The sequence below is a fragment of the Nipponia nippon genome, unplaced genomic scaffold (assembly GCF_047370975.1).
Source record: "Nipponia nippon isolate SJK-2023a ecotype South Korea unplaced genomic scaffold, ASM4737097v1 scaffold_8, whole genome shotgun sequence".
Classification (NCBI taxonomy): domain Eukaryota; kingdom Metazoa; phylum Chordata; class Aves; order Pelecaniformes; family Threskiornithidae; genus Nipponia; species Nipponia nippon.
The window spans coordinates 19,711,742-19,940,597 of NW_028262402.1; the positions used below are offsets into that span (position 1 = coordinate 19,711,742).

At 41.8% G+C, this 228,856-nt stretch overlaps 3 protein-coding genes and 1 long non-coding RNA gene across 16 annotated transcripts; 3 read left to right on the forward strand and 1 right to left on the reverse strand.

The window, feature by feature from the left end:
• The first annotated feature begins 10,640 nt into the window (after positions 1-10,640).
• Positions 10,641-16,274, forward strand: LOC148050476 (uncharacterized). The gene is made up of 3 exons (XR_015701114.1): positions 10,641-11,926; positions 12,704-12,810; positions 15,886-16,274. It is a non-coding gene; the product is annotated as an uncharacterized LOC148050476 (long non-coding RNA).
• A 31,995-nt stretch (positions 16,275-48,269) lies between these two features.
• On the forward strand, positions 48,270-173,001 carry RNF38 (ring finger protein 38). Of its 12 annotated transcripts, none has more exons than XM_087742602.1 (13): positions 48,270-48,822; positions 115,969-116,039; positions 132,031-132,102; positions 140,579-140,772; positions 145,733-145,946; positions 148,315-148,482; positions 154,726-154,896; positions 156,697-156,858; positions 159,868-159,974; positions 161,564-161,648; positions 163,135-163,256; positions 164,150-164,249; positions 169,527-173,001. In XM_087742602.1, exons 1-13 carry the CDS (start codon positions 48,297-48,299, stop codon positions 169,587-169,589), a joined length of 2,055 nt encoding a protein of 684 aa, XP_087598728.1. In that variant the 5' UTR covers positions 48,270-48,296; the 3' UTR covers positions 169,590-173,001. The 12 variants fall into 12 exon arrangements, 10 of the variants coding, with proteins under 10 accessions (XP_087598728.1, XP_087598729.1, XP_087598730.1 ...); XM_087742605.1 differs by lacking the exon at positions 132,031-132,102 and adding an exon at positions 63,614-63,698 and having other exon boundaries at positions 48,686-48,822; XM_087742603.1 differs by lacking the exon at positions 132,031-132,102.
• Positions 173,002-191,538: 18,537 nt separating this feature from the next.
• On the forward strand, positions 191,539-204,998 carry TRIM14 (tripartite motif containing 14). The gene is made up of 6 exons (XM_009466656.2): positions 191,539-191,942; positions 196,011-196,106; positions 197,000-197,233; positions 198,322-198,484; positions 199,724-199,816; positions 204,123-204,998. The coding sequence occupies exons 1-6, from the start codon at positions 191,766-191,768 to the stop codon at positions 204,656-204,658; spliced, it is 1,299 nt and encodes a 432-aa protein (XP_009464931.2). The 5' UTR covers positions 191,539-191,765; the 3' UTR covers positions 204,659-204,998.
• A 1,316-nt stretch (positions 204,999-206,314) lies between these two features.
• NANS (N-acetylneuraminate synthase) lies at positions 206,315-215,255 on the reverse strand. 2 transcript variants are annotated; one of them, XM_087742134.1, is made up of 6 exons: positions 215,045-215,255; positions 213,615-213,842; positions 210,246-210,345; positions 209,835-209,989; positions 208,538-208,804; positions 206,315-207,497 (listed from the first exon to the last, which is right to left on the reverse strand). In XM_087742134.1, the coding sequence occupies exons 1-6, from the start codon at positions 215,174-215,176 to the stop codon at positions 207,288-207,290; spliced, it is 1,092 nt and encodes a 363-aa protein (XP_087598260.1). In that variant the 5' UTR covers positions 215,177-215,255; the 3' UTR covers positions 206,315-207,287. The 2 variants fall into 2 exon arrangements, with proteins under 2 accessions (XP_087598260.1, XP_087598261.1); XM_087742135.1 differs by having other exon boundaries at positions 213,615-213,830; positions 215,045-215,250.
• Positions 215,256-228,856: the final 13,601 nt, after the last annotated feature.

A 228,856-nucleotide genomic window follows, 5' to 3' on the forward strand; every position in this document is an offset into this window, starting at 1 on the left:
ATCAGTGCTGTGTTTTGCTGCAATTGGATAACCAGATCGCACTAGAAAGTGGAATATTTTCTGTGTCAATTCATGCAAAAATGAGATGTTTTGGCCAAAGTCTAAATTTTGGGGAACATCTCTGTGTTGCTTCTTGGAGTCTTAGCTCTAGTGCACGAGCTTCCTGGTGCCTCAACAGGTAAAGCTTCTCATTTGTACTATGTGTTTCATTATGCATTGCAGTTTCTTTGTTAGCTACCATGGTACAGCAGGAAGGTCTCTGCCTGACTTGTACTCAAGGAGAAGCCCAGGTGCAAAACCAGCCTGTAGATGAAAACAGAGCGACACAACAAGAAGAAAATGTTAGGTCAATTTTTTTGATTGACATACTGGAATGACGCCCCAATTGAAATGCAGTTTTACCTCAACTTTTTCAGTGAGACTTAGTGATGAAAAAGAGATATCAACTGCTCTGCTGAAGTGATTTCAAAAACATTTTGTACAGGCAGCAAGCTACTGATCCATTCTTGTCATGCGGAAAGGCAAATGAAGGATAATATAGCTTTATCATAGAATCATAGAATCATAGAATGGTTTGGGATGGAAGAGACCTTTAAAGGTCATCTAGTCCAATCCCCCTACAATAAGCAGGGACATCCTCAACTAGATCAGGTTGCTCAAAGACCCGTCCAACTTGACCTTGAATGTTTCCAGTGATGGGGCATCTACAGCCTCTCTGGGCAACCTCTTCCAGTGTTTCACCACCCTCATCATAAAAAAAATTTCTTCCTTATATCTAGTCTGAATCTACCCTCCTTTAGTTTAAAACCATTACCCCTTGCCCTATCACTACTGGCCCTATTAAAAAGTCTGTCCCCATCTTTCTTATAAGCCCCCTTACTTACAGTATTGAAAGGCTGCAATAAGGTCACCCCAAGCCTTCTCTTCTCCAGGCTGAAGAGCCCCAGGTCTCTTAGCCTGTACTCATAGGTGAGGTGTTCCGTCCTTCTGATCATTTTTGTGGCCCTCCTCTGGACCTGCTCTGACAGGTCCTTGTCTTTCTTGTACTGAGGACTCCAGGGCTGCATGCAGCACTCCAGGTAGGGCCTCAGCAGAGCAGCAGAATCACCTCCCTCGACCTTCTGGCCATGCTTCTTTTTATGCAGCCCGGGATATGGTTGGCTTTCTGGGCTGCAAGCACACATTGCTGGCTCACGTCCAGCTTTTCATCCACCAGTACCCCCAAGTCCCTCTCTGCAGGGCTGCTGTCGATCCCTTCACCCCCCAGCCTGTATTGATACTGGGGGTTGCCCTGATGCAGGTGCAGGACCTTGAACTTGTCTTTGTTGAACCTCATGAGGTTCACATATCCCTGCAAGGAGTCCCAAGGAATCAAGAGGAGTACAAAGCTCAGCTTAAAATTATAGCCTCGTGTTATCTTATAGTTATAGAGTTATTGCTTCTCTCTCTTTGTCTCAGCAGCCTTCCAGATTGAGACAATCTGTACTTAACCACTCCATTTGGTAAACACTACCAGTCCATTAAGTCTGCAAGTTGAACTGCTTATATAGTTAATCCATAACTTCTTGCCATACAGATAAGTACCCTAGCAAAAGGTCAGGTTGTTAAAACCTCTAGCAGGGGTAATGGTGAACAATGATGAATAGTCTGCAGCTGGCTAGATGATGCTATGTATCCATTGCCAAATAACAGGTTTTATGCAAGACTGTGATGTCCCTAAATATCTGAGGTCTGAAACATCAAGTAGGAGATCCTCAAACCAATAAAGAGCCACAGACTGTTTAAACAGTGACTAGACTATGGATATTGAGATATCCGTATTGATTAGTAACTTCTACTTCAAATAATTCTAGTTACTCCAGAGGAGCTATTTGTTGAATTACATCCAACTTATTATGAGAAGTGGCAGAATGAAGCCTCAGGTAACTGAAGGTCTGTGGTTGTTATGTTTTTCTGTGAACAATTTTGCCATGTCTCTATGTGATAAATTCACATCCAGAAATGCAGAAAGTTTTGACAGGATTTAACTGAGAAACCAGTTGTGTGGAATGGGGCCCAATGCAACCACATGTGACAGAGTTAAAGAACGTCACTTAAGCAGGAGGACAGAATAGGTCCTTCTGCCGATGGCTTACTGAGGGCAGTTCTCTGGCCTGGGCTGTATAGGAGACCAGAATAAATGATCAAAGTGGTTCCTTCAGTTTTTAAAAGCCTATGAAACATTTCCACAGAAAAAATATGCAAATCTTAGCAAAAAAATAATTGTAAAGTAGGTTTACATATGGATATGTCATTAACATAAAAAATTAACACTTATTTTTTAATAGTTTGGAACTGGATTGCAAATACCTCTGAATCCTTTTGCAGCAGTGAGCTCTTTATGTCTGTCTTTCTTATTTCCCATCCAGTATATATAATTTTTCTTTCATGCAAAGAAACTTTGCTTTTAACAAAAGCTTTGTTTTTAAAAGACATATTCTGGAATGAGACAGCCTGAAGAACCTATCAAAAGGACTCTATCTTGTTGATAAAAGTTCAGATAGTGGTGTACAATAACCCAGGAAAGACAAAATTAAACAGAGAATACCAAGATGCCTATCAATTGTCTTGATTCTCTGAAGACAGTCTGCTCCTGCACACCAAAAAACCCACAAGAACGTCAACATCTAAAAGTCTCCATTTGTCTTAAAACTGAGTCCAACATGTCAGATCTCTTGAACATCTAAACCATGTTCTTCCAAAAACAATAATACACAAGAAAAAGTTCATGCCAGCACTACAGTTCTAGCAGGAGTGTCTCTTTTTTCAGGTTTTCTTCCTGTGAGAGACAAATATTTAAATAGATGCTGACAATCATTTTTTTTAAAAGGCAGATGATGAAAGCACTTGCAAAGAGTACATCTCTTTTCTACTAGCAAGCTCAAGCTTTATACCAGTAGTGGGTGAAAACGCTTGCAAACAACTCAATTTTCTAAGAATTAAATCCAGGATCTGAAACTGCATGGTCTCTAACAACTTCTTATTTCCAAAGTGTAAAATATACTACTTCTAGTGAAGTAGTTGCATGAGGTTATTTGATTGAAGTTCATGGGCCACATGGCATAGGAAGACAATAAGGTCAAGTCACTGAGAACAGATTTTTGGATGTAATCATGTCCTTTGCCTCATCTCCACTTTAGGTTTCTTTGAGAGCAGGTGTGCCCCATGACACCAATCCCTTTTTAAAATGAGCAACACTGAATACTGTTTTCTTGCGGATGAAATGAGCAACTATGAACCTCGCCCTACTCTCCTTCTCTCCCTACCAAAAAGAACCTCAGTCTTTGTCAATAAAAGTTTACACATCATAGTACATAACAGGCTATTCCTCCCCTAGGAGTGATCTGAAGGATATGCTGGGGTGAAAGTGGTTTAATTGCAGTCACAGCAATAGACTTCAAAGACAATCACTGGCAAAGTTGAATTTCTTCAAAGACAAACCCTGTCAAAAATGCCTGCACCGCCAAAATGTGCAACTATCAAGTTGTATATCAAACCCAGGAGGATAGGCCTCAGACACAAAGAAAGCATGGTATCTTCTCTTGTGGAGAGGAGCTTCAGAAGGGGAAGTCTGTCCTAGAGATGTTGTCTAAAAACAGGGAGTCCTTTATGTAGCCTTTGCAAGTAACATTAGAGCTGGAGATTACTAATGGAAGTAGACTTGACTACTGTGACGAACAGATAACCCCTCAACATTGCAAAACAAGCTCAGCAGGTGCAGGAGGGAAGCTGTGTGGCTACCATCAGATATGACACCTCAGTCACATGTTGGCTTCTGTGCATAAGCTTGTGAAGTTTAACAGCCAAAGGGAGGATACAGCAGTCCAAGAGTTCACGGACAAAGCTGATGGCACATCCTGGCTGCATTGTGCGATTCTGACTATTTCCACTTTACAGTGTAAGGTCGTCTATAAAGCAAAATATTAGCAGACACTTTCAATCTTGTGCTGGAGCCAGAGCATCCAGGAGAGGTCATTTTATTTGTGAAACAACCACAGCCCATAAATGCTTTCTAAGGAAAGAAATGGCTTAATCAAGATCCCGCCAGTGTGTGTCCTACCAGCACATACAGTGTACAGGAGAGAGCTCCATCTCTGCAGGGCCTTGGGGAAAACAGCACTGATTGCAGATTGCAAAATTCTCATCATGGGACAAAAGGAGGATGAGAATGAGTTTTGTGATGGCATATGCTACTCTGTGCCACTTGAAATTTTTGTTTTAGTGCTAGGTGTGGTAGCCATTCATGAGGGAGTACTTGAAAGAAGGGGAAGAAAAAGTGGAGTACCCAAGGAGCCCCCCATGTTAGTAGTGGCCATCAGGAATGACCTATGATTTTACAGGCTCAGCAGGTCTCGGGAGGAGGAAGGCATTTTCATACCAGTGTGGATGCACTTTGAAATGATTATACAACTTAAGCCACCCTCAGAGCCCTGCACAACCTCCAGGACCTGCATCTCAGGGAAGTCCTTCCCCTAGCCCTATCCAGTCATTTTTCTGTCACAGTCGTGGCCATGGGATACAGACTAATCTGAATGAGTGCAGCTGTGTTGCCACTATGTCTGTGCCTGGCTTCGTACCTCCGTGATTCTGACCTGGACCCTGAACTGCTGATCTGGTTTCCTGAGTTGACCTTGGACCTGCCTCGTCATGCTGGCTTGGTAATCATCATTGGAGTGTGTCTGACCCTGGTTAGTGTCTCCAGACCTGATCCTCACTTGCTGACTTGACGTCCTGACTTCTTGTCAGTGAGGACACTGCCCCTCATCTGCCGTGCTGTCACTCTGAGCTCCAGGCTTCCTTCCCTTTTGGGTAAGTCTCATTCTTGTTGCTGCCTGACAGCAGGGAATGGCCAGAATTCAGTAATCTGAGTGAGCAGCTGCCCAGAGCCAGCCATCAAGACATGTTAAGAATGACTGTCCCTTAGATCTTTCTCTTCTTAAGACAACTTGTTGAACTTCTTGAAGGTGAGAGGCAGAAATGTAGAGAGGTTCCATTGTGCACTTGGAATCAGGACCAGGTCTCCTCTGGAGGTAGATCTACATGACAAGTCTTTCACAAGCAGATTTTATTTCAAATATGGAGGACAAAGGAAACTCTTCCTATCCTTCCTTTGACCCAGTAACAAGTAGTTAGGGCAGTTAATCAAGACATGCTGGACCATGAGCCCACACTACCAGCCGCAAAGCAGCACAACCATGGTGTTCGAGCTGCCTCCAGGGGTAAGCCTCCCTCCAATACCGTGGTGAAGGAGACATCACTCTAACAGAAAGCCTCACCAATTACACAAAGACTCCTTTTAGTCAGGGATGCAGTAGTGTTATCACAGCATACTAGCTATGCTACGGGATAGACAGTTTCTCTGCTGTGGACAGTACGTGTCCCTCTGTCTACTGTCAGTTGTGAAACAGCTACCTGAAGAAGTAGCAAGTCCTAGCACGTGTTCTGTGTAACCTATTGCTCTGGTTATGCTGCACACTCCTCTTCCAGCAGAACAGGTACAAATCAATCTTCATGTTTGGGAGTAAGAAATCTTGTAAGATGCACTGTGGGAAGAACTTGCTCTTGACATAAAGAAGTGAAAATGAAAAATCAGGACTAGTGGTTTTCTTTTTGTTTAAAAAAGGCTTTTCATATGAACTATATAAGCTGTTCAGACAGTAGGAAGTCTGTCACCCTATAAGTCTACATCTGCTTCTCAAAGGTACTTGTCTACCTTTGCTTCTCCTGTCTCAGATTAGAAAAGTTCATCCCTTTCTTCCACATGGCATTTTGACAATCAGCACCTTATAAAGCCTGTGCTGTTCATTTATGCCTGAACATCTGACACTGATATTTTTGGTTGCACTGACCTTTTTCCATCCTGTCACCGAGAATACTGTGATGCATCTAATTCATAGCTGAGATTCACTTTAAAGTCAAGCCTTAAGTAAACCCACCCTAGAGAGTTTAAGGGATCCACACTTCCTGCGGCCAGTTCAATCTGCAGAAAGCTGATGCTAGCAGCAGTGACAGCAGCAGCAGTAGTAGGTGTTGCCATGTGCCAAGAATATGGCAAGGCTTGTGAGGTCTCCAAGGATCTGAGGGGGTTTCTGGGCTTCTGACACTCCTGGGCTGTGTGTGGAGGGACTGGCAGGAGGCAACCAGGGCAGGTGAGAGTGGGGTAGTGCTAGTGGTCCCTGTGGCCAGTTCAAACTGCAGGAAGCTGCATATAAGCAGCCCTGAGAGAGTGCCTGTGACCAGGAATGCCGTGAACAGGGCAGGCAAACAGGGAGCTTCCTGTCAGGGAGCATGCTGTACAGGTGGAGGGCTGCAAAGTCTGTGCCCCACAATCCTAGGTGGAGGAGGGTGGAAGCTCCACCTGTGCAAGGTATGCTCTGGTGGAGTCACTCAGGCAGCAGATGGGGGAGCTGCAGGAGAAGCCAGAAGGTTACGCTCTATTAGGGAGGGGAAACAAGGAATAGAGTATTATTCAAGGCGTTTTAAAAAGAAATGTTAGGGCCCTATGGCACTGACCTCCAAGGACTATCAGACAAAGAGCACCAACAGTGAACAGACAGCACCTTGGAGAATGGAGTGCCATGCTCCCTGGTAACTCACGGGAATAGGCGACCACTTTCCCCCATTTCCTCACGTGTACCGACCAGCAACAGATACAAAGTCTTGGCACTGGATGAATCCAATGAGCAAGACTCACAGGGAAAAACTGCACCAGCTGCACCCATCTGCTGGCCTGATATACAGTCAAGGGAAGTTTACTGCTTGCCAGGAGCCAAGACCTGGGATGTCACAGAGACTGTCACAACTGGTAAAAAGCAGACTACTTCTCTTCCATGTGGGCACCAATGACACAGTAAAGCATAACCTGGGCAAGGTCAAGCAGGACTTCAGAGCCCTGGGAGTGCAAGTGAAAGAGACAGATGCCCAAGTAATCTCCTCTGTCAGAGACAGGGATGCAGGAATCAGTGCTTCATGATGATCAACACCTGGCTTCATGGCTGGTATCACTGCCAGGGCTTCATCTTCTATAATCACAGGACATTCTTCGATGCATACAGATTATTGGGGAGAGATGGAATCCACCTACACAGAAGAGTAAGGAGAATCTTTGCTGGCCGATTGGCTGACCTAGTGAATAGTGCTTTAAACTAGAGAACTTGGGGGGTGGGAGCCACAGCTGTGACACTTGTGTACTCACAAGCAAAAGCGTGGATGTGTGCACCTACCAGACTACCAATGCATGCAGCATGAATCCTGTGTGCATTGTTACATCCTGATACCTCCTCTTGGTCAATCCATGCTGACTACTTGCAGTCACCTTGTCCTTCATGTGCTTTTTAAATGGATTCCACGATTAACTGTGTCACCACTTCCCTGGGTGTGCTTTGAGTTTGTAGCTTCCATGCAGCAGAAACACTGGATATTGAAATCGCATCCACTTGCTTCAGTATTTCATGCCTCAGTCGTTCCTGTAACCCTGAGTCCTGAACTTAATTCTCATTCCTTAATGCACATTAGCTTTATCATTCCAGGTTTTTTCTGCCAGTATGAATAAACTTTTCTGTTAATAAACTACTGATGATTTCCTGATGGCACTAAGAAACCACAGGGCTGCTGTCAACTTTGAAGTGCTGGATATTCAAATGTGTTTCTTGGCAGAGATAAATACTCTGTGGAACATCTGTGGTCTCTTCCAGATAGCAGAGAAAATGTGTATTCTATGATGCAAATGAGCTGATCTTCACTGGGTTAGAGAAGGCTGCAAATTCTGTCCCTGCACAAAGATGTTTCCCATATGGAAAGTCAAATCAGTGGAACAAGACCTGGAGAAGACTTCCCTCAACTTCCAACACAAGCAGCATAAGCTAGATTTTATGACAGACTCTAAGATCCTGGTATCAGTCAAAAAGGAAAATAAAGGTGTGATGGTACTCTCCCAAGTACCATGTGCTCTCCCATGTGCTCATAGAATCACAGAATCATAGAATGGTTTGGATTGGAAGAGACCTTTAAAGATCATCTAGTTCTAACCCTCCTGCTGTGGGCAGGGACATCATCCACTAGATTAGGTTGCTGAAAAGCCTGTCCGACCTGACCTTGAAGAGTTCCAATGACGGGGCATCCACATTTTCTTTGGGCAACTTGTTCCAGTGCATCTTCACCCTCATCGCAAACAATTTCTCCCTAATATCCAATCTAAATATACCCTCTTTTAGTTTAAAACAATTGCCCCTTGTCTTATCACTACAGGCCCTGGCAAAAAGTCCCTCTCCATCTTTCTTACAAGCCCACTGTAAGGCATGAGAAGACTTTGTTATGGTAATCCAGGATAGTTCACCTCCCCCCACATCTGCACCCACCTTTGCATGGGTGCCAACCTGATGGCCAGCTGTGGACCTCTGAATTTGGACAACAGCATCTGCACTACATCAGTGAGTTTGCTAATGAGCAAAATAGAACACTGCATATGTATGATATGTTAATCAGCACAAGTTTTATTTTCCACCCCTGTGATGCTTTCCTTTGAGCTTCACTCTTGAGCAGGGCCCCACTGTGTCAGGTCCCCATTTGATTAGCACTGGCATCCCTGGGCTCCCACTGTGGTAATGCTACTCTTTCATTAAAGCCAAAGCTTTTACTTGCTAAGTGTTGTGCCTCATCCCTGAGGGATCTGCACCTGCTTTTTGCTCATAACACTGCCTTTATGTGTTGAAAGCACACAATAAGGTCTTCTCAGAGCCTTTGCTTCTCCAGGCTGAACAACTCCAGCACTCTAAGCCTTTCTTCATAGGAGAGGTCTTCTATCCCCCTGATCATTTTCATGGCCCTCCTCTGGACCCACTCTAACAGATCCATGTCTTTCTTGTGCTGGGAACTGCAGAACTGGATGCTGTACTCCAGCTGGGGTCTAAACAGAGCAAAGTAGAAGAGGAGAATCACTTCCCTCAACCTGCCTGCTGTGTTTCTTTTTATGCAGCCCAGGATATGATTGACTTTCTGGCTCACATCTAATTTTTCATCCACTGGTATCCCCAAGTCCTTCTCTGCAGGGCTGCTCTTAATCCATTCATCCCCAGGCTGTACTGATACTGGTGATTGCTCTGACACAGGTGCAGGACTTGCACTTGGCCTTGTTGAAATTCAGAAGGTTCACATGGGCCCACTTGTCAAGCCTGTCAAGGTCCCTCTAGATGGCATCCCTTCCATCAAGCCTACCAACTGCACCACTCAGCTTGCTGTCATCTCCAAACTTGCTGAGGTTGCACTTAATCCCACTGTCTGTGTCATTAATAAAAATATCGAACAGCACCAGTCCCAATACAAACCCCTGAGGGACACCACTCCATTTGGACACTGAGCCATGGACTGCAACTCTTTGGATGTGGTCATTCAGCCAATTCCTTATCCATTGAATAGTCCATCCATCAAACACATGTGTCTCCAATTTAGAGGCAAGGATGTTGTGTGGAATCATATCAAAGGCCTTACAGAATTCTAGGTAGATAACATTTGTAGCTCTTCCCTTACCTACCAATGGAGTCACTCCATCCTAGAAGGCCACTAGATTAGTCAGGCACAATTTGCCCTTGGTGAAGCCATGCTGGCTGTCTCTAAACCACCTCCCTGTGTTCTTCTAGGAAGATCTTTTCCATGATATTACTGGGCACAGAGATGAGGCTGACTGGTTGGTAGTTCTCACAGTCCTCCTTATTACCCTTTTCAAAAACAGGTGTGATATTCGTTTTTCTCCAGTCACTGGGAACTTCACCTGACTGCCATGATGTTTCAAACATGATGGACAGTGGCTTAGCAACTACTTCTGCTGTTCCCTCAGGACTCTGGGATGCATCTCGTCATGTCCCATGGTACCAGATACCTCATTGATACATCAGAGGATGTACCAGACCAACCTGGTAACCTTCTACAATGAAATAACTGGCTTGGTAGATGCAGGGGGTATTGTCTACCTTGACTTCAGCAAGGTTTTTGACACTGTCTCCTGATAGGTCCTCAACAGAAGCTCATGAAGTATTGGCTAGATGAGCAGACAGTGAGATGAACTGAAAACGTTTGGCCAGACACAGAGGGTGGTGATCACCGGCACAAACTACAGTTGGAGAACAGTAACCATAGGTGTAGTCCTGGTGTCAGTACTGGGTCTGGAATCATTGCTATTGTGGTCAATATCTTCATTAATGATCTGGATGATGGGGCAGAGTGTACCCCCAACAAACTTGCAGATGATACAAATCCAGAAGGAGTGGCTTATATGCCAAAGGGTTGTGCTGCCATCCAGAGTGACCTCAACAGGCTGGAGAAATGGACTAACAGGAACCTTGCAAATTTCAGTAAATGGAAACGCAAAGACCTGGGGAGAAACAACCCTATGCACCAGTACATGCTGGGGCTGACGAGCACAAAATCAGCTGTGTAGAAAAGGACCTGGAGTCCTGGTGGATGTCAAGTTGAGCCAGCAATGAGCCACTGTTTTGTCCTTGAAGCAAAGAATGTATCTTGGGCTGCATTAGGAGGGGTGTTGCCAGCAGGTCGAGGGAGGGGATCCTTCCTCTCTATTCAGCACTGCTGAGGCCACATCTGGAGTGCTGGCTCCAGCTCTGGGGTCCCCAATACAAGAAAGAGATAGTGGACAGAGTCCAGCAAAATATATCTAAGATAATTAAGGGACTGGAGCATCTCTCTTACGAGGCAACGCTGAGAGAGCTAGAACTCTTCAGCCTGGAGAAGAGAAGGCTCAGTGGAATCTTACCAATGTGTACAAATATCTGAAGGGAGGGTGTGAAGAAGGTGGAGCCAGCTGTTTTTCAGTGGTTCCCAGTGACAGGACAAGAGGCAATGGGCACAGACTAGAAACACAGGAGCCAAACATCAGGAAATGCTTATGACGGTGATGGAGCACTGGCACAGGTTGCCCAGAGAGGTGGTGGAGTCTCCCTCCTTGGAGATATTCAAAAGCCATCTGGACATGGCCCTGGGCATCTAGCTCTAGGTGGCCCTGCTTGAGCTGGGTGACCGCCAGAGGTCCCTTCCAACCTCAGCCAGTCTGCGTTTCCATGAGAGCCTTCACCCAAGGCTCGTGCTGTTATTTTGACTCCTCTGTTACTGGTATTCATCCCTGCCTGGCAAGTATCATCTCCTTCCCTGCATGTGTTGCACTGTTGAAAACAATTTCAGCAGCTTCTTCCCTCTAAATTTTTCTTTCACCACTAACTCTGGCATTCAGCCTCAGATCGTTATTCCTGCCCCACATTAGGAACAGGCTCCATGCTTTTTCTTGTTGTTTGATTGTGTGAAGAAATTCAATAGAGTTGTCAGAAAAAATAACTTTGTTATTGTCACAAACCCAATAAATGATTGACAGTTAATCTGAAAGATGGCCTTTTAAATTCCATATTTAAAGCCAAATCACTTTATTACTGGGCACTTCCAATTGCCTGTCTGCACTGTCTATCGTCCTGGCTGGCTACATTCTTTGAGGCCTTACAACTTCATTTTCATTAGAAGGAGAAATTAACAGCTGAACCAGGTGTTCCACTGCAGTCCTAATTATTATGGATAATGAGACTAAAAGCTGTTTGTCATAAGATTAACATGCTGCCGCAGGGAGTTTTTTTTCTCATAACTTCCAAGTCTGGTCAGCCACCATCAACCAGTTCTTTGCCTGAAACTGCACAGCATTTCTGCGCAGTGCTGTTTCTGTTCCTGTTTCCTCTCTTCTCCCATCTATGCAGCTTACCAGGCAAGCACCACCCCAGTCACTCCATTTGAAATCAAGGAAACACCCTGCTGCACTACTGTGTGTTCGATGAAGCCTCACCAGGGACGCATCATCTTTGATGTTGGTGTCTTCCAGCTTTTACTACTTCCTCAGGTAATGGGCTTTATGTCTTCTGTTTAGAACTTTATGTCTCCTGTTTAGAAGGGCTGAGCTTTAAACAAGTTTGCATTTGTTGGGAGATCTGCTGATGAATATTATACTACACTGTTACAGTTGCAAGCTCTTTGAAGGACTCTGTCTACATTTGTACAGAACCTAACATAGCACACCTATCATTGGAGTTTATAGATATTACTGTAATTAAAAAAGTAAATCATTAAAGTAAATAATAAACACAGGGGTTTAAGAAAAACAGTTTTTCTCCCAGGGAGCCTGTCAGTGAATATGACGAACAATGTATGAGACAATGGTTTGGGGTGGAAGTGGAACAGTGGGAAGATGGGCCTGGAGATGAAACCAGTGTGGGAAAATAAAGTGTGAAGTAGGGATAGACAAGGTTGAGTAATGACAATACTGTCCAAGATAAACAAGTTGTCTCCTTGATGAGAGAGAAAGGATGAAGAGAAGAGATGGATCTTTTTGCCAATTCCAGATCTTCAAAATCATGAGTCCTGGGCTTCTTTCATGAAGTTGCAAGGTTTTTTAAACCAATGGACATGATGGATCACTCACCATCCAGATGTTTTATGCTGAACAACCAGCACATTTGCACCTTTTCCTTCTTTCCCTCCATTAAAATTGTGATTCTCATCCAGCATCTGAACATTAAAAATCGAGCTCTTAGGACTGTAAAAACCTGTGAGTTTTAGAAGACCTGTCAGAACTCGACATCATTATCTCATGAACTTTGTCTTTTTTCTGTATATGCAGATAGATAAAACCACCATGTGCACCTCTTGATATGCGGTATGTCTCCTTGGAGATTCAGGAAGAAGATGGGGCATGGGTATGGGACAGAGATCTGCAGTTTTGGGCAGGTACATGTAATGTGAAGTCAGTGTTTAGCTAATCTCCTGTAGACAGGTGTTAGGTTTTGGTTTGTTGGTTACAGGTTTGTCTCCAAGAGTGAAAGCTGGGTTCTCTCCATTGCATTTTCACCTAGTCTGCTGTGCTGGGCAGTAGGACAATGTCACTATAAAATCTTGTACAGGCCTTGTGAGGATGAGTACAGCATTGTGATTGGGACATGCATAGGTGATGAAACTCCTGCTTCCAAAGCACCTCATAGTTCCCATACAAAGCCAGTGGGTGTTTTAGGTGCTCCATTCTCAGATGCTTCTGATAATGTGACCTCAGGAATTTAATGATGCACATAAATCCAGCTGCTCTGGGCAGGCTTGATTCCACAATTTGCTTTGTTTCTGCATAATGCCTAAAAGCCCTGCACTGTGGCAAAAAATAAGACGACATGTCTGAGGAGAGAGGTGATTCAGCTGAAAATATATACATGTATTTTCAGCACAAGGAGTTGCTGCTGCAATCAGGGATAGCAGTGAAAGACTTCATTACCAAGGCTCTGGCTTTCAGCACGCTTCCTTCTTAGAGCGCAGTATGCAATCCTTGCGATCTCTCATCTGTCAGGGAATTAAAAAGATTCTTCACAGTCTTCCAGCTCATGTTGTTACTCAGCTTTAGGTAAAAGTGAAGAACAGCTGTATGTGACATTGTACCCTATCATGTGGGGACTAGAGTAGTGGCAAAGGAGGCTCTGTCTGTTGTCTGTGGTGAAGGCCAAAAATGTGCTGAGTCAACAATGTACTGCTGCTGGTGTGACACACTGGCAATCCCATGAGAGCAGGAGTCACAATTTTGCTAATATGCCATGGTAGCCGCTCCAGTTCAACCTTATATTGGAGATGTTTCAGGAAGGTATAAATCACCATCCTTTCACATGCATGGGTTATGTTCTGAGGAGAAGCTGTGTTACCATGAAGCATGAATAGCACAAAGCATGAATAGCACTCTATTCTGCTAGTAAATTTTATCTTGCTGTAAACAGAAGGCCCGTAAAAAGAGTTTCAACAATCTGCATGGGACCAGCCCAGCATGTTAGAGGATTTCCTATTCAAAACTGTGGCTGGGCCAGCTTTAAGGATAGGCCTTATTTTGGTGCTTTCTGTTGTTCAAGTCCAAGGTTCTTCAAATACTAGACTCTGGATTTTGGAGGGCAGGGTGTAATTAGGCAGGAAATTCTTTTTTGTTTTCTAGACTGTACAAACCAGAAGATTGGACGTGTAACTGGCCCCTTTAACAATCAGCACTGAATTGCTACTCCCTTTCCCCCATACAGACATGTTAGTCTATTCTTTCTGACCTCAATCACAGGGGCAAACAGGAGTACAATCATAGTACAGCTCACTTGGGCATACAAGGGCAAAGTTATTGTGTAATCCAGGGCAAAAAGAGCCCAACAAAGAGCTACACCTTTTTGAGCTCTTCATGCTGACAACACACAGATATTCTGAGCCCTATAGACTAGACTTTATCATCTGCACATTGTTGAAACACCATTGCAGATCCAAGCTGAGCCAAGACAACTTAAAATCATCAAGATAACTATTGGAAATAGGGATGTACACCCACTACTGTGAATGATGAACCTTAACACTAAGGGTGTACTGTGCCTTGGGAGATGAGCTAATGACAGTATGACACCATCACCTTTAGCAGACAGTTACAAACCAAGCATCCAGAACATGCAAACAAACCTTTACCATTTGTTCAGTGATCATAGAATCATAGAATCATCAAGGTTGGAAAAGACCCTTAAGATCATCGAGTCCAACCGTTAACCTAACACTGCCAAGTCCATCTATACCATGTCCTCAAGCACCACATCTATCCGTTCTTTAAATACCTCCAGGGATGGAGACTCAACCACTTCCCTGGGCAGCCAGTTCCAATGCTTGACCACCCTTTCAGTGAAGAAGTTTTTCCTAATGTCTAACCTAAACCTCCCCTGGCGTAGCTTGAGGCCGTTTCCTCTCATCCTATCACTCGTTACTAGGGAGAAGAGGGTCACAACAACCCCACGCAACACTACAGGCTTGGGTAAAAGTGGCTGGAGAGCTGCCTGGCGGAAAAGGACCTGGGGATGTTGGTCAACAGCCAGCTGAATATGAGCCAGCAGTGTGCCCAGGTGGCCAAGAAGGCCAATGGCATCCTGGCTTGTATCAGGAATAGTGTGGCCAGCAGGACTAGGGAAGTGATTGTCCCCTTGTACACGGCACTGGTGAGGCCGTACCTTGAATACTGTGTTCAGTTTTGGGTCCCTCACTACAAGAAGGACATTGAGGTGGTGGAGCGTGTCCAAAGAAGGGCAACGAAACTGGTGAAGGGTCTAGAGAACAAGTCTTACGAGGAGCATCTGAGGGAACTGGGGTTATTTAGTCTGGAGAAGAGGAGGCTGAGGGGAGACCTTATCACTCTCTACAACTACCTGCAAGGAGGTTGTAGTGAGGTGGGGATCGGTCTCTTCTCCCAAGTAGCAAGTGATAGGACTAGAGGAAATGGCCTCAAGTTGCAGCAGGGGAGGTTTAGATTGGATATTAGGAAAAACTTCTTCACTGAAAGGGTAGTCAGGCACTGGAACAGGCTGCCCAGGGAAGTAGTTGAGTCCTCATCCCTGGAGGTAAATAAAAGATGTGTAGGTGTGGTGCTTGGGGACATGGTTTAGTGGTGGACTTGGCAGTGCTAGGTTAACATTTGGACTTGATGATCTTAAATGTCTTTTCCAACCTAAATGATTCTATGATTCTATGATAAGCTTCCCCTATGTCTGACAGAGCCAGTGATAGCTGGCTCCAAGATAGACCCACTGCTGGCCAAAGCTGAGCCAGTCAGCAACAGTGGTAGCACCTCTGTGATAACATATCTAAGAAGCGGTAAAAAGTGCTGCACAACAGCAGCCATGAGAAAGCAATGAGAAAAACAACTCTGCAGACACCAAGGTCAGTGAAGAAGGAGGGGGAGGGCATGCTCCAGGCGCCGGAGCAGAGATTCTCCTGCAGGCAATGGTGAAAACCATGGTGAAGAAGTTTGTCCTCCTGCAGCCCATGGAGGTTAACAGTAGACCAGATATCCACCTGCAGCCCATGGAGGACCCCACACTGGAGTAGGTGGGTGCCCAAAGGAGCCTGTGACACCAGGGGAAGCCAGTGCTGGACCAGGTTTGCTGGCAGGACTTGTGACCCCATGGGGGACCCACGCTGTAGCAGGCTGTTCCTGAAGGACTGCACCCCGTAGAAGGGACTCACACTGGAACAATTCATGAAGAACTGTAGCCCATGGGAGGAACCCAACGCTGGAGCAGGGGAAGAACGTGAGGAGTTCTTCTCCTGCAGATGAAGGAGCGGCAGAGACAACGTGTGATTAACTGACTGCAACCCCCATTCCCTGTCCCCCTGTGCTGCTGTGGGAGACGTGGGAGTAAAGTTAAGCCCCAGAAGAAGGGAGGGGTGGGGGGAAGGTGTTTTTTAAGATTTAGGTTTTATTTCTCATTACCCTGCTCTGATTTGATTGGTAATAAATTAAGCTAATTTCCCCAAGTCAAGTTTGTTTTGCCCATGATGGTAATTGGTGAGTGATCTCTCCCTGTCCTTATCTCGACCCATGAGTTTTCATAATATTTTCTCTCCCCTGTCCAGTTGAGAAGGGAAAGTGATTGAGCAGCTTTGATGGGCACCTAGTGTCAGCCAGGGTCAACCCACCACAGCTGTTAACAGAATAAATGTAACTATTAGTGAAGTCAAGAAGCATTCCCGGATGCTATCTTGTGGTTGATATTAGGCTCAGATAGGCTCCAACCAGTAAGCTCCTCTCTTCTCTTTGCAGCCTGCTTTTGCAGTCTGTGGTACTACATCCAATACACAGACCAGTTTTGGCAAACCATCTTCTAAGAATGGATCTCTTGTATAACACTGGCAATTCACAACTATTTGTTGCTTGAGGCAAACCTTCAGCTTACCAAGCACACTGTAAAGATGAGTTTGTGGTTTATCCCAGCCTTTGATTTGCTAATTGGTTGCATTTATCATAAACCACAAGAAGTTGTGAACTGCCATGCACTGAGGATCTTCATTTCTATTACAGCACACAGAAAAATAAGTGTGGCTTCAAAAGCCTCCTGTAAGCTATATCCACAGGCTAAGGTATTTCTGTTCTATTGATAAAGAAAATGTAGCCATAAAGGGTTCATGGATTTGAGTAAAGTCTGACCACAGAAGACGAAAGTATACGATGGCTTTACATACTCCTATCTGTAGGTGTGTTCATGCTTGATAATATTTCTGATTCAGCCTCCCATTTAGTAACATTTCATTAACTGAACTTTAGACTCCCATGTAAGGAGATGCACAGCTCCACCAAAAGCATCAACAAGAGTTTTTAATATGTTGAGGGGAAGGGGAAGAAGAAGCCCACACAATGTCCTTCCATAATCACCTTCTGGTATTTAAAACACAGTAGAAGCCAGAAACAGAAATAAATACGGAATGGGATGTACCTAGTGCCAAGGGAAATTCTATCAGTGTAATCAAAGCTGATCCTTAGTAAGGAGTATAGGTGTACGAGCGTCTTGAGTAGGTGCTCGAGAGAGAATACAGAATATTTTGCACAGCTTCCTGAGCCAGATGAGTAGCTATGTAAGAATGTCACTATGTTTCTCTGCAACAAAGTTATCCTGTGTTCACTGAAACTGTAAAAGTATCTCTGCTGATTTAAAAGATTCAAATATTTTGCATCATGTAGTTAGTATTTTCAACAAGGAAAGTTTTATGTAACTGTGATCAAAACCAACAAACATGATCTCATAAGCTTTTTAAAAAAGGACAGGGAGGCGGGGAAACCATTATTCACGCCCAGACCAGGTCCATCGTGTAAGATGAATAAGGTAAATGGTCTACAGGAAAAAACTCATCTGCAATCTCACGATAACAGATAGATAGTGCTGCAATGTACTTTTCTACAGGGCCAAAAGAAAGGTCAGAGATGGGCAGACTGCACTTCTAATGACAACGCTGAGCCTGGCGAAGACCAGTTAGAATCATAGAATGTCCTGCGTTGGAAGGGACCCACAAGGATCATCGAGTCCAGCTCCTGTCCCTACATAGGACAGCCCCAAAATTCACACCATATGTCTGAGGGCATTGTCCAAATGCTTCTTAAATATTGTCAGGCTTGGTGCCGTGACTACCCCCCAGGGGAGCCTGTTCCAGTGCTCTGCTACCCTCTGGGTGAAGAACCGAACCTTTTCCTAATGTACAACCTAAAATGCCCCTGGCATATCTTCTGCTGTTCCCTCGGGTTCTGTCATTGGTCGCCAGGGAGAAGAGATCAGCATCTGCCCCTCCTCTTCCCCTTGTGAGGAAGCTGTAGACCGCGATGAGGTCTCCCCTCAGTCTCCTCTTCTCCAGCCTGAACAAACCAAGTGACTTCAGCCGCCCCTCGTATGGCTTCCCCTGTAAACCCTTCACCACCTTCTCTGGTAGCTTTGTGTCCTTCTTGTACTGTGGTGCCCAAAACTGCACACAGTACTCACAATGAGGCCACACCAGTGCAGAGTAGAGCAGGACAATCGCCTCCCTCGACTTGCTAGCAATACAGTGCTTGATGCACCCCAGGACACGGTTGGCCCTCTTGGCTGCCAGGCCACACTGTTGGCTCATGTTCAACTTGCCGTCGACCAGAACCCCCAGATCCCTCTCCACGGGGCTGCTCTCCAGCCTCTCGTTCCCCAGTCTGTATGTACTTCCAGGGTTGCCATGTCCCAGGTGCAAAATCCGGCACTTGCCCTTGTTAAACATCATACGGTTAGTGATTGCCCAGCTCTCTAATTTGGCCAGATCTCTCTGCAGGGCCTCTCTGCCCTCGAGAATGTCAACGTCTCCTCCCAGGTTTGTGTCATCAGCAAACTTTGATAACAAACCTTCAAGTCCTGCATCCAAGTCATTTATGAAGATATTGAAGAGCACTGGCCCTAAGATGGATCCCTGCGGAACCCTGCTAGTGACTGGTCACCAGCCCCATGTAACCCCATTTACTATAACCCTTTGAGCCCGACCCATTAGCCAATTCTCACCCATCGCATTATGTGTTTATCCAGCTGTATGCTGGATATTTTGTCCAGGAGGATACTGTGAGAGACAGTATCGAAAGCTTTACTGAAGTCCAAAAAGATTACATCGACTGGCTTCCCTTGGCCAACTACGTGGGTAACCTTGTCACAGAAGGAAATCAATTTTGTCAAGCAGGACTTTCCCCTTGTGAACCCGTGCTGGCTGGGACCAATGACTGTGTTGTCTTTCAGGTGTTTTTCAATAACTCCCAGAATAATCTTCTGCATGATTTTGCCAGGCACAGAGGTGAGACTGACAGGCCTGTAGTTACCGGGGTCATCCCTGTTGCCCTTCTTGAAGTCTGGGACAATGTTTGCCAGCTTCCAGTCAACTGGGACCTATCCAGATTCCCAAGAGCATTGAAAAATCATTGAGAGAGGTCTCGCTATGACATCAGTCAGCTTCTTAAGTATCCTCGGATGAACCCCATGGGGTCCCATTGACTTATAGGGATCCAGCTGGAACAGCAAATCCTGCACAAGTTCAGGGTTGATTGAGAGTTTGTTGTTCTCACAGTCATCGTTTTCTAGCTCTGGGGGTCCCAGAGCCCATCATCGGTGTTTAAGACCGAGGCAAAGAAATCATTAAACGCCTCTGCTTTGTCTATGTCCTTGTTCGTGAGGTGACCATGCTCGTTAAGTAATGGGCCAATGTTATTTCTGGCATGCCTTTTGCTACTTCTATATTTTTAAAAGCCCTTTCTATTGTCCCTCACAATACCAGCCAGCTTCAGCTCTAGTTGAGCTTCGGCTGCTGGAATTTCCTCCCTCCTGTGGCGAACAGCCTCTCTGACCTTGCTTCCACTGGCCATACATTTTCTTTTTTCGCCTTAGTTCTAGAAGAAGATCCCTACTCAGCCAAGCCAGCCTTCTACCTCACCTGCTTGACTTCCAACATTTTGGAATTGCCTGCTCCTGTGCTCTTAGGAGGTGGTACTTAAAAAGTGACCAGCACTGGTGGACCCCAGCACCTTCAAACGCTTTTTCCCAGTGGACCTTACTTAGTAGTTCCCTGAGCAGCCTGAATTCATCTCTCCTCATATGCAGAGTTGAGGTATTGCTGGCAGTTTTCCTCCTGTTACTATAGATTTTAAACTTGACTGCTTTGTGGTCGCTGTGGCCAAGGCAGCCACCAATCGCCACTTCACCCATGAGACCCTCTCTGTTAGTAAGCAGCAAATCAAGGAAGGCACCTTTCCTGGTTGGTTCTCTTAGTACTTGTACCAAGAAGTTATCATCCAGAATTTTAAGAATCTTATGGACCTGCTTGTAACAGCTGTGTGGTATTCCCAGTTGACACCTGGCAAGTTGAAGTCGCCCATAAGGACAAGGACAAGGACTTGGAAGCATCCCTTAGTTCCTTAAAGAATAACTCATCCGTGTCATCATCCTGGCTGGGTGGCCTATAGTAGACTCCCATAATGACATTCACTTTGTTTGTCTGTCCCTTAATCCTTACCCAGAGGCTCTCAACTGTGCCGTCACCAACTGCTAGCTCCATGCATCCCAGCCCCTCCACTACATAACTGTATTTTTGCTGAAATGGGTGTTCTATACAGATTTTTAAAATACTGAAAACTAATAGATAATGGTGGAAAAGAGGAGTAGAAAGTTACTTTTTTTTTTAGTTTAAAAAATGCCATTTTCACAAAGCCCTGTGGGCTCCATGAAGGCTAGAATTTTAATGCTGTGCATTCATCTTTTGATATCCTAGCCAGTGTGCCTAACTTCTTCTCAAATCTATGACAGCTTGGCACATGTCTGCCTATGAAGGTCTGCATCTTAACATCTTTGGAACAGGACTTTGATGCCTGAGCCATGCAGGCATATAAGCATTTCTAGCTAAAGCTTTTACTTTTGAAAAAGGTAATGACAGGTAGGCAGGCAGGCCTATAAAGCATCCTCTTAGTCAGTCTTGAGCAGGCAATCCCATTAGGTGTATGACACTACTTGTGGAATTCTTTCTTTAACACCCACACTGAGCCTCAAGGCTTGGCAGATCATTGTACCACACATGCTAGATTTCATGGTACCCTGCACAGGCAAAGGAATTGAACTAATAAGACTGGATGAACAAGATGTGAGCAGTGTGTGCCACTCTCCAGCAGGTGAAGCAAGAGAAGATGTTGCTTTGGAGTCTGGCCCTGTGTTTTTATTCAGGAAAATACCTCTGAAGTTGCTTGAAGAACCAGGGACCAGTGGTTTGCCAGACTGTCACTGTAGTTCCACAACTGGCTGCAGACAACAGTCACAGTATCTGCTTGGAAATCACAGGGCTGCCTTAAAAGTAAATATTAGCAACATCAGAAAAAAAAGCATATGTCCATTTCTTATGGCTTTTAACTTCTGTTTTGTTTGGAAGCTCCTCACCTCAGATACAATAGCCAGAGCTTACTGTTGGCAGATTTTCATGGGTTAACCCTGGTAGGCAGCTAAACCTCACACAGCCGCTCATTCACTCCCACCCAGTGGGATGGAGGAGAGAATCACAAGGGTTAAAGTGAGAAAACTTGTGGGTTGACATAAAGACAGTTTAATAGGTAAAGCAAAAGCCGTACACACAAGCAAGGCAAAACAAGGAATTCATTCACTACTTCCCATCACCAGGCAGGTGTTCAGCCAGGAACAGGAAAGCAGGGCTCCATCACGTGTAACAGTTACTTGGAAAGATAAATACCATAACTCCGAATGTCCCCCCCTTCCTTCTTCTTCCCCCAGCTTTTTATTGCTGAGCATGATGTCATATGGTATGGAATATCCCTTTGGTCAGTTGGGGTCAGCTGTCCTGGCTGTGTCCCCTCCCAACTTCTTGTGCATTCCCAGCCTGCTTGCTGGCAGGGAAGTGTGAGAAGCAGAGAAGGCCTTGACTCTGTGTAAGCACTGCTCAGCAATAACGAAAACATCCCTGTGTTATCAACACTTTTGGTCCCAAATCCAAAACATAGCATCATAGGAGCTGCTATGAGGAAAAAGAACTCCCTCCAAGCCAAAGCCAGTACACAAGAAAAAAGAATTGTCAAGAATGAGTGAGGTCTAAGGAGCGGGTAAATAGGAATATCCGCTTGTGCAGCTCTTTTTATTCATTGTCAGAGACTCTGAAATGAAAGAGAAGATGGCCAGGGAAGAGTCACACAGAGATCTGTGTCTGTCACTGGCTGCCAGGGAGAATTTCACCTGTTGGACTCCCCTTCCCTACGCAGGGCGTAGGCTGACTTAACCTTGGTGACACCTCCAAGCTAGATGTACCATTGTCCTCATCATCGTTTGGTTACACTTGTGGAGCCTCATATGTGTTATGCAAAGGCACCTGGGAAGGTGGGGCAATCACAGAGGAGACATGCCTGCTGCACCTGGCAGGAAATTGTCACCATTGCCCCTTATCCCTTAAGTGACTCTGTTAAGCCAGGCAGAGAGAGGATAGGGAATCTTCTGTGTCATGGGTCCTGTCTGCCTGCTGGGCCTGTCTCAGGGAAGGTATGGTGTGACCAGTAATCTCTCTCTCTCGCACTCACTGATACTTCTCAGCCTACTCACGTCCTCCCGGGGCTTTGTCACTAAGTGGAGGAGTTCCTCTACCTGGGCGCACCTCCCACAGGTGTGCTTACTGCTGCTGTCTGATACTGGCATAAGAGCAGGCCACACCCTGCAGCCTGACACCTGGTTGGCAGTGTGTTCCCACCAGAGCTCTGTCTGGGCAGCTGCATCAGTCATGGTGGGTTCAGAGCTTAGAGAAGCCATGGCTTTCTGCCAGGTGGACATCTGTCTTCTTGCTCCTTCTGACTCTGGAGATAACCCTGCATATTATCACATTCTCCACAGCTCTGCTCAGCATCCTAGCTTTGTTTTTTCATAGCCTGGCTCTATTTCTGGTCATTCTACCATGACAGCCCTCACTGGTGTTACTAATGACTTGCACATAGCTAAATCCAAACATCTCACTTCTGTCCTCTCTTCAACTCACTTCTGTCCTCTTTTCAACTCACTTCTGTCCTCTCTTCAACTCTACCTGTCCAGTGTTTTATCCCCACTTGGCTGATTAATTCAAATTAAATGTCATCAAGAGAGGAAAATTCACTATCAGAGATCTTCTCCATTTAAATGAGCAGCAAAGCTCCCTTGACTGTTCCATGGAGCCAGAGATTCACTTATAGACCCTTCCATGTCTCTCTTCCTTCCCTGTGTGCAGTATTCTCATCATCCCAGTCACACCAGGAGTTTTGATATTATTTTTAAGGAGAAAATGTTGTTAATTCTTCTGTTCTGATACAATGTTGTCCCATGTCATCTGAACAGCTCTGAATCCCTGACCAGTGTGTCTTGTATCTCCTACCTAGACTGTGCTTCTCTTCAAAAATTCCTTTTATGCACTTCGAGCATACAGCAATGCAGAGCCTTGCTTCTCCACAACTATCAGACCCTTACTTTCTCTTTTCTTCAGATCATTATGATAGTTATTACATTGCATTCATAATACACAGCAGTAGCCTGAAGCCCCTGTCAGGATGAACATTTTGCTGTGCTGGTGATGTACAACTGACAGGTTCCTATAGCCCCATAAGTTTCCTGGGCTGACAGTATAAAATTTAATTATGTTGGGTTTTGTGTCTTTTTTTTTCCCTGTCTTGGGACCTCCTCTACTTCACCTGTCTCAGTTTTCTGTTAAGGTGAGATATTTGCATTTTCTGAATACTACATATCTAACCCTCAAAGTCTCTGGATTTCTGCTGTCACACCAGCAAGTATTTCTACCTTGTTCAGTCCTTGGAAGTGCCCTCTCAGAAGATGTGTTTTTTCCTTTCTACTCTATTACAGTATTTGTGCCAGTGATCTGGGGTTGCTTCATACTTTGGAGTCAACAGTTACTTAGATTGTTTCAATTCACTTGTTTTTATCTCCCCCTTCACAGCTCCACAGTTTTAGGTGGGGTTACATCTGCTCTTTTCCAAAGGATGACTATCATCTTTCTACATGGGATGAAGGATTTACCTGCAAAGGGGCAGGAAAATCTGGTCTCAGGTGAACTTATGTTCTACAATGTTATACAGCATTGCATACAGTATTTTCCTCCTAGCAGAGAAATCCCTGTGCCAAGACCAAATGTGAGGACTAGCACAATCCTTCCCAGAAAATGTCAGGTAGATGCTGCTCTGTTTCATTTCTGTTTGGAAATGGATGATGCTGAAGCAAACCCTGGCTCTGAAGAGCACTGTGCTCATGAAAACCTCTGAACCTCTGTGTTGGCTTCTACTAGCTGAGAGTGCCACCTCCAAACTGCTAACTACCCAGAGGTGACAGAGTACCTCAGTCAGCAGTTGAAGTTATCCCACAATGGCTCTGTCCCTGTCTCATAGGCAAAGTTGTAAGCGATTTTTCTAAAACAGTTTTCATATCTTGAGACAAACACCGAAGTGCAAAATGTTACTATATTTCGACTAAATGTTTCATTATTTAGCAACACCTTTCTGTTATTCACAGATGGTAAGTTAACCATAGCAGCAAAGTTTTTCTGTTGCTCTTACACACTGATATTTCACAATCTTCTATGTCATCTTCAGACATCACTTTCCCTTTCAGTTTTCATCAGACATTAACAATGCAACTTACAAGTGTAATGTTGTGTGGGGATGCAAGAGCTTTCATGAATGGGATCTTTTCGGTACGTTTGGTCCTAAAAGTTCCTCTGTCCATCATTTTGAACACTTTGAACATTTTATATAGCACTTGAGGATTATATCTGTGAAGCTACCATACATGAAGAAGTGGCATTGCATTTTCATTACTCTTTCATGCCCAAGAAAATCACTTAGCTGTCTTTTTTTAGTGCTCAACTTTCCAATGTCCCTCTATATTGAAATAATACCTTGTTAGTGCCCTTCACTCGCAGATCTCAAACAGTACAAAGTATTTTAAATCCCCTTGTGGAAGTGATGCCTAATGTAACTCTCTTTTAAGGCCAACAGGACTCTAATGGCAGTGCATCCAACCCACAGTGCTTTATAGACACACTGAAGGAGCCCTCAATACCTTTTAGGATGCACTGAATTTGCAGAGGCAGATATACACTCTGCTTTCAGAAATTACACTGGTTTGAACCACTCATAACTGTAGATTTCAAAAGAACAACTTGCCACTGAACTCCTGTCCACAGAACTGACAGATCAAAAGCTGTGTCCATTACAGAGAGTTTCCCACATGTCACTTTGTGTGGGCCCACAGCACTTGATAGAGAGATCTGTACAATAATGATGTGGAGAAGGAATCTTTACAAAATTCCTCATGATAAAAGAAACAGCTGCTGAGCCCTGTCTTATGGAAGCAGCCCACCAAAAGGGAATGAATCTGTATCAGTCCTTCCCCATTAGACACCTCTATGTCTACAAGCGCTTCTGTAGCTTAAACACAGTGCTTGAATCACCAGAATGTGGATGACCTGCCTCATACTTCAGTAAGGAGCTTACCTGACAATAGTTATCAAGCATCCCAAATCCTGTCCTGGTCAGAAGCCAGATGGGAAAGGGATTGGGAATGTATTCAGTGAAGCCCTAAGGAGATGATTTGCAATGTCTTACTGAGAACTGGATGCAGCTAAAAACCACAGTGGTATGGCTGTTCTTTCCTACCCTTTTTTCCCCTTTTCCATTTGCGTGCTCCTATTTTCTAAGTTTCCTTCATGTTAGTATTCTGAGTGTAATGGAAGCAGCATTACAGACTATTCCTATCATGCTTTCAGTGTATGTATTGTGAGAAAAATATCTGTTAACCTTGGTGTGTAAAACAGTTATTCACTGTCTGTCAAGGCAAACTCTTTCCCTGAATGACTGTGTCTTTTGTGCTTCAGTTAAAGGGAAATGCACTCAAGGACTATTTCTGTATCGTTATTGCATTATAAGGCAAACTACTCTTTAAAACATTTGTCTAAAGTCCATTTACAGTAGAAGGTAGTGTGGCAATACACAGCAACAAATTCAATCCAGGACAGCATGAGTATTCTGTTACCAGCCAAGTTAGGATATTTGTGGCTTGTTATTAGGAGGCATAAGACATTATGAAAAAAAGAATTGAAAAAAATTTTCTGTCAGGTTGCATTGCTGTGAACACCTTCAACCGTCCCCCATCTTGCAGGGCTGGCTCCCGTGTTCAATCAAAAAAAAAAAAAAAAAGCTTTTCCCCATGTTTCCAAGCTCCAAACAAGGCACTTGGGAAAAAACACAAATAAATTTACACACTTAAGTCAGTGTTTCAGACAAAACAAGGAGGCTTTTCAGAAAAATAATTTTGTTTCAGCAAAGCCTTATTCTAATATCTTTGCTTTCACAGTGAGGATTAGAGACACACTGGAATTCAGTGCTAGGGACCATGTTTGCAGTTGCACAAGCTCCCTGGAAGGGGCTGAGCTCCCAAGGTGTGTGGTGCTGTCTTGGGAAGGTTTGTCCTCTCCATGCTGCCCAAGTAGGCTGCCTTTCTTTTCTGCCATTGTCATCACTCCTCATGTATTTGCTTGCCATGATGGACTTCTGTCCCCAGATTTTAAATGTAGCCACTGCAATGTTGATGCACAGGGTGGTGAGTTAACATCAAAATGTTCCAGTCCTGGTTCATTCCTGCTTCTTTACCTCCTTGTCCCTTTCAGTTGAATCTTTGCTGCTTACTAAATTCAGGTTCATACTCATGGCTGGATCTCTGTTCCAGTCCTTTGAGGACAAGGATGATCCTAAATGAGATGAGCAGATGAACCTGGGGCTTAGGTCTTCAGCTGGAATGAGACTTCACTGCAAGCTGGTGACCCTCACATTTTGCAGTGAGGACACAAACTTCAGCTAAGCTACTTCAGTGTTGAGGTCCATCAATATTTTTCCAGATCTCTTTGCAAATGATCAGCAGGATAACTCCACAATTCTCTAGGAAAAAATCTTCGGGAGTATATGGTAGTGTGTAATGTACCCACAGAAGTCCTAGAAGAACACAAGAGCAGTACCTTCAAGGACAAAATAAGCTAAGTCTACATTTTCTCCATGATTTTTCATTCAAAAACAAAGCCATGCAGGATAATCCTTTCTGTGCACCACCACCCAAAATAATTTAACAGACATTATAAAGCCTGCAGCTGCTAATGTGTTCTTGTCTGTCCTGGGGAAACTTGCAAGAGCATGGTTGCTCGATGTTTAAACCTGCAGAATGGCCATGAAGGACTTTTGCCACAACCTGGTCTGGTGCAGTGCAGAAACCCAGCTGTTGGCAATGCTGTGCACAAGCATGTGGATGGTACAGCCCTGACAGAGGATGCTAATAGAGCACTTGGGATTTGCTGAGGAATGCATGAACAGGGCTCAGAACTGCAAGAGTGTTATTACAGCATCACTGACTGGACTGTTGATTAATAGTCCATGCTTTCATGGCCTTTGTACCATTTTTAGAGATTTAGAAATTGGCCTTGACGTGGAAGAATACATTTGACATTGGTCTACTGAGATCATCTGCCTTAACTGTGGGAGATTTGAGGGGAAGAAAAAGATATGGGAGCTACCCAGCTGAGTCAGACTCAGGCCCATTCTGTCCAATTACCAGTCTCTAACTGCAAAAAATGAGGTAAAGAGTATGGGTCCTCTGTAACTTTAATCTAATTTACTAACTTAACAGACATACAGGAAATCAGTCACACTTCCTACTCAACTGCTTGGATTCACACTGTTAAAGCAAGAATCTTGAAGTTTGATATTCTTCTGAAGTTCAGGTTCTAAAGTGGAGAAGTTTCAGTGCATCATGTGGTACAAGCTTTTCTTTCCTGGCAAGGCTGCAGAGACAGTGCATAGAGCCACACAGGGCTCAAACTGGGCTACAATTGATATTTCTGTGCTAGCACTTTTGCTAGCACTGCATTCCAGCACCCAGGTAGGCAGCAGAGTGGCTAGAGCATAGCTTGCTCTGTCAATGTCAGTGGAGGAGTGTTCCCAATAACTCTGCCTCACCAATGCTACAAAAAAAAAGTATATGCATGAGTTGACTGTTTTCCAGCTAGAGGTCTGTCATGGTTTTACCCCAGCCAGCAACTAGGCACCACACACCACTCACTCACTCCCCCACAGCGGGATGGGGGAGAGAATTTGAAGAGTAAAAGTGAGAAAACTCATTGGTTGAGATAAAGACAGTTTAATAGGTAAAGCAAAAGCCGCACACACAAGCAAGGCAAAACAAGGAATTCATTCACTACTTCCCATGGGCAGGCAGGTGTTCAGCCATCCCCAGGGAAGCAGGGGTCCATCACACATAATGGTTACTTGGAAAGACAAACTCTGAACACTCTCCCCTTCCTCCTTCTTCCCCTAGCTTTATATTGTAGAGCATGATGTCATATGGTATGTAATATCCCTTTGGTCTATTGGGGTCAGCTGTCCCGGCTGTGTCCCATCCCAGCTTCTTATGCACTCCCAGCCTGCTCGCTGGTGGGGTGGGGGGAGAAGTGGAAAAGGCCTTGACTCTGTGTAAGCACTGCTCAGCAATAACAAAAACATCCCCATACTATCAACACTGTTTTCAGCACAAATCCAAAACATAGCCCCATACTAGCTATTATGAAGAAAATTAACTCTATCCCAGCCAACACCAGCACAAGGTCCCTGGGTCTGACAGTTACCATCTAGCAATAACGCTTGTAAGGAAAGCCAGCTGTTTCACAGTACAGGCATTGGCATCCCCTGAGGTCAGAGATACGAATTCCATGATCGTTTTGGCTTGGAGCCTCTCCTCTTGTTCACAGCATAGCTGGGATGGAGAGGACACTGTATGCGGGGCAAATACATGGGCCTTACATGCATAAAATATAGCATTCAGCTCAAACTGGAGTCTGGACAGATCATGGGGCTGATATGAGGTAGAGAGCCTCTCAGCTCCAGCTCAGTCTACCATTTGCCAGCCATTCAGTGACCTCAATGAAATTAACATGTGGTCTTGGGCTCTGATTCCACATCACTAGAGGCAATGTAGCTCCACTGTGAGAAGGCACTGAGGTCCAGCTCTGGGTAGACAAGTGTCCACAGCAGGCACAAACATGCATAATATGTGCACTGGTGAAAATCATGTAGGAAAGCTCCCCATCACCAGTGCAGGCTGATATCAGTCCTCATGAGACATCTTTCAGGACCTAGAATCCTCACATACAAAAACTCCTTATACTTCATAACTCCTTAGGAAACATACCAATAAAGTAAAGGTAATCCTGTTTAAGAGATACTTCTCCCCCTCATTAAATTACTTAACAGATTAAAGGCCAAATGTTTCAAATCAAACATACGCTATAGTAACATTAACTCAGTACTCCTACAGAGTGGTACTGTACTACTAAATGTCATTGCCTTTCAATGGAATGGATCTTCACAAATTGGAATTGTTTTCATCTTACTTATTATGATACCTCCATAAAATTAGATTAATTTTTCAACTAATACTGATAACTGTGGCAAACTGGAGATGAGGCCTCATGTTCTGAAGATATTCTTCCTAGTTGAAGAGGACACCTTTATATTCACATAAGTGTTATTGTAATGAGGTATGAATGTTATTAAAAAATAACAAACTGCCACAATTTTTTAAACAGTGTAGAATGTCTTTCTACTCCTCATTCCCTTTTTCTATAAAAACAGGTTCTTTCTATCTGGCTGCTATGTTAATTAATGAATTATGCTATTAAAAGTTAGGGAAGATATATTGAACTTTGTGTTCTGGGACACGGTTTCTGTCTTTTAGACATGAGCATCAGACCTGGTGGGATGATTTTCACCTTTGCCACAGCTGGTGCTGAGTAGTAGATAATACTCAAGGACTCTGGGTGTCCAGCTGACCTACTTCTGCAGTCTTCACAAAGAACATGGGTTATTCCTGACCAGGTAAAGCATTAGTAATTGCTACTCCACATCCTCCTGTAGATCGGAGTCCCCCAGCTGGGAAAAAACTTGGTGGATATGACTTCATCTTCATGACTGGTGGCCTGAAATCATGGGGCCAAGGTCATCACAAACCTAGTTCCTGTCTCTCTCACATGCAAATTTCCCATTTTTCGGACATTGCCTTCTCTAACATAGATGCTAAGCACCATTTTTATTATTAGATTCATTGACCATGGACAGGAATCTCATACTTCTGTATATCTATGCAGTACTTAGCAGTGTTGGACACAGCTGCAGTGTGTTCAGTAGTCTCAGTGATGTATACATGCTCACTGAGGGCAAGAAACTGCACAGGAGTGTACTTAGCAGGCAGTGTGACTATATGATGCCTCTCTGTCTTATAGTTTTCTGCTGAATGCGGGGAGAGAGAAACCTACAGTTAGCTCATGATAGCAGGGAGTTACTCTACTCTGCTATCTGCATCTCTGCTGCTCTTGCTGAAAGGGTAAAGCAGTCCTGTCCACTTTTTCCACTTACTTAGACAGATCTACCTGGAGCTTGCTAGAAGTCTCTTTTGTTGGAGGCTTTGTGGGAAGTCCTGTGCTTGCAGGAACCCTTAGTCCCAGTCACAGAGCCATCTTACACAGGTGCCTATTGCTGTGTCCATTTGAGCTTGGCACGTGCTGCCCAGAGTGCTTTCCAAACAAGACATATAGTCTTTCCAGGGTAAGCATGGTGGCAACAGACACATATTCCCCTGGCATTTCAGACATGGGGGACTTCTGGCAGCTGTGGAATGCCTGATGTAAACATGATGCAAATCATATTTACCCCTATCTTGTTTATTCCAGATGGCTACTTACAATGAAGTATACGGAACATTTTCCTGGTGGTAAATTCTTCCACAAAGGGAGAAGAACTGCACCTCTGAACAGATCAGTGCTAGCATGAGCAAGAGAAAGACAGGTAGGATGGCTAGAGTAGTGCAGCCTGTAGAACAAGATAGAGAACTACAGATTAGGTAGTGGCTATATCTGAATACATTTGATGCCCGTACATGCCCAAAACAGCAAAGTTGAAGGATGTTGGTGGGCACTGGATAGCAGACTTCCACCTTCTCAAGAATGACCCTAACATGGTATTATTTGTGGTCAGTACCAGGTTAGTTGCTGTTTTAAGCAAACATCTGATTAATGCCTGAAGGCCAAGGTGTCCAGTGTCATGGTCCATTTGGATCTCTCAAATTTACAGGACAATGTCTGTAAATTAAACTTTATGAGCTCATTAGGAAAGAAAACAAAGAAACACAACAAACAAGGGCTTGATTCCCTTTCTACAGACTAGTCTAACACATGACTGCAAGAGACAGCAAGCTGCAAGTGATAGTGGCTGCATAATGACCTTTAGCCCTTTCTGGCCATTGTGTCCTGCCTATGTATTGCCCTCACTTTGACCTGATGGTGCTGCTCCCAGTATACATCAGGCCTTAGCATGAGTTGTGTGCCAAAATCTGAGCAGAGTTGAGTGAACAGTCACACTCCACCCCATTACATTGGTGACTGGAGGTCCTGTTACTCCTCTTGCCTCTCTGGTGTGAAGGTAGGGGAAACTTTTGAGCGCTTTCACTGAAGTCTGTCTTCACAGTTTGTAATCAGGTAGCAATTGATGGTACATGTTCTCAACATGGTGAGATAAGTGATAAACACAGATATACAAGCATAATAATAATAAATCTAATAAAACAGAACACAATAATACAATGATCATAGCATGTAACAAAAGATGTGATATGCCAGTTGCAGATGGTGCGTATCCTATAAAAATGTCACACCAATGACGTCCAACAGTGTGTTCAATTTCTGTTGTGATTCTGACAATCCAGCCAGTATCATGTTTGATAGTAATAGTCACTTGGTTTTGGTATGTAATAGCTTTTTCATATCTGGTTATTAAGGTTTCCAGTTCTTCAGTTTGAGACTATACTGTGTCCTGTATTGCTCCTAAGGGTATGGACAAAGTTGTAGGCCAGAATTCCACCAGCACTGATGTGATATTTTGGATATGTTGGACTCCATTGTCCATGTTACAGCAGAGGTTACCAGCCTCTGTGGGTTTTCTTGATTGTTTATGTGATAGAATGCCAGATTTCCCAATGCAAGGGTTAGCTTTATCTGATACATAAAGCCTCCTGTCTTTTTAGATGTTGTCAGCATCATCTCCATAGCAACGCCTCACCATAGAGAGTATTAACCAAGTTCCAGGGAATACTTAGTGTACTTTCTAGGTGGATACTTTCTGTAGTATGCAGGTTGAATGACAGCTTTCACTTACTCATTTAACAGTTCCTAGGGAGGGAGAAAGAAGACTTAGGTCTTGGATCACATCCAAACCTCAGTAATGATTAATTTCAATCCCACAGTATCCACAGTTTCCCTTATTCCTTTCCCTTGAAGTGCTGCAAAGTGACCCAGCGTCTTCTGAGTGATAGGTTGTCCTAGGTACTTGCCCATACTATCCCACACACCCTGCCACTCATAACTATCCAGCCTTGGAGCAGATCTCTGGATGATATTCTTAAACTGCTTATTAACCTTAGACAAAACAAAAACAATATTCCCAAGAACTACTAATAGATATATCTTAACTACCCAAGGATGCTCAAGATGCTGAAAAGTTGTTGTAATGAAGGAGAAAACATCATAGAAGAAAGCAACGAAGGTGCCATTCTGTATTCCCTCTATAAAAAAACCTCTCAGAGGAAGAGAGATAGTTGCTAATTGTCTCTATGAGTTTGTACCCGAAGTACAGTAATGGCTTCACTACAGAACCCGAATACCAGATAGCACTCAAGGTCAGTGTTTTAATAACAAATCTCCCAGACAAAATGTCACTAATCACTGCAGAGCACAGCAAACTGCAAAACCCAACACCAATCTTTAACACATACTGCAAAAACAAGAGCATGATGCAGATCAGGTAGACTAATACTGAGAACAGATGAATCAATATTATGACCAGCAACTGTTAACAGATACAAATCCCTTAATACACTCTGGTTAATCTCTTATTATCTCAAACCCTTTGTGCCCCATGTTAGGTGCCAAAAAGGACTGTCATGGTTTAACCCCAGCCAGCAACTAAGCACCACACAGCTCCTCGCTCACTCCCCCCCACCAGTGGGATGGGGGAGAGAATTGGAAGGGTGAAAGGGAGAAAACTCGTGGGTTGAGATAAGAACATTTTAATAATTGAATTGAAGTAAAATAAAATAGAATAGTAGTAATATTAGTAGTAGTAATAATAATAATAATATAATAATACAATAATAGTATACAAAGCAAGTGATACACTGTACAATGGCTTATCACCCACCGACCGATGCCCAGCACGTCCCCAAGCAGCAATCGCTGCCCCCCAGCCAACTCCCCCAGTTTATATACTGAGCATGATGTCATGAGGTATGGAATAGCCCTTTGGCCAGCCCGGGTCAGCTGTCCTGGCTGTGCCCCCTCCCAGCTTCTTGTGCACCTGGCAGAGCATGAGAAGCTGAAAAGTCCTTGACTAGTATAAGCACTACTTAGCAACAACTAAAACATCAGTGTGTTATCAACATTATTCTCATCCTAAATCCAAAACACAGCACTATACCAGCTACTAGGAAGAAAATTAACTCTATCCCAGCTGAAACCAGGACATAGGTGTTGAGTTATCACCTGATCTCCTGGATGCCACACCAAGGTGTTCAAAGCATCCTGCTGGTTTTGGTTCTGCGCAGAGGATTGTTCATTAAGTATATTTCAACTGTATCACTTATACTGGGAACAGCTGCAATGAGAGGTTCAGTGGCACTGTTCCAGGCTCTGTAATCTACTGTTAGTTGCCACTTGCCATTAGGTTTCTTTACTGGGCACACAGGAGAATTGTAGGAGGAATGAGACTTGATAATGATTCTCCATTCCTCCAGCTCTTTTATCAATTCAGTAACAGGACAAATAGCATCAGAAGGTAACTTGTATTGTGGAATACACACACTTTTTGTGGAATACACACTTTACTTTACACTTTACCCCACTGCTGTGGGGTAAAGGATCAGCTGTTTGCAACAGATTGACAGTCAGGGATGCAGTCATATGAGATAAACTGTGGGCCAAAGGGTGTGGTGTCCCTAGTTCCCATTTTCCCCAAGCGTCCACCCATGACTGTCCCTTCAATACGTGTTAGCCAAAATCTGAGCATGAGTCAAGTGAACAGTCACAGTCCAGGAGTCTAACTGCCTAAAGCTTAGCTTTTAAATCTGCATTTCATCGCTGCAATAACAGGGCTACTTTTCTTCACTGTGGTGTTCCAGTCAGTCTGATTGCACTCTGCTACCATTGCTCAGTAGCTATAACTATCATGCAGGTTCATATGAGGTTTAACTATTGACCATCGTGTCTAATTGTCATTTGAAAAAGCTGGCCCATATTTCTGCTACTACTTGCTCAGAAGCAGTGGGACACATGCACTGTATTTTACAATGTGGGATAAAGCTGTATTATCATCTACTCCAAACAGTGTCACATTCTCCATCGTAACTTGGAAGAGCTTCACAACACCCTCTTCAGTGTGAGTTTTAATACATCTGAATACTAGAGTATAACAAATTTACAATGACTGAAGTTGTTATATCTGGATTTCTTGTGGGAAGCCTGTACCACCACAGGGACCACACAGATCTTGTAATCTACACAGAGACTGACTCTGTCAGGCTTATTCCAGAGCAGCAACTATAAGGAGGAGAAACACAGTGATAAAGCAAAATGCATAATGAAACCACCTGTCCTTCTGCCTGGACTGTCCCTCCCCCTTTGTATTTCACATACTCATTTGAACTACATACTTTTCCTCTACAAATCAAAACTTATTGCAGAAGAGTTAGTTTACAGGTTAAAGTACATGTTTCTGTTTTATTTTGGAGATTGCTCAGATACTGTTGAACACTATCACAGAAACACAGATGTGAAACATGGGCACTATTAAACACTATCAAGGAATGTCTTATAAGCTGCAATTTCTTTTCTCATTACTCTTAATAACTGCTGGGCAGAACCTCATAATTGAAATCTCCTTCCATTTAGAAATGTGTCTCCCTTTGTAAATTTTAGTTATTGGATGTGGTGTGTCTTTAAAATGTTTGGAAAAAGAACAACCATATACTTGTGCTAAATTTCTGGCTAGTGTAAAATTATATATCTCTAGTGGCTGTCATGAATGCTGCAAACTTACAGGAGGATATATAGTGAAGGACTCCAGTGAAATAAACAAGCTGATATTTGGTGAGCCTATGACTAATTTGGAATGGATGGGTGACCTGTACTGCCTTCTGCTAACACCATCAAGATGACACACTGGGTTTCCTCAGAAGTAGTGCAGAACACTCCCATGCACCATTAGAAGTCTCTGTATAATGTTCATAACTGATGATGGCATCATTTGTGCAAAAGTGAAGTCATGTATACACAACTCAGAGCTCGGTAGTTCAGGTATTAAAAGAAATGCTTAGCAATTGTGACAGAAGACCCTGTTAGAGCAATTATATACCAGGCATATATATATTTGTCACAGCCTTGCATATCAGTTACAACATGTGGATGTGACAGTATAACACAAGGCTCTTCAACTTTGTTAGTTGCATTAAGGTAACTGGAGCTGAAGAAAGAGAGAATAGGAATAACCCCCTGCCACGCCAAATCGTGGTGATGGAAGGGGTTCCCCGTTTCAGGGGTGGGAGGGAGCAAGCAGGCAGCAGAGCATGGCCCTACCTGCCTGCTGCTGCTCATGTGGAACACAAGGGAAAACGGACAAGGCCAAGATCTTGTGTCTCCCCATGTAGTAAGGTGGTGCAGACCTTGAGCACACTATACATTTGCCTTCAACCTCCCCCTTCCTTCCTTCCCTTTTTACCAGAAACTGCATAGCTGTGTGTGCAGCTAATGTAGCAAAGATAAAGCTAGGCTTTCAGTGTTTAGCTAGATCTAACCACTGTTTTCACTGTCCCATGTGCTATCTATAGATAGTGGGTACCAAAAAAGCTACCAGGGGAACAGGAGAACACTTAGCAGATGTGTATTTATCTGTCCCCAGGACAAGTTTAACCATAGAAGACTGGCCTCAAGCCCCAGAGCAGGAAACAAAATAGCTACAAAAATGCAGCTGAAGTATCCTCTCGCGCTGTCCCTCTGGATTTGCAGCTGGTGCTAACAACATAGTGATCGTGCATGTGCTGTGAACTAGAGAAACCTGGTGGTGTCAGTTCAGACATTGATAGGTGTAGTCCATACCCCCCTTAACAATAAATTGCATTTTTGCTTTCTCAGGTAAAGATGAAAATGTAGCAAATACAGGTACATTCTTCAGTGTGGTAATGAAGAAGAGGAAGGGGAATGACATGCCCTGCAGCTTAATTCCAACATTAATTCTGTAATTCTTGTGAATTCTGTTAATTCATAAGGTACTGTCTTCCCTGGGGTGTCAAGCAGTCGCAGCTCTGCCCCTTGAGAGAAGTGGAAGGTAAATTGCTTGCATCGTCCAAAAATACCATTCAGAGGGCAGAAAACATGAGAAAAGAGGTGGCTCTTACACAGTCACCATTTCCTTGGAGAGCTCTCTGAGAAACCAGGTACTACAGAGCTTGCAGGACAGAAAAGGATCAATGGGAAAAAATGCAAGTGCTCAAGGGTCCTGCCATTGATGTCTTCAGACAAGTATGTGGTCCCAAGTATGTAGCTGCTCTTCCACACAAAGGTTCTGTGTTGAGACTGCAATATGTAAGGGACAGAAAGAAGGGAGGAGTGATTCAGGACTGAGCCTCACACCTCATTGTCCAGAATCAACAGATTTGAGAACAACAGTATTGTTGCTGCCACATTTAGTTCATACCTTTGCTGTGTAGGTCGGAGGGTAAAAAGGGGAACTTATAGGTGTAGACAGCAGGGTCATTAAGGGGCACCTCCACCTCTCATTAAAAGAAGCAAAGAGAAGCACTGAGGCTAGTGAGCTTGAAGGATGGCATCCCTGGATAAAATTTGGTGCCTACCCATGTCACTTGCTTAGAGACATGCCACAGATCACTAAGAGCATTAAAAAGAGTGACATAAAAAGGATGCCATGGGTCTAGGAAATTATTGTTAGAAATCAAATGGATGAGCTACGAATACCAGGCATGCGCTGCAATTTATCCATGAGCTGAATTTCCTATTCAGGACTCATTTTATAATAACTGCTTTTAACTCATGAGCATTGAGAAGATAAAATTGCCTCCATCTCATGTCTTTCCTTTCTGCTTTCACAGTCCCATGCAAAAGCTGGCTTGAATCACCCTTGAATTTGGAAGCATGAGGAAGTGTAGCTGTGAGTTTGGGAATGTGACTTTTTCTCTACTGCTCTCCAGAAACAGACCTGCTGTCCTTGAAAGAAAAACAGGCGAACAAGCCACCTTGTAATTATCAGGTTTTATTTTAAATACAACAAATCAATAACTTGGGAGTTCAGCCTCTCTTCTGGGCTACTGTGGAAGTGCACACAATGCACAGGGCAGAATGCAGGGTAACACAGGTGAGCTTGACATCCTCTGCCCTGTAGGCAACATTGGGTCCCTGCAACAACCAAGGGGATGCTCTCAGTCTTGCTAGCTTGGAGACTTTGGACCTTTCAATCAGCCTCACAGAGGCAGGTACTGAGACGTTATTTGCAAGATTTATCTCTCTGTAATGGGGCAGTCTTGCAGCGCTCAGGCAGTGGACAACAGAAAAATGTGGTGTACGTTTAGGGTAGCTTAAGATGAGCTAAAAGAAAAGCACTCTCTATTCATTTGAAGACGAGTTATTTGCTCATGACAGGAGTCGTGTTCAGGTGTCTCAATAACAGCAGAAGAGTAAAACTGAGTAGAAGCCCATTTCTTTCTACAGGGAGCAGCAGGTCACTTCAGCCAAATAGACTATGAAAAGTCTGTCCTTCACTCCTGTGGTAGCATTCTCAAAGGACAATATTATTTATTTTCAAGGCATAGCATGTCCTGTGAGAACAGGATCTCCAAAAATTCATCTGAAGTTTCAAATAAGTCCAGAGTTGATAGCTCCATTACCTTGAAAACAGAGAACTCTCTGGTAGAGACAAAATTAATTTGTGCCAACATCAGAGGTTGTCTAGAGATGAGTGAAAGCACTGGAAGACTTTCCCCTGAAATTTTAATAGAATAGAACAGAACAGAAAAGAACAGAACAGTTCAATTGGAAGGGACCTACAATGATCATCTAGTCCAACTGCCTGACCACTTCAAGGCCAACCAAAAGCTAAAGCATATTATTAAGGGCATTGTCCAAATGCCTCCTAAACACTGACAGGCATGGGGCATCGACCACCATTCTAGGAAGCCTGCTGCAGTGTTTCACCACCCTGTCAGTAAAGAAATGTTTTGTAATGTCAAGTCTGAACCTCCTCTGATGCAGCTTTGAACCGTTCCCATGCATCCTGTCACTGGATACCAGGGAGAAGAGACTAGCACTTCCCTCTTGTCCTGGTTTCAGCTGGGGTAGAGTTAATTTTCTTCCTAGTAGCTGGTATAGTGCTGTGTTTTGGATTTAGGATGAGAATAATGTTGATAACACACTGATGTTTTAGTTGTTGCTGAGTAGTGCTTATACTAGTCAAGGACTTTTCAGCTTCCCATGCTCTGCCAGGTGCACAAGAAGCTGGGAGGGAGCATAACCAGGACAGCTGACCCAGACTGGCCAAAGGGCTATTCCATACCATATGACATCATGTTCAGTATATAAGCTGGGGGAAGAAGGAAGCGGGGGACGTTTGGTGTGATGGCGTTTGTCTTCCCAAGTAACCGTTACGCATGATGGAGCCCTGCTTTCCTGGGGATGGCTGAACACCTGCCTGCCCATGGGAAGTAGTGAATGAATTCCTTGCTTTGCTTTGCTTGTGTGTGTGGCTTTTGCTTTACCTATTAAACTGTCTTTATCTCAACCCATGAGTTTTCTCACTTTTACTCTTCTGATTCTCTCCCTCATCCCACCAGAGGGGAGTGAACGAGCAGCTGTGTGGTGCTTAGTTGCTAGCTGGGGTTAAACCACGACACCTCTCTACTTCCCCCTTTATATATTGAAAGGCCACAATAAGGTCTCCCCAGAGCCTTTTCTTTTTTAGGCTTAACAACCCCAACACTCTCAGCCCTTTTTCACAGGAGAGGTCTTCCAGCCCCGATCATTTTCATGGCCCTGATCTGGACCCACTCTAACAGGTCAATGTCTGTCTTGTGCTGAGGACCCCAGAGCTGGATGCAGTAGTACAGGTGTGGTGTCATGAGAGTGGAGTATAGGGGAAGAATCACATCCCTTGACCTGCTGGCCACGCTTCTTTTTATGCAGCCAGGATATGGATGGCTTTCTGGGCCACAAGTGCACACTGACAGCTCATACACAATTTCTCATCCACCAGTATCCCCAAGTCCTTCTCCACAGGGCTGCTCTCAATTCATTCATCTACCAGTCTGTATTGATATTTGGGATTGCTCCAACCCAGCTTCAGGACCTTCTACTTGTTCCTGTTGAACTTCATGATGTTCACATGGGCCCTCTCAAAACTGTCAAGGATGGCATCCCTTCCACCAAGTGTAGCAACTGCACCACTCAACTTGGTGTCATCCACAAACTTGCTGAGAGTTCACTCAATCCATCTATATCAGTGTTGAAGATATCAAATAGTACTGGTCCCAATACGGACCCTTGAGGGACACCACTTGTTATTGATTTTCACTTGGATATTGAGCCATTGACTGTAAGTCTTCGGACATGGCCACCCAGCCAGTTCCTTATCTATCTAACAGGCCATCCATCAAATCTATATGTCTCCAATTTAGCAACAAGAATGTCGTGTGAGACCATATCAAAAGGTTTACAGCAGTCCCAGTAGATGACATCTGTAGCTCTTCCCTTGTCCACTGATACAGTCACTCCATTTTAGAAGGCCAACAGATGAGTCAGGCATGATTTGCCCTTGGTGAAGCCATGTTGGCTGTCACCTCCCTGTCTTCCATACATTTTGACATAGCTTCCAGGAGGATCTGTTCCATGATCTTACGAGGCACAGAGGTGAGGCAGACTGGTTGGTAATTCCCAGGGTCCTCCTTTTTACCCTTTTAAAAATGGGCAGGATGTTTTCCTTTTTCCAGTCACTGGAGACTTCACTTGACTGCCATGACTGACAGACACTGGCTTGGCAACTACATCAGCCAGTTCCCTCAGGACGCTGGGATGCATCTGGTCAGGTCCCATGGACTTGTGTGTGTTCAGGTTCCTCAGGTGGTCTCAAACCTGATCCTCTCATACAATGCAAGGGACTTCATGCCCCCAGTCCCTGCCTTGAGATTCAGGGGCTTGAGAGATGTGGGAAGAGAGTTTACCATTGAAAACTGAGGCAAAAAAATTGTTGCACACCTCAGCCTTTTCTGTGTCAGTTGTCACCAGTTCTCCTGTCTTATTTATCAGGGGCTTATATTTTCTTTTGTCTTCCTTTTCTGGTCAACATACCTACAGAAACCCTTCTTATTATTCTTACTGTTCTGGTAATGCTTCTCCTCTGGTTGGGCTACCACTGCTGGACTGCTTACAGCTTGCTGTGCTGCTTTTCCAGCAGATGTCACGGTGGTTGCAGTCCCCCAGCAAGATCAGAGCCTGTGAGTGTGATGCTTCCTGTAGTTGAAGCAAGAATGCTTCATTAACATCTTCCCCTTCATCTGGTGGCTTGTAGTAAACACCAACCATAAGGTTTCCTTTGTTGGCTTGGCCCCCAATTTTTACCCATAAGCTCTCAACCTGTTCATCTGTCTTTTACAATGACAGCTCTGTGCAATCGATCCATTTTTTTGCATAGATGGCAATCCCCTGCTACTCCTACCTTGCCTGTCCCTTCTGAACGATTTATAGCCATTGAGTGCAGTACTCCATGGAGTGCGATTCATCCCTCCACATTTCAGTGACAGCAACTAGACCATAGCATTCTAGCTGCACAGTGGCTTCCAGCTCTTCCTGTTTGTTACCCATGCTGCATGCATTGGTACAGAGGCACTTCACATGGGCTATCAACCGTTTCACCTTTTTAGATGAAGATGCCCAAATTCCTTTGAAGCATTTCACAGGTGTTTCCCTGTTGGTTCCTAATACCTCAACAGCCTCTGGCTCTTCTCTGTTGGTCAAAATTCCACCCCCTTCCCCGCTAAACCTAGTTTAAAAGATTATAAGTCTGGCCAGCTTGTTTGCAAAGACCCTCTTGCCCTACTTGGTCAGGTGAATCTCATCAGCTCACAAAAGACCTGGCTTCCCAAAGGTAGATCTATGATCATAGAAGCCAAAACCTTGAGTCGGGCACCAGCCACGCAGCCAGCCACTCACCTGTTCAATTTGTTTCCTCCTTCCTGAACCCCTTCCTCTGGGAGGATAGAGGAGAACACCACCTGTGCTCCAGGTCCTTTAACATTGCTGTGAGGGACATACAGTCCCCCAACTCTTTTGATCATTTTAAGTTGTCTTGTCGCAGTATCATTAGACTCTACGTGGAATAGTAGGAGGAGATGATAAACTGTAGGGTTCACCAGGCTCAGCAGCCTCTCAGTGACATTCTCTTACCTGTCCCATGGGTCCCCAACTCACCAGCTGGTCCAGCCTGGTGCTCACTGCAGACACACAGCACTCACACACTTGGCCCACAGGCCCCCCACACTTGCAGGTCCCCCCAGATACCAGCAGGGATGCTCCACCCACCTGATACTCCAGCCCAGACCCGAGGTCCCCCTGTTCACCACCTGGTACAGCTTGAAGATTGCCAGCAAACACACATCTCCCCCTGCCATGCACAGCAGGTTTGGGGAAGATACAGACATCCGCCCCCTCCAGCAGCCGGCACCAGGCACATGGGCTGTGACCCACAGTCCCGCTCCAGCCACCCATGCTGAGCTCTTCACTCACACCAATCCCCCCAGCAGCTGGTTTTCAGGTTACAAACTGTTCCCACCCCAGTCACTGAAGGTTAAAGACCCACTGGCACCGAGATGCCCCACTCACTCCAGCAGCCAACACCACAGCCCAGGGGTGCCCACACCCCCATTCTGACTCCAGCAGCTGGCACTCACTCCTCTCACGCCAGTCCCCCAGCAGCTGGCACTGAGTGCCCTGCAGCACTCACACACACACATGGGATAGAGAGTGAAATTACATAGAGAGGTCGTTAAGAAGAGACAGGACAGACTGCTGTGATCAGGCACAGGGCTTAGCCAGACAAGCGTGCTGACCGGCCCCAGTTTACAGGCAACAGGCCCCTTTTGTACCTTCTGTCTCTCTACCCCACCTCTTTGTTCCTCCCTGCCCCCTCTTTCCCTGTACATTGCCTCCTCGGCTGGCATAGTCCCACTACCCCCCTCCAATATCCTGGACCCTTGGGTTTGTATGCTTATCCATTGCAAAGTTCCAAGTTTGCCTGCAGTTTCTTGACAGCCCATCAGCTGGTGTGACCGACCAGGTTTGGTTCTGGTTATTGTCTTCAGTAATGCTAATTGCTCAGATTTTATGACCCTCTGTGTTTTTCTCCCTCCCTTTGCTTATCATGCCAATTTTGCAAGGTCCTTAATCAGCTAATCTTACTGAAAAACATAAACATTCTCACAGTCCACATGTCCTTCCCAATTAGTGTGACTGACCATGTTTGTTCTCATCACTGCCTCTCTAATCATTTGTCAGTCAGGTTTCTGCCTGTGTATGTTCTTAGGGCTTCTTTGACAAGATACCCTTAAAGGAATGGCACTCTTCTTCCACATACCCTTCCACAGCCCTCAGTGTTCTTCCTATATATTTCACTTTCCATATTTACCTCATCTATCTTTCAATCCAAGCAGCAAAGCAGTGTGATTCAAAGGTAATTTTTCTGAAGAGCAGCAGACAGAATTACTCCATACAAAATGGGATTAGATGAATAAAGAATGAGAGCAGGCCTCATAACAATGTACTGTCCTGTTATCTGCAGCAAAATCATGCCTGCAAGTGAGATAATTTTGTCTTATAACCACTTTGTCATTCAGAAAGGCCTACAAACTTTCTTCTTGTGATTTCTTGAAGAAATGTTCAAGACAGCTTTCCCTTGTTTTTCCTATTAGCAATTCAGGTTGTATGTAGTTTTAAAGACACTATGGTCTTGTCTGGACTTGACAAATTTGTCATAGTATCTAGCAGATATGTGGCCTGGATGTCATAGTGGCAGTCTGGCTGATTTTATGTACCTACACCTTTCTTATTAAAAAAAAAAAACCAAACAATCAACCAGTTTAAGGTCCATATGAAGAGGAAAAAAACACACAAACCTATTAATTGTCTGCATATTGCATTCATGTCAACTTTAAAATACTTGTCTGCAAGTACAAGTAAGTGGTAATATTTCCCAAGAACTCTTCAGCCCACTTGAACACACATTCATAAGCTTGTTACAAAGGATGATATCCTTTATCATGAGCTGAACTATATTTTAATCCTCAAAATCAAGCTAAGGTTGTTCCAGGCCTGCTCAGTATTTAGGTTATAAGAAGTGGAAGAGAATGTGTCAAATATATAGCAATTGTATCTCACTGTGCTTCATCCTTTGAGAGGAAGTAGGTCCAACTTCCACTTCCAAGACAAGTCTGGTGGCTACAAAGGCAGGGCGTGGTCCATGCAGAACAGGCACCTTTGAGACAGTGGGGAGAAAAGCAAGAAGCAGGTGCCACTGTGATAGCATGTGGGATTAAGATTGTGTGTTGCTGTGATGTATTTATTTGAGGGACAAGCCATGCTTTTGGAAGGGTTCTTAAGAAAGCATAGACAGCTCTAGTTTGGCTCCTAGCCTCCCAACTCTCTTGGCACTGTCGCCAAACCCTGTGCTCCCACTGTACTGCGCCTGAGCCTGCTGGTCAAGACGGTTTGTCTGAGGCAGCCTCTCCACTTGCCTGTTGAGGTAGAAACCACTCTTATTGTGCTTTGAGGCTACTAATCCAAAAAGCTTTGAATCTTGACTTCAGCATTGTCTTTCCACTGGTTTATGCTGCCCTGTAGGCAACTGACCCCTGTTTTGGTCCCTGTAGGTGAACACAGAGTGGCAGCAGGGTGTGCACTCTGCTGCACTAGGGTGTGGGTGCTAGTATTATGCCAAGGCAGTAAAACCACTCCAGCCTTTAACTTAGGTCACACTGGTCACTGCATTTCCTCTTCTTACCAGTATAGTTCCTTCAGGAAGGTGAAGTCTGACAGGAAGTATGGTTCACCCCTCTAAGACCCTTTTATCTCAAGCAGAGACAGTGATGAAAGGGAAGAGCTGTAAAATTTTCTCAAAAGGATTTTGACTTTGAATGCACATCAGAGAATAGTCACAGCCACCTTAGCCATTTTGCCTTTATGAGTGCCAGTTTGCTTTATCACTTCGTGGTTATTGATGAACGGTTATTAGTTCAGTGCTTCTGCTGTTCCGAGGCGCTGTCAGGGAGGGCAGTGTTCCAAGCTCATTCTCCATCCTGAGGTGAAGTTTAACCAGAGGGAGACGGTGTGTGTTCAGGCACCATCAAACTTGAGACATGGGATATTATTTCTGCCACGAAGATGCCACATCTCTACAGGCAAATCACTGCACTTTTTCAATGCCTTTGCTTCCCTGCTTCCTCTTTCTTCTGCATAGACTACAAGCTTTTCAGGGCTATGGACATGTTTGTACAGCACCTAACACAATGGGGTCTTGCAGTTGACCGAGTTTTCTCTAGGCTGTCACACTGCAAATGCAAAAGCAAGAGGACCCATAGCATCTGACATTCCTTTATGTCTGAGGTCTAGCATTTAGGGTATTTCCCTACTGCACCATTTCATTTGTTGCACTTAACAATGACAGTTTTAACTCCTGTTGATTTCACATGTCTTCCTCAACTACTTGAAAGACAAATTAATGTCTACCGGAAGCTGGATACGCATTTTCTCTACAAGAAATTTGGAGGTGAAAATGTTTATTTGCCTGTGAAGTAAACAAAACGCTTTTAACATATGCGTATCAGCTTTCTGTTGAGAGAGGCATACTTTTAAAAAATTTGACATGACTCCCTGCTGAGTTAGTTTTTTCAACTAACTACCGTCTTGTCAGTCTTACTTGCAGTAGATCTCTTCTATATGTCCCTCTCATCATCAGGCACTTCAGCAGCACTGAGGGAGACAACACAGAGATAAAGAAGGATTCAAGGTAAAAATCATGCTGTTGCAAGGTCTGGCTTACACAAAGCCTTAAACACCAGTTCAGCTGTTATCAGCCTTTAAGAGATGCCTTGGGCACAGTGGAACTTTTATTTCTTCAATCTTTAATGAAATAATATACCTAATGTCACTGTTTTCAACACTGGACCATGGTAAGAACTGAGAATCATACCATATGACTGATTCTGGCAGACCATTTGGGGATATGGAAATCTAGACTCAAATTATGTGTTGGTTTTTATGCAGAATTAGTTATGACGTTGGAAGAAACAAGCACTCCTGGTCTACAAAAGAGCTTGCATCAGTGTCAGATGTTCTTGTAGTGATTGTTCTGACTGAAACCAGGGAGGTCTGAATTCTCCTGAAGTGAAAAGAAGTCTGCAATACTGAGTGTAGTAGCTTTCTGATCATTGCAGTATTTCAAGTTTGTAAACTTTAAAACAATAAAAGTCACAACAGAGAAAAAGAAAAAAAAATCACTTGTTATGACTTTTCCCTGGATCTGTTTGATGTAAACTATCAACAAGTTTAACTCTGGACATCCATCAGTATGTTTCTGTTTAGAAAAATGAGTTAAGATACCAGTTGTTTTAAAGCTTAAAGAGAGAAAACCTTGTCTTTAAGTACCTGAAGACCTTAAGCAGACCCGAAGAAGACTTCCTGTACACTGCCAAAAGCTTGTCTGTTTTCCAAATGTGGTAATTACCCTAATAAGCTATTAGGCTAAAGATATTACCTCTTTTCATCCCACTTGAGTGAAAAGACCCTTGGAAAAAAATCTGGATCTAGCTCTTGTAATGATATTATCCTGAAAAGGCCTGATTTAAATTTAGAACCAACACGAAAATGCAACTCCTCAGCTCTAGAAGTACATGAAGTGCAATGAACCAGAACTGTCAGGTTATGTGTCTGCAAGACTGCTGACCCATACTGCACAGAAACAGCCTTCCTGAACTTCCAGATAGCCTGTAGTCTGGAGTGCATGTTAGACTAATGGTTGAAGTAGCATCATACTGCAAAAATATCTTTTCCTTGCTTATTTCTGGAAGACAATGTAAGTGCAAAAAAAGTTAGAAAGATTCTCTTAGTTGAAGGACTTATGCTATTTTCACACCTTTTCCTGTAGTATAAAAACCTCCAGTATTCAAATCTGCAAAGTTTTGGAGGGCTTACAAAAAAGGAATTCGGTGCCACAATGCAGTCTTACATAACATCTTCAGTATGGGAGTAGTTTTAAAGCAACTACCCCCCAGGAAGTGAGTGAAAAATGAATTATCATAAAGCAACAGTGGCTTTGTTCATCTTTTTCAGCCATATGTGTATTGCCAGGAGCTTCAGCAGGCTGCATGTGCTTGCCCTATAGCAACAATTTGGAAGAGGGGCAGACACCTTGGAAAGGTGAAGCAGAGGATGTGGTCAGAAGGTACTTCAGACCCTTGTGTTCCACAGGATCACAAGATAGGAGCTGTTAAAGTTGCTTCCTGATTTGGGGCTGGAAACATGAGGGGTTAGCTGTGTGGACTTTAAGCAAATAAATCTGGAAAGGCTTTGAATGGCCTTATATAATTGCTGGGACACATGAATCATGTCAGCAGTAGGCTGCAAGTCCCAGAGGTGCTAGCCCTCTGGGGAGTCATGGTCACTTTTTCCCACACTAGGTGAAAACCTCAATTAAATGACATGAATGAGTGAGGGAAAAGGGTGTCACAGTGGGGTAATGCTGGCAGTGTCATGATTTGCGGAAGCCTTTCCCACTTACAGCATTGCACAGGAGAAGGTGGCACTGCTGTGATGTGCAAAATGAAATTAATTCTCCATCTGCACATTTAGATCTCACAGAATTGTTGTTGTTCCACTGACGACAGCAAGTGCATCCCTCTAGGCAGTAAATTTCACTAAGTAGTGATTTTTCTTTGGTTATGTATGTACCAGTTTTCCCATTATTTTATTGCTCCTGAAAACCAAACCCAGCTGGATTGGTTCAGCAAACACAGCTGTTTACCTCAACAGAGATGGACGCACGCACACAGGGACATCTTCATTACTTTAAGAGAAACCCTTAGTTGCATTCCTGGTATCTTCTCATGCAAAGGGATTAGTTTGAATAATGCTTATCTGACAACAAAGCAATAAACCGTCATTCCCGTGACAAATTAAGGAGTTCACCGACATCTCCGGTTTTTTGCATAAACTGGCAGGCGCATTTTGCCCCTGCACCATAAGCGGCCTGTATCAACCGTGCCCCACTGACGCCTTCCAAGCTGACGGCAGGATGGGGCGGCGCCTGGTCCCCACACGTGCTTGTAAGGGCCGGCTCCGCCTCGATACCCCTCGCCGCCCGGTGACGGCAGAGAACGCGTCGCTCTCCGTGCCGCAGCACTGCCGCCCCGCCCCGCGCCTTCCGAGCCGCCGCTGCGGAGCGTCCACGCGCCACCGGGTCCAAGCGCAGCCCCTGCAATCGCCCGGCCGTCCAATCGATCGCCCCCTGGGCGCGGGGAGGGGGGCACGCCCGCCGCGGGGGTGGCGAGACTCCTGCACACCCCAAAGGCAAAGAGCCCGCGGCGGCGCCCGTGCCCCGCCGCCCGCAAAGATGGAACGCGAGACAGGGCGAGGATGATTCCGGGCTCTGCGCGCAGGGTCTGCTCGGGGCGGGCTAAGGCCCGGTGGGCCCCGGGAGGGGGCCGGCCGATCGCAGCGCGGGCCCCACTCCCCCTCCCCTGTCCAGCCGAAGGGGCGGCGGGGACACCGCCACAATAACGGGCGACCGGCTGCCGCAACTGTGTGCTCTCTGCGGGTCGTCGTGCCTTGCGGCAGCGCTGTTGCGGGCGGGCTCGGCCCCGCGGGAGGCGAGCGGCCTTGGGGAGGCGCCGGGTCTCTGGCGGCGCGCTGAGCACTCCCGCCAGCCGGGCCGCGCCGGGGCGGAGGGAGGAAGCAGGCGGAGAGACTTCCTCCTTCTCGGCAGCGAGCCGGGCGGCGGCTGTAGCTTCTCCCCCACAGCAGCCGGCACGACTCAGCGTCGGCTTCCGCTGCCTGGCGAAGGGCTGCGCCCCAGTTGGAGGCTCCCTACGTCGCCCATGCCGCCCACGTGGCGCCGCTGGCGCTGAGCGCTCCTCCATCCCCGCCGCGGGGCTGCTCTCGGGAAGGCGGGCGCCGCCGGCTGGCCGGAGCCCGCAGCGATGCCGGTCGCCGCCCGCTCAGCGCCCCGCGGGGCGCAGTCCGACGCCTGTTCCCTCGCCCCCGCCCGCCGGCGGGACCGCGGTGCCGCTACGCGCGGCGAGCAGAGCGGCGGCGAGCGGCCCCAGCCCCTCCGCCAGGCCGGCGAGGCGGGCCGGCGCGGCAGATGGGTGGCTTCTTCCGCCGCCCCCTTCCTGCCTGCCTTCTCCTCCTCCTCTCCGTCTCCCCCCGCCTCCGCCGCTGCCTCCTCCCCCGCTGCCGAGGCCGCCGCCGCCTCCACCTCCCCCTCGGGTGCTTGCCTCCTCCCGGCACCCCCCCGGACCCGCGCTCGCTCCCGCTCCGGCTTCCCCGGACTCGCCATGAGCGGCGGCGCCGCTCGCTTACCGCCGCCCCCCGCCCTCTGCCCGCCGCCGCCGCCCCTCCACGGGCCGAGCCTGTCGGAGTCGGGAGCGCGCAGCCAGGGCCGGGGTAGCCCCGCCGGCCACGGCGCAACCCGCGCCGCCCCGGGCGCCAGAGGCCCGCCGCCAGGTGAGCAGGAAAGGGACTCGGGGGGAGGGGGAGTAGCTGCGGGCGTCCTACCGCCGTCCGGCAGCGCAGCCGTCCTGGAGGGCCTCGAAGTTGTCCGCCGCAAGCGCCCGGAGTGGCGGCCGCCCCGGCGGGTCCGTCCCGGGTGGGGGGCGGGCAGCGAGGCGGACGGAGGAAAAACTCGGGCCGGTCACAGCAGAGCGAGGCGAGTCGCGGTGGCTGCCGACGGTCCGTGCGTCGCTCGGCCACCCGGGGGGTGCCCGCGGCCCCCCGCGCGTCGGTGGCCGGCGCGGCCATGGCTTTTTCCCCGCCGGTCGGGCTGCGGCGTTGTGAAGCGCGGGCCGCCCGCCGCGCTGGGGCTGGGGTGTCGCCTCCGGTCGTCGTGCAGCTGCCAGCGCTTCCCCGCCCTGCATTCCAGTCTGTTGGCCGCCGGTGCAGCCGGAGGGGCTACGCTGCGCTGGGCGTCGGTGATTGCTCGCCCTCGCGGCGGCGGTGGCCGCGTCTCATGCGAGGCTTTGGCGTGCCCTCAGCAGCGCCGGGGCCTGGCCGCTGCTGCCCGCCTACCCTCCTCCCTACAGCGGCCGCCTGCCTGCAGCTTGCCCTCGGGCTCCGCGGGACGCCCGCTGTGCCAGCGCTCCTGAGAGGTTTTAGGGCGGGCGGGGGCATGTGTCTGTGTCCCTGAATCAGGCGCTGCCTCTCGCAGCCCGCTGCCCGTATCTGTGGAGATTTACGGCTTACAGTGGCAGGCCACTTCAAGTTGCTGCGTGTAGCTCCAAAATGCTGCGTCTGTGGGAGCCGCGGTTGAGTGCCTTCAGGGCCCCCAACAGCTGCCCTTGAAACGTGTTCTTGAGTTTTCTGTTAGAAACAGCCAGGAGCAGAGTCTGTCTTCGGAACTGGTTTTGGGCATTTCAGGACTGAGGTCCCAACATCTGGGTTGATGTGCTTATTGTCAAACAGCAGAGCAGCTTCCGGAGACTGCAGTGGAGTTTCCCACGTGCTTAAATTTAAACGAGTGTCTGTGGTTTCAGGACTGGGGCCTTAGATGTTCTTCTAAGCTGTTGTTTGTGAATGGCAGCAAGAATGAAACTGTTTATGTGTATATGAAGTTAGTAATTAGGAATTAGCATGGGAGAAGGGCAGAAAACAAGACATCATTTTTTGGGCCTGGAGGGTGAAGAAATAAGATATCTAATTAGTCTTTTCTTAGAACATATTTTTAGTGGTGCTCAACTTGGATGATTTACAGGAGTCTGTAGTATGGGTGTTTATACTGATGGAAATCTTGCTCTGAAATGAAGTAGGTTTTATAGATAAGTTCTTCCTGAAATTTGTGGTTGACAGTATATTAAAGGATTCCTGTGCAGAAAGTTGAGGAAGAACTTGAGTTTTTGCCTTTGAATTGTATTACATAGCTGAAAAATAGCTTTTCCTATGTGCTGAGACCACGCAGCACATGGGGAAGATCAGTCTCTCCTGTCTAGCTATTTGGGCCTTCCAAATAAAATCTATATGAGAAAAATGTTCTTCCAATACAGGTCATCTGGAAATTGAGGTTTTACCTGATGAAACTGTATTTCAACTTTTTGTTTTAAAATTGCTTGGACATTCTTGATGTAGATGGTAACCTTATCTTCAAGCTTGATCTCAAAACCTCTCCTAACTTTCCCATGCTCTTAACAGTCCGATAGACAAGTTGACCTAGTATGCTACTATTGGGAGATAAAATATTTTGTGTTTCCCATGATTTGGAAAATCTTGGTAGCCAAAAGAACTATAACTCTTATCATATAATGAATTCATCACAGGCCTAGCGTACAAAGACCTTACTGTTGCATTGGGGAATGCTGAGCTTTTTTTTTTTTTCTCCAAAGGAAGAGACTTTCTGGGTCTGTCCTGAAGTTTTAGTATTCACTAGCAGAGATCCTGTTCTTAAAAGTCCTGTGCTTAATGGTAACTGGAGTAGTCAGAAACAGTTTGCTTAAAAGACCTCTTGCAGATGCCCAAGTTAAAATCATTTAAGTTTTACAATATGCTTAAGTCACAGTAGCAGATGAATGTTTGTTGTTAGTCATGATCTCAAAAATACATAAAATATTTTCATGTAGTATGATCTGATTCATCTTCTAATTTTGAGATAACATGTCATAATTTGCAGACAAATCCAGGAGATTTCTAGATTGGGGATGAGAAATGTGTTTCTTTTTCTCCAAAGGGAAGGACTGGTGTTCTGACTTCGTTCTGTTTCATTCGAGTATTTGCCAACCAGAGGGAAAAATGATGCACCAAACTCTGGCGTCAGGGCCAAACTTGGATTGTTTTGCTGAGCTCTCTTAGTCGTGCTCTTGAAAGCAGTAGTGTCCTGTTGGTGGTCCTAATATATTAACTTTTGGTAAAAAACTGTATTGTGATCCAGTCTTCAAAAATTAGGGGTTAGTGAAATTACTGTAGTTTACAGGCAAGGTTGAGAGAATGTTTACTATTTCTTTACCCCCAGCAGAAAAACGTTTAGTGATGGCTGGTTCTTCGTTTTTTTGTTGTATTTTTCTCTCAAACAGTGTGTGTCAACAGAAGGGGAAGTCTCTATTCATGGCTGTCAAATTAGTGAAAGAATATTGGACTAGAAAATGCTGCTCTGAAGAGCTGATTCTTTGTTTAATTCGGGAAATTGATCCTGATCATAAGAGGCACTGTACCTTCCCTGAAGTACTTTGCCTCTGCTGGGGTACATGGCATCTTCTCAGTGAAAAAGAGAAACCCGCGTACAGGCAACATTGTCAGCTAGGAAGAGAAAAGGGTGTCCGTAGTGGTAATTCTTAGACCTGTTCAGCTTCACTTAGTTTGTAAGGTCTATATTAACATTCTCAGGTTTGCAGCATTTGGAAAGGAAAGATGGCTATTGAAAGTTGGGGTGTAGTTAAGATACTGGTGTGATGTCTGTAGCTGGTGAAAGCAGCTTTTCTCTTAAACATCTTTTTATGCATATCAGCCTTTTGGATGTCATCTGGTAAACTTCGCTAAATTTAATTGATGTTGCTTTCCCTCCTTATGTTGCAAAGTCTTTAGTTAGAATAACTTTAAAACTAAAATTATTGTTTAAGATGCACATGAGGCTAAGTTATCTAGGCAGATAACTAGGCATCTGCTAAATCTTTCAGTTCGGAGAAGCTGAAACTGCTGATGAAAGGATGAGTGCCAGTTTTCAAACATGCGTAACTGCGAAATGTGAGGGGATGGACTTGCTTGTAGAGATGGTACTAGTGTGTCGATTAAGGGCAGTAGAAAGCTGTTTGAATTCATAGTGATTCTCCCTAATGCTGTATATGCTAAGCAGTTGTAATATAAGTACTAAAACTCCTTGTATGTTCATATCAGCATGTGTAAGCTTTTGTGCCTTTAGCAGTTGTGCATAGTTACACCATCTATGCATCATATATGTGGTTTTGCTCTCAAACTGGAAAGCAGTTACTGTTGCTTTACAGCGAGTGTCACACTTAATTCTGGCATGCCTGGAGATAGATGTGAGTTTTCTGATTTATGTCACGGTGATGCCTTAGCAGCTTTATAACCGTGTAAAATAAAGCAAGGTGGAAAGGTAACTTCTTAGTAAGAACAAGTCAAGCACGTTCAATGTGTGGATGGTTTTCAAGAGCTGCGATTGATTTTGATAGATTAAAAACAAACAAACAAAAACCCCAAACTGGAAGCTAGCATTGCAGCACCTGTATTTGAATTTGGTTGAAGTGTGATGTTCATAAGTAAAGAAGTGGCTTGGTGGTACTTCCTGGGTAGAATTGCCACAATATTATAAACCTGTTACTGTGCATGTTTGTTGGGTAGAACTAACCTGTCTCGGACAGTAGATTGTAATTGCCTTTAGTATCTCGGAATTATTATAATGTTGGAGTGTTGTTTTTGCTAACTTTGGATTATAAGGCTTTGTTTTTTACATAAAGTAGTTGTACTCTGAATAGATTCTAGTAATCATGGAATTAATGTTAGCAGACATACATTGAATGTTTATTTCAAGAAGTCAGTTATAACAGAAATGAGTTGCGTATTTATGGGATTAATTTGGGAAATAAATGCAAATGTACTTCCTTAACAATTATTTTCACATAATGTACATTCATTTTAAGTCATTCTCTGTGACTCCTCTATCACTTTACTTTCTTTTTCACTTTGACTTTCTTTGGTAAATTAATATGTAGTGCTTATATGAACTAGAAATGATAATTTTATGGCCTGAAAATGTTCTATGCCATAATGGTACTGTCTGAAGTTATTTTGGAATATGCTTTTTAGGTGCCAGCACCAACCAGCTCAAGTGAATACTAGCAAATGTTGATGTTTCCCCCCCGACATAAGTATTTAAAGATAGTGTGAAACTAAGATAAATGTATTTTAAAGAAAATTAATAAAATAAAATTAATATGCAGATCTTTTAATTGTAGTTCTTGCAGTGCAAACAACTTTATCCTCACTTATACTGGCATATTTCAAATGTCAAATATGCAGGAGCACAGGAATGAAAAATTCCGAGTTGTCTCTATGGTACAAATTTCAGTTTAAAACAGGAAAAAGACCAGAGGTAAGCATTTAATTCTGAATTATCCCCTGCTTTGCAACATCTGCTTCTGAAATAATCTAAATTATCCTTTTGGTCTAATCCATCAAGATACTGATAATTGTCAGTATCTGTTGATTTGAACTGGATGACCTACTGGAACTGATCCGTCAGCTGTCAGAAGGACTGTGATTTTGTGGGGCTTCACAGAAAAATGTAATACAGAGCTGCAATGTAGCTGGCAATTGATTTGGTTTGTAAACTCACCTGTCTTTTGTTAGCTACTCCCTTGGCTAAAAATTGTTAATTGCCTAGAAAATGGGGCAGAGATTAATTTTCATTAAGAGGGGAGGTGTTAGGTGTGGGTTTGTGTTGATTTTTCTACTGGTGTCACTCCACGAGCATTAGTGAAGATGGCATGGATTTGCAGCTGAAAAGCAATTTAGGTCTGACCCTTGTACAGCTTTTGGTTAGGGTTTGTCTGATTTTGAAACTGATTATCTCAGTTAAAGTAACTAATAACAGATAATTGATGATTCAATGTGCAGTACAGTCTCGGTTCAAAGAAAAGGAATGTCACAAAAAATTACAGGTATACGTATATATGTGTGTGTGTGTGCGTATTAGCTTGGTTCATGTCCTAACAGTTCCCCCTTACGTCTGCATGATTTTTCTGTATTTAATTACAATGCTATAACATCTGCATTTTCATTTTACTGCAGAAAAAAAGTTAGACAGCAGGGTGGATTTTTTACTCTCATTGCTTCACCCATGCTTTCAGATGGGTGTAGAGATTGAAAAGTCAACACTCTTCTCAACATAGTTTGAGAAGTATGTTTGCCTTGTCACAACAAGGTTAAAATGAGAAATAGCTTTAAAGAATATTAATAAACATGATTGTGAATCCTCAGAAAAGCTGTGCTCAATTAAAAATTTATTTTTTCCCCTTGCCTTTTTATATTTAGTTTTGTTGCTTATACAGCCCTTTTTTCACCCACAAATTATCTTGGCAAAATGAAATCCTCATGTGCACAGAATGTTTTTGAGCCATGTTTTTTTCCTGAGAAATCTAGGCTTTAAATCTTTTTCAACCAATAGCATTGCAGCTTTTTTTGTTAGTCCTTGCACCTTAGGTATTTTAAGTGGTCTCTCATATGGCATCTGCTTCATATCAGAAGTTCAGATGGAGATGTGTCATCTGAACATAAGAGTTGTCAGGGTTAATGTGATGCAAGATGTGGATGGGTGTTGTGGTTTAACCCCAGCCAGCAACTAAGGACCACACAGCCGCTCACTCACTCCCTCCCCCAACCCCGGTGGGATGGGGGAGAGAATTGGAAGGGTAAAAGGGAGAAAACTCAGGGGTTGAGATAGGAACAGTTTAATAATTGAAGCAAAATAAAATAGAATAGTAGTAATAGTAGTAGTGATAATAATAATAATATACAAAGCAAGTGATACGCTATGCAATTGCTCACCACCCACCGACTGATGCCCAGCATGTTCCCAAGCAGTGATTGCTGCCCCCTGGCCAACTTCCTCCAGCTTATATACTGAGCATGATGTCATATGGTATGGAATAGCCCTTTGGCCAGTCTGGGTCAGCTGTCCTGGCTGTGCCCCCTCCCAGCTTCTTGTGCACCTGGCAGAGCATGGGAAGCTGAAAAGTCCTTGACTAGTATAAGCACTACTTAGCAACAACCAAAACATCAGTGTGTTATCAACATTATTCTCATCCTAAATCCAAAACACAGCACTATACCAGCTACTAGGAAGAAAATTAACTATCCCAGCTGAAACCAGGACAGGGGGATAACAAGATGTCAGAGCATCTTAGGAAGTTTGCAGTGGGAGCTCCCTTTGCATGAATATTTTAATATGGTGGTGCTGCTTTCTCCCACCTTTGTTTTTCTGGGTTTTGTTGTGTTTTTTGTTTGGTTTTTTTTTCTGTGGTGCTGGGTGTTTTGGGTTTTTTTTTACATCTTGTTGCATTCTTCTATGCTTGCTCTCTAAACGATTTTTTTCTTCTTTGTGTATGTGAAATACAATAAATGCTTGGTTGTTAGAATTCCTTGAATGGGAAAAGATTCTCCATCCTTGAGGGGAAAAATACTGTTGTTCTTGTGCTCTGATGGTTTAAAATAAAGCTTCCTTCTGGAAGTTACTTGATGTGTAATGTAGAGGAAAGAATGCATACTTTGCTTTATTTACGGAAAGATTCAGGAAGTGGTTTTTGAAATAGTAAGTCATAGGTATTTTCAGAATTATTTTAAGCAAGCACAATGTACAGTGCTTTTGTTTTTTGAGCTTCTCAAATGCACACATGTGCTCCAGATGTTCATTCTTAAAACACTCTTCCCTAGATCTTTCTCAGTGGAGAGCCTGGCATCCCCACTCAAGCTCCTGGGTTGTTGTTCCCGTTATCACTGGCATCATGTTTACGTTGAGCCTCTGCATCCTCCTTCTCATGTAGCCCTTTGCAGCCATGACGTATGAAAAAGTAACATCTGTGATCAGTTTGTTGGTGGTAAAGTGTGTCAAGACGTTTCTCTTAGTTTCTTGTGTAATGATGGGGGTTCTGCATCCACACAGATAATCTATGTTGCTTGCTGCGTCGTTCAACAGCTGGTGTGGTTTTCCTGGACGTGGGCTGTCATAACCACCAGCCTTCAATGAAACATTGTAGTATTTCAGAGCTCACAACTCTAAGCGTTTGGGCTTGGTCACCATCATCTGGGACAATCCCAAACGGGAAATTATAATCTTAAAAGGAGACATTCTCCATCACTTTAATTGAAAAAAAAAATCAGAAAAGCTTACTTAAGTCTTTCATTGAATTTTTGTTCTTTTGTATAATGTGCACAACTGTAGCACAAGGGTATGCAGCCAGTATCGCAAAGAACATTACTCACACTGTTAAAGAGTGTTTATAATTGGTTTTGATATCCCTTATGAATAAGGGAATTGCACTTTTTCCTGTAATACTACTGATCTGTGCTCCAGGGCACATTTTTTTGAAGGAGGGCAGGAGGAAGGTTGTTAGTTGTTATATATTTTCTGCCAGTCTATATATTGAGGAGTAAAGTATGAATTCTGTGAATCTTATTAAAATGCTGCATACTTGGAAAATTGCCTGTTAGGAAGACTACCCTTAAATAGTTTAAAAATTGCTAAAAGCCATACACAGTATTTGTTCTCATGACTTCTATTTGTATGAGAGCCTGGGGAGTGGCTATTAAACCACAAACCGTGGCTAGTAATGTTAACTGTGTGTATAAAGCACTTGAGTCTGTTGGAGAATACATGGAACAGCACGAGTACTGTATGATTGAACCTGCACCAAGAAACTGCAGCATACAGTTTGAAAACGTTTCTGCATGTTTTTTCAGCACAGCTGAAAGTTATCCCCTCTTTATCTTTTGCTGCTTTGCACCTGGCTTATGTTCAAATTCCAGAGTGAAAACATGAGAGATTTACATTTACTATCTGCTTGGGTTCCTGCTCTGTGAAGATTTGTTTTTTAGACACATGGGTACTTCTGCTTTCATTAAGAGCATGTGCAAATGTTTGCAGAACCTGAATTGCAGTGGTTTTGTTTTTTCCCGCCTACAGGTCGACGTTTTTAAGTGAATTTTTTTTTTCTCCTTGAAAGCATGTTTATCTACCTGTTTTTAGTGTGTGCAGGCCTTCTGTATAGATCTTCTGCATGGCATTACTTTTTTCCTGTTTGTAAGTTGATATGGCAGCAAGCCAAGCAGGAGTAAGCAGTAGCTTTAGGAAAGAATTTTCATGCAGATTTAGTAGTAGGTTATTGAGCCTTTTGGCTCAGAAACCCCAGAGTTTATGATCCTTGTGGTTTGTGTGTGTTTTTGAGCAATATTACATAAAGTGTTTATGATATGATCTGAAAATTGCTTTTGCAGATGATTTTGGAGGTTGGATACAGTTTAGACTTCTGGGCAGTTTCAGAAATTCCTTATGATTTTTGGAGGCTTGTGAGTGAAGGGTTTTAGCCTCTGGTATGAGAAGTGTATTGAAACTTAAGAAATCTGTGGCTGTGCTTGTAAAGAAGTAAAGCAGCAAACTGTGGTACGTGCTACAGTGGTGTATTTCAAGAAACCGGGAGTCAAGATATATTTGATGTTGTTCTTCATAGGTGTCTGTTGAGTTGGACTGAAAAAGTGAGGAGACACATGCAGAAAAATATCACTTTCTTCATTAAAACTTAATTTTATTTTTAAAACATTGGCAGTCTCTTATGCCCATAGGGTCTTTAACTTGCTGACTGTGTAATATTTTAGTTGGTCATCCATGATGCTAAGCCATAGAAGTGTGTATATAAATCCTTTTTTAAACCAATAATCTGCAACAGTTTTGGATTAATGAAATGTTGAATAGATTTATTTTTCTCTTCCTAATTTTAAATTAGTCTAAGGGTGGGAAAATTTGGTCATCCTGAATGACCCCGAGTTCAGTGGTTGAGTCAGTTACGTTCTGAAACCTGCACTGGAGTTCTGAGGAGAAAATGTTTAGACAGTCCGTAAATTCATAACATGCTGGTGAGCGCCTAGTCTGGAAAAATGGATATTCTTTTCTTTTTATGAGAGGAGGGGAGAAGGAGATGGGACATAAATCTTACTGATCCTGCTTTTATGCAGTGAGATACAAAAAGTGCTAATAATGAAGAATTTGAACACTGAGGAAAAATAACTTGAAGGATTTGTTGCATTTTGGCTGCTTTTTTTAAAAAGGACATAGTAAACATGAGGGATTACGGAAGAGCTATGAAAGTGGTAAATATGGTAAAAATGTTATGACAACAGTAACTAAGATGGTGTCACTTTACAAACTTAAAAAAACCCCCACCTATTACTGAACAACATATCTGTCTGGTGGAATAGTGGTTGTCCAGCTAGTTCACAGATTACACCATACTGTGGGGACCAGTCAGTATGCTGGGGGGGGCAGGTGTGCTATTCAGAGGGATCTTGACAGGCTGGAGAATTGGAGACCTCATGGCATTCAACAGAGGGAAGTGCAAAGTCTTGCACTGGGGCAGAATAACTGCGTGCAAAAGGTCAGGTAAGGGGCTGAACGGGTGGGTAGCAGCTCTGCTGCAAAGGCATATATTGAGTTAGTGGAGTGAGCTTGCTTGAGAACACCAAGACGATGTAGGGGCTGGAGCGTGTGACCTATGAGGAGAGGTAGAGGGAACTGGGGTTGCACAGCATGGTGAAGAGATGGCTCAGGGAAGATCTCAATGCTGTCTACCTTTCTCTCACAGGAGGATGCAGAAAAGACAGAGCCAGACTCTTGCATGCTGGTAGGGCAAGCAGCTGGGAATAGGACTTGGGCTGGAACATGTGAATTTCTGGTCAGATATTAGGAATAATTTTTTTCACCCTGTAGGTGGTCAAGCACTGGAGCAGAGAACTGGAGATGTTATGGAATTTACAACTTTGGAGATGTTCAAAACTTAGCCAGACAAGGCGCTGGATAGTCTGCTCTAAATTGGCCTGCTGTGAGCAGGGGGATCGGATTAAGTGACCTCCAGCAGTGTCTCTCAACCTGAATAGCTCTGTATGATGCTGTAGTGAGCATGTTACCCTTGGCTTGGGGATGCGCGCTTCAGGCATCATAAATAGAGAAGTAACAGTAATTTGGGACTGTTTTAGTTGCAGATGGTCAGATGTGATGGTGAGAACTCAGTTTTCTTAGGCATACAATTGTCACCTCTGTGTGTAAGATTTTTTTTTTCCAACCTTGATTTTTTCACCATGAGCATCTTAACATGCTTCCTCCCCACACACCTAAAAATACCTTTTGCTATGGGTATTTTGTGTATAAATGCTTTTGGGTAAACCATCAATAGCTGTTTGTATTTAAAGGAGTGCTGAAGGCAGAGCTACGTTTCTGCCTCTCTTCAACCCTTTTTCCTAACTTGTTTGCTTGCTGGTTTATGTACAAGCGGTCTGTTTTCTTCTGACAGACAAAAGTGTGCACTTGAATTTTTATTTTTTTCACTCTTAGAGGTGTAGGGGATGTTGAGTCTTGTCTTTGCTGTCGTACTTGGTACACTTTCTTAGAAGATGCCAGATAAATGAATTGAGAGATGTGTTGTTCAGTAACGGGTGGGTTTTTTCCAAGCTTGTAGGCTATGTGAGTAAAATACATACAAATAAAGAAAAAAAAAAGATATTCACTGATGTATTTTCATCTTTTTCTATTAGTCTTTACAAACAATATTTATGATGTGATGAGTCTACTAGATCATAAATCTTCTACTGTATTTTTAAAGAAAAATGGTACAAACAAGGGTTCAGTCAGTAACACAAAATATGAGCATGGCAGAAAATAAGCAAAGAGCAAAAAACTGTGGTATGTGACCTCCTCAGGTTGCTTTCCCATGTAAATGTGAAGTTGGCATTCTATGTAAAGCTTTCATGCTTGTTCGTTTAGTCCTGTTTCTGTGTAAATAGCTTCTGAGTTGAGGGAGGCTTTTTCATTTCTTCAAAAGAATTGTAAGAAATCACTGGTTAAGCAGCAGAGAAATCAGTCTGCCCCCTGAAGAAAACACTATGAAGGGAGCTGATGCTGTTCTGTTTGGCTTACCCATGGACGTAGGTAGTTGCTGGACAGTTAGCCAGTGATTTGCTTCCAAACAGCTGCAGTGTGTAGTCTCTCTTACAGGGACACAGGAAAGAATGGAGGGTATCAAAGACTAGGAAAACCAAAGGAATTGCAGGGAACAGGAATTGTAAGGATTTGGAGGGGAGCTGAGTTACTGCAGGGAAGGAACATAAAAATACATAACAAAAATCCATGAAAACCAGTTTTTGTGAATTCTGCTGCTCATGTAACTACAGATTTCTTTTGAGGATCACTCTTAAAACATGTCATAAAAGAGAATTTTCAAAGTAAACGAGTTGCCCATATTGTTATGGACTTGTTTAATGTGAATTAACTGAAGCGTCATCTGTATCTCCTGTTAACCAGCTGCACTGAGCCTGTGTGGCAAAGCGGGTAGTGAGGCCAAAAGAGGATGCCAGAATTTTCTGGAGTTCCTGAGTCTCCGGTTAGATTGGGGCAAAAGTGGCCTTAAAGCAAAACCTTGTGCCATTTGTTTCATTTATTATTCTTTAATGTTATGTTTCCGTGTTAGGTCAAGTGTTTTGTTTCCTATCAATTACTTTTTGGATGCTGCATTTTCTGTTTGGGACTGATATCCCAAAGAGACAAGCATTTCTAGTGGCTTAGTTCTTCCTTACCTTTGTGTTTCTCCCTTTTCTGCTGTTTTACCCTTTTGTTTTTTTTCCTCAAGTTTAATAGTGGCAAAAAGAGGAGTAGCAAAGAAGTCTAATAGTTTGCATCAGAAGGCAAAACATAGGAAATGATTCTATCATTGTACAAGGCTGTAGAAGAGCTTTGTTTTCAAGGCACCATGTATAGTTTAGGAGGCCTTCTATGTCTCTAGGGATTTTCAAATTAAGGCAGATTGTCCAGCAAAGAGATAGCAAAATGATTGCCTACTGAACTATTTTTGATTTTGATCTTCTGAAGATCTTGAACTTACACAATTTGGAGAAGAAATGCTGGCTAAGGTTTATTGCATCTCTGTACAGTGAGGGCCTAGAATAACCACTAAAGATTTTATGATCTCTGTAGACAGCAATAGGTGAAAATATTTAAATACTTCTTAGTACAGTTGGGATGGCTGTTGTTGAATGTCTGTGTACTGACATGGTCTGATATTTATTATCCAGCATCTTTGGAGTTACTGCTTAGGGTTTGTCTGTGCTAGAAAGTTATGCTATGCTAACTTGGTAACTGTTGCTAAAGCAGTAAAGGTGGTCCTCTCGGAAATGAAAGTGACCAAATTGCTCATTCTGGGAGAGTTTGTCCTATTCTGAGAAGGGTAAGTTATCAATAAGAACATTTTGGCCTGATAACCCCATTGTTCCTGGGTTATAGACACAGGTTTATGCCTTTATCTTGCTTTGCCTAACTTTTCCTGTCTTGGTTTTGTTGCTCCTTGTGTTCACAAATTTTGTGCTCCTGTCAGCTCATTTGACAAATCATGCTGGAGCTTCCCGGATTAATCTCATGGCTTTCCAGGCTTTTTCCTTGCTTTTGCTACCTCCCAACACAATTAAGCTTGTCTTTTTCAAGGCTCTTGCTGAAAGAACAAATTTTGAAGTGTAATAAAAATACTTTGGTGGGCTGAATTGCACTCCTTGAAGATTATTATGTTCAGCATTCTTGTGGCCACTGGAACTGTCTATGTTATCATAGGAGCAGTGGCATCAAAATGGGAGAGCTATCACATAGCCTCAGGAGAGGGGAAACCGGGACATGTGGGTATCTGCATCCAGTGCTGTCCAGAGGTCTCAATGGAAAATACAGTTAGCAGGCTAAGGTTGAAGAAACACCTCTGGGAGACATGTTTCTGGGATATGAAAGTGATTCTGAGCTCTGTCAGAACAAAATACTGTCTTGCTCCAACTGCTTGGATTCCCTGTGAGGATTTTGTATGAGAACTGGCAAAACTGGGCTTAGAACTTTGTTTTTATGATATTAACAAGGAAGGCTTTTGCACATGAAGCAAACTGCTATTGTTATGAATTTATGACTCACAAAAAGAAGGGGAAGTGGATCTTCGTTGATGTATACATATAAAAAAAAATGTGGCAGCCTGATCTCTGGTTATGTCTGAACTCCTGGAGTTTTGCTCTGGATATGGCATATTTTGCGTTGTAAAAACTTGGGTAGTGAGAGCTTGAATTCTAAGTTTACTCATCGTGCAATGGAGATGTTACTTTACAGAAAACATTGTGAAACAGAGCAGATGCAGGCAGGGTTTTCAGGAGCAGATTTGCTCTACTGCCTCCAGAAGTGTAGGCATAATTCTCATCATCAACCGTGAACACTCATGCTTCAACTTTGCAAACTGAATATCATGAAAACAGAATTAATCTGTGATCTATTGGTCTGTGTTTGTTGATTTCACTGTTTATGCCTATGTTAAAGGAGGCATATGTGCTCTTGTAGTGTGAGGTCTGTATTTGGAAAGGGGGAGGTAAGAGACATCATTCCTGTAAACGTCCAAAAGTCCAGTGGCTGATCTTCATTACCAGAGAGGCAGGCTACTAGAAGGCTTCCTTTGGCTTTTGGAGATGACCCAGAGGCTGTTGAAGTAGGTGCAGCCCTGAGAAAAGGGTAGTGGGCTGAAAGATGGATATCTCACAAGTCACAAGTTCATTATTCATTCTAAGTCTTCCTTAAATATAATTACGTTTCTGTTGAATGTTCTTCATTTTCCCACTTGCTGTTATTACTGTTATTAGCATACTGATGCTCTCAAAGAAGGGTTGAGAGTTCAAAACATGCACAACTGGTGATAAATCCAGTGTCTTAGGTTCTAACACTCTTTTGCCTTGCATATTTTGAGTTGTTTGTTTGCTGCTAGAGACAAACACTCCATGCATGTGGGAATGCTCACAGGCAGGCACACAAACTTACATACCTCAATATCTAAAACAGTCACCTCTGTATCTCTTAAAAAGATCTACAGTTAAGCGGTGGTCACGTTCCTTGACTTCTAATTGCCTCAGTGTATTATTTAATGTATAAAAAGATGTACTGCTGAGGAGGAAATTGGCTCTATGGCATCCTAGATTTATGTGTGTTGAATGCATTGTAAACTTCATGGGGTTCTTTTGTGAAACTGTCTACAATATGTAACTCTACTAGCTAATGACTTGTTCTTGGGGCTGGCTGAGTTGGATACTTAGATACTTCTCTTCCAGTTCTACATGCTACTTCATGAGATCTTGGCTTCAACTGAAATATGCTTAAAAGTAAACTAGACTATATATATGTTTTTAAATCTGTGTATATATGGTATGCGTAAATCTGAGAGCCCTCTTTTCTGCATTGGATAGAGGTATGCCTTCATTAAAAGCAGAAGTGGTAATATGTTCAGTCGTATAAAGATACTGGTAATAGCAATCCCTATCAGAAGGAATTAGTCACTTGAAATGACCACATAGACTGGGTATAATTGCAGTAACTTGCCTACTTTCTCAAAGTTTTCATGTATCTAGTAGAGTTTGAACTCAAATGGTATTTTTGCTGTTAAGCTGCTAGATGAACAACTGAAAACTGCTGAGCTACGTGGATGTGTCACAAGTACTAGCTGACGTGCATCTGTGTTGCTGCTTTTGCTTTCAGATATTACCATGAGTATCAGTTGGAGCACAAGGAGCTATGGTAATAGGAGTGTTTGGGAGAGCTGGGTCTTGTTTACTTGAGAAAGGTAAGAGTGTGATGGGATTGTGGGAACTCCTGATGGAACAGAGTGAGAGTGGGTGATAACTAGGCAGGCAAGACCACCAGGAAATGAGATACTTTACTAAGTTCAAAGAAAAAATTATCAGAAGTTGAGAGTTGGCAACTACAGAGAAGGAGACACTAAGAAGTCCATTAGAAAGAAAAGTGACCTGGTTACTTCTGTAGCCTGTTACTGAATTAGGAGACAAGAAGAAAATTTCAGAGTGTAGTTCTTTTGCACAGAACATAAAAAATAAGAAACTATGGAAACTAAAATGAAATCCTGTGGAGAAAGAAGTTTACCATGTTGTAGTGAGTTAACTTTGGGTGGATGACAGGTGCTCACCGAGCTGCCCTATCACTCTCCCTCCTCAATGGGAACAGGGGAGAGAAAATACAACAAAAGGCCGAGATAAGGACAGGGAGATGACTCAGTAATTATGATCACAGGCAAACAGGCTCAGCTTGGGGAAATTAATTTAATTAATTGCCAATCAAAAGTCAGAATAGGATAATGAGAAATAAGAACAAATCTTAAAACACCTTCCCCCCACCCCTCCCTTCTTCCTGGGCTCAATTTCGCTCGGGACTCCTCTACCTCTTCCTTGTCCAGCTGCGCAGGTGGATGCGGAATCGGCATTACATGTTATTCATGTAGTTCATTACATGTTATCTCTGCCAGTCCTTCTTCCTCACGCTCTTGCCCTGCTCCAGCGTGGGGTCCCACCCATGGGAGACGGTCCTCCATGAACTTCTCCAACATGAGTCCTTCCCACAGGCTGCAGCTCTTCACAAACTGCTCTAGCATGGGACCTTTCCACAGGGTGCAGTCCTTCAGGAATGGACTGCTCCAGTGTGGGTCCCCCGTCGGGCCACAGGTCCTGCCAGAAGACCTGCACCAGTGTGGCCCCCTCTCCATGGGGCCACAAGTGCTGCCAGAAACCTGCTCCAGTGTGGGCTCTCCACGGGGTCACAACCTCCTTTGGGAATCCACCTGCTCTGGTGTGGGGTCCTGCATGGGCTGCAGGTGGATGTCTGCTCCACTGTTAACCTCCATGAGCTGCAGGGGGACAACCTGTTTCATCATGGTCTTCACCATGGTCTGCAGCAGAATCCCTACTCCGGTGCCTGGAACACGCCCTCCCCCTCCTTCTTCACTGACCTTGGTGTCTGCAGAGTTGTTTCATTCCTTTCTCATGGCTGCTATTGCACGGCAGTTTTTACAACTTCTTAGATATGTTATCACAGAGGCACTACCACTGTTGCTGATTGGCTCAGCTTTGGCCAGCGGTGGGTCTGTCTTGGAGCCAGCTGGCATTGGCTGCGTCAGACATAGGGGAAGCTTCTGGCATCTTCTCACAGAAGCCACCCCTGTAGCCCCCCGAATACCAAAACCTTGCCACATAAACCCAATAGAAGATGGCCTGAAATAAAGAAATCTGGAATTATTCACATAGGTAACCAATGCTGACAAACATTGCGTATCTGTATGTGCTTATCTCTGCTTTGACTACACAAGGAATTTGAGCTTGTAATTTTGTCACAATGCCAAGACAGGTGCTTGAAGAAGGAAACACAGCTACTTTCCGTAGTGTGTCCTACGGCAAGATAAGGTATATGAAGAGCTGGGTGAAAAAGCTAATGTAGGGGAGCAGAGTGGACTCAGCACCTTGTATTGTTTTGTGTGTGATTACTTATGACTTAAGCAGTTTGCTGTCTATAAAAGTTCTAGAGCTGAAAAGGGTAATATAGTTGACCACAAATGCAGGTTTTTTTGGGTTCCTCATCCTATAGCTTGCATCTAAAATTGAAAACGAGCTGCACAGCAGCCATTATTTTGAATAAAGAAATGTGTACATACAGAAGGACCTAGATAAAGGCTAAGAATCTGCTGATGTTCTCTAGATTACTCACTAGTCAGAAGTCTTAGGATACTGTATATACTTGTAAGTTTGCCATGGGGGAGTAGTCTGGAATTGTAAAGAAAACAAAACTATCGAATTCAAAATGAAATGCTAAACCAAAATGTTTTTGTGGTAGAGAGAGATTCATATATCATGTCTTTTGCTGAGCTGTTGGGGGATTTCAGATTTTTAACTTTACCCAGAAGGCTTCCAGAAAGTTGTGGGGTTTTTGTGGTGGTGGTGGTGGTTTGTTTGTTTGTTTTTTCCATACAGCAGAAAGAAAGCTACTGCAGGACTAACAAAGATGCAGAAATAATCCAGCCATATAAATGGAATGTAAACAGTAGAGTTCAGGCAGACCTGTGATTTGCCTTTAAAGCTACTTATGTGTGATCTGCTGCTCTGTCATTTGATAAAATTGCTGCACTTTGTCTATTTTTTTGTAAATGCAGTACCTAGATATTTGTGTGTATTTTTGCAAGAATCTTCTAAGTGGATTACATCTGTCTAAGACTTGTCTTGTGGTCAAATGTCAACAGCTGTGATGTTCAGAGCAAACTTCAGAAAGCAGTCACATCCATCACAATGACAGAGGGAGCTATGTTGTGTATTTTCATGTAAGGACAGAGGTCAGCAAGGTTGTTGATAGGAATAGAGAGTAATAAACTTTGCTCATCAATGAAACCATGTCTCTGGAAGAGTATATGGGGCTTGTGAGTAAGGAGGAAAGGGAAATGGCTTCTGTCCTTGTGCTTATAAGGAAGTGCTCCTTTCTGAGTAGCATTTGGTTTGCATACCAAGAAGAAATAATTAAGAACTCTTGTATTGTGAGGATCAGTTGGTGTTGCTCTAGGTGACCCATCTTGTATTTTGTACTATGCTGAAAATTGCCCCATTCTGAGCCTTTCCAAAGTCACGCAGATGCTATGGCTTATCTGAGACATCAGTATTGTTTGAAGAAAATTTTATCAAGTATGTTTGAAGGAATCAGTTTTTCACTGGAATGAGTGGGTGTGGGACCTTTTAATGAACTCTTAGGTAGGTGATCCTCCAGGAAGCTTTTACTGTGACTATGCACAGTCTCTTGAGAGTAAAGACAACTATCTGTAGTGTTTCAATACTGGGCAATCTCTTCCTTTGTACTGAGTGTGAGGCTGTGGGACCTTTGTGGAAAAATGGGGGAGGAAGGTGAAATCAGGACATGCTGGTTTGGGTTTGGTTCTTCTTCGAGTGTTTGACTGGCATTGGTTGCATAAAGGCAGATAAGGGACAGTTTTGTCTTTACAGAGTTCATAAAGAATTTGCTTTGTGTGTGTGTGCTTTCTCTAGTTCATGTCATAAAGCTCTGAATTAGGCATGCACCCCGTTACTAGCTGTCTAGAAACAGCATAAGGAATGTCCTAAAAACTAAGTTTCTAAGATCATAACTTCATGCACTGTTAAGCTGCAGCTGGAATAGCAGAAAAAGCTGCCCCTTATGACCTGGCTTCTGACCAGCTCCCTCCTAAGCTGGATGAATGAACTGCTGCAATTCAACACTAGCATTACGTCTTAACTGAGGTAAATCCCTTGTCTAGGTTCACTGGGTAGTCTTACAGATGCATACCTAGAGTATGTGGGAAGGCTGGCCATGTTTCCCTCAGTGGCAGTGCTGCCCTAACATGGGATCAAGAAATGAAAGCAAAGAGGTTGCAGCCCCTTCTTTTCAATCTGTGTAGTAACTTCTAGGTGATATTTGTTTCTGCCTCTCTTCATCCATTGTACCTCTTGGGTAGCTTGGTGGGAGCACTGAGTAACAGGGAGGGCCACTAGCTACTACAATGTTGAATATAGAGATTTTTTATTTTTTCAGTAGTCTGAAAGATTATTTGCTGTATATCCTAATAGCCTCCTAAAGACTACTGAAATTTCAGTAGTCTTTAGGAGGCTATTAGGATATATAGATTAAATTTTGGACAGACCCACACAGTAAACAAGTGCTTTGTAAAAGTAAATAAATTGTGATGGTATTGATTTATGGTTTTGGCTGTTAAAAAAATTCCCCGTGTGGAGATAATGATAGAGATAGCATGAATGATGAAGGAACATATACTTGGGAGGGGAAGAAAAAGATAATAACTTGGTATTTCAGGAAGAAAAGGTTTTATTTTCTGTTGCATGCAGCTCTGCAGTAATGCAAAGTGAATGAAAAATTTCACAGATGCAGTGGCCTCAATGTGCAGGTATTTCTTTTAACTTTGCCTTCATTTATGTGATTCAGTTTGTTCATGAATCAAAAAGAATAGCTTGGTTTCCACTGTACCTGAGGTTTTGAGTAATCCTCACTATTAAGGAGACCGAAGCTAGAGGCCTCTATTTTTGAGGGTCGTGATCCTTCCCACCTAATGTCCAATACTATTGCAAAGCACAAGCTTGCAGGCTGGTAAACACCAACCTCAGCTGCTGAATGTCATTTTTACAAGGCTCTTCTGTATGGTTTGCTCATGTAGCCCCAGTGCTTTCCTCCTGTGCTTACAGTACTAGTATATGTTTGGTGCTTTTTGTCTCATGTTTGGTATGCATAGGTGAATATGACGTAAACTGTGTTCAAGGTATATGATGAATATTAGATAGCTTTTCTTTCTTATGAAGTAAAAAGCAGAAAACCTGTATCGCCCTTATCACCCAAAAGCATGTTATCATTTCACAGAAGTGTATCAACCTTGTCCTACAGAACTGCACATCTGACTACACTTTTTTTTTTCCCAGCTGAACTGTTCATTAAAAACATTTTGGCATCGCAGTCATTTTCAGCTTAGAGTTCATTCTCTTAAGCTTTGTAGTATGGTTGCCAGTATTGGAGAGAAACAATTTCCTGTAAAAACTGGGAGAGTTTCCCATCATAAGATGCTGCTTCTATTATGAAAGTAATGTGGAAAACATTGGCAGTTAGACAAATGAGGATCTGTGTCTAGAAATCCAGAGCATATCTTAGTCATTTGACTCTAGGAGAACTAACATTAAATGGCTTATTGAAGCAGGCTGCTGATAGTACTTGAGTTATAAAATCTGGATTGTGCTTTTCTCGCTCAAAGTAGCTCTTGGAAGGCGATCTAGATATACGACTATTAAGAGCATTAAGAAGGATCTTCCTGTCTTTCTGTTGGCTTCTGAGAGACTGCCTGTATTGAGAGCACTTTAGTTGCTGCACTGTGTTGGGTTCTTGTTAAAGGATAATTTGAACTTGTTGTAATGTCCCAATATTGGCAGAAGTGGGAATCTTTTAATGTTAGAGAGCCCCTGGATTGAGCTTGTTTCTGGGAAGTGTTCTCTCCAGTTCCTTTTTTCCTAATGTTTAGTCTTGGCCTCACATACCCTTGTTTATTTTCTTGGTACTCAGATCCTAGCTCCTAATAATGTTCCCCTACATTCCAACTCGTCTTACCATCCATCATTTCTGAGTGTCTTGAGGAGGAAGAGAAACAAAGATGACATTTCCAGAGGATGTACATAATACTTTGTTTACTCCTTTCTTCTATCTTAACTTCTCCAACCTTAACCTTATCTACTGTTCTTTCCTCTAGTTTCAGTTTCCATGCATCTGAGCACAGAAGGGTCTGTCATGTGCTAAGTGTTAGGCAATCTAAAGAAACTTCAGACTTCCCTCAGTTCTTGTGTCATGCTAGAAGTCAACATCTGACCCTTGATCATGTTCCAGGAAAATCATAGGCTTTGTACCTGGCTTCTGAACCAGGAAATAGTGTGCCATGCTTTATTGCTTCGTGGGGCAGAATCTTTTTATTTACATTGCTGTTGTGGTCAGAGAGGCTGTATTTTGCAAAGTGCTGCAAATGGATAGTGCAAAAAGAAAAACTGGTAAGCAAGCAAGACTACTTTCAGTGTGTCACGTAGATTCTGTCTGACCTGGTGCCACGTTTCTTTTGCCCTGTTCAGGCACTTATAAGCCTGTGATAGGACTGCTAGGGTTGTGGACAACTGCTTCTGCCCAGTAAGCCCCACAATGTCTGTTAGTGGGTTTCCTACACTGAGACGGACTGCTGTCGATCCCGCTGGTGATGTCCTGTTCTGTCTTGCAGCTTTACTGAGGCCACACAAAAGTATTGAAGTGCTTTCCAAAACCTGGGACCTATCTACAGATGGACTTAAAAGTCTGGAGGGATGTTTGTGTAAGGTAAACAGTGGTTTTGGAACAAATTGTTCTTGTATTGTCAGATACGGATTAGTCCTAGGTCAGTCTAGATTGTAGCCAGTTGCTACTTGTGGCCCTCAGTAGATGCTTAAGTATGGAATTTGAGTGAGGCATACTCAAAGTAGTAATTCTTTCCATCGTATTACCCAAGCTTCAGGAAGTCCTGGTCAGGCACATTTATAGTAACCCCTCACTGCTTCTTCAAGATGACTTATGAATCTAATGATCCCTTCTTCCCCTGCTTTCTGGGAATGTGTCCACTCTGCGTTCCACGGCTGGGATTGCTTCTTCTCCGTATTATTCTTAGAGAGATCCTAGTAGATAATCTTGCTGTCAAGCTGGAGTGTACAAAGCTGTAATTTCACTAGAGTTGGATGGAGATTGGAAGATCTTAAAATGCCTGCACAAATCTAGTGGTTTGCTGTGAGGAGTGCTTCCAGCTGTTTGCTGTATTCCAATTTTAGCTTGTGTTTTTGTACCTGCTTGGGAAGTTTGGGTTCTGTCCCCTAGCTAAAACAACTTGCTGCTTCCTTGAAATTAGCAATACCGAAAAGTATGTCTCAAGTCTGCTTTGTTTGACTTTTCAACAGAGAACAAAAGAATCCTTTCCATGTGGTAATTACCCTGAGCACTGTGTAAATTTCATGAATAAGGTTTAAACAAAGCTATGGAATGTATCTGAATGTGGTAGTGGCACACTGTGGGCAATTTCCCCACTCTAAGAACTTTGTTTTTCAGAGGCAAAGTAAACTATGTCCTGACAGTGTTCTTGTGAATGTATTGACTTCTCATTGAGGCAGCGTCACAAAAGAAGGATGGGCTGAGCCCTTGTGGCCTTTTCCAGTAGTGGAAATGCTGGAGACAGAATTCATACCTTGCATCTGCAGTCAAGCTGGTGAGAAGAGAAAAGGCAAAAGGATTCACCCTGGGGAGTTCCTGTACTTCATCAATGTTGCAACCACATCTGTCATGTTTCCCAAATAAGCTTTCATTGGTGTTCTGAGCTTTCTGATCCATGACACCTGCTTGCTGTCCAACTTAAGAAATGAGTGAATATTTGAGTCTTCTGGTAGATGGGGAAGCTGAAGTGTTTGGATAGCATTAATACTATTAATAATATTAAAAAGAAGTCCTCAGTGAGTTGTAAATTATCACTAGCATGCTTGTTGGCCTAGGCTACTAGCTGGATGTTTAACTTCATGTTATCAATCTTGTATTATTTGGCAATATGCCTCAGGTAGTCAATAATACCCAGGCTGAAAGGAGGATGAATGAAAGAAATTAAAAAAAAAAAAAAGCGCTGCAGTGACAGAAATGGACATTTTGCTACTTGTGTTGGATGGGATAGCCGATCTAGTCATAGTAGCAAAGAATTCTGGCACATTTGGGGCTAAGAGAAAAAGAAAATTGAACAGCTAAAGCAATATGTGTGGTACTGAACCACTGCATGCTTAAAGGGTGTGCTTCTAAGAATGCTCAAGAAACTTCTGTGTTGTGGTTTATTTTTTGCAATAGCCATGCAAACATAGGATAGCTTTTCTGTTTCTCAGTTCTGGATAAGAAAATACTGTTTAATGAACACAGTTCAGCTCCTCAGTGTTTGGGCAGTTACCTGACCTTTTTTTTTTTTTTTTTTTTCCACTGCTGCTTTTCTCCTGGGGGCAATATCAGCAGCTTCTTGTCCCTGTAAAGTCTTAACTTTTAAAACATCTTGCGTAACTTAGGAAACTACAGGTTAAATATTGTGATGTGTGATTATCCTAGAAATTGTTACAATTTGTTATGATCTTTCTTATATAATATTACTTAACAATATAATTGTTATAATCTTTATCTCATGCCAGATGCACTTTCTGCTTTTTCCAATTCCTCCTGTATCAAAGCTCCTTCTGGGTAATTTCTTTCAGAACTTTTGCAAAGTTGCCCTCCTTAACTTATGTTATAGCCCTTGACCTTTTGCTTTTTCTACTGATCTGTCTTTCCTGTAGTTTTCGGAGACATTCTTTCCTGTCTAATCACTGACTTTCATACTGTTATCTAAACTTATTACTCTCTGACATTTCAATCATGAACTTCTGCAGCACACTAATTTGATTTATGTCTATGTCTTTCATGTAACTAAACTCTGTCCTGACTTCTGAGTTTTCAGCTTTTTTCTCTTTGAAACTTGTCTGTTCCTCCTGTCCAGGGACATACAGGACACCACATATGGTACAAGTCACGTCAGTATTGTTAGTATTTGTATGGACTACAAAGCCTCCTATGCAATTAGATTATTTGTGCTGTCTGTTGTGTTAATGCTATTCAAAACCATGTTAAAAAACAGAAAAGTTTTAAGTGCTGTCTTAGTTCCAGTTTTGATGCAATACTTTAGTAATGGCAGCTCTTGTATGTGTGTATTCTTGTTTCAGTATTGGAGTATAACACTGTTACAAGGTGCTCAGTATTAAAAACTTGCCTGCAAGTTTATCTTGTAAGAAGTGACAGCAGAAATGACAGCACTGGGAAACCTGGGGCAAGTAAGTGGAGAGGTAGTCTGGTTAGATTGGCAGCACTTCCCCTTGCCTTCCCAGAGACTTTGGGCAAGTCTGGATGATTAACCTGTCCTTGCACAGGAGAGGGATGAGGCAGAAAAATTGTGCTTTGTTGCTTGTCTGTCAGAAGGTAGGCTGTGGCTGGCTAAGTATCACTGTCATGATTTCAGTGATGTCAGTGCCTGACAGTGATGATGAGGATAACAGTTGAGTGGTGGTAAGTGATGTGGTACCACCGGTACAGCTGGCACTCTGTCTTGCAAGAGTGGAACTAGTCCTCAGTATATTAAGTGCCTTGAGCCTTTTCTTCTGACTTAGTTGATTGGTGTACAGTTTTATAGATTTTGCTGCCTTTAAAGTGTCCAACTTTAATGACAGTTCCTTGACTACTTCACTGAAAACATAACTCCAGGAAGGCAGTGCTATAGCAGTTGGACTGTGCGATGGCTTTGGTGGATTCTGTCCATTGCTTTCTCTGAACTAGGTATGATTGTCTTGGATCATAAGCTCGAGAGCCTAAGTATGAAACACATTGTGAGCCTTCATGAAACAGCAGGATGTTTTGCATTCACTTTCCCTTCTATGAGAACTCAAACTGTGATTTTAGTGAGATGCAAAGTTCTCCAGGGAATGAAGTTTCAAACAAAGTGTTGTATATTGAAATGTGTTACAACAGGGCCGGAAGTTGCCGTATAATGAGATACAGCTTTGCAGAAGGTGTTGTCATGATAAAAGCGTTTGTTCTTTGTGGTGACTACCACTGCTGAAGAAACTCTAAGGAATTTAGGAACAGCTTGTTGTTGGAGAATTCAGAAAGAGACGGTATGAACAGAAACAAGGAAGTTCAAAGACAAGTTGAAAGAAGAATGGTAAAATGGAGGGGTAAAAGGGTCCATTTGAAATTTTTCATTTCAAAACATGTTTCTTCCTTCTCAGTTAAGCATCATTAGTTGATTTCAGGGGTGTAGTTAAACTCCTGTTATACATTCATAGAAAATGAACTGGAAGTACCTAGTGTAGTTTTATGTTAGATTTCATAATTATCACTTAAAGAAGTAGCCAAATGCTTTGTTAATTATGCTTTTCCTTAAACTATTATGGGGTTTTTTTTCCTAAGTTGTGCATACTAGTAGGTCTTTCTTATATTCCTGGTTTTCTGTCCTCTGTGAATGTTGCTTAAGAATTTATTTACCTTTTAATTATTTAATTTATTTTTTAATTTATTCCCCATTGAAGGGAAACTACATCAACTGCAACTGTCTGGGTAGTCAGTGTTTCTTGAACAGAATGCTTTGGGGAGCTGTTCTTGTGACTTTTCCCTTGAAGTCATAAAACAGTTGTCAGTTAAAGCAGAGAGTATAACATGTGATGGTGCCTAACCTTTGCTTTAAGATACCAAGATACAGAATATCTGGGTTCTTGACATAAAAAGCTTATGACTACAATGTTATATACTGGATCCTCTGCACTCTGTAGTCTGTGGACTCTGCAGTGTGTAGTTGCTGTACTAAGAGAAATCTTTTTTTATCATTCACAAAAGTTATTCATTATTTCTTTTACGATTTAGGTCAAATTTGACTATAATATTGTAGATTTTTTTCCGTTGTCACACCAGTTTTATTCCATAGAGTTCCAGAGAGGTTTTTTGTTTCATTTATCAGAGCAATTTTTTAACTATTATTTTTGTGGTGTCAGGAACATGTGAAAATGTTTTGGAGCTAAAAGCTTCATTTCTGGTCTTCCATACAAAGCAGTAGACTGCTTGTATTTCATTCTTCTATGGTACATAATCTTTTTCCTTCAATCTCTATGCTGGTATTTTGACAGATCTCAAGAGTGTTACTTACAGAGTTTGAAAGTAGAGGGTCACCTCGTGATTATTTTGAAAACTTTCGGACTCCACAGACACATTGTGTGCACACCTTAAAAAAAACATCCTGTACTGTCTTTCCTTCCTTGTTATATATGTTCTTACAACCATTTCATTCAGAATCTGTAGCGTATCACCTGTTAAAACTGGTAGTGGGTGGGAGGATTAGTATGAGAATTTCTACCTTCTGAGTGAAAGTTTGATGAGGTTGTTAATATGCTCACATGTGCCCATACAGACTCTTTGCTACTGACTTGCCTGCTGGCCACAGGGCACACAGTCCGTATAGCTTGTATGTTTGACTGCATAAGAACTAGTGAAGCAGCATTAATTTTTTTAATTTCCTGGGTTGAAGGAGCTCTTTTATTCATACAACCTGGTCCTGCAGAGGGTTACGGTTAGAAAGATGCACAGGTTTGGGAAGAAGGACAAGACCTTCCTGTAGCCGTTAGGTAAGATTCTCTTTCCAAAGTTGAGTTTAGGAACACAACTGGCTGCATAGCAAGTACTTACGAAGGTTTTACTCTTTTATTCTTCTATTCTGTTAGCTGGTCATTGCAGATCCTAGCTGCTCCTGGATGTTGAATTGCTAAGTTTTCAGTAGAAAACTTAGGGGAGGTTGAAATCCACGTCACTTTGCTGAGGTCTCCTGTATGCAGCAGAAATTTATGTGTTTTCCTGATTCTGCAGAAGAAAACTTTTGGTCAGTTTTTGTCTAAAAAGCAAGAAACTAAACGTATATTTCAAGTGCAATATTTAGAGTTAACCTGGGATAAATCAAGAATTTTGAACCTGCTCTGTAACCTTTGAGTTTCATGGGCAGCCTTAAGGTGGCTTTCTGACCAGTATTTACTATGATGCTGCCTTTCAGTACGTATTTTTTTTAACTGCAATTCAAGTTTGTGTCCAGAGTGGACAGCAGATGCTGCTTGTGGAAGGAATTGGTGTTGTATCTTCAGAGCATGTTGGCTGTAGGAACACTTCTTCGTTTAATGTGGGAAAGCAAGCAGTGCATGGGATGGAGTACTCCAAGAGGAAATGGATTTCTTGCTTGTAAGGCAGGAACTGCCATGGCAAACTTAGTTTTGTTCCTACCTCTGCTATATAATGCCAGGTAAATATACCATACAAGCTATGCTTTTTGTAGGAGCTTTTTGTTTTTCCCTTCCTAGATACCTTATATGAGCTTGGGTCTAGTTTTGCAGAGCTCTGGGCATATGTGACTGCAACTGAGATCAATGAAAACAGTACTGTCAAAGTTGGGAAGCAAGCAGCTTGCACTGAGTGCAACATCAACTTTTGCTTTGAAAGATGAAGCAAAAGAGAAATGGTGAATAGTCCTTCTCTGTTCTGAGTGTCCTGTATAACTGAGTTAGGAGTGCCGGAGAAAATGTGACTGTTTTCACACTGTAATAATACACAGAGAACTTGAAATTAATGTTGTGCAAGCTATAGTAATTCAACCATTTCCTGAAGTTCACTTCTCATTTGTAATGGGATTCTGCTTTAGAGCCATGTAAAAGATTCAGCTGGAATTTCAAAACATACACAGTATTTTCAAAAACTTGTACTTACTCTCAGCTGAGATACTTATCACCTTTTACAGAGAGAAAAACAAACAGCTAATACTTGAGACAGTTGTTTAAACGGTATTGCTGACTTCAGTTGAACATAAAATTGTTCATATTTGATTTTTCTTGTTGTGTCCAGATGACCACCATGCCCTCTCTTCCTTTTGTTTTTGTCAAATAAGGAGGTCCCATTCTGAAAGATATGTTGTGTTTAGTGAGAATGTTAGTATCAGGTCAAACAGGATCCTTTCTTTTCCTTTCCCTTCTGTTTTATCAATTTTCTGTCCCTCTGCTGACAGACGTCTCGAGCTGTCTGTGTGCGTGAAGATGACCTCTGGATGAAGTTAAGCACTAGAAGCTTTCAGTTGTTTCTCAAAAAGTCATGCATCTAACACTGCATCCCCTTGGGAACATACAAACCAGAAAATCCATAAGAACCTTGCTAGAAAATATAGAGGTTGATGTGTTAGTCTCCTGTACACACAGTTATGGTTGGACATACATGCACTTGCTTCCTTACCCTCACCCCCTCCATGGAGGAATAAATGGGGCACAGGTTTGTCATTTGGCCTCAACTTGCTTGGCAGCTGCTCAGCTTTTAAATTAGCAGGTGTGAAAAATGTTTAGAAAACACAGAATTTCCCATGTGCTTTAAGACTGCCTATTAAAAGTGCAGAGTGTAGAGAAACATAGGCTGTCCAGTTGCAAATAGTTCCTCACAGCTACAAAGCAGAACTACTATGGAAGTAGCATACCTCACAGTCTGCTTTGTTTGCTGGAATCCAGACAGAGCACCCGGCTTTGCCATGCACAGAAACATATTTAGAATGGTCTTTTAAAAAAAAAAAAAAGAAAGAAAATCCATAATTCTGTGTTTCTTTGTGCTTCCAAAACAAGGCAGTCGAAATACTTCAACCTTCTGCTTAAAGCTGATTTAATGGCTCAGCATCTGAGTACTTCTGTTGTAACAAACTAATAAGAACAGAGAAAACCTGATGCAACTGATCTAATTTCTCAGTCTTCGTGCTGGCAAACAGAGATAAATAAAAATGGAACATTAACTTGTGAATGACTCAGGATTTCCAGTGGTAACAGAACTGTTCTGGGGTTGGCACTCTGTAGAGTTAGTATTTTGAGTAAACCAGGTGAGCCAATGGTTGGAGAAAAGTGCAGGATGCAGTCCCCACTCTGTGGAAGTTGAGGGTTTGTACACAAGGAGACTTAATTTGCTATTCCATTGGAAGGTTGTCTCCAGGCCAGGAATACATCTTTATAACCTCAGGTCTAGTTCCCCCCATGCCTTTTTAAAGGTATTTTATGGTCTCCTCTGGTATCCATAAAAGATAATGAAAAAAGAAATCCCCTTACAGCATCTGGTGAGTAAGTTTGGCAGGGGACTTCCTGCAGGCCTAACTTACTAAAATGCAGTGGGTATATTCTCACTTCTTAGTTTGACCTATGTCATTGTTTCACCTGTTAGGAAGCAAAACAGCAGGTTCTGCATTTTGATAAATAGGCTGAAGGCCTTCTCATTTCTCTGTAGCACCTGTAAGTAACTCCATCTCCTCTGCTATAGCAGTAATTTGTAATAGTAACACTATATTCAGTTGATTGCAGAGGATGGTCCAGCTGGCCTAGGACATATGTTGAAGTTCTTGTTCCTTCTTCCTTGGTAACAATCCTGGCTTTCATGGATATCCAGGTAACAAGTGGACTGTTGGTGCTGGTGGGTATTGTAAGCAGAAGCAGATCAGCCTGGCTGCAGAAGTGTCATGCCTTTTCTCAAGAGTGCTGAAGTTGCCAGCCTATTGTGGGAAGATAAGTAGTTTGACTTTGGGATTGACTTAGACTGGGTAGAGTTTAAAGGAGAATTTATGAAGTTGTTGCTTTTCTTTTGGCATGTACTGGCTGTGGCTGTAAATGAGTGAGATTACATCTGTTATCTCTGTATTTGTGGGAGCAAAAGATCATGAGTCCTTGGGCCAGATCCCTCTTCCTTAGTCTTTCATTTCAATGAGTAGCAACTAGCAGATGCTTCAGGAGAAGCTTAGGAGCAAAAGAAGAAGCAGTGAAGGATCCTTTCTTGGTCTGTGCTTCCAGCTTTTGCCAACTAGTAATGGATAGTGATCTCATGGTCTGTAATCACTTTTCATCCACAGCTGTCTGTGACATCCTATGGCAAAAAGTTGCACAGCTGAGAGAGGGATTGTGTAGGAAAATTGACTTAACTGTACAACTTCACAGTGCTGAGAGTTGTCCTGAGAGAATTAGTGAGTTATTGTTCTCTACTTATTTTCATCACACAGATGTTTCTAGGCTTAAGTATAGTGTCCCTTAGTTACCTCTTCTCTAAGCTGAAACATACTAGTCTTCATATGATCTCTTCATGTCTTGATCATTCTTGCAAGTCTCTGTGCTGTCTGCCAGGTTTGAGCAATAACCTGGTTTAAGACTTTGACTCTTGCTGCTCTGCATCTGCCTCCCTGACAAATTCAGGTCTCTAGTAATCTTCACACCTCATTCCCTGAAGGCTGGTGAAGGAGAGAGGTATATTCATGTGTAACTGGAGTGTCATGAGTGTGTTGCTGCTACCAACTTACGCTTTCCTAACCTTTCAAGATTTGCTCTGGCATCCTCTTTGTAGATGAAGTGTTAAAGCCTCCTAGTAATGTGGTAAGCTATGTAACCCTCAGCTAGTAGACTTTGTGTAGCTTGATGTCTGCCATGGGTATGCCGCACTGAAAACCAGACTGTTAGGTATACAGGTGCTTATCCCTATACCTTGATAATTAACTTCATTAATTGTACAGTTTTTTTCATGTAGGGAGTGATTCAGAAAGCATACTAATTCTGGAAAGGTTGCACAATTGGGTTCTCTGTTTCTCCATTTCCTTATCAAATGTAGTAATTTGGAGGATACAAAGCATTTCTTGACTGCAAGCAAAATTCACCCTGAACTCAAAATGTCTTTGAATTCTTTCTTCGTTTTGCCTAGTAATAAATAAAGAAGGCCAGATTAAGTTCTCTGTTGCTCATGCGTGACCTCACAACAAAGTTTTGTCAGTCTGAACTAGCAAACAGTATGTGCAAGAAATAGCACTTGACTCCCTTCTCTGAGCAGTGTTGACACTTAGTCTTTTTACTCCTCTTAAAGCATGGTATCTTCAGGTTTTCTGGTTGAAATTAATAGGACTTTTAAGCTCAAGAGAAACAGAATCTTTGATGCAGGAGCCCACCAATATATGCAATTATTTTTTGGAAGAGAGCCATTTTTAATCCAGAAAACTTTTGCTTCTTTTCAGTAGTTGTTAGTCCTTATATTGGATCCCTATATTGAATTATACCTTTTTCAGACAAGAACATAGATAGTGAGCAGTGTTGTAATGAATTTCCTTAGTACAAATAAATTGTACCACAGGTTTTATGACTCTGCAGGAAGAGCATTTGGATATGTAAATTCCTTGTTTACATTGATTGCGTGTTCGGCATTACATCTCAGTTTATTTTCCAGACAGTTATACAGGGTCCTACACTTGGTAACTGTGCTGCTCTTACTTAAAACTTTAACAGAAATCAGCCAGCTGAGGAAAAGGGAACATCTTGTGGAAGGCCTTTATAAGATTTCCAAGTTCTAATGAACAATGGTTTTTCAAACTTGTAGCCCCTCCTATTTCTGTCACATACATGCCAAAATTAATAGATTCTGCATGCTTATAATTGTGGATTCAGAACTTTTACTACAACCCAGTAAGGTCAGCAGGTTTCTCCCAAATTATGCTTTTTTTAGAAGGAAAAGATAATTAAGGCATAGTTATTACTAGTTCTTGCATTGAACTTTGCTAAGGTTAAATTGAGCAGAAATTAGAAACATGTTTTGTAAATTCACAGCTTTTGATTGTCTGAGTTCGTGTAGTTGGGGAACTGTTCCTTGACTGTACATTTCTTCTCCTCTGGTACACTTACCTCCTACTGAAGATAAAAATCCTCTCAATTTGATGTGACTGTATACTGGGAATGTTGCAAATACATATTGAAAGAAAGAACTGTTGGATTTTCTTCCTTATTCTCTAAACAGGCAGGCAGCATTGTGGTTTTAAAATAGTTTTGTTTTCTACTGCCTCAATATATTCTCACCCTGAAGCAGGTGGACAGTATATTATGTTATTGCATCCTCCTTTGTGGGTTACGTGCTATCTTGAGAAGTGGCCAAGACAGCTGAAATTTGGAGGGAAATGTAATTGTATTGCGATCAGTTAAGACAACTGAGACATGAGAGCCAATGACCACAAACTGAAACACAGGAGGTTCCTTCTGAACATCAGGAGACTGTGAGAGCGACTGAGCTTTGGCACAGGTTGCCCAGGGCAACCTGCTCTAGGTGGTCCTGCTTGAGCAGGAGGGTTGGATAAGACGACCTCCAGAGACCCTTTCCCCTTCCAACCTCAACTGTTCTGTGATTCTTCCATCTTTTTCACAGCAAAGACTTGTTTCCATAGTAATCAGCAATCATAATGGATCATTTCTTCCACATTAAAAGGACTGCCAACATTTTGCTCTGAAGCATAAAATGGGAAATTGCTACCTCCAGAAATGTTCTCTTTCTTCCAGAAGTGCTTTCTCTTCTGATACTTGGGGGTGATTTTTAAGGCATTTCAAAGAAAAACACTTGACCAGGAATTGATTTAAACTAACTTCAGAAGGTGAAAATCAAATATTGTGAAGTTTCCATTGAAGGCTGTAGGTGAAGATCAGTTTAGGTAGAGCATCCCAACTTATGCTTTGTAGTTGGAAGCCCTCTTGCAGAAGGACACCTTCTGCTGCCTCTAACTACATGCCTGATTGTCATGGCAGATGTGGAAGACATCTTCCCATAATCAACTCTTTGAAGGAGAGAAGAAAACTGAAGCAGATACACATCTCTGTTAAAGCATTTGTACCTTAGTAATGTATTTGGTTACAAGGTTAAACTTCTAATTTTTATTTTTTTTTCAGAATGTCAGCTGCTGGAATTTAAATAAAAATTGACAGTTTTTCACAGACCAGAAATACTGTTTTCTGACTGTCTCTTGTAACATATCAGATGAATTTTATAAAGGAAGGTGAGAGGTATGCTTTCATTTGAATGGCTGGGTTTGTCATCCTGTTTTTTTTTTTTTTTTTGTTGCCGAAAAGCATAATCCCTCTAAAGCTTTGTCAGTCGGCAACTTTTAACCCTCTGGAAAAACTTCTGCTCCGTGGAGAGAAACAGAGTGCTGCAAGATTTCCTACAATGAGAGTGAGAACTACTCATTTGGGAACAACAGAAACCTTTGAAGCTTTTAGCTGGCTCAAAAACCATCTGACTTTATTGCAGAAGCATCTTGTTTTGTTATGACAGTCTTTTTGAAGGCAAGGTGATATGCTTGCTTTCCCATTCTGGGTTGTCAGGAACTAGGTGGCTCTGGGTCTGAAGTTTTGCAAGGTTGATATTATGAGGTTTTAAAGCTCTAGTTTTATGGACAGAAAAAGGTAGCTTTTAAGAAAGAAGAAAAGAAACAAGTTCTTTAAAAAATGAGGTATTTCTGATTAATCTATAAAGTGAAAATGCATATTCTGCCTCTGGAGTGGCAAATAGATGAGGTGGTCTAACCAAGGCACACATTCAGATCTGTCAGCAGTGTAAATTGCTGATCACTGAGGAAAATCTGTTCATTTGTTCTTTAATTCAGTGCTGAGGTAGCACTTTACTGTGCAAGAACTTTCTCCCTTCAGTAAGAAAGAAGAGCTGCTAGAAAAAGAAACCTATGCCATTCCAGAGAAATGTGCAAGACAAAGATCTGTTGGGCTAGTTTTTAATTACTATCACTTCTCCACATAGCTTTTCTGAAATACCATGCATAAAATTTTTAGGTTTTAGTAACAAAAATGATTGGGGGGTTAAGGAGATGGGGTGGGGTGCGTGAAGCAGTTTGCTCTCTGGAGATGGCATGGGCAGCCTGTTCACCAGAGCTTTCATAAGGAAATGACCTCTGGACGTTCTTGCAGAGCTAGCCTGGGACACTGGCAAAAGAGTGCCTACACAAAAGCAGAGTTCTTCAGAAAAATTAACCCCATCAGGGCTTGCAACAGCTACAAAGTCATAGAGATCTTAACAAATTCACCTTGGTTAGTGAAGATGGTGTTACTGAATAAGGTGAACACCTTTCATGTGCCGTGGAAATCCACTGGTCACTTCAGGCATGGCTGTTTTGTGCATTCCTGCCAACAAAAGTATTTGCTGGAGGCCCTGTGTTTGGTAACTGGCCATTGCAGCTGTTCTGACTCTGAAAGTGGTTCAGAAGACATAAGGAAAACACGGGGTTTTTTTGGGTGTCTGCGGTTGTTGGACTTTAGCTTCTTTGTGATATACCTCTTAACTTCTTGATACTGTTTGGTTTATGGAATCGAATGTGGGGAAAGTTGGTGAGCATGGAGTTTGTGTTAGAAGTAATCTAAAGCATTTTATTCTTTTTAGAAACCAAATGTTCATGTTTTGCAATAGTTTTGATGGTTTATATCAAACTGTTCGTGTCCTACAGCAGAATCTCAACAGGTACTCAACAACTTCTTTGCCTCAGTCTTCACTGGCAACCTCTCTTCCTGCACCTCCTGAGTCAATGGGCCATTTGGCGGGGATCAGGGGGGCAGAGGTCCTCCCACTGTAAGAGATCAGGTTCGCGATCACCTGTGAAACCTGAATGTACATAAGTCTATGGGTCCCAATGAGATGCATCCCGGAGTCCTGAGGAAATTGGCTGATGTAGTTGCTAAGCCACTCTCCATGATATTTGAAAAGTCATAGCAGTCAGGTGAAGTCCCTGGGGACTGGAAAAGGAAATATTGCAGCCATTTTTAAAAAGGGTAAAAAAGGAGGACCCTGGGAACTACCGACCTCTCAGCCTCACCTCTGTGCCTGGGAAGATCATGGAACAGATCCTCTTACAAGCTATGCTAAGGCACATGGAGGACAGGGAGGTGATTTGAGACAGCCAGCATGGCTTCACCAAGGGCAAGTCCTGCCTGAACAACCTAATGGCCTTCTGTGATGGAGTGACTACATCAGTGGACAAGGGAAGAGCTACAGATGTCATCTGTCTGGACTTCTGTAAGGCCTTTGACACAGTCCCCCACAATATCCTTCTCTCTAAATTGGAAGGATATGCATTTGATGGGCCGACTGTTCAGTGGATAGCTAATTGACTGGATGGTCACATCCAGAGGGTAGTGGTCAATGGCTCAATGTCCAGATGGAGATCAGTGACAAGTGGTGTCCTTCAGGGGTCTGTACTGGGGCTAGTGCGGTTTAATATCTTCATCAATGACATAGACAGTGGGATCGAGTGCACCCTCAGCAAGTTTGCAGATGACACCAAGCTGAGCAGTGCAGTTGACATGCCTGAGGAACAGGATGCCATCCAGAGGGACCTGGACAAGCTTGAGAAATGGGCCTGTGTGAACCTCATGAGTTTCAACAAGTAAAAGTGCAAGGTCCTGCATCTGGGTCGGGGCGATCCCTGGTATCAATACAGGCTGGGGGATGAAGGGATTGAGAGCAGCCCTGAGGAGAAGGACTTGGGGGTACTGATAGATGAAAAGCTGGACATGAGCCAGCAATGTGCTCTCGCAGCCCAGAAAGCCAACTGTATCCTGGGCTGCACCCAAAGAAGCATGGCTGGCAGGTTGAGGGAGGTGATTCTCCCCCTCTACTCCGCTCTCATGAGACCGCACCTGGAGTACTGTGCCCAGCTTTGGGGTTCCCAGTACAAGAAAGGCATTGACCTGTTAGAGCAGGTCCAGAGGAGGGCCACGAAAATAATCAGAGGGCTGGAAGACCTCTGCTATGAAGAAAGGCTGAGAGTGTTGGGGTTGTTCAGCCTGGAGAAGAGAAGACTCTGGGGAGATCTTACTGCACCCTTTCAATACTTAAAGGGGGCTTATAAGAAAGATAGGGACAGACTTTTTAGCAGGGCCAGTAGCGACAGGACAAGGGGTAATGGTTTTAAAGAGGGTAGATTCAGACTGGATATAAGGAAGAAACTTTTTACAATGAGAGTAGTGTGAAACACTGGAACAGGTTGCCCAGAGAGGTGGTAGATGCCCCATCCTTGGAAACATTCAAAGACAGGCTGGATGGGGCTCTGAGCAACCTGATCTAGTTGTAGATGTCCCTGCCAATTGCAGAGGGGATCTACTAGATGACCTTCAAAGGTCCCTTCCATCCCAAAGCATTCTATGATTTTAAGATTTATCTGTGATGTGACTTTGAAGTCGAACAAACTGAAATGGTTCATAATTCTGTTGCACCACTGTTTCCTTTGAGCTCTCACTCTAACAACATGCTACCAAAATTCTGCACCAACAGTTCGGCAATATTGGCTTTTGGCTAAATTGGAGCTCCAGCTGACCAGGAGTGCAGTGCCAGAGGCTTGACTGAGCTCACTCAAAGGCTGCTCCTGAGGTTTTCCTGCCCACCAGCAGGTCACATTGTCACGGAGGTGCACACAGTCAAATTAGGCAGGTGACCTGAAATAAGATGTATTCTAATCAAAAGTGTTTTGGTACTCCAATGAATGTTAGTAAACCATAGGTTCAGGATGCCAACAGTAATTAATACTACACAGCTGACTTAAGAATTCTTAAGTTTCAGAATGATGACTCGAGATGCATAATCACTCACCTAATAAGGCGGGGGCTCTCAACCTCCAGGAGTTACCTTGGGCAGCATCCCAACCCACAGGGAGAGTCACCGACTGCAGACCCGCTGCTCCGAGGAGGACTGACTCAATCTGCCCTCCGGTGGGACTCCATTTATACCCTACTCGAATCTGACCTGTGGTCATATATGACGATGTCAGCTCCTCTTGGCCGAGGGCTCTGTCTACCCGTGACTGTGTAGGTGACAACAGCCACAGTAGGGCAGTACGGGTGCAAAAAGTAAGGGCGTGAAAAAAATCAGCAGCCGCCATGTTTCAACAGTTGGAAAACCCCGGTCTTTATCAGGGCAGGTGCACCTGCCACACACATACATGGTTATTTGATTAGCATGTAGCAGTTAATGTTTCTAATGGCCCGTGCCCTTCTTTGCATGGTAGGTCCACTAAGGAGTTTCCAGCAGGTTACTGCAGGCTTGTACACTGCAGCTGCTGTGCAGTGACTCACTAATGCTGTAGTATAGCAGCTTTAAAAAGACAGTGCTGCAGTGCTGTGTGCATCCTATTATACTTAAGAGGATTTAGAGTCTGATCAAATTTTTGTACAGCGTTATAGCTCCTTACTAATAAAGCCTCCACTTATTCTAATGGCAGAGTCTGTGTCTTGTATTGGAAAATGTTAATCTAGTATCTGAAGCACTCAGGCAATGTTAGTGAATGTGAAAAACACTAGTCTGGGTCGTGTTACTTAAGAGGTATTTCTGATACTGTTCTGTGTCAGTGAAAAGCCTTTTCTAATGCTCTAAATCTTTGCTGGAATGAAGTGGACTCTGTCCAAACAACCTAGGGCGCTGCCAGTCTAGCTTTAGGATGCAAGCACAGAAACTCTTAGTGTTTCCCCAAAGGTAAAATGTACTTTTGCTGTTGAAATGTTTTTGTGAAATTTCTTCGTTGCATGGGATGTTTTTTTCTTAAGGGAGGAAAGTAGCTAAGGGTAGGAGTTAAAAGTGCATTACCCTCCATACAAAAATTCCCCCTCCTGTTACAAAAACAACTTGTTCTCCAAAATCAGAAACTTTTCTTTTCCTTTGATCTACACTCCTGTCCCCAGATGTCCTCACCTTCTAACTGGTCAGATAGTGTTCCTAACAGATATCTCATCAGAGTTTCCTTTTTACTTTAGATATGTTTTTATTACCACACTTGGGAATTTTATGTATGTGGGTTTTTTCCCCATTCCCTTACTTTTGTTCTTAGTTCTGAGGCATGCAGAGGCAGGGATGACAGTAGGGGCATACTTAGATGGTAGTTACTGTCTCCATTTGCTCCCTAATCAGGGCTCTGGATGAGTTGGGGAGGACGAGGTTGGGGTTTTGTGGAGAATTTGATTACTGCAGAGTTTGTGAATAGGTGGGAGCCTCAGGGTAGTCCTGCAGGTGGCCCCAGAGACACAGCCTCGGAGTGTTGTGGTCCAGACTCCTGGAGAACCTGGCTGGCAGTCCACCAAGGAGCAGGGGATTCCTGTGGTGGGAGACCAAGGGAACTCACTGAAGCATTGTCAAAATGAAACGATTTTAACTAATTGGCAGATTCCAATTTAAATAATGCTGAATGAGAACTTTCCTAATCTGGTCTACTTCTGACCCTCAAGTCATGCTTTGTGTTTCCTTGTCTTTAATGCTCTTCTGCTTTCTATCTGCCCAAATGGCTGACCTCAGTAACTGACTTCCAGTGTCAGATGCAGTATTTTGCAATTCTTAAAGCCTTTGCATTTTTTGTTGAACTCCTCTTTTTATTACCTCTTTTTAAGCTTAGTGTTTTCTATCTAGCAGAAAACGGGAAAAATACTTTTAGTTGTTGCTCAAGTCTTAGCTGAGTGAACTCTCCTGAGGCTGGTAACCATCCCATGGGTTTATATGTTATTTTGAGCACTGGGGTGGCACAGGATTATATATGGTTCTCATTAATTAGAAGTCTTGATTTTTATTAACAGGTTGCTCTATGGGGAAAAACACACGTAAAAGAAAAATCCATCAAGATTTGAATAAGCTGAGCTATATCAGAAGTCTCTTTGAAAATTGTCTAAAAGTTAAATATGCTTGACAGTAGTAGTTGTGTAGTTCAAAATACTGTTGCTTTTTCTTTGGAGACCATGCAAACTAAAAATGCGCATTTATTGTCACACTCTTTGCTTGTACAGGGAGTTCTGACTCATTACAGAGCAGTTAAGCGAGCAGCCTCCCCAAGAGGCTACTGGGTGGGTTGTAGACCTGGTGGTAAGCTCTGATACTTTTTTATTAGAAGGTTTTAAATACTCCCAGAGTGCCAGTAAAGCAGCTTCTTTTACTTTAGGTGTATACTCTAGGTGTGTACAGTGCAGGAGAAGATTGAATGACTGTCCCCTGTTGTCCAGAGTTAGTTAAAGCTGTGAGTGAATTCCTCTCTCACAATATCTGCTGGCCAAAAGCAGGCATTCACTCCTCTAAATGAAGGTTGAAAACTAAAGCACAACAAGGTCATATTAAAGCTCTGCGTGATACACCGTGAAAAGATACAAACCTTGCAATACCAACAAATACAGATTCTGTGAAATTGTGGGAGGCACTGACTTAGAAGTTATAATGCAGTGTTGGGGAGTCTCCTTCACAAAGTAATTTTTTTAGATTATTTATGCATGGCAAGTTTACTTGTGTGATCATGTAAGTCTCACAAAAAATTTGCCTTGGCTGGAGAATGAGTATCTTCTCTCCCTGTGAGCTGGATCTTTAATGAGCTGTGAAAAGAAACAACAGCACACTATTCCTCATTTTTGAAAGAAGTAGACTACATTGGTCTGAGTGGAATAAATCCTTTTGGAAGCCATTTCTGGGTACATGAAGGAGGAAAGGGATAAATCAAGCTTCACCAACCTGATTGTCTTCTGTGATGAAATTACTAATCTGTGGACGATGGGAGAGTAGAGGCTGTCATCTGCCTTGATTCTTAGCAAGGCTATTGCTGTGGTCTCCCATGGCATCCTTGCATCCCATTTGGGATGGTAAGGTCTGGATGGGTGAAAAACTACTAGATGAGGGAGCTCAGAAAGTAGTGGTTAGTGTATAATACTCACTACTGGCCTCCAGATAGTAATATCACAGGGGTCTATCCTGGGATCTATTTTATGTCTTTACATCTCCTTGTCCAGGCTGTTAATAATGCACCTCATCAAGTCTATGAACAACTCCAATCTGGGTTTGCAGTTTATACACTTGAGGTAAGGGCTGCCATCCAGAGCAGTCTAGACAGGCTAGAAGAGTGGACCTACGGGCATGTTGTAAAATTTAACAAAGACAAATGTAGCAGGACATGCTATTTCCCTGAAACAATACAGGCTGAGGCTGACTGGCTGGGGAGTAGCTCTGCCAATAAGCTCTTGGAGGTCCTGGGTGACAATAGGCTACACATGAACAAGGAGTGCACTCTGGAAGTGATGAAGGCTAACAGCATCCTGGACTGTATTAACAGGAACATAGCAAGTGGATCAAGTGAAGTGATTCTTCTTTACTTGGCACTCATTAGATTGCATCTGGGGTGCTGCATCTGCTTTTGACCCCCACAGTATGAAGAAAAACACTGAACAACTGGACAGAGCTCAGCAGAGGACCATGAAGCACCACAGAAGCTGGAGTGCTTGCTTGCCTTTCTGAGGAGAGGCTGATGGACTGGGGCTTATTTGGCCTGGAGAAAAGACAACTATGGAGCAGGGGTATGTAGTAGCAGTCTGCCTGTATCTGTAAAGGAGTTACCTGAAGGACACAGCCAGGCTCTTTACTTGGATGTACAGCAGGAGAATGAGAGACAGCAATCATGAATTGAATCAGGTCATAAATTCAATGCTTTAAACTATTTTTAATAATAGCTTTTCATGCTATTTTTCAAATTATTTTTTTTAATAATGGCTTTTCATGGGGGGTTGCCCATAAAGGGATATGGCAAGCTTTAAAATACCCCATGATATTTGCTTGGGATCATGTAGCTTGTTCTGGAGTAGGTGGCTTCTTTAATTAGCCAGAGTAATCTCTGTCGGTGTGTACAGATCACAAAATGGCTGAGGCTGGAAGGCACCTTTCGAGATCATCTAGTCCAACCTCCTTGCTCAAGCAGGGTCATCTAGAGCAGGTTGCCTAGGACAGTGTCCAGTTGGATTTTTAGTATCTCCAGATCCTGAAACTGATTTCAGGATAGCTACTGCTATGAATTTTATTATGGAGACAAGGCCTCTCTGTGATAGCACAACTCGTGGAAAAATGCTGAATTTATGTATTAGAGAGCCAAATAGAACATAACTTTCACAAACCAGGTCAGACCCATTTTGATTATTCATTTGTGTAGGACTTTCCGTGATTAACCCTGTTTTTCCTCACCCTGTAATGCTAACACGTTGTGTGCATTTGACTACCACTGAGTTCTGTGAAGGCAGAAAGGGGAATTAGTTGCTCTTTCTCCCTTATTATGTGAACAAAATGCATTTTCTTCAGAATGTTCCTTGTTGATCCTTATGGAGTGATGTGGATGAAGGAATTTGCAAAATCAGGCAGTCTTTCTGTTACCAAACTGTTCTCTATTGATCAGGGAAATTTTTCTTAGCTTCTTTTTTCTTCCCAATGGGAGAAGCATGTGATCCTCAACAGTTAAATGCTGTCAATTTTGCACGTAAAAAAATTTGTGGAGTAAACTGTACATTCTAAATTAAAATATTTTTAAATATCTATATTCACAGTTATAAACTATGGTCAGCAATTTTGAGGTGACTATAGCCGTTGCCTGTAAGGTAGAATTAATAAATAAGGTGCCAATTTTGGTATGTTCTAGCACTAGAACTACGTAAGAGTCTAAAAGTCCAAAAGTTGTCACTTGTGTCACTGTTGGGGAGGAGGGGAGGCAAAACAAAACACAAACAAAAAAACCAAAACCAAATAACCAAAAACCTCCTACATACCTGTGTGACTTTATGAAAAGAGCCTGAGAAAGGATAGCTTTTTCCCCCAAATCCTTATGCATTGCACTACTGTTAAGTTTGATTTTTGACTCTTTCTATTTGTTTTTAAGCATGTGTATCCTTTGTTGTGGTATATAGGCAGAATGCAGATGTTACTTCTGCGGCCTTTACAAGTTGTATTTCTTTGCACTGTATATGAACTGTTATGTGTAACATTTGAAATGCACAAGTTTAGAGAACACCCAGGAGAGTTGGGAGCATTTTTCCTAATTTGTTTACTTTAAGTATGTGATGACAATTGATGTATGGGTCTTTTCACTACTTCCATCTACTTCGGCAGATCTTTTCTGATGACTTCTGTGTGTTTCTTTCATGTATCAATAGAGTAAGGACAATGATGTTTTCCTGCTTAAATGTACAGTTATAAATCCTGCTCAGCAGCTGGTGTAGGTGCCCGCATAAAACCTAGTATTGTTTTTCACTCATTCTTCTCTAATTTGGTGAAAATTGCATGTCATTTCTTACAATGACATGAATGTTTTGTCTTATGGTATGATCAGTGAGTCTTAATAGCTGAAATGCATTTAACTGTTGAAAAGACAGGGAGTCAAACTTCCTTGCTGTTCCTTATCTACAGAGGTAGCGAAATGGATAGCTTTGTGCTTAACTCAAATAAAAGGGAGTGTGACCTTAGTGTATAGATCTGATTTACTGGCATTTTCTGGGTTTGAAATGGGAATTAGAAGGAACTACAGTGCGCTTGCCACCTGGGTTGTGTGTGAAGTATGGGTGTGTTACTGCAGGACTGTTTTACTGATGTTATCAGTGGGATAGTTTAAGGTGCCTGCCAGCACAGAGGCTGCTCCTGTGCTCGTAAAGCACAGCATGGAGCACTGTAAGGGTTGTGAACCCTTAGGCCTTTCAGCAGCAATTGCAAGAGGATATTTTTTCCCCCAAGAAGATTAAATAAAGACACGGTGTAAAATTCTAAATGGAGGCTATGGATATGCTTATTTAAGGCTATTGGGATGAGAAAAGAGAGGGACCAGTTTGATTTAGGATAGCTCCAAGGTAACACAAGAGAAGGAAACGTGACTGTTTTGTTCTGATTGCACAAGGAATTCAGGTGTGATCCAGTAGACATGCTGCATTCACCTACTTTGTGTTATCTGTTTCATGTGTCAATATGGGAAGGAATTTCCAGATCTGCATCCTCTAGAGAAGATCTTAGGAATAAGACCTGGTGACGAACTTATTGTTACATAAAAACAGATGTTCCTTCAGGCTCCTGTCACATACTAGATGCTTTTTTAGACTAATCGTGGGAGACAGAAACCGGCTTCAAGGTGCAGGTGTAGCTTTTTCAGTGGGTTTCTACATATTGATATGAGCTCTTTGACTGCTCCTTCTTTGTGTGTAGACTGCATTCAATTCTGTTTCTGTCTTTGTTTTGTAGCTACATCCTCATGCTTCCTTGTTCACTTGGAAGCTGGGCTGCATCTTGTGTGTGTGGGTAGCTTTCAGTCTTGCTGTCCCATGCTGGGTAAAATACTGGTAAGCTATACACTGAAGATGTCTTTGGATTGTCTTTGGCTAAACAAAACTTTGGAAAATTGAAAACCCTGAAAAACAAGTCTGCTGGTGGCATTCAGATTGTGAAATTTCTGGCTAAACCCATTACTTTATCTAAAAACTGAACAGCCAAGGACTGTCCAAAGTGGTGTTCTTGAATGTTGGAGATACTGGTTTCAGTCACCATGTTAGCTATGTTTTGTAAGTGATTCTCTGCCTTCCCAAATAATGAATTTCCTTTGGAAATGCAGCTTAGCTTCCTTTTAGGCTGGCTTTTATTAGCTAAAAGTTGGATTAATTGTTAGCTTTCCCTTCTTTATAAAGCCCAGTAAAATGTCCTGCAGCTCTCAGTTTGTGTTTTTATGGCTGCATATTGCACGTTAGAATCAGAAATTGTATTGCTTGAGGGACAGCATGTCCTGCCTGCATGTAGCAAATGGTTAAATTAGCATTTTCGTCCTCTTTTTTGGATGTGATTTGCTGGGCATACAGTTACTCAATAAAGGCATGATTTGTACACTGTAGTAGTCATGGCTTAAGAGAAGCGCTGTACATTGCTGGGGAAGACCTTTCTATTTTTACCAGCATATAATTCTTTTCTCTCCTTTTCTATTTGGTTTAGCATTTGCGGTGTGTGGGAGTGGTGTCGCTTTAAGATTTCAATGTTAGCTGATTTTCATTCAGCTTTTCTGAGTAAGCCGGTATGGTAAGAATGGTTCCTAGTACTTAGGCTACTGCAGCTGGAGTACCCAGAGGTTTAATGTTGTGTTTTGACATCTAGTTTCTGTTGCTTTGATTAATACACCTGTGCTCAGATCTACTATGCTGCTACGTTTTTTCTTTGGTGCTATATATGATAACATGAGGAAAACTCTCCTATCACAGGCCTACTTTCTTCCCTTTATAATGATGAAAGAATTATTTGCACTTGGTCAAAGAGGATAAGGTATAAAAACTAAGAAAATTAATCAGCCTGATTAAGATACCAACTTTCTGTAATTTTGCTCATAGTAGGGTATTACGTGCAAAAAGCAAGTGCGAATCCCTCAGGGATGAGGCACAAGACTTGGTAAGTGAAAGCTTTGGCTTTAATGAAAGCATTGGGTTACCACGGTGGAAGCCCTGGGATGCCAATGCTAACCAAATGGGGACCCAATGCAATGGAGCCCTCCTCTGGAGTGAAGCTCAAGGGAAAGCACCGTAGGGGTGGATAATAAAACTTGTGCCGATATCATGCATATGCAATGTCCTATTTTGCTTGTTCGTGAACTCACTGATGTAGTGCAGGTGCTGCTGTCCAAATTCCAAGATCCGCAGCTGGCCATCAGGTTGGTGCTTATGGAAAGGTGGGTGCAGATGGGGGGGGGGTGGTGTGAACTATCCTGGGTTACCATGATAATGAGATAAAACATGCTTAGGACTCTACATACTCGAATGGGATGGGAAGAAGTGAACTGTCCCAGGTTACTGTAATAACAAGATAAGATGTGTTCTGGACTTTACATACTGAGATGGGGGAAGCGAACTATCCTGGGTTACCGTAACAAAGTCTTCTTGTGCCCTACGTAGAGTAACACGGTTTTCTTGCTAGATCTCTTGGGTACATCAGGAGATCTCTTTATATGTCACAGTTACTAGAAAAAGCATCTTTGTGGTCTTCATTGTCCCATGCAGGCTGTGTGAGAGAGACAGAATACCAAACTTTATTTTTACTGCATATCTTTCTCACTTTCTCTGGCCTTTCCCCACCCCCCCCTACATTTACATTCAACCTTTGGAGGGCTGGGGGGGACAAAATGACCCCAAAATACTTGACCATGTGCTCACAGGTACTGTTGAGAAGAGATGGCTGTTGTCCTTTGTTCTTCATTTTTCCTTTCTCAAAGTCAAGCCTCAAAGAGGAGTCAGTCCAAAACATTCTGGCTCATATGCAGATGATTCTCAAACTTTACTGCAGTTTTACTATTTGGCAGGGGTTGGTGGGTGGGTTCTTTTTCCCCACACCACCACCCCTCCAGTTGGTAGTGAAGTGATGAAAGTGCAAACCTTGGATTTGCTTTTCTGCTCTCCAACTCTGCCAGATCACATAGTGGCTTTTCTCAGACTAGCTTTCATGCTGTCCTCGCACACAGCAGCAAGCCTTTTCTGTCCATAAAAATTAAAAAAGAAGGAAGGATAGTATAGTATAGTAACTAATGCATTCACTTTGCCACATTAGTTCAGACTCGCTGTTGTGCTTTAGTAGTGACACTGTACTACACAACAAGAACTTAGTTTTGTAGCTCAGAACATGTAACCTGAGAATCTGATCAGAGAAAGTACCTACAAGTGGGCTTCTGAAGTTGTTGCATTCTCCTAGGGCATAATGTATGAAACTCTCTAGTGGTATGCTGTGCACCCTATTATTACAGTCACGTCCCGATGCTTTCCTTTCTGAGAGTGGGGTAGTCTCACCTGCTGATTATTTGGGGCATTAACAAGGTGATTGCCATGGAATCCTCTGCACAATGTCTGTTTTGCAGGTGAACTATGATGTGGATGCTTTCTCAGCCTTACTCATTTGGGTGGTAGACAAGGGGATCCAGTCCTCAGTGTCCAATCTGATACCCTGTAGTCTGCACTGCTTTTCCTGGCCTGTTTGCTTATGCCACTCCTTGTCCAGCCGGTTTGTGCATCTACTGAGTTTCCTGGCACCATGTCTAACTCCTTTAGAGCGCATGGCAAAAGTGACTACTCTAGTATGCTGAGATGGCAAAGTGCTTCTTGGATGAATGCTGAAGTAAAAACAAAGCTTATCTATGCAAAAAAAAAAAAAAGTCAGGTACTGGTAAAACAGTTTTGCTAGTATTGCTGCATATGTTCTATCTGTTATTTTTGGCACAATTACCTCAGGTAAGGATCATCTCTCCTTCAAACTAATCTATGTAGCCATGCTGGTGAAAAGGCATCACGTAGACCTGATCTCCAGACTCTCAGCTTTTGCCGAGGCAGGATGTGTTTGCCAGCAGATGTTGGTTGTAGCATCAGTTCTTTAGGCCTCTCAATCCTCTTATGGCTTGAAATGCATATGCTAGATTCATGCAGTATCCTCATATTCCCATGAGAGAAAAACCTGTGATGGATCTAAGCTGCCTTATGTTTTGTGGCTCCTAACTTGGCTTCTCTTGATATCTGTTGTGAAACAGACACTGGCATGGTTTGTGGTGCTCTCTGTGGCCAACACACTGAGAATATAAATCTGTTGAAGCCCCACTCTGAGATGCTTATCATAACGTTGGCTCTAACAGCTCCTTAGCACAGTCTCCTGTGTATGCCAAGATGGCGCCCATCATTGGCTGCAGCTATAAACTCTTGTGAAGCCTTGAATACAACAGTATTCAGGGGCTAAGTTAAGCTTTCATGAACAGCTCAAATGCACATAGCACCCCTGGAATCAGTCTTCTGAAACTGCAGTAAGAGAATGCTTCGTAGTTCTGGCAAACTTTGCTTTGCTTCTAGGGGAGTGCTTGGATATAACGGACCTAGGGGTGGGCAGAGGGGAGAGTCTTTAGAAGGGCTTTTGCACCACAGATTCTCAAAAATCTGAGCACAGGTTTTCAGTGAGTGATTTTAAGCCAGTATGATACACAAAGCAGGGCAATGTAGAGATGGAATGACAGAGGACTTACAGGAAACTGCAGATTGCTCAGAAGTTTCTAGTAAATGTTTCTGGACAGTAATATTGTAATGAGGGAGAAGCTGACATTTGGTGAATGCAAGCCTCTTCTCTCTGAGAGGTGGTCTGTGTCAGAACCCAAGGAGTACTTGTCATACTTTGAGACTAGGGAGGATGCTGATGCTGAGAGCCTCTCAGTTCCAGCCGAGTTCTTCAGAGCTACTTACAGCTGCCAGAGGGAGCTTCAACAGTAATTTTCAGGAACATCTGCAAATGCTCTACTGTTTAAAAAGGACAGCCCTTTCTTTCTGTTCAGAAAGCATGTGGCAGTTTGGATGTTTGTAGTTGGCGGATTTCAGTGGCAAATGGATTGGCTTGCAATAATGGTGAGAAGGCAGACAAGAGCTGCATACACTTTTTTTTGCAAATTATAGTGGGCTGTCAGCATGTTATTGTTTCGCCTTACATTTTTTGACAATTAAAAGAGCATTTTCTTTTCTAAATACTTGAGATTTGTCTGAGCTTCCGATGGAGATTTTTCTGTTCTTTTTGTTTTAACGGTTATGATAAACTTGTATTTCTAAAAATAGTCTTTCCTGGATATTTGTCTCATTTATTTTATTGCCATTTTATAGGTTTGCTTAAAAAAAGTGTTCAAAGTGGATGTAAGCTTTAGGATCTGGATTTGTACTTCCATAGCCAGCTCTTAAGTGGAGGTTTCCAATTAGAGGTGTGTGCTTTTGACTCCTCTTCGTCCTCTGCTCTCATCCCTCCATTTGCTAGTTCCTTAATTTCTTTCAGCCACAGGTACAGATATGCATGATGTCCCATAGTAACTTTCTGTGTGGTGACTAGCAATAGAATGAGGTCTGCAGGAGCAAATGTTAACTGTTCACAGTCACCTTTCCATTTGTATGTTCAGAAACATGCTCAGAGAGAACTCACTTGCTCCATGATTTCATGGAGGATCAAAGTGGGGCTGACCATCCTCCAGTTCCCCAAATTGTCCTTTTTGCTTTTTTTTGGTTTGGTTTGGTTTTGGTTAAGATTGATGCAACATTTGCTTTTGCCTAGTCATCAGGGACCTCCCCTATCTCTACAATACTTCAAATGTGAGACACAGCAGCTCTGCCATGGCATTGCCAATCTCTCTCAGTACCCCTTGGATGCAACAGGTCTGATCCCATGGACTTGTGTGGATCAAGTTCTGTTAAGTAATTCCTGACTAAGTCATCATCAACTGATGGCCATGCTTTCCCTCCTTGAACCCTGTCTGTAAGAACAGACACTGGAAGACTTTGCTGGTGAAAAACAAAGGCAAAGAAGACATCGAGTACCTCTGCCTTATCTGTTTCTGTTGTCAGTAAATCACCTACTCCATTCAGTAACTGTCCCACATTTTCCTTGTTCAGTCTCTTACTGTTAATGTAGCAGTAGAAGCTCTTCTTGTTATCCTTAGGATGCTTGCAGGTCTTACGTGCAGCTGAGCTTTGCTTTTCCTGATACCATTCCTGCATGCCCAGGCAATATTTCTAAATTCCTTCTTTGTAGCCTAACCTTCCTTTCACCTCCTGGATGCTGCCTTTTTGCAGTGGTGTTCCACCATGAGTTCCTGCCTTGGCTGGGCAGGTCTCCTGATACATCTGCTTGATTTCCTGAGTATTGGGCAGGACTGTTCCTGTGCTAGGAGAATGTCCTTAAAGACCTGCCAGCTTTCTTGTGATCCTTTACCTTTCATTGCAGCTTTCAATTGTTTCACACCTACCGCTCCCCAAGTCTGCTTTTTCCAAAGTCCATGGTCTGTACTCTGCTACTCTCCTTCCTCTCTGCCCTCAGGATCTTGAACTCCCCGGTGTCATGGTCACTACCACCAATGCTTCCAGTGATTTTTATATCCTTAATGGGTACTTCCCAGCTAGTGAATAGCAGATGGGCTTAGCTATGCACTATCACAAGTTAGCCTATCTGGTACCTATATCAAGGAGATAGTCTTTCTAGAAATCTCCTTGCCAGTGTGTGTGTCACCTGCTCTGTTGCTTTTCCAGCAGATGTCAAGAGGATTAAAATCCTTTGTAACAACCACAGCTTTGATCAAGAGCAATCCTCAAGTTGTTTAGGGTGCTTCATTTACTTGGGAGGTCTGTAAGAAAGCCATTTCTGCCACGATGCCACACTTAACTGGCCTCTTTTCTGATGTGGACCCTCTCACCCAGCTGTTGTCCCCTGAAAGAGTTCCATATATCCAAACTGCTCTTTTGCATAAAGGCACCCCTTCACCTTCATCTTCCCTGTCTGCATTTCCTGAAGAGCATCTGTCTGTCTATGACAACTTGGTCATTCCTGCTGTGTCTCAGTTATTCCAATCACATTGTGTTGTGACTGGATGCAGAGCTCTTGTTCCTCCTGTCTGTTCCCAGGCCGCATATGTTTTGTGCTGGTACACTTCAGACAGGCGCCCCTTCAGCCTGTCGTGTTACTCCTGAAGTGCCTCTTGTTCCTGCCATTCTGAGTCCTTTACTCTCTACTGCTGTCCCCTCGTTCTTCACTTAACTGTAGGACAAAATCTCCCTTTCCAACTGGAGATGGTGCGAGTTAAAAAGTGATTTAAATGAAAAAAATTATGTACTGCCTTCACTGATGTTGCTGTGCAAAGAAGTAAGTAGAAAGCATAATACCCTGCATCTGTTCATCCTGGCTACCTTTTGCCCTTTGCATCCACTGATACCTCCCTTGCCAAAATCTTGGTGTGTTGGTTTGGTTTTTTGCATTTGTTTGTTGGTTTTGGTGTTTGGTTTTTTTTAAGACTGTTCAAGAAAAGGAGGAGAGGAAAAATGTTTGGTTACTAAACTAAAATATTAAGATAGAATTAATAGTTTCATAAAGCCTGTTAAAAGCTGTTGCCATTAATAGTACTGTAGTTAAAAATTGCTGCTGCCACTATACCCTCATCCATGGCAGAATTTATTACTTTGTGGTGAAAACGTACCACAGACAATAAAACTTGGCATTCCTGGCCAGAGCCTGAGGAAATACTACTGTTTGGTTTCTTTGTTTCTTTTTTAATTTAAAAACATTATTTCATTTTGATTTGTAAGAGCCTGTGTAGTAAAGTCTTTGTGGATTTGGCTGGTGTTTGTGGTTCCTACAGCTATGTTTTGTTTGTATAATAATTGCTGGGTTATTAACTCAATAATGTGATCTAATTTGTTTGCATTATATGTACACAGTGTTAAAATTTTACTTGAATGTTTACTGTTAACTAACAGTAAAACTTATGTCAAGAGAATATCCTGGGGATTTATTTTATACCCATTTGAATACAGTTTAATGCTTCCCTATAAACACACAAACACAGAAACAGACTGTGCTGAGCTGTGACTTCAGCAATGTCAGTTTGCCTGGGCATGCTCTAAACTGATTTCAGTGAGACTAATAGCTTAGCTTCACCTTCCTGGGCTGGGTCTCCTGCCATGTGTCTGTGCACATTTCTGATTATTTTTCCTTCCATTCAGCTCTTGCTGCAGATGATGTGCAATGGTCCCAGTGATTCAGGCAGGTGATTAAAAGGAAGTCTGTATTTGTGAATTACTTTGCAAGAGGGTGTTTTTGAGAGAAGTCTATTCAGCAGATATTTACTATACAGTTGTAGATAGCTCTGCATCTAGTTCTGGTTTTGCTTGCTGGATTCTACAGTTTTGTAAAAGTGCAGGTGAATCTTCTGTACTCTAAGTGGGGTTTAGAGTCAAGGTTGTGAAGAAATAGCTGGAGTAGGACTATCAACAAGACTTTGTTTTGTAGGCAGTCGTAGGGGTGTTGTACGACAGAATTTAGCTAGTATGAGTTTACTGGTATGATGAGGAAAACAAGTCCCCAGCACTAAAGCAGTTTATATTGGCAAAAGCATATTCTGCCCGTAAAAACTGACTCGGTCTCATATATAAAAATTTTCTTTAATCTAGGTTTGCTTTTTAAACAAAGTATTATATATGATTTTTTTTTTAATATGTTCATGTTTATACATGTTGTCTTGTCCTTTTAAAGCTGATGGTAAAGTAATGAAGTTAAAATTTGTGTCACAATGTGCACTGTTCAGGCAGCTCCCCAAGCAAAGAAAGGCTCAGCAAGTGTCTGGACTTGTATATAGGCACTGGTCCGTAGGCAGGAGTGTATCTGAGGGGAAGCTGATACCTGGAAAATTTCTCAAATGTCAGGCATCAACAGGTTAAACACTGGACCCATTTAATCATTTAAATATTTTAACAGGACCATTTTTAATAATCAACCTGTAGCCACTTAAAAGTATTGTGGTCTCATAATTGCTCCATTCAAAGGCCTTTTGTTATCTGGTTGTGCTTCCAGCACCCACCCCACTCCAGTAACAAATTAGCAATTTGCTTTACATTTTGGAGAAACAATCCAGTTAGGTTTTGCAGCTTCATACCTTATAAATAAATGCTGTCGTAAGACAAAGTATAATATGCCTGTTGTGGTTTAATCCTAGCGAGCAACTAAGCACCACACAGCCACTTGCTTACTCCCCCTTGGTGGGACAGGGGAGAGAGTCAGAAGAGTAAATGTGAAAAAACTTGTAAGCTAAGAACAGTTTAATAATTGAAATAAAATAAAGTGAAATAGTAGTAGTAGTAGTAGTAATATACAAAGCAAGTGATGCATGATGCAGTTGCTCACCACTTGCTGACTGATGGCCAGCCAGTCCCCAGGCAGCCCCCTGGTCAACTCCCCCCAGCTCATGTACTCAGCATCATGTCATGGTATGGAATAGCCCTTTGGCCAGTCTGGGTCAGCTGTCCTGGCTGTGCCCCCTCCCAGCTTCTTGTGCACCGGGCAGAGCATGGGAAGCTGAAAAGTCCTTGACTAGTGTAAGCACTACTTAGCAACAACTAAAACATCAGTGTGTTATCAACACTATTCTCATCCTAAACCCAAAATACAGCACTATACCAGCTACTAGGAAGAAAATTAACCCTAGCCCAACCAAAACCAGGAGAGTCCCTTACTTCGTATGTTGTTTTTACTTAGCATATGTTTATGCCAGCCTGCCTTGCATCTTGCTTCTTTTGAATTGAGAAAGATTGTGAGTGAGGTTACAGTGAACTGGGTCAAACTTAGCCAAACTGAAGCAGGGGGCAAAGCCAGGCTGCAGAGAGACAAACGCATCCCATGCAAAAGCGCAAGAAGGGCTGGCAGGCTGCTGGGGCGGCCGGGGTGAGGGCCTGCCCCGCCGACATTCCCCCTGCGGCCGAGGGCGCCCCCTGGTGCCTGCGAGCGGCCACGCCCGCGCCGTGCGGGACGGGTTGGAGAGGGGGCGGGACGGGAGCGCTCGGCTGGGTCCTGCTCCGTGCGCTTGAGTGAAGGTAAAACGCAGCGGCCGTAATGGCTGTGAGAACGTGTCTCGGTACGAAGGAAACGGAGAACTGAGCTTACTCCACAATGAATGGCTTTTCTACTCCGTTAACTCAAATGAAGATTTCTGATATCATTGCTAAATTACCACTGTATCTTACAGGACAGACAACAGCATATCAAAATATATAAACTAATGGAGAAACACATTAGTACTGATAAGTAATTAGAGGGTAAAAAATAGGGGAATGAAATTAGAAGATTCGTTGTGTACATCTGACAGCAAATACCAATTTGTGCACACTTTCTTTCCACCTTTAAAGTGGGGGAAAATAGACTCAAATAAAGCACTTAGACCACTATACAAAAACATCTTCACATACAAACCAGGTTAGATTGGTTTTAATTAATTCAAATTGCCAAGTAGAATATCTATTTGAATTATGTTTTTCAGTTTAACTTCGAAGCATTCATCTAAAGAAAACTTGAATCTTATTAGTTAATAATTATGATATTTCCAATTGAACATAGCTTTTGTACTGTATTTGCTAAATTTTGTGAGGAAAGGAGGGTCACTTATAGGCACGCTTATAGGCAATTTATGTAGCTAGCATTTTATCGGCTTCTTATGTTCTGTGTTTTAGTCTTTTGGAAAATTTCATGGTGGTTTTTTTTTTTTTCCTTGATAAGATTAGTTTTTATTTCATAATTGATGCTGGGCTCCTGTTGAATAGGAACGTAATGAAATTAAATTTAGAAAACAAGCTTGTTAAAACAGTCTTAAAAGGCAGACATATGTTTACATGCCAGTGTGCTGAGAATAAAATAGCTTAGGAAAATCAGGAAAATGAAAACAAAAATATTTGGGGGAGTAGCAAATTTAACATTTTTTTCTCGATATGTAGTATTTGTAGAACTAGTGATTTAGTATTTACTTGCACTTCGCCTTCTTTTTCCAATCTATAAAAATTGGACGGTTTTCTCCTACAATTTGTAATGTATTTCCTAACTTTGAATGAGTAAGCTATTAAACTGAGAGAAATTACTCTGTTTTCAACTGAAAGAGGAAAAAAAAGGCTTCAGCCTTTGAAAGAACACCCTAAACAATTCTGACTTCATTTAGTTAGGCAAGAACTTCCTCCAGAGGCTTGACTGATCCTAAAACTTTAGGACTAACATATACCCTTTGAAATATTCAATTAATATTTTTTTTTTTAATTCTAGACAACTTAGGCTTCTATTTCAAGTAAGTTTTAAAATAGATTTGTTTATCTTTAAATTCAGTGTCTTCATTTAAATTTGTGTCTCTTTACCTGCTAGTTTGTGATGTTCAAAGACTCTTCCTTGGATCAGGGATTGAAATCAAGGTTGTGCATACAATCTTTATTCTGGTCCATCTTGATTTTTGCTGGGCAGTGTATTACTGTGGAATTTCATTGTTCTGCATTTTTCTTCCTTTATTATGAAAGGGTTTGGAATGGAGATGCTCTCTTGAGAACTCCTGAGTAATCTTATATTTTAAAATACTGGGAAGTTGAATGTCCAGTCAAAAAAGTGGGATTGTGTGGCTATTTGAGTCTCAGGAGACCTCAGATGGAGAAATCTTTGTGCATGCTGTGAAGTAATGAGAACTTGCCTGTGTGCTGCATATTTTACAGAAGCAAAAGGGACCTTACATTTAGCCTTGGTATTATCCCCCCTACTGATTTTGATCTTAGTAATGTTAGGCCCTTTGATAGCAAATTTTTGACATAGATGGATGGGTGCAACCCCGCTTGTGTTACTTGACTAGATACTTGGCAGAAAGGTAAATTACCTTTCTGATGGATATTAACTGCAGTGATTTCAGAATCAGCTACATCAGTTAATTCCGAATAACAAAGAAGTAAATGAAAACTCGGACTTCTTTGCAACAGTGTTCCTTTATCACCGGTCAGGTTTTGAGTTCTGCCTGTCTTCAGCTGCTTAAATTAATAGCATGGTGTTACTGGAAGTAGGATTTCTTTGTGTAGATGAAGTATGTGTCTAATTCCCTGATAGCTGAGCTGGTCAGAGTGCAATAGTTCCCTCAAAAAACTGAAGATAGCATTCATAGCTTTTTTTCCCCCAAATTGTGACCTGTTAGATGGAATTTTTCCAGCAGAACATTTGGGAAGACTTCAGAAGAAATGTTCTGCTCTCTCCAAGGTCCAGGACAGACAGAAATGCATTTTGGCTGGTTAGGTAAGTTTCTCAGAGTATTTCTTCATGATAAATTTTCTAGTTATGTAACATGCTCTTGGGATTTGAAACTTGGCAGAGGCCTGGACTCCTGTGCCAGTGTTCTCACTTTTCATCCCCATGGAAATCCATTTCAATTAGAGTAAAGAAGAGCCTTTAAAAATCAAAATCATAAAAAAAGAAATAAGAATTCAGAAATGCTGGAAATTGAAGGCAACAAACATGGTGCTTTCTGCATATCTGGTTGCTGGCTGATTTGTAGTTCTAACTACAGGTTACAACTGTAAAAACTGTGTCCCGTATTTGCACTGGAACTAAAGTTAAGAGCTTTGTATACCCGTTGATGTCCTTCCTCCTCAGAATAGACTGTGTGGAAGAAAAAGGTTTTGCAAATGAGCATAATGTGGATAAGAGCAAGTGGGTCCAGGTGGTGACAGGGGCTGGGAGCTGTGGAGATGCCTAGGCAAATGTAGTTAGAGGGAGCAGCTGTGAAAGGAATACCAAGATGGGATGAAGTATGTGATAATGCATCTTGGTTTTAAAAGCCAGAGAGAAAAAAAGAGTCGGAAGGAATTGCAGCATTTGCCCATGAGAGGCATAACAAATCAGCAGGGAATTGCTGTGCTGTAAAGCTTGATGTAATTTGCTTACTGAATGGTACTCCAAAAAAGCAGAACCTGGTTTTCCAGAGAAACATTCAGCTGTGTCGATATCAAATTTGCCTCTTATTTTCTCAGAATCTTTGCCTCATTGATTACAATGATACTGCTGCTTGTGGTAAAGCAAGTTGAGGTTCCCAGAAAGTTCCCCTCTTTGTGAAAACCTTATCAGATTGAGACATGATATATCCAGAAAAGGAGGGAAACTGATATTGTGGAATTGAAATCTCTATTACCATGTACATGCAACACTGGGAAAAAAGAGGTATGCTGTCAACCTTTGCTTCTTTTCATTCCAAGTAACCTGGGTATTATCATCATAACCTAATGTGTTTAGGGAACCAAAATATCACTAAATATTTAATTTTTAAAACAGTTGGTGTGATGTGTGACTACATCAGTGGACAAGGGAAGAGCTACAGATGTCATCTGTCTGGACTTCTGTAAGGCCTTTGACACAGTCCCCCACAATATCCTTCTCTCTAAATTGGAAGGATATGCATTTGATGGGCCGACTGTTCAGTGGATAGCTAATTGACTGGATGGTCACATCCAGAGGGTAGTGGTCAATGGCTCAATGTCCAGATGGAGATCAGTGACAAGTGGTGTCCCTCAGGGGTCTGTACTGGGGCTAGTGCGGTTTAATATCTTCATCAATGACATAGACAGTGGGATCGAGTGCACCCTCAGCAAGTTTGCAGATGACACCAAGCTGAGCAGTGCAGTTGACATGCCTGAGGAACAGGATGCCATCCAGAGGGACCTGGACAAGCTTGAGAAATGGGCCTGTGTGAACCTCATGAGTTTCAACAAGTAAAAGTGCAAGGTCCTGCATCTGGGTCGGGGCGATCCCTGGTATCAATACAGGCTGGGGGATGAAGGGATTGAGAGCAGCCCTGAGGAGAAGGACTTGGGGGTACTGATAGATGAAAAGCTGGACATGAGCCAGCAATGTGCTCTCGCAGCCCAGAAAGCCAACTGTATCCTGGGCTGCACCCAAAGAAGCATGGCTGGCAGGTTGAGGGAGGTGATTCTCCCCCTCTACTCCGCTCTCATGAGACCGCACCTGGAGTACTGTGCCCAGCTTTGGGGTTCCCAGTACAAGAAAGGCATTGACCTGTTAGAGCAGGTCCAGAGGAGGGCCACGAAAATAATCAGAGGGCTGGAAGACCTCTGCTATGAAGAAAGGCTGAGAGTGTTGGGGTTGTTCAGCCTGGAGAAGAGAAGACTCTGGGGAGATCTTACTGCACCCTTTCAATACTTAAAGGGGGCTGTCCTGGTTTTGGCTGGGATAGAGTTAATTTTTTTCCTTGTAACTGGTATAGTAGCTGGTATAGCTGGCTGGGGTTAAACCACAACAGGGACTTACAGGAAAGCTGAGGAGAGATTTTTTACCAAGGCCTGTAGTGACAGGGCAAGGGGCAATGGTTTTAAACTGGAAGAGGGTAGATTTAGGAATATAAGGAGGATATAAGGAAGAAAGTTTTTATGATGAGGGTGGAGAAACACTGGAACAGATTGCCCTGTTGTGGATGTTGTGGAGAAGTTGTAGATGTCCCATCGTTGGAAGTGTTCAAGGTCAGGTTGGATGGTGCTTTGAGCAACCTGATCTAATGAAAGGTCTCCCTGCCCATGGCAGGGAGGGTGAACTAGACGATCTTTAAAGGTCCCTTCAAACCCAAACCATTTTATGATTCTTTGAAATAAGCTTGTACTTAATACTAGTTTTGCACTTGTATGAAATCTGAAGTAGAATTTGAGTAATGTTTGAGCTAACAGTAAGGACTTGCTTCTGATGTATTTTGATATTTTTTTTAAATAACAAAGTTGAATGTTGAAGAATGTTCTAAAAGTCTGTTCCTCATGTACAATAATTTCATTTTTGTAGTGATTTTTGCAGTGCATACACACAGAATTTATTGAAGTAAACATGAATTCCTAACACCTTTGTTTTCAAGAATTCTTTAAATGTTGGGAGGGATGTTCATTTTATTTGAAACCTGACTGAATCTGATTATTTGCCCTAGGAATGCTGGTTAGTGCAGTTTATGCATATAAATCTTGTATGGGAAATATTTTAATAATTTGGCAATAAAACTTCATATGCTCACTGAAAGCCTTTGCTTATCCAGTAATACTGCATTGTTAGTTGAGGAAAAATCTTCTGATGTAGTACTGGATATCTGACTTTAGCTGCAAATATAGGGTTTGTGGGGAAGCATGTTTCTGATGGGTTGGATCCCTCGGATTTGAAGTGACTCAGATTTCCACACAGATATGTGCTTAACTTAAAAATATGCAAATCCTTTCAGAATTTGGACCTTGCAGGGTGAAGTTGGATGGCTACCAAAGCAGTGGCCTCTCCCTGTGTGAGACTTCTACAAAGGGGCTTCTACAAAGGGACTTCTACCAGTCCATCTGAAGTGTAGTTGTTCCCACTCTTCACTAGAAAAGGTGCAGCTGCTAAAGTTAACACAGGAGGAGGAAGGCAATAGCTAGGCCACAGTGGTTTCCTCTACGGGGTAAGGGAGCCATATAATAAGCTTGTTTGCAAGCACACATTATATGGCAAGGGAGCCATATAATAAGCTTGTTTACAAGCACAGGAAGAGAGCACATAGATGGGGTTATATTCAGACAGCTACTCTGAGAGCCATTTTGTGGACAGTTCTTGGAGTAAGCAGTCCAGTTTGTATTTGTAAATTTACATTATTACATTTAAATTGGATGTTCTTTGTTTGAAGTAAAAGTATTTATGCAGCCTTGTAGAGACACAGCAGAAGCCTCAAGTAAAAAGATCTTTCTTCAGTACTGATTTATAGATGAGCTCTGTTCATAAAGCTTAGAGGCCTGCCTCAGTATTCAGGCCTTTTGCTATATTAAAGTAACTTACTTTGTTCCGGTTTTAAGCTCTGGCATTGTTAAAATATATCAGACTTCAAGTTTTTAAAATACAAAGTCTTTCCTTTATCATAGAATCATAGAATGCTTTGGGATGGAAGGGACCTTCAAAGGTCATCTAGTCCATCCCCCCTGCAATTGGCAAGGACATCTTCAACTGGATCAGGATGCTCAGCCTCATCCAGCCTGTCCTTGAATGTGTCCAAGGATGGGGCATCTACCACCTCTCTGGGCAACCCGTAATGTGTTCCTCTCCTTTTCTCCTAAAATATCTGAGAGGTGTTATTCAGTCAGAAGTGTGACTGGAAGGTACATTTAACTTACAGGAAATAAACATGGGACCAGATTTTATCATGATCTTACTGTTGTGTCATTTTCATCTCATTTCTTACTGATTATTAAGCATGCAGTGTGTTTCTCTGATAGCTGCAGGAGAAGGAAAAGCTGAGGGAGCTTTTCTTGCAGACTCTTACCATGCTTTCTGATGCTTACAAAAATAAGTGTTTACTGGGAATGTGGAATTGAGGACAGCATCCCTCAGCTGGGCACTGTGGTGGGGAAAAGGGACTGGCAAGTTTACCAGTGAGGCTGACTGGGGCCAGAGGATGGAAGAGGTGACCAAAAGTCAGAAAACACCAGCAGACCTACGCAGTCTGCAGTTGGACAAGAGCATGTATTTCTTGGCAAGTAGAGAAAGTAGGAGGAAGGGAAGAAGTTCAGGAGGCATTTTACTTTTTTTTTTTTTTTTTCTTCTCTAGTGACTTTAGGCTGCTCCCTGGCTAGGATGTAATCCAGGATTTTGTCACAGCCTCTTAGATATGTGTACTCTGTGCTCAGGAGCTGCTTAAAAGTTACCAATGGAGTGCCGTATCACAAGACTGAAAAATATTAGCTCTTCCCAGTGTGTAATAAATTCTTTCCACAACAGAAGTTAAAGTGAATGCAAACCTTTGGGAAACTTGTGGAGTTTCAATTTGTTGAAGTTTATAAAAAGAAGAGTGAAGGAAAAGAGGGAAGAATGGCAATCCTAATACGCATTATGTACAGCTAGCATAGCTGCAACCCCCTGGCATGATACCTCATGTTTCTTCTTCATGGTCAGATTTGCATGCATAGGAAAAAAAAATTCTTAAGTGCTATAATACAGTTAATTTGCAGCCATCTCTTACTTAACCAGCCGAAGTAGCTGTATTATTTCTTCAACTCATCTCTAACCTTTTAGTTATAATAGCAAAATACTGTTTACCCATTAAATAACTTCTTCACTGCAGTTTGAAAGGCTCTTGAATTAGAAGGAACATCTAAAATCTAAATAGTGTGGTGCAAACAGAGGAGTATTATTGACTAGCAGATGACAGACATCTGCAGGAGTGGTTTGCATTACTTTTTTTAAATGTTGAGGCTCCTGTATCACAGATAATTTAACCTCTTGATGCTCTTCCTTGCATCTTTTCAAGTAGACTGGCCATCCATGGCTGTATCTCACCAGAATATACACCCCACTCGACTCACAGGCTTTTTAAAGGGAGCAGTTGATTAAGAGTCTAAACTCACTCCAATTCAGACTTCAGTAGTTTCCATGTGTTTGCTACTTTGCAAACTCTAGTCTACAAATCTAACACTTAACCAAGAACTCTTCTGATTCATGCAAGTTAGTGAGGCTCACTCTAGATGAAGTAAGTTTAATAGTACAGGTGGCATATACAAATGTTTTCCTAATCAGATTGGGGCAGGATGGGATGGGGGGGGGGGAGCGGGGGAGCGAGCAATGAGTGTATTAACCAGTATGATTCATTTAAGCAATGAGATACTTCCAGTAGCTCTGAAATGGCTGAATTAAAAGGATTGAACTCCCACCTCTTTTTCCCTTGGACTAGCATTGTGTGAGTTTGGACTGTTTAATATTAGAAGGCATGAAACAAGCCATTCAAACCTGATGTTGATTTTCGTTTTATTACAATGCACAAGTTAGGCAGAAACCATGAGATTCTGAAGATTCCTTTTGTTGTTCAATGTGTGGATTTAGAAGGAAAACAATCCCTTTCCTTTGGTAGCTGGGGAGCATAGCACTCTTTCTTATTACAAAAGAACTGATGTTTTTCCCTCAGTTCAAGACAGAATGTTAAGCACAGTATCTCACTTTGATTTGAAAAAGGGAGTGAAAAAGAATTTAACTGCATTTAAGAGGTAAAAGGCAAGCTCAAGTTTCTCCATAAGTCTTTGAGACTTTGTGTGTCTGTGTATTACATATAGATAAGCGTATACACACATACAGGCACATGTTATGTGTGCATCACTTGAAGGACATTACTCTGTACCCTGTCCTGATAATGGTAATGAGAGTGGCTGATCTGGTGTTTCATGGATGCCTGTTGCCTCTTGGAGGTGTCTCCACGTAAATTGAGGCTGCAATTTTGTCACCTAGGTATTAGAAGCTGTGAGTCTGAGTAAACAAGCTGACTGTTACAAAGTGCCCTGTTACTCACACAGCAGGGAGACTGCTTTGGATTGCAGGAGAGAGTGAGTTCAGGCTGGGATGTTGCTTGAGAAGTTGATGGGCATTAGACCTCACAGTTGCATCTCCTGAACACTGCAGCAAGGAAATGTGTTTGGGAAGGTGCTGTGGGCAGTGGCCCACGTGCCATATTTTATTGCTTACATAGGAGTCTTATTGGCTTTCTTCCTCACTCTCAGTCAGCTTTCTAGCACAGATAATGCTTCAGTCAGAATTAAAGCCTTGCTTATAATAGCCCTAGGATCTGCTAGCCCTAAGATGCAATTAGTCTTGAGTTGGTCTAAAATTCAGCATAAATTTGGGGATATGAAGGTAGTTTAACTGAGTTTCTATCTACTCCCTGCAGTCAGGGCACTGTAAATTGGCTTATAGTTCCTTTCAGTCCTCCAGCATCGTTTCCCTCTTAAACCATGGTCAAAAATGGTTTGGCGATGCAGCCTAGAAAGCTGCTGAGGTCATCTTTGGGATTCTTCCTTTGAATCTTAATTTCAGGTGGGTGAAAGGTGATTAAACTTTCTTCAAGTTTATCTCAGTGTAATCTGTTTCTCAGAAAGAAAATGCTTTAAAAACATGATAACTCAATTATTAAAAATTGCCCCCCCCTTTTTTTTTTTATTAAAAGAATAAGGCAAATCCTGCAGGATTTTCTGGTGGCGTAACTCAACATTATAGACTGCGTTGTTGTGGCGCAGAGCCTCTAGCTGGTAATCCTCTGTGTCAGTGCCCCCAGATCTGTTACCTCTGCTGGCCCCATTCAAGGGACTACATTATCAGTACTGTCTTTGAAAGAAACTCTTTGCCAAGGCTGCTTTTAGAATCATAGAACAGAATCATAGAATCATTTAAGTTGGAAAAGACCTTTAAGATCATCAAGTTAATCTAGCACTGCCAAGTCCACCACTAAACCATGTCCCTAAGTGCCACATCTACATGTCTTTTAAATACCTCCAGGGATGGGGACTCAGCCACTTCCCTGGGCAGCCTTTTGGTGACGCTGTTGGTAAGATCAGCCAGGTAATTGGTGCAAAGCAGCCAGGATGTCTGCAAAATCTTTACCTTTGACAGTTAAGGGCTCATGTCTCATATCTTGCTGTTGTACTGTAGGGTATTGGTAAGTTTGGTAAGTAGTTGACCAGAAATGAAACAAGTATGATGTGAAAACCTGTTTTAACTGAAACATGTAGATAAAACCCAAGCTAGCTTTTTTCTTGGTAATGTGGATATTGTTAGAATTGAAGCTATGGCAACATGAAACCTAATGGGCTGCCCAGGTGCCCTATGTTGTATTTACTAACTGAAAGCTGTACTATTCCAGCTGTGTTGCTGCTGCTGGTATCCATTGTAGCTAGAGCAAAGCCAACTTATAGTTGTGATTGTGTATGTGATCACTGTTCTTGAAAAGCCTGTCTGTAAAGCCTGTAATATAGCCTGTAATGCAAGGTCCATATTTATGAGTTTAATTTGGTAGAGAACAAGTTTTAGGTTTGAGGTTAGATGTAGGCTCTGCACCACATCTGGAAATTTCTTTCATTATCCAAATGCTCAGATGCCCAAAACAAGTTTATATGTATTTGTTGTAATTTGGCAGAACTGAACTATTTTCATTATTTGCTGCCTATCTTTTTTATCTTAGACTAATCCAAAAGGTCATATTTTACTTTAGTTCTGCCTCTGGAGTAATTGGCAGAAAGCTGTCAAGCCTTATCTTTAACACTGTGTTCTCTTTGGGTTTTTTAGCTTACCTTTGAGCTTGAATCAATTCCAAATTTCAAGAAAGCATGTGGAGTGTTCCTAGTGAAAACACTTGTGTTTAGATAAGTCTAAATCAAATGGGATTAGATTTTTAAAAGTTCAAAACTTTGCATGTTTTGAACCGTTTAAAACTGATCACTTTTCCCCTTCCCACCTTGAAACTTCAACTGTGTAATGATTTCTTATTTGCTTTCACTTCCTGCAAAGACAGACAGTATGGGCATGCTCTGCTGCTGTTCAAGCCAGTACAGCCGGAGTCAATGACTCCTATGGCAAAATAACTTTTTTTTCCTGAAGTGATAAGTCAGAAAGAAGCTAATTTTATGAAGCTCTGTGTTTGGAGGCAAAGTAAGTAGTTTTTTTTTTTTTTTACGCCCTCCACCCTCTCACCCCCCAAAAAGAACTAAATGAGTTTCATGTTTTTATGTGTCTTGTTGGTTGTGTTACAACCAGAAAAGCCCCTCAGGCTGGCTGCTGTTGATTTTTCTTCTCCAGGATTCAGTTTACTGCTTCTTTCTCTTCCCAGTGCGTTATTTCTTCAGCTTTCTTGGTGGCTTTAAGGTAACTCTGGCTTCTCAGAAGTGCACAGTAGTGCAGAAGGGCAGGCAAATTGAGAATTTGAGCCAGAGTTTTGCTGCATTGTGATCTTGAGCAAAAATTTAAACAAACAAAAAAAGTTTAAACAACAACAACAAAAAAATAATGGGTTTGCTTCATCATGATCTCCAGCAGAAATTTAAACAAAAGGCATAATGGGTAATGTGTAGGTTTAATGGTCTTGTAGATGTAGGGTGTAGTTATTTGCAGTCTTACAAGGACATGCTAGAGAAGTGAATTGAGATGTGCATTGTCTTCTTAGCCTCTACTGTAAAGTACATGGAGAAGCTCTGACTGTTACAGTACGCTCTCTCTTTCCCTCCAGGTGTGTCATTCTGGTATTTGTTTCTTGAACAACAATGGTAAATACGGGGTGGGGGGGGACAATGTGTTTTTTAAACCTAACAACTCTGAATAAAAATCGGTTTCCATCTTGGGGATATTTTACTTATAGAATCTCTGTCAGCTTGCAAGTTCTGCAGTAATTTGTAGAGACAGAGGAAACAAGGCAATAAAAGCTTTTGTATCTCGTCTTAAAGCCTGAGAGTATGAGCTGGCATTCTATATAAATATATATGTAATATTTTAATCTGCAAGCCTACCTATTTTCCAGTGTTCCTGAGCCTTCTTTTACAAAGCATGCCTTATTCATGTTTCTAATTATTTATGCTTACATAGTTAAATAATTTCAGTCTTGTGGTAATGTGTTACTGTCTTGTCCTTTTGCTATTCCCTCCAACAAAGACTTTTCTTAACTTACATATTTTAACATGGGCTGTGTTTTGCCCCGAGACTGTGTTCTGTTGAAGAACATATTTATCTCTGCAGTACTCTAACTAACAAGTAACAAAGCTTTGGAGACAGTTTTGCTCAGGAATCATGTTTACTGTATTTTTCAGGATTCTTATGTAACTATGGACCCTTATCTAAAGAAAGGCTTTCTCAGTTGTTCATCTGCTCCTGCTGTCTGATCCTTAATGAAGTCCATAATTACCTTCCTAGTAACTCTTTGTGATGTAACTAAATGATGGATTGTGGAAATCCATAATAAAAAATACAATATGTGTGTATATACATATGTAAAATGACTATATATGTGTGTGCACCTGTATGTACACTTACTTTTCTTATACACTTATGTGTATGTACATGCACAGAAGTGTACATGTATGTATACGCACACATGCAGAATATAGTTGGGAGTGTGTTTAGATAGATACGCAACACGGCAGTAAATAGTAGATGCAAGTGAATTCCTGAAACAAAACATTTTACTGTGTTATAAATATTGTCTAACATCTTTTGAAGCTTATGATTTAAAAAAAAAAAAAAAAAAAAAGCATTAGTTCTGTTCAATTTCAGTAACTCAGTATGTTATGGCTGGTTCATTTGCTAGCAAACATGCATCTGTTAATAAAGCAGCAAAGACTCCTTTGCAGACCAAGCAAGAAGGGAATAAGTTTTCCTCATACTGAATTTTAAACTTATTTCAGTAAGCAGAATTGTCAGTGCTAAATGTCAGGTTTCCCATTGAGAACATTGAATAACAGACTCTCAAAGCCAGTCTTGCTAAGGTAAGAGGGGTAAAAATCAGTAATAGTGACAGGCGAGCTATGAGAATCTCTCTTTGCCATCACTGCATAACGATGTTAGGGACCCCGGAGGAGTGTGCTGCTGCTGCTGTCCGGAGCTTCCTGTCTGCTGTGGAGCAGATTTTAACACAGTGATGCGAAACCTTCTGCAGCTGCCCATTCTTCTGCAACAGAACCTGTTCTCAGAACACGTGCCAAAAAGGAAGTTCATTGTAATTTTCTACCGTTGGCTGTGTGTATACACTGCATAATTTAATTCTGCTGTAAAGACCTGCAGTTTTTTTAGTGTTAGTTTTCCTATTTATCTTCACTTATAAAATGGCATTATTAGCTCTGTTATTTTTGAGTGGCATTAAGGGAAGGCTCAAAATAGTTATGCTTAGTATTGTGATGCCCACTGTGAAAAAAGTACAGAATATTTGGCTTAATGATGAGGAAAGTGAATATAGGGAAGTTACTGTAAGCTGGTTCTGTTTTCACAAGTTCGAGATAAATTTGCTAGTGTTTTTTTCTTGCACAAAGGGGCAAAGCAAAGCAAGACCTTTCTACTGGTGTGTGCTCATCTTCATTTTATGTGCCAAACCTTTATACCAAACTTCTTCCAGAAGTGTTGTCTTCTAATGTCTCAATGATAAAGGGTACTACTCTTTCATATCCCATTATCCTTTAATCCCATAATGTTTTGAATATTCTGACTGCAAGAGTGAACAATTCTAAATAGTGACTATTTATAAATAATATAATATTTTCTAGAAATAACAGAATATTGTTATAAATAGTAGAATAATAAACATATTCTGCATGTATATGTATATATACATATACACTTACATATATGTACATATGCATAGGTATATAGAAATAAGTGTGTGTATATATACACATATACACCTATGTTTTATGTATACGCATGTATTGTTTATTATGGATTTCCACAATCTGTTATTCATCTAATAGAAATCTCTACTAAAGTATCTAAAAGCTGTTTTTTTTAATACTTTTGCTTGAATTGACTCTACAGCCAGCTCAAAATTTCTGCAAAATGAGGTTGGCCACTAAAAGGCCAGGAGTTTCCCTTAAAAGGGGAACTTAAATAAATGTGTGTGTGTGTATGGGTATAATCTTTTCTCTTGTGTGTTTTTCCGAAAAAATTGATTGCATTCAATTTATTTTATGCTTTTCTTCACAAGTATGTTTCCTGTAAATCTAAAACCAGAATGTTGAGATGCTTATAGCATTACTGCAGAAGACAGATGTTTTAGAAAACCCCAAATATAATGAAATCTGAAATAATATTCATCAGCTTGCAGTTTTGAGTTACCGTGAACTGGTACCCCAAGACACTGCAGAACTACAAGCACATTCGAAGGAAGGGACATGTGGAGATACATGGCATTGATGTCTGTTGTGCTATGTCTGCCTTACTGACAGGATTTGAGTTCACCCGTGTGACTGGAGACTTGAGACATAATCGGTGCAAAGCAATTAAGAAGTTTATTAATTAACGAATACATTATTAGGAAATTGGTAGAGCAGTAAAATAGTTAATGGTAGGCCAGCAAATCAATTTGCCATTATATTGCAAGGCATATTACTATGCTCATCTATAAAGCTGCTAACTATAGCTCTAAAGCCTGATGAATGACGTCTATGACTATTGAATTACAATTCTATAAGCATTGAGATGTCTGTCACTTTCACTAGCACTTGCCGCATCAAGCTTTAGAGACTTTGTATGTTAGTATGAAAATGAAAGTAAGTAAACTACCTCCTCAGTATGTGAGCCAAATACAGAGGTATGCATTGTCTAGCCTATGGGATCTTTTGAGACCACCCCTTTTAAGAGATTTATGTAGCGTATATAATAAAACGTGCTACTGGTGAACTTTTGTAAGATACCACTGTGCAGTCTTAACACATTAAAAACTGATTTAAGAATTGTTTGGTTTAAAAGCAACTCAGGTATGGGAAAGAAGGAAATCATAAGTGTATTGCATTTGGGGATGAAATTTTTAATAGTACCTTTCAGGAAAAAGGAAGTCAAGTGCTCAATTCCTTTTAATAAGGTCAGGGTATGTTGGAATTTTCTTGTGGATTAAATTTGATTTGATGGAGACTTTTTGCTTTGGAAAAAGAATGTTTAAGTGGATGAGGAAACTTATTTAGAAGTTTGTCTGCTTGAATTGTGTTCAGATAGCATGTGTGACTTCAAACTTTTGGACAGAAAAACTGGATACTATTAGCTGTTCTTTGGAACTTGGAAACCCCAGGACATTATCTACATGCAGCCATAACATGAATTGTTTCCCAGTAGCTGTGGTAAAGCCAGCCAGTCTGCAAGGGGTGAGAATCAAGCCTAAAATTATATAAATTGGCTCAAGCTCATGAATGAACAATATCCAGAGGCTAAGTGCTGGATAGGGCTGGGGTAGTGCTTGTGCAGTACAGTACTGCTTTTTCCATACTTTGTACTAGAGGTAAGATGAGAAGGGAAATCTACCGCAACCAACTTCAATAGAATTCACATGGCATAATGATAGCAGCAGCAATTGTGGTTGAAATACGAGACAGTATATTGCTTGGAGTTCAGCAGCATATTCTTCGAGAACATTCAGTGTGGTTAAAGAGTGTGTGTGTGCGTGTGCGCGCATACGCAAAGGAGTGAAGGAGAAGGAAAATGATTTTCCCTCTCTCTCATTCTTTACTTTCTGTTTTAGGAGTTGGGGTGGGGGGGGATGCGGTTTTAATGCTAAATACATTGTTTCGTACCTGAGGTACAGATGACAATATGCAGTGACAAACTCTCATTCCCTTCCCTCCCCTTCCCCAATACAGAGGGATTGGGGGGGGGGGCTTGTTCTAATTGGCTATGATTTCTTCATGTGGCTAGCTGCCTGCTTAAACCATTATGTTCTTTGGTCAGTTCTGTCCAGGTCCAAAACAACACATGGACTGCAAAGCTTTATGACAAACTTTTTATGTGAGATTTGTTGTAAATGTTACAGAATAGGACTACTAACATCTCAAAATTATAAACTTTGGTTTGTCTCCCTCCTTGGACAGAAGTCTCAGAACTGGGGTAAGTCTTTGCAGAGGTGCACTGTCCCTTTTTTTCCTAGGCACAAAGAAACCTGTGGAAAGACCTTAAGCAGGCAGAAATTGCACTACAAACAAAATGCATTTAAAAAAAACATTAAAAAACATTAAAACTTTACTGCTTTGACCTTGGATTTTTCCACTCTTGTTCTTAACACATCACTGGAAAGAGACTGCTGTTTTGTGGCTACCCAGGGTGCTGAAAATTTTCTGTTTACTACAGATACGGTTTACTCCCAGGATATGGGACAGGACTACACTGCTTAAATATGAAGTGTGTAGCTTCTCCCTATTTATATGTGTGCGTATGTACTTCACTGCATATGTTTGTTTTGGATTGATGAACTAGTTCTAATTTTATTCTGTTTAAATGTTTAGAAAAAACATATGTGAAGACATTGTTGGCACACTGTGCAAAATGTCTCTCTGCTTATTCTGTTCCCAGAATTAAGTGCATGATTTGTACGACGTAACTGTTCGGCAACTAAATCTCTCTTCTGTGTGGCGGGAAAAAAGAATGTTTGCTAAATTTGTCTTTGTTTTTAACATTCACAGGAACTTGGTGATTATTTTAATGATTTTTTTTTCTATTTTTTTTCCCCCTACCTTCTTTTGTAGGTAGCATTGGTACATCCTTTCAATGCCACTCAATCCATCAAGATCACATTTGTAATGATGACAGTGACAAGGTGAGGCTTACGTAAACATTTCCTTCACAAGATGCATATGCATTGGGATTTTTATGTATTGCTTTTACTATAAAGATTGTTTGTTTTGCAGGTATAGCAGTCAATTTTCAGAGTCACCCTTTGAACTGTGTCTGGCATATTAAGCAATACATTTTAGTCAAGACAATATTTTAGTCAGTTAAGGAGAAATTTGTCTTTAGTACTGCAGGGTTTTTTGCTTTTATTCCTTTGCTGTTCTAAACATTTGTGATTTGCCGTATTGACACCCTAACTTAATAAAGAACAGCAATGGTTTTGTTAATTTTTCAGTAAGGTAGGATGTCTTGTTGCTTCCGACTTCAGAGGTTAGAGCCTAGCCAACTGTTCAAAGCCTTTTTGCAGTAGCTGTATTTTTCTGTGTTGGAGCTGAGAACTCAAGGTTTTACAGATAGGAAGCTTCTGTTCAGTGCTGCAACCTTAAAATACCCACCTGTCTAGTAGTGTGCAAGCATTTTCCTAACCTCTTTTTGACATGCTCTCAGATTAGCTTGCTTTGAGTCTAGTGGAGTGCTGGATGTTAAATGTTCAATGATACTTGGATCAGTAGTGCAAGTGTGGCATACAGAAGGGAAAAGTTTTGATATTGAACTGCTGGTGAGACTTGCTTTCATGTTGCTGTTGATGGTTTTACCTTGAGCTTTACTGTCCTTAAATAATGCAAATAGATTCACATTACTTCAAATGTAACATGTATTGCATTGTTTGCAAGTATGACACCTTATAGTAAACTAACTTTTTGGCTTGACATGCCTGGAAAAGGGCATGTATTAGCCAAATTTTAAATTATCTTTCTTGGGAAGTGGAATGCGACCTCTATGGCAGTGCCTTGAGAAAGGCACTTGTGTTTTGAAATTCCTGAGTAAGTTAATTTTATAGCTGCTCCAGCTTCTACTGCTCTACTGCCTTGTTTTCATTTTTCCCTCCCCTCTTTTTTCCCTCCGCCCCCCACCCCACCCCCCCCGCCCTTTTTTTTTTAAAGGTAATTTTACTTTCAGGTACTATCCAAGATTTGGGGCCTGGTTTAACCTACAGATATTGGTCAAACATGCTATCCAGAACACATCAAAATTATTTTAAGTTTCCAGTTGATTAACTGGTTAACTCTTTTCAATAGTATTCACTGCCTTTTTTTTTACTCCTTGTGCACTCTGTTCTTGGAAGATTCTTGGGTGAGGAGCAGGTGGGGGAAATTTCCTTACAGAGCCATCCTAGTGCACCAACTTCACACTGGCATTCCCTTTTAAGATTCTTCCTTTTCTGTCATTACATGGAAGATCACCTATGTGTTAGATTGATTGTCTTCCCTTAGATTGATTTCATATTGGGGTAATTGAAACTGTTTTAAGTCTTGTTGGAAATTCTGTTTGTTAGGTGCTTCACAGGTTTGGGGGGAGGGAGTGGGAAGGGGTGTGGCAGCTTACCTGCTTTAAATTTAAGAAGAGCGCATAGCCTTTTGGGTTGTTTGGCAAATCATCTGCCTCCATATGAACAGAGAAACTGGGCCACAACTTTACTTTTTCGCATATTTAGGTATGGTGGGAGAAAACAATCTTTCTCATGGGTATTGATTCTGCACCAAATGAGAACTCCCAACTGTAAAAGCTGACTAAAGTGGAACTAGTATAAAAAGCAGAAAGAATGTGTTCTGGGTGTATTTCAAATATATGTTTTCCTTCAAATGTCACTTCTATTTGGTAGGAGCTTTGATTTTTCTGTGAGAATACATGAAGCTGTTTGCCTTTCACTTCATAGGAAATTCTAGTTGATCCGTTGATTAAAATGACCACTTGTTTAGAAAAACAGTGAACAATCTTCAGAACAGACATCTGTGCTCTTCTCAGATGTGCTCTGTGCTCTTGTTTTAAAAACGCTGAACTCTGTGCTCTTGTTTTAAAAGAGAGGATAGAACACTAAGCTCAGTGTCACGGGGGGGGATAGGCAGACTGGATGTCTCTTGTTCTGTTTTTTAATTTTTTGAAGGGCGTGTGTATATGTATATACTTTTTTTTTTAATTATAAGTAGTGCTTCCCAAAAGCAGCTGGTTACAGTACTAGGGTACAATTGCAATTCTCTACCACTCTTTGGTTGTATTTCACATATGCCTATATTTTTGTGCCAGTTTTTGAACTGCTTATTAGTTTCCAGTGTGAATTACTGAGTTCCAATGTATTTTGCCATTACTAAGAGACAGCACCTGTTCATTTTGGTGGGAATATCATTTAAAGATAAAATGCAGGATTTAATTGATTTATTTATCTAAAATTTTTTATTAATTGTTGGACTTCTTTGTATTCATTCTAGAAACTTTATGAAAAGCATGCCTTCGGAATAGTTTGACGTATCTCTGATTAGTCAACATGCATGTTTCAGTGAAATAATTTACTGCTCCGTGCCTGACCGTGTGTAACCAGTTTTTGCATTACAGAAGAAATGTAAAAGATAGATTTGACTGGCAATCTGCATATATTTTACAGTAGGTTCTCCACAAGCACAGTCTTAATTTCCTGGACAACAGCATGAGAAAAGTTGTACGCCACACATGCTAAAGGAATGTTGCAATCTTAATGAAAACAATTCCCAGGCTTTCATCCCAATTACTTGATTTTGTTGGCTTGGCAGATGACAATCTTGAATTCATGTTCAGTGACATCAGAAAGAAACAAAAGTCTTAAGATTTTTCATGTGTGGCCTCACTGCATTAAGAAGGATGTGTCATTGTTAAGCGCATTATTGGTAGTACTAAGAACCTTTTTAATTTCATAGCACCAAAACCAGTAGTTTGCCTCTTGTCTTATAAAAAGATCTAGTATAGCATAGGTAGAGAGTACATTTCCCATTTTAGTTGGTGTTGCAAAGTGATTATAATTGAGATACATCTTAAAATAATTGTTGCTTTGGAGGTGGGAGCTTTTAAGCCTCAATGCGTGATTCAGGGGACCCTTTTTTCATATTTGTAATTTCTTTGATTTTTCCATGAAATATAACATGCTGTATATGTTTAATACCTATGATTTTTAAATGACTGAAATACTTAAAGCTGGAATTGTCATTCTTAAAATATTTAATAACAGAACTCAGTAAATTTCTTTATGGAGCACCGCATTTAAGGAAAGGTATTTGTAACAATGAGCTGTTATTCCTTGGAATATTACTTTGCTTTAATGCCCAAGCAGTGGTCTCCGACCAGTGTAAAACAGAGAGACAGATGCAAGTATATTATCCTGCAGAGCCTTTCAATCATATTCAGTTTATTTAGCTTTAAAAATATTTTTTGTCCTTTGAGTGGTTGTTTCACTAGTGGTGTACTTCCATTAAAGGATGCTTGCTCGATTTGAAGAGAAACTCCAAGGATGCAACTCTTAACTACTCTTGGGACATCTCTTTTCAGCGATCTCATCAAGTTATCTATTCCTTAGTTCTCATGCAGTTCTGATGCAAAAACCAAATTGACCACCTAGTAGAAATGAAAAAAATAAAGCACGATGGGAGCAATCCAGTGGAATATTTTCACTAGCACTAAGGGGTTGGAAATTATTATTATTTCCAAGTAATTTACCTTGCTTTACTCCTTTTTAACTGAATTTAATTTTTTTTTTTTACTTTCATAGTATTACTCCTGTTAGATTTGCTTTTTTATAGTATGTAAGGAATTCTCTTTGCTTGGTAATTACGACTCAAATGCATAATTACATTATTTGATTCACTATTTCTAACCTTTAAATTTCCCAGTTATATTTAGTACATCTTCCATTTCTTCAGTAATTTATTGTTCCTGAACTTACTCTCATTTGTCTGTCTTGATGGGCACCCAGTCCTGAGTCTATAATACAGAGGGCTGTCAACTCTTTAAAAAGATGTTTTTCACAAGAGGGGAAGTATTTTATAAGTTCTAATCCTAAAAAAAAAAAAAAAAAAAAAAAAAAAGATCCACTTCTTTGTTTTCCTCTTTGGATGGTGCGGAGTCTGGTAGGATAAGACTAACAGACTCATCCATAGCTGAACTCAAAATGATTCAGAAATTCAGTTATTTTAAGGTCCATCACATTTATTAATATGTGATCTGTAAAATAAGACTATATGCACCTCTTGTGAGGAATGTGTGTGGGACAATACATAGAAAATTGGGAATATTGGGAGGAATTTCTTTTGCCCTCTCCAATTTCAAAACTGGAAAAAATTCTTCCTGTCCGATTAGGGCAGCACTAATTCATTCCTCTTTGTGTGTGTTGTCTGCACGCCACCACCACCACCCTTAGTTTCAGTTAATTCTGCCTATCCTTACTGAGTAGCTTCGTGCCTTTTTCATGTTTGTTTCACTTCTGGCAACTGCAAGGACATAATTGACCGATTTTAAACTGCTTTCCTGCCTGGTGAATTGTCTCCTTTAGAGCATTAATTTTTTATGTCTACAGCAGATGGTTTGTTTTGTTTTCTTGGATTGGATTTGGGGAAACTTTAAGTAGACTGAAGTACAGAGAATGGAGGCAGATTTGAAAGGTGAAAATAGTTAGGGTGATGGTATCTTATTTAAGGGAAATAGCTTGAGTAGATCAGTTCTCTGATAGTTCATATGTTCCATTCGCTGAAGAGTTCTGCATCAAGAGATGTGACACTATCGCAGTGGTAGCAAAACGCTGATCACGTTTCTCTAATGACTCATCAGCAAGTGATGTTGCTCCTGTGGGTTTTGTTGACTTTTTCTAGTCAGTCTCGCCCCCTCCTGCATTATCAGGAAAGCAGATGAAAATCCAGAGCCTATAAGTATGAGCTGAGCAGGTTGCAGGCGGCCGTTGTTGAGAGGCTCGATGGATTTTGTGATGCTTCAGTTTTGAGCGCAGTGTCCCCAGTGCCCACAGTTCCGGTCAGTACCCCGCCCGTGGCGGCAGCCCGCCCTCCCGAGGCACAGCCGTCCTCAGGCCTGGTCCCCGCCCTCTCTTCTGTCAGGGGTGTTCCCTGCCCGCTGCTTCAGTCGCGCACGCTCCCAAAGGCTTGCACGCCAGTTGCCCGCGACTGTTGGCTGTTTCGTTTTAAGCTGTGGGGACGGAGCAGCGTCGCGGCGGGGAGGCGTTGTCGGAGCGGGAATCGGCCTGAAGGCTCGGGCTCAGGCACTGTCCCCGCTGCTGGGGTGGGGGGAGAGCGCCGACCTGCGCCCTGCTTCCTGCCTCGCCGCTGCACGGGCAGAGGGGGCGGGGTGGGGCGCGGAGCGACAAACCGAAACTAAAACGGGGCAGGGGGCGCTCCTTCATGCGCCTGCGTGCGGGGCTCCGCCCCCAGCCGCTGACGAGGAAGGGGAGAGCGGCTTTCATCCCAGGGCGCAGGCGCCTCAGGTTTTCGGATCGCCCCGCCGCCGCGAGCACGTGGGTTGGTTGCCTCGCCTCGTCTTCCGGCCGTGGCGGTGACGTACGCGGGCCGGCCTCCCTGCCGCCCCTAGGTGCAAACAAAGGACGCCCCGCGTCGTCGTCCGTGGGGTGGGGCTAGCTTCCGCCCCGCCCTTATTGGGGCTGGGCTGGCTGGAGAGTGACGTTACCGCCCCCCCCGGAGACGGCGAGGTGCGCGCGGGGGCGCAGGGGCCCGGAGGAACGGAGCATGGCGAACGGCGGCGGTCGCGGGCCGCTGGAGCAAGCGACAGCGGCGCGGACGCAGAACGGGCGAGGAGCACGGGGGGGACTCGCCCTGTGATGGGCGGAGGACGGCGGGCCGACGCTCCCGGAAGCGATCGCGCGGGTAGGCGGTGTAGGCCCGGCCCGGGCGTCAGCAGAGGGGCCCCCGGCCGACACGACAGGAGGCGGCGGAGGAGCCTTGACGGTGACTGCGGGGCGCACAGAGGAGGTGGAGGCGCGGCCCTGCCGTGCCCCGCGGCCGCAGGTACCGGCGTGGGGACGGCAGGTAGGGGTGGAGGCGGGCGGTGGGCCCCCTCGGGGCGGGGCCTCACCAGCGCCGCCTGGTGACCCCGACTCGTCGGCGTGGAGCCTGGCCGCCAAGGCAGGTAAGGGAGCGATGTCCGGCAGTGGGGCGGCTTCGAACCGGACCCGGCTCTGTTGGGTCACCATTCGTAAACGTTAGAGGGCGAAGGAGACCACGCGTCCTGGGCGTGAGGTCGCCGCTGGGAAACCCGAGCGACCCCGTGTGCCTGCATGGAAGCCGTGCTTCCACGTGGGGTAGCCTGCAGGGTGTAAGAGAGCTTGGCGGCGTTAATTCGAGGGACATAAGCATTTGATCCTGTTAAAATTGCTTTATCGTTTTGGCAAAAGGTAGAACTGGAACCTAAAAATCATCTGACTGTACAGAACTGAATTGCTGTGTGCTGTCCTCAAGAAGACAAGCGGGTTCAATGTGCTGCGTGCAAGGAGGTAGCAAGTATTTCTGAAGCACTGAACAGCTGATTGTCCTCCCATTCTTGTGGTAAAATGAAGTTTCTAGGTGTCAAGTTAGTTGAGAAAAAACAACTGTTCAAGGAAACACTGATGTTAGCAAACATACATTATAAGGCATTCTGTTACTATTTTTCAGTATGTATGAGTGAATTCCTATTCCTGTATAACATAAAAGGGATTTTTTTTTTATACTTAAACCAGAAAGATGCGTCTTGTTTCCTCAAAAAGTGTATTTTAAAATTGATTACACATTGGGATGTTTTCTGGAGACATCCATTTTAAGTTGTAATTGTTTATGGCGAGTAATTTAGTTATTCCTTATGCAGAAGTTCATTGAACTCTAAGTCATGAGAATGTTTATGAATGTATAGCCTTTGCATTTTGAAACAGATTTTTGAGGGTAGTATTTGAAGCAAATGTATATGTTCTGATAAGTTCTTCAAATGTATAGTGGAATGGTAAGGTGAATATGATTACTAATAGTCTGCCTTATTTGAATGTTGCTTATTACTTGAATAGGTGTTGCGGTTGACATGCTTGTTCTTAAATGCTATTCACTGAGACAACTACTTTGGTTTCAGTTGCCATATATGTGGTATTTATCCACATCCTGGGGATTTTGCTATTTGCTGGCCCAACAGACTCCTTAACTGCTTTGTAGCGCTACAAGAATGAAAAATATAAACGTTTTTTCTCTTTGAGGGGATATTGCAGCATAATTGCAGTGGTATTAGAGACTCACTGTTCTGAGAAAGAGGAAAAAACTCAATTTGGATACTTATGTGTGCAGTAAGAGAAAAGAGGGTGCAGTCATAAGAGGATTAAGTATGAGACAGGAGAGCAAAAAAAAAAACCTACGCATATACAGAATAACAATGTGAAGGTTACCAGGGAATTGTTACCAGGAGATAGTACATGTTAAGAGTGGTAATAGTGAGACAAGAAGTGGTATGTAAATAAAAGGGGCCCATAAATTAGACATCTCAAGATTCTCCTATGTGAAACTTACTTTGTCATCTCTCTGACCTACAGAGCAGGTTAAACCTTATTTGATTGACATCTGGTTCACTTTGATTTTTTTAATAAGAGTATAGTAAATACTAAATTGAAGTTGGAAGTTGATCAGTCATTGCTTTGACCTGCAGTGGTGTGGGAGTCTTTTCTTTTTCTGAAAGATATGGTTTTGGCTCGGAAGCTAACATCAGCGGCATCAGTGCTATTGTGATTTCTGAAGTTTATGCATCAGCTTATTTAGATTTTTTCAATACGGTTTTTTGACATTGTAACAGGAGATAATTTATATGATTTAAAGTGATATTGTTGATGAAGTCAAGTTAGTTTTTCAGCTCTTTACTAAGAAAGTCCTTAAGAATTAAATGGTTTCTATGCAAGCTTTTATTACAGTATAAAAAATAGTGCAGTTAGGAAGATAAGTTACTTCATTAGGGCTACTATTGAGTGTTGAAACTTAAATTGTAGTCTTGTTACATTTCTGTTGTAGATGTTTGTCCATGGAAGCTACATGGGCTAAATTGCTAGTGAATCTAATGGCAATTTGTACAGAGAAAGTCTTGGACTTCTAAAGGTTTTCTCATTTAATCTTTGTATGTAGACAACGCACACGCGCACCCCAGAGGGATTTGAAAGGTAGGAATAAGGGTACAGGTAGGATGTGAAATGTCTTTTTTCTTATTTTTAGTCTGAGAGTTGTTTTGACTTTGGAGGACTGATTCTTGAAACTTCCTGAAAGATACAGGTTTGACTTAACCAGTTCTGCAGAAATACAGCTTGTGGTTTCCTTCTCTATGTAAGCGTTTATATCAAGTTAAATAATCTAATACAGCATATTTAAAGTCTGTCGTGGGCAAAGCCTGTCTAGGTCTCTGATTTAACAGGATGATTTTCATGGTTTTCACTCTTTAGCTTCACTTGGGAGTGGGTAGGTTCCTCTGTTACTAAGCTCTTGGAAGATCAAAGAAATTTGCTTTGCTTTTTGGTGCCCTCTACTGATTTCTGTTTGTCAGAACATTGAAAGCTAGGGCTTTTTTGTCTTTTAACGGCAGTAAAATGCTAATAGCAGCAGCTCTTTAAAAACAGTGGGAAGGGAAAAGAAAGAAAGGGAGCCCTTTTGCACCTTAAGCATTTTGCTGATTGCTGTCCAACTAGTTTTTCTGGATTGCAGTGGAACTGTTCCTCACCTGGTAGAAAAATAGTTCAGCAACATAAATTTGCCTCACTAGTGTCTTCTGTAGGTGTTTCAGCTGTTAAAAGACTGGTGCCTTTGGTGTTCCTTTCTAAGAAAAACAGAGGCTTTCTCTCTTTCATGTCCACAGTTCCTGGTTCTCAGTGAGCACGTTTCAGATTTGCTGTCCTAGAACTTTTTACCTCCTGGTTCACTTGCAATAACATTGCTTTTTGTATTTCCCACTACAACCTCAGATACTATGAAAAGGTGCGGTGCTTCATGTGAGCACCACTACATATGCTGTATTTTGCTTGCTTTCTGTTTATGAAGCCCTTTCATCCTGTCAGTCTTGCAATTTTGTTCCTATCCCTGAAATCTGTGAACACCTCTGTCCTAGGCAAACTCAGCAACTGCACGAACTCAACACTGTCTTTTCTTCAGAGCCTCGTATCTTAGCCTTGTGGTCTGTCTTTGCCAGCTCTGTTTGTTTCTGAGAGAACTGGCCAAATTTTTCTTTCACATTGCAGTAGGAGTAAAACATCGTGTGAGCAGGGATGAGAGCATTCATGGCACAGCTTACAGTGCTGCTGAGCAGGTGCTCTGTCTGGCAGTCTTCATAAAAGCTTAGGAGATGGTCACTCTAGACAAATAAAAATCAAGAACTTTTCCTTATTCAGGTTATTTCCTTAGATGATCTGTGTTGGGACTGTTCTTTAAAAAAGCTGTGATGTGCTGAATATTTTTCATGAGCTGCATTTTCAATATCAGGTTCTTAGAAAACAATCTCTTGCAAAAACATTGAAAACTATTTTGATGGTAAGTACTGAGGGAGGGCATTTTTGTTTTGGTGTCCTCTGTGTGTAAGTCTGTTGGGAAAACATTGGAACTGAATATAAAACGAGGGGAAATGAAGTGATTGGAGACATAAAAGAGTAGGAATAGGTATTCATTTTGAATAATGTTGTGGAAGAAACTGGTGAAGAAGTTCCAAGTGGATGAGTATGGATTTGAGAAAAATGTTCAGATATGAACACAAAGAGCCTGGTAAGACCAATATGCATGTGGTCATTTTGTATATGAATCTCTACTGAAGACAGGTTAGAGATCATATGTGAAGCTTGCTTTGTCTTTATTCTCAGTTTCCTTATTGTATTGGAGAACAGCCAGAGCACTCTTCCTCAAATTCAAATACAGAGACCTAGTATAGTGTTTGTATTCTCTGGCTCTGCTTTTACTATGTGGATGTTTACATATATCTATAGTTGAAATGTGACTTGAACGGTTCATAGCTGTGATGGTTTGTTCAGTGTAGGGCGGAGCTTGAGACGGTATAAAAAAAATTATACATCTCACTGAATTTCTTGCATGCTTTAAATTCTCGTGTCTTTTTTCTCCTTAATAAAAATGTGGGGTGAGGTTTGAGAAGTCAGCAAATCATGCTTATTTGAGTGCATTTGGGGGAGTGAGGTTTTTTTTTCCTTCACATATCATCTTACATGTATCATGTGGTTTGTTTTGGTTTTTTTAGCAAAACATATTCTGACTTTGCATGAGAATAATCCTATTATCTAAAGTAAATTAAAAGATCTACACAAGTATAAGCTGTTTCTTGAAGCTGAGGACCTGCAATGTTTACTTATATTCCTCTTCCAGGTTAAGTTCGCAGAAAATGTCAATTGTTTCGTAGTTTTGCTGGCTCCCGTAATTTGTCAGTTACATGAAGATGACCGAGTTCTTGACCCATTACATCCCATTATAAGGATTATATACAGGCCTAGATGACTTCTGTTAGATGACACCTCCCAATATGTGTATTTTGTAGGCGCAGAGGAACCAGCCGCCGTTGCACCAGTTAATATGTTCACAGGGCCTGTGGTGAATCTGACGCATGCAAAAATGAAATTCTGCAAGCTACTGAGGGCAAAAGGCGTGTTCATAATCCTAACTAATGGAAAACAACATTTTTTTTTTTCCAATGCTTTTTAAAACAACTCTAACTTAAACAAGGTGTTAGTAAAAATGAAATGGCCTGTGTAGGTTTAAAACAAGTACTCTGTAATATGTAGTGCATAGCCTAAATATGAGCTTTAAAAAGAATCATAGAATCATTTAGGTTGGAAAAGACCCTTAAGATCATTGAGTCCAACCATAAACCTCACACTACCAAGTTCGTTACCAAACCATGTCCCTAAGCGCCGTGTCTGCACATCTTTTAAATATCTCCATGGATGGGGACTCAACCACTTCCCTGGGCAGCCTGTTCCAATGCCTGACAACCCTGTCGGTGAAGAAATTTTTCCTAATATCCAATCTAAACCTCCCCTGCTGCAACTTGAGGCCATTTCCTCTCATCCTGTCACTTGCTACTTGGGAGAAGAGACTGACACCCACCTCACTACAACCTCCTTTCAGGTAGCTGTGGAAAGTGATAAGGTCTCCCCTCAGCCTCCTTTTCTCCAGACTAAACAACCCCAGTTCCCTCTGCTGCTCCTCATAAGACTTGTGGTCTAGACCCTTCATCAGCCTTCTTGCTCTTCCTTGGACACGCTCCACCACCTCAATGTCCTTTGTGTACTGAGGGGCCCAAAACTGAACACAGTATTCAAGGTGCAGCCTCACCAGTGCCAAGTACAGGGGGACAATCACTTCCCTAGTCCTGCTGGCCACACTATTCCTGATACAAGCCAGGATGCTATTGGTCTTCTTGGCCACCTGGGCACACTGCTGGCTCATATTCAGCTGGCTGTTGACCGACATCCCCAGGTCCTTTTCCGCCAGGCAGCTCTCCAGCCACTTTTACCCAAGCCTGTAGTGTTGTGTGGGGTTGTTGTGACCCAAGTGCAGGACCCGGCACTTAGCCTTGTTGAACCTCATACAGTTGGCCTCGGCCCATCAATTCAGCCTGTCCAGATCCCTCTGTAGGGCCTTCCTACCCTCCAGCAGATCAACACTCCCTCCCAACTTGGTGTTCTCCGCAAACTGACTGCGGGTGCACTCGATCCCCTCATCCAGATTGTTGGTAAAGATACTAAACAGAACTGGCCCCAGTAGTGAGCACTGGGGAACACCACTTATGACTGGCCACCAACTGGATTTAACTCCATTTGCTACAACTCTTTGGGCCTGGCCATCCAGCAAGTTTTTTACCCAGCGAAGAGTACGCCTGTCCAAGCCATCAGCAGCCAGTTTCTCCACGAGAATGCAGTGGGAGACCTTGTCAAAGGCCTCACTAGAGTCCAGGTAGATAACTACTTAAACGGAATCCTAGATTTGTACCATCATTAAGGATGGTTCTGCAGCGTATAAACACGTAGTGTTCTGCAGTGTATATAAATCTATTTTAGCAAGACATCCGTTAACAAGATGCCAACCATAATATTATGCTCAGTGAGCATACCATTGTGTTCAGCCATTTGTAGGTGATACAAAGAGTTTACTTGTCCTAAACTGTATGAATGACAAAGTAAACCTTTGTTTCAGCTGTGAAAATTTCCTTTTTTGTGGGAAATGGCCTGGAAGAAGGAAGGAACAAAGTAAGTGTCAGAAATGGGAGAAACAGAGAACTGAAATAGAGGGTGAGAGAAGCCCTGACACTTTGGTGGTGGAGACATGCTTTGACAGTTACATACCACAACTGTTGCAGTTGTACTGTGTGCCATTTGGGACATAGTTTCTACTTTGTTCTGTAGGATCCCCCCAGAGAAGAAGGAAATGGAAAAAGGTAGAACTTGGCGAACTTGTTCTTAGAATTTAATACCTTGGCCCTTTTTGAATTTTCAGGCCTGTGTTTTTAAATACAGTGGTTTATGACAGCTTTTTTTTTTTTTGCACTAATACCAGTGTGCATATATTGCAGTATATTGAAGAACATTATTTTTTTTTACATGAGTTTCATTGTACAAATTAGGTAGGTAGGTTGTTTTGTGGATTCATTGTGTAGTTTCTAAAATGGATTAAGTGTATTTATTGAGGCTTCAAATTTTTAGCAATACAGAGAGACTGGAAGAATGTGAGACTAAACTGTGGTACATTCCTGAAGAAATTAGGTCCTGACTTTCCTCAGTTTCTGAGAACACATAATACTGCATTATACACAGAAAATTTAACAGTATGGTGTGCTGAGCAGAGGCATATATCTTTCGCTAATGCAGCTGAGTGTTGTGATGACAAGCAAAGCCAGTGAAAGCTCTACCACAATAAGTGTCGAGGTATTATGCCAGTAGTCCTTCTCCTAAGAACAAGTTTCTAGTGCTGACTTGCCTTTGTGCCCATTGTGGTAAGGACATCAGTTACAATAGTGTAAGTAACATTGATATTATTGTAAATGTTACCTCTATGAGGGCTGAAGTTTGGGGAGGATTAATTTAAATCATATATGTTAATTGCTGGCTAAAATGTTTTCTTCTGTCAAAAATTGGTTCATGCCTCTGTAAATACTACTTCAGGTGCTTAGATAGAAATATGCCTCAGTTCAGTGTTTGGATATGCTTTAACACTTTGTCAACAAATACGGTCAGCTTAACATTAATTTATCCGAATACAAAGTTTCGGTCGTCAGTGCTGAAATGCTAGCTTGTCCATTTATGTAGACTGTGTTTCATATATGTGTGTGCATGCTTGTGTACATATATAAAGATATAGTTTAATGGGGGGAAAAATTCTTTAAGTGGAAAGAGTGTGATCTGGTTTATAATTGTCTTAATTACCCTGTCTCTGTTGATGTATGTGTATATTAGTTTCACATGTCTAAATGAAAAAGTCAATAGTGAATACATACGGTACATTCAAACTATACTTAGAGAAGACTTTGGTATGAAGAAAACTTTGAGCCAAACTTCTCTTCAGACTTCTTGTCCTATCAGCTAAAAGACCAGAATTATTTTTAAAATTGAAAACTTGATCTTTTTGAAATGTGGCTATATCTGAACACCTTGTCTTGATTTCACCACTTTCCTCTTGCCCTGGCATCTTGTTAAGTATATTCATTTCGGTATATTTTATGACATTTAAAGTAATCTCTTTACAGTAATGAGCATATTTTAATGATATACATGAAAAGTTTAATGTGTTTCAGCCTTGTATATAGGGAAATTGTCCCCCTTTCTGTAGCTAAGAATTTGTGATTTTAATTTAAAACTTATCTTCTGTTTTATTTATATACCACAATAGGAGTTCAGGACTCGGTGTATGCTAAGAAGTAACTGTTAGCACCATCTCCTGAAATGGCACTTTCTGTATTGTGTTAGGTGGTGTTGATGACTCTCTAACTCAGATCTTGGTAGGCAATTTGGAGATGAACTGGTCAGAAATGATAAACTGAAAATATTTTAAAAAATCTTATCAGGTACTAGTACTATTTGTTGCATAACTTTTAAACTTTCCAGTTTTGAGAAAGAAAGCTTGCAGATATTTAGTGAGATACTAAATGTATGTAACAGGTTTTGCCTACTACCATAGTGCGTGTTAACTGCAGGAAACATCTGCAGAAACAGCACAAATTGTTTTCCATTTATTATTACCTACACTATTGACAAAGTTGAGTTCAAAATTGAGACCATAAATTGGAATTTTAAAGTAACACTAATATTTTTCCAACATCTTTGCCCTTTAATAGAGAGGGAGCTATAGCTGAGTTTTTTCCCTTTATTGAAATTTGTGTGGTGTTTTGGATTATGAGAGGTAACAATTCCTATTTGGAAGAAACACCTTGATGTGATATAAAAACAAATACTTGCTGTCTTTTTTGTGAGTTTAGCAGCATTGAAATTGCTTTATTTCTCTGAAAATTGATCGTAAAATCTTTTCATATTTCAAAGGATTCTTATTTGCATGCAGCAAGTACTACAAGCAATAGCAAATACTAATAAAATACAATTTGAAAAACTTTGAGATGGCTATATGTTTCCTTGACTCTTAAACCTGCTTCAGTATTAGAAAAAGAGGTGCTTCAGATGTGATGGGTTGCACTGTCCTTTTTGTATGAGCAGTGGAACTTAACTAATAAATAACAAATGAGTCGTCCTACCAATTAGCTTGTTTTCTTGCTATTGAGAGTTTTGCAGTGTGCTAAATAGGATGCTTTTTGCATTTTTTTAATGTTCTTGTGCATTATAAATTCACATGCAGAAAAGAAATATTCCAGCACTTGGTATGAGAAATTGACAGCCAAGAATCAAAAGACTGTTTAAAATATTTACTGTGTGAAACTTGAGCAGTTTAGGCTTAGGGGTCTCTTAACATTGTTTCTTGTGTATCCTAAACACTTAGTTAAATAAGAATTGCATTTCAGAGAAGGGACTGATACAGAGAAAACCCTGGAAATGGTCATCAGCCTGATGTCGAACAAGCAACAGATTAAATATTCAGATTATTAATGTGTTTTGATCATAAGTAAAATTAAGAGATGCATTTGGTGGAATATGTTATATACTATTGGTATGGGACTTGCTGTTGCATGCCTCGATCTTTTGCAGAAACGGTTCGCATGGAGGATTCATTGTCAGTTCTGGTTGCCGAAGGACAACATTGGCCATTGTGCTCACCATCAGTAAATAACGAATTAATTCTATTAACTGTGAGTGAATTATGGATGGCCCAGAAAGATTACTGATGAGTGTTCTTGGTACAGTTGTTAGATACAGAAGCAGTCTAATTGATATATACCATCATAGCTTTGAAACACAAAAAAATTAGATGGACTTTCACCCTCTTCATAGCATGTTTGGTAGTGTTGCTCTTATTTTACAGATTATGTTCGTTTTACTAAATGCTGTGTAAATTTTTGCTGTTTCACTATCAAAAGGTCAAAAGGGCTCTTTAATTCACAAAAATTATTAAGAAACTTAGTATGTGTAAACCTACAGCAAATTTTATACTGGCAGCCTGACTTCGTTGTTGTAGATTGGTTTCCATTTTAAGGTGGAGTTAATAGGGTTTTTTTCTTGCGACATGGTGATATAACTTCAAAAGCAAGTTGGAGGCAATGTTGTAGGCTTCCTTTCAGAATGATGTGCCTTGCTAAGGACTCTCTTGTCTCTAGGAATACAGAATATTTTCTCCCTAATCCCACCCACAGGGCACCAAGAGGGGTTTTCTTCTGAACTACTTTTTTTTCCTATGCATTTTGCTGTAGCCATAGGAACAGTTAGTGTCATGCTTAGTGTTTCTTGATCTCTATTTGTGGAATTTTCATCCCAAGTACTAGTGACATATTGATTTTCTTAATTCTTGACAGTGTCTGCTGAAGTGCAGAGGGAAATGGTATCCCATTTAAAATACTCAAATGTATCTGGTGTTCAGTGGGCAAGCATATACGAGCTCATAGGGATACTTTGTGTCCCTTGGAGTTCTACTCCAAAGCACTATTTGAGTTGCGCTTTGCTTCTTTCACAGGAGAACGCTTCTAAAGAAAGAAAAGGAGAAATAAATAGGAACATTCTGAGGCGGAAACCTGACCAACAAAAAGTAAGGGAGGCAGTAATAAGGACTAAACCTGGCCAGTCTCTAATTGATGAGGGTATGTGGAATGTGGGAATGTTTATTTCAGTGAGGTTATTTGATCAAAGACCTTGTCAAATGGGATTATAAGGAAAAGGGGGAAGCCATAAGCAAAATATACAGAGATACAAACCTGCCAGATAAACTTAATGGAGACAAAGGCAAGAAACAAACCTGGGCAGTCGCAGTAACTGACAGGCTATCAGGAAACTGCATGCAAACAAGGACTTTCTGACTGATAAGGTTGCAAACCTGAGGGTCCAGGATGTTGGAGGGGGTCAGTGGGACTATGCCAGCGGAGGAGGCAATGTGAAGGGGCCAGTCATGTGTAGACTGTGGCCAGTCTTTACACTCGTCTGGCCAAGCCCTGTGCCTGATCACTGCAGCGTGTCCTATTTTATTAGATATTTCTTAACTCTCCCTCTGTGTAATCTCACTCTCTATCCCATGTGTGTGAGTGCTGCAGGGACTGAGACCAGCTTGAGTGGAGACTAGGCCAGCAACTGAAGTCTCTCTGGAGGTGTAGGCACCACCAGGTCTGCAGTGCCAGCAATGGGAGCAATTGGAGGTCTCAGTGTCAGGAGTTGGAGGGGCTGTAGCTCTCTGAATTATCTTGTTGGTTTCCTACAGACTTTATATCTATAGTGCCAGCTACTGGGAGACTGGTGTGAGTGGACTGGGTGCCAGCTGTTGCAGTCAGACCAGGGTTGTGGGCACCCCTGGCCTATGTCAGTTACTGGAGCAAGTGTGGTCTCAGTACCAGCTACTGGGGTGGGTGAGTGTCTCGACTGCCAGCACCTGGAGCAGAAACGGTGTGTGTCCCCAAAGCCAGCTATTAGGGGGACCAGGGTGAGTGAGGGTCTCAGCGTTGGTGGCAGGAACGGGACTGCAGGTCACAGCCCATGTGCCTGGTGCCGGCTGCTGGAGGGGAGTGAGTGTCTGTATCTTCCGCAAATGTGCTGTGCATGGTGGGGGTGGGGTGTCCTTATATTTGCTGGCCATCTTCAGGCTGGACCAGTTGGTGAGCAGGGGGCCTTGGGACCAGACTGGAGGTGTCAGGCAGGCTGAGGGTCCATGCTGGTATTTTGGGGGACCTGCAAGTGTGGTGTGCCTGTGGGCCAAGTGTGAGTGCTGTGTGTCTGCAGTGAGCACCAAGCTGGGCCAGCCAGTGAGTCATGGACCTGTGGAGCAGGTAAGGGGGCCTGGGATTGGGGTGGGGGTACCAGGTGGGCAAGAGGGCCATGATGGTGCTTGGGATATCCATGAATGTGCATGTGCATGTGCTTGTGAACCTGGAGAGTGTTGTGTATGTACTGCACTAGTGACCTTCTGTCTTTGTCAGCTTAGCTGTTGATGCTTGTGTTTGTCTGTGGCAGCGTGTATGACCAGCCATGTCAGTGCCCTCTGTGTGCTACGTCTCCAGGATACATGCTCAGTTTTACTACTGGTTGAACCTGCAAAAAGGAAAGCAGCAGCTGTGACCCTCAGCCTTGGATGAAGGCACCACCACCACCACTCCACTCCCTGGGCACACTGGACTGGGCAGGAGGAATTCCTGGGCCCAGAGGAAGTGCCCACTCCTCACATTAGATCCCTTAAGTTTCTTCTCCTTGCTGTTCAAAGAGATTTGCTTCTTGTATTGCTTTGGCATCTGATGTTTATATTCAGTCTCCAGTATGCAGGGGATCAAGAGCTCTGTCACCATAGTGAAAAATCATGAGATGTGTTAGTATAGTGATGACTTGTCAATACACTGGAACAGCAAGTAGTATAAATAACTAGTCTTGTTACTCATTTTTAACTACAAGTACCTTTTTGCAAAGTACTCCTTAAGCTAAAGATAGATAAAAATCAAACCCTATTTCTTAGGCAGTTAATACATATGTGGACCAAACATGGAAAAAAAATACTATTTTTGGAGTGGACAGAGGAAACAAAATGCTTTTTGAAAGTGCATTTGATAATTTTGGTATTAATCAGGCTGATGGCTTACCGCTGGAAATTACATACTAGGTAGTGTTTCTGTGAAAGTGTTTTAACCAAAATCTGCTTGCAGATGAAGATAGCTGGCTTTTGTAAATGATTGGCAGGCTGCTGGCAAGGACTGGGGAAAACAGACCTAAGACTAATTTATGTTTAAAGAAATCTACTTTGTCTTTGGTGCTTGGCAGCACAGAGAGAAAGATGGTATAATTAATGTTTCAGCTTTTGTGGCCTATGTTGTCCTTCATTTGCTATCAAATTAAACCTAACTTTTTCATGCGTTAAAGGTGGATGAAATGCAATTGTAGGTAGGTAAGAACAGTCTTCTAATAAGTACCCCAGTCACACACAGAAGCTGACAGATAAAACGCTGTTTCTTTGTTCATAATAATAAGTATTAGTTACATTTTATCATTAATATAAAAATTGAAAAGTAGAGAATGTTTTGATACAGTTTTCTGCTTCTCTTGTGGGCTTTGATTCTGAATGCAGAAAAACTTAGTAGATTTCTAAAGCAAAGCTCTGCTTGCTTGGAAGATTACAGTTCTTGTTTAATACTGCCAAGGTGTAATACTAGTGTGCTAACATTGATTTTTCAAAGATCTTTTTTTCATGAGGTGGTGCATGTTTGTCTCACATTGTTTTTATACATCTGTTCCTTTTCATCTTCCAAATAAATGGTTTTGTTATGAAGCTTCCTTCCTCAAAAAAATTCCACCTGTATTATTCACTTTTTAATGTAGAAACATCTGTGGGCTTCATTGTATGCTTATTGTTCTCAGGGGTAATATAGGTAATTGATAAAAACAGTCCATTACATCACTCTACTTATATGGCCTGTCATTTGCTTCAAGGCCTGAGGTAACAAAAGCTGAAAGTTTGATGTAGTCTCTTATTATAGTGGTTGTGGCTGTCAAAATACCTGAATAGGAAATAATTGTTACAGTTTATTGCATTGGTTAGAGCGTATTACTGAGCTAACAGTCCATGAAAACGTTCTGTGTGAACTGCCTCTGAGTGATATTTTAGGTAAGGTTTTGAGCAAAATAGAGTATTACATGTTAACTGAAATGTAGATGTGGAATATTTGTTGCATTTACTTTATCTGTTGATTTTATCATTGCTTTTTAAAAAGTGGTAAAAAACCAATCAGCGTGTTTTGGGTTTTGGTATCTTAAAAGTTGCTTGGAAATTCTGGGCAAATATAGAAAATCCTCTTAGTGTGTGAGCTAAGTTCTGTGTAGAGGACTTTAACAGGAGAATTAATATACAATAATTCTATGGAAATAGACCACTGTTGTTCTTGCAGCAGAAATAAAACATGTTTGGAAACAAGACTCCAGTGTTCTTTGCAGCTTGATTTGTGCTCCCACTTCCCTGATATGCAGATGAAAGTAAAGACCAGAGCTCTGTCTCTAATACCCATCCTGGATTAGTTTATATTTCCATGTATATTTTTGTCATTGCTCAGTAACCTTGTGTTTATTACTGTATGTGCTGGTTGAGTTTTGTGTACCTTTTCCTCAGTGGAAATAACACTTCTCTCTTCCCCCTTTACCAGGTATTAACTCTTTGTCATAAATGGTGTCAGAGTAGAATTTTTTTTAGACATTGACCAATTTCCATTGGAGCTAGTTGATGGGTTCATAAAGTTTTGCGAGGGAGAGACTGGTGAAGAGATGACATCTTTTGTATTTCTTTATTGTTGAGAGTAATGACAGATTAGGTGAATGGTTAGACATTGGGTTACACATTACCCAGGACATGCTGTGGTGCAGAGACACCTGATGACAAAGAATCTCAACCACGCTGCAGAGTGCACTTGCAAGACCAACAGGTTAGTTAAATACAACTCTGCACTGAACTGGCTTGTAAACTCTACCTTGTAATGCCACACCTAAGTTAAACTTATGCTTCTGCTGTTTTCTTGGGGTGAGTTGGAAGATGACAATAGCGCTTACAAGACCGTTTAGGCCTCAACGACTCCATCCAGTCACATAAGTGACTTTCTTTGTCTCGGTTCCAGGGTCATGGGGCACAGCTCTTCAGAGCTTACTAGACCTGAGCTATATCGTATACTTTAAGTGAGCTTAGTCCTGGCCTGTGAATAAGCCACTGCATTTGGACACAACTGATCTATTCAACCCGAGAATTCACTGTTATTGTAGGTGTGATCAGAGTATTACAAATGTTGGAATGTAAATCAGATCACTGTTGTTGGAGTGTATAGATCCTTTGCAGGCAGGATATGCAAAATGTTCAGTTTACTAGCCAATTAGGTGCCTACAGTTAAATTTGAAAATGCTTATAAACTTTCATGTGTACCAGTTTGTATCATAGGAAAAATCATTGCCTTTTCAGTATGCATTTATGAAGAGGAAACACGCAGCTGCAGATTTCCAGTCAGCCTGGCAGGTTTATATAGGATATACTCATCAGATTGTACTTATTGTGTAGAACCTTCTAAGGGACAGGCTATGCTTGGAAATACTCTTCAAGTATTAGATTAATTTTAAAATAAACATCTTCAGGAGCTGCAGGACAGATGTAGTTTATTCCCTAAATTTGAGATTGAGGATATAGAGTACTTTCTTCTTGTGCTTCCCAGGACCATTAAGTGAGAATATTCAGAGGGTTCGAGAGGAGAGTGATTTTTAGATATTGTCAGCAATTGTTTTGGTAATAATTCCCTTCTGTGATGGTTGATGATCTGTGTGTGGCTGTGCAACCTTTATAATTTGACTGGAAAAGGAGAATGGAAAAGAAACACCTCAGAGGGTGTTGGCTTGGTGAAAATATCTAGTCTTTCTCAAATGAAATGGAACAGCATTTAGATAAAACACATAAAAAATTGCTACAAGAAATATATACAGAAGTATAATGAACAATTTTCTATTTTTTTAGTAGTATGTTTTCTTTAAAGGATGTTTTGCAAATGAGCATACTCTTTAATCACCTTTGTTACCATTACATTGTGAGAGTTTGTAGGGTACACAGATGAGAACGGGGCAAAACTGTACTGGGGATGTCTGTGAAATGCTGACTTTTAGGGATGAGATTGTAGGTTTTAGTGTCCTGACGTAAGTTCCTTCTTCTACTAGTAGCAATCTGATGCCTTTGTCCTGATATTGTTGCCTTTAAATATGAAGTAATCAATATTTGTGTTCATCGGGCTCTTTTTGTTAACATTTAAAATAAGGTAGTGCTTTTACCTTGTTGGGTAAAAGCTAGATGCAATGTTCTTGATAGCTGCCAAACATTCTATTTCTGTTGCCTGTTGGGCAAGAGAAAAATACATCGCATAATGGCTGTAAGAAGCAGCAGTAGTCCCAGAGAATGTTTTGAGTATTTGCAAGATGCAACTAGAGTGGTTTGGGCATTTGCAGAGCTACCATCATTGCTGAAAGTATCATATTCCACAAATAAACTATTGAACTTAATGACCAATAATAATGTAGATTGCAAAATTATACTGGCAATATGTAGTTATTCCACATGCTTGTTGAAAATGACATGAAAACAAATCTTAAATTCTAAAACGTGTGTCTGTCATTAGCTCCCTGTACTTTCCCACATGCTGGTATTACCTTGCTACAATCATCGCATGAGAATTGGGTTCTTAATGAAAACTAAGATAAAACACCAAGTCTTCTTTGAGTTTAGGTATGTGTTGGGTTTTTTATGACATATGTTTGCAAATAAGTTTGGCTTAGCTTCAGGTTACTTCTTTTTCAGTGCAGAAAAAGACATAATTACATTTTAATTCTATACTTATATGTAGTTCCAAAAAATGATTTTATTTTCTTTCTACTGGGAAGCAGTTTCGAGTGAAAACACAGTTGCTTATTGCAGAGGGCAATTAGCACTTACGGAGTTTGAAATAGCTGTGTGAGTTAGTAATTTGGAGTGATGGTGAAGGCTAACAACTTAGCAGTTTGCATCTCTACTGCCTTTGAAGTAGTGCACTCCATGTACAAAAGGAAAAATCAAAGAACTGTTTCTCCAAAGTAGACTGCTTTCTACAGGGCAGGGTATATTAGTGTTAATGCTTGGGAAAGGTGCCAGATTTAAATGAGGGCAGTAGCAGCGGGAGATCCCCAGCAAAAGGCGCTTATAGAACGTAGCAGGACAGCAGTGGTTATTTTGTTATTTCAGTGTTTTGTTTTCTGCCAGCTTCGCTAAACCCAGTGTTGCCTTCCTCCATTTGACACCAGCATACCTTATTTACCTGCATTTTTATTACCTGTGTTTCTCTTTGAATAGACTTCAGTCACCATGGTGTAAAAAATTCTCCCATCCTGAAAGCTCCAAGTTGGGCCACAAATCATCCTTCTCTCTGACTCGTTCTGTCACAACAGTAAGACAGATTAAATAAGCAACTCTGAATGGCAGAACAAATGTAGCATAGTTTTGTTATGATTTGTCCTTTGGCAAGGTTCTCTGAAATCTAAGAAAATACAGAATTTCACAGAAGCTTTGCACTCAAGGCACTTCTCTGGTGTGTCTTCCAGTTTTTTGGTGTTGAGTTCCTGAGGGCAGGAAGCCTTCTGGAAGGGTCACCCTTTGCCTAGACATCTACTTTCATGAACCTTCAGGTTCATACCTGTCTTTTTGACCTATTTTTCTCTATAAAACGCAAGTGCAGTTCATTAAGGAGTTCGAAAGAGATTGAGCAACAAGCAGATACATACATTGTCAGCCTCTTCCCCTAAGGAAACCATGCTAATAGTTCTCCATCTAACAGATATAGAATTAAAAATGGACACCCCCATTTACTTCATGCTTTTGTTGGGTTTTTTGTTTGTTTGTTTGTTTTTGACCTATTTCTGTTCCTTAATCATTACTAGTGACTGCTTGAGATAGTAGGGGAAAGCTGCAATTTGTGTTAAAGTATTTGAAAGCATGGGGCTGAAAAGGAGTGAAATGTAGTAAAAATGGCCATACATCAAAAGAGAGGAAAAATACCTTTTTTCTCTTAAACACCTGGATAAAACTTTTAGGTGTTAAAAAAGAGCGTGCTTGCTCTGGCAGGAACACTGGAGGACAAGCTATATGTCAATGGTAACCTACCAAGAAGCAACTGATAGAGTTAAGAAAATGATAGGCCCCTGTAAAGCTAAGAACCAGAAAAGGTCCATAGTCTAGTCTACAAGTAAATCTGAAATAAGACCTCTAATAAACTGTGGGTTACCAGGCAGTTTAGGAATACAAAACCATTGCAGACAACTTCAGTTTTCTCTGCATCAGCCATCTGCAGTTAAATGCAAATTGGGTGTCATTTCAGTTAATTGAAATAATACTGTGATGGACTGAACTGGAAGTGGTGGGGTGAGTGGACAAGCTGGAGAGCAGCAAAACACTACAATTTGGCTTGCACCAGGAGTGTTCTGTCAGAGAAGTCTATGTGATGTTTGGACTCAAGGATGGATCCAGTGTGGTAGTTCACGTGTTGCTTTTTTTGTGTGTTCAGTTGGTGAGCTCTGGAGTAGAACTTGTATTTTTCTATATTTTCCGTTGTTACACTTGTTAACAGCACCACGTTACAATTTTGACAGAATAGTGGGGTGAAGGGCAGGGAAATTTATTGATTTGCTACTGGATTCAGAGACATCTGTGGGAACTTTTGAGAAGAATGACAGCTCTATTTAATAATTCAATAGCATGGACACACAGTGACAAGGAGAGGTAGTTACTTGTGTTTGGAACCGACTGGGAGGAGATTACTTGGAGGTGAATGGCCTTCATATCACTAGCACTGAAAACTCTAGGCACTATATAGTCCCTGCAGAATTTTAGTGAAATACACAGACTTAACCAGAGATTGAGGATTAGGTTTTTTTCAGGTTATGTGTAAGTACTTTTCAATGACCATTGTTATACTAATAAGTAGAAGGATGAAGCACCTCTATGCTGAGCTAGCAGAATTAAAGTAGGCTGCAGTACAGAGCAAATGTCTGAATAGCTATGTAAGTACAGACCTGATAGGAAAGGGGTGCAATGCAGAGTGCAAGCTCTGTATGACATCTGCTTACTGCCAAGTACGGATTCCATTGTTGTGAAGACTGTGCTTATATATCTTTTCATGCTTCTGTAGCCTATAAATGCTAGGGCAGGAGGGATGTAAAATAGGTTATGCCTTATTTTCTTCATGTTATTCTCTTTTCTGATATAGTTTTGCTTTTGTGTGTATGTTAGAATTTTTATCTTTTAATGCTGCTAAAATATAACCATATAACTTAGTAGTCATTCTTCTAGGTCTTAGGGAGCCACCATAAATCTGTATTATAAAGATAATAAAGAGGCAACTACTTGGAGGTGTTTAATTTCATGGTGTTTTCGTGCAGTCTTCAGTAAGTCCTTTCTAATGCTAGCTGCAAAGCAATACTGAAGTATGGATTGTAATTCACTCATGTGGAGGTGGGTTTTGTTTTTGTTTTGTTTTGTTTTTGCACTGGCATAGAGTGAAGACAGTCCTAGTCCCAAGCGACAACGCCTTTCCCATTCAGTCTTTGACTATACAGCAGCATCACCAGCCCCGTCACCACCAATGCGACCATGGGAGATGACATCAAATAGGCAGCCTCCTTTGGCTCGACCCAACCAACACCACTTCTCAGGGGAACGATGCAACACACCCGCACGAAACAGGAGGAGGTAAGCAAGCTGTGTAGCTTGGGAAACAATTTATTACTCTTCCTGATTTCAGCTCAAGGGTGGTGTATTTCAGGCAGCACTGACTAGATCACACATGGTTAACATGTTAACATTTCCTTTGAGCTGTCAGTTATTATAGTTGTAACTGGAAAGTTACTGAAAGTAATTCAGGTTGGTGCATCATCCCTTAATTTGCGTGAATAGATAACTTGGGGAAAGGAGTACTCATTAACATTTTTAATTATGAGCCTGATTCTCTTTCACTCTGCACTGGAGCAATAAGCATTTAGAAAAATGTGAGAAAAATCTTTCTCATCAGGGTACTTTTAGAGATATTATATTATTGATGTAGTACCATAATTTTCACTGCAGTCACAATTATTTTTGTACGTAAAAACAATCTAAATAAAGATGAGGTATACTGACTGGGAAGAGTGACATAGTGTTTAAATGGTTGCTGAGGTGTGTGATTCACATGTGATAGGAGTTAGATTTTCATGTTGGTTTTAGATTGTGGCTCATTAACCTCAAAGCAGAGATTTTGGAAGAAGTTCCTATGCTCATGGAAGAGTAAAGATTTGGATGGCCAGGTTGAACTGGTGCCTGGGTGGATGATGGTATAGGAAAGTGTAAAACCACAGACTTCTCTACTATTCCAGTTAAACTAATTATCCAAAACACGAGCTTTCATTGCCTCACATTCTGCCTCAAAAATGCTCAGTCATCTAATGCAAGTTAAAACACAGTGTCCCTCTGTTTGCTTCTGAGAAATATTGTGGTTTGGTTTGTACTAAAATTGTAGTGTCTGTGCTTTTTCATGAATGTAAAATATTAGACTTAAGAAATATATAACTGGTTTTCTTCTGATTTCACAAATGAAATTTGTCAGCCGTGATCAGGCAGGGATAGTTTTGAAGCAAGAAATTTTAAAACGTGCTACTTTTCTATCTTGGCTTCAAGTCCATCAATCTGAAAGCTTTCGGTTAGTGGCATTCAAAATACACATCTCTCAAAACAGCTTGTCAAACTTAAGAAAGAGGTTGAATTATGAACTTGGAGTGGTTATTGTGAAGACAGAAGATTAGGCCTTTTGTACAATTTGGTACAGGGTTACTCTGCAGGGGCGTTTGGTCCACAAAGTTTTTTACCTTAAAATGGTTTGAACTGAGATCTCTAGAGTATGGTGCATTTGGCCATTTTTGCATAGTGTCCGGCCAGCCTACACAGATTTCTTTGCAATGTTCATTAAGATCTCCTGCAGAGTAAGTAGAGTGCTTAACAAGCTAAATGCCACGTAGCTGAATCTAGACAGTTTGGATATACTGTGGTTTGAAGGAGAAGAATGGGATGTGTGGGAGATGAATGCGCATGGGACAAGTATTTGACATTCAAATGCAATCAGGTGTTACTGAGGTAGTGGCCTGTGGCTTGTAAGTAAACTGTGCTGCAAATGGAGAGACACCGCAGTGCAGAGCCATCTTCAGTCTGACAGGTGTTGCTAGGTTGGCTGCAGCATTGTAGGCACAAAGCATTACTCTTTCTAGGACCAGCTTCCCTGCTCTTGGGTAATAACACCTGCTTTTGCTCTAATCAGAGGCATTTGAATGTGTCAGTACTTTGTTTCCCTGCACTTCAGTCAGGGCATTTTTTAGCTTGGGTGCACTGTTGCATTTGAGCCGGCTCTAGGTCAATTCCAGAACAGTACTGCACCCAATCTCCTCTCCTAGAACAGGATCATTTCTTATTTTGCAAGAGCCTTTTTGAGTCTTAGAATGCTCTGGAGCCATATCAGAACGAATAACTACTCTTGTGGATCAAAGCTTGATTCCTTAAGATCATTGTGAGTGCATCTGTTATTAATGCTTTAGATGAGGTTATACACATGCTTTTGAAGGCAATTTCCTGTTTTCCCTGCTTTGTTTTTTCTCTTCCCATTGCAGAGTGGTCTCAAAGTTAATGAGGTTTTCAGATGAAGATAAGATGAAAGGTGCACTCCAGTTGCAAATGGTCATTCAGCTCAAGTGAACAGACTAGGGCAAGTGCAAACAAAACCCTTGAAATTAGTGTGGACATCACTCTGACCCAACTGTCATCAGCATTAACTCTTTTGTCCTACCAGTTCACTCCTGTTGGTCAGCACAGGGTGTGCTGTTTTTTTATTACCTGAATTTTTTCCATTATCTGGGTTACTATTTAGACTTTATCTCTTTCTATCAGGGATTTTGTACTGTGCCTAGCACAACAGGGCCCTAATTCATTGTGGGTATTTTCAGATTCATTGTAAGCAAATAAATATTGCGTTTAGAAAGGTAGCCTTCTGGTATGAATTTGCAGAAAGATATTATTTTTGTCCACCTACTTATAGTCCAAATAAATTGTGAATGTACAAGCATAATGCATGCCTATAGGAAATAGAGAAGGCCATTCCAATTTGTCTTTACCAGTCATTATGAAATGGGGAGATCTGTACCATTGCTGTGCCTCACCTTTCGTCTGTGCTTCCTTTCCTCCTTGTCTTGAATGTAATTCTGAACTAACAGGATTTAAGAATATGTTACTGCAAAGAAATCAGCCTTGCTAGAAAATACTAAGATCTGCAAATACTAACTCTGCAGTTATGGATACCTTTTGATGGCTATTTCTACCTGAGGGTAGGAATTCCTGCGGTTTTTTCGCCACTTCCATCCTGTCCCTTTGTTTTAACTGGGCATTTACCATGTTTATATTGTGCATGTAGAACCAGAGCAGCTTTTTTTGTGGATGTTTTTTAAAGACTTCAAGCACAAGTTCGTTACTGGTGTTGAATAATAGTTTAGACCCAGTCTTGACAATTCTTCTGAAGTAATTTCCAATACGTCAGTAAACATGTAGGGCTATGTATTTGGATGCTCTGAACTTTATTGAATGAAAAGTACAGTTTCTTTATAACTCTGCATAGGAAAAAGTCCAGTTTTGCTTTTTCCAGAGAATGATACTCCATTCATTTAAAAAAATGCTCCAGAAGTTTTGCCAGTTTTTGCTGGCTGTGCTCTCTTATAATTCTGGGTTCATAAAAAAGTAAAGCCAGACCTTTTAACAAAGACAGGGGTAAGCATAGTTTTATGAGAAGCTACCTTGTCTAAGTGCTGGTGGAAGTTAGAGAATTTCTGTACTTCTTCCAAAGTACTGGAGCTGTCTTCTGTAACTTTTTTCTATTTCTGCAGCTTTTCCAAACTAAAATCCTCACATAGACATTTTATGTTAAAGTATTCAGAGCATTTCTGTTTCATTGCAGGAAATAGCAACTTTAAAGCAACCTTAGTACTCAAAAAAAAAAAAATCTTTTGTATTAGTAGCTCTGTGGTTAGAAATCCACCAGTTTTATCTAATGAGACTGTAACAGGTGTATCGTACTAGTAACATAGAGATGGAGAGTGCAACAACAACTCTGCAAAGGAGACTGGAATTAAGACAAATACATTAGTAAGACTGTAAATTTAGGTTCTCAGTGCTTAGAAGAGAACACAGCTTGTGTGTTCTGACATGGTAATTAGTAAAGATAAAGAAGGGTATGCTTTGTTTTGTTTTAAGAATGCTGTGTTGCAGTCTGGCATTACACTTTCTGTCTGACCTGTGGTGAATTAGCATTTGTTTCAGTTCTAAGAAAGGCAATAATGACATAACATCCCTGTGAAGTAGGGCAGAAAAATAGTGGCTTGAGACATTGTATCATATACTCACAATAGCATCTGAATAGCTGGTAGTATGCTCCCCCTTCCCCAGAGTATGTCTGTTTCATGCAGTACAAAAGTTGACCCAACTTGAGGAATGTCTGGGATTTGCCAACAGGATTCAGGTTTATTTGATTTTTATCAAATTTGATTTTTATCAAATAAACCTGGTAATAGCAATGGGAATAGTGAGTGTGAAGAATCTTAAGTTCTCTTCCATACACTGTTGGAGAGGATGTTTTCTAATGGTCACAGACCCTTCTTGTCTCTTTTCTGCAGTTTGGTTCCTTCAGCCTGTTTCGTAAGTGGGAAACCATTTCGTCCCATGTAGCTTTAATTTGCTGTTGCCCCTGGGACCTGTAATTTATGTGTTGTGGAGATTGGAAGGCATGTATTGAAAGTACTGGGAGATGGTTTTGTGCTTTGAGTTCTTTCCCCTTCCAAACAAATGAGAAGTGACTTGATCAAAACTTTTAATAGCGAGTTTGTTACTTGTTACTCATTTTTTTGAGTGCTGAACCTGAGCCACTGGTCTCTGATTTACAGAAGTCTTGGCTCAGGGTAGTAGTATCTCTACTGGAACATACACACAATTATATAAGAATACATAATCAAATCCTACGTCAGTTGCTCAAAAGAAGTGGATGCTCTGGTCTAAATCAATCTACACAATAGTTCTCTACTCTGAAAAAGAAATCACAATTTCCTAGGATCTTCTGGAGAGAATTCTATGAGGCACTCAGTTATGTAGTGAACATGCGAGAGGTGAAAAGTTCATTTGGTTCTTCAGAGGATCCTACTGCTTTTTCTGCTGTCACTAAGTAAGCAACCATTCTGTGGCCTGGTTCGAGCAAGGACCCTGGGGAAATCTGTGATCCTGTAATTAAGGATTTTTACCTAGAATAAATGCATGGAAATCTCTTGAAGTTTGCTATGTTGACTTTTGAGCACTTGTCTGGGTAATCCAAGTGCCATTTTTTTAACAGGTTAATATTTACATAAGAGTTCTCCTGATTTCCCTTCCAGCATTAAGCTATGCTCCATTAAGCACTTTTATGCTGAAAAAAGTGTCATCTCTAAGGCTTTTAGCAGTTTTGTCAGTAAGAAGTTTTATTCCAATCTAATAAACCTGTTCTAGTAAAATTTTCAAGTGTAAAAAATTTCTTGATACTTGATTCTCTTGTGGTTTTAGTTATTAAGAAGGATTTGTGTCATTTATGTAATCTCTAATTTTTTTAATGTGTTTCCAGTCCTCCTGTTCGACGGCAGAGAACAAGAAGAGATCGTTTGTCTAGACATAATTCCATTAGCCAGGATGAAAACTATCACCATCTCTCCTATGGACAGCAGCAAGCAATAGAAGAGCCCCGAGCCTTTCACCCACCGAATGTATCTCCTCGTATGTTGCATCCAGCTGCTCACCCACCACAGCAGAATGCAGTGATGGTTGACATTCATGATCAGGTAAGAGTTTTAGAGTACAAACAGAAGGGTCTTGAAGATGTATTGGGTTTTTGTTGTATTTGGGATGTTTAGTCTTTTTTTCCCCAAATCTTCAAAATCTCTCTCCTCCCCAAATTAGTTGGCAATGAAAATCACATAACACTAAATTCTGTTAGCCCTCTTACAGAGCATTTTTCCTGTTGAATGTTATTGGTGTATGGAGCACCGCAGTAGGCAGTGAAAAAAACAAAAAGAAAGTCCAGACTTTTAGTAAAGAATGATACTTAACAATTTGTCAATGCATGTATTGGCATAGTTCTGTATGCCTCTGGCTCAAACCTTTGAAAGGCAGTTATTGTGCTTCTGAAGTTAATTCAATGTGATAAAGATGTGATGTGATAATTAAGAATGTACTTTATTTCATGTGAAATACCTCTCCTTAGCTAAGGAGTCTTTAAATAGTTAAAATACGTTATTTAAAAGTAGAATTCACAATGCCTATAATTGGTTGCCTACATGACAGCAGAACTCATGATAGTATCGTTGCATAACCACATTAGCCATCCAAGCCTAATCAGTTCCTCCTTAAATGACATGAAAAAAATGAGAGTTGTGGTTGGTCCAGAAAATAAATAATTCCTCTCTGCAACAGCAATTGATATAGAATTCTGTAACTGAGGACCTGTAAAAGAAATTGTGCTATTGAGGTAACCTTTGTTGTTGTTGTTTGTTAAATCAGCAGGCTGCAGTACAAGTGCATTAGTTGCTAGTCAGGAACTGGAAAATAGAACTGGTTATCCAGGTGTCCACTTCTCAAAATGCACTTGCATAGAATGCAACTCTAACAACCCTGCTTAAAAACTGTTCTGCATTCAGTGCAGCTGCATACCACTGATCTGTTTTATTATGTGTGCAGAGCAGTTCTCAGCAAGGAAGTATTTGCATTTGGGACCACATGCAAGGGTGGAAGCTAACGCCATTCTAGCCACCTTACATTTTGATGAACAATTTCACTGCTGCAGCATCTCAAAAATTCAAATCGTGCTCTTACTTTGTGTCGCAAGATTACATCATGACAAGCCCAGATAAACAGTTGTTCCATTCCGTTTCCTCTACCTTCCAAGCACCATCTATGATCAGATGTCAGTGTTTCAAGATTCATTGAGGTCTTCCATGGTGATGTTTTTTTACTTCAGGGAAATAAGCATTTTGAGAGGTCATTTTTTAGTATTACTCTGAGCAGTAAACGTTTCAGAATCACACCCAGTATTGCACTGTATGCCCAACTTTGTACCTGAGCCAGAACCAGATCAAATTCAATGTCTCTCCTGAGACTGGTTTCTGTCATTACTGATAGGTTGAGATTCTAAGTTCCGTTCAGTGATCTCTGTTCTGTTTTGGCCTCTCTGACTGTACACTACCAGTTCAGTAGGTTAGCTGTATTTACTCATTCTCACTTTCCTAATGAGCTGTTCTTGCTTGTTCTGTTTTAAGCAAGCAGGTTCCATTTTAGCAGACCACGAAGGAAGAGGGAGCTTCTTTGAAATAATTCCTTTTTTATTAATCCGTGCTCCCTGACACTTAAGCCTTTTCAGTTTTATTAGAGTGTCAGAGATTTCTCGTTCAGTGTTTAAAAAAAAAAAAAAAGCCAGAAACAATAAAACCAAGTGGTTGGGAGGTCAGTTATACCTTTGGATCTTAGTTTGAGGATTAAATTCTGGGGAGTATCAGTAGCTAGAAAATTGGGTTATGTAGGTCTGTTTCCTAATACAAATGTGGATATTTAGGGTCTGCTGCCTCATAGTCAAATTTACTTTTCCTTTTCAGCTTTCCGATTAGGTGTTCTGTTACACTTAGGTTAGGAGATTTATCCTGAGTGTTGGTCTGAGAGTGAATCAAGAGATTGATCTCTTTGGAAGAAAGAAAATCTACACAATATTCTTGTTCTTTAAACAAGTCTCTGAATGATTATTGAATCAGTCCCTTCAGAGCTGAGAAGATTCTTTAGCTACTTGTAGATTAGCTGTTATGTGAGTGTTACTGCCTTCTTATTTTGTAAGGGCTAACCTTAGTTTGGGGGGGGGGCAGGCTTAATAGAGTCTGAGATGCTTCTGAGTGACTCTAAGGTGCCTTGGAAGTTTTAACGTTTTAAGCTGAGAGATCCCTCTTGGGCCTTGCCCAGAAACTGCTGATCAATAGGTAATATTCCATTGAGAAGAGTGTTTTAATGAACAGGAATTACAAGCATGTGCCTCCTTTTACACCTTCATTGTGAGTATTTTTTTTTTTTTGATATGTAGGTAAAAGCTTGTTATCTTATTCATCGTGCTGTACAATACTGTTAAGAGTTTACAGTAAGTCATTAATTTTTTTTTTCCTTTTGCGGCAGATACATCAGGGCACAGTTCCTGTCTCGTACACAGTGACAACAGTGGCTCCACATGGGATACCACTTTGCACAGGCCAGCACATCCCAGCCTGCAGCACGCAACAGGTCCCAGGGTGCTCAGTGGTTTTCAGTGGGCAGCACCTTCCAGTTTGCAGTGTGCCCCCCCCAGTAAGTGAGTCTCTGTAATTACACCAGCTTCAATCTTAGACATGGGAATGGCACCTTGGAACTTCAGTGTCTGTGTGGTTGTAATTGTGTTGGAAGTAGCCATTTTTTTTTCCCCTGTAGTAAATTGCAGTGGCATAGCAGTGTAGGCCTTAGAGCTGGTAAGCATACGGTACTTACCTGCTGTCTTTATAGAGTATGATTGTTTATAATATAGAGTCCTGATGGTTTTTAACTTGAACTAAGTGCTGGTTTATGAACTGACTTCTCAGCAGCTATTCTGCATACTTTCAGATAGCAAGAGGAAGGTTTCTAAGGCTTTTTCTAGGCAGCTCACCTAGAAAAAAGTCTTACTTAGTAGAGACCTTGTTCAGGGATTGGTTATATACAAAAAGGTCTCATATTCCAAAGTCAGTTTTCTTCTGAGAAGTAATAAGATCCTGAAAGAACACTAAAAGCTGAGGAGGGCTCTTCTGTCTCAAAATGCTTTCATAAAATGAGTCAAAATATTCTTTAATAATGATGTGTCTCTCTGTGCCTTTCTTGGGAGTAAAACAAAGTGCCTTGACTGCCTAATTTGCCAGTTTTAAATTTGAAAGAATTTGAACTGTTTTCTGAGAAATTTTTATGTATCAGCTTGGAGATACCACTTTCCAGGTCATAGCATTCTGATGGAAATTTCATCATTAAGTGCTAACAGGCACCAGAGCTGAAGAAGTGTACCTCAAGAAGTTTCAGCTGTACAGATGAAGGTTGCAGAACTTGCTGGAAGAGTCACAGCTTTTTTTCCCCCCCCTCTTTTTTCTAGTATAAATCTGTAATATCATATATAAAAACTACATATAGTGTCCAGTAACTGTTTATAGTGCTGGTATAAATGCTGGTCTCTGCCAGCTGTGCATTTGCCAGCAGTGTGTAATTTAACTTTTCCTCTTGCACATTCTGTGGCCTGAAGGCACGAACAAGCCTATGACACTGAAACAAAACCCTTGATGTGACCACCTGTTTCTTTAAGCTGCTTGTTGAAGAGTGAGGGTCATTTGCATTCATCTTGTCCACGTGCCATTTATCCCAATGAGAGACAACAAGGTCTGCAGCATACTGCTGGCCAGTCTGGAATATTTGTGGGCAATATTTCCCCTTACCTTTCCAACTGGTGAAAATCTGTTACATGAGTCAGTGTGTATGAGATGTATGAGAGACAACTCTTTTCTTCTATTTAGTGGTGGTGGTAGTGGAGCAAAGCAACCCCAGATTGGGTACCCAGAGGTTGGAACAATACTTGCATAGAAAATGCAGCAAGGCAAGAAAGCAGCATGTCCTAAGAAACAACATAGAAAAAGCTAAAACTATATTGGGACTTAGGGAAATCCGAACAACAGATACTAACAATCTTACTCTCTGGTTTGAACAGGTATATTATCTGTGCAATTCATAAAATGTTTTGTAATTCAACAATGCAGCTGTCCTTTAAATATATATAGGTTTAAAGCTCTAACCAGGTTGTTTGGTCTGAATGTGCAAAAGTTATTCAAGTGTGTTGAGAGAATGGGTGCAGTACAAGTGAATATAAAGAATTAAGGTTGAGTTTATGTAACATCAGCAGGCAGACTTTATGCTTAGTTCTATGATGTCACAGAATTGAGAAATAATGTAGGTTAGGAGGGGGCTCTGGAGGTCATCTGGTGGTCACCCACTAAGAGCAGTACCCATTTCCAAGGATGGAGACTTCACAACCCCTCTAAGCCTCTGCTCCAGTGTTTGAGTGTCCTTGTGGTGAAGAATTTCTTCTGTGTATCTGATTGAATTTTCTTTGCTGCGACTTGGTCCCATTGGTCTTTGTCTTTTCACTTTGCCCCTTGAGGAAGAGTCAGGTTCTGCCTATCCACTCTCATGAAATTGCTGAAGACAATGGTAAGGTCTTTGCTTAGTTTTGTCTTTTTAAGGTAGAACAAATCCAGTTCTGCAGCCTCTTCTTTTATGCAGCATGCTCCAAGCTCCTGGTCATCATGTTGTCTTTCAGTGGACTCATTTCAGTAGGTCAGTGTCTTTCTTTGGCTCTGGGGAGACCGAAACTGGACACAGAACTTGAGATATAGTTTCACAAATTCCAAATAGAGGGGCGGAATCACTTTATTGTACCCACTAGTTACATTCTTAGTAATGCAACCCAGCGTGCAGTAGGCCTTTTTGACTGCAGAGTACACTGTGCCTCTTGTGTGCTCCTATTTGATGTGTCCACCAGAAAGCAACTTTTTTTTGTTCTATAAATCTGCTTACCAACCAGTCTGTCTCAAAATGTCTTGCTCCATGGAGTTATTCTCTCCCAGTGCCAGACTTCATATTTGCCTTTGAACTTCACATGGTTCCAGTTAGCCAGTTTCTTCAGCCTATAAAAGTAAATCTGAAAGGTAGCCTTGCCCTCCAGCATGTCAGCTTGGTCACCAGCTTTATCTGTGAAATCCCCAGTATCCTTTTGTAACTTTCACAATATTTGTCTTTCTCACTGTGTATGTAACTATAAAATAAACATGTCATTTATGAAATACCTTCATCAGTTTTACAACTTCTTGGAAGCGTATGTTCAAACAGCAGATGTTTTCCAAAAGCCTGAATGAACAAACAAGTAGTTTTCATTTCTTTCTACTTGAATAATAATGCAGTCTCATTTGCTGTAACTTAAAAAGTGCCATGGGCATAGCACAGATAGTTCCAAACATATATTGGAGCTATGGTAATCTTTACCATACAGAATCATGGGATGAAACCTCTTTTAATATGTTCCCCAAAGTACCTCCTGTTTTAAAAGAACACTCTGTGATGTTCTACTTGCAAATTTATCTTCAGCTGTTTCAGAGAACGGTTTTCAATTTAGTAAAATACAATAAAAAATGTATTTTAACAATAGAAACACTTGCCTGTTGTATTTCTTTTTTGAAAAATGATATAGTAGCTGGGGGTGAAGAATAGTTGGCATTTAAGAAGAACTAGTAGTAAGATCAAATTAAGCTGCTACTGTTTCAGTGCATGTAAAGATTTTTGTTTGGTAATGATCACAGTAAATTGAGGTGATAATTCCACCTCCACTATTGTAATCTGATTTTAAACTTGATCTGTCTACCATTTTATGCCATTATACTCAGTATGCACAATATATTTTATGTGACACGACTAAAAAGGAAAAAAATTCAGAGATCAGAACTGGGTCCTCTTTCTTCGTAAGATTTCATAACAAGTATCTTATTAACTGCTCTTTTAATTGTCAAAAAATGTAACAGAAATGCCTGACATTTTGATGATGGATCAAAGAGCAAGAAGGTGATTTGGGGTTTTTTGATCATGGGTCAGTTTACATGACACCAGGCCTGCTGGTGACAGATGTGGTACACCTGTCTCAAAGGGAGAAAAGGATCCTTGCACAGGAGTTAGCAGAGCTCATTGAAAGAGCTTTAAACTAGATTTGAAGAGGAAAAGGGCTAAAACCAGGCTCACTAGAGATAAGCCTGGGGGCGGCACGCCAGTGTTTGAGGGATGGTGTGCTAGCGAGGTCCTTTGGTCTGCCATCTCAGTGGAGGCAGGGGCTGGAGATCCATGCGGCAGCAAAGCTGCAAGGGCTATGGATGCGTTAGAAACCACGGAAGCACCTGAGAATGGTCACATAGAAATTAGGGCTTCTCTCCCCAGAAAGGTTGCAGGATCAATAGCCCAACTGAAGTGCATCTACACCCATGCATGCAGCATGGACAACAAACAGGAGGAGCTGGAAGCCATTGTGCAGCAGGAAAACTATGACATAGTTGCCATCACAGAAACATGGTGGGATGAGTTGCCCAACTGCAGTGGATGGCTATAAGCTCTTCAGAAGGCATAGGCAAGGAAGGAGAGGTGGTGGGGTAGCCTTGTATGTTAGGAAATGTTTTGATTGTCTAGAGCTTAATGATGGTGATGATAGGGTTGAGTGTTTATGGGTACGAATCAGGGGGAAGGCCAACAAGGCACATATCATGGTGGGAGTCTGTTATAGTAAACAGTCCTGTAAAGGACGAGGAAAAGGCTGAGGTACTTAATGCCTTCTTTGCCTCAGTCTTTAATGACAAGACCAGTTGTTGTTGGGGTACCCAGCCCTCTGAGCTGGAAGACAGGGATGGGGAGCAGAATGAAGTCCCCATAATCCAAGGGGAAACGGTTGGCAATCTGCTACACACACACACAAGTCTGTGGGACTGAATGGGATCCACCCAAGGGTACTGAGGGAGCTGGTGGAAGTGCTCACCAAGCCATTTTCCATCATCTGTCAGCCGTCCTGGCTAACCGGGGAGATCCCCATTTACTGGAGGTTAGCAAACGTGACACCCATCTACAAGAAGCACCGGAAGGAGGATCCGGGGTACTACAGGCCTGTCAATCTGACTTCAGTCCCGGGGAAGGTTATGGAGCAGATCAGCCTGAGTGCCATCAGGTGACATGTGTGGGACAACCAGGGGATGAGGTCCAGTCAGCATGGGTTTATGAAAGGCAGGTCCTGCTTGACTAACCTGATCTCCTTCTATGACAAGGTGACCCGCTTAGTGGGTGAGGGAAAGGCTGACTACCTGGACTTTAGTAAGGCCTTTGACAAGGTTTCCCACAGAAATCTCATCAAGAAACTGGCTGCTGATGGCTTGGACAGGCGTACTCTTCGCTGGGTAAAAAACTTGCTGGATGGCCAGGCCCAAAGAGTTGTAGCAAATGGAGTTAAATCCAGTTGGTGGCCAGTCATAAGTGGTGTTCCCCAGTGCTCACTACTGGGGCCAGTTCTGTTTAATATCTTTACCAACAATCTGGATGAGGGGATCAAGTGCACCCTCAGTCAGTTTGCAGAGAACACCAAGTTGGGAGGGAGTGTTGATCTGCTGGAGGGTAGGAAGGCTCTACAGAGGGATCTGGACAGGCTGAATCGATGGGCCGAGGCCAACTGTATGGGGTTCAACAAGGCTAAGTGCCAAGTCTTGCTCTTGGGTCACAACAACCCCACGCAATGCTACAAGCTTGGGGAAAAGTGGCTGGAAAGCTGCCTGGTGGAAAGGGACCTGGGGGTGTTGGTTGACAGCCAGCTGAATAGAAGGCCAATAGCATCTTGGCTTGCATCAGAAATAGTGTGGCCAGCAGCACTAGGGAAGTGATTGTCCCCCTGTACTTGTCACTGCTGAGGCTGCACCTCGAATACTATTCTGGGTCCCTCACTACAAGAAGGACATTGAGTGCTGGAGCATGTCCAAAGAAGGGCAGCGAAGCTGGTGAAGGGTCTAGACCACAAGTCTTATGAGGAGCAGCTGAGGGAACTGGGGTTGTTTAGTCTGGAGAAGAGGAGGCTGAGGGGAGACCTTATTGCTCTGTACGACTACCTGAAAGGAGGTTGTAGCGAGGTGGGAGTCAGTCTCTTCTCCCAAGTAACAAGCGATGGAACAAGAGCTAACAGCCTCAGGTTGCACCAGGGGAGGTTTAGGTTGGACATTGGGAAAAATTTCTTCACCGACAGGGTTGTCAGGCATTGGAACAGGCTGCCCAGGGAAGTAGTTGAGTCCCCATCTCTGGATGTATTTAAAAGATGTGTAGATGTGGTGCTTAGAGACATGGTTTAGTGGTGAACTTGGCAGTGCTGGGTTAATGGTTGGACTCGATCTTAAGGGTCTTTTCCAACCTAAACGATTCTATGATTCAATGAGAAGAGAATGCAGGTTTTCTTGCCTCTCCATATCTAGAATTGGAAGTAAAAGTGAACTGAGTGGAGCTTATGAATTATTCTTAGTACATGAGGCAACAGGTTTTCAGGCTTAGTGTGATAGCTGGGAGACCCTCAGCTCCATCTAGAACTTAAAATGGCTGCAAGGCTGTTGCTTTGGCATGTCATTTTGAAGGTAATATGTGGGAAAAATAAAATTAACTAGGAGAAATGTATCTGCTCATCACTTAGGAGTCTCTAATCCTGGAGTATTGAAAACCCTAACTCCCACTGACCTCATGAGAAGTGAGAGCTACTTTGCACCTAGCAGATGTCACACTATGGTACTTCTAGAGCCTGTTCTGTACTAATCACTGTTCCGTGTGTATTTGATTGACTTACTATTTACGTGTGTTTTGGAGGCTTTTCCAAGGAGGCAAGAGAATTGCTTTGTTTTAATGATATTTTTCCATAATAAATATAGAATGTTCTATAGGGAATGTTTGTGCTAGAGACAAAAATATGTTGCTTTCATTTTATTTCAGATGCTTCAGGCATGCTCAGTCCAGCACCTACCTGTACCGTATGCAGCATTTCCACCCCTCATTTCTAGTGACCCATTCCTTTTGCATCCTCCTCATATCTCTCCACACCACCCTCCTCACTTGCCTCCTCCAGGACAATTCGTTCCTTTCCAAGCACAGCAGTCACGGTCGGTAAGTGATGCTTCTTACCCTGCTCTCCATAGAATTGGTGGGGCTGGATGGGCAAATAGTGCTGATACCTGATTGAGGAAACAGAATGATTTTGTTTAAAGTAATAGGTTTTTGTACTTATGCTTCCTTAGCAAGTCTGTAACCACTTAGTGTGAAGATGAAAAAATAATTTTAAAGTTCACCGTGTTTCTCTTCAGATTTCATCAGCTGTTGTCTGTGCTGCTTCTCCATAGGCCTTTAATTCTGTCAAAAAGATAAATATTTGCTTCACCAACTATTCCTTGAGGTATTTCTTTCCCAGGAAGCTGAAGAGAATCCAGAAGAGGCTGTGTAGTGCAGTAGTGGTTTCAGAGAAAAGGTTAGCAGAGAGAGAAGAAAGCACAGAATGTTACTTTCATTACACACTTCTTTTTTATTACTTCTCAGTTAATTTTTAAATGACCAGTGCTTTTCCCAGAACATAATGAGCTTATGTCATCCAGACATATTCAGGAGCCTGCAGTCTCCCTTTCTCCTCCCCCCCCCCGAAAGTTATTGATGCCTTCTGCTTAAGCAGGCTTGGCTTAGTGATAGGGACTGTGCAAACATGGGAAAATGTGACACTTTTTTGGATTTGGGGGGAAATTAGATTTTCAGTTCTGGCCTGCAGCTCTTACTGTGGAGTAACTATATACTCGTGTCCATTTATTTGCCCCTCTGACTAGAAGATGCTAGTGTTTCACTAATGCAGAAATAGAAAACAGCTTCACTGTTACTTACAAACACTGTTGAGACTTCTCCATGCTATGTCTCAGGTGTGGATAGGGTTGTAATCACTGTTATGATGGGAGAACAGCTGGGAAAATACAGTTTTCAGTGATAATCTTTATAAGACTTTCCTTTAGAAAATGTATGGGCTCGGGTTTTAGCTTGGGTTGCTTGCTTAGGTTATTGACTAGGCTTGCCTGTCAACTTTCAGCTCTGGCAAAAAGCTTGTATCTTAGTGATTTAAGAATATCTTGTGTTTAAAGTTTGCTCTGCATAACAGGGGAGCAGAATATTCCTTTGATTCCGCAAGGTGGCTTTCTTAGCTGAATCTCTTGAAATGCTGGAATTCAGTGTCAGAAACAGAAAGGTGTATTAATGAAACAGTGACAATTCCTGGTTATTTCTTGAGTGCTTTTGGGCCTGACTGATGTACTCCAGTTGCCTAGATTGCAATACTGAACTGAAATCTCATTCTTCTGAAACCTCTGGACTGTGTGCTCTTAGTAGGACTGCTTGCTTGCATGACCCTCCTAGGGAAGCATCTGCGTGATTACTGAATATCATTAGCAGTTTAATCCACTGGCGTCGCCATGTTTCCTCTCCACTTTTCAGATTTTCTGGCACAATTTCAGTTCTTGTCTATGGTTGTTTATTTTTTTCTCTCGCATAGTTGTACAGTGAGAGCAGCCTGGCAAGAAGGAGAGCAAATATTTGTCCTGAAAAATGCAAGACACAGGAAATTACAGCCACTCCTATATTTGCTAGATCGCATAAATTCCTGGTCTATAAGCATGGCTAGCTGGAAAAGGTGAATTTATATCAAATGTGTAGTGTTGTCTTTGCTTTTTGGTAGTGTTAATGACACAGGAATTGTTCACAGAGTTACTATGTGAAACTGAGTACGATTATACCTGTAACTTTTTTTTTTTTTTGTACGATATAAAATTGACTACAGCAGCTCAGAATATACAGCTGGGATTGCAGTTCTTTATTGGGGAAAAAAATTACATCTCTGTTATTGCAACAAAGCCTATCTCTGGTTTTTTTTTTTAGCCACTTCAAAGGATAGAAAATGAAGTAGAACTGCTTGGAGAACATCTTCCTGTAGGAGGTTTTACATATCCTCCTTCAGCCCATCCACCAACATTGCCTCCCTCAGCTCCTCTCCAATTTCTAACCCACGATCCTTTACACCAGGAGGTGTCATTTGGTGTAGTAAGTATTGTTTTCTGTGCTATAGTACATTTTGTTGAAGAGTGGCACTTCTTGCGGTTGTATTCCATTATTGGCTATAGCTGCACACCGTGGTATTTTCTTTAAGCTTGTTTTAATAAAGTTAAGGGTAACTTAATGATACCAGCAAATGATTTCTGATAACATTATCTGCAGAGTGTCTTAGCAGTTACTTAGGAAACATTCCATGTTGCCACACAGTCCAGGAATTTTACTGCAGAAACTAATCAGTACAGTTTAGAAAAGCTGCTGTCACTTTTAGCTAATTCTTCATCCCATGTTAGGTTTCCACAAGTCAGGAAAGCTGAAATGCTTTAAAAATAGTTCTTGTCCAGAGTGTTTGCAGTTTGCAGGCAAGCAGTTGTATATGTACTTCCATAATTTAGACTGCACTATGTTACAAGGACAGCCACGCTTGCTTTATGCCAACTTTCTGGGGATCTCCAGGCAGTTCAACAGCAGCAGCACAAAAGAATTTAAACCTGGTGCAGGATAAAGTCTGTGCTAAATTTTGTGCTTCTGTGGTGTGTCCAGTATCAGTGCTACCTCTAAGATCTTTGCGGTGCAGTTCAATCTGCAATTATGTTAGTCCTGAGATGGTTTTTTTGTTGTTGTTGTCGTTTTGTGTGTTTTGGGTTTTTTTTAAAAACCTCTTCTGCCTCTGTAATGCTTGAAGAAATAACTAGAAGTCAAGTATAGGCTCTGAATTCTTCTAACGTTTGACCTGTGCATCAAGTTGACAGAAGGTTTTAGAGGCATATTGTTATTTAAAATTTTAAATAAGAATGAAATTTTAGGCACTGTGACTACAGAATATACAGATAACTTCTCTTTAATTAGTCTCCTTGAAATCACACCACCTAGTTAAATGCTTGGTGCAGTTTTTATAAAGGTTCAAATAAGTCTCCACCACTTAAAAAAAATACTCAGCTCATTGTTAAACTAAAGGTGCACAGATTTTCAATTAAGTTTTCAGTCACTATGAGTCACTCTGGAGACAGACACTTAAAAACTTCCATAAATTGCTTGTATTTTATTCAATATGCTTGTTAGATGAATTACAGTCTAATCACAAACATTTTGGTTGGAGTGAGGCTTTCTCGATTTTCAAGTTCAGTCTTTAAAGCAGATAAGGAACAAAGTACCATGTTTTTGCAGGTTATATAGCATTTTTCCTCTCTGATGCTTCAGTTCTGGGTTGTATATTGCTGAGGAGTAGACTAGAGATGTATTACAAGTAATCCTATGGTCTTTCATAAAGCAATCCTAAATCTTTATAAAATTTTATTTATATTAAAATTATGATGGAGTGGCTGCATTTCTGATTCTTTTTCATTCAGCGAACACAACAGTTTCTAATTATATTTTTGGATTGCAGAATTCACAAAGCAGTAAAACTGATATTTGCTATGTCTAGTTTGAGATCTTACTTTCAAGAAAAAGACCCTGCCTCTTTTGCATTGTGATTATATTCGTATGTAAATTCTATGTACGACCATGGCTACCTATTAATAATGTAACATTGTAAAGTTAGGGGGTTTTAGGTTAGTCATTGGTGGGGTTGGGCTTTTGCATTTTCTTAAATTTCAAACATGAAGGAAGAAAAACATGTTAGTGAAGACTTTGAGTGTTCTTCGTTTGAAAAAAAAAAGTTTCAAGGCCTTCAAATACAAGTTCAATAGTGGTACATGAATTTCAGTTTTAAAAATTGCTAAAAAAATTTTAGTGCTTGGAATATTTCTGGGAAAACATAGTCTGCATTTAAGTGGAAATCTTTTACCATGTATGTCCCCATTTTAATAGGTAATGCAAGGAATTTTGAACAATTATAATGAAAACTTAAATATGAGAGTAAAGAGTTTAGCATGTAAATGAAAAAATGTATGACAATAAAGCCCTGTTTTATCCATGGAAAGAAAACATTGAAGCTTTAGGCTTGACTGTCTCGTTAGGTGTTGTCCAGCTGCAGAAATTGTACTGATTAAACTCATGTACACCTGAAAGACTTCAATCCTTGTTTAACACAAATGTAAATATGCACCACTGCTTAAAAGTTTTCTTTAAAAAACAGCATTTTTAAGGATCTTTTTTGAAAGACTTTTTTTAAGGCTTCTTTACTCAACCACTTGTGCACAAGTTTGCCAAATAGCACCAGGCCTAAAACCTGGGCTTTTATATTTACAAGAGAGTCAGCAGTTCAACTCCTGTTTCCCAGCCCAGCCTGCATGTAGACTAAGCACACAAGACCTTGCAAGGATTTCTGTTGTGTGGTACTAATTTTTCACATGGAATAGTATGATTGTGTGTTATTGATGGGAATCGTTTCAAATTGAGGCTGAAGTTCTTTTGGATTTGAGCAGAGGGTGGATTTTTTTAATAATGCTGTATTGAAAGTGGATTTCGACATTCAGATTTCATTTTATTTCATGATTAAGAAAACAAAATGTTGAATCACAGACTCACAGACTGGATGAGGTTGGAAGGGAGGTCATCTGGTCCAACCCCCCTGATCAAGCAGGGCCACCTAAAGCCGGTTGCCCAGGACCATGGCCAGTCAGCTTTTGAAAATCTCCAAGGAGGGAGACTCCACCACCTCTCTGGGCAACCTGTGCGAGTGCTCGGTCACCCTCACGGTAAAGAAGTGTTTCCTGATGTTCAGACGGAGCCTCCTGTGTTTCAGTTTGTGCCCATTGCCTCTGGTCTTGTCACTGGGCACCACTGAAAAGAGCCTGGCTCCGTCTTCTTTGCACCCTCCCTTCAGGTATTTATACACATTCATAAGATCCCCCTGAGCCTTCTCTTCTCCAGGCTGAACCGTCCCAGCTCTCTCACCCTTTCCTCATATGTGAGATACTCCAGTCCCATCTTAGTGGCCCTTCGTTGGACTCTCTCCAGTATGTCCATGTCTCTCTTGTGCTGGGGAGCCCAGAACTGGACACAAGTTCCAGTTCCACAAGTTCCCGTTGAAGCTTATTTTCTTCTTTCTTGCAGCCTTACCCACCTTTTATGCCTCGAAGACTCACAGGGCGCAGCAGATACCGATCACAGCAGCCAATACCACCACACCCTTACCATCCCAGCCTATTACCTTATGTGCTGTAAGTTCAAAGTACATTTGCTTCCATGTAGGCTATTAAGTCATGTGACTTTCAACAAGAGTCTCGGCACTTCTTATGGTTGGACTCTACCAGAGAACAGGCATAATTCAGCTGTCCCAGAGAGGAAGAAAACTTCCACTTCTGTGTAAATTTTTCAGCCTGTTTTGAATAACATACACACTTGAGCAAGGAAAAATACAAGTGAGCAGTTTTGTCCAATGTAGTTTTGTAGGGTTTTTGAGGCACAGTAGCCTCTTGTTTCTGAACTCTTCGTAAAATCTTCAACAGATTTTAAAACTTGGTTCTTGGATATTCTTACAGAGGCATGGTTACGCTGTAGGATAAAGTCCTAGGAGTCTTCACTTATGGAATAAATTCATTTGGTTTGGTTCTTAATTACGAAACACAAGGGTGGGAGCTTTCTATGATGTGTTGCTCTTTATTGGCTGAACTGCTAATCTATTACAGCTGTTGAATTTCTGTTCTGCCTCTCATTAGCTGTTTCTGGAAAATATGTGGGACAATTAACATTTAGGAATTATCTGTAGTGTGTTACGGTAGACACTCTGTGGGGGATTTAGGGTATATGACATGAGATTTTTTACTCTTCTATGGTCTGTTTTGGAAATAAGTATGAAATGTTTGGAAAACAAAGATTATTTTCTGGTGGCAAAGGTGACATTGACAAGGAAATAATCAAACATTGGCACCAGATCTGTAGTTTCTCTCTGTGCAGTTTCAGACGTGGCATGAAAATGGCACCAGAAATCTGATCCAGTGAAGTTGTTCAACTTTGCATCTTACAGTCTGAAAGTGATGTCATAGCTTCTTACGTGTCCATTGAGGACACGATGTGGCACAGTAATTACTGATGACTCCAGCAGGATTTTAGTATATTTTAGTGCTGTGAATTTGTGATTTCTATGTCTGTGTGTTAAGTTTTGACCCACAGGACTATCTTGGGGGGTAAAAACACTTGTTGAATATAAAATGAGAAAAACATCTCTCTCTTGCCTCTCTATGTGAAGAGATTCTGCTTTGACCAACATCAGAGTATGTGAGAAAGTGAGTTTGTGCTTGTCTTCAGTATGGAAGTTGGTCCAGTAGCATATCCTATTTATCTTCATTGTGTGTTTTAAGCTTACAAAAGTTTCAAGGCTTTTGTATTGGAGAGCTAAGTGAACTTAGGATTTCTTATCTTTGTTGATATTTTATCCACTTAAAGAAATAAAACATATTTAAATCCAGAATGTCAATTCATTCTCAGTTTTAGCTCTCCATAATCTGTGATAATCAAGAGATTAGTTTTTGTAATAATGCTGAGCCTGGTTGGAAGTATCAGTTGAGACATGCATGCAATTGCAATTAAAAAGGCAGCACTCTCAGTATAAAAAAGTGGCAAAATTAGCTTTTTCATTTAACTCTTTCACATCAAATGTCTATTCTTGACTTCAAACTTAACATTGTTACCAGTTCTGAGAACCTGTTGATTTGAGAGGCATCAATAAGGTAACTTCACCTCTGCCAGATGTTTCTGTGCCTGCCTTCAGCAAGATGCTGAACCTTATCATTGTTTGCTCTCGTGGTAGATCAATGCTCCCAGTGCCACCTGCAGTTGGACCAGCTTTCAGCTTTGAGTTGGATGTGGAAGATGGAGAGGTAGAAAACTATGAGGTTGGTGTGCGAACTACAACTACCTTTAAAAAACAGTTAGCTCAAGCAATACATAAAATTTCATTTTATTTTGCTTTTAATCTTGCTTTTATCTTTCAAATAAATGTAATGACTGTGAAGACAGAATCCAGAAAACATCCTTTCAGATTTTTTCGCAATACTGGATATTAGAAGTGCTTAGCTTGGTTTTTTTTGTCTATTGCTCTTTCCCAGAATCCACCCTTCCAGGCTAGTAATCATTAAATTGTTCAGCTTTTATGTTCTACATGCTACTTTTCTCCTTTTGAATTTTAATTGATTTTAAAGATCAAACAGAAGTGAAGCACTTTCAAAAGAACAGGGTAAGTTACTGGGTTTATGTGAGTCACTTTGCAGAATAGTGTTAATGTCATAAGATTAATTAATCTAAATATAATGTTTATAAAACTGCCTTACTGCCTTTTCTTCTTGGCCCTCAGGAGGGTACACTAATTCACATCTGTATAGATGTAGAACCCTCTTTAATATCATAGATAATTATGGGGCAGTCCCAGCTGTTGGGTCTTTGCTGGTTCTGAGACTATTGGATTCCATTTGATTTCTCTTCAGACAGTCATCATCAACTTGTGCATCTCTTTGCCTGTGCTCCCCTTAAGACCTCTGTGTAGTTGCACATTTTCAGTTTAACAATGAGCACTTCTGTAATAAATTCTGTGCTAGTTCAGAAGAAGCATCATCTTATTTCTGAGAATTTGGGCCATAGGTTTGACAGTATTAGAAATCTCTTTGTGATCAGTACCATTTGCAGCTTTCACTAAGTCTTTTAACTTTTCTATACCTTGATTCTCCGTCACGTTTATAGTGATATTTTTCCTAAGTCCCATGTGAAGTTAAATACATGACAGAGTGCAATTTATTTACACAAGAGGCTTTTAGTTGCAATGCTTGGCTTATAGAAAATGAACATAAAATTTAGCAAAAAAAGTGCTTAAAGTTTGATGGTACGTATTTGTTCTCCAGATTAAGGATAAAATCTCTGTATTTCAGTTCAGCTAACACAAGGTGTGGAGTGGGAATCAGAACCTGTCCCGTTAAATTCTTGATTTCTCTTACAAGACCAGACTCGCATATTCTTAGGAAGCAAATTTATTGACAATTTTTTCTGGTTACCAGCACTATTAATTTCATAGTGGCATAAGGGGATCCTTCAGAAGCAAAATACTTACCAAGCTATGCATGCAGCCACAGGACTAATTGAAAGTGGGGTCCTGGAGGTTCTGAAATCCCAATGAGAACATCTGACATAATTAGAAACACAGCTGAATTCTGAAAGACTTTCATGGGGCTTGTGCTGTAGGGGAGAACTAAGGTTCTAAACATTTCTTGGTAGAAGGGTGTTTTGTGCTACCAGCTGGGGTAGTGAGGTGTAATGGCAGTCCCACCTCTAGTGAAACCAGAGCCTGTTTGAGGAGTGAATTTTTAAATGTCCAGTTTCCATGTTTTGCAGGCACTGCTGAATTTGGCAGAACGTCTGGGAGAAGCCAAACCACGAGGACTGACAAAGGCAGACATTGAACAGCTTCCATCCTACAGGTTCAATCCAAACAACCACCAGTCAGAACAAACATTGTAAGTCCATTGGTCTCTTTCAAAGGTCCATAATTTAGGTGGCTATATTTTCATTTCTTTAACTTGCAGCCTCAGCTAGGCCAGAAGGGCTTTAAAAGCAGTAAACAGTTTAATTTTCTTTTTTTTCTTGGATTGCTTTCCAGATCAAATACTATTTATCCTTACTTTAAAACCTCTATCTAGTCTCACATCATTTAGCTATGTTTCAATTTAGTTCCTCAACATTTAAAAGATTAAAATGAAAGAAAGGTGTTCTAGGTTTTGTTCAGCATACTAGATATTAAATTGACCTTGTCAACATGGAATTTGGCCTGTGTTAAAATAGCATCAAGTGTTGAAGTTTCAAGTGCTCCTGATAGAGCGTGGTCAGTGGTTTAAGAGTGCATCTTCTTATTTTTAAAACCCATTAACTTACTGTGTTTGATAGATCTGCACCCCCTTGAAAGGGCACTATAGATATGAAAGTAGTTAAAGTGACTTAGTACCAAATGCTGTCTAATGTTTGAACTTCACTGTAAGGCTTTTTCTCTGATATTCCAGTTTCAGTGACCTTCAGTGTGGCTTACTAATATCAGTAGGGATTGAACTTTATAGATTGTTATCTCTGCCATTTTGATTTTTGATTAAACATCTGTTCTGTTGGTTTGGTCTATGAACTCCAGTGAGCAGGAGCACTTGCTTTGTGATTTGAAAGCACAGAAGAAAAACCTACAACAGCAATTCTCAGTTTACATTGTCACACTCCACATCTTCAACCACAGACACAGATAACTGTAGCTGTCCAAGGCGTAAAAGAGCTACCATGTTGCAGTCATATGTGTAAAGTTTTGTATGGAATATGTATTTGTTATTCATATGTAGCAGATACATTTGAACTTTGTTGTCTTTTTTAGGTGTGTGGTGTGTATGTGTGATTTTGAGTCAAGGCAGCTACTTAGAGTCTTACCCTGTAACCACGAGTTCCATGCCAAGTGTGTCGATAAATGGCTGAAGGTAAAAAAAAAAAAATAATTCTTATCTTACAGGGAATTCATTATGTAGTTTGGGGGGAGGGGGAAGGGTATTTTGCTGTTCCACTTCATTTCGTCTTGTTTCACGTTTCTAATACTTAGGCTAGAAATGCCAACAGAGTGGAAGCACTGCCTACTTATATTTTTCTAACAACTGATGAAGGAATTTTCTTTATAATCCTTGGAACAAGTTAAAATGAATATGAAGAGAATTACTTTCATTGACAGATCTTACTGTGTTTTCCATTTGCACAAAACAATGACTGTGAATTCAACTGATCTGTGAAATTAAAGAAGACTTGAAAACAAAAAAGTAATGTAACAATATAGGAAGTATGAATTAGAGTTTCTGTGATGATGATGGCTTTAACTGTTTTAGATATCCCACATGGAAAGAATGAGTTAGTAATACCTTCATTGCCCACTTTGCTATTAACATTAGGTTCTGGGGCAAATAAAATGTTATGTGTGTACATATATGTGTATGCATATATACACATATATAAATGTAATATATAAAAACAGAAATTATAGTTTTACAAAGTTATGATATACCCTTCCAAGAGAATTTGAGCAGAAAAGAAAGTATCTAGAATCAGGGAAGCCCAGTAAAAGGACAGAGAAAATAGCAGCAGTACAGAAGGTGTGAAGAACAGGAAATACAAATAAATAGATGATGATATACAGACATCTCTACCAGCTGCATTAGCCAGATCTACTGCCAACAAGGTACTGATCCCCATCTTGCCTCACCTTTTTTCAGTATTTTATTGTATTCAGGTTTAGATTAATTTGTGTGTAGTCTGTTGTATAGAACATTTGCAACTGCAATGATCCTATGTTAATCCAGGATACAGTCCCTAGAGAATTATGGATGGTGTCTGTTGTTTTGGAAAAAGAAATTAAACCCCCTTGCCTTTATGGCTTCATAAAAACAAGAAAATGCTTATCTTGGGCATACACTAAAATATTCAGTGCAGAGAATGAAAAAATCAAGTTAGTATTGACAGCATTCTTTTGGCTAACAAGATATCAGGAAGAATGAGAAGGATTTTAAAAACTGGGATATGAAATTGCTCTTGGGCTGCAGTACCCACGATAGTCTAAGGCTTCTACAAAATCTAAGGCCACTGTAAATGTTTTGACAACAATGCTTATAACTGTCAGTAGAATTGGTGTCCTTCAGTATCTGAATCTTGAATCAGTATCTATCACTACATACTTGAGAATCAGCAAGAGGAATGTAAACACCTAGTTGTTTTATTGTCAGATGAAAAAGCCACACACACACACATAATATTATCAATATATCTATGCTAGATGTATGCTGTTTTATTCAGTAACTGCAAAGTAAGAATAGATTATATCTGTTCAAGTGGTATTCTCCAGTGTCTCCCTACTCCTCTCGAGGAGTGTTCACACTAGATTTGTCAAGTCTTCTCATTGCATGAAACTTTGTAAGTCATTTGTGGTGTGGACAAAGTATCCAGGGAGAGTATTCACTCCATTTTATGAAAAAAGAACTAAGATCATTTGACACAGCCTGTGAGATAGTGGGTGCTGTAGGTCTATATAGTTTAAACTGATTATATAGATTTTAAAAAACACAGCTTTTTCCAGGCTATTAATGCAAAAAAATATACCTCTGATTCATAGAGCCCCTGATCTGCAGATTGCTGGAAGTTAGAAGAACATGTCAGGGAAGTATCATGCATGCTTGTCCTGTTCTTATGCTCTTTCTTACCTGACGTTGGTCTCAAGAGTCAGACAAGTATGTTGAATTAAGTTTTTTTGGGACTCAGTGTGGTATTTCTACAGTTAGACTTACTACTTTCAACTGTTTATGAACTGGCAATCGAATTCAGAACAGCAAAGTGAAAAAAGCAGATTTAGTTTAGTCTTTGTTTTCATAATTATAGATGTACTGTAGTAGTGGTGAAACAGCTTTTTTCTGATGTTCCTGTCCCAGCTTAGGAACTATGTATTTTCTAACAGATCTTCAAGTGTTCTAAGTGATCTAAAGGTTATTTTATCATAGAAAAACTCTGAGCACAAGAGTGTCAGCTAGGCGGGGGAATGAGGTGAAAGAGATGCAATCTAAACCTGAAGAGGTTGCAGTTATACCCACCTAAAACTGCCTGTATTGATGCTGTGTATTCCAGAGCTGGATGCAAAATAAGCTAGACAAGGTTAAAGCATCATAGTGTAGGATTGCTAAGGCAATGTATTTACACCATGTGGGTTTAGTTACACTGTTACAAAGATGGTGTATGGAAATAAAGATTATTTTGCTTTGCAAACTATAACAAATTACCTGTAACACCAGCCTATTTTAGTTACAGCCTCTGTCTAAATTCGGTTACAGTTAAGCAGCAAACATCTGGAAGTGAGGATAACTGTAAGATATTGGGGGCTATAGTTTTGCTTCTGTCCATTTCTTTATGTATTTGACAACTTGTTTTATATGTTGATCCTATAATTATGTCCACATCCACTTAATTCGCATCATTCAGCCAACATCATGTTGATAAATTCTGCAAGGGAAGGTAAAAATGGTAGCTTTCAGTACTTGTAACTTTTTTCCACAAGGTAAAAAAAGAAAAAAGTTACCAGTTTGTCCCTATGTTTTAGTGATTTAATCTTGTCTCTTTGAAGAAAGTATTTGCTATCTAGGAATATTTCTAGAACTAGTTCTAGAACTGTGGAGTCAAGTTGATTCTTCTTAAGTTTCACCACATTGTTAGTGAAAGATTCAAATAAGAGGTCAGTGATCCAATGTGATTATTTTTTAAAAAAACCCTTATTCCACTGCCTGTTGGTGATGATGGACCGAAAACAAAGTATCTAAGAGAGTCTTGTGGCTTGTCTATGCATGGAAGGCTTGATCTGTTCTGCTGGTACAATGCTATGTACAGTACCACCTTTTTAGGTAGCATGAGCAAGGGAGAGGCAATGTTCTTTTACAGCACATTAGGTTGCCCACTTTAATTCATACTTCCCTGGTTAAGCAAGGTTAAAGACTTGCGAAAGAAGATGTAGTACAGTGGAGGAAACAGAATTAACAAGAGGGAGGTTATCCTTTTGCTTTTCATAATATTGTCAACTGTCATATTTCACAGTATTTGGTTATTTCTTAATATCCTAAATTCTTTAGTCAAATATGAATACATGACAAATCTGTTCTTTTGTAAAGTAGGAGTTAGTTATCATTCCAAAGGAAAGCTTGAAAACATGACCTTTCTTCACCCTGAGGGTTTACGGCCAGATTACAAGGAAAACTTAACTTTATATTTAACATTCTGATAGGAGATGCTGTATTATATATGAGAAAAGACAAACTGTAACTATAGTTTCACTTGGTTCTGATGGATTAACACTGAAGTAGGGCAATGCTTTTTAGAGGATTCTAGTAGCCCTAGAGATTCATTATTCTCAATGCAGTTCACTTTAGCTATAAATTTCTATAAAACAAAAAAAAAAATCAGTTAGTTCATTGTGCAGTTCACTCTCCTTACAGTACAAAAAGTAAGTTTGCCTGAAAGAGTGGCTAGTTAGAAGGTCACTATTACAATATTATGTCCATCTTACTCCTCTTTTTGCACCAAAGAGTCATGTTAAATGCCAGGAAAGGCGAATGAATTTCATGAAAGGCAAGAATGCAACTAAATTTAAAACAGATGTTCATGTAGGATCTTGAAAAGTTCCTTGAAAAAGCAGTGGTGCAGTGTCCATGAGTATTTTATCCTGGCACAGTGGATTTATTTCTGCAATTCCTATCAGGAAATTACTCCCACTGAATGCTCTGTTTCATGCTACAAATGGTAGATACTTAATTACTTATCTAAGCGAATACATCTTGATTCATTAATCCATTGAATTTTGAAGAACATGCCTTTTTATTTTAAAAATTATATTAGCGGAATTATAGCTAGAATAATGCAAATACAAAGTAGTGACCAAGTAATGGCGTTGTCCTCAAGTAATTTCAAAACTGCTAGTGAAAAAGCAAGAAATTTTGAATTGGTTCTCCAGTCCATGCTTTACAAAAGCTATAAAGCAATAATAACTAGGATACAAACTATACAACAGTAATAACAGTAGTAATTGACAAAAAAAATATACCTTCATTTTAGCTTGCATTACTAAATAATGTTTCAGTAATAACATGTTACTTTCGTTGACATTTATTGTTTGGATTTGAAATTTGTGGCAATGATTTCTGAACTCTGGCCTGCAGAGCCACATTTCTTGATGCTGTCACTTGTATTTTCATTGAAAATTTTGGCTACCTTAGAAAAACTGGGAGTTGACAGTGGTTGGTCCTGCAATTTTGGGAACTATGAAATACAGAATTTGGGACAGGGAAGAGTTCTCTGCACTCTGCTCCTTGCAAAGGAAATGTTTTATCATAGACGTTACATATTTGTCTTGGGCTTTTTCTCATCATTTGCTAAAATGAAATTGGCCTTTATTTGAAAAGGGGAATGAGAAGGCAGAGCTACTTTCCCAGTAGCTTAAGGAATGTTACTTCTAATCTGTCTTATCTTTTTAAGGAAGCTATAAAAGTAAAGGAGCCACAGGACATGTTTTCAGTGAGTGCTTTACTGAAGGGCTAAATTTAGACCTGCTTGTGTGTGTTACTTGAATACCTGTTTCATCAGGTCATCTTCTCCTTCTTCCCCCCCGCCTTTTCTCTTTACTAAAACCCCTTCCCTTTTTCCCTAGTCTGCTTTCAGCTTTGACCAAGTCTATAGGATGGGTTTCTGTGAGAATAACTGAATAAACAGTACGAAGAGATGTGATCCCTGATCAGTAGTGCTTGTGACAACATGACTCCCTCATATAGGACATTTATTTGCAGCCCAAGGTTGCTAGTCTCGTTTTGGTGGGTTTCTCTGCAGCACACAGTACAGCTTCTTAGCTGCATCCATCTGATTGCAATATACTATAACTATGAACCTGCATTAATAAAACCACCATCACTTAGATAAAGCTTAGTTTGCTGTTTTGCTTTATCTTTAAAGATAAAAGGCACATTTTTTTTTTAAAACATAATTTTGCATTGGCAAACTTACCACACCATTCTAACATAACAAACTAAAAAAAGGCATAAGCACACTTTGTCTTCTCTTGTTTTTCAGTACTCGAGTGCTGAAGGTAGCAACCTCATTATGGTCACAGATGTTCAGTGTCATATACACATTAACTTAACAATGTATTTGTCTGTACAGTAAATCCTCTTTTGTTTCTGGTTTTACAGGCAAATCGTACCTGCCCAATTTGTAGAGCTGATGCTTCGGAAGTGCATCGTGATTCAGAATGACCAATCTTAAGAGCACAAATCTGGTTTGGGTGTTCCTGGTCACATGTATATATGAACTATCTATTGAACTTACCCATGTGGCTTCCAGCCTACCCTTGACACAAAAGGGTCAATGGACCTTACTTTGCACTGTGTGACTTAATCAATTACAAAGCTTATATAACTAGTCTCCACAGTTACGGGGTTGTTATACTAACAGTGTGATTGGAACTCCAAAGATATTTTTTTTAGCTTAATTTTGTGTGTGCACTAACATTCCCTGGTTTTCGTGTGATCATTCCGAGTGTTGCTGCGAGATTACTGTGGACGTGATCTTTTAGCATGTGCTTTTATATAAAAGAAAAAGGAAAAAAAAAAGTGGTAGCTCCAAACAATATAGCAATCTACCTTATATAGAGCCTTCAGATACTGTGAGTGGGAATGAATGGTGTGAATGTGTGTTTGCTTGTGACAGGATGTGTGAAGTGTGCTAGTGACTGAGTGTGCATGTGTGTTTGAGAACTTATATACCAGCATGTACTGAGAACGTATGTGTGTAGTGATAATTATGCTGCAATGTATAATCTTGTGTGTTATTTAAACAGTACTAGTACTGTACACTGGTCCCTTTCCTTGTGTTTGCACTTGCACACTGAATGAGGTGGGTGCAGCAATTACAGACATTTAGTATTTCCTCCCCAATGTACTTACAGGTATAAAGACCTTTCTACCTACTATTCAAACAGCTGTTACGCTTCCCCTTCAATGGAGGCTTTAAATGTGTACCACTAAAGAGTGCATTGATTGTTTATACATAAATAACCTTGGAAATTTTAGCATATGTTACAAAGTCTGGATTTTTAAATGGCTGATTTGCAAGTTATTTTATCAATGTAAAGTTGCAATATCGCACAGATCATTTAGCAATATTAACATTTTCAGTTGCTAATATGAATATCAATGCTTTTCTGTTCTCCTTTTGAATTTTTCTAGTTGGGTTTGCCAGTTATGTGCTTCTTCCATGAAAGAAAGCAGAAAGGACACTGAGGGTCTTGTGCAACAGCTCTTCGCTTTTGGCCATTGTACTTGCTAAGGACATAATATTTTAGCTTATAAACATTGGCTTTAATCACATACATTCTTTGTCATTTACAAGGGAGTTTGTATACAACTAAACTTGTAAAAGGTTACAATTTTATTCCTGCAACTTCATAAATAAAATAACATTTTTAGCATTTTCTCAGAGAAGTAGAACTTCTGATTTTTTTTTATCACAAGAGAAGGTGGTTTTTGGTCACTAACTGCAGGATTCAGTTGCCCTGATGCTGCTTCTTGCCCTTCCTTATTTCATGATGAGTGTAATATGAAGAAGGAACTCCCTTGGTCTTTGCAATCAAGTTTCTGGAGCACTCCACTATAGGAGAAAATTGTGACACCTCCCAGAACAGTGCTGTGAAATAGGAGGTGATAACCTCTGTTCAAGTGCTCTGAGTAATGTTTTATTTGGGTTATTGAAAAAAATTAGCTTCATTTGTAACATTCAGACTGTTAACATCTTTGGTATGTTCTAGCAAAATATTTAGGTCTACATATACCATAGTTATTCAAAGGATGCACTTTTTGCAACGAGATTCTCCTCCTAAATTCTGTGTCATTACTTTGGTTGCAGCAGCACAAGTGGCACAATTAGCAATATTGCTGCAACTTGCTGCCAGTCTCAGCTTTAAGTTTATTCTTTGTGATTTCTGATGCTTTTGTATGCTGCTGTGCTTTAGTATCAGTTATAATTTCAGAGTTAGATGTTCTCCATGCTGACTTCCCTCTTTGAAGATTCTACAGAGCAGTCACAGCTCTGGGTGCAGACAAAATAAAAGCACAATTTTGCTTTGTTTCAGATGCTTTTCCCTCTGTTTAGTTATGCAGGTAGTTCTCTAAAACAGTGAGTCTTTCCATAGCTATCCATGCTTAAGAACACTAAATAAATAAAAATGCTGTTACATCAACTTCAAAATATTAGAATTTGTCCTCTCTTCCAGTGGAGTTAAAGAACAGGCTTTTCACAACAACACCTAGAGGGTTAAATTACATGTAATAGAATTTATTTTTTTAACAAATAAAATCACGTTGTTTAAAAAACATATGCCATGTATGTCTTACAAAACTTAGGGTCTTTTATATAGCTGCAAAAGAAGAAATTCTTTGTGTACAGATTTAAACATAACTTAACACTACTGTGCTCAGTATTCAGTTTGAAGCATGGAAAGAGGGCACTTTTTCTAAGCTAGATACAAATGAACAAGACACGTTCTTCTGAAGCGAAGGAAAGTAGTTCTCTTTCTGAATTGGAGAAATCTTGATGTGTAAAGTCCCTTTTTCCCCAGTAAAACTTTGTGAGGCAGTGGGAGATCTAGGAGACGGAGGGTCTAAGTTGGTAAAATCCTGAAATTAATTGTTGCATTCTTATGGCTAATCTCTTCTGGAATGGTTCTTTTGTTTGCATGGGACTCTACAGGTGTATGTGGACTTGCTTCCTGTGGTTAGTGTGTATAAACAGCACACATGCATATGTTCTGAATCAGCTCAGACAAGCTACAACTAAGTCCCCTCTGTTGTGGCTGTCAGGGGAGGGGGATTCATGTTCAGCTGTTAACTGCCATGTGTTATTCACATCTGTGTGTAATTCCACAGCTTGCCATTGTGCCTGGCAGCACCTGAATTCAGCAAGACTTTTTTTCTGTTCATTGCCTTTCTGCCATCACCTGGCTCCTTCGTCTCAAAAAAAAAAAAACCAACCAAACAACAACCAAACCTGCAATATGTTTGCTTTATAATATTGGCACTGCTGTGTTTTTTGCATAAACTGTCAATTTAATTTGACATTTTATTGGATATCAAGGCCTACAGATAATTCCAATGTCTCATTTTGTGGCTTTCTTTACAAAAAAATGCCATTATGTACAGGCTCTTGAATGTGATTTCACAGCTGTTAGCACATTGTGTAATACTTGGGATGAGATTTACCAACCTTTTTAATTTTAATTGTAGAAACACATTTTTGACTGGAGTTATCTTTGGGCCTTTGTAAAAACTGTGTTTTTTTTCTTTGGTACATTGTTACCTCATTTTGCTACTTGTGTTTCAGATTTGCTAATGATTATGAAAGCTTATGGGTTTTGTTGGAATCATATTTTGTCAAGTGTTTTCTTTAAGTCATACTCTATTGTATCATTTAACATGTAGTTTTAAATGTGTTATAAATATCTGTAACCAAATCATTTGAAGGCTTGATAAATTTTTAACAAAATTTGTACATTTTTTATGAGAGTTACTAGTAATGCTTTACTAGGTAGTGCAATGAATTTTTATTTTTAATCCCTGTGCCCAATTTTGGAGTTGAGAGAGTTGTTCAGTAATAAATGTATGATGTACACTTACACAATTTTGTCCTTTGTTCTTTCTCTTAGAAAGAGGTGCATTGTTTCCCTTCATTAGTCTACATATTTCTGTGCATGATCATGCAACTCTAGATATTGGCAACAGACACTTGTGTTGTAGGGGGAAGTTTTGCCACCTTAACTGTAGTGTTTGACAGACTTTTTTAAAATCTACTTTGAGAGATCATAAGACAATTATATGAAATGTTGTGTCATATTTTTGAAAGTGTAAAATAACTATAATTGATGGAACTCAAAGTCTTGCCTAAAAGATCAGCTTTCTAAAGATGTTACTTAGTCAAAAGAAAATTTGCAGGGATTCTAAGGTGCTCCTTAGACATAGTATTTGCGCTGTGTGTGAGCTGAAGACGTGTTACACTTTGCAGTGCCCTAACAGTGGTAAAAAATGCATCCTGAGTTAAGGATGAAACTGAATTATAAGGAGTTTGATTAGCCAGGGTCACACAAGAAGCTGGTGGTGGAAAAAAAAAAAAAAGAAGTGTTTGCTTTTGTTTTTAATGAGATGATGTAAACTAAGTTAACAGATGTAATTATTTAAAAGGCTTTCATTTACATAGGGCATTTAATACCTTCATCAATTGCAGGGATTCTTCGTCCTCAAACATATTTGAAGATCTGTTGGTGCTTTGAGAATTGTTATGCAAAGATTCATAGGCGTGTCTTTTGGATTTGTAATCCTGGATAACAACTAGTTTGCCCTCTTTCATACAGCAGATGTTAATTATTAGTTACACTGTGGAAAATGGACAGTGCTGCAAGTAGTACTTGCAAAGCTAAGGTACTGGGCTGCCCAGCTTCAGTGATGATAGGGGAGCTTGGAAGTACTGGTGACTGGCTTAGAGCCTGTACCAGCAAGGCCCTGAGAGTAGAGCAGGGCTTCCTTGTAAAGATCATAGAATACCTTGAGTTGGAAGGGACCATTAAGGATCATCAAGTCCAGCTCCCTGATCCTCACAGGACTACCTGAAAGTGAACCATGTGACTAAGAGCATCATCCAGATGCTCCTTGGACACTTAACAGGCGTGGTGCTGTGACCACTTACCTGGAGAACCTGTTCCAGTGAACGACCGCCCTCTCAGTAAAGAACCTTTTCCTAATGTCCAGTCTGAACTTCCCCTGGCACAGCTTCATTCCATTTTCTTGTGTCCTATCACTGGTCACCAGCAAGAGATCAGCACCTCCCCCTCTACTGCCCCCCTTGAGGAAGCTGTAGACTGCCGTGAGGTCACCCTTCAGCTTTCTCTTCTCCAACCTGAACATGCCAAGTGACCTCAGCCACTTCTCCTAAGTCTTGCCCTCAAGACCTTTCACCACCTTGGTCACTCTCCTCCAGACACACTCTAATAGTCTGATGTCCTTCTTATATTGAGGTGCCCAAAGCTGCACACAGTACTTGAGGTGGGGCCGCATCAGTGCAGTGTAGAGTGGGACAAGCATATCCCTCGACCAGCTAGCTAGGCTGTGCTTCATGCACCCCAGGACACAGTTGGCCCTGTGGCAGGGCCCCCAGGGCACACTGCTGACTCATATTCAATTTGTCATCAACCCAAACTCCCAGATCTCTTTCTACGGGACTGTTCTTCAGCCTCTTGTCCCCCAGTTTGTACATATAACCAGGATTACCTGTTCCCAGGTGGAGAATCTGGCACTTGTTCAGTTCCATATGGTTGGTGATTGCCCAACTCTCTAGTCTATCCAGACCCCTCTGTAAGGCCTCTCTACACTTGAGGGAGCCTGCAGCTCCTAATTTACTATCATCGGTGAAATTAATGTACATTCGACTCCTGCCTCCAGATCATTTAGATAACATTAAAGAGCACTGGCCCTAAAATTGAGCCCTGCAGAACCCCACTAGTGACAAGATGAACCTAAGCAAAGCTGACATAAGCTTAGCTGCTGCCTCTGCACCAGGATTTTGTCCATTTCCCTTTGGCCACTATTCCCTGCCAGCACCAGCAAATGTATATATACCACAAACAACTTCTGAGGTGCAGCACCAACCTGTGTGAAGTTCTGAGCATCAGGTTATACCCAGGCAGCAGCCAAATTCGTAATTCATGTGAGCTGTGCTGAATTAGGCAGTGCTCCCAGCAACAGAAAACTAATCTTTTCTGCAACAGAGTTCATGTAAACGTACCATGCACTGTGTGTACAGACTGTACAGTTTGTACTGTAGCAGGGACATGTTTTGTAGTATATCACAGTGTTTGTGCAACAGGGAGACCTTTGGCAGGAAGACAGCTGATCCCTAGGCAGCTTCCTGCTGTACCTTTCTATGCAAAAGAAAGGATGATGTTTGACTGGAAGCTTCTGCATGGGGGAGTAAGGCTCAGAAAACACTTGTCAGCAGGTAGGCAAAGGGCCAAGTCTGTTTGCCTTGGCAGACAGTCTTCTCACTGCCAGATCTGTAGATCTTCTGCGTTTGTATACTGCTCTTTTGCTGTCCTCAAGACAACGGCTTTCAAAATCTAAATCCCTTAATCTTGAAACATACCAAGCCAAACTCCAGGCATTTTATAAATCCATGAGTAGCATGTACCTTATAACCCAGCAGTTGTTCTTCGTTTTGGCCAGCAGTGAAGCGTGTCTTCCCCCACATCTCTCTTCTTGCTTCCTTGGAATACATATAGCTCTTCATTCTTTACAAATATGTTTATGAACCCATGTCTTGTTTCCCTAGGATATCTTCATACAGTACTTTGTTGGAAGCAATCTCTCCACTTCTTGCAAGCTGGCCAGCTTGTGGCCTCCGTAAGCACCAGGAGTCCAGTCTTACTGTCTTTGCAGATGTAATAAGCGGGAAAGCACTGAACAGAAGCTACTATATCCTATCTCATCCATGCAGCTACTGAACTCTTAGGGTAGTAGGCTGAGGAAGTATGTGTCTACGTGACAAATATTACACATTCTGTGCCATCTATGTATTCGTTTGTGGCCTTGTTGCTCTATACCATTGTCAAAGCAGGATTTTTTAACTTGTGTGGTAACATCTGTTTGTTCAATCCTCTTGTAGCAAGGGCAGCAAAAAAGGGCCATCTAGCAGCCTGTCTGTTATCAAAGCTGGACTGGGGTACCCTGCAAGGTTTTATCAAGAACTTTCCATATCAAACCATGGACAGTGATTGCTTAGTAACATTGGTAGCTCTCAAGTGTTGATATCACTGGACACTTCTTGCTTCTAGCATCAGGCCACTTGCTGGCTTTTTACCTTGTTGTTTTAACTTACAGGCTGAGGAAGAGGATTCAAGAATGCTGTAAGCTTTCCTAAGCAAACAAGCTTAAGCCCCCCTTCTGTAGTTAAGAGCAGCTTTCTGGTATCTGGCAGCATCAAGATATGCAGAGGAGCCATCACCGGACAGACAGGCAACTGGTGATGGGATTGTAGAAGGAAGGTGTAGAAAGGAGTGGAGAAAAGATTGCCTTTCTGGTCCCACAGGGTGGAGTATATGCTTTGTTCTTCCTGCACACAGTTCCTTCCATCAGCCTCATCTCAGTGCCCAGTAAGGTGATGGAACAGATCCTCCTGGAAGTTATATCAAAACATATGGATAACAGGGAGGTGATTAGAGACAGCCAACCAGCCTTCACCAAGGGCGAGTCATGCCTGACTGATCTAGTGGCCTTCTATGATCGAGTGACTGCATCAGTGGACAAGGGAAGAGCTACAGATGTCATCTACCTGGACTTCTGTAAAGCCTTCGGCATGGTCTCACACAACATTCTTGCTGCTAAATTGGAGAGATATAGATTTGATGGACAGCCTGTTAGATACATAAGGAACTGGCTGGGTGGCTATGTCCAAAGAGTCAATGGCCCAATGTCCAAGTGAAAACCAGTAATGAGTGGTGTCCCTCAAGGGTCCATACTGGGACCAGTACTATTTGATATCTTCATCAGTGACGTAGACAGTGGGATTGAGTGTATGCTCAGCAAGTTTGTGGATGACACCAAGCTGAGTGGTGCAGTTGATTGATAGGCTTATGGGAAGGGATGCATCCAGAGATACCTTGACAGGCTTGAAGAGTGGACCCATGTGAACCTTATGAAGTTCAGCAATGCCAAGTGGTGGGGGCAATCCCTAATATCAATACAGACTGGGGGATGAATGGATTGAAAGCAACCCTGCGGAAAAGAACTTGGAGGATACTCGTGGATGAAAAATTTCATGAGCCAACAGTGTGTGTTTACAGCTCAGAAAGCCATCCATATCCTGGGTTGCATAAAAAGAAGCGTGGCCAGGAGGTCAAGGGAGGTGATTCTCTCCCTCTACTCCACTCTCATGAGACCACACTTGGAGTACTGTGCCCAGCTTTGGGGTCCCCAGTACAAGAAAGATATTGACCTGTTAGAGCAGGTCCAGAGGAGGGCCATGAAAATAATCAGAGGGCTGGAAGACCTCTGCTATGAAGAAAGGCTGAGAGTGTTGGGGTTGTTAAGCCTGGAGAAGAGAAGGCTCTGGGGTGACATTATTGTGGCCTTTCAATACTTATACTCAATAAAGGGGCTTATAAGACAGACAGAGACTTTTTACCAAGGCCTGTAGTGACAGGACAAGGGGCAATGGTTTTAAAATGAAAGTAATTTAGATTCAATATAAGGAAGAAGATTTTTACAATGAACATGGTGAGACACTGGAACAAGTTGCCTAAAGAAGTTGTGGATGTCCCATCACTGGAAGTGTTCAAGGTCAGGTTGGAATCTGAGCAATCTGATCCAGTGACCCTGCCCATGGCAGTGGGGTTGGACTACATGATATTTAAAGGGCCCTTTCCAACTCAAACCATTCAATGCTTCTATGAATTACATCAGTAAACTGCTGGAATAAAAATCCCAGCCATGCCTTTTTGTGCAGCTCCTCTGTAGGACATGATTTACACTTAGCACATACCGTCTCATGGAAGTGTAGTTCTTGGAGAATCAGCAACTATGTGAAGGTGTTCCCATTCCTGGTAACGTGGACTGGCTGAGACTCTCAAAAAACAATTTGCAAAGCCAGCAAAAAGAGATTTATTTCAGCTTCATAGAGAAATCATAAGTGTTAAGAGTTGGAAGAGATCATCATTGTCAGGACAACATCTGCACTAGAAAAGAGAAAGGTATCTGTGAGCTCGGATGCTTGCAAAGCCACATTTGCTACACCCAAATATTTTGCAAAGCAGGTTCCAGGAGCATTTGTGGTTTGTCCATGACCACTCCTAGCCTGAAGAGCAGAGTTGCCCTCAGATCTTCCTTTCCTGATCTGCTCTGTCCTCCCACCCCCTTTGCGTCACAGCATCTCACTCTCCTCAGCCTATAAAGTGGCTGTCTTTGCTGATGCTGCTTTACCACTGCTTGTGAGTCTTCTGGCATTCTCAGTAATTAGCTGACAATTTATGTTACTAGCTTTTAGTAAATCATACCACTGCCTCCAGATTCTGCATCCTGTATGTTTTGTTGTGTTCCTTTTCTCCTGTCTTACTTTCAACTACTGGCCACAACTGCAGCTTCTCCATCTTGTGTGTCTGCTGTAACTCTCCTTTCCCACAGCTCACACCATGGTGCACACAACCATGTGACCTTCAACTGTGGTATCTCCTTGCATCAGATTCATATTTCCCATGCCCATGGTGCTTACCAACTGATTTAGGAATGATGGTATGCTTGAGAACAGAGGGAGTTCCTTATTCCTTATTTAGTCTTATATATGTTAAAGATGGCCTTGGCTTTTCAGGGGCAGTGGCATTGCTATAGCTTCTGTCCAATTCTAGCCTTTGCTAACCTTGGTAGGTTTAGATTGCTTTAACATCATAAGAATCTTCCCTTGTCAATTACTGCATCCACAAAGCTCTGTGCTTTTTCAAACATGCAACTACAATGTGAGTCATCAGTTCTAAAATATATGTTCTGCCTAACACAGTTTTATGTGCTGGCTTTTGCAGTGGATTGCACTGTGCCACTTACACCCTATTTTGTCTCAGTTTCTGTTTCTGAAAGAACTTGTGTAGCACCAGGTTTCTGGTACCTAGAACCAAATTTAGCAGATTTCCGTTTTGAAACAAACAGCTGATGTACAGCTTGGAGAGGTAAAGCACTATCCTGGCACCACTAGAAGAGTCTAAGTTAACAGCTGTGCAGATGCCCAATTGGGACTGCAGAGGCTGACGATATGTTTTGTGTCAGATAAGCAGCGTTAAGCTACCTGGTTGCATGTTGTGTTGACTTACTAGCATATAAACCTTTCCTCCAAGCTTCTAGTTAGCACATTTTATTTCAGGTTTACTACCACCTAAAGATAGCCTCATGGTAGCAAATTTTGCTGTAGCAATTTGACCAGGTATTTCAGCTACTGCGGTGGAAGAAGGTACCATGTTTGATAGACATGGTGAACCTTCTTACTGCAGCAAGGATTACAGGAAAGATTTGTGCTTACTCCATTCACCAAGCCCAGTAAGGCTGCCGCTGGGAGGTCTGGCAAAGAGACAGCATGAACAAGTAGAGGATTTTTTTCAATAATGTTTCCAATATCTCCAAATCCTTGCAACCATTTATCCGTCACCTCACCCTTATTTCCTTATTTCTGCTCACACTTCATATGTGACATTACTAGTTTGCACACACCCCCCAGTAATATCCACACTGGTATATTCACCTGCATTTGTACTTTTTTATTTTATGCATACAACAATAATAGGCAACTATAACTGTGCTTCAGCTAGCAGGAGTAACTGCCAACTAGATTTTGCAAACCACTGGTTTCCCATTTTGCATAATTACCCTGCCTTTATACTACAAATGATCTTTCATAAATGGTGACGCTGTAGCAGAAAAGAAGCAATAAACCTCAAATAGCACCACTCACTGATGTCAATCCACCCTGGAGTCATAGTGATGTCTGCTGGTGTGGCCTTGGGAAAGCAATATTGGGTCAGCAGTATTAACCGAGATGTCATACTGGTTTGTCTGTATGATTTCATAAATTCTTTTATACATAAGAACATTGCGATTTGAATAGTTTTGCTAGAATGGCTCCAAACTGAAAACAGGATGATTTTCTGTATTGGTGTTGCTTTTACATTTGCTGCTGCTGCTCTTATGTGCAAGAAGCTGGTAGGGTCTGGGAAAGCATAGTTTTGAGTGTATCCTCCTTCTTTCTTTGCCTTAAAGTGCCTGTGTCAATCTATGGCAAGAAACAGTGAGACAGAAGGAGCTTCATGAGGTATCCCCCAGGACATTTGTCATGGAGGACTGTGCTGAGGGATGCCTGAACCCAGTCAAATTGGGGCCCTGGGTGTTGTTACCTCAGTTGGTGCTGGCAGGCCACGCGTTAAGTGTCAGAGGAAATGCTGCAGCACAGTCACTGTGCCAAGAATGTTAGAGCTCCTTTGCATCTCCAGAGGAATGTACACTGAGAAGTGAGGTCCCTGAGGCATGCAAAGAGGCAGACACCCAGAGGTTTGCAGAAAGTTGAAAAGTGTATTCTAGCAGGAGGACCTCTCATATACATGAAAGTACTGGGAAGAGTGGCGGAAGCAATATGAGTGCCCTGCACTTAAGGTGGTGGTAAGACAGCCTACAGGAGGATATCCCAGAGAAAGTCAGCAGGCAAGAAAAAGTGAGAAAGTTATGATGTGGATGGATGAGGCTGTCCTTATTCTGAAATAGACAATACCATGTCTATTTGATTTTATCAGAAATAGCCTGCAGCATTGAAAACAGTGACTTTGCCACAGAACTGCTGCACCCCCTAGAGGTTTATCTCTGAGAGGCACATGGAGATCTGCCTTTGTGCAACCCAACATTTCTAGTGGGAGTGAGTTTGCTGCAGGTTAGCCAGCTCTCACTGCTGCATGAAAAGCATCCAGTCAAGAAAACAGGTATTCAAGTTTTTTTGAGTCATGTGGTGTTACAGATAGGAAGTAAGGTAAAAATAAAAACATTTGAACTGAGGTTGTCTGATATGCTTAGAAAAGCAAGTCAGAATAAGAATACACAGCATTAAGAAAAAAAATTGAGCTCCTTTCAGGTACAGGAACTGATTAAATCTTTCAGACAGGACTGAGTTTATGTGGCTGGGAGAAACATATTCAATAAACCATGTTTGCTAGGGTTTGGAGGATGTTTGGTTTTTTGGGAGAGGGGGTTATAGGGAGATTATTGGGAGAGAAGTTAAGCAGCAATTCAGAGCTTATTTGAGTACTAGCAGCCTGAGCCATCATGTATTCTTGTTCAGTAACTGAAGATAAACAGCTCAGTTTAAGAGCTGAGGTCAACAAGTGAAATGAGAAGGAACTATACTCAAAACAAGGAATGGAAACAATTCTTTCATTCAACAGACTAGTAACAAAATGAGATAGATAGCATAATGTTTGTATGGCTTACCATCTTAAAAAAAAAAAGACCCTTAACAATTAGCTGTGATAGTTTTGCATAGTAATTAGAAAGTATTTATTTAACAATTCATGTAATAATCATGTTAATTGAAAGAGGTAATTATGCATACTGGTGCTGCTAGAACATGTGGCTTTGCAACATCTGAAGCACTAGTTCTCTTACAACTTGCTCTTGCTCTGCAATTTACTGAGCTGCTGTTGATCATAGGCCGTATCCCTTCTGTGTACAGAGGGTTATTACTACTCTTTTGCAACATATGCGTCCTTTCTACCTAAATCTAGTCCAACATGTAGAGCTAGGAGCACTTTGGGCCTGTATGATTTCAAGATGTGAACCAGTTTGCCTGGCCTTATGACATTTTGCTACGTCATTTTCCTCTGAAAGAGCAAGGCCAAATTAGAAAAAAATTATTTACTGCAAACTGCCCTTCATCTTCTGTAGACCATAGCAGCTTGAGGCAGCATCAGCAAATTTAAGGAGACATAGCAGGGAATGGAGGTTGCACAGCATGAAAGGAAATGATTGCTCTTTGTTTTTAAGACTTCAACATGGAGAATGATCAGTTAGCAATAAAAGGAGTAAATGCAGTTGAGAACTACAAATGATATAGCATCAAGAAATAAAGATGTCAGCTTTGGTCTTGGATGATTGCTCACTCACATACTAAAATAATTCTATCAATCACCAGACCATCTGTCTGCGTTATTAATGGGGTGTCTGGTTCAACAAATGAATGGTGCTAGCGTAATATTTAGTGAGATTCTGCAATGCACAAACTCATTAACTATATATTAACTATACACAAAAGGACAGGAAATCATATAACTTTTTGTAGGGTTTGACATTTGCTGACCAATATCAATACCATATGCTGAGAAAGTCACAAAGAACACAAGACAAATATTTATTACAGTAATGTATTTGTAGGTCATCCAATACTGCATACACTCATTTTTGTGTAATGCCCTCAACAAGTCAAGTTTCATCAATTTATTAATAGAAGAAGAGCAAAACAAATAGAGAATTGCTGTGTGACTTGAATTTACCCCAAGGGACTGGGGTAGGTGGAAGAGCCAGAAGCACAAGCCTTCAGATTAACCAAAGGTCACTGTGAAGACGTTAACTGCTGAATTCATCCTGAGGTACCAGGTAGAATTGCTATTTTGCAAGAACTTCATGCCTGAAGTGAAAGGTATAATCTGTCCTAATCCATTAAGAAAAGAACTGATGATCTACTCTGGTAAATCTTTCTCAGGGTATGAGAAATTTGGAGCACAGACAAGATTTGCTCATGCTGATTAAGGAGCACATGCCTTGGGAATCCATGTCTACCAAACACCCCTGGGCTGCCTGCCTTCCTGGGGATTGCCTCAGAAGTGGGATTGCAGTTGATCTCTCCAAAATGAGCCATAATTTTGCTTCTGATGGATTTTGCAGGAACTGATGCCAAGGGGAATCTCAGCATCAAGTGTCTTATATCACAGTATCCCTGAACTTCAGAAACACAGCTGGGTCTGTTGCTCATACATGACAGCTTAGGTGCTGGAATTTCTGTCCTCAGTTCATGGACTATTAGGTAGATGGCTATGTAGGAGAGGGGAAATGAAAAGATACACTTCCATTTTGATCTTGTCTTAGGACCTGGAGAAAAAAATGAGCCAAAAGATGGCTAAGAAGACTGTACACAGTCACACCAAGCTTCTGCTGCGCTGTGTCCATTGGATGAGGCAAAACGCCTCAACCAGTGGAGAGCTTCTAGCCTCCCTAGGAACTGCACTAACTAGACATATGGTAGCACTTCAACAGCTAATGCTTTCTGGGGAGATGGAGGGGGCATTCCCTTCACTGCACTGTGCATCTGGCTGTGTCTCAGCTGCAGTTTCGTAACACAAAACCTTCAACAGCAAAGTGAGTGCTACATACTCCCATTCCTCCTCCTCCCCTTTGTCTTCCCCCTCCCAGCATGGTGTGCTGCTCCCTCAGTAGTGGCAGGGGTCACAGGTTATTGCCAAGCTGAACCAATTTCCTGGCAGTTGTGGCAATGAGAGCACAGAGCAGACACAGGTAAGGCCAATATTGCTGCCAAATTCTTCTTGCAACTTTACAGCCACGCGGCCAGCTCTGCCTTGCTGCCAGATGGTACTGCTGGTAGACTGAGGGAAACCTAGTGAGATTGCCATCTCTAAGCTGTTTCTTAGAGACCTACATAATGTTCATGGATTATATTAATGTTGCAGAAAGTGTTGAATCTGTTACAGTCCCGCTGAAGCTCTGTGGCACAGCCATAACATGAGGTAATATCCTTCCACCCCAGAGATATTACTGGTCCTGGCATCACTATTAGGTGAGCGAGACTGGGAGTGCTTTTCTCCTTAGATGGGGTTGTGCAGAGACACAGTGTCACTGTGACAAAAATGGACTGCAAATGTTGACAGCAGATGGACTGTGTAAGGCACGCTGCTCAAACAGGGAGGGTGTCTTGGTTGGCATCATCCTTTCTGCCCTATAGGTACCAATATCCATGGAAACGAGATTCTGTGAGAAGAAAAGTGGTGCGTAGGAGGATATTTCATTTGAAAGGGCAGCTTCCATGAGAATTGTACATGAACGGCATTATTTCACTGACAGGGCATCTAAATTATAGCAGATTAAGATGTAGATGTTTGTGCTTGAATAGAAGCAAGGCAGGAGTTTACATCCTGACCTTACTTTGTGAGACAGGGAACTGTTCCTCCGTATGGATGACTGAAGTAGATGCAGCTTTGGCTGCCATTATTACATGGTACTTTACACCTTACACCTCAGGTGGCAAGTAAATGGTACCTACCTACCAGCTACTATTTCTTGACTCTTCTTCCCAAAAGCTGCTCTGTGGGTTGTTATCTACCACAGCTTAGTGGGGCAATTTCCATTTCCCTGGAAATTTTCTGGGGAGATGTATAATGTGCCTTTTGGGTAGTGACTCCAGCTGCTGTACTTTGGCCCCTGAAAGACAACCACCTGTTACTCAGGCAAGAAGCGCCTGCTCTGCAATTGGCAGTGTTGAGCAAGCATACAAAGAACTGATGAACAGCAGAATATTATGGATAAGCAAAGGGCAAAGGATACAGAGAACATCTGTTCTTCAGAAAAATCTCAGTTCCCAGTGAATGTACGTGGATTTCAGTGCTACCTTTGCTGGGCTGTCCTTGGACAGTGTTGTTGATGCAACAGATGGGTCAACAACCTGGTGGACAAGCAAAGTAGAAAAATAGAAAGTGAAATCAGAATGCTGTCATAAATAGAGGTAGATGGGAAAAGATAATCCAGAAAAAAATAATGATCTTCCCCGTACAGCTAGTGACAGGGTTGTCTGTAGCAAACAGAACATGTCACAGAAAGAATCAGTAGCTGAACCCCAATAATGAGAGAAAAGGAAGAGAAAAACAAAATGAAGTCAGTACAAGATAGGGAGAGTGGGCATGTGAAATGCATAGATAACAACACCAAAGAGAAATCTACATTTCCTAGCCCTAAGTGGCAATCCCTCTCCCAGCTGCATATCCAGACTATGTGTTTACATTGAAACTTGCTGCCCCTTCCTAGCTGTCTTCTCCTAGCCAAACCACATGAAATCAGTCCTGCTTGATATGAGCACCTCCATGCAGGATATGCAGCCTAGATCCTCTCTGGGACTTAGAACACCATGCACTAGAGAATCCCTCTCCTCACTGTGAAAGGAGTATCCCCTGAGCCATTTGCAAGGCTGCACGAGCCGTGGTGTGGCTCAGTGTCATAAGCTAGCACCCATGGGAAAATGTGTTTGTATCTTGAATGCTGTGTGTAGTACCTATTATATTTCTTCACATTTTCTTCGAAGTCCAGCTTGTTTCCTCCCTGTAAAAAAAGTGGCTGTTGCTTTTATCTTGCTGACATTGGAGGAGCAAGAGCCACAGATTGCTTTGGTGAGCTAGACCTGCCCTACGAAAGCGTCTTCCCATGGATAACTTTCTGTTTAGGAGGGACTATAGCTTTTGCAAAACTCACAGCCTCCTTAACCTTTCTTACCTAGAAAGAGACACAGCAGTAGACTGTTCTAACCATGACCAAAGGGAGCAGGGCATTTTCTTTCTTTGTATAGGTACAGTCCTCTCTTTTTGCAGAGTGAACTACGAAAATCTCCTTGATTTGAAAGTAATTGTCTTTGGCTGAACCACATATGAGAGAGTTCTAAGGATACTGTGCAAATGTGGTGCTGTGGCTGGTCTCCTGAAAAGGGTGATTGTACCTATTTTTAAAAAGCAGGATTTTTTATGTAGCAGTAACAGCAAGCATTGCTTAAATCCAAGCATTAATCAAACACACTACTCAAGGCGTAGGTATATAATACCATGAGGCTGGCGCTGCATTGTTGGCTCTGATGGTCACAGTCTTTGGTGGGTTTTTGTCTCTGAGGCTGAGATGGCCAGTCTTGAGAGCTCTTTAACAAGGGAAGTCAGAACTGACAAAAGTATCTGCAATTTTCCCCAAGCTCTGGTGTGTCACTGGCAATTATACAGACTGTTCTCTAGACAAAGACGAGCGTCATCCAAAGGCTACAGCCTTCAATGTGCAGGATGATCCTGGCAAGATCAGGGGTTGTTGCTGGATAAGAAGGCTACAAGGCCCCAGGCAGAGCACTGTAAGGGAAAGATGAAGTGAGGGCCAGACACGTCCAGCTTAAGCTTGTGAAAATGGGATGCAGGCTCCTTCTGACCTGGGATGCTGGGATGCCTGGGATGCTTCCTGGGGCAGATGTGCAAGCTGCGGTGTGTGGAGGATCTCAGCTGAGGCTGCCAGAGCAGCTGTGGGGCTCTGATAGCTCCCTGGGACTGCTCTGCAGAGCCCCACACAGCAGGGTGATGACATGGGGTGCCTGTTCAGATCACTGTGTGTCCCACTCCAGTTTCGTATTTTTACTGGTCACTGGATTAAAATTTGAAATAAACCTGCTGTCTAGAAATAGGAATTTGAAAATCATTTTTTTGTAATTGAGTGATTTGAAGCTGAGTCAGCTGTTGGTATCTTCATGTATATCAATATATATTAGTTTCTTTGCTTACTGTAATGTGATGTCTGTGATAATGTATGATAACCATTGGATTGCCCTATACTAAATTCTAAATTTTTTCCCCCTTCTGTATCAGACAATGCATATGTATCCTTGACCTCACTGCTTCCTTTTCAGCTTGCACAAGGGAAAGATGACCTGAACTTCTGGCGTGTCAGTTTCTGTAGTTCTTCCTTTAACATAAGAAAATAAAGACTAATTCTATAAAGCTGCAAACAAGTGAATTCTAGGCACACCTGTCCTTAGAATCACTTTCAAACCCTGAAGTGATCTTGCTTTCCTTGAACTGCAGTTCTATCTAAAGTGAACTACTCAGGCAAAAGTGTATGTCTTACTTTAGAATAGAAAAGAATAATTCCAGTTGGAAGGGACCTACAGCAATCATCAAGTCCAACTGTCTGTCCACCTCTGGGCTGACTAAAAGCTAAAGCATGCTATTAAGGGCATTGTCCAAATGCCTCTTAAACACTGACAGGCTTGGGGCACTGACTACATCTCTAGGAAGCCTGTTCCAGTTTTTGACCACCCTCCCAGTAAAGAAATGTTTCCTAATGTCAAGTTTGAACCTCCCCTGACACAACTGTGAACAATTACCACGTGTCCTGTCACTGGATACCAGGGAGAACATCTCAGCACTTCCCTCTCCACATCCCCTCCTCAGGAAGCTGTAGAGAGAAATGAGGTTGCCCCTCAGCCTCCTTTTCTCCAAACTAGACAAACCCAGAGTCCTCAGCCGCTCCTCATAGGACATGCCTACCAGCCTTTCACCAGCTTTGCTGCCCTGCTCTGGACACATTCAAGTGCCTTAACATCCTTTTTAAATTGTGGGGCTCAGAACTACACATAATACTCAAGGTGAGGCTGCACCAAGACTAAATACAGCAGGATAATCACCTCTTTTGACCGGCTGGTTATGCTGTGTTTGATGCACCCCAGGATGTGTTTTCCCTCTTGGCTGCCAGGGCACACTGCTGACTCATAATGAGCTTGCTGCCAACCAGCACCCCCAGATCCCTTTCTGCAGGGTGGCTCTCCAGCTACTCCTCTCCCAATTTATACTTGTGTCCAACATTATTCCATCCCAGGTGCAGAATCCAGCATTTGTTCTTGTTAAATTTAATGACATTGATGATTGCCCAATGGTCCAATCTATCTAGATCCCTCTGCAAGGCTTCTTGTCGCTCAAGAGAGTCAACAGCACCTCCCAGTTCAGTATCATCAGCAAACCTGCTAATGGTGCATTCAGCTGCTGCATCCAGATCATTGATAAAAATATTGAACAGGACTGGCCCTAGAATGGAACCCCTGAGGAACATCACTGGTGACTGGTTGCCAGCCAGCGGGAGCCCCATCCACTACAGCCCTTTGACCGCACCACGTACCTGCTCATCTCACAGTTGGAGAACTCATCCAGAAGAGTGCTGTGAGGGACAGTATCAAAAGCCTTACTAAAATCCAGAAAAATTACATCCACTGCCTTCTCTTCATCCCCTGGGTGGGTGACATTATCATAGAAGGATATCAAATTAATTAAACAGGACTTTCCCTTTGTGAACTGATATTGACTGTGCCTGATGATTGCATTGTCCTTTAAATGCCTTTCAACAGCATTCAGTATAATCTTCTCCATAATTTTTCCAGGTATTGAGGTTAGACTAACAGGTCTGTAGTTTCCTGGGTCTTCCCTCATACCCTTCTTGTAAATTGGAAAAACACTGGCTAGCTTCCAGTCAGCAGGAACCTTGCCAGACTCCCAAGACCTTTGGTAGATGATTGAGAGAGGTCCTGCTGTAACATCCACCAGTACTCTGGGATGAATCCCATCTGGCCCTATGGACTTATGAAGATTCAAGTGATACAACTGGTCCCTTACAATTTTACTGTCCACAAATGGAAAGTCACTGTTGCCAGAGTTGTGGTCCTCCAACTCAGAGGACCGGGCAGACCAAGGTCTATCGTCAGTATTAAAGACTGAGGCATAAAAATCATTGAATGTCTTTGCTTTTTCTTCATCCCTCTTTGTCAGGGATACTTTACTTTTTTGTGTCTTAAAACATATGTGTTGAAATGGTTTGCCAGTACACAGCCAACTCAGTAACACTACGAGGAAATAAAAAGTTTTCATAATGTCAGTTTGAAATAATTCTGACACTTTTAATGCATATTATCTTTCCACAATGCTAGAGAAAGTGTATTTTGAAAAGATTATGTTTGAGAGTATATTTTGCTAAAAATTAGCAAGAAATGTATACATCAATACATTTCTGATAGCCTAGAATAACTTTCCATATTTAAAATGAAATAGTGACCAATTAAGCCACAAAAGAATTCCTACTTTCATTTACTTTCTTAATGAAAATGTTAAAACACAAAGAGCATTCAGTGTCAGTAAAATTAGGAACTTCAAAATTTGAGATGTTTTTCAGGAAAATAAAACTTGAACATGAAAATTGAACTGATGTAGCACTACTAAGACACTTTCTAATCTATTGTAAAATTAAATTACTTAAAATATACACACACATGCAAAAGATTCCAGAAGGTTCACTTGACCCAGATTATAATAGGGCATCTGTACACAATCCTCTGCAAATAGTTAACCCTGAGGAACCAAAACAAAATAAACTCTGATTTCTGCAGTAAAAATTCCTTCTCATCTCACACCAGAGGGAAGGGTGGCTTCTATTGAAAGCACCCCAGTTTGATGGAGGATTCTTGGCTTCACCCTTATTTAACATTCACTTCTTGTGTGGCAGGGATTCAAAGCTGTTTAATGCCTACAGATGTTGTGTAAGTGCCATTTCAAATTACAGTCCTCAATGTCTTTGCCAAAATGGTGATTCAGTTTTTTTGTAGATGGCTGCAAAAAAAAAAGTCCAGATCCTTACCAGAACCTGTATATTGTACATGAAAACAGACTTCACTCCTCCCCTTCACCCCTACGCTCAAGTACGAAGATGGAGTCAGAGTTTGTATTAGGAATTTGCTATACAAATAAATAGAGAATGCTGTGGCTAAACCAAAGCCAGGTCTCTGTGTGGCATGCTGCCATCTCCACACACAAACTTTGCAGAAGTGCACCCCTAGCTTGCAGAAGGCTTATGAGATGCAAAGTAAAGAGAAGAAAAGTGTCATTTCACCACAAAACTAACAGGTGAAGGCTCAGCCCCATTCTGTCCCCACCAGCCCACCCCACCCATCTTCCCCAACTGGCTTTCATGATGAGATGGTGCTGAAGCAAGAAAACGTTACAACTTCGGTTTTCTTCTTGATTTAACTCTACTTCTCTCCACTGCCTGTCCTGGAGGGTAATTCTTGAACAAGAACAGGCTGAGTCATGCTCTGAGGCATTTAAACCTTGTTTTGAAAGCTTAACAAGTTTCCCTCCAGAAAGATGAATGTGGGAGCTGCATGCAAAAAGCAGGGTCTCTCCTGCTCTTCTGACCTCTCACAACCACAGTGCAGCAGCGTTTTCCCACAGTGTTAGACAGTAAAGTACTTGGATGAAAGTACATCTGATTTTAGTGCCTGACCATCCACTAGTGTTTATGCAAAAATTCCAGTTTTATTGTAACTCTGTCCTCTAAAATAAACAAATAAAACCACTAAAAAGCCCTGAAAGTCTAGCTCAATAACTTCATTTGCAAAGTCACATGCGAAATGGGAAATAATGCCCTAGGTACTAATAACCTGCGAATTCTAATGCTGCAAGTCATGAAGCTCAATAATGTCCTTACAGACAAACTGATGAACTGTTGTTTGGATAGGCAGACTACAAAGTGGATGAAAAACTGCCTGGAATGCTAGGCAATTAGTGCTGTCATCAGATGTACAAAGTCCAGGTGGTATCTGTGTACTAGTGCCATTCCTCAGGGATCGATGCTGAGCCTAACGCTCTTTCATGTTCTTATCAACAACCAGGGCAATAGGATGGAACAAGCCCTCCACAAGTTTGCTGTGATTACAAACCACGAGTGGGTGAAGCAGGGGATGAGGAATGATAGAGTGGCAAGCAGGGTCACTCTTCCAAGGAACAGCGACATGCTGCAGAAATGCACCAGCATGAACCGCACAAAGATTAAGAAAGGCCTCTGGGCTTATCCAGCTCATGAAGTGTGCAACAATTAAGGCTAGGCACCAACTGGCTGGGGAACAACTTTGCCAGAAAAGGAGCCAGGGTCCTGGACTGTATCTTCCAACAGTGTGGTCTTGTGGTGATGAAGACCAGCCACACACTTCCCTGGACAAGATACATTGTCTCCATTAAGCAAATTGTCCTGCAGAATCCACCAAGACAGTAATGGAGCTGAAACACAGCATGTCCAAAGAGACATGGAAGGAACTGGGCTTGTTCAGCCTCCAGCAGAGGACTCAGCACTGTCTACAACTCCCTTATGGGAGTAAACAGAGAAGATGAGGCCACAACTCTACTTGGAAGGGCACACTGAAACAAGATGGCACAAGTTGTAATGCAGAATGACACTAGGAAAAGTTTTCACTGTGAGGATGGTCAAACACTAGAACAGGGTTCCAAGGAGGCTGTGAAATTCTCATCTTTACTCATTTTAAAGCAGGCACTAGCGTGCGAGTGAATGTAGCTAAGAGTTTTGGCCAAATAAAGCAGGTAAATATGCAAACTTTGTAAGAGTGTGAGCATTTTACTTTGACTTCTATAAATGAGATGTTACACAGGACAAAAACCTAATTGAAAACTAGAAAGTGAAAAAACATACCCTGAAGACAAATTGCTCCATTTTTGGATCAGATTAAGTGTTTTGCTCAGCTATAAAACTGCGGGCATTCCTCATTGCCGCAGCTGAAATTCCACAAAACAATCAATTTTCCAACTCGAGGACCAGACGAAGGCAGCTGCCCGTCCGCGCAGCTCCCACGGCACTGCCTTTCCCCGTCCCCACGCGCACCAGGAGTCAGGCGCAGTTCTTGCCAATATTTACTGCTCGGCACCGACTGCTCCATCAGGGTTCAGCCCGCCGCTTCCGCTGTCGGGCCCAGCTCCGGCGGGGGGGGACGAGGGCCGGCCCCGCTCCGCCCCCCGCCCTCTCGGAAGGGCAAGAGGCGCGGCGAGGCCCGCGGCCGCGGGCGCAGCTCACCTGCGCGCCTGCGGACGACACGCCTCCCGCCGCCCCACGCGCAGCCGCCGCCTGCCGGGCGAAGCGCGGCATCCCCGCCCGCTGCGCTCGCGGCGCCGCCTGCCCGCGATCGCCGTCCCGCTCTCGCCGCGCCTTCCGCCTGCCCGCCTCGCATCCTGCGCCGCGGCCGCCATGGCGCGGGGGGAGCCGTGGGCCCCGGCGGCGAGGGTGTGCGGCGTCCACGGGGGGCGGCCGCTGGAGCTGTTCTGCGAGGACTGCGGGCGCTGCGTCTGCGCCTTCTGCCCGGCCCTGGGTCCGCACCACGGACACCGCGCCCGCCTCCTGCCACACGCCGTCCGCCACAAGCAGGTGAGCGCCGCGCACGGGCACCGGGCGATGTTCCCGGGGCATGCCCGACCCGGCCTGTTCCTCCCGCGGAACCCAGCGTGTGCGGGGTCAGCCGAACCTCGCTGCGGGTTAGCTGCAGCGGCGACTTCTGCGAGACCAGCTCCAGCGGGGCGGGGGGACGGGACTAGCGTATAACCAGGAGCTGGGGGTGGGCCGCGAGGCACGGAGCGGGAGTAAAGATCTTCCTGATTTGGTTGTCCCGGTTTTTTCCTCGTTTCTGGGACTTGTGCAGCTGGGTTTTCTTTTTCCGGGGTGAGACGGTGGCAGCTGTGAGTATTGGTGCAGTGGGCAGCAGTAGGCCGAGTGTCTTCAGCCTTTGGCCTTGCTTTGCTTGCCTTATGAACAGCTTGTGGAGCTCAGGTTTTGTTGTCGCATCAATTTTGTAGCCTGTACTGGCTAGCAGAACAAAGTTTCTGTACTTCAACGAGTGCTTTGTAAATCCCATATGGACGAGGACAGTGTGCTGTCACTGCACCGGGACATGGTTCGTGCATGAGAGGGAGAGAGTTACCCGTCACACCCCAAGCGCACACATAACAGGAGTATAAATGGAGGGACAGTGGGGAAGTGACGTTGACTGTCAGGTCACACGCAGCAGCATTTTCTCCTCAGACCTTGTGTGGGGAATCAAGGAGCTTGGTTGCCCTGCAGGACTTGTTTTCATTGCCAGGCTGGAAGTACCTTTGACAGAAACATGCATGCCACAGGGGAAGGGGAAAGGCCATTTCTGTTTATCCTCTTCCCCAGTCTCTGTAGCTTGCTAGACCACAGTGAGTCCTCATGCACAGAGCCTGTTCTCTGACAACTCCATGGGGATGGGGAGCAGGGGTTGTTGTGGGTTAATCCTGGTAGGCAGCTAAGCACCACACAGCTGCCTGCTCACTTCCCCTCCCTTGCCCAGGGACAGGGGAAGAGGAAACGAAGACTAAAACCAAGAAAACTCGTGGATTGAGATAAAAATAGTATAATAAGCAAAGCAGAAGTGGAAGAAGAGAGAAAGAGAACAAAACAAAACAAGTGATGCAAAGGCAGTCACACATCACTGGCAGACCAAAGGCACACACAAAGGCAGTCACACATCACTGGCAGACCAGTGCCCAGCCAGTTCCTGAGCAAAAGGTGGCTAACCCACCTAAACCCCCTCCTCTCTGTTTTATTGCTGAGCATGACATTATATGGCATGGAATATCTCTTTGGTTAGTTGTTCAAGTCATCCGCCTGCTTGTGTCCCCTCCCAACCCCTTGTGCACTCACAGTATAGTCACATCTAAAACACAGCACCATACGAGCTACTACATAAAAATTAACTCCATCCCAGCCACAACCAGCACAGGGGTTCTTCCCTAATCTTTGTTTATTCATTCCAGTTTAGCTGTCCATTGAGCAGCCCCAGGAAGCTTTGCAAGCTTGCCCAATACTGCCTGCGTGTGCTTTGTCTTACTTCAGAGAGCCTGCCAGGCAGCTTGCTGAGTCCTGCATGCTGTGGTGCTAAGCTTGGGAAGCTTAAAAAGTAGTAACAGAGAGGTTTGGTGTTCAGGAGCTTTTTTTTTTTTCCCCTCCACGATTTCAGAGAGCTCCTTCCCAGTCCTCTTGTATTTTGGAGCAGTGTTACTAGGAAGGTTCCTAGTTCCCACAGATTGTGAGCAGATGCACAGGTCATGCTAAATTACTCTGGCATTTTATTGCACTTCATGTTAGAGAGCAGTACAAGTGTGGAGGGCAGTACACTAGGTCACAAGTAAATAGCAGCACCAGGGAAAGACCTCTGAAGATGTCAGAGCAACAGAGAGCACTGTTCTGGCCAGCTGGTGTGCTTTAATCCAAAGTACCCCTCTTGCAGCTGGGAACTCACTACAGTGTTTGCATTCCCCTCGTGACACCAGGGCAATGTGTGGATGCAGGTATTGTACTGTGGCAGCCTGATTTGAGCCAGGGTAAAGTGCACAAAGTGACAAGTTGTGCTGATTGCCTTGGGGGTCTGTTGGACACAGGGGAGCCGGTGCTTTTGATAACTAGTTATTTGTCTCTGTGCCAAAATAGGAAGTGAGCAGGGTAGAAACTTGCGTCCCTGTGTGACACTCTGTCCCTAGGAAGTTTCTGCTGACATCTGCTGGCTTAGGGCTGCAGAGATTTCAGGCACAAACTATGAAAAGTAAATGTAGCCTAGAAGATGATATTTTGACCAGTGATTTTTGGGAGCAGTTATTCTGTGCAGCCCTTGTGATGTGACATCAACCAGGCAGCATGTGAGAATCTTCCTCAGTGCTTTTAGCAAATCCTATCTGTGGATGCTAGGAAGAGATGAGAACCTCTTGTGTGAGGTGCATCAGCTGGTTCATCCCTGGATCTAAGGTTGTATAAAATAATCTGGAAGGACACTTTCTGTGCTCCTGAATGCAGGACATCGGATCAGCATGGTGTGCACTGCATGTGTCCTGTGAGCCTGACTGGAGCTAGGACTCTCATCTCTCAGAAATCCTTGATTTTACAGTGTTTTCACTTGAGTGAGTTGGGGCATCCAGGCAATCCTTAAAGGAATGTTTTTGGAGTTGGCTCCTCAGTGTGAATGACATGAGTTGCCTGCCAGTGTTGCAGATACAGTGTCTCCACTGCTAGGAAGCAGCTCTTTCGTTTACCTCTGTAAAGAAAGTAGTACTTAACCCAAAATGCTTGGGGCTGGCATAAGTATTTGCATATGATCACTGTTGTGAGAGAGTGAGTGCCTGAGGTGATGTGTTTTACTAGGAAGACTGAGTTTTGCTTTGTGGCCTTTGTCGGTCTTTGAGGAAGGGAATGAGGTCTAAGCTGCAGAATAAATTGAGGAAGGCTGATACCTAGTGGAACTCCTGAATCTTCAAGTGTTGCAGAACCCTTCTGGTCCTTCAGGGACAAGACTGGAAAACTGCTTGGAATGGATGGCATAACATGAGTGGCTGGCTCCATGCAAGACCATTTATCTGCTTGGATGTGCCTGTGCCAAAGGACTTCCAGATGTGGAGTCTTTGGCTTTTGCTAGGAGCCCATTTTCTTCCCTCTCTGTCACAATCAAATGAAAAATTGCGTGTGTCTTCAAAGGAGGCACATGTCAGAAATGCAAACTGTTGCCCATGAAGCAACACTTGTGCTCAGTTTGAAGAGTTTAAATGCCACACTGACCTGGGGATGTTGCAGTGAGCTGGTACATGTGCATGCCGATGCTGTTGACTGGGTCCCAGCTGCAGAACAGGACACTGGTAACAGCTACACCTCTGGAGCTAGCTTATCTGGTATTAACTGAGAGGTTCTGTTATAACACTAGTGCACTGAGAGCGTGGGGCTGCATTGCCTGGATCCTTCATGGTACTAATGACAAAAGTGCATCACCAAATGCACCAAGACTGTTCAACCTGCTGGACAGAGGACAGCTGGATTTCAGAGGGCTGCAGGTGAGAAACTGTGGGGCTAGACACAGCAGAACATTAACTGTGCTGTGCTGCTCAGTGCATCTCGGGGCACACCACAAGTATTACAGATACTGTGATTACCAGCCAAGCTGATAATATTTGTTGTTGCAGGCATTCAAACTACAGCATCACTCTAGTGATAGTGGGGTATTTCTGATTGCTCTTTTGTACACTGGGAAGCATCCTGAATATTCACTGGATTTTGACTCTAGACAGTCTCCCACTGATCCTCTGAATAAAAGTACTTGGCTAGCTGCCCTTCAGCTGCTAAATCCATGAGCATGTAGTCTTGAAATGCATGGTGCCATAGATTTAAAGATGAAAATATTTTTTTCACCATAGGTTTCCCTGTTTTTATGAAGGTGGTACTAATATGTACAGAACTCTGAATCTTACCAGTATAACCACCAGGAGCAGGTGAAATGTTGAAATCCTTAAGTTTCATCACTACTGGCCTTAATAAACCTCATAAACTGAGTGTTTCAGTAACATACTCCCCTATATGGAAAGCAAGCCGAATACTGATTTCTGGTTTTTATAGATGTTGTTATGAAACAGTGTTTTATTTTGTTTTGTTGCTATATAGGAACTCATGGCATTGTGTTTGAAGGATCTAGAAGAGAGAAAAGAACAAGAAGCTGGTAACAGAAAGAGCATAGAGCAGGCTGCTAATGATCTGAAGGTAAAGCATGGTTTGCTTCTCCACTGGATGGTCGTTTTGGAAGGAGAGACATTTTGCTTTCTCTGTAGCTATTCAAAGACACACTCAGCTACTGCTTCTCAGGAAAAAAGTGTATTCCGTGTGTCCATCGGAATATATTACTATCACAGGGAGAGAAGAGGGAAAGAGTCTCCAAAGGCGTGGGCCTCACTCCCTGATCAGCCGAACATCTCTGGGAGAACAATATTGAAATTTTTGTGCAGAGGAACAGTAAATAGCCCCAGCAGCATATGTTATTCTGGTTTCACTGATGTATGTTGTGTTGCACTGAACTGCATTGTTGAATAGTCTGACTTCAGAGTTAAGTAAAGACAAGAACAGCTCTGTTGATTCTGTCTTAAGAATGGGAATGTATGCTAAGCTCCACCTCATTTATAGAGCATGAAATGGTTTTTCTGTAAGGACCACCTCTGTTACAGAAATGTCAGTAAGAGCTAGAGGGAGCTCTGCAGAGGTTTGGGACATTGCGGTTTGATGTCACTTCCTTTTGGAGGCTTTCTTTTCCTAGCAGCTTCTTGTCCCTAGCTTGCTTTAAAAGGAAGCAAAGTCCTGCTACTGAAGGACCAGGTCTGCTGCTTGTAGCAGTTAGTACCTGACCCTGTTACACTCCAGCTGGTAACAGCGTTTTCTGCATAAATAAGCATCTTGGGATCTGCCCTCAAGCTTTTCCGTCCAGGACATCAGCAGGTAAATCCTGGCTGCACTTTCTTAAGGGGTAAACGCCCGTTTCTCAAGAGATGCAGCAAATCAGTAAAATTCAACCAAATTGTAAAATTGAAAGCCTATGAGAGAAGTGCCTGAAATGTTGATGGTCTGTTGAGTATGGGGGTGACACTCTTCTGCTTAATCTATAGGCACATGCCATTATGAGCAAAAGGCAGCTGTCAGACAAAGTGACTGAGCTCCAGTTACTACTTCGGGAAGAGGAGAGTCTAGCAAAAAACTTCATTGATGAAAAGACTCAGCAAGCCCTGGAAGCACATGATCAGCAGTTGGAGTCCTGTCGAGAAAAGCTCGCAGCCCTGGAGACCTTCTCACGTCGAATCAGGCAAATACAACAGCACAGTGATCCTGTTCAATTGCTGGAGGTGGTATTGTATGGTCTCTTTCTACCTCATAGTCCCTGGTGAACTGCTGTAGTGATCTCCTCTGTAGATCCTTCTCTATGTAAGCAGCATCTTTCTCACTGTTTTTTAATCTTGTTTTTGTTGGTATTTTGGTGAATCGTTTTGGTTCCTGATTTTTGAGCTGTTAGGTGTTCCTGCTATGGCATTGATTTCAGGTCTGTATGAAATTCATGTAATTTTAAGCATATATGGAACAGAGTTATGTGTGTCTCTTCATCTTGAAGACAAACGCTGCATCAGGTCTCTCCTTGTGCAGTGTAATATGAAGGTCTGAGGAAATGCAGCCCTCTTGGGAACCTTCGGAGGGAGGCTAAATTGTCTCATTTCTTTAATTGCAAGAGATCTTAATCATCCTGAGCAATAGTCATCATTTTACTGCAGGGGGCAGTGTTTTTCTTTTTGCCTACAGATAAATGTCAGCCTCTCTTTCCTAATGATCTTCTTCACCTTCCTTGGGAAGGGTGTGTTGCCATGTGGTTATGCCCAGACACAAGCTAAAGGATACCATTCTTCATGGGAAGGCTTGTGGTGCACTTTTACATCCTCGCAACTTAGCAGACTTGAGAGTTTGCATTGTTGTGAGTGATATGGCCCTGGCATTTTGCTGTCTGTGCTAGCAGCCTACGTCCACATGGGAAGCTGCTCGTCATGGTTTTGGAGATATTTTTTGTGGGGGAGGTTGGATTTTATTCTTTAGATTGCTTTTAAAACTTAGTGGTTTAATTTTCCCATTGTTGGGATTTCCCACAAAGGGTCCTAGCCAGGTTAAACTCATTCTCATCTTGGAGTGTCCTGGAGGGCCCTGTTTTAACCATAACTGCTGGGTTCTCCATCTCTGGGGTAGCCCCTGGCTCCACTGGCAGGAGGAGCTAATGCGCAGGCTAGTGAGTTAATAGGCAGGCTGAACACAGCAAGGCTTGCCTGTTATGGCCCATATGTTTACTTGATGATGGAGCTGTCCTTGCTCTCTGGTGTGTGGGAGCTGGGAGCGAAGAGTCCATTCATGTCACTGTCTCTGCTAATCGGAGAATTTGGCTTTCTACCCTCAGGAGTACACAGAAATCGAGAAGGAAATACAGGAGCCCCGGCGCCTGTTAGAACAGTGGCATCCGATACCCCTCTCGTTTGAGCACATACTTAACCATTATAAGCACTTCGTGACAATTCTTCAGTCCATTCTACAGAAACCACTAGAAGCCCGGCTTAAAGAAGGTATCTGGGAGAGTGCTGTGAATTTTGCTTTCTCCTGCTCTCCTTTTAAATAAAGTGTGGTTTGTAAGTAAGAGCAGGACTTTTTGCCAAATCAGCTGGAGAAAACGACAGCTTTTCAGGCATGGGTGCTGTTCTCTGACAGCATTGGTGTAATGTTGCTATAGCAGTGGTGATTTAGGAACGTAAGAGGTTTCTCTTTCAACTCTGAAAATGGCCTTTTGTGCCTTAAAGTTTGTCTGATGCTTTTTTCCAGCTCTATCAGTTATTTCCATACAGCTTACTTCTTCCTGCAGAGCTTATCGTACTTATATCCCTAGACCATCACACCTACACAACATAGCTGTTCTCTCCTTTCAGTCACTGTTGGGTGTTAAGTGCTCTGGCAGGACATCTGGCAGACATGGAACATCAGGTACCTGTAAAATTTGAAAGCTTTTTCTAGTTGATGTACCTGGTGATCTTTCTGTCTCAGGCAGTCTGCAAAATTCTCTGGTTTTTGGTACTTTAAAGGTGGGTTAACATGTTCTGCTTAGAGCTCCTTTTGGTTTTGAGCTGGTATTTCATCCTTAAGTGACCTGTGGCATGATTAAAGGAAGGAGTTTCCTAATGGGACACAGAGCCACAAAGCCAAATAGCCATGAGGAAACCCTACTGCTTGTTGAGTTACAGGTGAGCAGGGCAACACTGGCCATCAGATTTCACCCAGCTACCTTTTAATAATCCCTTTTCTGAGAGTTGCCACCAAGAACAGTATAGCAGGGTGCTAGGGAAAATGGTCAGACCAGATCTGAAAGGCCACTGCAGGACCTGTGGAGAATTGCTAGACAGTACCGTGCAGGTGCTCTGCAGTTGTCTTCAGCTACCTGACTCTGTTCTCATCTGATAGAGGGGTGCTTTTTGAGGAATGGGAGGTGCTTACTTGGGGTTGTGCTCGATTGTGTAGTTCCTTGGCAACACTGGGATCCAGCATCTCCATGGTATCCAAAGAGCATAAGGTCAAAAGCATACAGAGTGGGTAGCCCTTCCCCAGAAGAAGTTTGTCCCATGAAGTTGGAACATAGAGTGTGACAGTATGACCCTCCCCAGGACATGGGTGGAATTCACACCAAAGAAACAAAACCCGAATACCCTGTCTAGGAAAATTGCCCATAGTGTTTTATTTTTAACATCTTCTTGACGGTACAGCCATGTTCTTCCACTGGCAGACTCCCTAAACTGTCCCTTTTCATCTCTGTCCAGACATTTTCAGTAGCCTTAATGCCACTGCAAAAAAGGAGCCTGGAACAGTGTTGAAAACCATGTCTCCTGTTGATCGGTTGCTTTTCTTAAAACGTAAGTATGGTTGAACAAAAGTTAGAAGCACTCCAAACACTTACAGCTCAATCACTGAAACAGTCAATTAATGTGTGCTGCCACTGTCTTAAAATGGTATCTTAAAAGGGCTCTGATGTTTACAGTGTTTGCGAGGAACAAGCTTGGTGCTGCCTGAAAGTCATTACCCTTTTCTGTACCTCAGGGTGGGAAAGAAATTTTAGTTTCTGTCTGTGAAATCTTGATCCTTTGTTTTTATTCAGAACTGCCAGTGTGTGAATCAGCTAGTGGCTGATTTATTTTTTGAAGACTTTTCTATTCTCCAGATCACTGTGGTCTGTCTTTAATTATATGTCCACTGTGTAATGTGTTAAGGGTCAATCTACAGGTGATCCTTTCCTCTGGTCTTGATAGAAAAGATGTACAAGCGAATTGTTTCCTCTCTCTGATGGGAAGCTCGTGGATGTTTTATGTGGCCTGCAGCAGGTAAGGGCTGTAGCTGTTTTTAGTCTCAGAGCTGTAACATTCCCTATTATCATGGTACCTGGTGATAAAGGCCTGTTGTAAGAGGAGGTCTTTTTTCCAGCCTGGATCCAGCCCAGTGGAGGCCATGACTGTGCTGGTATAGTGGGTTACATGCTGTCCCTGCACCTATAGGCTGGTGTGTTCTGAGAGGGGTATTTTTCAATGTTGTTACCTTGTCTTGTTTCTGTGCTCTCCTGAGTGAGCTTCTAAGTCCAAACACTGCAACTTTTTCATTCCAAACAGGTTATCTCAACTGGAGTTAAGCAAACAGGTGTTGTACTTGTAAATGCAGCAGCTGTTAAGAAATCAGGAATGCAACGAGCAAAGACTCTCTTTTTTGCTGTGATGTCATGGGTCTTTCCCACTTGCATCATTTCTGTGCTGCAGGATCCAGATGGAGTCAGTCGGTTTGTAACTGGAACCTGTTAGGTGCTAGGACAGCCAGTCCACATCACTGAGCACTTGCTACTAAGAGCACTACAGCAGCATTTGGCTGGCAGTGAACTAGGCTCCTGAGTTTCATGAAGGCCAATCTGTACCTGCTTCAGGCTGCCTCTTGATAGATTAATGGAGAAAGCACTGTACTTGCTTCACATGTGAGCAATCACTTTAAGGGCTGAAAAGACAATTTCTTAACACCATTAAAGCTAAATATGAGAAACCACCTCATTAAGAAAGATGTCCAGCTGCTTGTAAGCCAGTGAAATTGACAAACCTTGGTCATAAATATTTGGACTTAAAGTCACTTAAAATTTTCATCACTTACAAATAATTGCAGTCCTCCAATAATCCAAACAACTCTGGCTATTTTGCATTATTTTTCTAGTCAAATTCACATTTATACTTCCAAACATTAGCACCTAGATGCAGTTTGGTCCTTGGGTTTTTGTCCTTTTTTTTAAAGCAATGGATGTATTTCTATTTGCTTGAGATTTAGTAGTTATGGGTTTTATGAAAATCTAGGTTTTTCAGGTAAATTTGACTGACAGACATCACTGCTTATTTGCACAGCTTTTCAAGTGCTTACTGGAAAAAGCAGACACTGAAGCCAGACCTTTTAAATTCTCCCTATTTCAAGTGTCTTTTGGTTTCTGTGTCACCTGTGTTCTGTACAAACTTAGCATCCCCATTGTTTACCTGCTGGCAGTGACTTGGAACAAAGACTCACAACAGTCAGTCATTCACGAGATAGAATCCTGTAGCATGATGTTTCCTGTCTTTTGTCACCAACTATGCACACAGATGTGACTTAGGACCTATTCAGACCACATGAACACCAATACTAGCTTTTCTGACTAAAATGTAGTGGAGATCACAGCAGGAATACGTTGCATGTGCGAGATGTACCCCTGTAGTGGGGTTTTAACATTGTTTACAGACATAATACCAAAATTAAAATCATAAAGGCTTTCTTTTTGTTTAGAAAATGGTGATACTTCAGTTAACACTCACTGCATGTACAGTGCTATTTGTGTCTCCATTTTTTTGCAGTATACAGGTGCAGATTCCAGGGGGCAGAATATCAGCAGTGGGCTCTCTAGCACCATGACATGCATTTCACACATCAGCAATTGTCTCCACATGCGTTTGCCTCAAACGAAGCAACTGCTTCATTTGTAGTACCCAGGTGTGTGCAGTGATCCTACCCAGATGAAGATGATCTGTTACTAAGGCTCTCTGTATAGAACAACTGATAATGGTCTGTAACTGGTTCCTGTATTTTAAACATAGCTGATGTTAGGGGCCACAGCAAGGCAAGGAGATGTGGGGTCCAGCTGTATCTTATAGTCATAATGCATGTGTACTACTTTCTTTTCTGAAACATTACAAACGAATATAGAGGGTAAGTCTTGTTGCAATTAACTGTGCGGTGAATGGACCCTCACTTAATGCAAGATGTTTGTGCTCCTTCACAGTGAGTTGTGGGAGACTTTACTTAGCCTTCCCTACTCATGGTAGGAAATTGTGGGAAAGTAACAGAGGACTAACAGAGAATGGAGTGGTTTATGCATTGCTCTGATGGCAAAGGGGAGTGTTCCAGCCAGAATGAAAACAGCTTCTGGGCTTCAGACTATGGAATATGCCAGCTAGCCCAGACTAGATGTACTTAATTTATGGGAGAGGGTTCTATGTGAGAACGTAAGAAAGGAAACAGCAACAAAGTCAAATGAGCAACAAATTAATTCAATTGTAGAGTGTAAAAAATTGTAATTCAATTGTAACTGTATTAATTCAAATACAGTAACCTGCTGTATAATTACCTTTCATTTCTAAGTTCAACACCAAAGAGCAAGAAGAATATTGAAGTTCCTGTTTGAATGGGTCTGTTGCCCCCTGTTTTGTGTTCATTTAGTACTATGCTGCCTGTAAAGCACAGTGAAAGACAGTGCTCTGTGAGATCACAGGTCCAAACATGTAGTTCAGATATACAACACTGTGGAGAAATCAAAGCAGTCTGGATTTAAAAATACTATAAACACTTGTTTTTCTAACTTTCATTTAAAAGGGAATTTACACAGTCTGAAAAGCAGCTTCAGGATATTAAATGTATTTGTTGTTTGGCATTTAAAACGTGTAAGCTTCAAAGTTTATCTAGACTAAGATTAAAATCATATTCAGTCAAAAAAACAGCTATGAACTGAGTGAAATATGACTCAGCCAGTTCTTATTGCAAATATACTGCTGTTCAGTTCTTGTCTGGATGTATTGTTATACTTTGTATTCTTTACTTAAAAGAAAAAATAGATGTGCTCATTATTTGGAATAGTTTTAAGATACAAGTTAAGTTTACATCTTATTGCCAGTATTCTAGACAGTACTGTAATTCATGACAATGTATGTTCTTTTAGGTACCTAACTCTGACACTGGTTTTATCAGGCTTGAAAAAAGGAGTGAAGGGATTGTTTAAGAATGCCAGACCCTGTTTTCAAAGGGAGTATCTTGGTTATTTCTAGAACATGAAATCAGAAAACACATGCTAACAGTGAATTACTGAGAGTATATTATGAAAAGTTTTGTGAGACATGCAGCAATTCAATATTGAAGTTGTAGGACGGTATCTTCAGAGGAGAATTTCATCTTAAAAATCCTGTAGCTTTTTGACCTGTCCTGTGTGATTGTGTCATTTCAAACTTGTTTAATTTGATTATGGTTTGGTTTTTTTCCTGGCTTTGTGATTTCCAGTCAGCTGCTTCATGGTAAAAATATTCTAAGCTGCTGCTGAGTAAAACAGTGATTTCTAGGGTGTAGTTTCAGACTGTGATTTTTCTTTTCTAAATGTCAAGTTAGGTGAACTGCTATAAATCCTCTGGGAGCTGGTAAGTTGTTCCTTTGCAATGTACACGATGCTGCTGCTCAGAGCTGTGGTGCCTCTGTGAGAAGCAGACTCCTAGTGCATCTTCAAATGGGATTTCAGTGGAATGGGATCTCACAACCCAAGAGTCTGCTCCAGTGTTCTCTAAAACCCTTGGGCTGTAATCCCACCAGAAGTCTCCAAGTATTCTCCATAAAGCAGAAGCTGTCAGTGTTTGTTCCCTATCCAGCTGTATTCATCTTCTCATTTGTGAACCATGCATATACTGACTTACACACTGACCTGCTTTAAAGTCTATGGAACTTTAAAGCATCGGTGCATATAAATAGTGCAGTGTTTTCTATTAAAAATGTCAGGTTTTTCCTTGCAAAATGGGCAGGTTCCAAGACACTGCCAGCTGTGGGCTTCTTTGCAGCTTTTTTCACAACTTGGACTTCTTTCAAGAATCATGATAAATGTACTAAGTATGTTTATGGTTTTGACTGCAGATGCAAGATCACCAACCTGGGAATATGACAGCCTTCACCCAAGGCTCAAATTGTCTGATGACCGTCTTGTAGTAAGCTGTAACTGGAGGAGGATATTTTACCCTTGTGGTCCCCAAAGATTCGATAAATTATGGCAAGTGCTAAGCAGAGATGCATTCCTCTCTGGAAGCCATTACTGGGAAGTTGACCTGCTTCATGCTGGAGCAGGATGGTGGATTGGAGCAGCCTACCCTTCCATTGGCAGGAAAGGAGACTCTGAAACCTGTCGACTGGGCTGGAATAGAGCATCTTGGTGCCTGAAGAAGTTTGATTTTGAATACTGGGCATTTCACAAGGGGGAGAGAATCCCCATCCTGATAGAAGATGATCCTGATCGCATTGGCATTTTTCTGGATTATGAAGCAGGAATCCTTTCATTCTACAATGTTACTGATGGCATGGCTCATTTGCACACTTTCCGCTCCAAGTTCACAGAACCAGTTTACCCAGCCTTGAGGCTCTGGGAAGGCTCCATTGGAATATGCAAACTAACATAAGGAATAAAGCAAAATAAAGCCTACTTTTTCATACGTTTTCTAGGAAAGCCATTTTAGCAATGATCTACACGCTATTATCGCTGTCATATATAAGTTGTAACTGTGATGCTTTTAGAATGTAACAGAAAGGTTAGTAAAGGTTCAAATAAAACAGCAAAGGTTCAAGAAAACCAACTGTAATTTTTAATGTATATGCATTTTTCAATGGGGGAAAGTGATCTAGCTTTTATAAATCATGTTGATGTATCACCTAAAGTCCACATAAAATATTTTTTTCAACTTGCAAAATGGAAAAAGTCTGGTTGAAAAAAGCATATTACAACTCAGATTTGAACCTGGATATTGCCATATTTTTTAATGAACTCCCTCCTCTCTTCTGCCTGGAGAGGCTGCAGTTGTGTATGGTAATAGGTTTAGTTTGGTTCAAGCTTTAAGTTCATATATTGCAGTGTTATAGTTGACAAGGTCAGATTTGGATAATAAATACACTAAGTTAATTAGTTCATACTTAAGTAGCATCTCAGAAAAATCAAAGACTGGCACCAACTGTTGGAAAGGTCCTTTCAAGTAAAGCTGAAGTAGGAGCTTCTGTAACCACACTTAATAGCCATTAGCTGGTCTTACTTGTGACAGAGACTCTGAACTGGGCTTCTGGCTGGCCCTGTTCTTCCCGCACAGAGTGGAAGCATGAGAAACAGTTGTGTACCACCCCCAATAGAAGATTAAATGCCTGGAGGAGCCCCAGGTGCAATAAAAACACTAGGTCAGGGGGGCACTTGTGCTTAATTTATTTTCGTGTATAATTTGCAAAGGCTCTTTAACTGCTGCTCGATAAAGGTATGCTCACATAAAACTAGGACAGACAGCTTGCAAGTTTCTGTGTAGGGATAACTCTTCTTTTTTTTTTTTTTCCCCCAATACATTAAGTAAAGTCCTGGAAACTTTTGGAGCTTACTTTTACAGCAGCCTCTAGGACCAGCCCTGCTGGAGTGAAGAACCACTACTACTTGAAGCAGGTCAGGTAATCTTATGGGGTTCAAATACTGAAGGCCCTGGAATCATCACCGGTGCTGGCAAAGGCAAGGTCTGACCATAGGCTGAAATGCCAAAACAATAGCTTGTTTTATAAGGTAAATTTATTTTTCAAATTTGAGATGAAAAAAAAAAACTTTTAACAATTGAGTAGTTTTTTAATGTAAGGCAAGCATATTGCATCAATCAGAGCTCACATAGGGTCAAGGACATGATTCAAAGAATCTCTCCTTCCAAACAGCTCACAGGTACAGAAACACCACGACCAAATTCAAGATACTTCACCATCTCATGACCAAGAGGTAGCATGTTCCAAGTAACCATCACTAGTAAATGATTCCACCACAGAAAAATACAGATGAATTATACCAAAGCAGTTCTGTGCTAACCAAGCTAATTGAGGGATGCCTGGTTTGCAGCTACGATATGGTTCCTTCCTGGACAAAGGGAAGAGCAGCAGGCTGATAGTAGTAGGATTGCATTTCTTACTTGAAAAGTGAGAAGCTGTGATGCAAGAGTAGAGCACACAAGAAGACCACTGACCATCATGCTGAAGCATAGTGATGTGAGCTAATTAAGCTGCGAGCCTCAACTGTCTCAAACACGGGGGGGGGGGGGGGGGGGGCAGAAAACAACACAATGTTTTTTCTTGTTAGTACAGGAAGGAGGCTGCTGAATCTTTACCAGCATTTGACTTCCTGCCTGAGAAGTTGCCCCCAGGTACAAAGAGGTATCCAAATGCACTACAGAATTGATTTCAGATTCCAGGCTTCACTCAGCTCACAACAGATGCTTTTGACACTTTTTTGAAGCATAGGTTAAATTTATTTCCACTGATTGAGCTCAGATCTATTTCTCCCCCTTAAAGTCTGGCTTGCCTTCTTGCCTTTCAGTTCACAAAAAGTACAAAAAGGCTCTTTCTCTTGCCCCTTAAATGGGGCCTTTCCACATATCCAATTTGCTTCCTTTCTTGGTACTGTCTCTTGAGAATCCAGCTTTCTCAAGGAGCTTATTTTCCCCAGAGTGCAGATTCCTGCAACCCACTGCTTTATCTTGAGACGTTTTATCTTACGGCTTTCATCTTGAGAAAAATCCATCAGGTTGCATGTATAGTTTTCTGTTCAGTGTATGTAAACTTTCACTTATCTGCATGCAACTCCAACTAGCATCCTGTTATCATGGGGGTGAGGAAACAGCAGAAACGAGAGGAACATCAAAAGATACAGTGTTAGAACAATTCAAAGTATAGACAAAATTTTTGTAATTTCGTGTATTCTTACCAGAAAAGTGAAGCTGGAAAGCAGCAGACTGTGGTCTTCAATTTGGCAAAACTCCAAATTAATCTAGGTTAAGTGGAATGGTGAAAGGGGGAGCATATTTTCTAGACACAATGCTATATGATTTCCAATAGACCTGCTCTTCATAATTTATACCCACTTGCTGTAAAAACTTCCTGCTAATGAGAACCTGAAAATTCTAACCTGCTTAGATCCTCATAATTATACCCCTTTCTTCTAATCTACCATGCTGCTATACTTAAATATATTGTGCAGTAGTGCAGTACTACATCATGAAATATGGAATGGAGTGCTTTGGCTTAGCACTTCACTTTTTTGACATGATTTTCCACTGCTTGCTCAGTGATGGTTTCATCTTCTTCAATTTTTTTTTTAACCTTCTGGCCCACCAGATCAAAGATGGCTTCTGGAGGAAATCCCTTAGGCTCTCCCACCTTCACTGTCAGCATGTCAAGTGTCAGTACTGCACCTTCAGGAATTGTCACTTTCGCCACAACAGACTTTCCCAGCTACAGGGGAGAAATTAAAAAAAAAAAGTTTGTGAAACACATTCCTAGGCTTAGTATACCAAAGGCTAAAAAATATTCTGCAGTTACTTGGGAACAGGTTGTGTGGAATTGCCCTCCCTATTACTTCTTATTCCAAATGAAGGTCAAGTTAGCATGGAAACCTTCACTGTAACTAGGCTGCTGGGAACATCCAGATCCTTTCTGAAATCAGATAATGGCTTACTGGAATTCTTCACAATCAGAATGGAGGGAATCTGATTAGACTGACTAGTATTCTAGCTTAGTGTAAAAGCAGTTTGTATACAGTCATAGAGACCTATTACTCCTATTACTATTTACTCCTGTTACTATTACCAAGTACTTTGTACTCAGCACTGGTGAGGCTGCAGTGCCATAGTGCGGCCAGCAGGACTAGGGAAGTGATTTGTCGCCCTGTACTTGGCACTGGTGAGGCTGCACCTTGAATACCGTGTTCAGTTTCGGGCCCCTCACTACAAGAAGGACATTGTGGTGCTGGAGCGCATCCAAAGAAGGGCAACAAAGCTGGTGAAGGGTCTAGACCACAAGTCTTATGAGGATCGGAACTGGGGTTGTTTAGCCAAAAAAAGGAGGCTTAGGGGAGACCTTATCACTCTCTACAACTACCTGAAAGGAGGTTGTAGCAGGGTGGGAGTCAGTCTCTTCTCCCAAGTAGCAAGCGATAGAACGAGAGCAAATGGCCTCAAGTTGTGCCAGGGGAGGTTTAGACTGGCTATTAGGAAAAATTTCTTCACCGAAAGGGTTATCAAGCATTGGAACAGGCTGCCCAGGGAAGTGGTTGAGCCCCCATCCCTTGAGGTATTTAAAAGACATGTAGATGGGGTGCTTAGAGACATGGTTTAGTGGTGGACTTGGCAATGCTAGGTTAACAGTTGGACTCGATGACCTTAAGGGTCTCTTCCAACCTAAATGATTCTATAATTCTATTTTTCTGAATATAGAGTTATTAGCTATAGGTCTAAATGAGTTTCAGCTATACATGTATCAAAAGCAAAAGTTACCTTTTCATTGCAAGCCATTTCACAGGGCAAGAGTTGTTTGACTGGAGAACCCATTGCTTTTTCCACAGTACGGATGGCTTTCACTAACTCTGCCAGTTCATTTGGCTCCAGGGATGCTTGGTGGTCACTTCCTTTCCATGTTTTGTCGAGAGTCACATGGCGTTCCACTACTTTAGCACCCATAGCAACAGCTGCCACTGAAATGGCTATACCAGTTTCATGCCCCGAATAGCCAATGGGGATATCAGGAAAAGCTGACTGATATGCCTGTTATGATATGAATCACAACACAGTTGTTTTGAATTACCAAGGTAGCAATTTCAAAGACAAAGCAAATTTAACAGTGATGACTGCAATAAAAACCATGGACAATTACTGTGCCACAAAACAAGCAACTGGTTATGCTGAGAATGAATTTTTTTTTTATATTGAACAAGTCACACTGCATTACTGACTGTCATGTTTTAAGAATTTCACTAGGATTATCAATACTGACATGGAAAAGGAGGTATGTTCTATTCTACAACTTCTCCTATACTTTTCCTTTTAATTCAGTTGTACTCTTCAAAGCCTACAACACTGTAAGTTACAGAACAGTGCTCTGTTTTCATCCAAGAACCCAGTGGACTGGTTAAACTTAACTTGTATCCAAAGCAATTTCTTCAACCCCATATTTAAAAACTGAAGCAATCCTTTCAGCCATAGATAGGTGACAGTCACCCAATCCTAAAGGCAATTAAATGCATCTATGTCCTGTTCTACTAAAAATAACTTACTATGTGTGCACAAAGCTAGGCAAGTGCTTGAACACTGGCCAATTTGGGAAAATTTTCTTGCATCATTATCAGGCATATCCGAGTAATATTTTCAGTGAAGGAAACTATACAAGGACCTAATCCATTTTCTTCATTGCTCTAATAGTCACATGAAGCATTTTTAACAAAAGGTTCTGGTCTAGCCCCCTATTTAGAATTCCATGCACCTTCTTAATGGTTAACAGTCTACATAATTTTTCTTTGCACTACAAACCTATTAACCATACGTCATATTTCCTCTGTTTAACTGTGAATACTCCTGTAATATCTTTTATCATATTCCTCAAAGCTGAGTTCTGCTAAAAGAGGATATGATAGGTATTTTTACTTCAACACTTGCATGAATTAGAGGAACATGATACATCTTCTAACTTCTCAGAAGCAAATTCCAGCATGCCTAAGATCTGGAAATATAGCTCAATAAAAGTGCATAGCCCTTCTCTGGTACCCTACTCATAGCACACTCTGGGTTATCCACTAACCGATATAACACGGAGATTGACATCCTCTGGCTGAAGCGGGTACGCACTGGTGCATTGCAGGAAGCAGAAGTTTGGATTGATGGGCTTCACAATCTGATAAACCTGATGCATTGTGTTCATCGACTGCATCCCGCTGGAAATCACCATTGGGCGGCCTAGCCATTAGAAAACATGCACAGGTTTTGTCCTAGGTCTGTACGAAAGCTACACAAGATTAAATTAAATTCCTGAAGTAAATGCATTCAGTAGAAAAGGAAGCTGGGTGAACCTTTTTTTTTCCCAAGTCTGAGGCTGATTTTCTTCTAACAGTACTTTAGATTTTTTTCCAAAATCAACTGGAGTAAAGATCTAATAACTGATCTACTGAGACACGGTGATGTTTACCAAGACGGCTCAAAAGAAAATGCTTACCTTTCTTTGCAGTCTTTTCCAAATATGGAAAATTGTTTGTATCTCCTGATCCTACTTTGAAAAATGGAACGTCCAGTTCATGTAGAAATTCCACAGCCATCTACAAGGAAAAAAAATCACTGTATTTTAATACACCACTTCAGGTGGATCAAAGATAAAGAACTACTATGCTGGAAAATAAACAACCCTTCAAAATAGCAAAGCCAAAGCTTAATTAAATAGGTCATATCCCCCCAAAATACACTACTCCTGTAATAACACTTACTATTCCGGAGGATACTAGTTTCTGACTTCCCACCAAGTGAAGTATTACTGAGGTGCCTTCTTTTATACTTCTATTACAAAAACAGAATTTCCACAGGTTTTTGACTGGGATCCCTGTCTCAAGGCAGTTTCTTTGGTGTCCCAGCCATAGCTGGTCAAGCCAGCTGTAGGTACAGCTGCTTAGTACAGGTGCACTCTACTGCTCCTCTGACTCCAAGATGAGTTTGTGGGCAACAGCATTCCTTTCTGCAGGTCAGAAATACTAAACCACAAACAGAGTGTTTAAAACTACAGGTAATTTTCCTGAATAGATCTGTCACTCTGAAAAATTGTAGGAGTATATTGAAAAAGCACCTGAAAAAAAGTAAGTGCTGAAAAAGAGAAATCCAAAATGGATTTGCTTCGAGGAGAGATAGTGGAAAATAAATACAAAATATGCCAAAGAAAAGACTATAAAGTTATTCAAATATTAATTATACTCTGCCACCTTCTAAAAATGTGTGTGCTATATTGAAGACAATTCAGGAATTATTGGAGGCTCCATGAAAATCAGTATTGCATCAGTAAGTAGCCTTTTAAAAATTAGTACTTTTAAGGAAGAAAATCCCAAACATATCACAGGCAAGAGATATTGAAATCCTCCATTCACATCCAGGGGAAACAATGAAATAGTTACTTAACTTTGTCCCTCTTCAACCACCCACAAACACTTTTGATTTCTTTAGCTCATTCCTTGTTGCAGTCAAATTTACTTAGTGCCAGAGTGCTTATGTCCAAAAGAGAATCACATCTTCTTCAGACTATTTTTTCTATCATGATTATGATACAGATTCAATTTCTTGTACCTAGGATGCATACCATCTCTTTAATATAGTTTATTCACTAAGATGCATTGTGCATGAAGACAACAAATACACTGTATTAAAAAGCCACAGATGTAATCTGAGGAGATTGAACAAAATGAAATATGACAGATAGATCTCATATCTAAGGCCACTCTTCATTAGGTAAATATCTCTTGAAAATGGGCAGCTTTTCTGTAAGAAATTCAATGAACAGGAAGTCATCTCAAATAATAGGGATGACATTAAAGGGAGTGGTTCAATGGGGTTGTTTTGTCTCCAGTACACACTGGAACAGAATAGATAAAGGAATTACTCATAGCCTTTATATTTACTTCACACATCATTTCATTGATTTCCTCATATAGTTAAGCACACAATTTAACCTCTTCAACATGGCTGGAGTTCCAGAGATTATGTTCAATTTACAGAAGTTAATGTATTCTCAAGGACTTATTACGTCAATTTATGCAATGTTTGTCCTAAGTTCCAAACACGTCTTGCAGAAATGCCACCAGAAATCTTGGGAGCTGTGTAATGCAATTACTGTTCAAAAAAGAAGGCACAAACATGTATCAGTACTGTTAATTAGCTGATGAGGCCACACACAAAGGAGCACAGCATCTTGAGAAAAAAGAGGGATCCCAGAGGTGGAAAGTGATCTTAGCTGCTGCATATGAAATGTGTTCTGCACCACACTATAGACTTTAGAAGCAAGAGGTTTTAACATCAAGGAAAGAGTGTGATTTTTTTTTTCCCCCAAGGGCATATGGGTCTTTAAGATCCCAGATATAGAAGTCCAAGACTACTGGATTTAATTACTCTTTTCTTAAAGGAATAGGTGTTGTTCAAAAGGTCTCCTAGACATGAACATAACAATAAAAGAAACATCACAACGCCCTTTTCACAGATCTATTTCTGGGTCCATAGCATCGGGCTATTGCAATACAGGCAAAACACCTTTTTGTCTGTCAGACATCTGAAGTAATTTTTTATGGTATTTGGTGCTTGTGCCATCTCAGCTAGGGCACAGCAATTCAAGGATTTTGGTCAACAGAACAGTAAGTTGATAGAAGCAGAGAGAATGGCCAGAGGACTAGAAAAGACAGCATAAAAAGATTGAAGGAATTGAAATTGCTTAGTCTAGAGAATACAAAACAGAAGAGAGATGTAATAATGGTTTTCAAATACACAGAGAAGTGTGAACTTTTATGTTGGATGAGCCAGGACAAAAAATTATGAGAAAGAAGATTAAGCTGATACATCAGGAATTCTCTCTGACGGTAAGGAGAGTGAGGCACTGAACAGATCACCTTAAAACATTACATAAATCCTACCCTTGTCCCATCCTGGATAAGGCTACTTGCAGAAAGACAGGGACATTGCTGTGCTTGCCTTGTGCAAGAATGGCTAGCTTACTTCTGGAGGGTCTCTTTCAGTTTGGTTCTCTATATCTTCTTGGCCACAAAGAAAAGTAAAACAATCTGTAATCTCTGATCTATATTGAGGTTTAACTGTTATGTGATCTTTTGAGTTTACACTTTTCAATTGTACATTGCATTTGTTAATACTGTAATACATCATTTTGAGGTAGGCAACATGCAAGAGTTAAAGGAGCGTACATCACTTAAGGGGGAACAGCAGCAGATGAGCTTCATGGAGTTTACAAGCTGGTGACTGACTGTTCAAGAGCCCACTGACAAAAATCAGTAAATGCTTCAGGAGTAACAGGGCAAGGTGGAGACCCTCTCCACGACATTTGTAAAAGAAAAAGGAATATAAGTATTTCTGCTGCTTAGAAATACCAGCTGGGGTCTAATAAACAGCAGAAAGGAAAAAAAGAGGAAAATAATAGGGATTAAGTTGAGAAAGGAATCTGGTTTAAATACAAGAGGGATGTTTCAAATGCTTGGAGCCAATATGCCAGTCAACACCAGATAGCAGTCAGATTGCAGTCTTCATCTAAACTCCCAAAGTCTTGATTGTTTATGGAGTTCAGCTGAGGCCTTGTCTCTAGTATGATTTACTGTGCATGAATACCTCAGCATACATGGCAGGTCTTCCAAAACGTTCAGCCATCTACTCAACCATAGTAGAGACACAAGTGAATAGGCAGAAGTACAATTACTCTAGTTTTCTCATTTAGAAATTCAACATCCACACATATTTAATATTCTTTTTATGTAAGAACTATTGTGCCTAAGTAATAACCAATAGACACAACAGCTGGACTCTGCCTGTTATTCCAGTATGGCTTACATACCTCATCCATGCCAGAAGCTGTGAAGAAAATGCCAATCTCTTCTGCATATTTTTTGAGCTCTTTATATTGGTCATGACTAAACTCCAAGTGGCGCTTGTGCTCCCCATAGGTCTTTCCCCAGGAGTGTTTAGAGGTATAGGGCCTTTCTAAGGCTTTCTTGTTGAATTTGTACTCCAGTTCGCTCTTCTGGAACTTAGCACAGTCTGCTCCGCAGTCCTGCAAAACAAGCTGGTGCACACTGAGTGGAAGCGCAAGTGAAACTGCACTCATCCTACGTTTGAACACAAGAATTGTGCAACTAATGTGCCCATTTGCAGTGGAGTTTTCACATTATCATCACAGCAATCACAGGAACGGTATGAACACAGAGTGACGGAGGACCTGCACACACCTGTGCCCTTTCATTTTAAAATGCCTCTATACTTAGTAGAGCAGCAGTCTAGAAAAAAATCATACTAAAACTACAAAACTGAACTGCCTTTTGCTATGCATGCCACTCATCTGAAGAGTTAATTTCTGTGACGTTTTCCAAGCTCAGTTGTGACATGATAATTTTACAAGAAAACAAGTGACAGGGTTCTGTACAATAAGGAGTATGAATCAATTTGTTTGAAGTGACACAAACGGTAAAGTTAAATTCTCACTACACTATTTTTGCACTTATACCACAGTCATGGGTCTGAACACATTACGCCCAGACTTCTCCTTCAGTGATGATATGCCGTTTTCTAACCTAGGTATATCTGATGTATATAATACCAAATTTTAAAACAGCTTGGCTGTCTTACTGGATGACGTATTACCTCAAAAAGAACTAATGCAATCAAGTCAAGTTGGAGGTTCATCAGAGACAGCTCAGCTGTTAATTGATTCTTCCCATATTCACAGTTAGCTTATGACACAACTGAAGGACTGCTGTAACCCCTTGGAGACTATATAATCTGCCTGCATTTGTCTGTGTATGTGCCGTGAACAAGGTAGGGACTTCCTGAAAGCAAATACGATGTGATCATAGGCTGTGAGGTACAGACCGAAGGCTACAAAGTAAGCACCCGCTTTGGTGGCCCTCGCCACGACTGTCTCCTTGCAGCTACTTTACTTAAATATTCCTCCTGTAAATCACTCCACTCCTCCCCCACGGTGCCACCGCCCGGAGACGATGCTCCCCGATCGGAGCGTCCCTCGCGGGAAGAGCGTGAGGCTTGGCGCCCTCCGCCACCTTTTCCGGCCCCCGCCGGTGCCCTGGGGCTCTCGCTCACCCGCACCTCGCTGCCTGCCTCATCCGAGTGAGCGGGCCTGCCCACCCAGCGGGGAAGGAAGACCTGAGGGAGACGACCCAGCCCTGCCCGCCACGGCTCCCCGCCGGCTCGGCCACGCTCCCGCCTCCCCGGCCACCCCGCCCACCGGAGGCAGAGCAGCCCCGCGCGCACCTTGGCCATGCGGATCATGCGCTTGGCGATGGCCAGGTCGCCCTGGTGGTTCTGCCCGATCTCCGCGATGATGAAGCACGGCTGCTCGCCGCCGACGCGGCGCCCGGGGCACAGCTCGAACTCCCGCGACATGATGGCGGCCGCACCACCGCCCGCGCGCGACTGCGCCGACGCTCCCCAGCCCCCAGCGGCGCCAGGATCTCGGCCTGTGGCGGGAAGCCAATCCGCGCTGCGGCGGGCGGGGCCGGGCGCCGCCACCGTCCCCATTGGGCACCTCCCGGGAGGTGGGCGGGGCTGCCAAGCTCTTGCCCGCGGGGCCGCCAGGTGGCGCCGGGCAGGTGGGCGGGAGCGCCTCGGCGAGGCCGCCGTTGGGGCGCGCCCGGCCTCGCCCGGCGGCTGCGTGGCACCGTGAGCGCGGGCGGAGCCGGGAGGGCAGCGGGGCGAGGGGAGCGTCCTGGGCGTGTGGGCGGTCTGGCCCCCGGCCTGACTTCTCTGGAGGTCCCGGGACCGCGTCCGTGTTCTAGCGAGAGCGGGCCCGGCATTTCTCGGGCGGGGGCGGCGCCCGGCTGGGGCCCGGCCGGCGGGTCACTGTGCCCGGGTGTGGCGGAGATTTCCAGCACGGCGCCAGTGACACGTAGCCGCCGGCGGCTCGCGCCCCCCCGCCCTGCCGGCGGCTCGCTTCCGCGCAGCGGCGGAGGCAGCAGCGGAGCGGGGACTGCAGCAGCGTGCCCGGCGGAGTATCTGGCCCGGGGCAGGGCTTGCTGCAGATTCGTTGGTCCCGAAGCGGCTCTGCGACCATCTTCAGCCTCGTCAAAGAAGCGTTTTCTGTGGTGGCAGAACACAGTTTCCCAGGAAACGCGCACCAACTCTGGGTGCTGTACCTAAAAGACCCGTAACAGTCGTTGACAGAGGGACGATTTAGAAGAAGGACTTGGTTTAGACAAAACTTTCAATGATACACCAAAATAAGCCGTGAAGTGTGCAGCAGTGTGTTTGGGTCAGGATGTGGGTGATGTACCTCATGGGTTGCTTACACATTGCATCTACCAGGTGTTGACAAAGGCCCACTCAGCTCAGCATGGATGTAAAACCGTGTGCAAAAATACTGATGTTTCATTCACTTAATATCTTCAAATAGATAGGCAGAAAAAAGTTAAGACGTTACACCTGGCCACGTGGTTGCAAAAATTCCTGATAATTTGTCAGTATATCCTTTCAACTTCATGCTTTTTATAACAAGGTGAGTTTCTTGTTTTATGACGTACCAAAACAACAGGTTATTTTCCTGATGGGAAGTGCGTTGATTATATTAACATGGTCTGGATTTGCATAGGTTACTGTGCTGCATAGAATTGGATGGAAGTGCCCCTAGCAGAGGCTGCTTAATATATTTACCCCCAAACTAATTACAGGGTCTTCATCTAACCTGTTTATTGTTTTCTCTCCTTACCTAGAAGCGCACCTTGTGGAAACTAGAATTTCTGTTCAGTGAAAAATTGCAAGGCTTTACACACATTCAAGGAGATGTGCAGCAAAAATATTTAGAATTTTCAAACCAAATTATCTGAATGGATCAGAATGTTCTAGCTGACTGCATTCTGATTTTGCCTTAAAATACATAGATAAGCAAAGTAAGACTATTTGTAAGACAGAAAAATTAAAAATGTAAAACATAAATGTACAATTCTAACAACAATCAAATGGAGTATGTGGGTAAAAAATTCTTAATTCCTTTTCCCTTGAAGCAAAATTGACTCAAAATAGGATGTATCACTGGTTTCAACTAAACACCATTCTATGACAGAAAAAGATTGTAACAACAATGTTAAGTAATGCTACACACATATCCCTTTTTTCCACTCAAACTTTTGCTTTCCTCATGAACTACCTGCAAATTCACTGTGACATTTTGCCCAAGATCGCGGTTAACTTCTTCCAGAGCTTTAATGATAAAGAACATTCTAATGAAAACTTCTAGGTATGAAATAAAAAGTTGGTTGTTAAGCTTGGGGAGCAAGTTTCTGTGTAAATGAAAGCAGGGTCTGCAGGTCAGTTATGCTAATGGAATAGCTTAACAAGCAGTCTGTTTGCATTTGTTGCGTGTAGTGGTTTATTGACCATAACCATGGGATAACTACATTTTAACTCCAATAAAAGTAAACCAAGAACTGTCTGTTTTAAGATAATGTTATCAGTCAGGAATTAAACCAAACCAAGCTATGCCACGTGGACAGAGTCCACCCAGAGATCAGTGGGATCTAAAAAAATAAATTGTCCCCATTTCTCCCTTCTTTCAATTTTCTCTTGGCTGAACCTGATAAGACTGGAAAACATTGAATTGCTTGTTTACTTACATTAATCACAGGGTTGTTTTTCTTTTATACAAATGTGTATCTTTGGAGAAAGATGATGAGTGAACAGCTCTGAAGAAAGAAATACTCTGCCTTCAGAGGTACTCACATGGTTAGTTATTCCACACTCCTGTCATTCCTTCAGGTCATATATTGATTACTTTTTGTCTTCCTCCAGTATCTCTTCCATACTTTGAAAGATTAAAAAAGCCACAGGCCTGTAAAAAAACCACTGGAATAATCTCTTGGACTCTAAACATAATTTGTAAACGCTCAGGAGTAGCATTACTGGCACTGATGGGAGATAATCAAACATCAGCCACATCTCATGGAACCAGCTACAGAAAATCATTTACCATGGAGCTCTCCTTCCAGTGAACATTTGGAAGGTTATTAATGGTCCCTGTTGAGATCATTGTTGTATCCCCCTCTTTGGTAACTAAAAGGTAATATCCAGATGGTGAATTAAGGACAGGGAAAGTGGGTAGTGGCTACCTGACACAAGCTGCTGGAAAGCTGCAGAGCTAGGGGTTGGTGGAATAGTCTTGATCAAAAAACTCCACAAGGTAAGAACTAAAGTTCCAGATATGATGGAGATGTGTAGATGATAGGGAATTATCACCACTGGAAGCTGCTGACTGTATTATGTAAGGAGCTCAAATTACTGGTTATGCCAGTTCACTTAAGCAATCAAAATCACTGAAAGATAGGGGGGTCCTTACAGTCCTTTTCTGTTGACCCTAGTCATTAATCCCTGGTATGACCAAAGAACACACACAGTCTGAAAGTATCAGGCTCCTGGAATGGAAAGGAGACCACACCAGTGGATTTCTGGTGATCAGAGTAAGGTTAAACTTGTAAATGAGACAGTGAGAATATCAGGAAGGTTTCTACATACTGGTGACATAAAACATAGGACTGCAGCTGTCTCAACAGTTTTGCTGCTGCAAGTCCCAATATTGGGGCGGGGGGGAGGGCAGGGGGAAACCACCCCACTCTTACTCTCAGAAAGTAAGAAAGGTGAGAAATTTGCGTATTTTTTTGGCACATATTTTGGAAAGCTGAATATTTCTGACTAGAAGATGTTCTGCATTTTTACATTCAGAATGCTCGTGCTTGCTTTCCCCTTGTATTCCAAGTGATGCCAATTAATTAATTTTGTAAGAAAACTTACTATCCCAGAGGAATTTAAACTGCAACACTTTGCTAGGTCATATAGCTTGGTTTTTAAAATCTAGATCTCACATTATAAGACTAGAGAAATATATAAGACATTTATTTGCACCTATCCTACACAATGGAAAAATATATCAGAAATCTCACAAGAGATTCAAGAGAAGAGAGGGCCATCAGCACTATGGTAAGCAAATGGTTTAAAAAACTTACTGAGGTGGAAAAAAAGGAACATAATTTTCTCCTTAAAAATACCTTAATGGGCAAGCAGAGGAACAATTATATCTGTTGGTCAGATAAGCCAGTGTAAGGTTTGCTATCTCCAAGGTCCTGAATATATGTATCATAGCCTTATGTTTTGGTACTCTTCAAAAACCGGCATGTTCAGGGATTTAGCCCATTTTCTCAGCACTCCTGAATCTGTGCCTCAGCTAGGCAATATGGAGGAGCTGGAGAAATAAAAATAGTTTACACATACTTCTGTGTTCTGACAAAGGCTGCTTCTGAGAGTATCTTACTCCGAAATCATCCCCTGACAGACATGCAAACACACTTCTGACATTCTGGGCCTGTCTGTGAGGTTTTAACGGAACTGAAAATCAGTATATTACATTTATTATGATTTTGTGGTACATGTCTTTTTTGTGGGGTGAAGCTGAATTGGGTCTTAAGGCCCCATCTACACACAATATTAGCACCACATACTGTCCTTTTCACAATTGCAGTTATAGTAGTGTAGTAAGTCTTTTTGCTGGTATTGGCTGTTCCCTGAGGAGAATTGCATCCTTCTGCTGCTGTTCTCTGAGGAGAGACTGCAGTAACGCTGACTACTTGAACACAACCACCACACTCTCAACTGTATAGTACTATGTGAGAGACAGCCTGAGAAATTGCCTCAATATCAAACCAGAAATGCCCTTGAGGAGCAGTATACCATAACACATCAGTGCTGAAGTGACACACAGAATGGATGCTGTCTTTTATAATGCACTGAGACCCATAAATGGTGGTGGGAAGAGGACACTGTATAAATACCATTTTTTGCTTTGTCTGCTTAAGTATTGCAGACAATATAAAAAGCAGGAATGTGTTTACCCATACAAAACCAACCAGTTCTCTAGAAACAGGTCAATTTGGAGGCTATTTCATAGCCAGGAAAGTTTAATGATAACTGAACCTGTATTAGCCATTTTTACTGGTCAATTACATGGACTACAGTCACAGGCGGATACAAGTGCAGGCATAGCTTATTTAGGGGCGCTGAACCACAGTTACAGAAAGAGATCTGAGTAAAATACAGTCCCTGCAAAAATGGTTACATTTTGTGTAGTGGGTAATACATACTTTGTATGTTTACATACAGTTTCTAGAGAAAGAATAAAAAGTCAAAAGTATGTTGCAGGTATTACTAATATACCCCATAATGGGCCATAATAATATTTTCAGGAATTATATAGGGTTGAAAGCCATACCATAATCTGGTGAATTTTAAGACTGTAAAAATTAACTATTTATTAAAACACCTCATGCTCATTATTGGCTGTGCAAAACAACTTATGAGTGTAACCTTAATACAGAATGCATACAAATGCTGAGAATAATTATGATGAAGTTTCCCCCAAAAGTTAGCTAATTGAAAGAGCAGTTCATTAAGAAAGTTTTTCTTAATTGTAATATTTGAAGCAAGTCTCTAATACATTGAATTTTAGCTTAAACTCTAATGTACTATAGCTGCCTATGAGACATTTCTCAATTAAACAATATGGCTTGCAGCACACAGCCCCAACTTGTTCCTCAAAGTTCATTAGGTGCTCTAGGTTCTTCCTACACAAATGCTTACCACCAGCTCCACAGAACAAATACACCCTTCTTTCTTAAGGCAAGTTCCTTTTTCAACCATCAGGTAAAGATGCAGGAGAAAGATGCCTCCAGACCACAAATAATTAACTTCTGGAATAATTTTACAATGGCAGAATACCATTTTGCCTATCATAGTCTGAAATGACAGAAGATTGAGCCCCTGTGCTTTTGTTTATACTATATTAAAGCAATAGAATTGGAGGTAAGAGGATATGCAGCTATACGTATATAATTCTAATGTAAAGCACAAAAGCAAGAAACAAATAATAAAAGTACAGAAACTGTGGAACAGTGAGAGAACTATTCGAACTCAGGCAGTTTTATACTACGTACCATTTCCTGATGAAGGTGTAGCAACACCAATTCCAAAATTGAATTCTGTGAAACTCTGCATGTCTAAAACCCAGTTCTGTTGGAGGTTTGTGTTTTATTTCAGTGGGAGAACCATCTCACACTGGAGATTTTATGGATATATTTGTGCACAATAATGAGAAGTATACATAGAATAGAATAGAATAGAATAGAATAGAATAGAATAGAATAGAATAGAATAGAACAGAACAGAACAGTTCCAGTTGGAAGGGACCTACAACGATCATCTAGTCCAATTGCCTGACCACTTCAGGGCTGATCAGAGTGTGATAGTTGTCACTCTGATAGTTATCACACTAGCCAAATTGAATTTACATGCAGTAACACTTTATTTGGATATTACAGAGCTTGAGACAACAAGTGCATGTAATTTATGCACTCAGACGCAAACAGGCTTTTATGCAGTCCTGGAGCTTGGCTGGCATGATAAAAGATCTTTGAAGAGTCATGGTCCTTGAAGCAGGTAATATGCTTGCTGCTCTGACACAGTTTGTAGGAAGAGAATTCCATGATAATGATGACCATTTTCTGGCAGCAATTCTTTTTGAATATCAAGATCTAGTCTATTTATAAAATATTTGAGTTTCTCAGTGGATTTTAATCTTTGGTTTCCTTTCCTTGGACTATATGCTGTGCAATGTCGGTGGATGTTAATTTCCCCTGGTCACACCATTTGACTTACCCTGTTGTTTGACTGCTTCTTTGTCCTCTTTGTTATGTCTAAAGTAGTGTTCCCAGCTCTTAAGGTTACAATTCTTCAAGTTCCCCTGTCCTACATGTTTCAGTCCAGCCTCTTGGGCTCCTCAGATATTGGGCTTCACCCCATTCTCCCCAGTCCACTGACCCAGTATCAGCCAGTGCCACTCTTTATTCTCTCACTATTCCCTAGTTTCTCCTTATATCTTTTCCCTTCTGAATCTCTTCCCACCTCTGTTACCTTTACTCACTGGTTGTCAGTCACAATTGTCTTGCTCACACCATCCCAGCCACCCACTCCAAATACTTGGTCTCAGTTTCCGCCTTCTGCCCCGTGGAAGTCATTTAAACAGCCATTTAAACTCTACAGGATCTGGTGACAAGATAAGTCCATCCATTACTGCAACTTATTGAACTGCTACCACATCTAAACTCATTCAAAATACAGAGGCTTGCTTTCAAACTTACAACAGAAAGCTGCACAGAGCAAAAGGGAAACATGTTGGTGACCTTGATTAGTCAGAACTTGGGTGGACTCAAGTTAAAACGCTGCACTGAAATAGAGAAAATCTACAGAAAACAAATTCTTGCTGCCACCACAAGGAGGTATACTGCCTGTGACCAGGCCTGGGTGGCCCAGTGAAAATGATACTGCCATTGCAAGTAAGAAACCTAATGCTGGCCTTGCAAGGCCACAGAACTGGTGGGCTGTTAGGCTTGTTATCAGCTTGTGCGAATTTGCAGTGCAAACTGAAGCTTGGTACCAGGTGTCTTCTGTTATGATGTGGAGTTTAAGTGTGGGATAATACCAGAGACCTTGAAAATATGTGCACAGGATGAAAATGGAGGCCACAAGACTGTAAACAGTGATAGTGAAGGACTCAGAGAGTGTAGTGTGAAGAAGGAGCCTCAGGAATCCAAGCTGTAGAACAAACATAGAATAGAGGTTGTACAGAAAACTTGATGGAAAATGATCTAGTGAATTAATTTTTTTATATATCACTGAAGGAAAATTTTTCACTGAATACTTCTTACAGTTTTGGGGGAAATTACAATTTCTGCTGTAAATTAAATAGGTCCCTTCAATTATGTCAGAGAAGATGAGGGTGAGCTCATAGAACAGAAAGATAGGGACTTACTACCTACACAGTTGCAATCAGTTTGACCAGTCTTGCTAGGGAGTTATCCTCTGTGGAAAACTACTTTTTCTCTCAGGTCAGTTCTGTCATGCAGGCTGACAAGTCTTCCCTTGGATGGAAGAACTTGACATGCAGGGCATTCTAAAAGGACAAGAAACTATGAAGTCAAATATACATACCACTGCTTTGCAGAATCAGGACTTCTGTGTTATCTTTCACTAGTGAAGAATTCAAAAGGTTTTTCTGTGAACTTGTTCTTGAATATATGAATGACAATTGCTGTCTTCCAGTCTTCAGGAACTCTCCCAATTGCCATGACTTCTCAAAGATGATTGAGTGGCCTCACAATGACATCAGTCATCTTCCTTGTTAGTATGGATGCCAAAGGAGAGTAGATTAAACAAATTTAATAGGCCAGGGATCTGGGGCTTCTTACAGGCTTCAGCTGTTCTACATGATAAGATTTTTTTTTCCTCCTGGTACTGAGCCTTTAACCTGAAAAGGGGAATCAATCAGCAGACTTGCAAATGTGTTTTTTTTTCTTCTGTCCATACATATCGCTTCTTCTTCCTGATAATTTATGGGTTTTGTACCAAGAACTAATATGGACCTTATAAGCACATTCTCCCTTGTTATTTATTTCATATAGCTCTCTAATAACAGCACAAAAATATTGACCCTCACCATCTTTATGGGCACGGAACATGCTATAGGATTAACTTTTTTCTGTGCATTTCCTCTGATTTTGCCTCCTCCTTTCAGAAAAGCAGATGCTCTTAAGAAAACAAATGGCAATGGTATCAAAAACAAATCCTAGTTTTCCTTGTGCTTCTAAGGAAATATGATCCATGGGGAGCCACATGCTATTGTTTCACTATCAGAAAGACACCTATCTCTATACTGGATTTGTATGCACCTAAATCAGACACTCCACCTTAGGTTACGAGTAAATTTGGAGCACCTTATTAGGTCTGCTGTAAGCAAATGATCCTACCCTTCAGGAATCCCAGGGCTTTTCAACCAGAGAAAAAGTCTGGAGCCAGGAAGACTTACCCTGGGTGGAGGAGGACTGGTTCAGGGACCACTTAAACAAACAATATACCTAAGTCCCTGAGGCCTGATGGTTTGTACCCACAAGTGCCAAGAAAGCTGACTGATATCATTGGGAGGACACTCTTGATAATCTTTGAAAGGCCATGGCAATTGGGAGTGTTCCTCAAGACTGGAATAGCACAAGAGTCACACCTATCTTCCAGAAGGGCAATTAAAGAAGATCAAGGGCATGACAGGCCAACCAGTTTCACGTGAATTTATGGGAAGGCGATGGAGCAACTAATCCTGGACACCATTTCCAATCTCAGGAAGGATAAGCAAGTGATCAGGAGTAGTCAGCATAGATTTCCAAAGGGGAAGTCACGCTTAACCAACCTGATAACCTTCCACAGTGAGCTGACTAGCTTGTTGGATGAATGGAGAGCAGTGGGATGTTGTTTACTTTGGCTTTAGTAGGGCTTTTAATGCTGTCTTCCACAACATCCTAGTAGATAAGCTGACAAAGTATGGGTAAAATGAATGGATAGTGAAGTGAATTGAAAACTGGCTGAACAACCAGACCCAGAGGTTGTGATAAGTAGCGCAAAGTCAAGTTGGAAGCAAGTCACTAGCAATATACCTTAGGGATTGATACTGGGGCCAATACTGTTTACCTTCTTCATTAATGACCTGGATGATGGAGCAGAGTGCCACTTCGACAAGTTCACAGATGATACAAAACCAGGAGGAGTGGCTGTTGTGCCAGAGGTTGCTACCGCTCAGAGGGACCTTGACAGGCTGGAGAATTGGGCAGAGAGGAATCTCATGAAGTTCAACAATGGGAAATGCAAAGTCTTGCACTGGGTTAAGAATAACACCAGGCATCAGTACATGCTGGGGGCTGAGCAGCTGGAGAGTAGCTCTTCAAAGAAGGACCTTGGGGTCCTTGGGAACAAGAAGCTGACCATCCACCAGCAATATGCCCTCACGATGAAGGCTACCAACAGCATCCTGAGCTGCATTAGGAAGACCATTGCCAGCATGTCAAGGGAAGTTATCCTTCCTCTGTACTCAGCACATCTGCAGCACTGAATCCAGTTTTGGGCCCACAGTACAAGAAAGACATGGACATACTGGAGTCCAGGGCAGGACAAAGATGGTTAAGGGACTGAAGCATCTTCCATATGAGGAGAGGCAGACAGCTGGGACTGTTTAGCCTGGAGAAGTGATGGCTCAGGGGGATCTTATCAATGTGTATAAATACCTGATGGGAGAAAATTAAGAAGGAGCCAGGCTCTTTTCAGTAGTGCCCAGTGACAGGACAGCAGCCAATGGACAAAAATTAAAAATAAAAAAAAATAAAAAAGAGAAGAAATTCAATCTGAACAGAAGAAAACACTTTTTTACTGTGAGGATGGTCAAACACAGGAACAGGTTGTCCAGATAGGTTGTGCAGTCTTCATCTGTGAAGAATACTCAAAACCAGATTGGATACAGTTCTGGGAAGCCTGCTCTTGCTGACTCTGCTTGAGCAAGCAGGTTGGGCTAACCAGCCTAAACACTTCTGTGACTCACCTGCCACTTCTTTTGATAAAAAAACCCCCACTCTTAATGTCTAATTCCTTATAAAAAACTCTACATTGTATTCTCTTCTCTGGGTCCTTTAGCCCCACTCAATCCATTCAAAATGGGGTTTCACAATCTCATGTTCCCTAGACTTTACCTTCATGGTATTGCTTCTCCTGTAATTCATATTATTTCAAGTATCTTGTCCCCCTATTTGCAAACCTGCGTCTTTATACCACTCCTCCCTGATCTCTTGCCATATTACTTCCTACTGTTTTGCTCTGACAGTCTGTCCCTCTGCTGTGTTCGTTCATCTTTGTGCAGCTCTGTGTTTCCCTTAGGCATGGAACAATCTTTATCCTCTGCTTATTCAGATTCTACTTGAATACTAAGGACTGCTGTGATGATCAGAGATAGAGCTGTAACAGCAACAAAAAGAAGCAGCACTGCACCACATGTTTTTTAGTTTCTTAGTTTATTAGTTTATTAGTTTATTAGTTTATTAAATTTCTCACTTTACGTTCTACTTCTGGGTGTTCCTTGGAAAGCAGCTGCACCTCTCATCTTGGGACATTAGTGTTTAACACAGCAGATGCTACCAGCAGCATCTCCTCTTTACTCTATCCAGTTAAATTCTCATGGCAACAAATCAGCATGGTAAATCGAAAGCAATGTGGGCTTGCTGTGGTACTGGAGGCCTTGTAACAGAAAGCACACATTTGTCAATATGCGTATGAAGTAAAGGCAAGATCCTTCAAGCCCTCTCACCTAGCTGGTGAGTCAGTGCTTCCCAAGGTGTGTGTCTCATGAAACAACTGCCTGCCTTCTGGAGATGAGAATTACATATATTTAAAGGCTAGCCTCTCTTGGATGTTGTAGCAATAAACTCGTGTCTCCAGTTCGATTGTCCAAACATGAGAATTGCTCTCTGCTCTTCCAAGGTAGGCAGAGTGGGCAGCTGGCTTATTCAAGCTGTTAATGTCAATATGAGTTATAGACCCTGGCTTAGCTTTTAATTCCAGCCCTGTCAAAACAAGGTGAACAGCTGCAGCATGTGTATGTAGTGCAGATGGGCTTAAATTGAAGGAAAGTGAAGTGTAAGCATGTTTTCTTTTGGGCTTTAGTCTTCATAAACCTATTTAGTAGAACTGTTAATCGTAGCTGTAACTGCCCAAGTCAGTGTGTGTGCAGTGATCTCTACAAATCTGCTTTGAGGGAGCTTCCAGACCGATGATGTGATGTGCAGGGTAGCTGCAGTGAAGCGGACAGATACTGTTAGCTTTATGTGCCTCTCAAACCAGTTCCTTTTGGCTCCTGTAACTTGCAGAGGAGTAGCAATTAGACAAAGTAGCTACCATCTTTCAGATATAGGAGTCTAGTTATAAAATACTAAGTTCTCATATCTGAAAAGCTAGTTTTTTGTCTATAGCTTGAAGGTCCCTAGCCACCAGCAGTTTGAGGGAACCTCTTAATTGATTTCAATGGACCTGGACCAGACCCTAGTCATTATGTGCCCTCGCCTTCTAATTGCCGTTAACTGTTGGCTCTTGTGCAGTGTGGTTCTAGTTAGAGAGATTTTCTGAGATGTGGTTCATGTCCAGATGTCAGTTGTTCAATGCCTTTCTCATCTGCATGCTTCCAGAGAGCTGGAAGGACTTGCATTTAAATTTTCTGCTCTAGAAACATCTGTTCTACTAAATTTTTAATTGCTTACATCAAAAACATTCTGAAGGAGTCAGTAAAAAATTCCCCTACTCTTTTGCAATGATTTCCTTAATGTTGGAAGTGCAGAACTGCAATCCCATATTTTTGTAAATGCTTGAAAATATCTTTTTAAGCTACTTCTAAAATACATCTGAGTACATTTAGAAATGGGAATTATATGCCATCCTCTTTCAAAGAATGGAGAGAAGCAGAACCATCCTGAAAGTCTTTTGTAGTCTGATTGCCTTTTAGTCTTTCCATGAAGGTTTACTCACGTAATATTCCTGTAATAAACTCTTCTCCTCAGTGTGACATATCAACAAACCACTATGGATCTGCCTTTAGAAAAGGAGGTATCTCGACTTCTTTTGCAGGGTAAGAAAGCAGGAAAAAAATAATAGCTTTGATAGTGCAAAAGGATTTCACAGTGCACCTGAATTACAGATCACATACAAATTTTGGAATTCATCATCAAAACAGATCTAATGACTCACTGTATTTTCCTTTGCATCTAAAGCCAATAACATTAGGTTACCCATTCTGATGGAACACAGATACCAATTTTCTTGGGCCATTTGGAAACTTGTAATTTTGCTTATATTTCATATGCCTTCATCCCTATTCTGCAATTTTAAGACAAGCAGGTAAACAGATTCGCTTTTCATTTTCAATCACAATATTCTATTTGTGTTTGTGGCATTAAGTCATCAGAAATCCCCTGCAGGGCTAAGAGGCAGTGGAAGAACAAAAGAGGAAGTTGCTACATTGTCATCCAAAATTCACTGTTCACTGTTACAGTGAGATATTCCACTTTTGTTTACATATAAGGAAAGAAGAGTGATGAAAATGCACATTGGAGTGTTTTGTTGGAAGATATTATGGGAAAAAGTCAGCAAGTTTCTGTGAGAGCATGGCATACACGTCATGATGGTGTTTCATTTTTATATAGCCTCCTGTTGTGAATTATGGGCCTGCTTACTGCTGTTATTCTTAATTCTTTAGTTTTCCTGTGGCTGCTGGAGATCATTTAAAGTAAATAACCTTGTTGTGTTTCTCCTAGAAGACAAAATTCAGGGAAGTCTGGCCTCCTGCCATGCTAGATTCCGAGTTTTCACAGGAGAAACCCAGCACGTTTTAATTGCCCGAGGTGAAGGCAGCTTTCTGTAATGCAGCATCAGTTTGCTTGCTCCTTTTCCATAGCAAATGATGTTGACAGTGGGGAAAAAAGTGTAACTCAACATGCAGTTTACCTCACACTGCTAAATTCACATAGGAAACAACTGACTTAGAGAGTTACACTTTTCTCTGAATTTGTCCACCTTCTGAAACATGTTTGAGTGGAATTATAACGTAAGCCTGGACAGCATACCTCTAACATACCATGAAACATACACACAGACTTATAGGCAACGTATAAGTGGAGTTTAACAAGTATCTCTTGCAGGAACTGCACTAGCTTAAGAGCTACCAGTGTAATTTTCTTTTTTCTACATCATTATTTTTCCCTCCCCTTGCTCTCTGCTGTGCCAATAAACTATTTGCAGATCTGTATGATAAACCAGATACAGAAACTGAACAAAGTAACATTGTCAAAAAATCATGTGTATCATAAAGCATTGCCTTTCAAATACACACTTTTGTCAATATATGGTCAATATAATACATGGAACTTGAAAAGACACTAATTTAAGTTTCCCAGTACCAGACAGAAAACACACAAAATCAGAACAGAAAACAACTGATGTTTTTATTGACTTATTTTGCAGGTTCAAATTTGTCTCCAAGATGCCAACGGCTCAATGTTGTGTTGGCACTGGCGTTTACACTGGATCACTATCTTGTCTGCCCTAGATTCAAGAGGAGCACCTGTCCTTTGTAAGGAAGCCAGCACAGCTTCACTTAACGGCGCGCTCTGACAG

Excerpts from the sequence above, each read along its gene's own strand:
- RNF38 (XM_087742602.1), top strand. The coding sequence starts at position 48,297 with ATGCCGGTCGCCGCCCGCTCAGCGCCCCGCGGGGCGCAGTCCGACGCC. Across the intron at positions 159,975-161,563 it reads AGCCTATTACCTTATGTGCT|ATCAATGCTCCCAGTGCCAC; the intron begins GTAAGTTCAAAG and ends CTCTCGTGGTAG. Across the intron at positions 163,257-164,149 it reads CACCAGTCAGAACAAACATT|GTGTGTGGTGTGTATGTGTG; the intron begins GTAAGTCCATTG and ends TGTCTTTTTTAG.
- TRIM14 (XM_009466656.2), top strand. The coding sequence starts at position 191,766 with ATGGCGCGGGGGGAGCCGTGGGCCCCGGCGGCGAGGGTGTGCGGCGTC. Across the intron at positions 197,234-198,321 it reads ATCCTGTTCAATTGCTGGAG|GAGTACACAGAAATCGAGAA; the intron begins GTGGTATTGTAT and ends TTCTACCCTCAG. Across the intron at positions 199,817-204,122 it reads TCGGTTGCTTTTCTTAAAAC|ATGCAAGATCACCAACCTGG; the intron begins GTAAGTATGGTT and ends TTTTGACTGCAG.
- NANS (XM_087742134.1), bottom strand. The coding sequence starts at position 215,176 with ATGTCGCGGGAGTTCGAGCTGTGCCCCGGGCGCCGCGTCGGCGGCGAG. Across the intron at positions 213,843-215,044 it reads GCATGATCCGCATGGCCAAG|CTTGTTTTGCAGGACTGCGG; the intron begins GTGCGCGCGGGG and ends AGTGTGCACCAG. Across the intron at positions 209,990-210,245 it reads GGAAAAGACTGCAAAGAAAG|GCCGCCCAATGGTGATTTCC; the intron begins GTAAGCATTTTC and ends TCTAATGGCTAG.